At 36.1% G+C, this 237493-nt stretch overlaps 1 protein-coding gene and 1 pseudogene across 6 annotated transcripts; both read right to left on the bottom strand.

Annotated features, from left to right (window-relative positions):
• Positions 1–32802: 32802 nt before the first annotated feature.
• On the bottom strand, positions 32803–182395 carry SLCO6A1 (solute carrier organic anion transporter family member 6A1). 5 transcript variants are annotated; one of them, XM_009208841.4, is made up of 15 exons: positions 182139–182395; positions 181796–181959; positions 139915–140172; positions 137415–137600; positions 135459–135555; positions 119517–119638; positions 118239–118348; positions 103410–103554; positions 83942–84137; positions 72143–72296; positions 58556–58743; positions 51019–51083; positions 48697–48834; positions 34176–34334; positions 32803–32980 (listed from the first exon to the last, which is right to left on the bottom strand). In XM_009208841.4, the coding sequence occupies exons 2-14, from the start codon at positions 181875–181877 to the stop codon at positions 34198–34200; spliced, it is 1878 nt and encodes a 625-aa protein (XP_009207105.1). In that variant the 5' UTR covers positions 181878–181959; positions 182139–182395; the 3' UTR covers positions 32803–32980; positions 34176–34197. The 5 variants fall into 5 exon arrangements, 3 of the variants coding, with proteins under 3 accessions (XP_009207105.1, XP_009207104.3, XP_003900014.3); XM_009208840.4 differs by lacking the exons at positions 181796–181959; positions 182139–182395 and adding an exon at positions 169501–170049 and having other exon boundaries at positions 32803–32983; XM_003899965.5 differs by lacking the exons at positions 181796–181959; positions 182139–182395 and adding an exon at positions 169501–170048.
• LOC101023619 lies at positions 108415–109812 on the bottom strand (annotated as a pseudogene). Its single transcript, XR_648300.3, has one exon. The product of XR_648300.3 is annotated as a probable ribosome biogenesis protein RLP24 pseudogene (transcript).
• Positions 182396–237493: the final 55098 nt, after the last annotated feature.

The following is a 237493-nucleotide window of genomic DNA, read 5'->3' on the forward strand; positions in this document are numbered from 1 at the left end:
TCTTTACATTGTCTTCCTTTTTCACCTTTCTAATTCTCCTCTGACTATTTCTGCGTTCCTCAAATCACCATACCTGGTCTTTTCTCTTAGCAACAAACGCATGTCCTAAATTAATGATTTTATATATGATCTCTAATTGTCTTTACTGAGATTTCTTGAACTTCATATGCCCCTTTGAGGTCTGTTTACGTCTGCTGAGTGGGAAATTTATCTCGCTCACTGTAACGACCCAGGGTTCACGCCGCATTCTCCTGTCTCAGCCTCCAGCTGGGATCTGGCGCCTGCTACCACGCCTGGCTAATTTTTTGTATTTTTAGTAGAGACGGGTTTCACTGTTAGCCCGGATGGTCTTGATCTCCTGACCTCAAGATCTGCCCTCACTTTGGCTCCCAAAGTGCTGGGATTACAGGCGGAGCCACCGCCAATATGTATTTTGAACTGCCAAATGCTACTTGGCTGCCTCATTGCTACCACAAACTTAGTGGGTCCAAAACTGAACGCATCTTCTTTAAATCTTCTGTTCCTCCTGTGTTCCCCATATTTAATTCTTGGTAATATTCTCTATGAAAATATACAATCCAGCTACCAGAGTACCAAACTTAATTCCTCTCTTTTCTTTCTTATTCTATCCTCTTCCCTCTTCTCTTTATCTCTCTCGTAGCTCATCATCCACATTCTACCCCTAATCCCACTGTTGCCAGTATAGTCCTGGGCACTACAATACTAACTCCTGCAAATTTCTCTTTCCTAAAAAAGAATCTATTTTATTTCTGTCTCTCGAAAACTGCCAGGTGACCTAAAGGAAGCTGACTCTATCTTCATGTTTAGAGATAAGATCTAATTAAATCATCCAGTTATAGTAATCATGTCCCCCTTGGCAATTATTAATTTAGAAACACAAATTTAAGTCAATCTGGTTATTACATCTACAATTCTTATTGTTGTGGAGTGGGCAGGTAACCAAAATTTGTCCAACCAGACTGAGGCAAAAACAAAATTCATTTTCAGAGTTAGGAAGAAAATTATTTATCTCCCACTGTAAGCAATGCAGCATGTTGCTTCTGCTGCAACTAGATGTTTTATTTTTTTCTTAAACTTCTTTGTAATTTTTATTACATATATCGTATTTACAAACATTTGTACTAGAATACCTATAAATGATATTTAGAATTTTATTAAATGTTATGTACATTTATATATATGACCTGCAATTTGACATTTTTTCTCAAAATTTTGTTAAAGACTTATTCATTTTAATAGCTACACCTCAATTTCATTCATTTTCATATTGATATTGTTTCCATTATGAAAAATAGAAACAATGTATTTATGTATAATCTTATTTATTATTATGTATGTTGTTTCCTTTATTTGCCAATACAAACCAAATGCTTTTATAAACATTTTTGAACATGTCTCTTTTTGGACATATGTGAGAATTTTCCAAGACATAAATTCCCATGAATGGAATTTCTGGATTGTGAGAAAGACTCTTTCAACTTACAAGATAAAACTGAATGGCTATTCAAAATGCCTGCTCCATTTTACATTTCCACCAGAAGTCTAAGAGAAGTCTTGTTCTGCCAAATTCTAAATAATAAATTTTGTCATGCTGTTTTACTTTTTGTTGTTTTAATGAGTATGAAATAATATCTTTGTGGTATATTTAGATTTGTGTACTTTCATAATTGCTAACTAGCTTGAACATCTTTTCCTATTATTCTTAGACAATTATGCTTCCTTTCCTATAAAATGGCCCCCTCTTTTTTCTTTTGGGGTTTGTCTTTTGCTTAGTAAATTTTAAAGTTTTATTATTTTATTTATATTAATATATTTGGTATTTCCCTAGACTCAGGGAAGGAGTACCCTTGTCTCCAGATTTGTGCTTTATAAGGCCCAGCTTAATCTCACTCTACTCCAGCCGCACCCTTTACCACTGGATGAGGAGTCCATTAGGCCTAGAGGCTACACTAACACCTCCAGGAACTCGGAGTTTTCTGATCAAGCAGCTCTACGCCTGCTTCTTTAACCCACACTGGCCTTTTCCTCTTCCCTAGTTTCATCAGCTGGAGGTTATGCCACATCTCTAGTGTGCACACTCTTAATCCCACAGCGTGGCCAAGGGACAACCCAGAGAAGGTGGGGGTTACACAAGAGACTCTTGACATGAGGACTGATGTGCCCATAACTATACAGTGCAGAAAACACTTAAGCCAACATTTTACTTTAAAAAAGTAGAAAATTCGGAATACATAAAGAACAACATCAAGGTAGTAAATATTATTAAATATATGTCAATAATTATGTTGAAAGTATTTGGGTTAAATTTGTACAAAATAGACATTAATCACATGTTATAGACAAATATATTTAAAATATTAAGACAGAAAATATTAAAATTAAAATATGGAAAAAAGTTATAGCAGGCAAATAAAAAACAAATAAAACTATTAATTATAAAATATTGCAAAACAAAAGATAATTTAAAGCAAAGAATACTATATGTGATGTCAAAATGTAAGGTTTTATAATTTTCTCCTCCACTATTATTATTATATGACATTGCTACCACAATATACCTGCAATTACTGTAACTATTACTACTACTCTTTAATCAGCCAAGTTTTCTGAGATTGAGCCAGGTTTTCCTTTGTTTATAACTTCTTCTTGCCTCTTATACTGTCCTGGAATTATTTTCCTATTCCTGAAGTACGTTTTCAGAAGTGACAGTCATTTTTAAGTAAAATTCTCATTTTTGTTTGTCTTTTCCTTTTTTATCCTCATACAAGTAAGATATTTTTTGATTAGTGTGTAATTTCAGGTTGACAGTTATTTTTTTTCAAACCAAATAGTTCTGAAGACAGTTATTTTTTAACCATAAATTTGAAGATAACATTCCACCGTTTTTTGGCTTTCACTTTGAAAAGCCTATTGTAATCAAATTTATCATTCATTTGTATCTAATCTGTCTTTCTGATACTTAAAAACATTTTTATTTTTATATTATGCAATTTTATTTTAAGGTATATAGGCATAAATTGGAATTTTGGGATTCATGTCTTTCATGATTAAATGAAAAATTTCAATCATTAACTGTCTTAATATTTTCTCTCATTCATTATGTTATTTAACTCTGAAATTAAAATTATTACTATGTTTGTTCTTTTACTTCAAGCTTCCACATTTTTTACTCTGTTAAACATTTTCCCTTTTTTTCTTTTCTATGATTCTTGGGTAATTTCTTCCAGTCTCTTCTCCTGTTCATCAATTCTCTGATTAACTGTGTCTTGATAGTTCTTCAATCCATACATTGAATTTTTTTATTTTAATTATATTATTTTTCCTTTCTAATGCAAATTTTTATTTACTTTCAAATCTTCCTAGATATTTTGATACTTTTATTCTTTACTCATTTATTTAGTTATGTTTTTGTTTGTTTAAAATTTTATATAGTTCCAATATTTAATGATGTTAGATGTTGGAAGGAGATATACAATTCTGCTGTTAATTGTTTCTGCTGACTCTCACTTATAATGGCTTATCTCATTATGTGTTTTGTAATTTTTTTTATTGTATATGAATGTTTATTTGGTTCAAATCTGTGGGGATGTAAGAAGTCTGGATTTAAGGCCCATGAGGATTTGTTTTGCTTATGACTGGAAGCTTACTTTGATATCTGAAAACACTTTAAATTAATGGGTTGGCTTAGAATTTCTGGAATATACAGGTAATACAAATTCTGACCACAGCCCCACATGATAGAAGGACTATGAGGACCACTTCTGAAGGGAATATTTTGTTCTTCACAAGAATGTAAGGTCAAAAAGCCAAGTTACTGTGCCCTCTCCCTTTGCTAGAAGACAGGATTAAAAAATGCTGACCTGCTTTTCACTGATGTTATCGCCCTTCAGTGATTCTGGTTTTACAGAGATGAAGAAATTTCCGTTCTATCTACAAATATTGTGCTAGTCCAGCCTTGTCATCGATTCCTTTACATTATTGTAAGCTCATTTATACACTTAATGGAATATTTGTTGTATTTAAACCAAAATATTGAGATGCTTTTTCATATTTTTCAGATTATTTCGACTAGAAGTTTTATTTGTAGTCACCTCTTCTCACTCTAACTCCAAAATAAAGAATATCTTTTAAAAGCATGTAACATACAATTGCTTACAGAGTTCAGAGTCTGGCAAACAGTTCAATTTTATTACCACTTTAAGTAATTTTCCTGTGGCTTTTTTATAGGCCTTCCCCTAGAAACAGAGTCTGGGATAAGGATTTGAGTATAAGTGGTTTATTTTGGAAGATGTACTAGAGGAGGAATGGAAAGTGAAATAGGGAGTAGAAAGAAGCCCATAGATAGTGCAGAACTAATGAATAGATTATTACTAAAGGTACATGGGGCCTAATTCTTCTGAAAACCTATGGGAGACCATGTGAAGCATGCCTCAAAATTTTCTCACCTGAATGACAAAGAATATTTTGTGTTTATTCTCCAGTTCCCCACAGCTGAAGTACGCTCATGGAGTCACATCAAATAAGCAATTTCCTGATATTTTTGGCCTACCTTCATTCACAGGTTGAAAGAAACTTCTCAGGTGGAGAATCATAGGAGCTTGTGCTAGGATGCTTTCAACATGTAGTAGAACAGTGAACATCGAGAATATATCGGTAATACATCAACATGTGAGAAAGTTTGCCCCTTGCACAGCTCAGATTCCCTTGTGCTCTATGTTAAGGTTATTTAAGTTAAATTCCAATATTTTATTTATTGTGTTGCTTCCCTGTATGGGAAGATGAACAATCAATTAGGGGCTCTGCTACGCTACAAAAAATAAGGAATTGAGTAAAAGGCTATTAAGCAGGCTTGGGGGAAGACTTGGACAGTAAACTGCAGTTGATTTTGTTCAATTTCATCTCCTAGCATAGTAGCAGCAACCCCTCCCTCACGCCAACCCCAGGCACCTGTGCATGCCTGGAAAGACGTGCACACAGTTACCGTGAACCATGGTGAGAAAAAAAAAACCAACACCAATTCCTGTAAATATGTGGGATCTGTATTCTTATCCCTCATTGCTGCTTCTAATCACAGAAGTATGGACAAAAAGACAGAAAACCATGGTTACTACACCTCCTGCCACATTGTTTAAGCCTCTTTTTCCAGCTGGAAGGCCTTTATAAAATTTAAATAAAATGATTGAACTTCCTTTTTTTTTCTCTTCAGTTACCTCTGGTTATTCCCTTTTGGTAGCAAGGCATTAGCGAGTAAACATTCAAAAGCAACTGCATAAAGAGAGAAAATTAGAAAGCGGCTGCATACGTCCAGGGAAAGATGCAGGCTCAGAAAAGACCTGAGGAGGCCTTAAGTGTATACCTCAGGCAGCTTCTTTGCACAGAGAGCCTAAAACAATTTTTACAGCAATAAACAAAAATGACAATCAATAAAAACAAAGCTTAGGGTAAGGTGGATAACCTGATCTCCAGTGTTAATTACCACATTATTAAATTGTCCAGTTTTCAACTAAAAAACTATAAATCATGAAAAAGAATAGGACATCAAGACCCATACCAAGGAAAAAAGTAGATTGAGAGAAATTTTTTCTGGAAAAAAAAAAAAAAAAAAAAGAGAGATGGCAGATCTCCAAAAAAAATGACTTTAAAGCAAATCTCTTACAGATGCTTAAAGAGAAAAAAAGAGATGTGAAGAAAGTAAAAAAAAAAAAAAGTAATATACGAAAAAAATGAAAATATCAATGAAAGGATAGAAAACCTATAAGAAGCCAAAAAGAAATTCTGGAGCTGAAAATTATAACTAAAATGAAAATTTACTAGAAGAATTCTAAAGCAAATTTGAGCAGGCAGAATAAAATATCAGTAAACTTGAAAATAGGGCAATAAAAATATAGATGCTAAATAATAGAAAGACAAAAAGATTGGAGAAAAGTCAACAGAGTCAAAGGGACCTATGGACACCATCAAGTGGACCAATGTACAGATGGTGAGACGCTCAGAAGAAGAGAGAGAGAAAGGAGCAGAGAGAATATTTGAAAAAACAATGGCTGAAAAGTTTTCAAATTTGATGAAAGACATAAATCTAAGCATTCAAGAAGCCTAATGAACTCCAAGAAAGATGAACTCTGAAACAGATGCACATTGAGACACATTTTTATCAAACTTTTAAAAGACAAAGATGAAAAGAGAATCTTGACATCAGGAAGACAGAAACAACTCACTACATATGAGGGCTTCTCAATATACTTATAAATCGATTTTTTTAAAAAATTAGAAACCTTAAAAGCCAGAAGGCAATGGGTTGATATATTCAAAACACTAAAAGGAAAAAGTCAACTATGAATTCTTTATCCAGCAATATTGTCCTTCGCAAGAGAGGGAGAAATTAAGGCATTTCCAAATAAACAAAAGCAGATAGAGCTCATTCATTACCAGTAGGCCTGCCCTGCAAGAAACACTCAATAAAGTCCTGCATAACGAAATGAAAACACACTAAACAGTAACTAAAAACTCTATCAAGAAATAAATATGTCAATAAAGCTAAATAAATGAAAAATTTTTAAAGGTAGTATTATTTTAACAACAGTTTAAACCTCCTCCTCTTGTTTTCTACTAGATTTAACGGACATACATTTTTAAAAACAACTATTAATCTAAAAATTACTATTATTGTAACTTTGATTTGTGACTCCACATTTTGTTTTTTTAACATAATTTTAGAGACTAATATATTTAGAAAGAATTATTCGTTTATGTTTTGGGGTACACAATGTATAGAGATGTAATTTTGTGACACTAACAACCACAAAGATAGGGATGAATTCATTAAAGGAGCAAAGATTTTGTATATTATTGATGTTAAGCTGGTATAACTTCAAATTAGAGTTTTGTAATTTTAGGATGTTAAGTACTATTTCCATGGTAGCCACAAAGGAAAGGAAATATATATATACATATATGGAATTTAAATGTTTCACAACAACAACGAAAAAAACTAAACACGAGAGAATAATAATGCAGGAAATGAGAGACAAAAAAGCTATAAGAGATATGGAAATCACAAAATGACAGAAGTTAATTCCTACTTAATTACTTTAATTGTAAATGTAACAAATTATTTAATCAAAAGATAGAGATTGGGAAAGTGGATAAAAATCATGATCCAGTTACAAACAGCCCTTGACTTAAAATGGTTCAATTTATGATTTTTGAACTTTATGACAGTGTGTAAGTGACATGTATTATGGCAAGTAAATACCTTTGAATTTCCACTGCATTTTTTTTTTTTCCTGGGCTAGCAGTATGTGGTACAATACTCTCTGATATTCTCCTGTGATGTTTCCAGTAATCCACAAAATCGTGAGAGTAAACAACAGTAATGCACTGTGTTCAAAAATTATATAAGACATTTAACACTATTTTAAAATAGGCTTTGTATTAGAATATTTTGCCCAACTGGAGGCTAATGTAAGTGTTCTCAGCACCTTTAAGGTAGACTAAGCTAAACTACGATATTAGGTACATTAGGTGTATTAAATGTATTTTTTCATTTGCATTATTTTCATCTTACTATGGGTTTATTGGAACATAACTTCAGTGTCAGTCAAGCATTCATATATGCTGTCTACAGGAGACTTACTTTAGATCCAGACACAGATTAAAAGCAAAATGATAGAAAAATATATTCCATGCAAATAGTAACCAAATGAGTAGGAGTGGCTATACTAATATTACACAAAATAGACTTTAACTTTAAGAAGTTTACAAAAGACAAAGAGGACATTATATGTTAATAAAAGTTTCAATACTGCAAAAAGATATCACAATTATAAACATTTATGTACCTAATAACAGGCTATCAAAATATATAAAGCAAAAACTGACAGAATCGAGGGAGAAACAGTTCTGAAGTAATAGGTGAAGAATTTAATGCCATTCTCAATAATAAATAGAACAGCCAGACAGAGACAAATGAGAAACAGAATTTAACGCAACAAACCAACTAGATCTAACAGACATATACAGAACACAATGAAAGCATACATATTTTTTTTTTTTCAACCCATGGACATTTTCCAGGATAGACCATCTATTAGACCACAAATTAAGTCTTAATAAATTTAAAAATATAGATATACAATCTTTTTCTCTCTAATGACAACAGAATAAAGTTAGAAATTAAAAACAGAAGCAAAACTGGAAAATGCACAAAATTATAAAAATAAAACAGCACAGGCTTAAATAACCAATGAATTTTTTTAACAGCCAATGAATTTTTTAAAAATTACAAGAGAAATTAGTAAATACTTTGAGATGCATGAAATTAAAAACATAACATACCAAAACTTATGGGGCAAAGCAAAAGCAGTGCCAAGAGGGGAAATTTATAACTATAAATTTTTTATTAAAAGAACTCAACCAAATCAATCCTTTACAAATATGCTGAAGAGAGTAAAAAAGAACAAACTAAATTCAAAGCTAGTCAAAGAAAGGAAATTGTAAAAACTAGAACAGAGATAAACAAAATAGAGAATAGAAAAGTGTTACAGAAGATCAATTAAACCAAAAGTTGTTTCTTTCTTTGAAAAGATCAAAAAAACTGACAAAACCTAATAAAAACTAGATAAATAAAATAAAAGCTAGATAACCTAATAAAAATTAAAATCAGAAATGAAAATAGAGACCTTACTACCAGTTCTACAGGGAAAAGGGGTTATAAGAAAGTACTATGAACAATTATATGCTAACAAATTGGATAATGTGAATGAAATTCAGCAGCGCAAACCGCCGTTTCCCATCACAAATAACTAGAAAATCTTAATACATTTGTAATTAGTAAGGAAATTGAATTAGTAATCAATACTCTCTCAATGCAGAAAAGCTCTGGACCTGGTGCCTTCAATGGTAATTTCTATCAAACATTTAAAGAATGATTAACACCAATGTTTCCGAAATTTTCCAAAAAATAAAAAGTTGCAGAGGAAGGAACACTTTCTCACTCATTCTATGAGGCCAGCAGGACTCTGATACTAAGTCAAAGAAACTACAAGAAGATGAAACTACAGACCAATATCCCTCATAAATATTGAGGCAAAAATCCTCAAGAAAACACTAGCAAATAAAACTCAACAGCATATTAAAAATATCATTGACACTGGAAAGTGGTCTTGATCCAGACTCTAAAAGAGGGTTCTTGGATCTCACACAAGAAAGAATTCAGGGTGAGTCCGTAGTGAAAAGCAAGTTTATTAAGAAAGTACAGTGGTGGAAGAACAGCTACTCCATAGACACAGTAGGGTATTCCCAAAAGTAAGAGGAGGAACATGCCCACCCTAGGTACGATACTTATTTATATATAAGATTAAAAAAAGATCATGGATAGATGTGCCCTACTACAAGGGTTTGTGATAAAAAATTGATTTTTCATATTTTTTATATGTGAAGGAAAATACAGAATTTTAAAAATTAAGTCAGTTTGCTGCATGGGTAGTTTGTGATCACAGTACAAAATACAAAAGATATGAGACACTATGAGTCATCCTACTATTTCATAGGAATTAATAAAAGGGAAAAGAACAATTTAAAAATTAATTTTCTTAATTACTATATTTTGTAAGAATCGATATTGTTATCTTTAAAGCAAAATTAGGAATGCTTCTGTTCTCAGGATATCAAGATATCAGGACACTCCTAAGTCTGGGTCTGTTTAGTAAATGTTATCTGTCTGTTCCCTTAGCCATAAACATCTAGAGGCTAGGAATGCCTAACTTTTTAGGAATGCAGCCCAGTAAGTGGGTAGAGAGGAGCACAGTCAAAAAGTGTCAGTATGGTGAGGGTTGTTGAGAACTCTGAGTTTCAACAAAAGGTGATATCTGGAAAATTAATAAGTGTCCAATTTAAGAAAATATTGAGTAAGCTTGTCTTGCAACCCTCCACAGAGTACAACCACAATATAGTCCACAATAGCAAAGCAAACTAAGTAAAATCATTCCAAGTAAACTAAACAGGAAGGCTTTCCAAAAACTGGCTAGTCCTTGGAACCAAGCAGCTATAGAGTCTATTGACAGTACGTTAATGGCAGAAATTAGTGTCTAAAGCTTTCATAGCCTGGGTAATATTATGTGAATAATCTGGAACATACACACAATATTTGGTTTTGATCAAAGCACGTCTTCCTCCTTGGGCTGCTGTTCAAATGTCCAAAGCCGATGATTTTGTAAGGCTACTGCCTAATCTGAGAAGTTTCCTCAGTTAAGAGGGTAAGGGCATGGCATTATTATTGAAAGCTGCACTCATGTACTTGTCTAAGGTTTCATCTTGCAACTCAATACTGATTGTAGCTGCCTGTGGGGAAAATATAGCCATTGGGTAGAACCACCAAAATTTCTGTTTTTGTCACCTATGGAGAACCTTTATAATATCCCAGTTAGATGGAAGAGAGTACTGTTTAGTGAGGTTGAAGTTACATCCCAGGAGATAAGGACAATGCCAAGTACACCTTCCAGTCCAGTTATAAGGTAAGTATGGCCAGCCATGAGTTCCACAAGCCCATAACCACTCCCAAGGAGAACGGTAGACACCCATTTTTGGCAAATTATGTTGCCATCCCATCCACATCGGCCCTGTTGAAAGAAGGATCTAATTACATTGTTGAGGTGATAACCATCCCATATCACGAGTTCTAGTCTGGTGGTGACTATTATTGTGACTTTGTAAACAGAGACTCTTTGCCTCGTACCTGTACTTGAACAGCTGTCATCTGCCCAAGTCCATCGTGAACAGTAGAACCTAAATTTGGGATGAAGTTTAGCTGTTTCCTAATTAGATGAAAAGGTGTCTTCTTGTCTCACAGTAGGAGAGGAATAGGCTAAGGTGTATGTGGCTATGATACATGGGAAAAGAGGGGCTATTTTTACAATGTGCAAGTTTCCCAATCATAACAAAATCCCCACAAACTTAGGTTGGCCAGTTGAATATGCCAGGGCAACTCAGAAGTGGAGGAAAGTGGCAATTCTCCACATACTCACAGTTTGTCTGATTATGTAGAGAGGCTAAAGTCTGTGCCCATTCAGCACATAAGTTACTGTATGATTTCAACTTATACCCAAAAGTAGAATGCCAATCTATATCTCTATGTTACCTGTCCCTTTCAATTCTTCTGAACAGGAGCTGGAGGTCCCTGCTTGGCTCACAGCAATACGTGGGATCAGTCTCTTTTGTTCTGTCGGCGTGTGGGACCTCATCAGAGACAGGTTTAACTTCTGGAGTATGTGGGACTCAGTTGTTATTCCCAGAAGTTTAACTGTAGCCAGGTAACCACGGAAAACTTGATAGGGTACCTTCCATTTGGGGGAAAGTTGACCTGCTGGAGAACTTTCCAAGTTTTTAATAAGAGCCAATTTCCCTGCTGGGTTGTAAAAAGATTATCACCCTATTAGAGGAAGGAGTCTTTCCATATTCATGAGTGCTCTTGTAATTTGGTCCTAATGTTGATTACAGAATTTTGTAGCTTGAAAGTATCTATGTCTGTTAGGAAGTTTGTGGTTAAGAAAGGCCTTCCATACATTATTTCAAAGGGGCTGGGCTGGAGATTGCTCTGGAAGCTACTCAAATATGCAACAAGGCTACAAGCAGTAAAGACAGCCAGGTTTCTGATGAATCTTGGCATAGTTTAGCACGAGTCCTTTTTAGAGTTTCATGGGCTCTTTCTACTTTCCCTGAAGACTGTGGCCTCCATAGCAAGTGAAGGCAGCACTGAATTCCTAAGGGTGAAGATGTGTTTTGGGTAGTTGTTGCTGTGAAAGATGCGCTATTATTACTCTTCAAGCTCTTAGGCAGCCCAAATCTAGGTATTAGTTCTTTTAATAGGTTAGAAACCTCAATTTCCTTTTCACACCTGGTAGGAAAAGCCTAGATCCAACAGGTAAAGGTGTTGAGAATATTAATAAATAATTAAACTCTTTACATTGGGGCATCTGAATATAATCTACTTGCTAATCTTCACCAGGAAAGAGCCCCCTATGCTGAACAGGACCTACTAAAGGAAGCGGTAAAGATTGGTTATTTGGGTTATTCTAGGCACAGAATTCACAGGCCTGAGTTACCTGCTTTACTGTTCTAAGCCTTTTCCTATAAAAAGCCAAGACATCAACTGTAACAGGAAATCTCTTCCCAAATGAGTGGAGTCATGAAAATGTGTAACTATTTCCCACTGATTAGCATCTGGTATCAACAGTTTGTTATCATTGATAAGCCATTCAGAAGAATCTTGAATTAAACCCTGACCTTTAGCCCATTCTTCTTCCTCTTTAGTATATCCTAGTTCTTCGTTACTGGGGCAGAGGACACTAATATGCCTACAAGTCCAACTGGCTCCTTTAATACAGCTGCCTTAGCTGCCACATCTGCAAAGAAGTTTCCCTTTGCCACACTACAGTCTCCTTTTTGATGCCCTCTGCAATGAATTACGGCTACTTCCTTGGACAGCAAAACAGCATCCAATAGATTCAGAATTTCCCAGTAATGTTTTACAGGGGAACACTTAGCAGTTAGGAGTTCCTGTTCTTTCCAGATAGCATATGAACATGAAGTATCAGAAAGGCATACTTAGAATCAGTGTAAATGTTGATTCTCAAGTCCTTTCCCTATTCCAGGGCTCTACTAAGAGCTATTAATTCAGCCTTTTAAACCAAGGTTGAAGCTAGTAAGGCCTGAGATTCAAATACCTTCTGTTAACTGACAACAGCAGTCTAGCTGCCCCGCTTCTGCAGAATGAAGTGCCAATTTCTATAGTAAACCATTCGACCTCAGGTTTATCTAGAGGCTCATCCTGTAAATCTGGCTGGTTGCAGTAAACTTGTTCCATGACTTGTATGCAAGAATGATCTAGGGTACCTGCGTGTTCAGGCTAAAAGGTAGCTGGATTCAAAGTCAGGCATACTTTAAGAGTTACATCAGGAGTGTCTAGCAGCAAAGCCTGATATTTCAGTAAACATCCCCCTGTCATCCACTGGTGTCCTTTAGCTTCTGTTTGGAAATGCATTGGCTAGAGAATTAAGAATGTTACAATTAAATAAGGCACTCTTATCCAATGTGTGGATGACTTAAACTTGGACCCTTGTACTTGGTGTGGGGTTAAAACTTCCAGATGTCCTAAAGCCGGTTTATTAGCTTCATTTACTTAAAGAGCAGTTGCTGCAACTACCCTGAGGCATCCAGGCCATTCTGAAATAACATGGTCTAATTATTTAGAGAAATATACCACTGCTTGGGGGATATCTCCCAGCTTCTGAACAAGGACTCCTAGGGCTGTTCCTTGTTTTTCAGCCGCATAAACTAAAAATTACTTATCAAGATTAGGAATTCCTAGGGCAGGAGCTGATCCTAATTATCTTTTGAGAACATTAAATTACTCTCACATCATTAGAATAATGTTTTATTATTATTTAAACATCATTAAAATAATGTTACAATTACTATCCGATTCAACAGGATCTACATCTGCTCCTTTCAGGGCCTCCTATAAAAGTTGGCTATAAGCCCAAATCCAGGCACTCAAATTGCAAAAGCTTGCCATCCCTAGGAAAATCCACAGCTGCTTTCTCGTTTGGTATTCTGGAATACCCAAGATAGCTTTCCTTTCTGGTGCTATTGTCTGGGTGCCAAGGGTTAGGACATATCCTAAGTATTTAACCCTTTGAGTTGAAATCTGAACCTTATGCAGCAAGACCCTATACTCATTAGTTCCAGAAAATTTAGCATCTTAATGGTATTTTCATCTGAATCTCTTTTGGTGGAGCTAGTTGCCAATAAGTCATCCACATGTTGGATAATAGTGCCTTATTTAATTGTAACATTCTTAATTCTTTAGCCAATGCATTTCCAAACAAATGAGGGCTATCTCTAAATTCCTGCGGAAGAACTGTCCAAGTGAATGACTATCAGAATCAGTCTATTCAAAAGCAAAGATGAATTGTGAATCAGGGTGTACTGGAAGGCAAAAAAACGGCATCCTTGGCCAGGCGTGGTGGCTCATACCTGTAATCCCAGCACTTTGGGAGGCCGAGGTGAGCAGATCACGAGGTCAGGAGATCGAGATCATCCTGGCTAACAGGGTGAAATCACCTTTAGTAGAGGTGAAACTCTACTAAAAATACAAAAATTTAGCCGGGCATGGTGGCGGGCGCCTGTAGTCCCAGCTACTCGGGAGGCTGAAGCAGGAGAATGGCATGAACCCGGGAGACAGCTTGTGGTGAGCCGAGATCGCACTACTGCACTCCAGCCTGGGTGAGAGAGTGAGACTCTGTCTCAAATAACAATGACAAAAACAAAACCAACCAACCAAACAAACAAAAAAGCCCTGGCATCCTTAAGATTTAAGACCATAAACCAATCAGCATCCCCAAGGACCTGGGCTAACAGCATGCAGGGATTGGGGACTATAAAATGTATGGAAACAACAGCCTCTTTGACAGCTTGAAGATCTTGAACAAATCTAAAGTCTCCATCTGGCTTTTTAACTAGCAAGATTGGCATATTATGAGGAGATTCATGGGGCCTTAATAACCCAAACTGCAAAAACTTAGCTATTAATGGTTTGATCCCTCTTTGTGCCTCTGGCTTTAAGGGGTAGTGTCTCTTACCAGGCGTATGGGACACCAGGCCTAAGTTAGATGCAAACTGGAGGAATGTTTAACACTTTGCCTGGAATCTCAGTGTCTCATACTATAGGATTTACTTGGGACGTTACTTCAATAGGTAAACTAGATAAGTCCCATATTGATTTAGCTCCCTTATCACAGAAAAGGAAAAAGAGCAATCCTTCATCTGCTTTATGATTTCCAAACTATACCACCGTTTGCAGCTGAGTTAACAAATCCCTTTCCAACAAGGAGGTTGTGCATTCAGGCATAATAAGGAAGGCATATGAGTAAACTGAGGTCCCTGAAGACCAGCTTAAAGAATAAGTAAAATGGCTTCCATGAGCTTGTCTATCTATTCCTGTGACCATTCAGTTTTTGGGTGACAGAGGCCCATTATAATTGGTCAAAACAGAGTAAACAGCTTCTATATCCAGAAGGAAGTTAATATTCTTACCTGCCAAGTCAAGGGTTACCCAAGGCTCCTCCCAAGATATGACTAGTTGTCCAATGGGAGCTGTGGCAGAAGGTCCCAGGCCCTCTCACTCTTGGGCTTGACTGGCTATTTCAGCCATTATTGATGCGGGTGCTGATGGCTCCCTTAGGAGTGCTAGGCAGTCTCTCTTCCAATGGCCAGTTTATTTGCAGTATGCACATTGATTTATGCCCAAGGCATGGTGACTTGGATGCCCAGCTTTGGGCTTTCCACCTTTCTGCATCCCTTATTTAGGCCAAGACTCAGGAGGGCAACTCCATGTGGGAGGTGAGCTTAAGGCTGAAGCCAAGAATTACACCTCGTTGGAGGTCCTTCTGGCTCTTTCTACTCTGTCCCTGTTATTAAAAACTAAAAACACCATATCCAAAAGCTGTTCCATAGGAGTCTGGGGACCGATCATTGCTTTTTGTAGTTTCCTACTGATACAAGGGGCAGACTGGCTTATAAGAGGTACTCCCAAAAGGGTCTTTCCTTCCCTTAAGGCAGGATCGTGTTAGTATATTTCCTAATTGCCTCAACTAAACACTCTAGAAACAATGCTGGATTCTCATCTTTACCCTGAGAAACTTCCTTAACCTCTTCATAGTTAACAGGTTTTTTCATACATTTCTTCATCCCTTCCAACAAACAAGTGATGATATGATCTCTCCTCCCCAAGTCCCCTGTACCTTTGATAGTTTCATTCTAGATCTTGATTTGGAACTGCTATACCTCCTGCCTAATATATATTATGATTAGTGTTGTGAGCCAATACTTCATCTACATGGGTCTTAGCTGTCCCCAAAATGTGTTGTTTCTCTTCCACTGTACAACACAGAGGCAACAAAACATGAAGATCCTGCCAAGTTAAACTATATGTCAGAGTTAATTCCTCAAATTCATCTATGAATTTTCCTGGATTTTCAGAGAAATGACCAAACTTCTCTTTACATATAACAACATCAGACATGGAAAAGGGGATATGTATTCTTACAGTGCCTTTTTCCTCACTTGCCACCTCTCTAAGTGGACAAAGATTTCCCTCTGGAGGTTGATAAGAGGCTCTACTATAAGTATACTCACAAGGCTAGGTTTCTCAGGGAGTGGTGGGTATAGAGTGGAATTAGACAGGTCCTTACCTGGACTAGAGGGAGAAAGGACCAACACATCTGAACCTTCAAAGCTGACAGAAGGAGGTTCTGCTCCATCGAAAAATGCATATTGAACTGGGGGTGCTTGCACCAAAGGATCATCTAGTATTTCTAGTTTTTTTTTCTTCCTTTCCTTTCATCAAAGATGCACATGTTTGCTGCCAGGTTTTATCCTGACTGAGCAACAAAAACGCTTGAACATATGATATTTTATCCCATTTTCCCACCCACTTACAAAACAAATCAAGTTTAAGAATAGTATTAAAGGCTGTAGTTCCAGTAGGAGGTCATTTCTCTTGTCTTTCCAAATAACACTGAGACTAAACAGTATTACATAGAAACACCAGCTTTCTCTTCTTAAGTCTATTTAGTTTAAACTGTTCCAAATATTCTAGAAAACGTCCTAGCTGTGAGTCCTTTGGGATCAATGCTGTGGTTCCCATGAAGGAGGCAGTTGATGTTAAAAAAAATAGTTCCAAACCTGTAAGATTGTATTGCCACTGGCCAAGTTCCACTAAAAAGGATAAAAGAGGTTTTAAAGGCCAGCTACATTAATGAGGGGATCCCTGCCAAAAATTGAATTCTCTTATTCACACTATCTGAGTGATATAAATGAGCTGAGCCATGAATTTTAGATAAAACACAACATGGAATTCAATAAATAAATGTTGAATAAAGCAAAGGAAATGAAGAGGATTTAGATGGGAATGACCAGAGCAAGTAGGTTCTGGGCAATAGTGACAGCATGGATTGGATAAGCAAAGCTGATTTGCCTGAGTCAAAGACAGGGAAGAAGGGCTTTAAAAAATATTTTATTTATTTATTTATTTATGGCATGTAAATGTAATGAAACAGCAAAGAGAAGAGTTCCATGATTTCCATCCTAATGCCTCTAGATCACACATAGTGGGCATAGCTGCAACAAAACATAACCACATCTATCTAATCTTATTGCTCATAGGTGTTAAATATCTAATCTCAGTCAGCAATTTTAGAGACAGAGACTTCAATGCTTTTTGTTCCCAATGTTTCACAAGTAAATGGACAGAAATTAGTAGGCACACAGGGAAACAGTAATTTAAAATTAGTAAGACCAGCTAAATGAAGTCTTCTGAAAATGACAGTGAAACTGAAACAGTAGCCAGGAGTTGACTCATTGACTCATGCAACAAAGAGGACAAGGCAGATTAATACAAAGAGCATAACAGTTAACATCCCATGGTGCCAAACCCATTCTTAGGTGAGAGGGACTTTACTGAGAGGGGCATCTAACCCCCTAAATCTTAGTAAGGACTCTAACCTTCCTAAGGTGGGCCTTGAGCCCAAGGTCAGTCCAGTGCCCTTGCCTTAAATGAGAAGAGTCTTTAACCCTCTCTGTCTTAGGAGAGACTCTAACCTCTAAGTTGGGTCTCTAACCCAATCCCATCCTTTACTTGGAACCCTAACACTTATCAAAAGTCAGCAAATCAGTGTTGCAGTCTATTTCCTTTGAGTCCGAGGGGTTTCTTCAGTATCATCCCTTCCAAGGTTCACCAGAAAGATATGGCCAAAAAGGAGTTAGAATCTGGAGTATGCACCTTCTGTGGGGCTGCAGTCACCCTAGATTGTTCCAGAAAATCTGTCTACAGGTGCTTCCGCACTAAATTCCTATGGGGGAAGCCCCAGCTATGTCTGCTGTGGAGTGCCAGGGGAAACAAGAACCCCCTCTCCAAGATCCTTCATGATCAGAGATGCTACCTGCCTGTTGTGGTATAAGTGTGGACTTTCCCTACTGCACCCAGCACTGCAATTGTGTCTATGCTGTGAAAAACTACTCAAAATTAGAAGATCACCGAAGCGCGCCATTTGGGACATCCCATGGTGTGATCTCTTGATGTGGTACTCTCCACCTTCCCTAGGGATTAAGCTTCCTAAGAGCCAGATTGCAGTGATTGTTATTACTCTTCTGGGTCTAGCCACCCAGCAGGGCTACCAGGCTCTGGGCTGGAGAAGAAGATAAATCTAAATGTTTGGAAAACTTAGTTGAGGGAAAAATCGAAGAAAACTTCCCCAGCCTTGCTAGAGATCTAGATATCCAAATACAAGAAGCTCAAAGAATTCCTGAAAATTTTTCATGAAAAGATTATAGACAGATAGTCATGATGTTATCTAAAATTAAGGTGAAGAAAAAAATCTTAAAAGCTGTGAGACAAAAACATCAGGTAACCTATGAAGGAAAACCTTTAAGATTTACAGCTGATATCTCAGCAGAAACCTCTCAAGCCAGAAGGGATTGTGGTCCTATCTTTAGTCTCCTGAAACAAAATAATTGTCAGACAAGAATTTTGTATCCATTCAAACTAAGCATCATAAATGAAGGAAAGATAGTCTTTTTTCAAACAAATGCTGAGAGAATTAATCACTACCAGGCCAGCACTACAAGAAATGCTAAAAGAAGTCTGAAATCTTGAAACAAATTCTGAAAATACAGCAAAATAGAATCTTCTTAGGACATAAATCTCACAAGGCCAATAAAACAATAAAACAATTTTAAAAAAGCATACTATTTAGGCAACAGCTAACATGATGAATAGAACAGTACCTCACATCTCAATGCTAATGTTGAAAGTGAGTGGCCTAAATGCTCCAGTGAAAAACATACAGACTGGCAGAATGGATAAAAATTCACCAACCAAATGTCTTCTATCTTCAAGAGACTGACCTGACACATGAGGACTCACATAAACTTAAGGTAAAAAAGTGTAGACAGATATTCCATGCAAATGGAAACCAAAAGCAAGCAAGCAGGAGTAGCTATTCTTTTTCCTTTTTTTTTTTTTTTTGAGACGGAATCTCATCTGTCGCCCAGGCTGGAGTGCAGTGGCGTGATCTCGGCTCACTGCAAGCTCCGCCTCCCAGGTTTACGTCGTTCTCCTGCCTCAGGGGAGTAGCTATTCTTATATCAGATAAAACACACTTTAAAGCAACAATGGCAAAAAAGACAGAGAAGGACATTATACAATGATAAAAAGGATTCATCAAAAAAGAAAATATCATAATTTTAAATATATGCACCTAACACTGGAGCTCCCAAGTCCATAAAACAATTACAACTAGACTTAGGAAATGAGATAGACAACAACGCAATAATAGTGGGGGATTTCAATACTCCACTGATAGCACTAGATAGATCATCGAGACAGAAAGTCAATAACAAAAAAATGGACTTAAACTATACCTTAGAACAAATGATCTTAACAGATATTTGCAGAACATTCTACCCAACAACTGCAGCATATACATTCTTTTCATCAGCACGTGAAACATTCTCCAAGACAGACCATATAATAGGCCACAAAACAAGTCTCAATAAATTTAAGACAATCAAATTCATATCAAGTATCCTCTCAGACCACAGTGGAATAAAACTGGAAATTCACTCCAAAAGGAACCCTCAAAACAATACAAACACATGGAAATTAATCTGCTCTTGAATGATCTTTGGGTCAACAATAAAATCAAGACGACAATTAATACATTCTTTAAACTGAATGATAATAGTGACACAACTTATCAAAACCTTTGGGATATAGCAAAAGCAGTGCTAAGAGAAAAGTTTATAGAATTAAATGCCTACATCAAAAAGTCTGAAAGAATACAAATAGACAATCTAAGGTCACACCTCAAGGAACCAGAGAAACAAGAACAAACCTGGAAACCAGAACAACGGAAGAAGAGAAATAAGCAAAAGATCAAAGAGCAGACAAATGAAATCGAAACAAACAAAAAAAAATACAAAAGGTAAATAACAAAAAGCTGGTGTTTTGAAGACAAAAAATTTATAGATCATTAGGGAGATTAACCAAGAAAAGAAGAGAGAAGATACAAATAAGCTCCATTACAAATGAAAGGGGAAGATATTACTACCAATACTGCAGAAATACAAAAGATAATTTAAGGTTACTATGTTTTCTTTTAATATTGCCAAACTAGAAAATCCTAGAGAAAGAAAAATTCCTGGAAATACAGCCCTCCTAAGATTAAATGGGAAAATAAAATGGACAGACAAACAAGTAGTGAGATGAAACAATTGATAGAATTATGCCCAGAAGTCCCTGGAGGACCAGATAAATTCACAGCTAAATTCTGTCAGACATTCAAGGAAGAATTGATACCAATCCTACTGAAATTATTCCAAAAGAGAGAAAAAGAGGGAATTCTCCCTAAATCATTCTGTGTAGCCAATGTCACCATAATACTGAAACCAGGAAAAGACATAACAAAAAAGAAAACTACAGACCAATATCACTGATGAACATAGATACAGAAATCCTCAAAAAAATACTAGCTAACTGAATCCAACAGCATATCAAAAAGATAACACATCATGATCAAGTGGGTTTCATACCAAGGATGCAGGGATGGTTTAACATACTCAAGTCAATAATGTGATGCATCACATAAACAGAACAAAAATAAAATTATGTAATAACCTCAATAGATGCAGAAAATACATTTGACAAAATCCAGCTCAATATATAATAAAAACTCTCAATAAAATTGACATATAAGGGGCAAACTGCAAGGTAATAAGAGGTATCTATGACAAATCCATAGCGAACATCATCTTGAACCAGCAAAAGTTGAAAGCATTCCCCCTGAGAATGGAAACAAGGCAGAGATGCCCACTTTCACCACTCTGTTCAATCCAGTACTAGAAGTAATAGCCAGAGCAATCAGACGAGAGAAAGAAGGACATCAAATCAATTGAGAGTCAAACTGTTGATGTTTGCCAATGATATAATTACATATCTAGAAAACCCTGAAGACTTATGCAAAAAGCTCCTAGATCTGACAGATAAATTCAGTATAATTTCAGGATGCAAAATCAATATACACAAATCAGTAGTACTGCTATACACCAACAATGACAAAGCTGAGAAACAAAGCAAGAACTTAATCCCTTTTACAACAGCTTCAAAACTAAAAAGCACTTAGGAATATACTTAACCAAAGAGGTGAAAGATCTCTGTAAAGAATACTATAAAACACTGCTGAAAGAAATCACAGATGACACAAATGGAAACACATCTCATGCTCACAGATGGGTAGAATCAATATTGTGAAAACGACTATACTGCCAAAAAAAATCTACAGATTCAATGAAATTCCCATCAAAATACCATCATTATTCTTCACAGAACTAGAAAAAAAATCCTAAAATTCATATGAAACAAAAAAAGAGCCTGCATAGCCAAAGCAAGACTAAACAAAAAGAACAATTCAGGAGGCATTACATTACCCAACTTCAAACTATACTGCAAGGCTATAGTTATCAAATAGCATGGTACTAATATAAAAATAGACACGGAGACCAATGGAACAGAATAAAGAACCCAGAAATAAGGCCAGTTACTTACAACCAACTGATCTTCAACAAAGGAAACAAAAACATAAACTGGGGAAAAAACACCCTATTTAACAAATAGTACTGGGATAATTGGCAAGCCACACATAGGCAAATTAAACTGATGCTCATCTTTCACCTTATACAAAAATCAACTCAAGATGGATAAAAGGCTTAAATCTAAGATCTGAAACCATCAAAATTCCAGAGATAACACTGGAAAAACTCTTCTAGATGTTAGCTTAGGCAAAGACTTCATGACCAAGAACACAAAAGCAAATGCAACAAAAAGAAAAATAAGTAGATGAGACCCTATTAAACTAAACAGCTTCTGCACAGCAAAAGAAATAACTAGCAGAGTAAACAGACAACCCACAGAGTGAGAGAAAACATTCACAAATTATGCATCTAACAAGGGACTAATTTCCAGATCTACAAGGAACTCAAATCAGCAAGAAAAAAGCAATAATAATAATACCATCATAAAGTGGTCTGAGGACATGAATAGACAATTCTCAAAAAAAGATATAAAATAGCCAACAAGCATATGAAAAAATATTCAACATTATTAATCATCAGGGAAATGCAAATTGAAACTACAGTGAGATACTACCTCATTCCTGCAAGAATGACCATAATTAAAAAGTAAAAACGCAATAGATGTTGGCATGGATTTTGAAAAGGGAACACTTTTACACTGCTGGTGAGAATGTAACCTAGCACAACCCTTGTGGAAAACAGAAAGGAGATTCCTTAAAGAACTAAAAGTAGAACTACCATTTGATCTAGTAGTCTCACTACTGGGTATCCAGCCAAAGGAAAATAAATTATTATATAAAAAAGATATTTGTGCCGGGCGCGGTGGCTCAAGCCATAATCAGCACTTTGGGAGGCGAAGGCAGGCGGATCCACGAGATCCAGGAGATGAGACCATCCTGGCTAACCGCGGTGAAACCTCGTCTCTACTAAAAAATACAAAACAGCTGAAGCGAGGTGAAGCGAGGCGCCTGTGATCGAAAAATACTTTCGGGAGGCTGAGAGGCAGGAGAATGGCGTGAACTTCCGGAGGCCAGGGCTTGCTGCAATAATGAGCTGAATCCGGCCACTGCACTCCAACCTGGGCGACAAGCCGAGACAAAGATCTCAGAAAAAAACAAAACAAAACAAACAAAAGATGTTGCACATGCATGTTTATAGCACCACAATTCGCAGTTGTGAAAATACAGAACCAGCCTACATTCCCATCAACCAACATGTGGATAATGAAAAGGTGCTACGTATATACCATGGAATACTACTAAGCCATAAAAAGAAATGAAATAATCGTATTTGCAGCAACCTGGATGGAGTTGGAGACCATTATTCTAAGTGAAGTAACTCAGGATTGGAAACCAAATAGCGTATATTCTCACTTATAAGTGGAAGGTAAGCTATGAGGATGCATAAGAATGATATTACAATGGGGTGGAGTCTGTTCCAGGATGGCTGAATAAGATTTAGCTCCCAGTCTGCAACTCCCAGCGTGATCAATGTGGAAGACAGGTGATTTCTGCATTTCCAGCTGAGGTACCTTGTTCATCACATTGGGACTGGTTGGACAGTGGGTGCAGCCCATGGAAGGGGAGCCAAAGCAGGGCAGAGCATTGCCTCACCCAGGAGCTTCTGAAGTCCGGGGGATTTCCCTTTCCTGTAGGAAGCTGTGACGAAGACTGTACCTGGAAAAATGAGACAATCCCACCTAAATGCCCACTTTCAGTCTTGGCAACTGACGCACCAGGAGATTATACCCTGCACCTGGCTAGACTGGTCCCATGCCCACGGAGCCTTGCTCACTGCTAGCACAGCAGACTGAGATGAGCTGTGAGGCAGCAGCCTGGCAGGGGGAAGGGTGTCCGCCATTGCTGAGGCTTGAGTGGGTAAACAAAGCAGCCTAGAAGCTCTAATTGGGCGGAGCCCAACACAGCTCAGCAAGGTCTACTGCCTCTGTTGACACCACCTCTGGGGGCAGGGCATAGGGGAACAAAGGCAGTAGAAACTTCTGCAGACTTAAACTTCCCTGTCTGACAGCTCTGAAGAGAGCAGTGGCTCTCCCAGCACGCTGTTTGAGCTCTGAGAACAAACAGACTGCCTCCTCAAGTAGGTCCCTGACTTTTCGTGTAGCCCTAACTGAAGACACCTCCCAGTAGGGAACCCAACTGACACACCTCGCCTGGTGGGGTGCCCAGCTGGGAAGCCATAGGAGGGATCAGGCAGGAATATTTGCTGTTCTGCAGCCTCTGCTGGTGATACCCAGGCAAACAGGGTCTGGAGTGGACCTCCAGCAAACTCCAACAGACCTGCAGCTGAGGGACCTGATTATTAGAAAGAAAACTAACAACCAGAAAGGAATGGCATCAACATCAACAAAGAGGTCATCCACACCAAAGCCCACATCTGTGAGTCACCAACATCAAAGACCAAAAGTAGATAAAAACCACAAAGATGGGGAGAAAGCAAGAGAAAGAAAGCTGGGCAAAGAAACCAGAGGCGTTCTTTTCCTCCAAAGGATCATAGTTCCTCACCAGCAACAAAACAAAGCTGGATGGAGAATGACTTTGGCAAGTTGACAGAAGTAGGCCTCAGAAGATCAGTGATAACTTCTCTGAGCTAAAGAAGGATGTTTGAACCCATTGCAAGGAGGGCTAAAAGCGAAAAAGGTTAAGATGAAGGGCTAACTAGAATAAAAAGGGTGAAGACAAATGACCTGGTGGGCTGAAAGCCATGGCGGGAGAACTACGTCGCATGCACAAGCTTCCGGTAGCTGAGTTTGAAATCAGAGTGGAAGAAAGGATATCAATGACTGAAGATGAAATTAATGAAATAAAGTGATATGAGAAGATTAGAGAAAAAAGAGTAAAATGAAACAAACAAAGCCTTCAAGAAATATGAGACTATGGGAAAAGACCAAATCTATATTTGATTGGTGTGCCTGAAAGTGACAGGGGAATAGAACCAAATTGGAAAACCCTCTTCTGGATATTATCAGGAAGGAACTTCTAACCTAACAGGAGCAGGCCAACATCAAATTCAGGAAAGACAGCGAACACCGCAAAGATACCCCTCAAGAAGAGCAACCCCAAGACACATAATTGTCAGATTCACCAAGGTTGAAATGAAGGAAAAATATTAAGACCAGAGAGAAAGTTCTGGTTACCCACAAAGGCAATCCCATTACACTAACAGCAGATCTCTCAGCAGAAACTCTGCAAGCCAGAAGACAGTGGGAGACAATATTCAACATTCTTAAAAAGAAAGATTTTTTTCAACAAGATTTTATATCCAGCCAAACTGAGCTTCGTAAGTGAAGGAGAAATAAAATCCTTTACAGATGAGCAGATCATGAGAGATTTTGTCACCACCACACCTCCCTTACAAGAGCTACTAAAGGAAGAACTAAACATGGAAAGGAACAACCAGTACCAGCCACTGCAAAACATTCAAATTATGTAAAACCATTTGATGCTAGAAAGAAGCTGCATCAACTAGCGAGACCAAAATAACCAGCTAACATCATAATGACAGGATCAAATTCACACATAACAATATTAACCTTAAATGTAAAGTAGCTAAATGCCCCAATTAAAAGAACCTGAACTTACCAAATTGGATGAAAATGTAAGAGTCATCAGTGTTAACATTCCAGGAGAGCCATCTGCTGCAGAACACACATAGCCTCAAAAAATAAAAGTATGGAAAAGTCTTTTTGGCAATGGAAAGCTAAATGCAGCAATTACAATCCTAGTCTTTGATATCATAAGACTTTAAACAAACAAAGATCAAAAAGAGACAAAAGAAGGCTATTACATAATGGTCAAGGGATCAATTAAATAAGAAGAACTAACTATGCTAAATATATATTCACCCAATACAGGAGCATCTAGATTCATAGAGCAAGTCCTGAGAGACCTAATAAGACACTTAGACTCCCAAACAATAATAATGGGAGACTTTAACATCCCACACTGTCAATATTAGACAGATCAATGATACAGAAGGTTAACAAGGATATCCAAGGCTTGAACTCAGTTCTGCACCTAATAGACATCTACAGAACTCTCCAGCCCAAACCAACAGAATATACATTCTTCTTAGCACCACATGGCACTTATTCCAAAATTGACCACATAGTTGAAAGTAAAGCCCTCCTCAGCAAATGTAAGAAAAAGGAAATCACAATAAACTATCTTTCAGACCACAGTGCAATCAAATTAAAACTCAGGATTAAGAAACTCACTCAAAACCACACAACTATGTGGAAACTGAACAACCTGTTCCTGAATGACTACTAGGTAAATAACAAAATGAAGGCAGAAATAAAGACGTTCTGTGAAACCAATAAGATCAAAGACACAATGTACCAGAATCTCTGGGACACATTTACAGCAGTGTGTAGAGGGAAATTCAAAGCACTAAAAGCATACAAAGAGAAAGCAGGAAAGATCCTAGAAATTGACACTGTATCTGATTAAAAGAACTAGAGAAGTAAGAGCAAACATATTAGAGAGAAGCTGAGAGGCAAAATAACTAAGATCAGAGCAGAACTGAAGGAATAGAGACACAAAAAACAACTAAAAATCAGTGAATTCAGGAACTGGTTTTGAGAAAAAAGATCAACAAATTGATAGACCACTAGCAAGACTAATAAAGAAAGAAAGAGAAAAGAATCAAATAGATGCAATAAAAAATGATAAAGGGATATCACCAACAACCTTGCACAGAAATACCAACTACCATCAGAGAATACTATAAACACCTCTATTCAAATAAACTAGAAAATCTAGAAGAAATGGATGAATTCCTGGACACATACACTCTCCCAACATTAAACCAAGAAGAAGTTGAATCTCTTAATAGACCAATAATAGGCTCTGGAAATTGAGGCCATAATTACCAGTCACCAACCAAAAGTCCAGGACCAGATGGATTCACGCCTAATCTCTACCAGAGGTACAAAGAGGAGCTGGTACCATTCCTTCTGAAACTATTCCAATCAACAGAAAAAGAGAGAATCCTCCCCAACTCATTTTATGAGGCTTCAGCATCATCCTGATACTAAAGTTCGGCAGAGACACAACAAAAAAAGAGAATTTTAGACCAATATCCCTGATGAACATCGATGGGAAAATCCTCAATATAATACTGGAAAACCAAATCCAGCAGCACATTAAAAACCTTATCCACCATGATCAAGCTGATGATCAAGCCGGCTTCATCCCTGCAATGCAAGGCTGGCTTAACATATGCAAATCAATAAACGTAATCCATCACATAAACAGAACCAATGACAAACTATACATTATCTCAATAGATGCAGAAAAGGCCTTGGCCAAAATTCAACAGCCTTCATGCTAGGAACACTCAATAAACTAGGTATTGATGGAATATATATCAAAATAATAAGAGCTATTTATGACAAATCACAGCCAATATCATATTGAATGGGCAAAAACTGAAGCATTCCCTTTGAAAACTGGCACAGACAGGGATGCCCTCTCACCAATTCTACCAACATAGTGTTGGAAGTTCCACAAGGTAATCAGGTAAGAGAAAGAAATGTTGGGTATTCAGTTAGGAAAAAGACGGGGTCAAATTGTCCTCCTGTTTGCAGATGACATGAGTGCGATTTAGAAAACCCCATCATCTCTCAGCCCAAAATCTCCTTCATTGATAAGTTTACTTCAGCAAAGTCTCAGGATATAAAAATCAATGTGCAAAAATCACAAGCATTCTTGTATACACCAGTAACAGACAAACAGAGAGATTAACCAGGGAGTGAATTCATTCACAATTACTACAAAGAGAATAAAATATCTAGAACTTACAAGGGATGTGAAGGACCTCTTCAAGAAGAACTACAAACCACTGCTCAACAGAATAAAGGAGGACATAAACAAATGGAATAACATTCTATGCTCATGGATAGGAAGAATCAATATCATTAAAATAGCTATACCATACAAGGTAATTTATAGATTCAATGCCATCCTCATCAAGCAACCAATGACTTTCTTCACAGAACTGGATAAAACTACTTTAGAGTTCATATGGAACCAAAAAGAGCCCACATTGCCAAGACAATCCTAAGCAAAAAGAAGAAAGCTGGAGGCATCATGCTATCTGACTTCAAACTACACTACAAGGCTATAGTAACCAAAACAGCATGACACTGGCACCGAAACAGAGAGATAGACCAATGGAACAGAATAGAGCCCTCAGAAATAATACCACACATCTACAACCATCTGATCTTTGACAAACCTGACAAAAACAAGAAATGGGGAAATTATTCCCTTTTAATAAATGATAAAAACTACACATATGTAGAAAGCTGGAAACTGTATCCCTTCCCTTACACCTTATACAAAAATTAAATCAAGATGGAATAAAGACTTAAATGTTAGACCTAAGACCATAAAAACCCCAGAAGAAACTTAGGCAATACCATTCAGGGCATAGGCATGGGCAGGGACTTCATGACTGAAACACCAAAAGCAATGGCAACAAAAGCCAAAACTGACAAATGGGATCTAATTAAACTAAACAGCTTCTGAACAGCAAAGGAAAACACTGTCAGAGTGAGCAGACAACCTACAGAATGGGAGAAAATTTTTATTTTAAAAAATTAACCAAGCAAACCATCATAGACATATTTCTCAAAAAAGTGCCACTTTCTCAAGAAAAGCCTCAGGTATCCCTTCTTATGAAGTTATTCCAGAAAAAGGCATCATTATCATAAAAGATGACAACTCCATGCCTGTCATCGCCCCTGAAGACCTCCCAGTAGGACAAGTTGTGATGGTGGAAGACAGTAATATCAATGATCCTGACCCTGTGAAGGACTAGATTAATGTGAATTTTTGTGTCTTACTTTTTAACATAAAAGTTTCCAAAGTAAAAAAATAAAAATTAAAAAATTAAAAACAGAAAAAAGCTTATACAATAAGGTTATAAAGAAATAATTTTTGTTGTTGTTCTTAATTCCCTGAGAATATTCATTTTGTTTGAAACTTATATAAAAGTTAATACATTTTTTAAAATTTAAAATTTTAATTTTATAAAGTAAAAAATGTACATTAAGCTAAGATTAATTTACTATTGAAGATAAATATTTTATAAATTTTATAAAAATATCTTTTATAAATATCTTTTATAAATTATAAAATATCTTATATAAATATCTTTTATAAAATTTTAAAAATATCTTTTATAGAAATATCTTTTATAAAAATTATAAAAAATATCTTTTATAAATATCTACCTATATTTAGGTAGCCTAAATATACAGTGCTTACAAAGCAGTAATGTAATGTCCTAGGCCTTTACATTCACTCAGCAGTCACTCACTGATTTATCCAGAACAATTTCCAGTTCTGTAAACTGTATTCATGGTAATTATTCTATACAAGTGTATGATTTTTTAAATTTTATATGCCATACTCTTACTATTCCTTTTCTATATTTAGATACGTCTACATACATCAACACCTGCCATTGTGTTATAATACAATTGCCTTCAGTATTCAGTACAGTAATAAGCTGAACAAGTTTGCAGTCTAGGAATAATAGACTATACCACATAGCCTAGGTTGGTATGCCTAAGCTATGCCATCTAGGTTTGTATAAGTACACTCTATGACGCCTGCACAACACTTCTTAAAATGTATCCCCAGTTTGAGTCGACATATGAGTATATAAGGAGGTATACCAAAACTTTACCTTTTTATAAATCCAGTATTCTACTCTGGATGAATAACAGAACAGTACCTATTAGAAAAATGTATGCTGTGCTAACACATAATTGGAAACATAAGCTGAATTTTGATATGAAAAAATAGTCATGTGTCACTTAACAATGGGGATATGTTCATTGTGAGAAATGCATTGTTAGCGATTTTGTTGGTGTGCAAATATCATAGAGTACTTACACAAACTAGAGTATATTGTCATTGTGCATGCTATCCAATCACTTGTAGCCCCTTACTGACCATATAAGCTGTGGATTTTGTGTGCTTAGAGGCCATCTTGAACAAAACAACACAAGATTCAATAAAGCACAAGAGAAAATAATGTAATCAGGAAGCTGCGGCTCCTGCATCATGATGTGACGGGGCACATTGTTTTAAAGCAAACTTTTTTATGAATAGAAAGAGTATACTACAAAATAACAATAAAAATTTTAGTATGGTATTGTAAATACATAAACCAGTAACATAGTCATTTATCATTATTATTATCAAATATTATGTACTATAGGTATAATAATTGCATGTGCTATACGTTTATATGACTGGCAGCACAGTGGATTTATTAACAGCAGAATCACCACAAACTCATGAGTAATGTGTTGTATCATGACATTCTATCATTGGCCTATTATAGTCTTATGGATTGTATAAGGATAAACCACCTTTGTATATGCAATCTGTCATTAATTGAAACATCATGCAGCCAATGACTGTTAATACAAAATACTAGAGACTTCTTTTCAAATAATTATTGTAAAATTCAACTTCTTTGTGTTATGTCTTGCATTTAGATAGAAGCAAGTTTATGTTTTCTATTATTTCCTTATCTAGGATTTTCAAGTTGGAAAATAGGTGACTGAATTAGAGGTTGGGGTTGATTAAAATATCATGTCCTTTGCCCAATTTTTAGTGGAATTATTTGTTTCTTGCTTATAAATTTGTTTAAGTTCATTATATATTCTGGATATTAGACTCTTGTCAGATGCATAGCTTGCAAGTATTAAAATTTCAACACCATCATCATTAGAGAAATTGAAATAAAAACCACAATGAGATACCATCTCATATCAGTAAGAATGGCAATTATAAAAAGGCCAAAAATAATAGATGCTGATAAAGTTGTGAAGAAAAAGGAATGCTTATACACTGCTGGTAGGAATGTAAATTAGTTCTGCCATTGTGGAAAGCAATGTGGCAATTTCCCAAAGAACTTCACACAGAATTACCATTTTACCAGTGATGTCATTATTGGGTATATATCCAAAGGAATGCAATTCATCCTGCCATAACAACACATGGACAGAGATGTGCATTGCAGCCCTATTCACAATAACAAAGGTATGAAATCAACCTAAATGCCCATCAACAGTAGACTGGAGGAAGAAAATATGGTACATATACACCATAAAATGCTACATAGCCATAAAAAGAATGAGATCATCTCCTTTGCAGCAACATGGATGGAGCTGGAGGCCATTATCTTAAGCTAACTAACAAACCCAAGAACAGAAAACCAAACACATGTTCTCACAACTGGAAGCTAAATTGTGAGAACACATGGCCACAAAGAGAGGAGCAACAGACATCAAGGCGTACTTGAAGTTGGAGCGCGAGAGCAGGGTGAGGATGGAAAAACTACCTATTCATTACTATGCTGCAAGCCACCGGTGACAAAATAATCTGTACAGCAAACCCTCATGACATGCAGTTTACCTATGTAACAAACCTGCACATGTACCCTGAACTTAAAATAAAAGGTGTATATATATGTGTGTGTGTGTGTGTGTGTGTGTGTGTGTGTATAATCAACAGGGAAGGACTACAATTAATGTTTATAGCTAGTAGAAACCTCCTGTATCAAGAGTCAACAACAGATTAATAAATTCATCACCAGCACTTTCAATAGCAGATATTCACAAAGTAGTCTCACATTAGTTTGAAAACCCATATTGTGCTATATGTCATACCCAAATAAAATATATGATACAATGTTAAAAATATGAAGTGTGCTTTTAAAAAATATTAAATTGGCCACACCCTTACTTCTCTGTGTCTGCCAAATTGAAATAACAAAATAAATATAAAAATGGGAGTAAACTCTTTATAGTGCTGAAAACTGACTAGTATGCCAAATTGACACTTTCCCAGCTACATATTGCATTTCTAGACTACAGTTAACATCAGATTAACTGCTAGATGTTACAAGCAGTAAAATTTCAATCTGATATAAAAAAAGAATCCAGAAAAGAAAAAGAGTAAGAACCTGGGGTTTTCATAACAATCATTTTAAGAACTCAGAACAAGTGCAACTTGAGGAGCACAAATAAATTATCATCAATTTTAAAATATGAGCATTTCCACTATAATATCTTGCATGCATTCCTTTACAGTGTCCCTTTAGGCAAAATTAAGCACCTGGACTGAGTAGGCTTATGGAGAAAATATTGTAAGGTTAAACCACTCAAAAATATTCAACTTTGTAACCAGAGCTCTAACAAAAACAATTAGAATCTTAACACATCTTAGCACAGTTAAACCTCCACTACCTTTTCTATCCACTACCATACTCAGTCCTCTGTAGGATTAAATGCTGGGGCTCACCTTCCTCCTTTAAAATGTAGATCCTTGAGGATATGAACTCCAAAAAGAGGCCAGTTTCATCAAAGTTAGAATTCCAATATCTAGAAGTATCTTTCTAGCTTCTCCACTTGCACTTGCAGTATCCTAATGTACATTAATACTCTCCAAAGTATAATGATCCTTGATGGCATTACCTCATTCAAAACTGACTCCAAAGGAAGGCACTTCTGTGGGATTTTTAGCATTTTTTAAGATTTAATTTATTGCCAAGTTCTTCTCTAGAATAATGAAAACCTTCCCCTGATTATTTAAAGAGGTATTAAATTGGAATTAACCAATAGAACTTCTGAGTTATATTTACATTACTTCCCTGTTTATCAATCCTCCATGAATTACTTTGTGATACAGAAACACATATCCTGTTACAGCAAAAATCTACATTTAAATTTAAAGTTTTAACAGTACTTCCTAACCTAGAATTTTTATTATACCTTCACTGATCTATTTTCTGAAAAAAAAGAAAGCAAGAGAAGCATAAACAGGTAATATGTATCTATACACACCTCCCCTCCCTACAAACATACCTTACAAGCATGTTCAAAGTGGCTTTGAATGTTATTATTTTACTTTATTTCCTAGTTGTATAATTTTTAACATGATATTTCTAGACAGCAGAATATTAAGAAGAGATGTAAATAATCTAAAATTATTAAACTTTAATTCTCCCAGTAACCCCTAAAAATTCTACATACATTAAAAACTTTATCAGAAATGTTTCATAATAGGGCACTTTATTATGAAAATGCAGATCACCATAAATACATTTTTGCTACTTATGTCAACATCATTTGTGATTTTCCTCTTCTGAAAGTTGGGCACAGAAACAAATGTTGGAGAATCTTTAAAAGAGAAACTCATTTTCACACTCTGATCCTCAAACGATCTGCATCCTGCTGGTTCAAACAGAGAAGTGTCAAGCAATCAAGCAGGGTTTTACATGAAGACTAGTTTATAGACTTTTAAAATGCATGTTGAAATAAAATGTATAGCAGGAAATAAAAATGTAGAGTAGGATATGAATATTCCCTGCTTCACATTTTCTTCTGCTAGCCACTTCCGACCCTGAATTGCCCACCCAACTACATAGGGACACTGACTAATGTTAATAACAGGAGAAATTTTGTCAGCTATTATCACTTCTCCCAAGAGAACAAAGAAACATTGTAGAGAACTTTGTTTCACAACAATCTGATTTGTATACAATATTTGGAAAATATAATTTCAATTGATGTACAATAATGTATAAAAATTATTTTAAAAATCTCTATACAAATGCATTTTAGCTTAAAAAATCTATAAATAGCTGACACATTTTCTACATTTAAATATTTCTTCACATTAAATAATTGTGATTAATTATAAAACAAAGTGTAAAAGTAAGCACAACAGTGGGTTTCAACTCAGATTATCGCTGTCTTTATCAAATGCACCAAGAAGGTAAAAAAAGCAAATGTAAAAAGGTAAAAACAAATTAAGTAGAAGTCTATTGAATTTTATGTTTACTAAGATTAAAGAAGCATGAAAATATTTATTGTAAACTAGTCAATTAACCAAAGAAATTTTCTGAGGAAACTGCTATAGGTCAAATCATAGATAAATAAAATGTTAATTTTCAAAAGGTTTAAAATAGTCCTTTTTGGAAAATAAATACAACTTTAATTTCAACTATAATCATATGAACTTAAGTGGCAAATATACTTTTATTTAGAAAAATGGAGAAATAAATATCTACAGCCCAAATCAAAAGTACTAAGAATAAAAAGGGAACCTAATTAATTCTAAATAGAAAAAGTCAACAACTAATGGGATATCACTCCAGTCAAAATTAACCTAGGTGTATTTTCCTCAATCTCTTTCAATCAAAGTATTATCTTTTATGGAAAGTATTAAATTTGTATTGTATATTTTTAAAAATTTTAAACACAAAGGCTATATTATTATATTTGCACTCAAAATATAATAAAATATATAGAATTATATGAAGTACATTTGTTTGTTAAACATGTAATTACATTACTATTATTTTAAATTTTATTACTATTAATAAAATATTTCATTGATAGATTGACAATGTGTAATTCTTACACGATGATGATCCAGTTACAAGTCAGTTTCTTCTTTTTTTCTTAACTTTTGGATTCTTCACAGTTATATTTGGGATGTCAGTGCTCTCATTTACCTGACGTTTGTACATAAAAAATGCAGTAGTAGTGAAGATGATAGTGCATAGTTTGCAGAGAAAAGCTAAATTAAAAAAATGCAATGATCAGATATGTCCATGTATTTAGAACAAAAATGTAAGCAAAAATGCTATTTACCAAAGAAAGGTTAACTATATTTCACCTATAAAGGTATAAATCCCCAAATTGTAGACTGTAATTAATGCCATAAAATTATATTGTTACTTAAAGGAGATTTTTAAATGTTTATAACATATTTTAGATTTCTTAGACATATTTCTTAAACCCCCTTCCCAAATGCAAGGTGCGCTATTACCACATAGAACGTGTTAATTCTGAAACATAAAATGTAAATTCTGACTTTCAAAACTTAACTATCAATAGGAACTAAAGCTAAGTCATTTCATGCAGCTTTGCTCTTTTTGAAATATTCATCGTTTCTGAAATACAACAAATATCACAGAAAAGTTAATTATGTAGGTTTTTATTTTTTTTATTTTTATTTTTATTTTTTTTAATTTATTTATTATCATTACACTTTTAAGTTGTAGGGTACATGTGCATAACGCAGGTTTGTTACATATGTATACTTGTGCCATGTTGGTGCTGCACCCATCAACTCTCACATTTACATCAGGTATAATCCCCAATGCAATCCCTCCCTCCCTCCCCCATGATAGCTCCCGTGTGTGATGTTCCCTCCTGAGTCCAAGTGATTCATTGTTCAGTTCCCCACCTATGAGTGAGAACATGGTGTTTGGTTTTCAGTTCTTGTGATAGTTTGCTAAGAATGATGGTTTCCAGCTGGGCATCCATGTCCCTACAAAGGACACAAACTCATCCTTTTTATGGCTGCATAGTATTCCATGGTGTATATGTGCCACATTTTCTTAATCCAATCTGTCACTGTAGGTTTTAAATCATTTTCATGTTTCAAGTTGCATATTTACATTACAACATTCCAAGCATTATATAAACATACTTGAATACTTGGATGCATTTACTTTTTCAATTTTTTTTAATTAATTCTTTTTTTCTTTTTTGAAACAGGGTCTTACTCTGTCACCCAGGCTGGAGTGCAGTGGTGCGCATCTTGGCTTTTACAGCAGCCTTGACCTCCCACTCAAGCAATCCTCCCACTTCAGCATGTGCCACCACACCTTTCTAATTTTATAGGTTTTGTAGAGACGGGTTTTGCCATGTCACTCAGGGTGCTCTCTCAACTCCTGAGCTCAGGCACCTGCCTGTCTCGAGTCCCAAAGTGCTGGGATTACAGACATGAGCCACCACCACGCTTGGCCTTTTATCTTTTTCCTGAAACAAGACCTCCTTCTATTGTTCAGGCAGGTGCCACTATCATAGCTTACTGCAGCCTGAACTGCTGGGCTCAGGGGATTCTCTACCTCAGCCTCCTGAGTAGCTGAGACTACAGGGGTGATACCACACCTGACTAATTTTTTATTTTGTAGAAATGGGATCTTGCTAGGCTGCCCAGGCTGATCTTGAACTCCTGGCCCAAGTGATCATCTCGCTACCTCCTTAAGTGTAAAATATTTTACAGCCACAATATCAATTATCTGGACATAATGGCTTCTGATAAAAAGGAAACATTAATGATTCTATGCATTTTAATGAAACAATAACATTTTACATTTTAAGGGGAAAATACCCATTTTTAATGATAGTTATATCTGACATAGTTGTAACATTAAGCAATTATAACATAAAGCAACACAGTAAATAATTATCGTGAATTCATTCTCTTGAGTGTATAGCTTGTGAAGAAAATTGAGCAATTTTGGAACAACAACCCAGTAATGCTTCCAAGAAAAGGAATTGTTGGCAGGCAAATTATCTGAAAATGATAGGAGTGCTAGATTAAAATCTTCCTTTAAAGACTTGATAGCTGATGAAGAAATGAAAGAGATAGATTAATATCCAAGGCAGGCAGAACTTAACTGAGGTGATCCGACTTTGCAACAGTTTTTCTCTGTGGTTATTTTCTATATTGATGGCAAGGGGCTAAGATACAAACCTTTTACTCTGGCAAAAAATGCTGCTGAAGAACAAAGATTCATTTGGTCTAACAGGGCTGAAGTGACAAAGCTGAAGACAGCAGGGTTTCAAACAAATAGCAAGATATATGCTGGATATCAAAAGCCAAGAAGGTCAGAACACTCAAAGTTATGTAGCCTAGTTGTAGCTACCAGGTGGGTCTACACAATTTTTACATTGTTCACATCTAAAGCACTACTATAAGACAAAAGTTCTAACTCACTTCTACCCTAAATTTTGAAGCCAGTGGAACCAAATCAAACTAAAGCTGCAAACTAGTCAACCAGTTGAGTCAGAAATTTAATAACTTACCTCCACTTAGGTAGAATAACAGAAGGAAATTGTCCCCTTTCTGAAGGTAAATATTTATTTCCTAGTCTGTATCATTCTATTACACAAAATTGAATGCAACTCATGTTGCAAAAACATATGAAAAAGCAAGAAATACTATTTCCATTAAAAGTGGAAGCAGTCACAAAAACATTGGCTCAGAGAGGTTCTAGCACTTGGAATCAACAGGTGGAAACTTTAAAATAATAATAATTATGGTGAAACATATTTCTGTTTATTTATCTACCGAAAAGGTTGATAGGGTGCATGAAGAAATGAGAAATGTTCAGTATAGAACTAGAAACTACAAAATGAGTTTTGTAAAATAACTAGAAATAAAAGAAAGATAACAGAGCATCCAAGATATGAAATAATATCAAGTGATCGGACATTATATTAAATGGAGCCCCAGAAGGAGAGAGAGAGTAGGAAAATGAGATAAAATAAATATTTTGAATAGTGATGTCCAAATACTTTCCAAAAACGTAGAAGACATCAACCCATGATCCAAGGAGCTCAGCATACACAAAGAGGGAAAAAAGCAGCGCATACACAGAAAACCATACTTAGGCTCATTGTAGTCAATTTAACAAGAGTCAAACATAATCAAAGAGAAAATCTTGAATAAAATCCAAATAAAAAGACATATTACAAGTTGGAAAGCAACATCACAAATGATAGCTAACTTCTCACCAGAAACAATGGAGACCAGAAAGTGATGTAATATCTTTAAAGTTCCGAGAGTTACAGGATTCCATATTAAGCAAAAATATCTTTCAAAAAGTAAACATAGCCAAAATACAGTCTCAGTAAACAAAAAGGTAAAATAATTCATCTCCTGTATAAAAGAAATGCTAAAAAAGATGTTCTTCAGGTACCTATACTAGATAGAATATTGCTGATCTGCAGAAACGGCACATATTTAGATGAACCTGAAAGAATACATGTACACATACACATACACACACACACCATATTAATATTAAAGACGAGGTAGATTTTAAGAAAAATATCACTAATGGAGGGGGAGAAATGGGCATTAAGTAATAATAAAAATAACAATCCATCAAACAGACATAAAAATCCTATGTGTGTGCGCCAAACAATAGGGCTTCAAAATATCTAAAGAAAAAAATTGGAAAATTAAAAATAGAAATGGATGTATTAACCAAATTGCAAATTTTAGCATCCCTCAAGTCAGTAATAGAACACAAATACAAAGATACAATCTGAACATGATCTGAATTATACAAAGTGAGCTAATCGATATTATCAAAAACAATACCAAATAACTGCCAAATATGCATTTCTAGGTGTATATGAATAATTCATGAGACAGAGCATCTGATGGGTCATAAGAGACGTTTCAACGTATTTCAACTTCTGTGACCCACCAATTCCATTTTTGGGGATTTTTAACCAATAAAAACAAAAACATATGACTATGAAAACATTTGTATAAAAATGTGAGCTGGGCACAGTGGCTAGCACCTGTACTTCTGAAACACTGGGAAGCGAGGCAGGAGGATCGCTTGAGGCCAGGGGTTCAAGATCAGCCTGGGCAACACAGTGAGACTTCCTCTATATTAAAAGTAAATAAATTAGCCGGGCATGGTGGCATGGACCTGTAATTCTAGCTGCTCTGGAGACTGAGGTGGGAGGATTCCTTGAGCACATTAGTTCGAGGTTACAATGACCCATGACACTGCACTCCAGCCTGGGTGACAGAGCAAGACATTGTCTCAAAAAAATATATACACAGAAGCCTCATTTATAATAACCAAACACTGTAAACAATTCAAGTATTAATTAATAAGAGAAAGGATAAACTATAGCATATTCACAAATTGAAATAGTGCTTAGTACTCAGCAATTTCTATAAAGCACAAGCTAATGCTGTAGAAAGAACATTAACGAATCTTCCAAGAGCATAAAATTAGGCAAGACAGACATGAAAAAGGGTACAGTCTTCTACTTATGTAAATTTCTAGACCAAATAAAACTAAAACATTTTTTAAAAATCTGAAAGGAGTCTATCTGAAAAGGAGGGAAAATGACTGGAAAAGGTCATGGGAAAAATTTCCATATTTTGTTTTGGGTGTTGTTTCCACAAGGGTATTCAATTATCAAAAGCCATCAAGTTGAACTTCTAAAATCTATGTTAATTGCATTAATTATACCTCAGATTTTTTAAATAAAAAGAGTATTGTTTGATATATATACCTAAAGATATAGACATAGATATAGATATATATAGATAGATAGATATAGATATAGAAACAATCTCACTCTGTCACCCAGACTGGAGTACAGGGGCATAATGTCAGCTCACTGCAACCTCCACCTCCCAGGCTCAAGTGAGTCTCTTACTTCAGCTTTCTGAGTAGCTGGGACTATAGGCATGAGCCACCACATCCAGCTAATTTTTGCATATTTTTTTACAGACAGGGTTTTGCCATATTGCCCAGGCTGGTCTTAAACTCGTGAGCTCAAGTTATCTGCCCACCTTGGGCTTCCCAAAGTGCTGGGATTACAGGCATGAGCCACTTTGCCTGGTTATTTGATATATTTTTTACAAACCAAACAGTGTGACCATCACCTGAATCATGAATGAAATATCATTAGCACCCTAGCAACCATACTCATGATTCCTCAAGGTCACTAACTGATAAAAGTTAGTTTTGTTTGCTCTTGAATATATTTATATAGCAAGCCAAAATTATGTAAGTGGAATTATACAGTGCCTACATACTCATTTGTGTCTGGTTTCTTTCATTCAGCATAATGTTTGTGTGATTCATCCATATTTTATGTAGTTGAGCGCTTTTCATTTTCATCGTTGTATAGAATGCCATTGTTGAATTTACCACAATATATTATCCATTCTATTGTTGTTTTTGTTCGTTTGTTTGTTTGTAGTTTTTTGGAGATGGAGTTTTGTGCTTGTCACCCAGGCCAGAGTGCAGTGGCATGACCTTGGCTCACTGCAACCTCTGCCTCCGGGTTCAAGTGATCCTCCTGTCTCAGCCTCCTGAGTAGCTGGGGTTACAGGTGCCCGCCACCACGCCTAGCTAATTTTTGTGTTTTTAGTAGAGATAGGGTTTCACCATGTTAGCCAGGATGGTCTCGAATGCATGACCTCAAGGAATCTGCCCACTTTGGCCTCCCAAAGTGCTGAGATTACAGGCATGAGCAACCGCGCCTGGCCCATTCTATTGTTTTGGGGTATTTGGTATCTTCTTTTGTGAAGAATTTTTTCAAGCTTTTTATCCACTTTTTTGTAAGGTTATCCTTTATTTATTGATTTTGGGGAGTGCTTTATTTATTCTGGTCAATCTTTTTCACTTTGGTTCCCTGTATTCCACATTGTTATCTTTTATCTTATTTTTTTTTTGGTAATAATTTATTAATTTTACTACAGTCTGATTTATTTTCTAGGTACTACTTCATGTGTCCTGTTTATGTTCTTCCTACTCCAAGGGCATGAAAATATTCTCCAATTTTTCTCAAAAGGCTTTATTGTTTTATCTTTCATATTTAGATATGCAGTGTGTCCAGAACTGATGTTTGTATAAGATGTGAGATAAGGATCAAAACACATTTTATTAGATATGCATAAATAAAATGGCCAATAACATTTTTTGTTTGTTTAACCATTGCAGTGTCCCCTTCATCCTAAATTAGTTGAGTGTGCATATGTGGGTTTGTTTCTGAATTTTCTATTCTGTTCCATCAATCAATGTGTTGATGCTTGCACCATTACCACATTGTATTAATTATCATAGCTCTATAACAGGTTTTTATATCTGTTAGCACATATTCCTCAATTTTGTTTCAACTTCAATATTCTAATAACAATTCTTACCCTTTAACTTCCCACATGAATTTTAGTTATTTTGTCAATTTCAAAAATATCTCTTGGGATTAATTCATGATCACATACTGTAGATTATTTTAGGACAAATGGCATTTATTAATGTTCTTATCTGTTAACTTTTTTCCATTTATTTAGGTTTTATTTAATTTTTCTCAAATTGATTTTGTAGTTGTCAGTGTAGACGTTTTGTACAACTTAAATAAATATTTTATTGGTATTTGATTTTTTGGTGTTATTGTATTTATTGTGTTGTATTCTAATTTGGTTGCATCTGGTATTTGGAAGCAAAATTGATTTGGTACATTGATTATATATTTAGCAACTTTGCTGAATTCATTTATTAATTCTAATACATTGTGTTCCCTGATATGGGTGCTAATTACAGGTGTGTTCAATTTATTAAAAAATGTGTTGAGCCATACATTTATATATGCTCTTTCTTATATCTGTATATATTATATTTCAATAAAAATTCTAACAAAGAGACAAACCATGTGAAGGGGTAAAAATGGTAAACTAAGAAACAAAATGTTTGCAAAAGGCTTATCTACTCTAGTGCAAATGAACTAGAGCTGATGGAATCCTTCATTTGAGGTAAAGGCATTGGATGAGTCATCCTAATTAAAACTTTCGATTTAAAAAAGAAAGATCAGATAGACTTCCTTGCCAACAAAAAGAACTCATAAACTAATGCAACAAATTTTTTTATTAATATTTTGAGAATCTGATTAATGTCACAGCCTTTTCCCCAGGAGGAAAACATTGAACATACAAATATGTGTCCCAAATTTTCCATTTCAAATATACTGGAGTTAATTCTTAGTGCTTAAGATTTCACAGATCACTGTTGAATAACCCATGCTCTAGAGTAGTGCTAGGCATAGAACCTTCAGCAATAAAGGCAGTCTTCTACATCTGCACTATTCAACAGAGTAGCCACTAGACAAATGTGATCATTAAAGATGTAAAATTTGCCTACTGTGACTAAGGAACTAAATTTTTAATTGAATTGAATTTCAATTAATGTAAATGTAAATTTAAATAGCCACATATGGCAAATGTCTTCCATATTGGACAGTACAACTCCAGCTCCTCTAACATATTAAGAGCTATCTTCAGCAGTTTACTATGGTTGAAATCACCTGAGTACTTTATTTAGAGTAAGCATGCCAACCACCAACCCATGGAATTCTTTTTTCCCTAAGCTTTATAATGGTTTAATTGACAAATAAATAAATAGGGTACATATTTATAGTATAAAACATTAGTTTTTGATAACTATACACTGTAAAATGATTAAATCAATGTAGTTAATACATTTATCATATTATTTGCTTACTTTTTTGTGGTGAGAACATTTAAGTTCTATTCTCTTGGCAATTTTCAAGTATACAATACATTAACCCAAGTCACCACATTGAACAATAGATGTCAAGAATTTACCACTTCTGTCTAACTGAAATTTTATACCCTTTGACCAACATCTCTCATTTCCCGTTCCCATCACCAGCCGCTGTCAACAACTATTCTATTCTCTGCCTCTGTTTGATGTTTTTTAGATTCCATGTATAAGCGAGAGCTTGCTATATTTGTTTCTCTATGCCTAGCTTGTTTTGCTTAACATGATGTCCTGTAGCTTCACCCATATTGTTGCAAAAGACAGAATTTTCTTTCTTTTTAAGGATGAATAGTATTCCATTGTATGTATGTATCTCATATTTCCATTATCTATTTATCTGTCAATGAGCATCTAGGTTATTTCCATACCTTGACTATTGTGAGTAATGCTTCAATAAACATGGGAGTGCAGATATCTCTTAAACATATTGATTTCATTACCTTTGGATATACACCCACTAGTGAAATTGCTGGATCATGTGGTAGTTCTATTTCTAATTTTTTGAGAACCTGTTTTCAGTAATGGCTGTACTATTTTGCATTCCCATCAACAGTGTACAGGGTTCCCTTTTTTCCACATCCTCACCAATGTTTATCTTTTTGTTTTTTTTTTTTTTTTTTGGTAATACACATTCTAACAGATGTGAAGTGATATCTCATTGTAATTTTCACTTTCATTTTCCTGATGATTAGTGATTTAAGCATTCAAAAACATATATGTTGGCCATTTTTATGTCATCTTTAAGAAATATCCTTTCAGGTCCTTTGTTCATATTTTTAATCAGGTTATTTCTTTACTTACTAATGATGTTTGAGTTCCTTATATATCCTTATTAGATATATGGGTTGCAAATATTTATCTTATTCCATAGGTTATCTCTTTACTATGTTGATTGTTTCCATTGCTGTGCAAAAATCAGCTTTTTTGTTTGTTTAATATAATCCTATTGTCTATTTTTGCTTTTGTTGCCTATGCTTTTGGGTTCATATAAAAAAAATTGCCTTTTCACTATGTTTTCTTTTAGTAGTTTTATAGTTACATATATTATGCTTAAGGCTTTAATTCATTTTGAATTGATTTTTGTATATAGCATGAGTTCAATTTTATTCTTCTGCATGTGGCTATCCTGTTTTCCCTGTGCCGTTTATTGAAAAGACTGTCCCATTGTGTGTTCTTGGCACATGTATTAAAGATCAGTTGTCTATAAACGCACAACTTATTTCTTTGTTCTCTATTCTGTTTCAATGGCCTATGTCTGTTTTATGCCAGGACCATGCTGTTTTGATTACTATAGCTTTGTAGTATATGTTGAAATTAGATAGGGTTATGCTTCCAGCTTTGTTGATTTTGTCAAAGATTGTATTGGCCATTGAAAGTCTTTTGTGATTTCATGCAAAGGTAAATAGAGCCGATAGACATCTGTGTCTTTTTCCTGATCATAAAGAGAAAGCTTTCAGCTTTTCACAACCACGATATTAGTTCTGAACAACTAATATATTTGCTTTATTGTGTTGATACATTCCTCTATATCTAATTTTTTAAGGATTTTTATTACGAAATGATGCTAAGTTTTGTCAAATACTTTTCCTTCAGCTATTGAAATTATCATATTATTTTTATCCGTTATTTTATTATGGCATATCACATTAACTGATTTGTGTATGTTGAGCCATTCTTGCACCTTAGGGATAAATCCCTCATGATCATAATATATGATCCTTTTAAATGTACTGTTGAATTCAGTTTGATAGTATTTTCTTGAGTATTTCAACATCTGTGTTCATCAGGGATATTGGCCCTTAATTTTATTTTCTTTGGAATGTTTTCATCTAACTTTGGTATCAGGGTAATTCTGGTCTCATAAAATGAGTTTAGGAGTGCTCCTTTCTCTTCAGTTTTTTTTTTTTTTTTTTAAGTTTGAGAAAGGTTAGTATTATTTCTTCTTTAAATGTTTAGCAGAATTCACCAGTGAAGTCGTCAACTCCTGGGCTTTTCTTGATTTTGATTGCTAATTCAACTCCTAGTTCATTGTTGGTCTGGTCAGATTTTCTACTTATTCATGATTATGTCTTTGTGAAGTTTTATGTTTATAGGAATTCGTTCATATTATCTAGGCCATCCAATTTGATGTATAATTTTTCATAACAGTCTCATGATCCTTTTTATTTCTGTTGCATAACTTGCAATGTTCATTTATAATTTTATTTATTTGAGTCTTTTCTCTGTTTTTATTAGTCTAGCTAAGGGCTTGCCCGTTTAATTTATTTTAGCAAAAATCCAACTCTTAATTTTGTTTTTTGTTTTCTATTATTTTTCTAATCTCTATTTCATTGACATTTGCTCTGATTTTTGTTACTTCTTTTCTTCTGCTGACTTTGGTGTTAGTTTGTTCTTTTATTTCCCTTGCTCCTTGAGGTGTAACATTACATTCAGTCAGTCAGTAATGTTTGATTAGAGATTTTAACATATTTACATTTAAAGTAATTATTGATAGTTAAGGACTCACAGCTGCCATTTTTAAATTGCTCTCTGACTGTTTTCTGATTTGTTTTCCTACATTCCATTCTTTTTTCCTTGCTGTCTTCCTTTGTGGTTTGAATATTTTTGTTGTAGTGGTGGTATGCTTTTAAAAATCTTTTTAACTTTTTTATATTTTGATCAGATACTCCTTATTTGTTACAATTTCTGGGTACCATAGGGCGTACATGAAATATTTTATAGGTATAACTATTTGTTTTATGCAGGTAACCACTTAATTCCATTGCATATGGAAACTCTAGATTTTAACTTCTCTTCATCCCACATTTACTTAACATATTACTGTAGCTATAGTTTATTTTTTCATACTTTTGTTGTTTGAGTTGTATAATACAGTTAAAAATGACTTAATCAGCACCATTACAGTAATATTCTAAATTTGACTATGTATTTGACCATGTATTTACTTTTACAACTGAGTTTTATACTTTCATGTTTTCATGTGGTTAGTTAGCAACCTTTCAATTCAACATTACGACCTCCCTTTAGCATTTCTCTCTTTTTTTAAGCAAAAAAAGCAGAGATTTATTGAAAATGAAAGTACACTCCACAGTGTGGGAGCAGGCCCAAGCATCATGGCTTAAGATCCTCCCTTTAGCATTTCTTGTAAATCAGGTATAGCTGTGGTGAATTCCCTCAGCTTTTACTGTTCTGGAAAAGTCTTTTTTCTTTATTTCTGATGGATGGACTTCTCAGGTGTAGTATTCCTGGCTGGCAGTTTCTTTCTTTCAGCACGTTAAATATATCATTCTACTGTCTCTTGGCCTGCAAAATTTCTGCTCCTAGTATTATAGAGGTTCCCCTATATGTGATGAATGGCTTTTCTCTTACTGCTTTTAAAATTCTCTCTTGTCTTTGACTTTCATGAATTTGATTATAATGTCTCAGTGAAGACTTCCTTACATTTTAACTATTTGGTGTTCCTTGTGCTTCATGGATCTGGATATTCATTTCTCTCTCCAGATTTGGGAAACTTTCTATCATTATTTCTTTAAATAAGCTTTTCACCCCTTTATCTTTCTCTGTTCCTTCTGGGATTCTCATAATGCATAGATTGGTTTGCTTCACGGTGTTCCAAAATTCTAATAGGCTTTCTCCACTGTTTTATATTCTTCTTTATTTTTACTCCTCTGACTGGATAATTTTGAATGCCCTGCCTTCAAGCTCATTGATTCTTCTGCTTGATATACTCTACAGTTGAAGTTCTTTACAAAATTCTTCAGTTCAACTATTGTATTATTTAGCTATTTCTTTTTTGTGACTTGTATCTCTATTGTATTCTCATTTTGTGTATTATTTTTCTTATTTTTCTGATTTTGTTTAGCTGTCTGTGTACTTGTGTAGCTTACTGAACTTCAAGACAACTAATTTGAATCACGTGACAGGCAGTTCATAAGTCTCCATTTTTCTCCTGTTTTTCTTTCCTTTCTTTCTTTTTCTTTTTTCCTTTTTTTTTTTTTTCTTGAGATGGTATCTGACTATGTTGCCTAGGCTGGCCCTGAATTCCTGGGCTCAAATGATCCTCCTTCCTCAGCCTGCCAAGCGTCTCAAGTAGCTAGAATTACAAATACATACCATACCTGGTGAGTCTCTATTTCTTTAGAATCAGTTACTGGTGTTTTATTTCATTCCTTTGGTGGTATCATGTTTTCTTGATTATTTGTAATCCTTGTGCCCATGCATTCATTTGGATCTGCACTTTTGAAGAAGTAGACATTTATTCCAGTCCTTACATACTTGACTGGCCCAGTGCCTGGGTCAGCAGATGGGCTGGCCTGATTCATTGGTCTATAGGAGCTGGCCTAAAGCCTGGATCCACTGTGATAGGCCTGGATCCTGTGTTCACCTTGGCTAGCCTGGTGCCAAGGTCCACTGAGATGGACTTTTTGACTGAGCCCATGAGAGCAGGCCAGGACCCTGAGTTTGTGGTGGCCAACCTCAACATCTGCAGAGATGGTACTAAAGCATGGGTCTGCAGGGGCCCGGACAGCATCAGGGTCTAGTGGAGTGAGCCTGGACCCTACGTCCATTGGAACCTAGGGCTATGGGGACCACTCTGGAGCCTGGGATCACAGGGAACAGGTCTGGAACCTGTAACTGCAAGGGCTGGCCTGGAAGTTGGGTCTGTGAGTATCAGCCTGGTGCCTCAGGCTGCAAGTACCCAGCCCAGTGCCTAGGGCTGCAGATGCTGGCCTGAAACTAAGGCTTTTGGGTTCCAGTCTTGTGCAACACAGGACTGGGGACATAGTCTGTGGATGCCAGCCTGAAGTGCAGGGCTGTGGGACTCAGCCTGTAGTGGCAGCAGGCCTAGAGATTCCTCCACAGGTGTCTACCTAGAGCCTGGTGTTAAGAAGGTCAGCCTAGAGCTGTATTTACTGAGACAGGCTTTGAGTCAAAGGCAAAATCAGGTTCTTGCTTAGAGTTCATTCCTTCACATGGAGGGTATCTCTCTGCACTGTTCTGCCAGACTTGGGAGAAGAGTGATGCAGGTCGTGTGAAATTATACTGCCTACCCTCTTCAATGTGTCTTTTCTTATTTCTCCGCTACATCCAGGTGCTGTATTCTCTCAACGTGATTTCTCTAGCTCTTCTGAAGGTATTTTCACACATGGATGGTCAAATAATGTTTCTGTGAGGGAAGAAGTGCTGAAAACTCCTATTCCTCTGTCTTGCTGATGTCTTCCAATCCCTGGAATTCTAATTCAGGGCCTCAGAATGTATATTTTTAATAAGAACACCAAGTGATTCCGAGTCATATAACCAATGAAATACATTTAAAAATATACTGGCTTATATTAAATTGTCACACAGGCATAATATTGCAGTTTTCTATCTTTGCCTCTTCTGTTTGACTATGATTATTTATGTTTTTCATTATTCGTATCAACTTTCAACAGCTCCCTACTGGAATCTCTTCTAGCTCACCAACTTTGTCAAGTACATACTGTGTTTGAAAACAGGTAACCATGTTACAATTATATCTAAAATAAAAATTTTAAGTCTCAGCAAAGTTTTAAGACTTCCTTAAGAACATTTCCTATTTTTATTGAATTGCCACTAGCAAGTTAATTTTGACTTCTCAAGTGTCATTTTTACTTTTTGATTTTTTTTTTTTTTAAATTTTACTCAGTTTTCAATGTAGGTCAAGCTTGCTGAATACTTGACTTCGGAATTAGAAGGCATTGCTCTATACTTTTATCAAACAGATATCTGTTGCTTTTAAATATTAGACTCTATCATTATGTGCTTTTTTTTGATTTATTGAATCTTCTCAGTGAAACCACAAAACATATACACTTTAAAGTATATATCACACAAAACATAATATACAATAAAATCATTTAATGTTTACTCCGATTAAGACTTCAGAAAATAGGCAGTACAATATCCTCATTTAACAGATGAATAAATTATGATTCAGGAAGATTTGATAAGTTTTCCAAAGTAATAAAAACATGTCTAGACTTTCCCAACACTTTGGTTACATTTCATACTACCACGGCATCTCGAGTCCTTATATCTCTTATTTACTCAACAAATACTGAAAGGTTACTGTGTTCTAGGCACTGTTATATCATTGAACAAAAGAGAAAATATGAAGTATAGATTTAACTGAAATAAGAGTAGCTTGATGTTCTCTAATGGTGCAAAAATTTTCTTCAAATTTATCCAATCTTTTACTACGGAGGTAGAAAGGGTTACAAGGTCAAGAAATTTTTTTTGTATATGTACATGGGCAAAATTATTTCCCAAACTAAAATTCTGCTAATTGTCATTCTTTATTTGGAAACTATTATGTATTTGACTCACTGACTCAAATACATAAATTCTATGGTATTTCAGTTTCTAAAATATTTACTATATAACTAGGTAAACCTTTTTTTATGTTTGGTTTTTTCTTTTGTTTTTGAGAGAGTCTCACTCTGTCATGCAGGCTGGCACAATGATGACTCACTGTAGCCTCAACCCCTCCCGCTCAAGAGATCCTCCCACCTCAGTCTTCTGAATAGCTGGGGCAAGTATGTGATACCATACTCGGCTATTTTTTTATTTTTTAAAATTTCATTTGTAGAGATGTGGTCTCTATTGTGCAGGCTAAGCCTCCTTTACTCATAAAAGTACTTATTTAATTCATGGTTTATAATTATAATTCTACATTACTATTAACAACCATAAGTTTTAAAAATAATTTTATTTCTCTATATTTCTTTAATAAGTATCACTTACATATTCCTACCAATAGGTAAGCCATTCTTGTCTTGTTATATATCCAACAACGTCCTGTGTGACCACATTCATTAACATCCCGGAAAATACAAGAATTTTCTCCTGACATTTTAAAGATTGATGGTCCAGGAATAGTCCCTATGAAAAATGCAATGATTGTAAATTCTTTGTGAAAACACTGTATGTCAGGATCCAAATTATTTTCTCTTAAATATGTAATGTACACACACATAATATATATGAATGGTGAATCATCATTGAAAACATATCACTTAAAATTATCTAATAATTTATTTATAGATAAGATTGTTAAGCACTGGAAACAATGTGAGTTTTCAAAAACAATCAATATCCCTATAGGTATGATACAATTAGTAGTTTTGCATCTGTTTAGAATGTTGTACATGTTGCTATTTAAATGACATCTCAATATTTTTAATGACTTTTATGTGAAAAACTTAGGAGAAAGTACTTAAAACAGAGATACCAAATACTGATTTTGTGAAGTTAGTATGTCTTCAAATATCTCTAATTGTGAAATTTTCAACGACTGAAAAATGACTTTGCAAATGTATATCTGTTATTTACCAAGACATTGAGAAAAATAACTGAAAATGCAAATACACTGGCTTGTTTATAGTAGCCCCAGATTCAGATGACCTCAGATCCAGAGGACCAGCTGTGCTGCCTGAGGGAAACCTCTACATAGTCTCAGACAAAATCTTCACAGCAACAATGTTACTTTCAGCCAAAAGTGAGTGAACAGTCACACACACACACACACACACACACACACACACACACACACACACGGAGTTGCCCCCAAACACACCAGACCCAGATTCTCAGAACTAAAAACTCTGATGGTGGATCATCTTTCTTAAGCAAGTATCAGGACCTTCTTGCCTAAATGACTCTCGATTCTTGCTAATGTGCATTATCTAGATTCACTCTTCTTGGTGAGTGATAGTACTCTTTTTTCAATTGTTCAAGGTTAAAAAAAATTGACTACTATTTATTTTTTCCATTTTTTACCATCTTCTTTCAAGCCATCATATGTCTTTGTAACATTAACTCCAAACATGCTTTGGATATGTTGTTTTCTCTATTTGTACTACAAACCCTAGAATCTACTTTAATGTAACTGTTAGCCTTCAACAAAAGGCCCCCTTTTCTTTTCCTCCACATTTATCTCCTGTATTTTTTCTTCTATCAACAGAGTTACCTTTTACTTTTTATTTTTAAAAATTATTATTTTTTTTTTTCAGAGACAGAGCCTTGTTATATTGCCGAGGCTGGTCTCCAGCTCCTGGCCTCAAGCCATCCTCCCTCCTCAGCCTCCCAAAGTGCTGGGATTACAAATGTGAGCACTATGCCTAGCCAAGGTTATCTTTTAAATGTAAATCAAATAATATCTATCATCTGCTTAAAATCACCTGGCAGAAAAACCCTAAAATATCTGTAGACAGTTTATGTCTATAATATTTAATATCATCTTATTCTCCCTCTCCCATTCAAAAACACATCAACTTCACTGGCTCCCTTTCCGATGCAGTAAACTTCCTGCGTGCCGACTGTTTCCTATGCTACCTCTTCCATTACAAATCTCTTATCTAGTTAATCATTATCCAAAACAAAAACATTATCTAATTTTTCCCAGCTAAAAAAGCTAATATTAATCACTCATGTAGATCTAGCTATAGAATGATGTCTCTGATCCCTATCAGAGTCACACTTAGATTTTTCTACATTTTTTGATTGTATGCCATTCAGTCTTTAATCCATGAACTTAGTAAATCAGGGGCTCTAAAATGGTCATAATGTGCATGTGAAATCTAGTTTTTGCTATTTAAGAAAATCAAAGAAAATAGTACATTACCCTCCAACATTTATTTGTTCTTAGAAACAAATAAATCTTTGAAAACATTAGATTCAGTGTCTTTGGTGCTGAAAACATTTAAAAATGTTAGTCTAGGTTAGTAACTTCTGAAGCACATAAGCAATGTAAAGTATTACAAATGTTTTATATGAGCCTACCAAGCCACTCATATGAGATAACTACTATATTTCAAATCAAATTTGTTGTCTCTTCTGATCAAATATAATATGCATATTTTATTTGATAATTTGATAATTAGAATGAGCTTTGCATTAGGTATTCCCTCTTTACATTGTCTCCGAAATTTTGCAGAGCAGTTCCCCCTTTCACTCGCTTTGTGTCATTTACTACTATTTATTTGTAATACTAAATACACACGTAGACATATACACATATCAAAAAAAACCATTTTGATGTAATAAGAGGTTGCCAAAAATCCATACCAAATATTCTCAAAACCACATAGCATACACCCAAGGCCAGAGAACGCAGTTGGACAGGTACAATCCTGAAAGTAAATAGCAATGATATAATCAGTACATCATTGTTGTTAGGACTAATAATGTATGCTAGATTCAAGACTAATCTTTTTTTTTTTTTTTTTTTTCTGGTGCATCAGTTGTACTAAGAATCTTTAGCCAATTGACAGGCCTGTTAAAGGGCTACAACTCCCCATTTCTCCATATCCTGCCCCTGGCCAGCCAATTCGAAAGGTCCTCGATCTTCCCAAAGAAGGTTTTTATGGCCCAAATCCTCTTCCCCAGCTCCCATTCCTTTGCTGGAAAGACTTAGTACTAGATTTTATACTCACTGGTTTTCATTCTGTCATGTACACCCATTATTCTAGAGTTCTTTTGCCCCTGTGAGATTCACTCTCCACATTTTTCTACCTTGCTCTCTGCCCCGGGAGTCTGAGGTAAATGGACTGTATCAGTGGGCTCTTTTGTCTTCTGGTTACTGATTGGGACACTTCTGAATGAGTGAGGAAAGTGAGGTCAAGATCTGTACTCAAAGACTCCTTCCCAGCAGTTACCCAGGCTGACGGTGTTCCATGGGTGAAGGAGTCCTCTACAGGACTCCTTTTTCCTTCCCAGCCCTTGTTTCTCTTCGGGCCTGAAGTGGAAGGATACCAGAGATAATGCACTATTACTTGGGATCCTTACACCTTACCTACATTTTAAGTAGTCACTTCATTCAGCCTTACTCAAATTGTTCTAATTTGAGGGTACCTTTCGTGTTTGACCTGTGACTACTACATTTACTATTTAAAAGCTAAAATAAATGAAAAATAACTTTTCCAAATATAAAGAAGGAAGATCTCAGTATTTCCTACTGAGCAAACCAAACGTTTGTTTAAAAAAGAAACAAATGTATAACTGTACATATTAGGAGTTTGGAAAATAAATAAAAATACAATTAAAAATAATCCTTGAACATTTAAAAAAGTTAAAAAATAGGAACTATATTATTAATCGACATTTTAAATAAAAACGCTGTTTATTTGCCTTCGAACTTGAACAATAAACTATATTACGACCAATATTTCATCCAACATGATTCTATTTATAAAAATATAGCATATATACAGTATTTTGTAATATTTTGCAAAAAGTGAGGTAATTCTACCCATATCAACCTGGTAAAAATATATATTTCTTCCTCATATATTTACTACTAGAAAAATAAAAACAAACTAACCAATTCTCAAATGATAACCAAATTTTTAAATAAAAAATAATTTACACTTTCATTATGAGCAGATTCACTAAAGAGAGTTTTTAAAAAAGTCACGTTTTAGAATCACACTTTAGTGTAGTTTTTGATATAAAGTGGAAATGTTGCCTAACTATAATTCAGTGTTCTCCTTTATTTAGCATAAGTAATTTTCTTTTATGTCATATAATATTGGAGCTATCTGAAGCACATATATAGCTGACCATTATTCATAAGTATAATCATTAAGCAGTATTTATGTATCTTCAGTTTGATTGCAAGCGCCTTTTTAACTAACATACAAAACAAGATGAAAAAGATTAATAATTTCCAGGATTTTCCAAAATTAGTTCAGTGAATAGCACAAAAATAACTAAGAGATATGTACATAAAACTAAGGTTTTAATGAAAAACTATTGTGCTTTAACAAAAAAGTAAGTATTAAGATTTTTAAATCTAATCTATAATAGAATAGTTAAGGATTTAATGAAATAAACAAACAAACAAAAAATTGTCAATACTCTCCCAACATGTAAAAAGAAGCTTTCACTGTCTTTTATATGGCCTCTAAATTTATATTTTTAGTCCATATCTTTCTTATGAGACATCGGTTCTAAATGTAAGTTGCTGTCTTGCACAAAATTTGTTCTTCCCCTAGAACTTCCCGTTTCAAAAAAAAAAAAAAAAAAAAAAAAAAAAGGAACCTGTGTTTACGCACTTTTCAAGCCCAGATCTTGGAAAAAGGCATTTTCAAAAAGATCATTTTTTTCTTATTCACCACACCTCATCAATAGATCCAATATTGCCATTAAAATTTTTTTCATATCTCTTTTTTTAATCTCTAATACCACTGCCCAATTTCAAGCCTATAGCTTCATGAAATAAATGAAACAATTTTTCGCCCAATAACCACCCTTATCCCTTCTGTGCATTCTCCATACAAGAACGAAAATGATTTTTTTTTTTTTTTGAGACGGGGTCTCGCTCTGTAGCCCAGGCTGGAGTGCAGTGGCCAGATCTCAGCTCACTGCAAGCTCCGCCTCCCGGGTTTACGCCATTCTCCTGTCTCAGCCTCCCGAGTAGCTGAGACTACAGGCACCCGCCACCTCGCCCGGCTAGTTTTTTGTATTTTTTAGTAGAGACAGGGTTTCACCGTGTTAGCCAGGATGGTCTCGATCTCCTGACCTCATGATCCGCCCGTCTCGGCCTCCCAAAGTGCTAGGATTACAGGCTTGAGCCACCACGCCCGGCCGAAAATGATTTTTTAAAATGAAATTCTGATTATTCTAATGCCTCACATTAGGATCCTTCAGTGGCTTCCCATTGTTCTAAGAATTAACTCTAGAATTGCAAAGAAAATTTAAAATGGTCAGCCTGATCTAATCAGTGTTATTTCAAGCCACCTCTCAACTTTTGCCCCCATCACCCTCCTTGCTATGATACGACACACTTACAAAGCTACTTCTCCCTCTAGACTTTTTGCATCTGTTGTTCCCACTGTGTGAAATACTGATCTTCCATCCTTCAGGATTTGATTCCAATGCAATTTCTTCAGGAACACCCTCCCTGAATCCCCAGAATAAGTTAGACTATCATGTAATTTTCTCATTGTGTTTTTCCACATTTTGTTTGGAGTATATTTTAATATTACAATTAAATATTTATTAGTAAAACTACATTTTTTTTTTTCTGTCTACCTTGTTACATCTAACATCCATCAGAGGAGCAGAGACCTGATCACTTGTGTTCCTCTTTTATTCCACTTTTTTCCTTAGTGCTCCTCCACTCTCTTGTTTGAATCCACAGTGACTACCACAATTAAGGAGACATAAATATGTTAAAATAATGAAGACAGAAGGGAAAATGTTGAAGAACTAGTTTTCTTAATGAGCCACTTGATAGAAAGATACAGATACATCATGATTCTTTTCTGTTTATACTGAAGACCTTCTCTTCTTCATTTTCAGCAAATTTCTCAAGAAGAAAAATTATTTTGTCATTCTTAGCCCCATGTGATCACTGAAAATTCTGCCAGTTTGCTTGTCTTCCACTTGTGACCCCCAACCTGGGCCTAGTGCAGATTGCAAGCATCTGGCGTGCACCAAGAATTTGGCAAGTACCTCAGGGGCAGTTTTAGATGCCCAGTTCACCTCTGCAAGCTTCTGCTCTCTCTGGAATTTTGATCCTTTTAGTCCTTTGCCTCTTTTTGACTTTTATTATTTAACCCGCCTTTCTAGTTGTCCTCTATATGAGTATTGACCTGTTGCAAATCATTGAATGCTATCCCATTTCCGTGGCTTTAATTATCACTTATTTGACAATAATTTAATAATTAATGTGGTTAGTTTTGACTTTTATTGAACTTTTAAAGATTAAACTTTGTTGAATTTGTAATATCGTTACATGCTTTGGAAAGCAAAACAATGTAAAGAAGGCACACTGGAGGAATTTGCTTGCTTATATTACTATCCTCTGTTTATCTGCAAATAGGTAAATTTATTTCTGTAAGGTTATCTATATCATATTACATACAATACCATATATGTAGTATACAATGTAATGCCATATAGATAATAGATAATAAAAACCTGAGAAAACACTAAATTTGAAGGAACAGACTGGTTGAATAAATGATTGCACTTCTGAGCAACACAATATTATGCAACTATAAAAAATAAATAGAGAGAATCTCTATGTTTATGTGAAAAGAGATATTAGGAATATATTATTACATTAAAAATCAAAATAGAGAATGGTGAACATAGTTTGCTACCTCCTGTGACGAAAGGATAAAATATAGAGATATACATTTATAGTTATTTGTATATGCATAAAGAAACACTGAAAGTATAAGAAAGACAGTAATTTAAATTGTCATCTTTAGGAGATGGGTCGAAATGGAAATAATTTGGGGAAAAAAATATATCAAGTTACACCAGAACCATTTTTCAACAGTCCATCTTTGCTGCACTTGTTTAAGATTTCACTTTCATTACATATTAAATTCCCACATGAGTTGGGGTTTATTTCTATACTTACTATTTGCTTATAAGTCACTACTTTTTTTTTTAATTATTGGGACTTTTATGGTGTCTTTTATCTTATGGGGTTAGGCATCAATTATTGTGCTTCTCTGTTTTAGATTCCCAAGCTTACTCTTGCTTATTTTATTTCCATAAGAACTTTAGAATCAGATTATGTAGTTCCACAATTCTACTGGTATTTTCATTATCATGTTAAAATTATAAATTAACTTAAGGAGAATTGATATACTTGCGGTGTTGGCTTTCCTATTCAATCACACAAGACACATCTTTGCTCTTCGTTCAAGTCAGACTGCTTTTGTGTGATATTTGGGTGTGTATGGGGGTGGGGTGGTGGGGGGGTTTGTTGTTTCCTTTTATTTTGAAAGTGTTATAGCCTCACAGGAAATTGTAAAAATAGTACAAAGCATGCTGTGTATCTTCTCCCAACTTCTTCCAGTAGTAACATCTTATATAAATGTAACACAATATATACCTTCTGGCTGGTGGGTACTCTGCAGGGTCCTGAGGCAGTACAGGGCATCCCATGTCCACGGGGCTGAGTGTGCTAGCTCAGGTCTCTCTTTCTCCTCTTCCAGAGCCATGAATGCTTCACCCTCATGACCTCATCTAATCCTAATTGCCTCCCAAAAGTTCCACCTCTCAAATACAACAGTCCGATTGCCTACTCTCTTAATACTGTTATAATGTGGATTAAGTTGCAACACGAGTTTCAGAGAGGATCTAGTTATTTTCTTCTGTTCTGTGGCCATGATTATTTCACTTTTAAAGTTTAAACTCATATGTAGTTACATTTATATTTTTATCTGATTCACAGTAACTTTTTTTTCCCCATGAGTTTTCATTGTCTATAGTAATGTTTGATAATTTTCATTTCATTTGTAGCAGTTATTTGTAATTTTGTACATAGGCAGAATCTTTTCCTGTTCTACTTACTCGTTTTTGAATGAGATACATTTTCTTAAACTTGAGGAAGTTTCCAGGGGTGGAACATGGGCCAAGCTTTGAATCTATAGCTTATCTCTTCTATTGATATAGTAGACTTAAATATGACTCCTATGTGTAGTAACACTTCTCTGCCTCTCCAAATCTGTCCTAGTTCAAAAGAGCTTTTACTGTTAGCCCAGGGTTTCTAAAATCTCTTCACAGTTCTTGCTTTCAGAGGTTATATGCATTCATTTGCAGAAGGGGTATTTCTTGGCTATTTTTGAGGTCTGCCATGTCTGGACCTCCTGGGAAATTTTCAAGCCTCCTTCTCATTCTTTCCTGAGAGATTCTTCCTCAACTTACCTACGTAAGTCCTGTTCCCAGAAGGTCCATATCAAGACCAAACCCTCTCCTTCTGAGCAGAAATATATGTTAGAGATACGTGTGATCTGTCAGTCCTTGGGTCCTCTCTATATTTTCTGTTCCTTATAACATCTTCTGAATCTACAAGCTGGTTTCCAGTCCTGCTTAAATTTTGGCAACACTTACATGCAATTTCAACTTTGTCATTTCTTTGGTCCATGTCATAATTGTACTGAAACTATAGTGTGTGTGTGTGTTTTATTCTGTTTATCTCTGTCTAGTTATGGAGAGAAGTGAGATTCAGAACTAAAATTCTAGAATATTACTATCATCTCTTTCATCTCACTGCTGGAAACATTGAATGTTTTAAAGAACACTAACACATAAATGTTCAATATTGTACTGATCGTCTTCAGTCTGAGGTTTCTTTTCTTCTTGTATTTCCTATTTTAGTTAATGGAATTATCATTCATTCAGTTCCAAACTAGAAGTCTGGATATAATCCTAGATTTCTCCATATTTTGTACCAGGCATATCAAATTAATAAACCTTACCCTCTTATTTATTTATTTATTTATTTATTTTTGGAATCTCACTCTGGCACACAGTCTGGAGTGCAGTGGCATGGATCTTGGCTTATTGCAGCCTCAGTCCCGGGTTCAAGTGATTTTCCTGCCTTAGCCTTCTGAGTAACTGGGATTACAGGCCCTCGTCACAACACCTGGCTAATTTTTGTATTTTTAGTAGAGATGGGATTTCACCGTGTTGGTCAGACTGGTCTCGAATTCCAGACTTCAAGTGATCCATCCTCAACGGTCTCCCAAAGTTCTGGGATTATAGACATGAGCCACTGCGCCTGGCCACCACTACTAAATTCCAAGTGCTTTCCTTTTTCTCCAGGTTTTCCCCTCAGCTCTATCTTTCACACTTTTCAAAGCATTCTATCTAAAATGCCATCTGATCACTTTCGCTCCTGAGGTTTGCAGTTTTCAGTGGTTCCCAGGTGTGTACATAGAATAACAACATTCACATTAACATGGCAAAGAAGGTCATGTTAATGTGAATTGGGCCCTTACCTAGCTCAAATCTCTTCGTCTCATCCATCATCATGTTATCCTGTCATAGCAAACTTTTTGCCAGGATATTTCACACATTTTTTGGCTTCACTTTCACTGCTCACTTTTCCTGCTAAGGTCTTGCCTCCAGCCTGCTTGTATTATGAGAAATCATTTCTTTATAATTCATTTTCTGGAATAGATCTTATAGTACTTCCAAATCAACTCAGATAGAAATTACCATTTTCCTCTCTTTGTTTCCTGGTCAGCCTATGCAGGCTCTTCATGCCTTAAAGTTTTTTGTTAGCATCTTGAAAAAAAAAAAAAATTGAAAATAACAAAAAATTATTCTGCACTATAATACAAATGAATATTAAATGGATTTCATATATTCAGGAAGAACACATAAATAATAAATGTTGGTTATGTTTAGAATAATAATAAAAGTTACACACTGAAATTCTAAAAGTTATTATGCTCCTTTGTTGATGACACTCATGTTTTCTTATAGTCAAATTAACCAATATGGATGAAAATAGTTAATAAATTCCTATAACCAATTATAATGAGTCAACATTATAATCAAATCTGTGTTGAAATTAATATTTTTCCTACATTTATAATGTTTCTATGTGTGTTAAATTAGATAAATACATTAAGTTAAAGTTAAACAATGTGATTTTTACATACTCTATACAAATAAACTAGTTAAAAGAGAAATAATCATATACATGAATTGTGACAGTTTAACAACTTTCCCTCTGCATTTGCTAACATGAAACACAGAGGAAATTATTTGCTACAATATTCTAAAATCTTTCCAAAATTACTTTTCTTATATATTAAATAAACAATAATAATGAATAATATATACATACCGCATGGTGGCCAAGACGATTGGTACACCAGAAAAACCAGAAAATACAAGCGTAGAAAAGATAAAAGCAACGAACAAAGGTAATTTATAGCACTTTGCATCACATTTCCCACGTCTGGCATCAATAAAATCACCTTCTTCATCTGCAGTTATTAATCCTTCTTTAATGCAAGAACAATTGTAGTATGTCTGTGAGTATTGAAGACAGGAAACAATCTTTCAGAAAAATAGTCATAAACAAAAGCTCTTATCATAAAATAAGAATTAAATCAATAACTGCAGGGAGACTCGTTAGTTTTATTTCAAAATGTTTTTATATTAAGCCTGCTATGTATTATTTAGAAATGACACATTAATGATAAATCCGAGGTATTTTACATGGCAAAGAATCTGTGTGTGTGTGTGTAAGGCAGTGTGTGTGTGTGTGTGTGTGTGTGTAATTATAATTACTTAGAAAAAGTTCAGTTAATTTAAGAAATTTTCCTCAAAATATTTATATTCAAATGCATAAGAAATTGTTGGATATATATATTAAGGGAAATTAAAAATAATGTAATGAAAAAATGGAATTTTAGCTGAGATTTAAAATATGGACAGTTACCCAATTGTGAAAGGCTTTGAAACCATACTAAAAAGACTTTATTTTGTATGTAATAATGACAGGGCTGCTATCCATTTGGGACAACAGACACAATGCCTAGAATCTGTAACATATTCAGGGCCACATAAAATATTTTAATTTTAAAGCATTTTAAAATCAAAGAAAAAATGAGTATAATAATAAATTATATAAAATGAATATATAATGATGAATCCAGCTTGGATTGTATTTTTTTCATACCAATGTGATGTACATAAAATAATTTCTTTATCATTATTAATTTTTCAGTGAAGAAAGGAGAGCACAAAGGCAGAAGTGTCTAGAGCCAATGAAATTCATACTGTAGCCCTGAATGGAAAGCCAATGAGAATTTGGAGTTGTGGTTGTAGGGTGGATAATTTAAGGCAGATGAATTGGTGACATTTTCTAAGGAGAATTAACCAGAATTTAAAGACACAGAGACCAGTTTGCAATTTATTAATTTATTGGAAATAATCTAAACCACAAAATAAGACGAAGAAAAGAACAACACAATAAATTTAGCAGAAACATTGAATTAGATTTCACTAGTGAAAAAATAAGAGAAATTAAACATAACTTGAATCTGAGTGATTCAGAAAATTATAATTCAGACAAATTTATGTCAGTTTGGTGGGTGAAGTTGCTGAGAGGTTAATACATATGTTAAATAATATAAATACCCAAATATCCAAATATCAATTCCTTCATTCCACCAACTATTTTTTTTGAGTGCCTATATGCCAAACATCATTCTAGGTGTTGGGAAAACACAGTAAACAATACTATAGAAACCACTGTTTCGTGTAGGAAACTTTCTATTTGGGGAGACAGGACATTTAAAAAAAAAAGGAACTTGAGTATTTAATGACAAGTGCTGTGGAGAAAATAATAAAACAAGGACAAGTACAGGGAATATTGGAGGGGCTATAGGACAATACTTAACATGATCAGAGAATGTTTTGATGATAAAGTGATATTTGAGCTGAGATTTGAAAAAGGTAAGTGAGTGGACCACATGGTTATCTAAAAGAAATGTTTCAATTTAAAAAAAAAAAGGAACGGTAATTGAAAAGCTTTGTGGTAGAGCTTGCTTGAAAAGTTGAAAGAAAAGCAAGAACAGAACAGGCTGGATCAGAATGAACATGAAGGAGACTAAGAGAAAATAAAATCAGGGTGGTAGGAAAAGGGAGGATTATACAGCTATTGGGCGGCAATTGCAAGAGCAATGTGAAGAACTTTGGTTTTTATTCTTAGTGATGTGAAGTCATTCGATGGATATATAAATGACATATTTTAAAAGATCATTGTGACTGCTATATTGAGACTTTTGAAATATGTAGGCAAGGGTAAAAGCAGATGAAACAGTTAAAAGTCTATAAAATAAGGTACAAGACAACAGTGCTTAGGAGGCCAGGGTGGTAATCAGAGAAAATGAAAACGGCCAACTTCAGCGTTTACTTTGAAAATAGGTTTGAAAGGATTTGCTGAAGGATTATAGAGTGAAAATGGTCACCAGAAAGAAAAGGTCACATGGGGAAGGACTTCCTAGGAGAAACTATGACTTTTAGTCAAGGGAGGCAGTCAGTCATCCACAGCTCAGGGAAAGAACCAAGAAAATCAACACCATGATTTCACTTGTTTCCCCTGTCTTCCTAATTTCGTATTAGGACTCCTTATCATCTTAACCCAGTCCACAGTCAGAGGGCAAAGGAACTTTCATCCTATAATTCAATCTCCTGGGATATTGAGGAGGGTAGAAAAATGTAAAAAATGAATCTGGAGAACAGATGAAAGATATCTAGCACAACAAATAGTTGTAGGTCATACAATCTTTTAGGCATACAAGATGGCTAAAAGGAGAAATTAAAAAATACAAAGAAGGGTTCATGAACAGATTATGGAATCAGAAGATACTGGGCTCTAAAAGGGCTGAAGAACTAAGGAGTCCACGTACTAGATAAAGTAAGCTGAAAGAAAAGCAGTTGTAGATCAATAGTAGAATAATTGAAATTGAGATCATGAAAGGAGTAAAGTCTTTGTAAAGGCCTAGGGTATGACCATGGAGGGACATTGCATGAGGTAGGGTGCAAACAAGATTACCAGGAAAGAATATGTCAAGGAATTATAGGGTTAGAGAATTAGAAAGAGCCTCAAGATGAATTTCCAGATTAGAGAGAATGCCAGTGAACCAGGGCCTAAAATCCTCGAGGAATGGGAGGAAGAATCCTTGAGTCTGAGAATGACTGTAACAAAAAGGATAGTAGAAGTAATGCCTGCTCAAGTAAGTTTCAATGATGGAGAATTGGGAAAAAGTAAAGGGAAAATGGTCTGAAAGTACTAATGAGTGTCTTAGCTACTTTGTGTTGCTATAACAGAATGTCACAAACTGGGTAATTTATTTCTCATAATTCTGAAGGCTGGCAAGTTTAATATGAAGGTGGTGGCATCTAGTGAGGGCCTTTGTGCTGCATCATCTCATGACAGAAAGCAAAAGGATAAGAGAACAGGAGCATAAGAGAGGGCCAATCTGTTTTTATAGCAACCCACAATCACAGTAACAAACCTGACCCTGCAAAAATGACATTAATCCCTTGATGAGGACAAAGCCTTCATGGCCTAATCACCTCTTAATGATCCCACCTGTTAATGCCATCACAATGACAATTACATTTCAATGACTTTTTTTCTTCATTTAAATTGGAACACCATGAAAAAAACTTATAAAATATCAACTTTTGCAAATGGCTTGCAAGCCATTGTTAATTACTATATAATGTTAGTTTCTAAGTTACTAATATAGGCCCAAAGTCCTCTACGCACAATTTTCAAGTCGAGAGCACTCTGAAGACCAAAGAGTTTTCTTTGTAGCTTATTTGATGAAAAAATACGACCCAGAATAATGTAAAGCTATTTAATGTTTTCATTTCTCTCTCTAAATGAGAATATCACAAGTGTTGGTATAGAAATATTAATGTTCGATTACAGTTGCTGCTCTGCTGAGTGTGGAATATGATATACAATGATTATGTACTATATTTCTTTTTAAAATCCAACAATTGAGATATTTGAATGCAAGAATTTTGGATAAAAGCTTGTGAGCCTTGAACAGGAGTATTTTTCTTACCCAAATGTACTGTCTCAGCTGAGAGGACGTGAGTAGTCTCTACACAGTTACAAGAGCATAGTAATGGTGATGAAAGTACAGTGCTAACTTAAACATCATTACTTTTCGTTATAAAAATAATTCATGACCACCCAAAATATTCTTAAGATATTTTCATTTTTAAGAAAAATGAAAAAAGTAAAAATAGTTAAGTCCCCAAAGATGGATATTATCTTAAAGCATTTTTTTTCATTTTCTAAGATATCATGTTAAATAAAAGAACAAAGTGCATAAAAATATGTATGATATGCTCCCATTTGTATAGAAAAGGCTCTATATGCTTTAACATGTATATTTCTATAATGATGCATAAAAAGAGATAGTAAAATTTGTTGCTTCTGAATATGAGCACAAGGTATCAATGGCCTGTGATAGAAAAGAGACATATTTAACAGTACAGCTTAAACTATTTGAATTATTTACAATGAAAAACTACTACTTTATCCCAAAAAAGATGTAAATTTAAAGTAGCGTTTTATGATTATTCATCTGACAAATATTTATTAAGCATCTGCAGAGAAACAGGCAGTAATCTAGATACTGCAAATAATAGTGAAACAAAGAGACAAATTTCCTAACAAGTACAGTATAAAATCAAGATTTTTAATTGAATTTTATATTACACATATACATTTTTTTCCTATTTTTCTACTTATTTTTTCTAATTATTTTTCTACTTTTTATTTTTCTTATTTTTTGACTAGTCATCTCTGAAAGGTTCATATTATTCTTTCAAGTACATACGTCACCATATACATAAACTCATTCCTACAACTTGCCAATTTATTTCCTTCTGAGTTTTAAAGTATTACTTAGATGTCCAATATCTATTTTATTTTCTTGGAATTGAGACTCACTACAGAAAATACTGCATCTAAGAACATCAGCATTTTAAATGTTGTTTGATATGTATCCCCAAATTGCTTAAGAATGTAATTTAGGCTGGGCATGGTGGCTCATGCCTGTAACCCCAACACTTTATGACACTGAGGCAGGCAGATCTCAAGGTCAAGAGATCGATACCAGCCTGGCTAACATGGTGAAACCCCATCTCTACTAAAACTACAAAAAATTAACCGGGCCTGGTGACAGGCACCTGTAGTCCCAGCTATTTGGGAGGCTGAGGCAGGAGAATGCCATGAACCCAGGAGGCGGAGCTTGCAGTGAGCCAAGATTGCATCACTGCTGTGCCACTGCCCTCCAGCCTGGGCAATGGAGCGAGACTTTGTCTCAAAAAGAAAAAAAAAAAATGTATTTTAAAAGTTTATAACACCAGAAACATATAAGATTATGTGTTAATTTGAACTATCAACATTTTTAAATTTATCACATTTAAAAAGAGAAGGGAGTACTCTGTTGTTTTTATTTATGTTTTAATTTTAGAGTTAAATATTATTTTCATAAACTTGGTATTACTATAATGGATTTCTGTACACAATGTTTGTATAAAATGTTAGACTATTAGAGGCATAAAAAAATCCAAGTTTTGTGGGAGAACACTAGAGAATGTATACCTGTGCTGTATTACCTATAGAGTAAAGAAGCAACTACTCAACTAGCTTCGCAGAAATTAAACCAAAGGGCAAGGATGAAAAGAGAGAAGTAAGTTCTACATTTGATGAAACAATAAAACAGCCACAACTTTAATTCAAAACATATGAAAAATGTCACCTAAATAAAAAGAAAATACACATAATTCCATACACTGGAGGTATCTCACAGAATTCTCCAACATGGGAACATTAATTTATCGTATTATTATTTGTTATATTTATTGTATATTTATTATTTATTGTATTATTATCTATTGTATTATTATCTGTTATGCAATTTTACAGCATTTAAAATAATTAGTGAGAGTCCCTTTTCTGACATGATTTAAGTCCTCCAAGTCTCATCCCTCCAACTGATTACAAATCAAAACTCTGGTTAAAATATGCAAAAGTAACTACCTATAGAAGTTCTAAATGAAAGAAAAGCAGCTGAATTGTGGAGGAGAAGAGAAAGATATTGGGGTAGAAAAAGGCATTTAAATTAAAAATTGCTGAAAACTACCCAAATTTGGTGAAAATATAAATTTATGGATTCAAAAAGTTCAGTGAATTACAAACAGGATAAACTCAAAGAAAACCAAACCATCATACTAATGAAAAGCAAAATTAAAAAAAACAAATACTGAAAATAGCTAGATAAAACAATATATATTATATACAAGTAAATCAATTATTTGAATCATCATAGATGTATCATCAGAAACCATGGGTGCTGGAAGATAGAGAAGCATCATATTTACAGTGTTGAAAGAAAATAATGATCACCCCAGAATTCAATGTCTAGTGAAAATATACTTCAGGAATGAAGGCAAGACAAAGATATCTTAAGTTAAAAGAGCATTAAGAGGATGTCACCAGCCTACCTTCTTTACAAGAAATGCCAAAATAAGTTCTTCAAACTTAAGGCAAATGATGATGCTGAGTGAAACTCACATCTTCATGAATGATGAATGTTAAATTTCTGGGTAAATATAAGACTATATTATTTTCATAAGATATTTTAAGTATGATTATTTTTTAAACAAGTCATAATATTATCTATCACAAATTTGAACATATGTATAGCTATAAGACATGTTACAAACTGCAACATAAATGTTACTGGGGAGAAGTAAAGGTACATATATGGTGAGTTTTATACCTATATGGTTTTATATTACACTATGTTCTATAATATTAATTCTAAATAGACTGTGAAATGTTATATAATCTAAGAGCCATCAATTAAAAATCAATTCAAAGAGATAAAACAAGATATCAAGGTATACTAAAATGAAATAGCAAAGTGGATTCAGTTCCAATAATAAAATGGGCAGGTAGATCTAAACTCAGCCATATTGATAACTCTATTAAATATAAATAATTTTTGAACTCCAATTAAAAGACAGAATAACAGAATTGGAGAAAAGGTAAACCCATACTTACTCTATGCTGGCTACAGGAGACAGTCTAAACGTAAAGACACAGATAGGTGGAAAACAAAAGAATAGACATAAAATATACCATAAAAATAGCAAAATAATGTTATAATAATGATTTAATATCATGCAAAATACACTTCAAGACAAAGAATATTATTATCAGAGATGAAAAGGAAACTTTTAGAAAAATGGATGGTTCATCAAAAAGATGTGACAATTACTAATATGCAGGCATATAACAGAACCTACACATTAATAAATACACAACACAAAAATAAAAAAAGAAATAGACAATTATACAACTATATTAGGTATTTTTCAAACACAGTGTTCAGAATTTAACACAACATTATAAGCCACACAAAGTGACATGAAAAACTGACTTAAAATTAGAGAAAAATAAACAATATAAGTAGATTCATAGGTGACCTAGATAGCAGAGTTAATAGTAAGAATGTTAAAATAGTTATGATTAATATGCTCCAGAAAGTATGCGAGACAAATGAATAACATAGCTTAAATTATGTAGAATTTCACCAGAGATTTGTATTCTAAAAAAAAAAAAAAAAATTAATACTAGAACTAAAAAATACAAGTGAAATTAGAACCTCAGAAAATGGGTTTAACAGCAGAGCAGACACTGTGAAATAGAGGATTCGTAACTGGAAGATAGATGAACAGAAAATATCCATATTTAAATAAACAGATGAAAAGGGATATAAAAGAGAAAAAGTGGCAAAAGATTATGGAACAGAAGTGGAAATGACTATCTGTAGTCTGGATTAAGCAGAATTCCAAAACAGCACCCAAGATTCTCTCCCTCTGTTGTGTATATCCTACATAATCCCTAGGACAGTAAGTTGATAAGGAAGCAAAAGGCATGACTCAACTCCATAGGTGGGGGCTCAAACATTGGACCAAATTGAGGACTAGCTAAAACAGGGACAGGGTGAAGCAGCTTTCCGTAAGACATGTCCACCAGTGTGCCATGTCAGTTTACCATTGCCATGGCAACAAGAGTAGTTACCACCCCTTTCCATGGCAATGACCCAACATCCCAGTTACCCCTCACCCTTTTCCTAGAAATTTCTGTATAATCTACCCCTTAATCAGCATGTAATTAAAGTGGATATAGATATACCTGCAGATCGGCCTCTGAGCTGTTACTGTGGGCACATTGCCTATTGGGTAGCCCCACTGCACAAGGAGTAGTACCTCTCTGCTGCTACTGTATACCAGTGCTTCAATAAAAGTTTCTGTGTAATACTGACCTTTAATGACGCCCTTGAATTCTTTCCTGGGCAAGGCCAAGAACCTTCCTGGGCTAAGCCCCAATTTTGGAGCTCATCTGCCTGCATCAATCTGTTTTACTCAATTATATTCTATGGCATAGTTTAAGAAAGGAAAACTATCTTGGATAAACCTCACCTAATTAGGTGAGAATTAAAATGTACTAAGCTCCTCTTGAAATCAGAGATACAAAATATACAATGTAAGGGAGATTCTCTGTTGCTAACACTGAAGATGGAGGGAGTCATTTGTGAAAGAATGGGGGTGGCCTGTAAAAGCTAATACTGGCCTCCAACTGACAGCTAGCAAAAAAAATTAGAGCCTTGTTTTTTTAACCCAAGGGAACCAAATTTGGTCAATAACCTGAAGAAACTTACAAGTGAACTCTTTCCAAGGCCCTCCAGAAAGGAGCACAACTCAGCCATCACCCTGATTTCAGCCTGTGAGACTTGGAGCAGAGGATCCAGTCATGCATAGCATGTCTGGATTGCTGACCTTAGAATTGAGAGCTAATAAATGAGTGTTATTCAAATCCACTAAAACTGGGGTACAATAATCCCCCCTTATCCATGGGAAATACATTCTAAGATCCCTGTATGTCCGAAACCATGAATAGAACTGAACCCTATATCTACTCTTTTTTTTCCTATACATACATACCTATAATAAAGTTTAATTTATAAATTAGTCACAGTAGGAGATTAACACTATTAATAAAATAGAACAATTATAGCAATACTGCAATAAAAGTTATGTGAAGATTCTCTCACTCTCTTTCTCTCTTCTGTGTCTCCCAAAATATTTTAATATTTTCAGACCACAGTTGATTGCAGGTCATTTAAATTACGGATGCAGGGGCTACTGCAGTTTATTATGTAGCAATAATAAACTAATACATAGTTCCCAAAAATACAGGAAAGAGAGAGAGAGGTTAATAGCTAAGAAGTTTTCAACTGATAGACAAGAATCCACAGACTCAAGATACTCTGTGAAACCCAAGCAAAATAAACATAATCAAAGCCACATCTATATACATCAAAGGAAAACATCTGATAACCAAAAACAAAGAGAAAATCCCAAAGCATCCAGAAACAGAAGGCAACATATGGTGTCTTTTAAATGTTGGTGGTGGGGGGAATGAAGAGTGGGGGGAATCACTGCCACTCTAAAATTCCATACCCAGTGAAAACAGTGTTCAAAATGAAGGTGAAATAAAGTTCTTCAGGCAGAAGAAAAATAATTCCAGATGAAACAATGGAAATGCAAGGAAAAGGGTAAATATAAGTCAATATTGACTGTACGAAAGCCAAATTATAATAGCATATTTCATTTAAAACATATAAAAATACATATTAAAAATAGCACAAAGATAGTGGGTCAGTAAATAAAATTAAAATATTCCAATGATATTTAAGCTGAATGAGAACCTGAAGCCTTGCTTCCTATAATCCTTAATCCTTTGGATGTGATTTACTTTCCTCTTCAGAGATAAATAGAATGAAGTTTCTGTTGAACCTCTGGAAGAATATTCATATTGCTATTTTATAATGAAAACTATATCAGCTACTGAAAGGAATCAGTCTGCGGAGATCACAAAAAAAAAGCCCATGATTTCTTTAATATCTATATAAAGAAATTTGAAGATCTTTGCAAGCACGGATAAGAAGAATACATGTGGTTCTCAATGAGGAAAAGCTCCCCAGGAATATTATCAATATCAACAGCAGGTATGTATTTTCAGTTTTAGTACAGCTGTACTTTTTCTAGAGAAACCTAAAAATCGTTAGAGGTATAGTATTTCCTACTACTCCTCTCACAAACTTTTGCATAAACTTCATTGAAGAGCATCTAATTTTGACTTATATTGGCCCTGATCGTATTTTGAATAGGAACATTTAATCAGAATTTTTTCACACTTGTCATATTTTCATTGAGAAAATATTTTTCAAAGGGGATTCCATTAACAGCATATAGGTACTTGATCATTTTTTGTATAGTGTATCTTATTTTAATTTTTATTTTGTTGAGATTATTTTTATTGGTATCGATCTTTTCCCATTTGAAATTGATGCTTATTCTATCCATTAATCAGTTCCATCCATATCACATTTTACTAACAGCTTCTACTTTGTAGGTTTTCTATCAAAGCCATTTTTTTCTAGCAAGGCTAATTGTCTTACTAAGCAATTTCTGACATATTGATTTTATTCTTCTTTCAGTTTTCATTAAGTATCAAATGTTACCACACAGTTTGAGTGACTATTTTGTGGATTATTTCTATCACTATTATTCCTCATAAATTAATTACTCCTTAGAGAAATATATATTAAAAAAAAAACTATGAAGAGTTTCATTAAATAAATAAAGTCTCTAAAAGAGATTCCCTAGAAAAAAGGAAGCAGGGGTTGGAGCTATATCCTTGATGGAATGTTTAGCTCTTGAATATTCCATGGAATCAAAACATCAAGGTCAAACAGTTTTACTGTATACTGTGATGACATAGTGAGCATATAAAAATAATTTACTTATAGCAAAATAAAATGAAGGAGAGGAAGTGGTGTTATGGGATCTTTGGGATGTCACTTTGGAGGCCAGAAATCTCTGTAGTTAATGTGCCTTTGCCCAAGTTCTTATCCTGTGCCCAGGAAGAATGAGGTAGGCAGACAAGTGGAAGGTTAACAAGAAGGAGAGGAGCTTTATTGAGTATTACAACAGCTCAGAGGAGAATTGCAGTGGGTAGCTCCTCTCTGTAGACAGGTTATCCTGTCCAGTATTCAGCTCTCAGCAAAGAGGAGTCCCTCGAGAGGGTTGCTCCTCTCTGCAACTGGTCATCCCCATGTCTGCAGCTCTAAGCAGAGAGGGTAGCTCCTCTCTGTAGCTGTTCATCCTTCATTGCTCCATCCTCTGCCTGCTCTGGCTGATCCCTGGGCTTTTATGGACCTCAGAGGGGAGGTAGTGCATGCTGGTTTGTCCATGGGTGGTCATGGGCAGGCCAGAAAAGGCACCACACCTCTTTGTTGCTCTCTCCCATTCTCGAAGACTAGTCAGAGCAAGGAAAGATAAACAGAATTTTCAAAGAATGGATCCATGCTTCTGTGCTATTTAAAAGGTGAAAGTTGGAGTAGATAGTCCATCATTTAGTTAAAAGCTTATTTATGCAACTTGGGATATTAAAAAATTAACCTCAACAAGTGGTAGAGTGGTCAACTGTTCTCCATGACAGAAGAAGAAAATGTGTTAGCAGGGTGGCAGAAAGCCCAGAGAAATAAGGGATTCGGATGGTAATGGCCCCACAGATGAGCACACAAGGGAATTTTTAAATAGTCTCAATTTACATAAATGCCAAAGGGCAAACAGAAATAACATATATTCAAGTCACATATGTTATTGCCCTGTAAAACTCTAACTCTCTCACTTTCCTGGATGTACTAACAAAAGCATACAAGTTAGGGTGACTTCTGATAAACCATAGGACTAATTTCCACATCTAAATTAATGTGGAGCAGAAAGAGAGAAACAGCAAAAAGGTAGAGAGTAAACAATTTGAATTCTTCAGTAGGAGAAAAAACTCAGTGAAAGGTGACCAAAAGGATAGTATTCATCTATCTCTAGGTGTGTAAAAGATTGTGGCTCAAGGTTTCAGGAGATTGGGTGCTGCTGTAAAATAGCATAGAGCTAAGACAAACTACATAGGGGAAGGTTCTCTCAGGCTGTTTCATTCAACTTTGCTATGGCAAGAGGTAGATAAGAGTTCCTCATTGCTTTAAAACAATAAAGTTGGGATGATGTAATGTGTGTGTGTGTGTGTGTGTGTGTGTGTGTTGCTGTTGTTTGTTTTTATGAGATGTGTTCTCACTCTGTCACCCAGGCTGGAGTGCAGTGGCACAATCATGACTCACTGCAGCCTTGACCTCCCAGGCTCAGGCAATCCTCCCACCTCAGCTTCCCGAGTACCTGGGACTACAGTCATGCACCACTATGCACAGTTAATTTTTGTATGTTTTGTAGAGACAGGGTTTCGCCATGTTGCCCAGGCTGGTCTCAAACTCCTGGGCTCAAGTGATGCACCCTCTTAGGCCTCCCAAAGTGCTGGGATTATAGGAATGAGCCACTACACCTGGCCCCATAGATGTGTTATTGAGGACTAAGCTCTGATTTTTTAAAAAATCTTGCCCAAACTCCTATCTAATGGATCTGGGGAGTCATGCCTTTCAAACCATAAATTCTCATCAGATGGGTTTTATTTAACCCATATATCGTGACTAACTTTCCAATCTGACTCTGGCATAACATTAGGTGACAAAGAAGAAAATCAAAATATTTTACCTCAAAACATATTTCTTTGCTATATTTTGAAATGGTCCTGCAAAGCAGTCCTTTGTGGGGGGTAAATTTGCATCTGTAAAGAATCTCTATTAACATAACAAATAACGTAACATTTCTTGGGGCCTTTCTAATCCTGAAGAGGTTAACTGAGAGTCTATCGCCTTTTAAAAGGTCTGAATAGGAAACATTTGTCATCTGTTGTCTCTAAGGGCAGCCACTATGAGACTTCAAAAGAACCTTGGTCTCCACAATCTTTTTTCTTAACCTGGACATTTCCTTTCTATTGATCCCAAGTCTTTAGACAAACTCAACCAATTACCAACAAGAAAATGTTTAAATTTACTTATAGCTTGGAAGCCCCACCCCAAAACCCTACCCCAACTACCACCCTCCCCTCCCCTGTCTTCAAATTGTTCTGCCTTTCTGGATCAAACCAATGTATTTCTCAAAGGTATTTGATTGATGTTTCATGCCTCCCTAAAATGTATAATACCAAGCTTCACTGTGACCACTTTGGGCACAATTTCTCAGGATCTCCCAAGGTGTCACAGGCCATGGTCACTCATATTTGGCTCAGAATAAATCACTTCAAATACAGAGTTTGACTCTTTTCATTGACATTTTAATGTAGGAATGTCTCTTTCACTCCCAATTTCCATAAGCTCTTTGTATTGCGGCAATATAAAACAAATTTTTGGCCAGGCACGGTGACTCACAGCTGTAATCCCAGCAGTTCTGGAGGTGAGGCCAAGGCAGGTGAATCACTTGAACTTAGGCATTCAAGACCAGCTTGGGCAGTGTGACAAAACTCCATCTCTAAAAAAATTACAAAAATTAGCTGGGTGTGGTGGTGTGCACCTGCAGTTTCAACTATCCTGTAGGCTGAGGTGGGAGGATAGCTTGAGCCCAAGAGGTGGAGGTTGCAGTGAGCTGGGATCTTACCACTGCACTCCAGCCAGGGTGACAGAGTCAGACCTTGTCTCAAAAAATAAACACACACCAAAAAAACCCACAAATTTTATTTTCTTGTCTTTAATATGTAAAAGGGGAAAATAAGAAAAAATAGGTTTTATAGAGAGTTGGAAGAAAAATGTGAATAGCATTTACAAGTTGAACATTTCACTAAAGAGGAAGAAGCATAAAAAAATAATAGTTATAATATAATGAAAATATAAATGTATAACAAAACATAATAATTATAAAAACTAATTACCTTTTTTTGGGTTAGTGCTTTAGAATACATACACCCTGCAAAGCAGGGAGAAAAGTATTCGATATCATCTCTTCCACATATAGAAGAATAAACTGAAGATGAGCATCTACATTTTTCATTGCAAGGAGCCGTGAGGTTTCCCAACTGCCCTTCTCTATAGAAACAAGATAGAATGTAATCATATTACCATTATTTTATAATTATTGAAGCAAATGTCAAGATATCAGTGAGATCCATAAAATATGCTTATTGAAATAATTTCTTTTTTTAACAACTTTACTGAGGTCTGAGATACAATAGCCTGCACATACTAAGATTAAAATTTGAAAATTTTTGATATATGCATACACTTGTGAAATCATCACCAAAATCATGCCAACAAACATAATAATCAAAAGTTTATTTATAACAAATATAATAATAATAAAAAAACCCCAAAAGTTTCCTTGTGCCCCTTTATAATTTCCCCACTCCTTGGCATACACTGATCCACTTTCTGTTACTATTCATTTGTTTGAATTTCCTAAGAGTTTATGAAATAGAATCATACAATATGTCAAGTTTCTTTGGCTTCTTTCATGCAGCTGGTCTTTATTTGGTCTTTGTATGGTCATATGCTTCCATGTCTCTTGGATAAATATTAAGAAATAGAATATTTGCATCATGCGGTAGGCGTTCACTTAACTTTTTAAGAAACTGTCGGTTTTTTAGAACTGTTGTGAGATTTCATATTTCCATCAGCAGTGTATAAGAGTTTCGTTTGTTCTTCTCACCAACACTTAGTATGGTCTCTTTTTAAAAAAATGTTAGACATTTTAACAGGAGTGTAGTAGTTTCATATTTGGGGTTTTAATAAGCATTTTGCTAGTGAGAAATGATGTTGATAATCTTTCCATATATTTATTTTCAGTCTGTATTTTTTATTAAATATCTGTTCCAATCATTTGCCCATTTTGTTGGATTGCTTACTTTTTAATATTCTGGAAGTAATTTTTTTGTTAGATATATGATTTTCCAATAGTTTTGCACATTATATGGCTTGCTTTTTCATACCATAAACAAGTTCTTTCAAACAGTAGTTTTTAAATTTTTGACAAGTTTCAATTTATTAATTCTTTTGTTTTTTTGGATTATGTGTTTGGTGTCACATCTAAAAGATACTTGCCAAATGCAAAATCAAAAATATATTCTCTTATATTTTTGGAGTTTTATAGTTTATATTTTTATCTATAATCCATTTTGAACTATTTTATGTGGTACAAGATGTGAATTAAGTTTATTTGCATATAGACATCTAATTATCCAGCATAATTTGTTAAAATTATTGGAACAACATAAAATTGCCCACTTTTAGCAGTCCTCTTCAAAATAGTACTGGAAGTCCTAGCCAGAGCAACCAGGAAAGAAAAAGAAATAAAAGGCTTCCAAATTGGAAAAGAGAAAGTCAAATTATCCCTGATCATTGATGATACAATCTTAGATCTAGAAAAACCTAAAGACTCCATCAAAAATCTCTTAGATTTGATAAATGAATCCAGTAAAGTTTCAGTTTAGAAAATTAACATACAAAATTAGTAATGTTTTTATATACCAATAAAAATCTAGCTGAGAACAAAATTAAAAAGGCAAGCCAGGCCGGGCGCGATGGCTTGTGCCTGTGATGCTAGCCCTTTGGGAGGTCGGGGCAGGCAGATTGCCTGAACTCAGGAGTTTCCGACCAGCCTAGGCAACACAGTGAAACCCCATCTCTACTTAAAATACAAAAAATTAGCCAGGCGTGGCAGCATGCAACTGTAGTCCCAGCTACTTGGGAGGCTGAGGTAGGAGAATTGATTGAACCAGGAAAGTGGAGGTTGCAGAGAGCTGAGATTGTACTACTACACTGCAGCCTGGGCAAAAAGAGTAAAACTCCATCTCAAAATAAATAAATAAATAAAATAAGAAGGCAAGCCTGTTTACAATAGGTCCAAAAAGTAAAATGCCTAGGAATGTATTAAACTAAGAAGGTGAAAGATTTCTATCAGAGAAGAAAACTACAAGAAAGTAATTGCTGATGACACAAACAAATGGAAAAACTTTCCATGCTCATGGATCAGAAGAATTAATCTTGTTAAAATGATTTTACTGCCCAAAGCAATCTACATATTCAATAAAATCCCTATCAAAATATCAGCATCATTTTTTATAGAATTTTTTAAATTCTAAAATGCACATACAAGCAAAACTAGAAGCCCAAATAGCAAATGTAATTCTAAGCAAAAGGAACAAAATTGGAGGTATCACATTATTCAATTTCAAATTACACTTTAAGGCTACAGTAGGCCGGGCGCGGTGGCTCAAGCCTGTAATCCCAGCACTTTGGGAGGCCAAGACGGGCGGATCACGAGGTCAGGAGATCGAGACTATCCTGGCTAACACGGTGAAACTCCGTCTTACTAAAAAATACAAAAAACTAGCCGGGCGAGGTGGCAGGCGCCTGTAGTCCCAGCTACTCGGGAGGCTGAGGCAGGAGAATGGCGTGAACCCGGGAGGCGGAGCTTGTAGTGAGCTAAGATCCGGCCACTGCACTCCAGCCTGGGTGACGGAGCGAGACTCCGTCTCAAAAAAAAAAAAAAAAAAAAAAAGGCTACAGTAACCAAAACAGCATTGTACTGGTATAAAAATAGACCTATATATCAATGAAATAGAACAGAAAACCCAGAAGAAAAGCCACATATTTACTGCCAACTGATCTTTGACAAAGTTAACTGGGACATACATTTGGGGAAAGGACACCCTTTTCAATATATGATGCTGGGAAAATTGGATTGTTATGTATAAGAGAATGAAAATGGACCCACCCCTGTCTGTCACCCTATACAAAAAGCACTCAACATGGGTTAAAGACTCAAATAGAAGTCTCTAAACTCTAGAAATACCAGAAGAAAACATAGGAAAAATTCTTCCAGACATTGGTCTAGGCAAAGAATTCATGATTGATACCTCAAAAGCACCAGCAACCAAACAAAAATACACAAATGGGACTTAATTAAACTAAAAAGCTTTTGCACAGCAAAAGATATAACCCACAGAGTGAACAAACAACCTGCAGTTTGGGAGAAAATATTTTCAAACTATCCATCCAACAGAGACTAATATCCAGAATATATAAGGAACTCAAACAGCTAAACAAAAATCCCCACAAATAATTTCACTGAAAGGGGGCAAATGACATGAATAGACATTTTTCAAAAGAAAACAAAAACAGCCAACAGGTGTATGATAAATGCTCAACATCATTAATCATCAAACAAATGCAAATTCAAACTACAATAAAGTATGATCTTACTCTAGTCAGAATGGCTATTTTTAAAAAGTTAAAAAATAACAGATGTTAGCAAAGATATGGAGAAAAGGAAATGCTTCTACACTGTTGGTGGGAATGTAAATTAGTACAACTTCTATGAAAAACAGTATGAAGTTTTCTCAAAAACTAAAAAATATAACTACCATTCAATCTAGTAGTCTCATTATTGGGTAACTAACGAAAGAAAAATAAAACAATATATCAAAAAGATATCTGCATTTATTTATAGCAGTAATATTCACAATAGCAAAGATGGAATCATCCTAAATATCCATCAACAGATGATTGAATTAAAAAATGTGAGATATATATATATACACACACACATATATACACACACATTGAATAGTATTTAGTCGTAAGAATGAAATAATGTCTTTTATGGCAACATGGATGAAATGGGAAGTCATTATCTTAAGTGAAACAAGTCAGATACAGACAGACAAATAGCACATGTTCTCACTCATAAGTGGGAGCTAAAACTTGTGTACCCATAATTGTAGAGAGTGGAATGATAGACCATGGAGACTCAGAAGGGTAAGGAGGTGAGAGGGTGATAGATAATGAGAAATTACTTAATGGGTATAATGTATGTTATTTGGGTGATAGACACACTAAAAGCCCTGACTTGACCACTTATATCACCTATGCATGTAACAAAATTGCAATCATACCCCATAAACTTATGCAAATGAAAAATATATTAAAAATGTACTGAGACTTGTTTTGCAACCTGGAATATGCTCCAACTTGGTAACCATTACACGCACGCATGAATAAAGTGTATATTGTTATGTGGGCCATTTCTACAAATGTCAGTTAGGACAATTGGCAGTATTGTTCAAACCAGAATTTTTTGATCTGCATCTGACCACTGATTTCTTTGCTCTACTTTTTCTATTTATTGTTGAGTCTTCTATTCATTATCTGACTATAGCTATAAATGTCTTCATTTCTCCTTGCAATGTACACATTTTTGCTCTATATGCAGTTAATATATATTTAGAATTGTTATGTATTCCTGATGAATTGGTCATTTTATCATTATGTAATGATCTTCTTTATTCCTGCTAATATTCTTTGCTCTCAAAACTACTTGATCTGGTATTATACTCCAGCTTTCTTTTGATTGTTGTTAATAAGATACATCTCTTCCCATTCTTTTCTGCTTAATATACTACTATCTATATTTGAAATACATTTATGAAATGCAGCATATACAGTTCGGTCTTCTTTTTTTTTTTTTTCAAAATAAAGATTATCTCCCTTTTAACTCATGTTCAGCTATGTACATTTAATGTGATTACTAATACGGTTAGGGTTAAATCTACCCTCTTTTTGTTTCCCATTTGTCCTCTCTCTTTGTTCACTTTTTCCTCTTTTTCTGCCTAATTTGGGATTAAATATCTATTTTTTAATAATTTCATTTTAACTATGTTAATTTATTTGTTGTGACTCTCTTATTTTAGTGATTGTTTCAAGATTTATAGTATACATTTTTAACTTAACACAGTCTACCAACATGTGCTATTACGGCATTTCATGTAAACCCATATTACATGTTTTTCTGTTTTAAATAATTATTTTCAAAGAGACTTAAATAATAATTTTAAAAATGTATGTTTATCCACATAGTTAACATTTTTATTGTTCTTCTTTCCTTTATGAGGATTCATATTTACGTCTGGTATCATTTCATTTCTGACTGAAATACTTCCTTTAACATTTTATGTAGTGTAGGTCAGCAGTTCAAGACCAGCCTGGCCAACATGGTGAAACCCTGTCTCTACTAAAAATACAAAAATTAGCTGGGTGTGGTGGAGGTTACATGCCTGTAATCCCAGCTACTATGAGGCTGAGGTGGGAGAACCACTTGAACCTGGAAGGTGGAGGTTGCAGTGGGCCGAGATTGTGCCACTGCACTCCAGCTTGGGTGACAAGAGCAAAACTCCGTTAAAAAAAAAAAAAAAAAACTTACTTTTTTTGTCTGAAATTATTTCTCAATTTTTTGACAGATATTCTGGCTTGATATAAAATTACAGGTGATTTGTCTTTTTAGGACTTTAAAAATATTCCACTGTCTTCTTACCTGCATTTGTTTCTGATAAAAATATGCCATTACCCTTATCTCTGAACCTTCATACATAAAGTATTTTTCCTGCTTTTGCTAATTTTAATATTTTCTTTGTATCACTTATTTTGCATAATTTGATTATTATGTGTTATGGTATAATTTTTTTTTATTATAAAGCAAGACTCTTTATCATTATAAATCAATCATAGGCAATCAGAATTATCCAAATCAGTAGCTGTACATAGGACTCTCTAATAGTCAACTGTCATAAATCATTTTGAAGAATGAAGAATACATTTCTCGCTAGATAGTTTACATGCTCTTTTGCTGTTTACGTAATGTGTGGTGTCTCAATAATATCATAGGCAATACACATATAGTGTAAACACTTTCATAATTAAAAATAATAGAAATTCTGGCCGGGTGCGGTGGCTCACGCCTGTGATCCCAGCACTTTGGGAGGCCGAGGCGGGTGGATCACAAGGTCAAGAGATCGAGACCTATCTGGCCAACATGGTGAAACCCTGTCTTTAGTAAAAAAAAAAAATACAAAAATTAGCCGGGTGTGGTGGCAGGCTGTAGTCCCAGCTACTTGGGAGGCTGAGGCAAGAGAATCCCCTGAACAGGGAGGTGGAGGTTATAGTGAGCCAAGATTGTGCCACTGCAGTCCAATCTGGCGACAGAGTGAGACTCCATCTCTAATAATAATAATAATAATAATAATAAAAGAAATTCTAATGTTCATCTAATTAATAAGTGACCAATTTAAAAATAGACATTAATGCAAAATGCATTTATGTGAAACAAGACAAAGCCTGTAACCACATTTTTTATTAGTTAGAAGTGTGGTGGCCGGGCATGGTGGCTCATGCCTGTATTCCCAGCACTTCGGGAGGCTGAGGCAGGCAGATCAAGAGGTAAGGAGATCGAGACATGGTGAAACCCTGTCTCTACTAAAAAAACAAAAACAAAAACAAAAACAAAAAAGGACAAATTAATCTGGTGTGGTGGCAGGCACCTGTAGTCCCAGCTACTCGGGAGGCTGAGATAGGAGAATTGCTTGAACCCAGGAGATGGAGGGTGGAGGTTGCAGTGAGCCGAGATCATGCCACTGCATTCCAGCCTGAGTGACAGCAAGACTGTCTCATTAAAAAAAAAAAAAAAAAAAAAGTGTGGCAGAAATGTTGGTTGGACAATAGTTGGGAGTCATCTATGGTTCCTAGGAATTATTAATTAGTCTAATCTAGTAAAGCTTCCAAACACTCCTTGACATACTTCTATTATTTAAAAATCTAGTTTATATACTTACTTTTTTATTAAAATATATTAATGTCTGTGGTGACATGTATTGGGCAAATTAACTAAAAATTTAGAGACTAATTCCTCTAACTCAATAATCTTTCCAGTAGCACAGATAATACATGATTTACAATTATGTAATGAAAGTTCATCTCAAAACACCAACATTATCACTCTAACATCATTGCTGTCTGATTAGAGTACAACCTGCATTGTTATTGCTTTAACTGAAAATCAATTTCTTAATCATTGAATTACATAAAGCCCTGAGAGGGATCATACTTATTATCTCTGTCTTCAATTTGCTAGAGTTTCCTGGGCTGTCAGTTCATCTAGATTTAGAGTAAATGTTAAATGCAGTAGTTAATCTCTAAACTGTTAGGAGATGTGGCTGCTGAGATATCGTCAGACACAATTCCTTTTTCCTATCTCCATTGTTTTGAAGTGGGGAAGGGGAGTAAATCTTGGTTGGTGTAGAGCCAATTTGTCTTTATTTTGAGAAAAGAAATGAAAACAGAGTTCCTATATCACTGTCGTAATATAAATATATGAACAAAATAGTAAAAGGCCTAAGAAATGTTCAAAATACTACGTGTAAACCTCTTTCCTTATGAAGGACAAAAATGTCTCATAATTCTTTAATGGAGAATGAATAAGAGAATTCATAATTATCTTATTAGTTCTGTTGAAGCTATGAAGCCTTGCCAATGAATTTCCTTCCAATAAATAATTTCCCATTTATTTGCAGAGATTTAGCTGAGACTCTCCAGGTTCACAGTCTTTAGGATCCACCTCATCTTTCGAGTTGCGGCCACGCTGTTTCTAGACGTCTTCCAGGTAATGGTTGAACATATTCAAGATTAATGCCTGCATATTGCTTCCCAAAATGAAACTCCTAGAATGGATAAATTTTTCTTCCAAAATCCTCTGTTGGATTGGCAGTGCTTTGGTCAGATATGAAACATAGCCTGAGGCTTTCCCTGTCCAATTCTATTTCCTCCCTACTCTCTGTTTATAGGTGTCAGATCTGTTTCATGATCCTAAGGCTTTGCCTACCCAATTCTTTTATTTTTTTTTATATTTTAAGTTCTAGGGTACATGTGCATAACGTGCAGGTTTGTTACATATGTATACTTGTACCATGTTGGTGTGCTGCACCCATCAACTTGTCAGTACCCATCAACTCGTCATTTACATCAGGTATAACTCCCAATGCAATCCCTCCCCCCTCCCCCCTCCCCATAATAGGCCCCGGATTGTGATGTTCCCCTTCCCGAATCCAAGTGATCTCATTGTTCACTTCCCACCTATGAGTGAGAACATGCAGTGTTTGGTTTTCTGTCCTTGTGATAGTTTGCTGAGAATGATGGTTTCCAGCTGCATCCATGTCCCTACAAAGGACACAAACTCATCCTTTTTTATGGCTGTATAGTATTCCATGGTGTATATGTGCCACATTTTCATAATCCAGTTTGTCACTGATGGACATTTGGGTTGATTCCAAGTCTTTGCTATTGTGAATAGTGCCACAATGAACATACGTGTGCATGTGTCTTTATAGCAGCATGATTTATAATCCTTTGGGTATATACCTAGTAATGGGATAGCTGGGTCAAATGGTGTTTCCAGTTCTAGATCCTTGAGGAATCACCACGCTGTCTTCCACAATGGTTGAACTAGTTTACAGTCCCACCAACAGTGTAAAAGCATTCCAATTTCTCCACATCCTCTCCAGCACCTGTTGTTTCCTGACTTTTTAATGATTGCCATTCTAACTGGTGTGAGATGGTATCTCATTGGGGTTTTGATTTGCATTTGTCTGATGGCCAGTGATGACAAGCATTTTTTCATGTGTCCGTTGGCTGTATACATGTCTTCTTTTGAGAAATGTCTGTTCATATCCCTTGCCCACTTTTTGATGGGGTTGCTTTTTTCTTGTAAATTTGTTTGAGTTCTTTACACAACAAAAAAAGAGAATTTTAGACCAATATCCCTGATGAACATCGATGCAAAAATCCTCAAAACAATACTGGCAAACTGAATCCAGCAGCACATCAAAAAGCTTATGCACCATTATCAAGTGGGCTTCATCCCTGGGATGCAAGGCTGGTTCAACATATGCAAATCAATAAACGTAATCCAGCATATAAACAGAAACAAAGACAAAAACCACATGATCATCTCAATAGATGCAGAAAAGGCCTTTGACAAAATTCAACAGCCCTTCATGCTAAAAACGCTCAATAAATTTGGTATTGATGGAACATATCTCAAAATAATAAGAGCTATTTATGACAAACCTACAGCCAATATCATATTGAATGGGTAAAAACTGGAAGCATTCCCTTTGAAAACTGGCACAAGACAGGGATGCCCTCTCTCACCACTCCTATTCAACATAGTGTTGGAAGTTCTGGCTAGGGCAATCAGGCAAGAGAAAGAAATCAAGGGTATTCAGTTAGGAAAAGAAGAAGTCAAATTGTCCCTGTTTGCAGATGACATGATTGTATATTTAGAAAACCCCATCATCTCAGCCCCAAATCTCCTTAAGCTGATAAGAAACTTCAGCAAAGTCTCAGGATGCAAAATTAATGGCAAAAATCACAAGCATTCTTATACACCAGTAACAGACAAACAGAGAGCCAAATCAGGAATGAACTTTCATTCACAATTGCTTCAAAGAGAATAAAATACCTAGGAATCCAACTTACAAGGGATGTAAAGGACCTCTTCAAGGAACACTACAAACCACTGCTCAGTGAAATAAAGGAGGACACAAACAAATGGAAGAACATATCATACTCATGGATAGGAAGAATCAATATCGTGAAAATGGCCATACTGCCCAAGGTAATTTATAGATTTAATGCCATCCCCATCAAACTACCCATGAGTTTCTTCATAGAATTGGAAAAAAAACTGCTTTAAAGTTCATATGGAACCAAAAAAGAGCCCGCATTGCCAAGACAATCCTAAGTCAAAAGAAGAAAACTGGAGGCATCACGCTACCTGACTTCAAACTATACTACAAGGCTACAGTAACCAAAACAGCATGGTACTGGTACCAAAATAGAAATATAGACCAATGGAACAGAACAGAGTCCTCAGAAATAATACCACACATCCACAGCCATCTGATCTTGGACAAACCTGAGAAAAACAAGAAATGGGGAAAGGAGTCCCTATTTAATAAATGGTGCTGGGAAAATTGGCTAGCCATAAGTAGAAAGCTGAAACTGGATCCTTTCCTTACTCCTTATATGAAAATTAATTCAAGATGGATTAGAGACTTAAATGTTAGACCTAATACCATAAAAACCCTAGAAGAAAACCTAGGTAATACCATTCAAGACATAGGAATGGGCAAGGACTTCATGTCTAAAATACCAAAAGCAACGGCAACAAAAGCCAAAATTGACAAATGGGATCTAATTAAACTAAAGAGCTTCTGCACAGCAAAAGAAACTACCATCAGAGTGAATAGGTAACCTACAGAATGGGAGAAAATTTTGCAATCTACTCATCTGACAAAGGGCTAATATCCAGAACATACAAAGAACTATGGTGTAATTTTTTTCATGTTTCTTGTACCAAAGTTTTGCTGAGTTTTTAACATGTTTATAGTTTATTTTTACATGAAATTTGAAAAATTTTGGCCATAATATCTTGAAATATTTTTCTTTCTCCAGATGCCCTCCTTTGGGGACTTCAGTTACACATAAAATGGCCACCTGAAGTTGTTCAATTCATTGACGTTTTGTTTATTTTTGTTAATTCTATTTTCTCTCCATTTTCTGTTGGATAATTATTGCTACTGATATGAAGTTCACTTATCATTTATATTTTATGGCTTTGGATCATATTATCTCTCTATGACACAGCTTGTTGGCTGACCACACTAACCCAATAAGCAACCAAATTAACTCCTGGCCAGGTCATAGTACTTTAGAAAGGCCCCTGTTCCTAGATCCTAGCTTTACACAGATGTTAATTGAGAACCAGGATTTACCAGGATTCCTTCACCCAGCACACTCTAAACTTTATCTCCTATCTACAGAGCATCATAATATGGCTGGAATTCTTCCCTGATTTTCATGGGATTTCTGCTTGATTTTAGCCTCCTAGCTTCATAATATAGCAAATTTCTTGAGTTATAAGCTGGTAGAGTGTTGCATCATTTGTTTACCTTTCTCTTCTCTCTGATACCATGGCCTATGTCCTAATTTTTTTCTCTTTAGACTAATATGTTATTAAAATTCTTGTAATCTTACTAGATGCTTTCGCCCAAACTCTACATCCAAATTCTCAGCTTCCTGCCAATATCCAGAATCAGCAAATACCCTCAGGGAAAAAGTGGCTGCAAAAAGTTGCCCCTCCTCTCCATGGTTTGCCTTTTCCCAGGATTTTGGCCTTTAAATTCCTAGTTGCCTAAATAACTCTTTGATTCCTTTTACCAAATATTTTAAGACTGTATTCAGCTTTTCTAGTTATTCTCAGTGGGAAGATTGATCTGCCATAAGCTAATCCATTATTGCTGGAAGTAGAAGTCTTAAACTCTTATTTTACTTGTTCAGTGCTTTGGTTTCCAATTCCAGTTTTGTTCTTTAGTATTTAATATCAAGCTCTGCCTAGTTCTTTGAATTTTGGCACGTTTAGCTTAAAGGAGATATTACCCATACATACCTTCAGATGAACTTTAGTTCCATTATTTGATGTCTGTAAGAAGGCAGACAAACCAATTCAGAAACACAAGGTAAGATTGGCTTTGCACAGACAGTTAGTACTGTCTCCTAGTTGCACTCACTCTAATAAAAAACTTTATTTCTAGGTTCTGAACCTCTTCAATGTGTTTTTTCTTCATTACTTTATGAATGCATAAACAGTCATATAAAAAGATACCATTACAATATTTGTGCCTTACTATGAAAGTTTAAACTGTACTTTATATTTCTTGTATGTGTTCAATAATTCCAATAATTATATGAACATGGAAGGGTTTCTAGATAGATAATTATTAATTGCCTGAGGAATATGCTGTAGGATTTTGATGTAAAAGTCTAATATACAAGATTACATTTACCCATCATAATCTTCATTGATCCCAGCAAACTGCAGTGGATTACAGCGTACAAAAGTAATAAACATGAGCAGTATAAGTGATATCACAGATGTAGCCATTATAAATCTCATAAGGGCTTTACAAGACATTTCTAATGTGGAAGCAATGATACCTCCCAGAAGCTGGCCAAGTGCACCTCCTGGAATTAAAACAAGTCCTAAAAAAAAGGAGGAGAAAAACACAATTAAAAAGAATCAGCTGTTAGTACAGATAATACATACATTGATACAATTTCCTTTGCTCTAAACATATAGCAAACATGTATTTAAAATAAAAGACAGAAAATGTACAGTTATGCTAAGTATCTTGGTAAACCCGAACCTTAATAGAAACAAAAACCTGTCAGTAGGACTGAAGCCATAGGCCTACTGACTTTAGGGCAGTGATGGTGAAGTTTTGGTCCTTTATAGTAATGTTATCAAGGACAAATCGTTCCATGCAAAACAGAAGATGAGAGCTATCTGATTGAGAGCTATTATTAACAAGCTTCCTGGATTTATAGCTTATCACAACAGACAGGATTATACTGACAAAAGTTCACAGAGATTTGTTAACAAGAATTGAACCAAGCCACCCATTAGTTCTACAAATGGACGTCCAATATTAATAATCTCACAATAAAGTGGGATGCTACAAGAACCATTATAAGACACCGTTTTCTATTCAAGAGTAAGGAATTAGAAACAAGTAAGCAAAAGAAAGAGGAAAAGGAGGGGGAGGAGAAGGAGGAGGAGGAGGAGGAGGAGAAATATAGTCAGAAAATAATCAGATGAGATAGCACAGCAAATTCATACATTGATGCAATTCCCTGTAATCCAAATATATAATAATGTTAGATCTAAATATGAATTTAACAATAAAAACATAGGATTAAAAACAAAATAAATCCCATTAACACTAGACTAAATTTATAAAAGTGCCTGACAAAGACTTGAAAATAAACAATTTTAGAATGCTTAGAAGGATAAATGACATAAAGAGCTCCAGTCGGCAGCTCTCAGAGACCAACGCAGAAGGCGAGTGATTTCGGCATTTCCAACTGAGGTACCTGGTTCATCTCACCTGGACTCATTAGACAGTGGGTGTAGCCCATGGAGGCTGAGCAGAAGCAGGGTGGGGAATCACCTCACCCAAGAAGCAGAAGGGACTGGGGAACTCCCTCCCCTATCCAAGTGAAGTTGTGAGGGACTGTGCCATGAGGGACTGTGCCGTGAGGGATGGTGCTATCCAGCCCAGACACTATGCTTTTCCCATGGTTTTGGCAACCCGCAGATAAGGAGATTCCCTCGGGTGCCTACACCACCAGAGCCCTGGGTTTCAAGCACAAAACTGCCATTTGGGCAGATAATGAGCTAGCTGCAGGAGTTTTTTTTTTTTTTTTTTTTTTTTTTTTCACACCCCAGTGACACCTGGAACCCCAGTGTGACAGAACTGTTCACTCCCCTGGAAAGGGGGCTGAAGTCAGAGAGCCAAATGGTCTTGCTCAGCAGGTCCCACTCCCATGGAGCCCAGAAAGCTAAGATCCACTAGCTTGAAATTCTTGCTGCAAGCACAGCAGTCTGAAGTCAACCTAAGATGCTTGAGCTTGGTGGGGGGAGGGGCATCTGCCATTACTGAGGCTTGAGTACGCAGTTTTCCCCTCACAGTGTAAACAGAGCCGATGGGAAATTTGGACTGGTGGAACCCACCAGAGTGGGGCAAAACCAGACTGCCTCTCTTGATTCCTCCTCACTGGGCAGGGCATCCTTGAAAGAAAGGCAGCAGCCTCAGTCTGGAGCTTATAGATAAAACTCCCATCTCCCTGGGACAGAGCACCTGGGGGAAGGAGTAGCTGTGGGTGCAGCTTCAGCAGACTTACACAGTCCTGTCTGCTGCCTCTGAAGAGAGCAGCAGATCTCCTAGCACAGTGCTCAAGCTCCACTAAGGGAATGACTGCTTCCTCAAGTGGGTCCCTGACTCCCATGCCTCTTGACTGGAAGACACCTCCCAGCAGGGGTCAGCAGACACTTCATACAAGAGAGCTCCTGCTGGCATTTGGCAGGTGTCCCTCTGGGACAAAGTTTCCAGAAAAGGAGCAGACAGCAATCTCTGCTGCTCTGCGGTCTCCACTGGTGATACCCAAGCAAACAGGGTCTGGAGTGTACCTCCAGCAAACTCCAGCAGACCTGTAGAAGAGGAGACTTACTATTAGAAGAAAAACTAACAAACAGAAAGCAATAACATCAACATCAACAAAAAAGATGCCCACACAAAAACCCTATCCAAAGGTCATCAGCATCAAAGATCAAAGGTAGATAAACCTACAAAGATGAGGAAAAACCAGTGCAAAAAGTCTGAAAATTCCCCAAACCAGAATGCCTCTTCTCCTCCAAAGGATCACAACTCCTCACCAGCAAGGGAACACCAACGGACAAAAAATGAGTCTCACGAATTGACAGAAGTAAGCTTCAGAAGGTGGGTAATAACAAACTCCTCTGAGCTAAAGAAGCATGTTCTAACCCAATGCAAGGAAGCTGAAAACCCTGATAAATTGTTACAGGAGCTGTAACTGAATAATTAGTTTAGAGAAGAACATAAATGATGTGATGGAGCTGAAAAACACAGCATGAGAACTTTGTGAAGCATATACAAATAACAATAGCTGAATTGATTAAGTGGAAGAAAGGATATCAGAGGTTGAAGAACAACTTAATGATATAAAGCATGAAGACAAGATTAGAGAAAAAAGAATAAAAAGGAATGAATGCCTCAAAGAAATATGGGACTATATGGAAAGACCAAACCTATGACTGGTGTACCTGAAAGCGATGGAGAGAATGAGTCCAAGTTGGAACAGACACTTCAGGATATTATCCAAGAAAACTTCCCCAACCTAGCAAGACAGGCCAACATTCAAATTCAGGAAATACAGGGAACACCACTAAGATACTCCATGAGAAGAGCAACCCCAAGACACATAATTGCCAGATTCATCAAGGTTGAAACAAAGCAAAAAATGTTAAGGTAGCTAGAGAGAAAGGTCAGATTACCTACCATGGGAAGCCCATTAGACTAAGAGCAGATCTCTCTGCAGAAACCTACAAGCCAGAAGAGAGTGGAGGCTAATATTCAACATTCTTAAAGAAAAGAATTTTCAATCCAGAATTTCATATCCAGCCAAACTAAGCTTCATAAGTGAAGGAGAAATAAAATTCTTTACAGACAAGCAAATGCTGAAGGATTTTGTCACCACCAGGCCCGCCTTCCAAGAGCTCCTGCAGGAAGCACTAAATATGGGAAGGAAAAACTGGTACCAGCCACTTCAGAAACACCCAAATATAATGACCAACAACACTACGAAGAAACTCCATCAACTAATGTGCAAAAAACCAGCTAGCATTATGATGACAGGATCAAATTCACACATAACAATATTAACCTTAAATTTAAATAGGCTAAATACCCAAAGTTTTTAAAAGACACTGAATGGCAAAATGGATAACGAGTCAAGATCCATCAGTGTGCTGTATTCAGGAGACCCATCTCATGAGCAAAGACACACATAGGTTCAAAATAAAGGGATAGAGGAATATATTTACCAAGCAAATGGAAAGAAAAAAAAAAAAAGCAGTGGTTACAAACCTAGTCTCTGAATAAACAGACTTTAAACCAACAAAGATTAAAAAAGGCAAAGAAGGGCATTACATATTGGTAAAGGGATCAATGCAACAAGAACTAACTATCCTAAATATATATGCACCCAATACAAGAGCACACAGATTCATAAAGCAAGTTCTTAGAGACCTACAAAGAGACTCAGACTCCCACACAATAATAGTGGGACACTTTAACACCCCACTGCCAATATTAGACAGATCAACCAGATAGAAAATTAACGAGGATATTCAGGAATTGAACTCAGCTCTGGACCAAGCTGATCTAATAGACAACTACAGAACTCTTCACCCCAAATCAATAGAATATGCATTATTCTCAGCACCACATAGCACGTATCTAAAATTGACCACATAACTAGAAGTAAAACACTCCTCAGCAAATGCAAAAGAATGGAAATCATAACAGTCTCTCAGACCAAAGTGCAACCAAATTAGAACTCAGGATTAGGCCGGGCGCAGTGGCTCACGCCTGTAATCTCAGCACTTTGGGAGGCCAAGGCGGGCAGATCACAAGGTCAGGAGATCGAGACCGTCCTGGCTAACTCGGTGAAACCCCGTCTCTACTAAAAATACAAAAAATTAGCTGGGCGTGCTGGCAGGCGCCTGCAGTCCCAGCTACTTGGAGGCTGAGGCAGGAGAATGGCCTGAACCGGGGGGGCGGAGCTTGCAGTGAGCCTAGATCGCGCCATTGCACTCCAGCCTGGGTGACAGAGTGAGACTCCATCAAGAAACTCACTCAAAACTGCATAACTATAACTGCACCAAAACTGAACAACCTGCTCCTTATTGACTACTGGGTAAATAACAAAATTAAGGCAGAAATAGATAAGTTCTTTAAAACCAGTAAGAAGAAAGACAGGGTACCAGAATGTTTGGGACACAGCTAAAGCAGTGTTTAGAGAAAAATTTATAGCACTAAATGCCCAAAGGAGAAAGTGCGAAAGATCTAAAATTGACACCCCAACATCACTATTAAAAGAACTAGAGAAGCAAGAGCAAACAAGTTCAAAAGCTAGCAGAAGACAAGAAATAACTAAGATCAGAACAGAACTGAAGGAGACAGAGACATGAAAAGCCCTTCAAAAAATCAGTGAATCAAGAAGCTAGTTTTTTGAAAAGATTAACAAACTAGATAGACCGCTAGCCAGACTAGTAAAAAAGAAAAGAGGGAAGAATCAAATAGACACAATAAAAAATTATAAAAAGGTGTCACTACTGATCTAACAAAAATGCAGACTACTGTCAGAGAGTACCATAAACACTTCCATGCAAATAAAGTAGAAAATCGAGAATAAATGGATAAATTACTGGACACATACACCCTCCCAAGATTAAACCAGGAAGAAGTCAAATCCCTGAATAGGCCAGTAACAAGTTCTGAAAATGAGGCAGTAATTAGTAGCCTACCAATGAAAAAAAGCACAGGATCAGATGGATTGACAGCCAAACTCTACAAGAGGTACAAACAAGAGCTGGTACCATTCCTTCTGAAACTATTCCAAACAATATAAAAATAGGGACTCCTCCCTATCTGAGTTTAGGAGGCCAGCACCATCCTGATACCAAAACGTGGCATAGACACAACAACAAAGAAATTTCAGACCAATATCCCTGATGAACAGTGTTGCGAAAATCCTGGCACACCGAATCAAGCAGCACACTAGAAAGCTTATCCACCATAATCAAGTCACCTTCATCCCTGGGATGCAAGACTGGTTCAACATACACAAATCAATAAACGTAATCCATCACAAAAACAGAACCAATGACAAAAACCACATGATTATCTCAATAGATGCAGAAAATCCCTTCAATAAAATTTAACACCCCTTCATGCTAAAAGCATTCAATAAACTAGGTATTGATGGAGCATATCTCAAAATAATAAGAGTTATTTATGATAAACCCACAGCCAATATCATACCGAATGGGCAAAAGCAGGAAGCATTCCCTTTGAAAACTGGCACAAGACAAGGATGCCCTCTTGCACCACTCCTATGCAGCATAGTATTGGAAGTTCTGGCCAGGGTGATCAGGCAAGAGAAAGAAATAAAGTATATTCAAATAGGAAGAGAGGAAGTCAAGTTGTTTCTGTTTGCAGATGACATGATTGTATATTTAGAAAACCCCATCGTCTCAGCCCAAAATCTCCTTAAGAGGATAAGGAACTTCGGCAAAGTCTCAGGATACAAAATAAATGTGCAAAAATCACACGCATCTGTATACACCATTAATAGACAAACAAAGTACCAAATCATGAGTGAACTCCCATTCACAATTGCTACAAAGAGAATAAAATACCTAGGAATACAACTTACGAGGGATGTGAAGAACTTCTTCAAGGAGAATTACAAACCACTGCTCAAGGAAATAAGAGAGGACAGAAACAAATGGAAAAACATTCCATGCTCATGGATAGGAAGAATCAATATTGTGAAAATGGCCATACTGTCAAAGTAATTTATAGATTTAAGCTATTCCCATCAAACTGCCATTGACTTCATTCACAGAATTAGAAAAAACTCCTTTAAACTTCATGTGGAAACAAAAAGAGCACATATAGCCAAGACAATCCTAAGCCAATTGAACAAAACTGGAAGCATCACGGAACATGACTTCAAACTATCCTACAAGGCTACAGTAACCAAAACAGCATGGTACTGGTACCAAAACAGATATATAGGCCAATGGAACAGAACAAAGGACTCAGAAATAACACCAAACATCTACAACAATCTGGTCTTCAACAAACCTGATGAAAACAAGCAGTGGGGAAATGATTCCCAATTTTATAAATGGTACTGGGAAAATTGACTAGCCATATGCAGAAAACTGAAACTGGACCCCTTCCTTACACATTATACAAAAATTAACTCAAGATTTATATAAGACTTAAATATAAAACCTAAAACCATAAAAACCCTAGAAGAAAACCCAGGCAATACCATTCAGCACATAGGCATGGGCAAAGACTTTATGACTAAAACACCAAAAGCAAAGGCAATAAAAACCAAAATTGACAAATGGAATCTAATTAAACTAAAGAATTTCTGCACAGCAAAAGAAACTATCATCAGAGTGAACAGTCAACCTACAGAATGGGAGAAAATTTTTGCAATCTATCCATCTGACAAAGGGTTAATATCCAGACTCTGTAAGGAACTTAAAGAAATTTACAAGAAAAAACAAACAACCCCATCAAAAACTGGGCAAAGGATAAGAACAGACATTTCTCGAAAGAAGACATTTATGTGGTCAACAAACATATGAAAAAAAGCTCATAATGACTGGTTATTAGAGCAATACAAATCAAAACCACAATGAGATACCATCTCACGCCAGTTAGAAAGGCAATCATTAAAAAGTCAGGAAACAACAGATGCTGGCGAGGCTGTGGAGAAATAGAAATGCTTTTACACTGTTGGTGGGAGTGTAAATTAGTTCAACCATTGTGGAAGATGGTGTGGTGCTTCCTCAAGGGTCTAGAACCAGAAATACTATTTGACTCAGGAATCCCATTACTGCATATATATCCAAAGGATTATAAATCATTCTACTATAGAGACACATACACATGTATGTTTATTGCAGCACTACTTACAATAGCAAAGACTTGGAAGCAACCCAAATGCCCATCAATGATAGACTGGATAAAGAAAATGTGGCACATATACACCATGGACTACTATGTACCCATAAAGAAGATTGAGTTTACGTCTTTTGCAGGGACTTGGATGAAGCTGGAAACCATCATTCTCAGCAAACTAACATAGGAACAGGAAACCAAACATCACATATTCTTACTCATAAGTGGGAGTTGAACAATGACATAAAAATGAAAGTGTTGATATAAATAAAGAAGAAAAATAAAAAGAGGAGATAATAAAAAAGTGAATAAAAAATAAGAAACCTGGATATTAAAAATATAATTCTTAAAAACTCAAATCTCAGGATAACCTTCAGAGTAGAGACAATTACAAGCAAATTGATAAATTGGAAAAGAACACTGTGTTATTATAGTGTGTATTAAAAAAAGATAAAAGAGTGAGAGAAGGGCCAGGCGCGGTGGCTCACGCCGGTAATCCCAGCACTTTGGGAGGCTGAAGTGGGTGGATAACGAAGTCAGGAGATTGAGACCATCCTGGCTAATGTGGTGAAACACCGTTTCTACTAAAAATACAAAAAATTAGCCGGGTGTGGTGGCGGGCACCTGTAGTCCCAGTTACTCGGGAGGCTGAGGCAGGAGAATGGCATGAACCCGGGAGGCAGAGCCTGCAGTGAGCCGAGATGGCACCACTGCACTCCAGCCCAGGTGACAGAGCCAGACTCCATCTCAAAAAAAAAAAAAAAAAAAAGACAGAGAGAAGAATAACCAAAACAAGCAAAAGACAATGAGTACAGGGGAGAAACCTGGCAAATGCTACCTCAGCCAGGTAATCAAAGTCAAATTCAAAAGCAGTTACTCACATGGATAGTATATTCCCTTGATATGATGTTTTGAAAATGATACTTTACCTCTGGGTGTTCCTTTAAAAAACTAAAAGCCCAGTCTAATCATGATAAAAACATTGGGCAATTTTCTATAGTGGGACATCTTACAGAACAACTGGCCAGTACTCCTAATAACTGTAAGGTCATCAAAAACAAGGAAAGACTGAGAAATTGTCATAGCCAAGAGAACTTCAAAGAGACATGACAACTAACTATAGTGTAGTATCTTGAATGAGATCCTGGGACAGAAAAAGGACATTAGGTAAAAATTGAAAAAAAAATCTGCACAAACTATTGACTTTAGTTAGTAATATTGTATTAATTTTGGTTCATTAATTATGACAAATCTACCATGCTAATATAAGATGTTTATAAAAGGGGAAACTGAGTGTACAGCATACGGAAACTCTCTCTCTGTGTATATATAAATATATATACATATATATATATTTAGAGAGAGAGAGAGACAGAGTCTTGCTCTGTCACTAGGTTGGAGTGCAGTGGCACGGTATTGGCTCACTGCAACCTCTGCCTCCCAGTTTCAAGCTATTCTCCTGCCTTAGCCTCCCGAGTAGCTGGGATTACGGGCATGCCCCACTGTACCACCATACTAATTTTTGTATTTTTAGTAGAGATTGGGTTTTGCCTTGTTGGCCAGGCTGCTCTTGAACTCCTGACAAGTGATTCACCCACCTCAGCCTCCCAAAGTGCTGAGATGACAAGCATGAACCACCACACCTGGCCAGAAATTCTTTATATTATCTTCTGTCTTAAAGATATTTCTGTAAATCTAAAATTGCTCAAAAAAATAGTTCTTGAAAAAAGATAATAAAAATAAATAAGCTCCACAAAAAGGTTTATAGCAGTTGTGAAAAAAGCAATACAAGTAATACCAGAAAAACAATGTTTGAAAAATTTTAGCTGAGGATAAAAAATTTACATAATTAATGAAATTTTAGCCTGGGAAATAAATGTACACTCCAACTACTGAGAAGCAATAAAAAAGTCACCCTTACAGATAAGAAGGTAGGAAATCTTCATAACATTAAGAATAAAGAAAAAAAATTGCATAAGCTGCTAAAGGACATATTACTTTCATTTTAGGTTCAGGGATACATATGCAGGTTGTTATATAGGTAAATGTGTCACGAAGGTTTGTTATACAGATTATCTCATCACCCAGGTACAAAGCTTAGTACCCAATAGTTATTTTTCTGATCATCTCCATCCTACCACCTCCCACCCTCAGGTAGGCTTCTGTGTCTGTTGTTCTCTTTGTGTCTATGGGTTTTTATTTAGCTTCCATGTCTCTGCTATTGTGAATAGTGCTAGGATGAACATATGTGTGCATGTGTTTTTCTGATAGAAAAATGTATATTCCTTTGTGTATATATCCAGTAATGAGATTGCTGCATCAAATGGTAGTTTTGTCTTTAGCTCTTTGAGGGATCACCACACTGCTTTCCACAGTGGTTGAACTAATTTACACTCCCACCAACAGTGTATAAACATTCCCTTTTCTCTTCAACCTCGTCAGCACTTGTTATGTTTTGACTTTTTAGTAATAGCCATTCTGAATGGTGTGAGATGGTATCTCGTTGTGGTTTGGATTTGCATTTCTCTAATGATAAGTAATACTGAGGTTTTTTTTCATGTGACTGTTGGCCACATGTATGTCTTCTTTTGAGAAGTGTCTGTTTATGTCCTATACCTCCTTTATTATGGGACTTTCTTTTTCTTCTAAGTTTGTTTAAGCTCCTTATAGATGCTGGATTTTAGACCTTTGTCAGATGCTTACCTTGGAAATATTTTCTCCCATTCTGTAGATTGTCTGGTTTACTCTGTTGATAGCTTTTTTGCTGTGTAGACGCTCATAAGTTTAATTAGATCCCATTTGTAAATTTTTACTTTTGTTGCAATGGCTTTTGGAGTTTTTGTCCTAAAATCTTTGCCAGTTCCTACGTGCAGAATGGTATTCCCGAGGTTTTCTTCTAGGGTTTTTATAGTTTTGGGTTTTACATTTAAGTCTTTAATGCATCTCAAGTTGATTTTTTTGTATACGTATAAAGAGGGAGTCCAGTTTCAACCTTCTGCATATGGCCTGCCAGTTATACCAGCACAATTTACTGAATAGGGAGTCCTTTCTTCATTGCTTGTTTTACTCAGGTTTCTTGAAGATCGGATGGTTGTAGGTGTATGACCTTACTTCTGGGCTCTCTATTCTTTTCCATTGGTCTATGTGTCTGTTTTTGTACCAGTATGATGCTGTTTTGGTTACTGTACTATAGTCTGAAGTTGGGTAGCGTGTTGCCTCCAGCTTTGTTTTTTGCTTAGGATTGTGTTGGCTATTCGAGCTCTTTTTGGATCCATATGAATTTTAAAATAGTCTTTATCTAGTTATGTGAAGAACTGCATTGGTAGTTTAATAGGAATAGCATTGAATCTGTAAACTGCTTTGGGCAGTGTGGCCATTTTTAACGACATTGATTCTTCCCATTCATAAGCATGGGATGTTTTCCCATTTGTTTGTGTCATCTCTTATTTCTTTGAGCAGTGTTTTGCAATTTATTGTAAAGATCTGTAAATTCCCTGGTTAGCTGTATTCCTAGGTATTTAAGTCATTTTTGTGGAAACTGTGAATAGAATTGCATTTCTAATTTGGCTCTCAGCTGGCTGTTGTTGGCGTATAGAAATATTATTGATTTTTGTATGTTGATTTTGTATCTGAAACTTTGCTGATGTTGTTTATCAGCTTAAGAAGCTTTTAGGCCAAGATTATGGGGTTTTCTAGATATAGAATCATGTTGTTTGCAAACAGGGATAGTTTGGTTTCCTCTCTTTTTATGTGGATGCCCTTTCTTTCTTTCTTTTGCCTGATTGTTCTGGCCAGGACTTCTAATATTATGTCGAATAGGAATGGTGAGAGGGGCATCCTTGTTCTGATTTTCAAGGTGAATGCTTCCAGCTTTCCCCCCTTCAGTATAATGTTGGCTGTCGGCTTGTCATAGATGGCTCTTATTATTTTTAGGTATGTTCCTTCAATACCTAGTTTGTTGAGAGTTTTAAACATGAAGGGATGTTGAATTTTATTGAAAGTCATTTTTTCATCTACTGAGATGATCATGTGGTTTTGACTTTAGTTCTATTTATGTGAAAAATCATGTTTATTAACTTGTGTATGTTTAACCAACCTTGAATTAGAGGAATAAATCCTACTTAATCATGGTGGATTAGCTTTTGATGTACAGCTGGATTCATTTGCTAGTGTGTATTGAAGATTTTTACATATATGTTCATCAAGGATATTGGCCTGAATTTTTTTTGTTATTGTTGTTGAGTCTCTTCCAGGTTTTGGAATCAGGATGATTCTGGCCTCATAGAATGAGATGGGGAGGAGTCTCCCCTCCTCAATTTGTTGGAATAGTTTTGGTAGTAATGATACCAGCTCTTCTTTGTACATTTGGTAGAGTTTGACTGTGAATCCATCTAATCCTGGGCTTTTTGGTTTGTAGGCTATTTATTGCTGTTTCAGTTTTGGAGCTCATTATTGGTCTGTTCAGGAACTTAATTTTCCTAGTTCAGTCTTGAGAGGCTTTATGTGTCCAGGAATTTATTCATTTTTTCTACATTTTCTAGTTCATGTTTGTAAAGGTGCTCATAGGAGTCTCTGATTGTTATTTGTGTTTCTGTGGGGTCAGTGGTAATATCCTTTCTATCACTTCTGATTGTGTTTATTTGGATCTTCTCTCTTTTCTTCTTTGTCTAGGAAATAGTCTATCTTATTTTCAAAAAATCAACTATTGGATTCATTCTTTTGAATTTTTTTTGTGTCTCCATCTCCTTCAGTTCATCTCTGATTTGGTTATTTCTTGTCTTCTTCTAGTTTTAGAATTGGTTTGCTGTTACTTCTCTAGCCTTTTTGTTGTGATGTTAGTTTTTAAATTGAGGTTTTTCTAACTTTTTGATGTGAGCATGTGGTGTTATACATTTCCCTCTTCATACTGCCTTAGCTATATCCCAGAGATTCTGGTGTTTTATATCTCTGTTCTCATTCTACCTTAATTTCATTACTTACCCAAAAGTCATTCAGGGTGGGTCATTTAATTTCCACTTAATTGTATGGTTCTGAGCAATTTACTTAGTTTGATTTCTATTTTCATTGTGCTGTGATCCAAGAGAGTGGTTAGTATGATTTCAGTCATTTTACATTTGCTGAGGATTGTTTTATATCTGATTTTGTGGTTGATTTTAGAGTGTGTGCCATGTGGCAATGAGAAGAATGTATAGTCATGTGTTTTTTGGTGAAGATGTCTGTTGGTGCCTCTCAGGTCTGTTTGGTGTAGTGTTGAGTTCACGTCTTGAACATCTTTGTTAATTTTCTGCCTTGATAACCTTTCTAACACTGTCAGTGAGGTGTTGAAGTCTTCCACTATTATTTGGTGGGAGTCTAAGGCTCTTTGAAGGTCTCTAAGAATTTAATTTATAAATCTGGTTGTTTCTGTGTTGAATGCATATATATTCAGGATGGTTAGGTCTTCTCATTGAATTGAACCTTTCACCATTATGTAATGCCCCTCTTTGTTTTTTAAAATATTTGTTTATTTAAAGTTTGTTTTATCTGAAATTAGAATTGCAACCTTTTCTTTTTTCGTTCATTTTCCCCTTCAGTTTCCATTTGCTTGGTAGATTTTTCTTCATCTATTTTTGAGTCTAGTAGTGTAATTGTATGTGAGACGCATTTCTTGAAGACAGCATATCATTGAGTCTTGCTTCTCTATTTGGCTTGCCACTCTTTCTTTCCATTGGGGCATTTAGCCCATTTACATTCAAGGTCACTACTGCTATATGCGGATTTGATCCTGTCATCATGTTGTTAGCTGTTTATTATGCTGACTTGTTTGCATAATTGCTTTATACTGTCAATGGTTTACATACTTAACTGCATTTTTGTAGTGACTGGTAATGGTCTTTCCTTTCCATATTTAGTGCTTTTTTTAGGAGCTCTTGTAAGGCAGGTCTGGTGGTAAAAAACTCCCTCACAATTTTCTTGCTTGAAAATGATTTTATTTCTACTTCACTTATAAAGCTTAGTTTGGTTGGGTATGGATTTCTTGACTGGAATTTATTTTCTTTAAGAATGCTGAACATATGCCCCCAGTCTCTTCTGGCTTGTAGGGTTTCTGCTGAGAGGTCTGCCGTTTCTGCTAAGAGGTCTCGCTTATAGGGTTTCTGCTGATAGGTCTGCTAATAAGCTTCCCTTTGTAGGTGGCCTGACTTTTCTCTCTAGATGCCTTTAACATTTTTTTTTTTTTCATTTTGACCTTGGAGAATCTGATGGTTATGTCTTAGGGACGATCTTTTAGTGAAGTACTTTGTGAGGGTTCTCTGCATTTTCTAAATTTGAATGTTGGCCTATCTACATAGGTTGTGAAAGTTCTCATAGATGATATCCTGAAATATGTTTTGTAAGTTGCTTCCATCCTCCCTATCTCTTTCAGGGATGATCATGAATTGTAGATTTGGTCTCTTTACATAATTGCATATTTTTGTTCATTTTGTTTGTTTCTTTTTATTCTTTTCTCTTTAATGTTTTCTTTCTGTCTTGTTTCAGAAACCCAATCTTCAAACTCTGAGATATTTCTTCAGCTTGATCTATCCTGTTAATACTTGTGATTGCATTTTGAAATTCTCATAGTGTGTTTTTATCTCTATCAAGTCAGTTATGTTCTTTTCTATACTGGCTACTTTGTCTTCCAGATCCTGTATACTTTGTGATTCCTAGCTTCCTTAGAATGAGTTTCAATGTTCCCCTGAATCTTGATTTTTGTTCTTATCCATATTCTGAATTCTATTTCAGTAATTTCAGCCATCTAAGGCTGGTTAAGGTCCCTTGCTGGAGAACTAGTGAGGTTGTTTGAAGGAAAGAAGACCTTATGGCCTTTTGAGTTGTCAGAGTTCTTGTGCTGTTTCTTTTTTATCTTTGTGGGCTGATGCTCCTTTAATCCTTGAAGTTCTTGTCCTTTGGATTTTTTTTTTTTATTCTATTTGATGACCTTGAGGGTTTGTTTGTGGTAGAAGGTGGGTTCATTCAACTGACTTTGTTTCTGGAAGATTTTAGAAGGCAAAGGATCAGCTCAGAACTCCTGGACTGTGTGGCCTAACTCCAGGGGACCAGTATTGGGCACTGGCTTTGTTCTCTGGCTCCTCAAGCTAGAAACATGCTGTGCTGGAGGGGTCAAGGTGCCCCTGGACTGCTGGTCACAGCACTCCAATGGATGGTGGCAGCCAAAGCACTTTGTAGGGCAGTGGCAATGGGATCCATCCTGTTTGCACACACCAGCAACAGCAGCAGTGACAGCATGGCAGAGTGCATGCTTTTTGACTGTGGCAGGGTGCTAGCAAGTACTGGGGTGCTGGCCTCCATGGGGGAGCTAGTGAGGTTGTTTGGAGGAAAGAAGACATTCCAGCTTTTTGAGTTGTCATAATTCTTGTGTTCTTCAAAGGATACAATATTTAAAATTATTATAGTTGCACAAGCTTCTCTTTTGGTTAGCATTTGCATCTTTTGCCTATCCTTTCACTTTCAACCTTTTCATGTTCCCTTATTTAAGGAGTGCCTCTTGTTAGTAACATATATTGAAACTTTTTCCCAATCTGACATTCTTTAGACTATTTATATTTAACATAGTCTAAAGAATTAATATATTAATTAATTAATATATTAATAAATATATATACTAATATATTTATTGGGTGAAAACTTTCTGTATATCCTGCAAGCAGAAGCACTGACTGCTTTGTTCCGAACTATCTTTTCAAGGATATTTACACGATGAGTAGCCTTGGATAATAAGGATAATATTTTCACTTAGAGCAGAGGAAAACTTTGCTTAGAATTTTGGAAGACAGAGAGAGTGTCCCCTCTGGACAATCTCTATCAAGTATAATGTCTCCCTCTGGAGCCAAAGACAAACATAATTACTGCCTACTGTAAAAGACTTGGGTTCCCTAACCTCAAGATTTCTTTCATGTAATGCAACTCATTTTGTGTACAGATGTCACCTGGCCTCCTTTCACATCACCCTTTGGAAATTGGAGCTCAGAAACCTAGCAGGAACTCTCATTATTGCTATTGCTGTGAGTCATAAACTTTATTTCATCTCTGACCAAGAAGTTTGGTGTCTTCTTCCAGCACACATGAAACTAAGTTAGATTAACTTGTTAGCTTACAGATAGGATGAAATTCAAACCCATTACAGATCTGAGCACTCTTGGCAACAATGATGGGATGCTAACAGAGGCATGGCTTTCTGTAGCTGCAAGCTGAAGTAGGTTTAAAGACAGCTCCATGGAAAGTGCCATAGGTCTTATCAACTCTTGTAGGCGACTAAACTTCCTTGTCAATCTGGCCATCAGCTTCAGGACTACCTCACTGTAAAAACTATTTCTAATTTTTTTTCTTATTAGAAGATTCCTTCTGCTTTCAAGTTACAGATAACAGTTCCAGCAATGTGCAATTACCCTGAGTGTAAAAAGAAAAAACAAATTCTAGCCACTATGAGCAGACACCAGGTGAATTATCAGCATTTTAGCTGATTTTCTTGGGACATAATGAAGTGCAGTACATAATTTCTTGTTTAAACAAAACAGCCAATAGCTGGGTTGACTAGAGGTCCAGTTTCTCTTCCAGTCTATCATGCCAATCTTGGATCCATTTTAAGACAATAAAAGACCTCAGATTTTTTTGTAGTGTGTCCTGACTGCTATAAAGCAGCTTTGCTATGACCCTCTTAGAAAGATTTTCCCAAGACAAATAAAATTCCTGTGTGAAATCATAGATGAGGCATTGAATAGATTTTGAACTCTCATCGTTCCTGAAAGAATGTGAAGTAAGCTTGTGGGTGGTACTCCGGACAATTTCAATGCATGTTTGTCGTAGCCTTAATATACTGATGCTGTAGCTTCAATTTCTAAATGTATAATTAGTATTTATGTTTTATAATATTATACTATGAATGCTGTTAAACTCCAGACGTGATAATGGGACACAGGAATTGCTACCCAACATGCCTCCCTGTTTCCTCTCACAGGGTCTAACAGAAACAATGTAGAATCCCAGAAGGAGAAAGGAAAGTCCTAGCTTTGAGTATATAAGGTAGCAGGGGTAGTAAGAGATGCAGTAATTTCATTCAACACACATCATGGCCAGTGTAAAAGGTTATCAGGACCAGATGTGGTGCCTCAGGCCTGTAATCCCAGCACTTTGGGAGGCCAAGGCGGGTAGATCACCTGAGGTCAGGAGTTTGCGACCAGACTGAGCAACATGGAGAAACCCCGTCTCTACTGAAAAAATACAAAATTAGCTGGGTGAGGTGGTGCATGCCTGTAATCCCTGCTACTTGGAAGGCTGAGGCTGGAGAATCGCTTGAACCTGGGAGGTGGAGGTTGCAGTGAGCCTCGATTACATCATTGCACTCCAGCCTGGGCAACAAGAGTGAAACTCCATCTCAAGAAAAAAAAAAAGTTATCAGGAGCTGGAGCTGGAGATTTACAATGGATTAATTACTGCTGAATTCAGTTATTGCTCTCATAACTTTGACTGTTTCAGACATTGTGATGTAACCACATCTACTACACAGACTGATTACATTTAATATACTGTAATGGACTTTGCCAAGACATTCCTTTATATCTAATTGGCACCCAAGGACAAAGACTAATTCTCATTCATGCTTAAAAACCACAAATATACCTTTACAGTAAGAATACTGTAATATTCTTTAGTTATTCCTCAGGAGTAGCTAAAGCTCTGCTATTTGCTACAAGAAGGTGCATAAGAACTTAGTGTGATTCCCATTACCTTCTGATGCCTAAACATTTCACTGATAGATGATATGCAGCTGGCTAGAGGATCTCAAGTCTCAGACTCAATGGCTCTAACTTTGGTATTATCATACCTTCACCTGCAAGGGTAACTGATAAATCCCAACAAAATCCAAAAGACTGCACATCAAGTTTCTGGGGGACTATGCAAACAGATTCACAAGGCTCAATTACTCTGGAAGTCAAGCAAAAAAAAAATGTCTCATTTCCCTCCAACCAAAAGGGAACTTAATGTCACTTTGGACTCTGGGTGTCAGAGATGGTAGATGTCGGTCTTGGGCATTCTATTTGTCTTTTATAACAGCTAACTTACAGTGAGTGTAATTCACAAACCTACATTGAAGCTGATAAGCAAGCTGTGGCATACTCTCTTCTTTGAGATGCTAGAAATTTAATGATCCCCATGAGCTACAAATCTCCATGACTGATAATTTCGTGGACTGGAGGCTCTAGATAAAAGATATAGGCTCCATTCAGAAACAGCTGTTGTTGTATAACACTCATTGACTCCCTAAATCAGCTACCATTTGAAAAGCAACTACTAGCTTACTACCGCCATCTTGTCAAAACCAAAGTCCTAACTTACAGCAATCTTTTGACTTTGTGAACTTACATTCTCATTTTGGGATGAACTAAATCAGGCTCATAACTATTTGACAAGCCTTACTTGTCAAATGGAAATGATAGATTCAAGAACATAGGGGTGGTCATAAAAGATCATCAAGTGTTTACATCACCACCAGCAGATCGTATAACTCTTCAAAGATTAGAAATTTCTCTAATATGAAGTTATGCTCAGTTACTCAGGGGAGCTTCTCAGCAAGATTAGTGGTATGTTATTCATACGCAGCCTACTGAAGTCATCTTTATGATAGGTAATGCAATTAGAAACTATAGGGCAAAATTTATCTGTGACTTTACTTGAAATAATCAATGGCACCACCTCATTCCTGGAAAGCACTCTGGTCAGCCTCACTCACTGATCAATATTATTATAGATGATAAAATTACCGCAAATTTCATTCTTGCCAAGGTAGAATTTGCAATTGCTAATGTATTCTGTTATACTTTGATATCTCAGGCTAAGTGGAAAGGTCAGTAGAGAAACTTACGGAGAAAGCCACTTGATTTTTTAAGATAGACCTTGATGGCTTAAGGATTTATTCAGCTGGCTAGATCCAGGACCTTGAGGGGATGGTTAAAGTCAGTACAGCATGTAGCCTTACCCTGGTGCTTGGAATCCATTAATAATAGCCTTATTTAATACAATAAGAAATACATGGAATGAATTTACTCCTCAAGTTCTGCCAATTCTATTAATCAGAGTGCCCCAAACCTGGTGTGCTCACAAAAAAAAAATGTCATTATGGCCCTTGAAAGCCGATCTATTTTGGCTTTTTGCACAATTTTCAGTCAGTCATAAAAAAGTCAGCCTTTTATAAAAAAAATGTACTCCATAAAAGGTTTAGATTTATACTCAGGATTTCTGCACATCTTATTTTTTTTCTATTTTGCCCACATGCTTTTTGTTTTCTGTCTTTCCTTTCTTTTTTTAATTAATTAAATTTTTCCTATTAATATAGTCTCTTACTACTACTTTATTTGTTATCCTAAAAATTAGTGGATGCATCTTCTACCTCTTACACCCTAAAATAAATCGTAACTTTACAACTTTCTCATTAATGCTAAAACATTAAAACATTTAATTCTATTTGCAACCTATTTTGGAGAGCCAATTCTCAATATCTCATAAGATTGTAAATGTACACAATAGCAATTTCCCTTCAATGTCTAAACTTAGATCAACTTTTACAAATGTACAGAAGGAGATATCAACAAACCTATTCATTACTGCATTGGTTGGAAGAGAGAAAAAGTGGGAGGCAACAACATATCCATTAACTGGATAATAAATAAACAATAGTATACTCATAAAATAGAATCATAAAATAAAATAGCAAACTGAAATGCATTAAATATATATAGATCAACACAAATCTAAAGAACATAATTTCTGATGAAAAAATAAGCTGCAGAAGAGTATGTATAAAGTGATACATAAATTTTAGAAATAGATGTATATAGACAAGCACATACGCAGTAAAGATGTACAAACATATATGGGAATGATTCACTCTGACTTCAGAAGAGTGATTACCTGTGAAAAGGAATGAAGATAAATGGGATGAAGGAGAAATACAGAGTTTTTACTAGGATTTATATGTCAAAAATATTGACACTATGATGGCAGAGTGCTCATATTTGTAAAATTTGCACAAATCATACTTAGGTATATAATTCTTTATATTTTTATTTATTTCATATATTTCATATTTCATAGGTACATAAATAAGACAATGAAAAATTTTTGAAATGACACAATAAGAAGGTAACTCTACCTGCAAGTATAGTTGCCACAGGGGGTGTTAACATAAACTGATTTTCTAAATATATAGGCAAAAATTCAGCAGCTCCAATAATAACTAAATATTCTGTAGCTTTTGACAGAGATAGGCATATTAACACTGGATTTTTCATCAGAATCTGAAATAAAAAAAAAGTTATGTATCAATTATTTTATTTTGTTAGATAAAGAGAAAGAGACAGACAGAATCAAATGTTAATGATCTGTCTACAAAAATGTACCATTCCCAATCTAAACTGAAAAGATAATTGATAGATAGATGATAGATGATAGACAGATGATAGATGATAGATGGATAGATAGATAGATAAGATAGATCCAAACAGCAATCTATGATTCATCAATATACAAATTCTATGAAAGTAAGGTTATTTTTGACAATTTAAATTTTGATTTGCTCTTCATACTACTTTAATTTTTGTTTATGGGCTTGGAATTGTTTTTGTAAAGATTAGAGAAAAATAGGTAAATTATTAACCATATATCTAGAATTTTATCCTTACTTTTTCTTGTCTACTTATTGTTTTAAGCAAGTCTTTTTTATTCAACTAAAACACAAAACAAAGAAAATTTAAGCAATACTCATGAAAAACCAGTAGGGCTGCAGAAAATGTTTTATATTTTACTCCTGGAAATCTACCTATACAAAGAATTAAGTTATTTAAATTTTGCATTTTGGTAAACTTGTGGAAATTATTTAGAAGACTTATTAAGATGTTATGGTTTATCATTATCTATTATACTACACAGAGTAATTAAAAAGATAGTAAAATACTAACTTTCAAATTAGTTTCTGTATTTCCTTGTTTATGCATATCTCATTGAAAATATATTTGGTGCTATTTTATGTTTATACATTTTTAATTTATTTAAATTTTCTTTTTCTGGCCCTAAACATCCCTGTTAGGTGTGATCATAGTCTGCAAACTCAACTAGTTCAACTTCTGAATGCTATCTAATTTTACATAGTGTGATTCTTCCATATTTATTCATTCACATAGGATTAAATATTTGTCTTGCCTTCAACTCCCTACTATCACAAACTAGGCTATATTAAACATCGCTGTGCATGTACCTTAAGATCCAATGATGGAGTGTCTCTAGAAATATATATCCAAGAAAGGAATTCCTAGGACATAAGGATTTAGCATACTTTATTCCACTATTTCTCCAGATTGTTCTCCAGAATGTATCAGGTTTCACTACAGTGACTATACCACCACGATGATGGTAGTGTTTCATTTTCTTCATTTAGCTTGTACTTTCTAAAAGTTATCAAAAAAATCTTTATGGTTTAGTATGCCCATCCAGAACTATGTCATTTCCGCATAAAAAGGTCATTAAACTTGGAAAGGCCTTCTAATTGTCACAACAAAACGAATAATGCTACATGACTTCTGAGGTTGGGTCATAAAATGAAAATATGACTTTTGCTGGGATCTTTCACACTCTCAGAACTCTTGCCTTGGGACTCAGTCACCATGTTGTAAAAAAGCCCAAGAGAGATGCAGAGGAGATGTGTGGGTATTCTAGCAAACAGAAAGTATCAAAAAACTATAGAGCAAACACACCTTCAGATGGTTCCATTCTCCAGACTTTGATCACTCTAGCTCAGGGATTCCCAGCCTCTGTAGAAAGAGTAAGAGTCTGATCCATGGCCTGTTAGGAAACAAACCGTGCAGCAGGAGGTGAGTGGCAGGCGAGGGAGCCAAGCTGCGCTCTGCCTCCTGTTAGATCAGCAGAGGCATTACATTCTCGAAGGAGCACAAACCCTATTGTGAACTGCACATGCGAGGGATTTAGGTTGTGCGATCCCAATGAGAATCTAATACCTGTTTATCTGTCACTGTCTCCCATCACCCCCAGATGGGATGGTCTAGTGGCAGGAAAACAAGTTCAGGGCTCCCACTGATTCTACATTATGGTGAGTATGTAATAATAAATAGAAATAAAGTGCACAATAAAGGCCATGAGTTTGAATCATCCCAAAACCAGCGCCTCCACTCTGGAAAAAATGTTTTCCACAAAACTGCTCCCTGGTGCCAAAAATGTTGGGGACTGCTGCTCTAGTTGACCCCAAGTATAGTTGAGAAGGACAAGTCCTGTCCAAATTGCATTTTCATGAGCAAAATATATTTTATATTGTTTTAAGCTACTAAGTTATAGGGTAGTTTATTATGCAGCAGTAGATAACTAGTATACCTCAAATAATCACAAACACTTGATATTATTAGCTGGCTTCCAAAATGTTGCCATGGTAACAAGTATAAAGTAGTACCGCTATGCTTTATTTCCTATTTCTCTAATTTCAAATCTAATTGAAACTTTCTTTACACAATTTTTAGCTATTTGGGATTCTTTTTGTGTGCATGAACTGGCTCTTTCTATCTGTTAGGCTTCCTGAAATTCAGGGGTAGATTTTCTAAAAATTCCTTGTTAATTCTAAACATTAATCACTTGGATTTAGATATCTGTCACCCATCTATTAATGTGGTCTACAGTTTCTTTCACAGAACAGAAATCCTTGACCTGATATATCTAATCCATAAAGTTCGAATTCATATTTAATACTATTGCAATCTTGCTTAACATTTTCCCACGTCTATGCCACAAAGGTATTTCTTTCATTTTTAACATGAACTGTGTTTTATCTAATCACATTTTATTAACCTGGAAATTACCTTTGTACATAATATGAGGTAGAAATCCATGGTCATTTTTTCATAAATAGCCAAATTGGCTATCACATCTACTGAACAATTATCTTTGCAGTGACTCTTTTATCACATAGCAAGTTCTTATGTATAATATTTAATCTGTTGCTGAATTCTCAGTTCTGTTACATTGATCTATTAATCTTTATTAAGGAAATGCTACAGTGTTTTTACTACTGTGGTTTTTGTAGTGAAATTGGCCCAGTGCGCTTCATTTTAGCTATCCCTTCCCTTATTCTGACATACAAATTTTATAATCAGTTTCTCATTTTCTTAAAAAAAATTTTTTTTGCCGTAGTGTTGATTATACTTGCATTGGATTCATAGACTATTTAAGGAAAAACTAACCTGTATGAAGATTGTCATTTTAAACATTATCATGGTTTATCTATCAATTTTTCCTAGTCATCTTTAATAATGTTGTATAAAGTTTTAATATTTTCATGAAGATTTTTAGCATCTCTGAATAAATTTCTGAATTAGAGTTTTGTGATTACTTTTTACTTTATTATCTAATTTTAAGTGTAGGTGATTATTTTTATTTATTCTATAGTTTTTTACTTTACCTTTATTTTCTATTATTTTATGTAGTAGATTCAAATATTAACTAGAGAATTACAGCTTTTTTTCATAGGTTCTTCTAATTCACAAATGTAATTTATTCATTTATTTTAAAATAATTATTGAGAACTGAATATTAAGCACACCTACCCTAATGAGAGTTATAGCTATATTCTATGATTTTATATAAAAATATTGGTCTGTACTAGCTGCAACAGGCAGAATAAGAAACAAATCTAGTTTTTAATCTTGGCCCTGGAACTGATTTTTGGAGCATCAACAAGCAAATCACAGTTTCTCCGTATCTCATTTTTAGGAAATATTATATTACCCTAGGCAGATTTCTGGATTTAGAGTCAAATACAACACTTATTCTTATGCTCTTAGCCTCAGTTAAGCCACCAGTAATAGATATGTGTGTCTGTGTGTGTATGTGTGTGCATAGCATTTTTTTTTTTTTTTGGAAAAATTACTCATTCTCTTTAAATTACTGGTTCACTACCTGTAAAATAGAAACAATAATGTCTATTTTTCTGAGTGGTTATGAGAATTGAATATTTGTAGTGGTTTAATACAACTTCTGGCACATAGCAAGTGTCCAGTGAAAATATACATTAATTTCTTAATTTATACAATTAAAGGATTGCACTGGATTACGAGATTTGTTGTTCGCAAACTTTAGCGTGCCTTGAATTATCTGCGTGGTATAAAACACAGATCGCAGCTCCCATTCCAGATGTCTGAATCTGGAGTCTGGAGTAGGGCCTGAGAATTTGCATTTCTAATAAATTAGAACACTACGCCCTGCTAATTTTTTGTATTTTTGGTGGAGATAGAGTTTCACCATGTTGGCCAGACTGGTCTCAAACTCCTGACCTCGTGATTCGCCAACTCGGCCTCCCAAAGTGCTGGGATTATAGGCGTGAGCCACCACGCCCAGCCCTGTTGAAAGTTTTTAACCCAAAAGGATATTGAACTTTATCAAAAGGATTTTCTGCATCTATTGAGATGATCACGTGCTTTTGTTTTTAGTTCTGTTTATGTGGTGAATCATGTTTAGTGATTTGTGTATGTTGAACCAACCTCGCATCCCAGAAATAAAGCCTACTCAATTGTGGTGGTTTCGTTTTTTGATGTGCACCTGGATTCAGTTTGCTAGTATTTTGTTGAGAATGTTTGCATCTATGTTCATCAGGGATATTGGCCTGAAGCAGTCTTATTTCATTTGTGTCTCTGCCAGGTTTTGGTATCAGAATGATTTTGGCCTCATAGAATGTGTTAAGGAGGAGTCCCTCCCCTTTGATTTTTTTAGACTAGTTTCAGTAGGATTGGTTATCAGCTCTTCTTTATGTGTCTAGTAGAATTTGGCTGTGAATCTGTCTCATGCAGTCTTTTCTGGTTCATTGGTTTTTTTTTATAATTGATTCAATTTTGGATCTCAATACTTGTCTGTTCAAGGTTTCATTTTTTTCCTGGTTCAATCTTAGGAGGTTGTATACTTCCTGAAATTTATCCGTTTCTTCCAGATTTTCTAGTCTGTGTACATAGCGGTGTTTGTAATAGTTTCTGAGGGTTTTTGTATAACTGGGAGGTTGGTGGTAATTTCCCCTTTGTCATTTCTGATTGTGTTTATTTATATCTTGTCTCTTTTCTTCTTTATTTTTCTAGTTAATGGTCTATCAATCTTATTTATTTATTTATTTATTTTTACTTTTTAAATGGTTTTATTTTACGTACAAATAATGAACATACGTTGTACCCATAAATTCTACCTTCCAAAATCAGCAGCTTTTTAAAAGAAAACCACATAATAACTTTTAAAAGGCGCTGGGATTCCTCTGCTTCTAGATCACTGCTGGGCTAGAAAAATAAAGTTTGTTCTACCAGGAATCACAAGTGAGAACTGAATATTCTCCAAAGTGGAAATTCTAGAGTGTAGTGTCACTCCAGGCAAAGATTATTCAGTTCTCATCCGCAACATCCACAACTACCTATCAGAAGGGTTAAACCAGGTCAAAACAGTCCAGCATAATTTAGGTTTCATCAAACAATGTCATTATGCTCTTCTAAGATGCAAATAAACCAAAACAGGAAATACTAAAACAAAAATAATATCTGATACTGCCATACAAATTGTTAGTTCCTTTTTGTATCCCCCTCTTCTATAACATTAACAAAGGGAATATTTTACTGCAAAGAATATTTTATTTTATACATCACTAGCCATGAATTTTTGCCATTAGTTACTATACAAATGCTGCCTAGTGCCATTATCCAAATGGCATAACCATTTTACAGCCACAATTCACTTCTATAGTTATAAGCAGAATTTTCATGATTTACTTAAGTACATCTATCAGTGAAGATTTAACACTGAGATGCAATCTAACATCTGTAATATCTGATGTTATGTAGAAGGCAATGTAGGAAAGATGTATTTTAATCACTTTTCATTTAAGTGACCTTATGTAACAAATAAGATAATTTAGCAGTTCCAAGTATCCAAAGGGTATTTTCAAATGTACACAAAAGAAATGGTTACAGAGATTTTTAAGGAGCATCTTCCATGTCCACATCCTCTTGTAACTGCTGTACCATTTTCTCTTCCAACTGCTTCCCTTTGCCTGCAAGAGGGGCTCGGATAAGATGGATGTTTTGCTTGACTTCTTTGATATCCTGAACTTTCTGTAGCTCTTTATTTTTCTTCAATCTGTTCATTATAAATTTAGCTTGGCGTTTCTGTTTGATCTCTTCAACTCTCTTCATTGCATCAATAGTTTTATTCCATAGCTCTCGCTGGTATTTGATAGGTTCATTTCTATGTTTTTCAAATTCAAATGAATTATCCACTGTAAGCTCTTTACCAGCTGCTTTCCGGAATGCCTTGGTCCACCTAACTTTGCGAGGATTGCGCTTCTTTTTAAAGTTTTTATGACATTTAGATTTGCAAAATCTGAACACCTTGCAATCGTTGCGGACGAACATCATGCCGTGTCCAGGGTAGATGGGCCCCGAACAGAAATAACACTTCTCGATACGCATGTTGAACCCGCGTGGGACCCCACCAAACAAACGCCAAGCTTGAAAGGAAGTCCTTATTTATTCTTTCTAAGAACAAACGTTTTGTTTCATTGATCTTTTTATGGTTTTTCTCATCTTTGTTTTGTTCAGTTCAGCTCTGATTTTGTTTCCTTCTTTTCTTCTGCTACTTTTGGAGTTGGTTTGTTCTTGTTTTTAAAGTTTCCCTAGGTGTGATGTTAGATTGTTAATTTGAGATATTGTAACTTTTTTAATGTGAGTGTTTAGCATTATAAAATTCCTTCTTAACAATGCTTTAGTTGTGTTCCAGAGATTCTGGTATGTTGTATCTTTGTTTTCATTACTTTCAAAGAATTTCTTGATTTCTGCCTTAATTTTATTGTTTACCCAAAAGTCATTCAGGAGCAGATTGTTTAATTTCCATGTAATTGTATGGTTTTGAGAGATCTTCTTGATGTCGATTTCTATTTTCATTGCACTGTTGTTTGACAGTGCAGTTGGTATGATTTCATTTTATTTGAATTTGTTAAGAATTGCTTTATGGCTGATTGTGTGGTCAATTTTAGAGGATGTACCATGTGCAGATGAGAAGAATGTATATTTTGTTTTGGTTAGATGGAGTGTTCCATAGATGTCCATTAGGTACATTTGGTCAAGTGTCAAGTTTAGGTCCCAAATATCTTTGTTAGTGTTCTGCATCAGTGATCTGTCCAATACTGTCAGTGGGGTGTTGAAGTCTCCCACTATTATTGTGTAGTTATCTAAGTCTCTTCATAAGTCTCTAAGAACTTCTTTTTTATGAGTCTGGGCATTCCAGTGTTGTTTGCATATATATTTAGGGGAGTTAGATCTTCTTGATGAATTGTACCCTTTATCATTATGTAATGCCCTACTTTGTCCTTTTTGATTATTGTTGGTTTAAAGTTGGTTTTGTCTGAAATAAGAACAGCAATCCCTGCTCTTTTTTGCTTTCCATTTGCTTGATAGATATTTCTCCATCCTTTTACTTTGAGCCTATGGGTGTCCTTGCATGTGAGATGGGTCTCTTGAAGATAGCATACAGTTAGGTCTTGCTTCATTATCCAACTTGACAGTCTGTGCCTTTTAAGTGGGAGCTATAATCCATTTCTGTTCAAGGTTAATATTCACATGTGTGGATTTGATCCTATCATTGTGTGGTTAGCTGGTTGTTGTGTAGACTTGATTGTGTATTTGCTTTATAGTGTCAATAGTCTATGTACTTGAGTGTGCTTTTGTGGTGGTCAGTAATGGTGTTTCGTGTCCATGTTTAGCATCCCCTTAGGAACTTCTTCTAAGGCAGGCCTGCTGGTAACAAATTCCCTTAGCATTTGTTTGTCTAAAATGGATTTTATTTCTCCTTGGCTTATGACACTTAGTTTGGTTGGATATGAAATTCTTGGTTCTAATTTCTTTTCTTTAAAATTCCTGAATATAGACCCCCTGTCTCTTCTGGTTGTAGAGTATCTGCTGACAGGTCTACTGTTAGCCTGATGGGCTTCCCTTTGTACGTGACCTTTCCCTTCACTCTAGCTGCCTTTAGTGTTTTTTATTTTGCATTGACCTTGGAGGATCTGATAACTATGTCTCTTAGGGATAGTTATCTTGTATAATATCTCACAAGGGTACTCTGAATTTCCAGATCTTTATATTGACCTCCCTAGTGAGATTGGAGAAATTTTTGTGGACAATATCCTCAAATATGTTTTCCAAGTTGCTTGTTCTTTCTCCCTGTCTTTCAGGGATGCCAGTGAGTTATAGATTTGGTCTATTAACATAACCTCATATTTCTTTGAGGTTTTGTTCATTTTGTAAAATTCTTTTTCATTTTTGTCTGAATTAATTCAAACCACTGGTCTTCAAGCTCTGAGATTCTTTCCTCAACCAATAATACTCCAGATTATGTTATGAAATTCTTGTAGTGAATTTTTCAGCTATATCATCTAGATTTGGTTCTTTCTTAAAATTGCTACTTCATCTTTCATCACTTCCATCATTTTACTGGATTCCTTATATTCCTTGGGATGGGTTTCAGCATTCTTCTGAATATCTAAAATCTTCATTTCCATGCAGATTCTGAATTCTGTCATTTCAGCCATTTCATCCTTGTGAATAAGCATTGCTGGGGAGCTAGTGAAGTTGTTTGGAAGTAAAAAGAGTGTGTGGGCTATGTTCCTTTAACCATGGTGTAATTTGACTAGAGTCAATTGACTTCATTTCTGGATGTTTTCAGGGGGCCAAGGCTTTGTGCAGCATCTTTATTTGTGACAGAATTCCTGTGCTTGGTTTCACAGCAGGATGTATTAGCCAAGTATTTTTGGTGTTGAAGTTTGGGCTGCAATCCAGTAGATGGCACTTAAGCATTGTGGCCTGTAGGTGGGCTCTTGCTCAGCCATGCGGCTCCTCTGTATTTCCTTGTATTGGCAGCCATGCTCTCTCAGTGCTCTGAGAGTGTGGGCTCCTTTCCCACAAGCACTGGCTGCAGATCTCAGCTTGGCATTTCTGGGCTGTGCACCATAGCCCTGGGGCAAGCTCATGCTTTTTCTTCCCTCCCTGGCTTGGAGGCACCGGGGGCAAGGATCTTGCCAGTGGCAATGGCAGAGGGCCTTTCACTAATCTCTTGGGGCTCCACTCCAGAGAAACACAGAGCAGTAGCCAATTGGTATGATTAGCCCAAGGTGTAGCAGCTATGTTGCAGGCCCAAGATGAGGTGCCCTGCCTAGTAGTGGGCAGGGGGCTTACAGGCAAGAAAGACAGGCCTTTTCTCCACAGGGCAGCCATGGCATGCTGGAGGTGTGAGTAAAGCACTCAGACCCTTTATCTCTTTCCTAGCCCAAAGATAGTAACCGTGGTACCACTGCAGCAGCAAGGGCAGAGGGGCTGTGAGTTGTCTCTGAAATTTCCTCCCCAGAGAAATGCAGAGCCATCATCAACCGAAGGGCTCAGGTTGGGGCAGGTGACCGTGCAGAAAGACCTTGCCCAGCGAGAAGTCTCAGGGGCAGGATTCCATGTGGAAAACAATCTGGTCGCTTTTATATAAGGAAGCTTCACTGCGCAGGAGGCCTGCAATAGTTCTTAAGCTCACTGCTCCCTATCGAGCCTGAGGGCAACAGAGTGTCAAAAATGGCAGGCCTGTCTGTTACCTCTGGGAGCCCCATCCCAGGGATAAACAGAGCTGCTACCAGTCTGAGAGCTCAGACAGAGGTGGGTTGGCTGTGCTAGCATCCCACACCAGTGGGCTTTGTCTGGCAAGGTGTAGTGGAGGCTAGGCCCTCAGTTCATCTGCTTATCAGCACTGTGGATATGGCCCCTATCCTGGGGGCTTGTGAGAGAACCTGGCCTCCTTTATTGGCAGAAACACAGCTGCTAGCATAGGGGTATTCAGGAGTCCTCTGCCCCGGGATTTAGCATGTGCCTGAACAGCAGCTCTTCCCGTGCCTGAACGGCAGCTCTCACAGGCTCCATGCAGCTCTTCATGTCAGTCTGGAGACCCTGGATGGAGTGGGTTGGGGAAATCTCCTGTGCCCAGGGTTGCAAAGATCTGTGGCAGAAGTGTGGGACCCTGGGAGCTCTCACTCACTTGCTGTTTCCCCTCCGTGGGGAGCCTAGCATGGCTCTACACCAATCCCAGGTGGGCAACTGTCCTGTCTCAGACTTCCCTCTTCTCCATGGGTCATGTTACTTCCTATATGAATCCCAATGTGTCCTCCTGGACAAGCCAGTTGATAAGCTAGTGTTTATTTGCCACTCTATCTCCTCTCCGTGAAAGCAGCATACACTAGCTGCTTCTAGTCAGACATCTGGGCACTCTCTAATAGAGTTTTGAACATTGTGTTATTTAAATAGGATTTATATTGATTCTTCTTTCTACGATAGCAATAGGAAGATGACTAAATAATTTGGACAACAGCTTTTTTGATTTATTTTGTCAACAATTAACAGTCACATAGCAATAATAGCTCACATTCATTTTGTCTTTTACAGTTGACAAGATTTTTAATATCATAATATTCATTGACACTTCCTTGTTCATCTGACTCCTATTATGCAAATATATAGTCCCTCTAATAAGGCAGGAAACTTACATGTGAGATGAAGAAAAAGGATAAGAGGGTCGAGCTCTCTGTTCCACACATTTAGAGGGAGGCTTTCCTCTATAAAATCTTATTCCTTACCACCAAATTCCATACAGGATTTTTTTTTTTTTTTTTTTGCTTTTTGCTTTTCCATGACCTTTCCTAACCTCCAAACTTTATGTTTTTATTCTTTTTTAAACGTTTCTAATCCATTTTATTATTATAGTTATAGAGAGGTAACTTTTGTTCTTATCCTCTGTTCTACATTCTGTTCTTAAAGTCTAATTCCAACTACTTTTACATTTATAACTTTTAACCTCGTGGATATTACAACTTCATAAAAACGTTAAATATTTTGTATTTGTTTTAGCTTTTATATTTTATTTTACTTGCATCTATTTTATCTACTTTAAAACTATTAAAATTACTGACATTTTCTTTTTTTTAATTATACTTTATGTTCTAGGGTACATGTGCACAACGCGCAGGTTTGTTACATATGTATACGTGTGCCATGGTGGTGTGCTGCACCCATTAACTCGTCATTTACATTAGGTATATCTCCTAATGCTATCCCCCCCCTCCCCCCTCCCCCCACCCCACCCCACAATAGGCCCCCGTGTGTGATGTTCCGCTTCCTGTGTCCAAGTGATCTCATTGTTCAATTCCCACCTATGAGTGAGAACTTGTGGTGTTTGGTTTTCTGTTCTTGCAATAGTTTGCTGAGAATGATGGTTTTCAGCTGCATCCATGTCCCTACAAAGGACACAAACTCATCCTTTTTTATGGCTGCATAGTATTCCATGGTGTATATGTGCCACATTTTCTTAATCCAGTCTGTCACTTATGGACATTTGGGTTAATTCCAAGTCTTTGCTATTGTGAATAGTGCTGCAATAAACATATGTGTGCATGTGTCTTTATAGCAGCATGATTTATAATCCTTTGGGTATATACCCAGTAATGGGATGGCTGGGTCAAATGGTATTTCCAGTTCTAGATCCTTGAGGAATCGCCACTGTTTTCCACAATGGTTGAACTAGTTTACAGTCCCACCAACAGTGTGAACGTGTTCCTATTTCTCATAAACTCTTTCGTTTCCTTTTTGGAAAAATGTTTTAAAAAATATAATGACCTGCAAGAAACATGATAAGAGTAGATAATCCATTCAAAAAATAGCTAATTTTCTGTCTCACTTTAATAAAAATTCATTACAAGAAAAGACTATTTTTTAAAAATCTATGCCTAGACACTCAGGAGAAGTATGTTTAAGCCAGCTCCTAGTCAATAAGTCTTATAATGATGGTGATACATGATTTCTTTGTTGGAAGGATTTTCTAGTAGTCCTTGTGTCAAGAGTTTCTAAACAGCCATTGGATTTCAAGAAAATGATCCACACCAAATGTCATGAACCAGGAGGGATAGAACTATAGAATTAATAGGGAAAGACAATTGGCCTTTAGCAAATTAAGTTCCTCAAACTACTCCTTTTTAGTTTTCTTATTTTCCAGTCAATTTTCCACTCTTTTATTAAGATAAAAGGAAACGTTGGTTATGTAATTTCCCCTAATTTTTTGTGCAATTCTTTCCCTAATCTAAAATCAGAGATATCTCACATAAGTCGAGTTCAAGATCAGCCTGGGCAACACAGTGAGATTTCTCTACATAAAATTTAAAAATTAGCTGGGTATGGTGATGTGCACCTACAGTCCCAGCTACTCAGGAGACTGAGGGAGACTGAGGTTGCAGTGAGCCATGATCATGCTGCTACATTCCAGCCTGGGTGACAGAGTGAGACCGTGTTTCAAAAAAAAAAAAAGGAAAATAATCAAACATTTTAAAAATTCTTTTTAACATTCTTATGATAGTAGTTTACATGAAGTCTTTGTTTACTACATCCAACATCTGAGCGACCTCAGAGACAGTTTGTACTGACTTTTTTCTTTATATGAGTCACATGTTCTTCTTTCTTTGCATTTTTCATGAGATTTTGTTGAAAACTGGACACTTTAAATAATACGTTGTAGCTTTTCTGGATTCTGACTTCCACCCGCAGGAGTTGCGTTGTTGCTATTTTCTGTCTTTCGTTTATTACTTTTCAGGACTAATTAAATAAATTCTATCTCCCTGAGAGTGTGCAGCCACTGAAGCCTCCGTTCTATTTTTAATTATTTTCTTCATTTTTAAGCCTGGCTTCCCAGGAGTCGCCCAGGGTCAGCATACCTTGATGGCCACCCAATAATTGGGCAGGGGTTTTACTTAAATGTCTTGAGTCAGTAGGGCTTCCAATTTTTGCTAAGGGGATCTGTACATGGATTGGATCACATATTCAAGTTTCAGGCACTTTACAGGCTGCTTTGACTTTCACTTTCTGTTTATGTAGGGACTTGTGCTCAGCCAGGAACCAGCAGGTAACTGGGGCCATCTCTGACCTCTCCTGAGTGTGGGAAGCCTTTCAGATCCCCATGAATATATTAAGGCTTTCAAAGCCCAGTATCATTGGCCAGATGTATATTTTACATTTTTGGCTGGTTTACTGTTTACCCTAACCAGTATTGCTGCCTTCGGTGGCTGTGATGCCCGTCTTTTCCAAAGATTTGCCACTAATATTGTAATTGCTAACTAAATGCCCCAGGACTTTTCCATGGAGCTCCAAACTAGATCAACCACGTCAAGTGGCAGGAAGACCATTAGCCTTCACTGTTACCAAGACATGGAGGGTAGGGAGGGAAGAAAAGACAATGGATGCAGTCCCAAATTTAAATGCCACAGACCCTACTCTTCTAACCGATGTTCAAGAACACTTGAATAAGTGCTTTCAATTTACTGTATGCCTTTGCTTAATTTCCAGAGTTTCAAAATAGTTGGTGACAATTCTGTCACTTTTACCACCACATTTTGGAGGTCAGGATTTTCCACGTTTCTCACTCTGAAATTCTAAAAGTTCCACCTTCTGATAAACTTTAAAAAGAAATCAGATATCATCTAGTTATCTACTCAGATAGATGTTATTCAGAAGTCTAAGATTGTTACAGGCATTATATTATTTTATATCCTGTCTAACAATAATAATAATAAAATCCTCCATTTCCAAGTAAGAAGAATTGGAATTGACTTTTTTTTTTTTCCTTTCTGGCAGTAAACTTAAAACAAAAAAACTTTAAAACACTCATGTTTAAATTTTTTGAAGTGTTTTTAATAATTGTGTGTTAATTTTTAATAATATGAAAGAGATTATAACTAATTGGCTTCTGTATTGTTAAAATATATATACATGTAATATTTTGATAAAAATTAAAGCTAAATAAAAATCTGAATTAAATGTAACCAATTAGGAGGGATGGCTTTTGATTTGATTAAAAGATAAACACAGAATAGAAACAAGTAAACATATTTCTGATTTTATACAACATATACATTTGTTTTAGGATTAAACCAGTATAACAAAAAAAATACACACACACACACACATATATATCTCATTATGTTATAACAAAGATCAATGAAAGCATTAAGGAGGGAGAAACTCATTTTGCCTGAGAATATAAGGTAAGATTTGACAAAGAGTTTTTTTGATAATAGAGAAGAGAGAGAACGACATTTTAAATACAGAGATTGGCATCTACCAAAATACAGGACTATAAAATTACCTAATGTTTCCAGGAAAGACCAAGTGGCTGGAATGTAGAGGAGACAGGGCTAAAATTCTAAGAAAATGGGATAAGAAAATTCAGTGGATGCTACTGCAAAGGATCTTCAAAGTCCTACTAAAAGGTATGAAATTCATCTATCAAGTAATCTGAGAAATGACTTGATAAAATCTGTATATGAGAAATACAATTCTGCAAACAACAGAAGGGATGAAGTTATGAATAGCAGAAGAGAAAACAAATGGAAAGTCAAATCATTATTTAAAAGTTGGTGTTTTTTAACTCCACAATGTCTATATTGTAGACCTTGTTTCACTTAGAAAAACAAAGATTTTCTTCATTTAATATTGAGATATTTTCCACAAAACATGACATTTGTGGGACTATTTTTCAACTTCTAGAGTTCTGAGTCACTTAAACATAATAAAAAAGATAACGTTGATACACACATGTCATCCCATTAAATGCCTTATTTATTTCTGCAGAGAAAAAATAAACACAAAATAATATAAAACTAAAAGAAATGGAAGGAAAATATCTGGTGCCAATCTCTGACACTAGTCAAGTTATTAGCAAAGCCAGCCCTATGTTTTATTATCTGTAAAGTGAATAAGTTAGTTAAAAGACTTCAAAAGTCTCACCCAGATTTAGATTGAACCCTTTATGGGTATTTTCATAAGTTCACTATTAGAAAATTACACAGGTCAACTTAGTTGGCTTGTTCAAGCAAACTATTTTACTTTACCCAAAAAACAGCACATAAATCCTTGATACTAGTTCCAACTTGCAGATCTTTAAGTTTGCTGTCAAACCAATGAAGCTGTTTACATTTCGCAGCTTTTATCCGTGTTGAACCTATATATAAACAAGTAAAAAAACTTATGACATATTCAAATAACTAAAACCCATACATAAAACATACATACACACCCTAATACATTTAGTTGATCCTGAAATGGCAAATGAGTTATTTTTGAACAAGCTAAAGTCAATCTCATTAATTAAAAGACACAATCTTCTAAAACAGTGTTGTCCTGAAGAACATTCGGTAATAATGAAAACTTTCCATATCTGCACAGTCCAATACTGTAGCCACTGTCTACACGTGGTTATTAAATACTTGAAATGTAGTTCCTATGACTGAGTAAATAAAATTTTAATTTATTTTAAAATTTAGCCACACTTGATTTGCTCTAAAATATGAGGAAATAATCTTTGGATATAACTAAAACTATTTTGTGCCAATGAAACGTACTATAATCAGGAGAGTATTTGATTTCTTTGACTTTAGATGTATTTTTCAGTGTTTCCAAGAAAATTTTAACAGTTATTATTTTATCTTACAACAATTCTAAGGTAGTCAATACATTAAATGCTAGGTAACTAGATTTAAATATGCTTCAGTTTTCAAGACACTGTATGAACTATACATATAAAGCATTATTAAAAGGAAATAATGAGAAACAAAAATATGCACTAATTATAATGAAATTCTGGGCCAGTTGTGGTGGCTTACACCTGTAATCTCAACGTGTTGTGCAGCTAAGGTGGAAGGATAGCTTAAGGTCAGGAGTTTAAGAACAGTCTGGGCAACATAACAAGACTCTATCTCTAGAAAGAAAAGCAAAAATTTTAAAAACTTGCTGAGCATGGTGGCATGCACCTGTAGTCCAAGCTACTCTGGATGTGAGGCAGGAGGATGACTTGAGCCCAGAAGTTTGAGGCTGCAATGATCTGTGATCATACCACTGTACTTAGCCTGAGTGACAGAGGAAGGCCCTGTCTCAAAACTAAATAAAAAGAAGAAGACATTCTGGTACATAAATCCAGTAATATTTGGCTGTAATCCTGATTTATTTGCTTAAATAATACTAGCACTTGACACTGTATCTCTATGACAAACCACTACAGCGAGAGGCATACCCATTTTATAAAAAATGTAGTATAGTCATTCTATGAGAATAAGAACCATGGTGGAAGAAACTACTATCCTCCAATTTAATAAATTACATTTTATAGTCACCTGGCATATTGTGTGGAAAGCATGACAATGGTATTAATGTAAACCATGCAACGAGAGTGGCAGAAAGAAAACGAATCCACCAAGTCCATAGCCATTCTGTACTGCCATTTGTGCCTGTAGTGCTTTAATAGAGAAAAATGAAAAGAATAATCAACTTTAGGTATTTGATTACAACAAAACCATAATCAAACAGAGTGGAGAAAGTGAGAGTGAGAGAGGGAGGGTTGGAAAGTGAGACAGAAATGGATTTTTTTTGGTTAATTTGTCACTATTGTTTGTTTTGTTGAGAGGGAGTAATTGTGAGTCCCCAATTATATGCTTGTTTTGTCTTATAGAATCCTAATCTTTTCCCTTTTCCTTCTTTTTCTTGGCACCACTTAGGTAGCAAAAGGTACTTGTTTGTTCCTAGTTAACTTTTTTTCTCCACCAGAAGCTATGTATTTGGAACACTATCTTTTAAAATCTCACCTCTCCTTGAAAAACATTCTTAAAAATCAAGCACTTAGACCTTTATGACACACCTGGCCCTTTATGTTGCACAAGTGAAGCTTTTTATGGCATTTAATCCTTTCAATCACAAATATTTTGAAATCTCTTTCTTCTAGTCCCTTCTGTGAACTTTCAGATTTCGTGTGAATGTATCCTTCTAGTTATTATTCCAAATCACCCTTAGGACCCTTTGCTGTCTTCTGTCTTCTGTGCAATTTTTCTTCATCTGCCTTTGCTCACCATAAAGCCTTACAGTGGGGAAGGTTATATGGGAAAGTCAAGGATTCTATGCTGGGATTTGTTATTATTCTAGATTTACTCATAATTATTTTGTAGTTTAAGCATACTTTGTCTTCGATTAATGCTGAAGCCATGGATTTGTGGAGAGTTTTCATAGTTGTGAAGCTATTCTGTCATTTAAGGAGTAGATTAGGGGGAGTTGATTAATACATAGACACCGTTGTCTTCTACTCCACATACATTTAACACCCCCTCCAAACAGCCGCTGTGGGAGAATGCTCACATCCATGGGAACCATAGTTCTGGAAGTGCTGGTTTTTCATTGGTGTTTCTATTACCAACCAAGATCTGGTGAATAACTTGCTTGCAGACCTTGTATTTCATAGGAATGTAGAGAATGTACACTGTCTTATTCACTGATGGGACAACTCATTATTAAGGGTAGAAATTCCAATTTTCCTAGGGTTGCAGTCTTGATTGTCATTACCCACTTGTCATATATATATATATATATATATATATATATATATATATATATCTGCATATGCTACACTCAGGGAGTTTCAATTCCATATTGTCACTAGGGGAGTATGTTTCCTCATTGGTTATAGTAGTCAGGAGTTTTTTTCACTTTTGAACCCAGCTATGTATTCTAACTATATACATTATATTACATGTGATTATTACATATGTGTATATAATTGTGTACCCAAAAGAGGTAGGGAAATCAACTAAAAAAACTATCAATTGTGATAAACAATATAATGGTTACATATAAAATATAGATATTCCATTCACAATACTAAAAAAATGTATGAAATGCCTAGGAATAGGTTTAATGGAATATGTTCAATAAAGGAAATTATAAATCTTTATTGAAGGGTATAAAAGAACAGAGAAAAGAAAGTAACATACCATATGCATGAAAAGATAACAGTCCTAATGTGGTCCATAAATTCAAGTAATTCAAATCAAAATGCTTTGATTAAAACCTTAGATTATAAAATTTAGATTGAAGAGTCATTTTGCAAACATAGCCCCAATGTTGCATGAAAAACAGTAATAAATGGATATTTCTCCTACCAAATAGCAAACTATACAATAAAGCTTTAGTAACTAAAATATTGTAACATTGGCATGGGAATAGAAATGTGTATCAGGGAATAGATTAAATGAGACAAGAAGGAAATTTACGGATACAGGTAACTTTAATTTATGACAAAGATGGTATTTAATATCAATAAAAAACACATAATGATAGATAAATGTCATCAGTACAATCAGATATCCTCTTGAAGAAAAAAGAGAAGCTTGGCCCATGCCTCTTATATGCAAAAATAAACTGAAATTGAATGTTAAATATCAACATACAAACACATTTACAAAAGTACTAGAAAAAATATAGTCAAATATTTTAATAAGTTTATGGAGCATAAGAACTTCTTGTCCTAGCCAGAGCAATTAAACAAGAGAAAGAAATAAAAGGCATCCAAATCAGTAAAGAGGAAGTCAAACTGTTACTGTTCACCAATGATATGATCATATACCTAGAAAACCATAAAGACCCATTCAAAAAGCTCCAAGAACTGATGAATTCAGTAAAGTTTCAGGATAATGTATCAATGTACATAAATCAGTAGCACTGCTATACACCAACAGTGACCAATCAGGAACTCAATCTTTTTTACAACAGCTGCAATAAAATAAAATAAAATAAAATAAAATAAAATAAAATAAAATACTTAGCAACATACCCAACCAAGGAGGTGAAAGACCACTACCAGGAAAACTACAAAGCACTGCTGAAAGAAATCACAGGTGACACAAATGAATGGAAGCACATTCCATGCTTATGAATGGATAGAATCAATATTGTGAAAATGACCATACTGCCAAAAGCAATCTATTAATTCAATGCAATTTCCATCAAAGTACCAACATCATTTTTCACAGAACTAGAGAAAACAATCCTAAAATTCACATGGAACTGAAAAAGAGCCTGCATAGCCAAAGCAAGACTAAGGAAAAATAACAAATCTAGAGGCATCACACTACCTGACTTCAAAATATACTACAAGGCTGTAGTCAGCAAAACAGCATGGTACTGGTATAAAAATAGGCACATAGACCAATGGGACAGAATAGAGAACCTATAAATAAAGCCAAATACTTGCAACCAACTGATCTTTGACAAAGCAAACAAAAACTTTAATTGGGAAAAGGGCATCCTATTCAACAAATGGTGCTTGGATAATTGGCAAGCAACATATAGAAGAATGAAACTGGATCCTCATTACCCATTTATATAAAAATTGACTCAAGTCTTACCTTATACAAAAATCAACTCAAGATGGATCAAAGACTTAAATTTAAGACTTGACATCATAAAAATTCTAGAAAATAACATTATAGAAACTCTTCTAGATATTGGCTTAGGCAAAGAGTTAATGAACAAGAATCCCAAAGCAAATCCTAAAAGCAAAAATAAAGATGAGACCTAATTAAACAGAAAAGCTTCTGCAGAGCAAAAGAAATAATCAGCAGAGAAAACAGACAACCCACATTGTGGGAGAAAATATTTGCAAACTATGCGTATGACAGAGGACTAATATCCAGAATCAACTAGGAATTCAAACAAATCAGCAAGAAAAAAACAATCCCATCAAAAAGTGGGCAAAAGACATCAAATTCTCTAAAGGCAATATATAAATGCCCAACAAACATATGAAAAAATGCTCAATATCACTAATTAGCAGGGAAAGACAAGTTAAAACCACAATGAGATACTACCTTACTCCTGCAAGAATGCCCATAATTAAAAAATAAAAATTAGTAGATGTTGGTGTGGATGTGGTGAGAAAGGAATACTTTTACACTGCTGGTGGAAATGTAAACTAGTACGATCACTGTGGAAAACAGTATGGAGATTTCGTAAAGAACTGAAAGTAGAACTACCATTTGATCAAACAATCTCACTGCTGGGTATCCACCCAGAACAAAATAAGTCATTATATGAAAAAGATGCTTGCACATACATGTTTATAGTAGTACAACTTGCAATTGCAAAAATATGGAACCAACCTAAAAGCCCATCAACAAATGAGTGGATAAAGAAAATGTGGTATATATACACCATGGAATACTACTCCGCCATAAAAAGGAACAAAATAGTCCGGGCACGGTGGCTCACCTGTAATCCCAGCACTTTGGGAGGCCGAGGCAGGGGGATCACCTGAGCTCAGGAGTTCAAGACCAGACTGACCAACGTGGAGAAACCCCATCTCTACTAAAAATACAAAATTATCCGGGCGTGGTGGCACATGCCTGTAATCGCAGTTACTTGGGAGGCTGAGGCAGAAGAATTGCTTAAACCCGGGAGGCGAAGGTTACAGTGAGTTGAGATCGCACCATTGCACTACAGCCTGGGCGACAAGAGCAAAATTCAGTCTCAAAAAAAAAAAAAAAAAAAAAAAAAAAAGAAAAGAAACAAAATAATGGCATTTGCAGCAACTGGACGGAATTGCGCATGTTCTCACTCATTAGTGGGAGCTAAGCTATGAGGATGTAAAGGCATAAGAAGAAATGTAATGGACTTTGGAGACTTGCAGGGGAGGGTAGGATGGGGGGTGAGGGATAAAAGACTACACATTGAGTATAGTGCACACTTCTCAGGTGGTAGGTGCACCAAAATCTCAGAAATAACCACTAAAGAACTTATTCACATAACACCTGTTCCCCCAAAACTATCGAAATAAAAAAAACAGAACTTCTTAAGAAAGAAAGAACATTCAAAGTTTATGGAAAGAAAAATATTGATATAATTTATGATATAAAAACTTTTAAAGTTTGTATAATATACCATATACAAAGTTTAAGGACAGATTGGGAGAAATTATTTGTCATAGGTCTAGCAAACAATTCATATCCATAATAAGTGAAGAATTTTTATAAATCTATAAGAAATAATGAACCAATATAAAAATAAGACAGAATATAAGCAGCAATTTCAAAAAAATACAGAAGGCTAACATACATACTGAGTTCTAATAATACATTCTCTTTGAGTAATTTAATAGAAGGGACTATTTAAGTGACATAAGGAAAGTTTAAAGAAATCTGAATAGAAAGAGATGGTATCCTGGGTCTTGCAACAGAAGACAGCCATTTCCACCTGAAAAGGTGCCTGAAGAGGCAAGAGGAGACAGAAGTTAAGTGAACTCTACAGGTGGTTGTATCAGAAGGTCATAAGACAAATGTAGCCTTTATTAAAGAGACACCACCAAGCCATTGAGATTCATCAGGAAAGGAGAGGAAAGAATAAATATCCAGATTTAAGTTTCCTCAAGCTCTCAGATCTCTTGCCAGTGCTCTTCACAAGCCAAGCCTAAAACTAAGCTAGATTGTAAAGGAGACCAATGATGTCGTCTATAATAGATCAGCCTCTTTAGGTACAGAGCAGAGTGGAGAAAAGTAGAGAGTGGAACTATGGCAGCAAACTGATGATATCCAACACACCCCATCACTTTTGTACCTCAGAATCTATTAGTGCTCTTTGCTGGAAAAAATAAAATTCTTGGGTGAGAAAATTCTTGAGATAACTACACCAAATCCTGTTAGCTATTATACAATTATGGCATTATAACAATTCAAATATATTTGCAACTGAAAACTAAAACATTGTTATAGAAGACGTTGTTAGTGTCCCATTTGTATTATGTCACCTAGGCATTCATCACTCCCATATATAGCAAATGAATAACTTTGAATAGCAGGAACTCTATGCTTGGCCCAGTTCTCAGAGAGCAGGTCAGAAATCCTAGGGCTTAATATTAACTCCAGGAGCATCGCTTGACCAACAATTTCCAGGAGTTAGTGGAGATATATATATACACACACATGGGATAACTCTTATCTTATCTTACACTGTCCGCCAGAGTTCTCCAGTGGGATTGAGTCCTAGTTGCCCCAAGCAGTAAATTGCTCAATATAACGAACACTTTATTGTCTTTTTTAACTTCCTGTGCTTATTTCCACACTACCCTATCATGCTTCCTAGTATCATTTCTCAAATTAATAGTGTGCCCTCACGTATTTATCTCAATTCTTTGTCTCAAGTACGTTGAGAGAAAGGTATTATGTCTAAAATAGTTACCATTACCAGGGCTCATCATATAACCTAGAAGAATAAAAATTAGAAGAAAATTAACACAAAAACCTAGTTGCTACTGTCCCTGCATCATTAGTAGTGACAAGGTCTGAGGTTACCATCACATCTTCCTTCATTCACCATCTATTTTATGAATACCTTACCCTCAGCTAGTACCTTGGTTGGAAAGAATACTTCATCTGGTGAGGTGACCCAAACTATCATTCCTATAAGATCTGAGCCTTAGTGGTATTTTCTTTAATGACTTGAGGCAGTTATTCATTAAAAAGAACTACTGGACAATGTGAATACTAAGAATCAAATAAATCCCCTGGATTTCAAACAAAGTTATGCCTGTCTCTGCTATATAGCAGAAACCCATTCCTCCCCAACCAGTAACTCAGAATATTCACATCAGTTAGTACTGTGATTCTCTTTTTTCTTTTTAACTTTTATTTTAAGTTCATGGGTACAAGTGCAGGATGTGAAGGTTTGTTAAATAAGTAAATGTGTGTCGGGGGGTTTGTTTTACAGATTATTTCATCAACCAGCTATTAAGTCTAGTATCAATTAGATACTTTTTCTGATCCTCTTCCTCCCCCCACCCCACCCTCTGCCCTCCAGTGGGCCCCAGCTGTTTTTCCCATCTATGTGTCTATGTGTTCTCGTAATTTAGCTCCCACTTGTAAGAGAGAAAATATGGTATTTGGTTTTCTATTCCTGCATTAGTTTACTAAGGATGATGGCCTCCGACTCCATTCATATCCCTCCAAAGGACACAATCTCGTTCCTTTTTATGGCTGCATAGTATTCCATGGTGTATATTTACCACATTTTCTTTGTCTAGTCTATCATTGATGGGCATTTAGATCAATTCTATTTATTTGCTATTGTGAATAATGCTGCAATGAACATACCATGAACAACCAGCATGTGTCTTTCTAATTGGATGATGTTTATCTTTGGGTATATACCCAGTAATAGGATTGCTAGGTTGAATGGTATTTCAGTCTCTAGGTCTTTCAGGAATTACAGCACTGTCTTCCACAATGGTTGAACTAATTTATACTCCTACCAAGAGTGTAAAAGAGTTCCTTTTTCTCCACAGCTTCACCAGTATCTGTAAATTTTTGACTTTTTAATGTGACTTGTGTGAGATAGTACCTCATTGTGGTTTTGATTTGTATTTCTCTAATGATTAGTGATGTTGAGACTTTTTTCATATGATTGTGGGCCACATGTAAGTCTTCTTTTGAGAAGTGTCTGTTCATGTCCTTTGGCCACTTTTTAATGGAGTTGTTTTTTTCTTTTTTTCCTTGTAAATTTATACTCCTTATCAATGCTGGATATTATTAGACTTTGGTCAGATGCATAGCTTGTCAAAATTTTCTCCCATTCTGTAGGTTGTCTGTTTACTCTGTTGATAGTTTCTTTTGGCTGTTCAGTAGCTCTTTAGTTTAATTATATCTCAATCATCAATTTTTGCTTTTGTTGCAATTGTTTTGGTGTCTTCACCATGAAATCTTTGCCCATGCCTATTCCTGAATGGTACAGCCTAGGTTTTCTTCTAGGGTTTTTATAGCTTTGGGTTTTACATTTAAGTCTTTAATCCATCTTGAGTTGATTTTTGTATATTGTGATTTTTTGCATATGGTGTATATGAAGTTCTGATTCCTTTGTAAACCTCGTCTTTACCAAAAATACAAAAACATTATCCTGGTATGATGATGCATGCCTGTAGTCCCAGCTACTCCAGAGGTGGGAAGATCACCTGAGTCCAGGAATCGAGGCTTTAATGAGCTGTGATTACACCACTGCACTCCAGCCTGGGTGAGAATCTCTTAAAAAAAAATAACAAAACTGGTGGCAGGCAAGAGATCTTTTGCAGGGGAACTTCCATTTATAAAACCATCAAATCTCATGAGACTTATTCACTACATGTGAGTACAGTATGAGGAAAACTGCCCCTACAATTCAATTATCTCCACTTGGCCCCACCCTTACCATGTGGGGATTATTACATTGAAGGTGAGATTTGGGTAAGGACACAGCCAAACCGTATCAGTGTCCTTGAATGTTCTTTTGTATTTGTATGGTATCAGTAGTAATATCTCCCATTTCATTTCTAATTGAGGTTATTTGAATCATCTTTCTTTCTTTCCTGATTAATCTCATTAATGGTCTATATATTTTGTTTATCTTTTCAAAGAACCAGCTTTGTGTTTCATTTATCTTTTGTATTTTTTGTTTCAATTTCATTTAGTTCTGCTCTGATCTTTGTTATTTCTTTTCTTCTGCTGATTTTGTGTTTGGTTCATTCTTGTTTCTCTAGTTCCTTGAAGTGTGACCTTAGATGGTCTAATCATGCTCTTTCAGAGTTTTTTATGTAGGCATTTAATGTTATAAACTTTCCTTTTAGCATTGCTTTTGCTGTATCCCAGGGGTTTTGATAGGTTTGTGTCACTATTATCGTTCAGTTCAAAGAAATGTTTAATTTCCATATTGATTTCATTATTGATCCAGTAATCATTCAGGAGCAGGTTGTTTAATTTCCATGTATTTGCATGGTTTTGAGGTTTCCTTTTGGAGTAGATTTCCAATTTCATTCCACTGTGGTCTGAGAGGATACTTGATATGCTTTCAATTGTCTTAAATTTATCGAGACATATTTTGTGGCCTATCATACAGTCTATCTTAGAGAATGTTTCATGTGTTGATGAAAAGAATATATCCTGCAGTTGTTGGGTAGAATGTTCTGTAAATATCTGTTAAGTCCATTTGTTCTAGGGTATATTTTAAGTCCATTGTTTCTTTGTTGACTTTCTGTCTTGATGACCTATCTAGTATTGTCAGTGGAGCATTGAAGTCCCCACTATTACTGTGTTGTCATCTCTCTCATTTCTTACATTGAGTAGTAATTATTTTAAAAGTTTAGGAGTTCCAGCATTAAGTGCATATATATTTAGGATTGTGACATTTTCCTGTTGAACTAGACTTTTTATCATTTTATAACATCCCTCTTTTTCTTTTTTAACTGTTGTTGCTTTAAAGTCTGTTTTGTCTGATATAAGCTACACCTGCTCACTTTTAGTTACCATTTGCATGGAATATCTTTTTTTACCCTTTCACTTTAAGTTTATGTGAGTCCTTATGTATTATGTGAGTCTCTTGAAGACAGCAGGCACTTGGTTTTCTTCTAGGGCTTTTATGGTTTCAGGTCTTACGTTTAAGTCTTTAATCCATCTTGAGTTAATTTTTGTATAAGGTGTAAGGAAAAGATCCAGTTTCAGCTTTCTACATATGGCTAGCCAGTTTTCCCAGCACCATTTATTAAATAGGAAATCCTTTCCCTATTGCTTGTTTTTATCAGGTTTGTCAAAGATCAGATGGTTGTAGATGTGTGGTGCTATTTCCGAGGCCTCTGTTCTGTTCCATTGTACTATATGTCTGTTTTGGTACCAGTACCATGCCGTTTTGGTTACTGTAGCATTGTAGTATAGTTTGAAGTCAGGTAGCTCGATGCCTCCAGCTTTGTTCTTTTGGCTTAGGATTGCCTTGCCTGTGCAGGCTTTTTTTTTGGTTTCACATGAAGTTTAAAGTAGTTTTTTCCAATTCTGTGAAGAAAGTCATTGGTAGCTTGATGGGGATGGCATTGAATCTATAAATTACTTTGGGCAGTAAGGCCATTTTCACGATATTGATTCTTCGTATCCATGAGCATGGAATATTCTTCCATTTGTTTGTGTCCTTTTTTATTTCGTTGAGCAGTGGTTTGTAGTTTTCCTTGAAGAGGTCCTTCATATCCCTTGTAAGTTGGATTCCTAGGTATTTTATTCTCTTTGTAGTAATTGTGAATGGGAGTTCATTCATGATTTTGCTCTCTGTCTGTTCTTGGTGTATAGGAATGTTTATGATTTTTGCACATTGATTTTGTATCCTGAGACTTTGCTGAAGTTGCTTATCAGCTTAAGGAGATTTTGGGCTGAAATGATGGGGTTTTCTAAGTATACAATCATGTCATCTGCAAACAGGGACAATTAGACTTCCTCTTTTCCTAATTGAATACCCTTTAATTCTTTCTCTTGCCTGATTGCCCTGGCCAGAACTTCCAATACTATGTTGAATAGGAGTGGTGAGAGAGGGCATCCTTGTCTTGTGCCAGTTTTCAAAGGGAATGCTTCCAGGTTTTGCATATTCAGTATGATATTGGCTGTGGGTTTGTCATAAATAGTTATTTTGAGATACGTTCCATCAATCCCTAGTTTATTGAGAGTTTTTAGCATGAAAGGCTGTTGAATTTTGTCGAAGGTCTTTTCTGCATCTATTGAGATAATCGTGGTTTTTGTCATCAGTTCTGTTTATGTGATGGATTTTGTTTATTGATTTGCATATGTTGAACCAGCCTTGCATCCCAGGGATGAAGCCGATTTGATCATGGTGGATAAGCTTTTGGATGAACTGCTGGATTCGGTTTGCCAGTATTTTCTTGAGGATTTTCGCATTGATGTTCATCAGGGATATTGGCCCTTTGGTATCAGGATGATGCTTGCCTCATAAAATGAGTTAAGGAGGATTCCCTCCCCCTTTCTATTGTTTGGAATAGTTTCAGAAGGAATGGTACCAACTCTTCTTTGTACCTCTGGTAGAATTCAGTTGTCAATCTGTCTGGTCTTGGACTTTTTTTCGTTGGCAGGCTATTAAATATTGCCTCAATTTCAGAGCCTGTTACTGGTCTATTCAGAGATTCAACTTCTTCCTGGTTTAGTCTTGGGAAGGTCTATGTGTCCAGGAATTTATCCATTTCTTCTAGATTTTCTAGTTTATTTGCATAGAGGAGTTTATAGTATTCTTTGATGGTAGTTTATATTTCTGTGGGATCAGTGGTGATATCCCCTTTATCATTTTTTATTGTGTGTATTTGATTCTTCTCTCTTTTCTTCTTTATTAGTCTTACTAGCAGTCTATCTATTTTGTTAATCTTTTCAAAAAACCAGCTCCTGGATTCACTAATTTTTTGAAGAGTTTTTTTGTCTCATGGAATGTTCCCTTGAGCAGGATATGTGGTACTCTCCTGCTTCCCCTAGGGATGGGGCTTCCTGAAAGCTGGATTGTTGCGATTATTATTTCTCTTCTGGTCTAGCTACCCAGTGGAATTACCAGGCTTCAGGCTGGTACTGGGGAGTGTCTCTAAAGAGTCCTATAATGTGATTTTCTTAAGGCCTGTCAGCCATGGAATCCGGCACCTGTTCTGGTGGAGATAGCAGGGGAATGCAGTGGACTCTGTTAAGGTCCTTGGTTGTAGTTTTGTTTACTGCACTGGTTTTCTCGATTGTCGTTTGTGCTTGTAATAAAAGTGTCATGTGGAGAGACTCAGGACCTCTGTTAGCCAGGATGTTATAGGCAGTGGAGTTAACTGTTGTTTTCTCCTTTCTTGGGGCATGGCTGTTCTTTCATGAGTTGTTGTAATGATTTCTCCATGGTCATTTTTTGCATGAGCCCATTAATGAAGACATAGGTTGGTTTTTAAAAAAGAGACGGAGGCTCACTGATATGAACAGGATTGGTCATATTGTTCAACTGACCTGAGAACCTTCCAAAGTAAATCCCTTCTTCATGTGCCCCTTCAGAGAAGTTCAATCACATGTTCTTCTTACCACCTATTTTCCAATCTTGCTCTAAGTCTCTAACTACCCAAACAAGCTGAATATAAATCATTAGATATTTATACTTCAGGCCATCTCTCTTATATTAAGTGGACAACCTTAATACAGGACAGCCTGAAGTTCTAACTGCTAGAAGGATTTCCTGTATCTTAAGGCCACTGTTTAGTGAAGCCATAATGGAGTGGCCATTCCTTTCTGAACATTCACACACTTAAATGTTTCTTTTTCTCTGGAAATATTCTCTAGCATTGTTAAAATAACCTATACAACCCAGAATTTTTTAAAATTACTTTGTCATTTGAATTAAATGCTATGCCCACTTAATTTCCTAAAGCCTTAATCCCAATCCACAACCTGTGATAATTTTAATAACTATGTCCAATTTATCACTAGCAAGAATATCTGTGCACACGAACATTCAACATAGTTCTGGAACCCTATTATTGCTACTTCTGATACTGCTTCTAATATCACTCAGAATCCTGGTAGAAAATGTATACTTAACTCACACTAGATCATCTGAAGAGGGATAAGGGAACTATTTTTAGTAATGTGGGCAGACTTCAGGGAAAATAACAAGGCATAGTATAACATTCTGGGGCTAGCAATAGTAGCAACCTCTTATCACAGCCCTGAATGTCATTGGAACAATACTTAATAAATGTTGACGGTATCCTGCTGATAGCCATGACCTTCAGAAGAGAAATACAACCAATCTAGGTACAAGCCTTCAAGAAGAACCTGAAAGAATAAATGCCGTAATCTTAAGCTTCCCCTGCCTTCTCATCTGCCAGTGACTCTCAGTGGCAAAACCTAAGTGAAATCTAGAGTACAGAGGAATACATTGAGGCTGTCAATACAGGTCAGCCTCCCTGAGCAGAGGAGGATGGAGAAGATGTTAGAAAGATGAAGAGTAAATTTAGAGAGGCAAACAAAATATATTCAGCACATAGCTTATTCCCTGAAAACTTATCTATTCCCTTTTATGATATTTGTCTGGTAGTTACCAAAAATTTATACTAGCTTGGTAAGAACCCAAGTGAGTTGCCAGGGGACCTAGCAGGATAGTTTCCAGGTAGTATCTGTAGCAATAAAAAACCATGGAACCATTCTTTGGTATCTCAGTTTCTACTAGTTCTTCCTTCATATGAACTCAGAATTTCAGAAATGGAAGGTTTACTTCTCTATTTTCTTAAAGTGGTAGGTATAGCTCCTTAATTAACTCCATCATCTCAAAAAGAGAACAAGAAAAGTTGAAGAGGAGGTAACTGATGGTACTAGTTCCCAATATATAATTAAAATACAGTTTTAAAATATATATTTATAAAACTATTGCAAGGAAATAGCAGAATTACAGCAGAATTATTGTAAATGAAACAGAGCCTGGGAAAACCATAGAGAAAATAAACAAAACAGAGAGATGGTTTTTTAAAAGAGATTAACAAAATTGACAAACCTTGGCCAGAGAAATTAAGAAAAAGGAGATAAGACTGAAATAACAAAAATCAGAAATGAGCGGAAGACTTTACAACTAAATGCCACAGAAATAAGAAGAATCACAAGAAACTACTATGAATAATTTTATCCCAACAAATTAGATAACTTAGAAGACATGGATACATTTCTAGAAACATTCAACCTACCAACAAAATGATGAAGAAACAAAATATCTGAACAGACCTGTAACTAGTAAGGTGATTGAATCAACTCTCAATAACCTCCCAAAAAAGGGAAGCCCAGGGCCAAATAGCTTCACTGGAGAACCGTACCTAATATTTCAATAAGCATTAACAATAATCCTCCTCAAAATCCTCCAAGTAATTGAAGAGGAGGGAACACTTCAAATTCTTTCTATGTGGCCAACCCACTCTAATACTAAACCTAGACAAAGATACTACAAGAAAACTACAGACTAATATCTCTGATGAATACTGATGAAAAAATTCTAATCAAAACACAAGCAAATTGAATGTAACAGCATATTAAAGGGATTATACATCATAATCAAGTGGGATTTATTCCTGGAATATAAAGGTGGTTCAGCATATGAAAATAAATCAGTATAATACACCACATTAACATAATAGAGAAAAACCACATGATCATATCAATTGATTCAGAAAAAGCATTTGACAAAATTCAATGCCCTTTTATGACAAAAACACTGAGAAAACTAGGAATACAAGGAAATTACACCTCAACCTAGTAAAGGTCTTATATTAGAAGCCTACAGTTAACATCATGCTCAATGGTGAAAATCAGCAAGTTTTCTAAGATCAGGAAGAAATCCATAGTTTGTTCTCCCCATGTTCAACACAGTACTGGAAGGTCCTAGCCAGAAAAATTGGAGAAGAGAAAGAAATAAAAGGCATCCAAATTGGAGAAGAAGAAGTAAAATTATCTCTGTTCTCAGATGACATGATCTTATATATAGAAAACCCTAAGGATCATACATACATGCATACACATACCGTATGCCTAACTATTAGAACTACTAAATGAATTTAGTAAAGTTGCAGGATACAATATCAACACAAAAATATCAGTTGCATTTCCATACACTAACAATGAACAGTGTACAAGGAGAAAGACTTGCACATTGCAAACTATAACACATTGCTGAAAAAAAGTAAAGACACAAATAGATGTAAAGCTATCCCATGTTTATGGATTAAACACGAGAGTTAATATTAATATTCTTAGAATTAGAATATTGCTAAAATGCTTATACAGCCCAAAATGAAACACAGATTTAATGCAATCCCTATCAAAACTCCAATGGCATTTTTTACAAAAATAGGAAAAATTCATGTGGAATCAGAAAAGACCCTGAACAGCCAAATCAGTGTTGAAAAAGAAAAACAAAGTTGGAGGCATAGCACTTCCTGATTTCAAATATATTGCAAAGCTACAGTCCTCAAAACAGTAGGGTACTGGTATAAAGACCGACACATAGACCAATGAAATAGAACAGAGAACCCAGAAATAACCCCTCATATATATGGTCAAATGATCTTTGACGGGGTGCCAAGGCTACACAATGTGCAAAGAATTGTCTTCAAAAAACAATGTTGGGAAAACTGGATATCCACATGCAAAAAATGAAGTTGGACCCTTACCTTACATCATATACAAAAATTAACTCAAAATGGATTAGACATCTAAACACAAGGCCTGAAACCGTAAAATTCTTAGAGGAAAGCATAGGGAGAATGCTTAGTGACATTGGATTTGACGATTATTTTTAGGATATTACACCAAAAGCCTAGGCAGCAAACCAAAAACAGACGAATGCACTACACAGAACTTAAAAACTTTTTTGCAGTAAAGGAAACAATTGGTGAAGTGAAAAGGCAACCTGCAGAATGGCAGAAAACATTTGCAAACTGTGTATTGAAAAGAGGCTAATATGCAGAATATATAAAGAACTTCAACACAACAACAACAAAAAAGCAATCTGAATTAAAAATGGCCAAAGGACTTGGATTGATAAAAGAAGGTATACAAATGGCCAAGAAGCATTGAAAAGATACTCAACACCACTAATAATCAGGGAAATGCAAATCAAAACCATAATAAGGTATCACCTTGGATCCATTAGGATGGTCACTATCAGAAAAACAAACAAACAGAAAAAACAAGTATTGGTGAGGATGTGGAGAAATTGGAACCCTGTGCACTGCAGGAATGTAAAACGGTGCATTTTTTTAAAAAACAGTATAAAAGTTTTTCAAAAAAATAAAATTGGCAAAATAGACTTATCTTATGATCTAGCAATCCAATTTCTGAGTATATATACAAAAGAATTGACAACAGGATATCTGTGGGATATTTGTACACCTGTATTAATTGCAGCATTATTCACAATAGTAAAGAGCTGGAAACAACTTAAATGTCCATTGAAAAATGAATGAATAAAGCCAATGTGGTATGTACAATAATACAGTGGAGTATTATTCAGCCTTAAATTAAGAAGGATATCCTGTTATATGCTACAACATGCATGAAACTTCAAAATATTATTTAAAGTGAAATAAGTCAATCACAAAAAGACAAATACCGCATGGTTCCAGTTTTATAAGGTGTCTGAAACAGTCAAACTCTCAGAAACAGAAAGTAAAACAATGACTGCATTTTTGCAAGATGCAAAAATTCTAGATATATATTGAAAAACAATGTGCACATAGTTAACAGTGCTGTACTATACACTTAAAAATGTTTAAGATGTATACTTTAGATGTATTTATGTGTACAAATATGTGCATGTAAGTCACATTTGCATATACTTCTTCTAAAACTATAGTTATTACAAATTAAATATGTGTGTTTATTTGTAAGCTATGGTAGCTATTTAGTAAATGTTTTATACAATGTAAACAAAAGAAAGAAAAAATAATGCCTTACTTTGTTGCAGAAGTACTATTCTCAGGGACTTTAACTAGTGGTGCTCCTATCACATAACCCATACCATATCCAATCATTGACGTACACTCTGCAATACCTGTAAAATAAACAATGAACATCAAGCAATTTCATAAGCCAGCTTTGTTATGATAAAAAAGGACTGAAATCGATTATTTCTGAAAGATTTTCATAGCATTCTGTATTAGTCAGAGTTCTCCAGAGAAACAAAACCAGTAAAAGAGAGAGAAAAACAGTAATGGAAAACTAAACATCATTATGTTCTCACAAGTGGGAGCCATGCTATGAGAATGCAAAAGCATAAGAATGATATAATTGACTTTGGGGACTCGGGGGTAATGGTGAGAGGTGGGTGAGGGATAAAAGACTGCACATTGGGTATAGTGTACACTGCTTGGGGGATGGGTGCATCAAAATCTCATAAATCACCATTAAAGAGCTTATCTATGTAACCAGATACCACCTGTTCCCCCTGAAACTACTGAAATTAAAAAAAATTTTAAACACAAAAATAATAATCACCTTCAAAAAACAAAGAGAGAGAGAACAGAGAGATTCATTTTGAGGAACTAGTTCATACAAAATACAATTGTGAGGCCTAGCAAGTACCAAATTCGTAGGGCAGACCAGCAGGCTGGATGTTGCAGTTGATGTTACAGTCTTTAGGTAGAATTGCTTCTTCAGAAAACCTCAGTGTTTGCTCATAGAACCTTCAACTGATTGAATGAGGCCCACCCACATTATGAAATCAGTTTTGCTCAAATTCCGAGGATTGTAAATGTTCATCGCATCTAAAAACAACCATCACCAAAACATCTAGAGTAGTGTTTGCCCATACAACCAGGTGTCATAACCTAACCAAGCAAACACATAAAACTAACCATCATACGTATTATCCAATGCATGTAGTACAGAAACTCAGTATATAATTCATTATACTTTATTTAATATATATATTTAGTGTAATATACATAAAATATATTTAACTAGAAATTCAAAATGTCTTCTTTTATTTAATTTGGGGTGCTCTAGCAAGGTGATACTTTAAAGTTATCATTACTTCTGCACCCTTCACCTTAGCTACCAGGATGTGTCAATACACCTTCACAATAAGTATATAAAAACAACTTTAAATTTATTTTCAAAAGTGATAGTTAGATAACCCTGTACAAATAGATGATCTACCAGGACCAGAATCTATTGCAATATAAGAGAGTACAGATTATTCTGAGATATAGCCAGGATTACTTCTTATGGGATCCAGTAGCATAGACATTGTAAATAGGGATAGTATGCTATTATTAAGTGTACATATATATGAATATACATGTTTATAAATGTGCATACACATATACATAAAGAGTATAATTTTTATTACTTAAGAAGGTATTTTTTGTTTGTTTGTTTTTTTGTTTGAGAGTCTTGCTCTGTCACCCAGGCAGCAGTGGTGCGATCTTAGCTCACTGCAATCTCAACCTCCTGGGTTTAAGCAAGTCTCCTGACTCAGCCTGCAGAGTAGCTGAGATTACAGGTGCTCGCCACCATACCTGGCTAATTTTTTTGTATTTTTAGTAGAGACAGGGTTTCACTATATTGACCAGGCTGGTTTTGAACTCCTGAACTCAAGTGATCTGCCTGACTCAGCCTCTCAAAGTTCTAGGATTACAGGCATGAGCCACCATGCCTGGCCGAAAGTATGTATTATTTCAATTGCTCTATGTATTTTCGGTGACATTCAGGTGACATGTCTAGAAACCCAAATCTCAAACAATTCCTCAGAATTATGTGAATCAATGTGATTTGGAGGTTTGGTATACTAGTTATTTATTACAACGTTATCATAAGGGCCAATAGTACTTTTGTATCAGCTTAGATATGCATACCAAAATTCAAGGAAAATCAAAATGGGTCAATCATAATAGAGGAGGTAAAACTTGCCTACATAGATACCAGCTGAGTGTGTAGCAACGTTCTCATCAATAAAGGTTGTTCCAAGGATATAAAGAGGCATTCCTGCTATTCCCTGCATAGTCTGCCCAAGGGTGATGAAATACAGGTATTTTGATTGGAACGATGCATCACTGCTCTGGCAACCACTGACAACCTTCATTTCTGTGCAAATATCTTTTGAAAAGAGAATGATTACATTTTTGTTAATTGAACTCAAACATAAAACAAATGTGCAGCATTCTTTATCAAATATTTTACAGGCTATTTCCAAAATTAAGCTTTTTTCTTTAAGTTAACATTTAATTTACATTGAATGTAGTAGTACTACAATCAATCATCACGTTCTCAGAAAAATGCCATCACACATTTGGACCAGACACAGCACACACCTGTAGTACCAGCTACTCGGAAAGGTGAAGTGAGAGGATTGTGACAAGCCTGGGCAACATATTGTGACCCCGTCTCCAAAATAAAAGATAAAAAAAAAAAAAAGGAAGAAATTGTGTGGGAATCTTGCAAAAGATACATATATTATAAACCAAAACATAAATGTGCATGCATGATTGTATGTATGTGTGCACAGATATGTTTGTGTATTTATATATATGCATTTACACATACACATATTCCTCTTAAATTTGACATCTAATTCCCCTGACTTTTGACCCTAGGCTAAAAGTATTTCTAATGTTCTAGATTATCTGCGTTATCAAAGAGTACCTTCTGAGTTTAGTTTTATGTTCACCTCTTTAACAATCTTTATATTCACTTTGTCTCACTCTGATTAAATAATTTCCCATTTTAGACCCACTAACTTTCAGAACATATGTTCATAAGGACAAGGCATTATATAGTGAACATTTCTTTCCATTAGAGTTAGTCATTATGTGGTCATCCACTAGATTTTAATGTCTTTCAGGCCATAGTGTATTTCTTATACTTTTTTTATTTGCATGGTTATATAACAATATTAAGTAAATGCTTGTGTAATTAAATTTGTTTGTAGATTGGTAGATCTAGGCAATACTATTAGACTATATTGGCCATGGTCATTCGGGTTGACATTTAACAAAATGCTCTTAAAATAATATTGTGGAAACACTATTAAAGTGCATATTGCAATATAGTATACAAATGAAATTTTCAGCTGGTTTAGTATCCATGTGAAATGATTTTGACTCCATATAAAGTAGGAGGTAGTCTCTAGAACTGTGATTCAAATGCTGAAGGTTCAATTTTGTACAGACATATTAACTTGTGATATCAGTGTCAATGTGATATTTCCAACGCCCTGACCTCTTAGTTCCTTGAACGTTTTTCCTGTTATGCACTGTGTTCCACCTACCTTAGCTAGTGATATTGTTTGGCTCTGTGTCCCCACCCTAATCTCATGTCGAATTGTAATTCCCAGTGTTGCAGGAGGGACCTGGTGGGAGGTGACTGGATCACGGGAGCAGATTTCCCCCTTGCTGTTCTCGTGATAGTGAGTGAGTTCTCATATGATCAGGTTGTTTGAAAGTGTGTAACATTCCCCACTTTGCTTGCTCTCTCCTGCTACAATGTGAAGATATGCTTGCTTCCCCTTCAACTTCCACTATCATTGTAAGTTTCCTGAGGCCTCCCCAGCCCTCTTGTACAGGCTGAAGCAGTGTGAGTCAATTAAATGTTCTTTCTTTATAAATTACCCAGTCGCAGGTAGTTCTTTATAGCAGACTGAGAACAGACAAATACAGCTAGTCATTTAAAATGTCAAAAATAATAACTACAAACCTTTCTCAATGATAATTTCAAACATCTACATTCTAACCACCCCTATCTTTCCACTCACTCTTTCTAGCAACCCAATTCCAACAATCCTTAAAAATTCATCAGGGCATATAATCCATTGATTCTGCTCCTTTTCACTATCCCGATGTCCCCTTCATGTCCTTACTTCTTTCACTATCATCTAAATACTTTTAATTCCCTTGCTTTCTTTCAAATCATGCAACCCCATAGTCAAACTGCAACCCTACTCAAAATAACTCTGCTTCCCACTCCCTACCTGTACTTTTAAAGCTTGATGTAGCTGCACAACCATGCAAATCCCACTTTGATTTCATGATTAATAAACTCGAGGAGGTCCTTCATGCTCCTGATAATCATAAAACATGCCCCTAATCGATTCACTCTTGCCTTCTCAAAGAAAATTCAAGTTGTTTATTTCCCTTCTCCTAGGGATCGCAGTACTGAGCTTCCTACTGACCAACATCTGAAAATAAATGTTTTCTATCAAGAGACTAAAACTAATCATTAACTTCCTCTATGATGACATGTATGTCCACTAGGATGCTACAGTTAGTTAATTAGCAAACTTGGTCACATAAATCAGTATGGATGACTGAATAGATATACAGACAAACAATTATCACAGTCTATTTTAAGTTCCTTGAGCCAAGATTTGAATGAATGTTGATTTGATATATGACAGTATATTTTAAAACCTTACCTTCAATTCCTACCTTACTTTTATTTTTTTCTTCATTAATGAATGGAAGAGCACATAAAAGTGATCCAAGTCCTATAAGAAAGGAGGAAGCTACAAACCATGTTACTTTTTTTCTGTCTCCATAGAATGCTATAAACATTGCTACCAGGCCAGATGAAATATCATAACTCAATTCCAATGCCAACTTTTCAATGGTCTTCAGAGAATATTTCCTCTGAACATTGCCAATGCTGACATCTGTAAGACCAAACACCACACCTAAAATGTAAAAAGAAAAAGAGAAAGCAATGATATGCATTTTAAGAAGGCATTATTATGATTACAAAGCAAAATTTAAATTACATGATGTAAGTTTATTTTACATTATTCTGAATGTTTAAAAGCTATAAGCATGTAACAATTCCTTTTCTAAAACACAAATAGGCCTTAACCTCTACAAAATATTCGCTAATTGAATTTTTGAAGCTATTTTTTAACTACTTCTATGAGTAATTTCCTAAAGAGTAGTGATTGCTGTGTCATCGCACTTAGTACTGATCTTTATTTTAATATATTGCATTTCGCATTATAAAAAATTAAAAACTATTACTAATATAATATTTATCTACCATCTAGAATAGAAAATAAAACATTATTAAAATAGTTAAAGCCCAATGCATACTTCCCAAACTCATTTGTCTCCCTTCCCTCTATAATCAGTATCCTGTATTTAAAGTTTACCAGTTGTTAGCCTTTTTAACATTTTTGACAATGCATATATCCTTAGACAATATCAAGTATTGTTTTTCATGTTCTTGAATGTGAAATAAATGGTACCACGTTATGTATATTTCTATCACTCAACATCCAACTAGGAAAAAAGTAATTATAATCACACTAAGAATTTGAAACAAAATTAATTGATGTAGGGATTGATTACAAAAGTAGTACATTAGTTGGAGTCCAAACGGTTACTAATCAAAATTCATGTTACCTATGCAACCAAAGTTACCAGTGCCTAGGTTACTGCTACTACTGCTGCTGCTGCTGCTGCTGCTGTTAGAACTGTAATCACTACCTTTTTTTTTGCAGGAAGCCGGGAGCCCACAGTCTTCCTATGACAGGGAGCTCAACTGCTGATTCTGATACCCTTGCAGGTGCCAGAGCTCATGGGCTCTATAGTACTGATAGCATCACATTTATTCCTGAGCATAAATCCAGGAGCCTTTAATCACCCAGCATTGCTCCTGATGCCAAAAACACCACCAGAAACAGAAAGGAAAAGAAAGTCTTCCCTTTGCCCTTTTTCAAATCTACTGCCACAGATTCATTGGCAACATGTAAGTCAAAGTCAGCGGGGCCCCAGCAACTCTGGGAAGTGTAGTTTCAGACTTCCCATTCCCTTGCAAATAGGAGTAATGGAGTTCATGGCCAACAGACAAATAACTTACAGAGTTTATCTTTTAGACTATTTGGTATACATTTTCACCTTTCCTCCCATATTTAAATTTTAATATCAAATAAATAGCAATATCATCATGCTTCTGCCTAATGTATCACAATTATCATTTTACAGAGATGCTATTACTCTTTCCCCCAAAAAAGAGAGATACATAGTCTAATCAATCACTATATCTGTCTCAGTGTAATGCTAATCCTTCAGTTTAATCACAAACCTGAATGGATTTTCTTTGACCTAAAAACCAAATTGCAAAGTTAACCACCAATAGTTAAGCAAATATATCACAGCACTAACTAAATATTTGAGGGGAAATATATTGCCAAAGAAACCACGAGCTAGATTTGGAGCCACAACTAGTTTTAGCAGAGCGATACCAGTAGGAAACAACCTATAAAAACTTTGCTGCACCCAGGATAAGAATTTTCTTTAACTTTTACATTAGATGTGGCCAAGGAGGATAATAGCCAATGTAGGAAATAAGTCCTGTCAGTAATTAAGTTTATCTCTAAGGTGGGGTTATTAATTTCCCTTCTAATTGAGGCATATTCTATAACCTAGAGATTAATTTATATGGTTTTATACCTTCCATAAAGTATTAATAGAAAAATACAATAGGAAAAAAGAGGAAGAGAGAAAATAAAAAACCAGAACATATATATATAAACATATACACACACAAATGTACATATAACATATTTGTGTGTGAATACACAAGATAAGCAAGTAAGAGGAAATGCAGAGCTGCCACAAGTTTTATTTCTCTAAATGGTTATGAGACTATAGTTGATATTCATAACTTCCTTCTTCTACTATTCACTCCCTCTTCTACCCCTTGATCCCAGATAATATACATAGATTGCTCTCTCAAAGCACATAGGACAGCACTACAAACTTGTCTACTACTGGGAGTGGTTGAATGTTGTCTACTACTAGGAGTCTTATCCGAGTCTTCAATAAGACATCATAATTATCTATAAGACCAAAAATTTCTGGTTATTGAGACATGAAGTAAAATCAGTGAATTACATGAACATGAGCCTTCTGCTATACTTCTTTACTGTAAAATGAGTTCCTTGATTAGAAGCAACGTGTTGGTAAATATGATTATAATGCTTTATATGGCATTCATTAAGTCCAGTTATGGTAGTGTTAGCGGGACCATGATGACAAAAGAAGAACCTATATCCAAAATAAATGTCTAATTTAGTGAGGGGAAATTATTGCCCACTTCATAACAGAACCAAAACTATATAATACCTGCCTCCAGGTAACTGGTTGGTTTCACTAAGGAATGGGGCCACTACCTAGATTATATTGACTCTTCCTGGTAGCAAGGCAGGCATTCAGCACTGCAATAACCAGACGAGCTCTGGTGAAGGTAAGGCTGTCTATCACCTCTCATATAACCTCCATCCTTGATGTAATTGTCACTATAAATAAGACCCCATTGAACAAGAGATAGAATGGCTAGGGAAAGAGGTTGGCTAATATTCATATCTGTCTATGTACTTCATTATTGAGAGCCTCTTGTGCAATGGCTTTCTTTTGGTGAATATTCATTCAGATAGGATAACTCTACTTATATGGAGAGACATACCACTTACACAGCCTTCCTAATTACCAAATGGTCAAACCACTGGGCAATGTTTGACAATATGGACAATCAGATGTACTGCTCAATGTTCTTTCCACGGGGAGGATTTCCTTTTTCCTCTACTTTTCAAGGCCTCCCCTGACTAAGTATATAATGCTACCATAGCATACTTCTACCATTGAAAAATCACAGAGGCTCACCAAAATTTGTGCCTCTTTCTTAATAGTGAGTGGTACAGTAGCACAAATTTTCCTTCATTTTGGAAGACAGAGTGTTCCATATACTCTAAACTAATTGGTGTCTTGAACCACTACTGAAGTGGCAGCAAATTTTGGTATATAGAATATTTTCTCATAGGATAGATTTTATCATTCTGGGAAGGCTGAATCTGATTTGAGTTATGAGTCTGGCAGCAATGGGGTATGGGATGGGTTATAAGGGGAATTAGCATTCCTTTAACACAGGTGAGGCCAATTAAATGTCTTCAAGCAAGGAATTGTTTCTCAAGATATAAGAGGAATAATTGTTTCTACTGGCAAAGAAGGTACAGGATTTGGGGTTTCATGGTTCTCAGGTTCACCAAATTTCACTCAGATGCCTTTATCCTAATTCACAGGGTTTCTTTTTTCTCAAATCAATGCCCCAACTCCCACAGAAGTGATCTGGTGAGTTTGAGTTCAACTTATGTTGCAATTCTGCCGCCTGTGAATAAGAGTTAGTATTGACCAAAAATATGTGGCTAAAAATAATAAGAGTTTCTTATGAGACTATGAGAGAAGCTCACACGTTTTCTAACCATACACTAAACTTTTCATTTTCCTTCTGTAAACTTTTCAATGCAGTTAAAGTTTCCACCACAGGAGTCAATTGCAGCAGCTGTTTTGTCTTTCAATGTCTTGCCTTCAATAAGAACTTTATCCTAGGCATAATTTAAATGACTCTTTTTGTTGCTACATGCCATGGATTTCTAGTGAACCATAATTCACAGGCACAAATATCACTTTTGTCATTGGCTTCAAGCTCAATCATGTCAGAGAACCAATTCCAGATTTCCATCTTTGAGGGTTTGTTAGTTTGTTTTGCTTTGTTTCTCCTGGTTCAATGACTGGTACAGAATATTATATCAAAAGTCATATTATTGGCTGGGTGCAGTGGCTCACACCTGTAATCCCTGCACTTTGGGAGGCTGAGGTGGGTGGATACCTGAGGTCAGGAGTTCTAAACCAGCCTGATCAACAGGGTGAAACCCTATATCTACTAAAAATACAAAAATTAGCCAGGCCTGGTGGCAGGAGCCTGTAATCCCAGCTACTCAGGGAGTCTGAGGCACGAGAATTGCTTGAACCCAGAAGGCAGAGGTTTACAGTGAGCCAAGATTGCACCACTGCACTCCAGCCTGGGCGACAGAGGGAGACTCCGTCAAATAAAAAGGTCATATTATTTTTGTAATTATAGACAAATTACTTTTATTACATTGGTGAAGCTGAAAAAGTTTACTTAAAACATTTCCAAGCATTTTTATGTTATATATCACAATGTTTTTTAAAAATAAGAATATTAATAAACACGCACATACTTTAACCAGTTTCTTAGCCAAACTATCCTTAATAAAATGTGATTAATATCTTTTCTGAAAAATATGTTTTAATAGTTTTTACAAAGTTAGGTGCAATATATTAAAGTTGCTTTTCACAGTTTTGCAGTGAAGGGTTAACTGAACAGGACTGGGTTATTTTAAAAAGACCTGGCTGGGAGCGGTGACTCATGGTTGTAATCACAGAAATTTGGGAGGCCAAGGTGGGTGGATCTCCTGAGGTTGCGAGTTCGAGACCAACCTGATCAGCATGCAGAAATCCGTCTCTACTAAAAATACAAAATTAGCCAGACTTGGTGGCGTCTGCCTGTAATCCCAGCTATTTGGGAGACTGAGGCAGGAGAATCGCTTGAACCCGGGAAGCGGAGGTTGTGGTGAGCTGAGATTGCACCATTGCATTCCAATCTGGGCAACAAGAGTGAAACTCCATCTCAAAATAAATAAATAAATACATACATAAATAAACAAACAAACAAACAAATAAAATAAAGGCGTGACTTCAGGACTGGCTGTTTGGTAGCTCCCAGGAGAAAAGCTCTAAGCCCTTGCAATATTCTGTCCGATAACAATGTTTTTATATGGCAGAGGCCTTGGGCCATATTGTACCAGTTTGATCACACAGTTTATGCTAATGATGTGATTTATGGTGAAGATCTTTCTTGTCATGGGGTGTGGGTGTGGAGTCTGAGTATCTGAGGTTAGTCACAGAGGTGCTGCATGCCTACATGACTGGCAAAAAACCCTGAACATGAAGGCTCACATAAGCTTCCCTGGTTAGTAACACTTTGGGTGTGCTTCCCTGGTTAGTAACACATGTTGGGAGAAATAAGCATGTCCATGTGATTCCACTGGGAGAGGACACATGAAAACTTGCGCCTGTTTTTTTCCAGACTTCATCCCATGTGCCTTTTCCCTCAGTTGATTTTAATCTATATCCTTTCACTGTAATAAACCACAACCATGAGCTTATTCTAAGTCCTGTGAAGTCCTAGGGAAACATTTAGCCTGACTCTGGTCTTAGGGGCTTCCAGTACAGAGTTAATAAATTTGAAGTTATTACAACCTCTATTGACATGTCACTGTAGAAAATGATATTTTAATTGATAAAAACTCTCTACAAGTGTGTAAGTGTCTAGTAAGCTCAAAACAAGCACTGTTGAATGAAGGATATTCTCAATTATATTTTCATATTAAACTATTTAAACCAAAATATTTCATTCAGATAATATTTCTTTGAAAAATATTTTACAAGACAAAACTCTTCAAATAAGTTGTCTCTATTTATTATACTTTGTTTCACCAAATTTAGCTATGTAAAACTATAGGTTTACTTAAGTTCATGCAATTCAATTTACAAAGTATAAATTTGCCTAATTAGAATAAACTATCCAAAGATTCTTTCCCAAAATAAATATTTGTACAAAGCACAATTAAAGGATTTCTAAAATAAATCTTGTATGCTACTCAAGCTCTCATAGTATGCTTAGTTCCTCTCTTAGTTTTGGAAGGATGTACTTTAGTATCTTCCCATTTTTAAGCTTTGTTTTCAATAATTAAAATTCAACAAAAGCTTCTAATATTTTAGAAGTATGATGATTCATTCATTGAATACTTTAATGGAAGATTTTCAGCCGCTTTTAAATAAAAGTACAACTGTAAATTAGAGAATTTATTTATAAAACAGTTCAAAATCATAAATCAGCTGAGGTTACTTTATAAAATAATGAAAGAAAAGTCCAACATTTGTAAAATCTATTGTTTCCAGGAGGCAAAGAAAGGCAATGTATACCAATAAGAGGAAGTATTAATACATAAAAACTTGAACATGAATAAATGTTTGTAAATGTTGATGTTAAATATTATATTTTGTTAGGATACAATTACGAATTGTTTGTGTACCAATTCCAAGCACATTTCTGCTTCACTGCTTTCCTAGTACCATAAATACATTGTCTTTACTATGATACTTTACGCAAAAATTCGTGTAAATAACATTGTTACAGAAATAAATAATTTTATCTACAAAAATGACAATTTAAAAATACAGTATTCACATTAATATCAGGTGTTTATCTTCAACAGAATGAACTTCCAAAATTTTCATTTAATTTCACAAAAAACAAATTATTATTTGAGTTTATTTATTTTCTATTTGAAGTTCCCAATGGCACTGATACAAAGCAGGCATTATTTAACAATTTGAAAAATTGTCCTTCTGCTAACGGGGTGAATTCATTTATAGCTATTATTTTAATTTTCATATGTGGATATAAAAATTTGGAATTGAAAATGAGTAAGATTAAACTAGAACAGTTAAATCTAGATGAATAAATCATGCTTTCACAAAATGTTTTGTAAATAAGCCTTTTGCAGCTGCATGTGTTATCTTTTTCAGCCATAGTCTTCTAAAATCACCATTAACTTCAGCAGATTTATGTCTTCAGGTTTTTTTGTGGTCAGTAATATCACTATGGTCTTTGATAAATAGTAAATGTAAACAATGTACAAGTCTTCATCAATTTGCTTAAGAATAGCACATGGCATTTTTGAGGTCATTGTGCCAAAAAAGGTATACTAGAAAGTAAAAAAGCTTTACCAAATAATAAAATCATAAAATGATGGTGATATGCACTATATGATAAATGAAAATACCGTGTACAAAGTGTGCTTAGACTATTATGCACTCTATGACTTTACTCTTCGGCCACTATTTCCTACAGATACTTCAAGCAAAGCTAATCTATTATGTCTAATGCTTCCCACTGACCTTACCAACAGGTAGGCTGGTGACTTCATGCCTCTCGCAAGTTGCAGCATGGACCATCACAAATCTGGCTAATATACCAAGTGGGTGGCAGAACCAGCCACATCAAATACTTGCCCAACCACTCAAAATTGAGTGGAGTTAATTTTGGAGACTAGATACAAGATTATTTCATTTTTCAAGAAATGCATCACACTGTCCCTGAAAGGAATTTTCTATTTTTTTTGTTTGTTTGTTTTTTGTTTTTTGTTGTTGAGACAGAGTCTCGTTTTGTTGCCCAAACTGGAGTGCAGTGGCAGATCTCAGCTCACTGCAAGCTCCGCCTCTTGGGTTCACGCCATTCTCCTGCCTCAGCCTCCCGAGTAGCTGGGACTACAGGCACCCGCCACCTCGCCCGGCTAGGTTTTTGCATTTTTTAGTAGAGACGGGGTTTCACCGTGTTAGCCAGGATGGTCTCGATCTCCTGACCTCGTGATCCACCTGTCTCGGCCTCCCAAAGCGCTGGGATTACAGGCTTGAGCCACCGCGCCTGGCCGAAAGGAATTTTCATTAACACTACATGTGGACAAGGTCTAGAAAGAAAGAAAGGTTATTGCTGTGTTGTCTTTTAGATCTAACTCTACATCAAAGTAAGAATTGTGTTCAGCACACAAGTTTTTTAACCACTGTAAAACAAGACCAGGAAGAATCTAAAAGCATAAAGTTAGGGCCAACTAAATCCATCCCAGTTTATTTAAATAAACTATTAATAATAATACTTAGCAAAAAAGGGAGAAAACTGCAATGAAAAATGGGACAGCAGGCACAAACTGGAACTGTTTCAGGTAAATTAAAGCATATAGTCAACTAGTTAAGTAGTAAATATGTTCCCCTACAATAAGGCAATTAATTAAACAAAGCAAAGGAAAATTTTATAATGATAAAGAGTATAATTCCAATACAATAACTATCATTATATTAAGTATTAACTGATATAAGGTTAAATAAATAAAATGAGAAAATAAAGAAAACATAAAGAGAAATAAACCAAAACAAATCTCAATGTTTTCAAACTGTTATATATCAGGTGAGCAAAAATCAGTAAAATCACAGAAAATAGAAATCTACAACTCTCCTAGATTTATCAAATGTTAATGTTTTGTTATATTTTCACATGAGTTCCCAAATATTCTATTTTAAAAAGTAACATATTAAGATACACTTGAACAACTGTCTTTGATATAGTTCCCTGACCTATTGATTACACTTCCATTAATAGTAGACTAAATAATTCAATTCTCTCATTCTGCCGAGAATATGGAAGTTAAAAGATACTTTTAGATCTGTCTGAAGACATACAAGAGCTAACTAAGAGATGAGAAATTATGGGAACAAGATTCAGGAGAAGAAAATCCAAACAGGTAATCCTTTCCTAACACAGACACTTGACACTTCAGTCAATTTAATTTAAGCAATAATGTTGTTAGTGCATCCTAGAGATATCAGTGTTCCATATTTTCACTGGAAACAAGGTCATTACTGTCTTAAATCTAGTCACATCAGAGAAAAAAATCCAGATTTCCCATTTTTAAGGAATAATTTCATATATCAAAAATTGATCATTTTTCATTCAAATATAAAAGAAGATCCACTCTAAAAATGCTAGAAAATAAGGATTTAAGAATTAGGGCTTACATTCGAATATTGGGAGAACTGAGAGACAGAAGATTGAGGAAGTCACTTAAAATGTCAGGAAGTTATAGCCAGTAGGCCTGAGGAGACAGAAGCATAGGAAGCATAGAAGCATAAAAGTTAGAGTCCCATTTGTTAGGAGTATGCCCCACTGCTATCTCTCCTCTTTATTTTCTTCAAAAAGTCACCAAGAAACTGATGCAATGCTCAAGAGTCTCTGCAATAGTTCCCAAGAACTGCATCAGTCTACAGGAGCAAAGTGGGTGGTTTTTAAGTGTTCAGCAGGATACACGCAACCTCAGACCTGCAAGGATCTGCTTGCAAACATCTCTGGAGAAGGAGGACTCTCCTCTCCTTCTCTTCAACCTTCCAAATATCACATAAGTTATCCTTAGTGGAAAACTCTAAAAGAGAATCATATGGAAAAGGTGGCTTTCCAGAAATTTAAATTATTATCCAGAATACATAAGTAACTCAAACAATTCAAAAGAAAAAAAAAATCCAATTTAGAAATGGGCAAAAGCCCTGAATAGGCATTTCTCAAAAGAAGACACACAAATGATCATCAGATCTATTTTTTTAATGCTCAACATCACTAATCATCAGGGAAATGCAAATCAAAATAATAAGATATTCAGTTAGAATGGCTTTTATCAAAAAGACAGAAGATATGTATTAGCAAGGATGTATAGAAAAGGAAGCCTTTATACAATGTTGGTGGAAATTTATATTAGAATAGCCATTATAAAAACAGTATGGAGGTTCCTCAAAAACTTAAAAATAGAACTACCAAATGATCTAGCAATCCCACTACTGGACATATATTCAAATGAAATAAAAACAGTATGTCAAAGAAGTATTTGCACCCCAATGTTTATTGAAGCAATATTCATAATAGCTAAAATATGGACCAACGTAAGTGTCCATTGATGGATGAATGGATGAAGAAAATGTGGTATATATACATAATGGAATATTGTTCATCCATAAAAAAGAATAAAATCTTTATTTTTTTTTTTTACTACAACATGGATAAAGAACATCATGTTAAGTGAAATAAGCCAGACATGGAAAGACGAGTACTGCATGATCTCACTCATATGTAGAATCTAAAAAAGTTGATTTTATAGAAGTAAAGAGTAGAATAATGGTTACCAGAGGCTGGAGAGGGTGGAAGGAGGGATGCACAGAGGTTTGTCAATGAGTACTAAGTTACAGTTAGATAGGAAATATCAATTCTGGTGCTCTGTTGCACAGTAGGATGACTAGAGTCACCCTATTAACAATAATGTATTGTATACTTCAAAATAGCTGTAAGAGAGCATTTTGAATGTTCTCAACACAAAGAAATGATAACTATGTGAGGTGATGGATTTGCTAATTATACTGATTTGATCATTACACAATATAAACATATATTGAAATGCTACATTTTATCCCATATGTATGTACAATTATTATGTGTCAATTAAAAAACAAAATAACCATGATCAATATGCAAAGGACTTGTATTAGTCCATTTTCACATTGCTATAAAGAACTACCTGAGACTGGATAATTTATAAGGAAAGGAGGTTTAATTGACTCACAGTTCTGCAGGCTCTACAGAAAGCATGACTGGGAAGGCCTCAGGAAGCTTACAATCATTGTGGAAAGTGAAGCGAAAGCAGTCACATCTTACATGGCCAGAGAAGGAGGAATAGAGCGAAGGGCAAAGTGCTATACACTTTTAAACAACCAGATCTCATGAGACCTCACTATCACAAGAACAGCAAAGGGGAAGTCTGCCCCCATGAGCCAATCACTTCCCACCAGGACCCTCCTCCAACACTGGGGATGACAATTCAACATAAGATTTGGGCAGGGATGCAAATCCAAACCATATCAGGACTCTATTGGAAAGAATGGACAATATGCAACAGCAGGTAAGTAGTGTAAGGAGAGAGATGGAAACTCTAAGAAAGAATCAAAATAAAATGTGAGAAATCAGAAACATTGCAGCAGAAATGAAAAAAAAAAGTCTTTGATGACCTCCTCAGTAGACTGGATAGGGTCAAGAAAATAATCCACAAGCTTGAAAATGTGTTAGTAGAAACTTACCAAACTAGAAGCAAAGAGAAAAATGAAAGAAAAAGAACAGAGTATCTAAGAACTGTGCAACAATTACAACAGCTGTAACATACAAAAAGGGAATATCAGAATGGGAAGGAGAAAAAGAAAGAGAATAAATAATTTGAAGTAAAATGGCTGATGATTTTCCAAAATTAATGACAGACAGATAACAAACCAAAAATTTAGGAAGCTCATAAAAGACCAAGAAGGACAAACACCACAAAATCTACACCTTGACATATCATATTCAAACTGTGGAAAATCAAAGAAAATATTGAAAAAAGTCAGAGGAAAAAATAATACCTTACCTGTGAAGAATCAAAAATAAGAATTACACTAGACTTCTCTTCACAAACTATGCAAGCAAGAAAAAAGTGGAAAGAAGTATTTAAAGTGTTGAAAGAAGAGAAAAAAATCCCCACTAATCTAGTATTCTTTATCCAGTGACATTATTCTTCAAACCAAAGAGAAAGAAAGATGTTCTCAGACAAGCAAAAATTGAGGATCTTGTCAGTAGTAGACCTGCCTTACAAGAAATGTTTAAAGAATTTCTTCAGAAAAAAAGAAAATTTTATGTTACAAAATTAGTTCTATATAAAGAAGAATAAATAAATAATGAAATCCTTTATTTTTCTTATTCTTAATTGATGTAATATATAACTACTGGTTCACACTAATAATGCAACAATATATTGTGATTATAGCTCATGGATAAGTTAAATAAATGACTGAATAAAAATAAAAACACAACATCTTTAAAAGTTTATAATGCAGCTGAACTGTGCTTATACAGAAAATTATAACGTTAAGAGTCAAAAATAGAATATCAGAAAATTATGTAATCAATGATCTAAGCTGCCATCTGAGGAAGCTAGAAGTTTAAGAAAAAAATGAACTCAAAGTATGCGACTATTACTACAGAAAAAGGTCAATAAAAAGGGTCAATCCATCAAGAAGATATAGCAATGATAAATGTAAAACCACTCCAAAAGATGTAAAACAAACACAGAATTTTAAGAACAAATAGACAAGCCAACAATAATATTTGGAGACTTCAATATCCTGCTTTTTATAATGAATAGAAAAACTAGACAGAAGATTAGTAAGAAAATAAAAGACTTTTTATTTATTTATTTATTTATTTTTCTGGACGGAGTCTTGCTTGGCCACCCAGGCTGGAGTGCAGTGGTGTGATCTCGGCTCACTGCAAACTCCATCTCCCAGGTTCACACCATTCTTCTGCCTCAGCCTCCCGAGTAGCTGGGACTACAGGTGCCCGCCACCACGCCCAGCTAATTTTTTTGTATTTTTAGTAGAAATAGGGTTTCACCATGTTAGCCAGGATGGTCTCGATCTCCTGACCTTGTGATTCGCCTGCCTTGGCCTCCCAAAGGGCTGGGGTTACAGGCGTGAGCCACCGTGCCCAGTCAAAAAGACTTTTTAGATGCCACAAATCAACAAGACCTAATAGACATCAATTCTACCGAATAAAAGTAGAATAAACATTTTTCTCAAGCACACTTGGCACTTGCTGCAGGATAGACCATATGTTAGGCCACAAAATAAGGCTTAATAATTTTTTTCTTTTTGAAACGTGGTCTTACTCTATCTATCACCCAGGCTAGAGTACAGTAGCATGATCATAGCTCACTGCAGCTTCAAACTATTGGGCCCAAGGAATCTTTCCACCTCAGCCTCCCAGGGACTACAGGCACACAACACAAGCAGCCAATTTTTACAAATTTTTTGTAGAGACTGGGTCTCACTATGTTGAGAAGACTGGTCTCAATCTCCTGGACTCAAGCAATCCTCTTACCTCTAGACAATGTTTAATGTTTGCTGCCACAAACATTAAGTTATTTCTAAATTATAGGTCACAATTGTATTTATTCTTGCATGCTGGATATTGTATGCCAGATATGTGTACAGTATGTTGAAAAGAGTTTGCCTTATGTTTTCTTCCTTTAAAAAGTGCTGAATGTTGTTCTGAAGACAGTTAATTTACTTATAACTTTCCTTGGTCCTGTTAATGCTTTGTTTTAGGTTTTCTTTTTGGAAGAAAGTGGGGATCTAGAATAATCCTTTTAAAAGGCAAGGTCCTTAATTCTAAAATGTGCCTTTTTTTATTGTCTCAATCTCCCAAAGTGCTAGGATTACAGGTGTGAGCCACCACACCTGGCCAGTCTCAATAAATGTAAAAAGATTGGAATCATAAAAGTATTATCTCTGACCAAAACAAAATAAAACCAAAAATAACAAACACAAATTAGAAAAGTCCACAAATATGTGAAAAATTAAACAATACATTCATAATCAATGGGTCAAACAAGAAATCAAAAATGAATTAGGGCTGGGTGCGGTGGCTCACGCCTATAATCCCAGAACTTTGGGAGGCTGAGACAGGCTGATCACTTGAGCTCAGGAGTTCAAGATCAGCCCAGGTAATATGGTGAAACCCCATCTACAAAAGATACAAAAACTAGCTGAGTGCAGTGGTGTGTGTTTGTAGTCCCAGCTACTCAGGAAGCTGAGATAGGAGAACCACTTGAGCGCAGGAGGTAGAGGGTGTAGTGAGTTGAGGTCATGCTATTGTACTCCACTCCAGGCAATGGGAGCGAAACTCTGTCTTAAAAAAAAAAAAAAAAAAAAAAAAAGAAAAAGAAAAAGTGAAATCAGAAAATATGTTGAGATGAGCAAAAATAAAATCGCAATATGTCAAAATATAATGGGATGCAGTCAAAGTTAATACTTAGAGAAAATGCATAGCAATGAAAGCCTATATAAAGAGAAGAAAAAGCCCAGTACGGTGGCACACACTTGTAGTCCTTGCTCCTTGGGAGGCTGATGCAAGACGATCACTTAAGCCCAGGATTTCGAGGCTGCAGTGAGCTATGACTGCACCACTGCACTCCAACCTGGGTGACAGAGCAAGATCCTGACTAAAGAAAAATAGAATGAAGAGTTCAAATCAGTAACATAATCTTCCACCATACGAAAAAAAAAAAAACAACCCAAATCAAGAAGAAGAAGAATTATTAGAACGTGAATAAATAGAATATAAAATAGAAACAATAGAGAAAAATCAATGAAATAAAAGGTTGATTCTTGGTAAAGATCAACAAAGTTGACAAACCTTTAGCTACACTGGCCAAGAGAAAAGAGAGAAGACTCCAGCTTCACAAACACAGGCATGAAATAAGGAATATTACTACTGATTTTATGGAAATTGGAAAGATTATACTGTTAAACAATTGTAGAGCAACAGTTAGAAATCTAGATGCAAAGGAAATATCCCTACCTAGCAAGACACAAGCCGTAGAAACTGGCTCAGGAAAAAAAAAAAAAAAACAGAAAAATTGAATAGATCTACAACAAATATACAGCTTGATCATAAAACTTCCCATAAGAAAATTCAGGGCCAGATGGCTTCACTGGTACATTTTACCAAATGTTATTTCCCAAATTTTCTCAGAAAATAAAAGGACAGAATATTTCCCTACTTATTCTTTTTCTTTCTTTTTTTGTTTAACTACCCCACCCCAGTTCCCTATTTATACTATTAGACCAGTATTACCTTGACAACAAATCCTGACCAAAAAAACATAAACTACAAAACAATATCACTTTGACTATAGATGTAAAGATTTTTGACACAACACTAGCAAACTGAATCCAGCATATTAGAAAAATGATGGTAAACCTGATAAAGTGGGATTTATCCCATTAATGCAAAGTTAGTCCAATATATGAAATTAGTGTAAATCACTATATTAATAAAGATAAAAACCACAGTATCATCAAAATGCCAAGCATTTGACAAAATCCAGCACAATTTCATAATAAAAACACTCCAAGAACTAGGAATAGAAAGCAACTTCCTCACACTGATAACTTTATACATGAAAAACCCTCAGTATACTTAATGTTGAGAGACTGAAAGCTTTCCCAAGATAAGGAACTAGACAAGGTTGTCCACTTGTACTACTTCTATTCAACATCGTATTGGAAGTGCTTGCTAGGGAAGTCAGGCAAGTAAAGGAAATAAAAGTTATCCATATTGGAAATGAAGAAGTAAAACTATTCACAAATGACATGATCTGGTACACATAAAACTGTAAAGAATCCACACACATACAAAACAACACACTAGATCTAATAAAACAATTCAGCAAGATTCAGCATACAAGACTGATATACAAATATGATGGAAATGGCAAAACATCACTGAAAGAAACCAAAGGCCGAAATAAATGGTAAAACATTGCATGTCATGGATTGGGAGATTTAACATTGCTTAAGTGGCAATAATCTCCTAATTAACCTACAGATTAAAAGTGTAAAGAATCCACACACATACAAAACAACACACTAGATCTAATAAAACAATTCAGCAAGATTCAGCATACAAGACTGATATACAAATATGATGGAAATGGCAAAACATCACTGAAAGAAACCAAAGGCCGAAATAAATGGTAAAACATTGCATGTCATGGATTGGGAGATTTAACATTGCTTAAGTGGCAATAATCTCCTAATTAACCTACAGATTCCTCAAAATCTCTACAAAATCCCAGCTGGCATTGTGCAGAAATTGACAAGCTTATTCTAAAATTCAGATGAAAATACAAGGAACCCACAATAGCCCAAACAATCTTGAAAAAAAAAAAAACAAAGATGAAAGACTCATACTTCCTTTCTAAATTTAAAATCTACTACAAAGCTATGTGTGGTACTGGAATAAGGATAGATGTATAAATCATTGGAGTGTAACTGAGAGTCCATAATTAAATTCATACATATAGAGTCAATTAGAGTGGATTTTCTAATTTGCATGAGGAAAATGTTTTGGAATCAGTAATAGCAGTTGCACAACTTGGTGGATATATTAAAAGTACACTAAATTGTTCACTTCAAAAGGAAAATTTTATGGTATGTAAATTATATTGGTTTTTATTTTATAAAAGAAAAGTTGCATGTAAAGAGGCCAACTTTAACCCCACAATGACAAAAACAAAACAACTCTTTTTCTGTAGGAGGTCTCAAAGACCATCACTGGTTCAATAGTTCACTAGAAGGATTCAAAAGTCTCTGGATATAGTTTCATTCGTAGCTATGACTTACAAAACAACAGCAGTAAAGGGAAAAGGCACATGGGGCAAGGTCAGAAAGAAACCAGGTGCAAGTCAAGAATCTCTGCCACTGGAGTCAAACAGTACACATTTAATTCTTTTAAGTTTAAACTGTGACAACCTATGTGAAGTGTTTTCTAACCAGTTAGGAAACTGTGGGGACACTGCAAAAATCCAACAGCCAAGATGGCAGTCAAGAGCCAACCATGAAGATAGACCTCTCTCAGGTCTGCTATGTTAACACTGTTGTGCACACTGGTCCTTTAGAAAATCATAAAAATGTGGCACATACACACCATGGAATACTATACAGTCATAAAATAGGATGAATTTATGTCTTTTGCAGGGACATGGATGTATTGTATTAGTCTGTTCTCACACTGCTAATAGAGACATACCCGATACTGGGTAATTTATAAAGGCAACAGGTTTAATTGACTCACAGTTCCACATGGCCGGGGGGGTCTCACAATCATGGTGAAAGGTGAATGAGAAGCAAAATCACATCTTACATGGCATCAGGCAAGAGAGAGTGAGCAGGGGAACTCCCCATTATAAAACCATCAGATCTTGTGAGACATATTCACTGTCATGAGACCAGCACAGGAAAGATCCACCCCCATGATTCAATTACCTCCCACTGGGTCCTCCCTACAACACATGGGAATGATGGGAGCTACCATTCAAGATGAGATTTGGGTGTGGACACAGCCACAGCATATCATTGGTTAAGCCAAATTGATCAAGAATAAAGAAGAGAAGACCAAGAATGAATGATAGAGTGGACATCACAACAGCTCCTACAGACATTAAAATAATAATAAAGACCATTATGAACAACTATATACCAAAAATTTAACAGCTTAGATGAAATAAATAAATTCTTGAAAGATACAATTACTAAAATGACTCAAGGAGGAACTTTCAAAATCTGAATTTCTGCATATCTATACATGTAATTGAATTAGTAATTTTTTCCTCCCAAATTCTTTATTGTGTATTTCCTAAAATTAAAGGCATTATTCTACATAACCATAATACAGCTATAGAAAACAGGGAATTAACATTCATACATTACTCACATCTAATGCTTAGATTCTATTCATATTTTATCACATATCCCAGCAACATCCCTTATAGCAAAAGGAACTGGTTCAGAATAAAGCACTACATTTTAGTTGTCAAGCCCTCTAGTCTCCTTCAGGTTGGAAGATTATCTCAATCTTTCCTTAACTGTCATGACTGATACTCCTAAAGATTGTATACCAGTTATTTTATACAAAGTCCCTCAATTTGGGGGTTTTCTGATGTTTCCTCATACTTAGATTCAGATTGTACATCTTTGGCAAGAATATCACAAAATTAATGTGTGTTTGCATTATATCCTATCAGGTAGTACCCATTATTTATTTGGCCCACTACTGGTAATGTTAACTTTGATCATTTAATTAAGATGGTATCATCCAAGCTTCTCCACTGTACTCTCCCCATATGCACTTGTAATTAAAAAGTGTTTTCGGAGGAGGTACTTCGTTTTCTCTTGTTTGTTTTATTTACGTATTTATTTATTTATTTTTATTATTTTACTTGAAGTCCTAGGGTACATGTGCACAACGTGCAGGTTTGTTACACATGTATACATGTGCCATGTTGGTGTGCTGCACCCACTAACTCGTCATTTACATTAAGTATATCTCCTAATGCTATCCCTCCCCACTCCCCCAATTCCATGACAGGCTCCAGTGTGTGGTGTTCCCCACCCTGCGTCCAAGTGTTCTCATTGTTCAGTTCCCACCTATGAGTGAGAACATGCGGTGTTTGGTTTTCTGACCTTGTAATAGTTGGCTCAGAATGATGGTTTCCAGCTTCATCCATATCCCTATAAAGGACATGAACTCATCCTTTTATATGGCTGCATAGTATTCCATGGTGTATATGTGCCACATTTTCTTAATCCAGTCTAGCATTGATGGACATTTGGGTTGGTTCCAAGTCTTTGCTATTGTAAATAGTGCCACAATAAACATACATGTGCATGTGTCTTTATAGCAGCATGATTTATAATCCTTTGGGTATATGCCCAGTAATGGGATGGCTGGGTCTAATGATGTTTCCAGTTCTAGATCCTTGAGGAATCACCACACTGTCTTCCACAATGGTTGAAGTAGTTTACAGTCCCACTAACCGTGTAAAACCATTCCAATTTCTCCACATCCTCTCCAGCACCTGTTCTTTACTTTTTAATGATCGCCATTCTGACTGCTGTGAGATGGTATCTCATTGTGGTTTTGATTTGCATTTCTCTGATGGCGAGTGATGATGAGCATTTTTTCATGTGTCTGTTGGCTGAATAAATGTCTTCTTTTGAGAAGCATCTATTCATATCCTTTCCCCACTTTTTAATGGGGTTGTTTGATTTTTTTCTTGTAAATTTCTTTAAGTTTCTTGTAAGTTCTGGATATTAGCCCTTTGTCAGATGGGTAGATTGCAAAAATTTTCTCCCATTCTGTAGGTTGCCTGTTCACTCTGATGGTAGTTTCTTTTGCTGTGCAGAAGCTTTTTAGTTTAATTAGATCCCAATTGTCAATATTGGCTTTTGTTGCCATTGCTTTTGGTGCTTTAGTCGTGAAGTCCTTGTCCATGCCTATGTCCTGAATGGTATTACCTAGGTTTTCTTCTAGGGTTTTTATGGTTTTAGTTCTAACATTTAAGTATTTGATCCATCTTGAATTAATTTTTGTATAAGGTGTAAGCAAGGGATCCAGTTTCAGTTTTCTACATATGGCTAGCCAGTTTTCCCAGCACCATTTATTAAATAGGGAATCCTTTCCCCATTTCTTGTTTTTGTCAAGTTTGTCAAAGATCATATGGTCATAGAAGTGTGGTAATTTTTCTGAGGGCTCCATTCTGTTCCGTTGGTCTATATCTCTGTTTTGGTATCAGTATAATGCTGTTTTGGTTACTGTAGCCTTGTAGTATAGCTTGAAGTCAGGTAGCGTGATGCCTCCAGCTTTGTTCTTTTGGCTTAGGATTGTCTTGGCAATGCAGGCTTTTTTGGTTCCATATGAACTTTAAAGTAGTTTTTTCCAATTCCATGAAGAAAGTCATTGGTAGCTTGAAGGGGATGGCATTGAATCTATAAATTACCTTGGGCAGTATGGCCATTTTCACAATATTGATTCCTCCTATCCACGAGCATGGAATGTTCTTCCATTTGTTTGAGTCCTCTTTTATTTCATTTAGCAGTGGTTTGTAGTTCTCCTTGAAGAGGTCCTCCACTTCCTTTGTAAGTTGGATTCCTAGGTATTTTATTCTCTTTGAAGCAATTGTGAAAGGGAGTTCACTCATAATTTGACTCTCTGTTTGTCTGTTCTTGGTGTATACGAATGCTGGTGATTTTTGCACATTGATTTTGTATCCTGAGACTTTGCTGAAGTTGCTTATCAGCTTAAGGAGATTTTGGGCTGAGATGATGGGGTTTCCTAAATATACAATCATGTCATCTGCAATCAGGGACACTTAGACTTCCTCTTTTCCTAATTGAATACCCTTTAATTCTTTCTCTTGCCTGATTGCCCTGGCCAGAACTTCCAATACTATATTGAATAGGAGTGGTGAGAGAGGGCATCCTTGTCTTGTGCCAGTTTTCAAAGGGAATGCTTCCAGTTTTTGCATATTCAGTATGATATTGGCTATGGGTTTTTCAGAAATTGCTCTTATTATTTTGAGATATGTTCCATCAACACCTAGTTATTGAGAGTTTTTAGCATGAAGGGCTGTTGAATTTTGTCAAAGGCCTTTTCTGCATCTATTGAGATAATCATGTGGTTTTTGTCTTTGGTTCTGTTTATATGATGGATTACACTTATTGATTTGCATATGTTGAACCAGCCTTACATCCCAGGGATGAAGCCAACTTTATCGTGGTGGATAAGCTTTTTGATGTGCTGCTGGATTCAGTTTGCCAGTATTTTATTGAGACAGGCCAACATTCAAATTCAGGAAATATAGAGAACACCATAAAGTTATTCCATGAGAAGAGCAACCCCAAGACACAAAATTGTCAGATTCACCAAGGTTGAAATGAGGGAAATAATGTTAAGGGCAGCCAGAGAGAAAGGTCAGGTTACCCACAAAGGGAAGCCCATCTGACTAACAGCAGATCTCTCGGCAGAAACCCTACAAGTCAAAAGAGAGTGGGGGCCAATATTTAGCATTCTTTAAGAAAAGAATTTTCAACCCAGAATTTCATATCCAGCCAAACTAAGCTTAGCTAAACTAAGTGAAGGAGAAATAAAATCCTTTACAGACACGTAAATGCTGAGAGATTTTGTGTCACTACCAGGCCTGCTTTAAAAGAGCTCCTGAAGGAAGCACTAAACATGAAAAGGAAAACCAGTACCAGCCACTGCAAAAACATGCCAAGTTGTAAAGATCATTGATGCTGTGAAGAAACTGCATCAATTAATGGGCAAAATAACCAGCTAACATCATAATGACAGGATCAAATTCACACATAACAATATTAACCTTAAATGTAAATGGGCTAAATGTCCCAATTAAAAGACACAGAGTGGCAAATTGGATAAAGAGTCAAGACCCATCAGTGTGCTGTATTCAGGAGACCCATCTCACATGCAGAGACACACACAGGCTCAAAATAAAGGGATAGAGGAATATTTACCAAGCAAATGGAAAGAAAAAAAAAAAAAAAAAGCAGTGGTTACAAACCTAGTCTCTGAATAAACAGACTTTAAACCAACAAAGATTAAAAAAGACAAAGAAGGGCATTACATATTGGTAAAGGGATCAATGCAACAAGAACTAACTATCCTAAACATATATGCGCCCAAACAGGAACAGCCAGATTCATAAAGGAAGTCCTTAGATACCTACAAGGAAACTTAGACTCCCACACAATAATAATGAAAGACTTTAACACCCCACTGTCAATATTAGATAGATCAATGAGACAGAAGGTTAAGAAAGAGATCCAGGACTTGAATTCAGCTCTGCACCAAGCGGACCTAATAGACATCTACAGAACTCTCTACCCCAAATCAACAGAATATACATTCTTCTCAGCACCACATCACACTTATTCCAAAATAGACCACATAATTGGAAGTAAAGCACTCCTCAGCAAATGTACAAGAACGGAAATTATAACCAACTGTCTCTCAGACCACAGTGCAATCAAACTAGAACTCAGGACTAAGAAACTCAATCAAAACCGCTCAACTACATGGAAACTGAATAATCTGCTCCTGAGTGACTACTGGGTACATAACGAAACGAAGGCAGAAATAAAGATGTTCTTTGAAACCAATGAGAACAAAGATACAACATACCAGAATCTCTGGTACACATTTAAAGCAATGTGTAGAGGGAAATTTATAGCACTAAATGCCCACAAGACAAAGCTGGAAAGATCTAAAATTGACACTCTAACATCACAATTAAAAGAACTAGAGAAGCAAGAGCAAACACATTCAAAAGCTAGCAGAAGGCAAGAAATAACTAAGATCAGAGCAGAACTGAAGGAGATAGAGACACAAAAAACCCTCCAAAAAATCAATGAATCCAGGAGTTGGTTTTTGAAAAGATCAACAAAATTGATAGACCGCTAGCAAGACTAATAAAGAAGAAAAGAGAGAAGAATCAAATAGACGCAATAAAAAATGATAAAGGGGATATCACCACCGACCCCACAGAAATACCAACTACCATCAGAGAATACTATAAACACCTCTACGCAAATAAACTAGAAAATCTAGAAGAAATGGATAAATTCCTAGACACTTACACTCTCCCAAGACTAAACCAGGAAGAATTTGAATATCTGAATAGACAAATAACAGGCTCTTAAATTGAGGCAATAATTAATAGCCTACCAACACAAACAAGTCCAAGACCAGACAGAGTCACAGCTGAATTCTACTAGAGGTACAAAGAAGAACTGGTACCAGTCCTTCTGAAACTATTCCAATCAATAGAAAAAGAGGGAATCCTCCCCAACTCATTTTATAAGGCCAGCATCATCCTGATACCAAAGCCTGGCAGAGGCACAACAAAAAAGACAATTTTAGACCATTATCCCTGATGAACATCAATGCGAAAATCCTCAATAAAATACTGGCAAAGCAAATCCAGCAGCACATCAAAAACCTTATCCACCATAGTCAAGTCAGCTCTATCCCTGAGATGTAAGACCAATGGAACAGAACAGAGCACTCAGAAATAACACCACACATCTACAACCATCTGATCTTTGACAAACCTGACAAAAACAAGACAGGATTCCCTATTTAATAAATGGTGCTGGGAAAACTGGCTAGCTATATGTAGAAAGCTGAAACTGGATCCCTTGCTTATACCTTATACAAAAATTAATTCAAGATGGATCAAAGACTTAAATGTTAGAACTAAAACCATAAAAACTCTAGAAGAAAACCTAGGTAATACCATTCAGGACATAGGCATGGGCAAGGATTTCATGACTAAAACACCAAAAGCAATGGCAACAAAAGCCAAAATTGACAATTGGGATCTAATTAAACTAAAAAGCTTCTGCACAGCAAAAGAAACTACCATCAGAGTGAACAGGCAACCTACAGAATGGGAGAAAATTTTTGCAATCTACCCATCTGACAAAGGGCTAATATTCAGAATTTGCAAGGAACTTAAACAAAATTTATAAGAAAAAACACAAACAACCCCATCAAAAAGTGGGCAAAGGATATATGAACAGACACTTTTCAAAAGAACACATTTATTCAACCAACAGACACATGAAAAAATGCTCATTATCACTGGTAATCAGAGAAATGCAAATCAAAACCACAATGAAATACCAGCTCACACCAGTTAGAATGGCGATCATTAAAAAGTCGGTAAACAACAGACGCTAGAGAGGATGTGCACAAATAGGAATGCATTCCATTTTTGGTGGGAGTGTAAATTAGTTCAACCATTGTGGAAGATTCCTCAAGGATCTAGAACTAGAAACACCATTTGACCCAGCCATCCCATTACTGGGTATATATCCAAAGCATTATAAATCATGCTTCTATAAAGACACATGCACACTTATGTTTATTGTGGCACTATTCACAATAGCAAAGACTTGGAACCAACACAAATGTCCATCAATGCTAGACTGGATTAAGAAAATCTGGTACATATACACCATGGAATACTATGCAGCCATAAAAAAGGATGAGTTCATGTCCTTTGCAGGAACATGGACGAAGCAGGGACATGGACGAAGCTGGAAACCATCATTCTCAGCAAACTATCACAAGGACAGAAAACCAAACACTCATAGGTGGGAACTGAGCAATGAGAACACTTGGATACAGGGTGGGGAACATCACACACCTGGGCCAGTGGGGAGGTGGGGGACTGGGGGAGGGATAGCATTAAGAGAAATATTTAATGTTAATGATGAGTTGATGGGTGCAGCAAACCAACGTGACACATGTATACCTATGTAACAAACCTGCACATTGTGCACATGTACCCTAGAACTTAAAGTGTATTTTAAAAAAATACTACACAAAGGGTACATAATGCTGCACAAATTCTTTCAGAAAAAATGAGGAGGAAAGATAAGAAGGGGAAAAACATCCCAGTTAATTTAGTGAAGCTACTATTACCTGCTACTGAAGACAGACAAAAATACTCTAAGAAAACTGCAGAACAATACTCTCACAGAAACAAAAAATTTTAACAAAATTTTGGCAAATTAAATCTAGCAATATGCAGAAAAAGACAATAATCCAATAAAAAGGGCTTATCCTAGGAATGCAAGGGTTGTCAAATATACAAATATCAAAAAATGCAATATATCATATTAATAGAACAAATTTTTCCTATGAATATCTCAATAGAGGCAGGAACAAGCATGTGATAAAATTCAACACCAATTAATGACAAAAAATTCTCAGCAAACTAATAAAAGAAGAGATATCCTTAAATTGACAAAAGGCATCTTAAAAAATAAAACCTACAGTTAACACATTTAACTGTGAAAGGCTGAATTTTTTCTATCTAAAAATCAGAAAAATATCAATGAACATTGCTTTTCCTAATTTCTATTGACCATTGTACCAGGGAGCCTAGCCCGTGGAATAAAATAACAAATCGTAACAACAACAACAAAAATAAACAGATTAGGAAGAAGTAAAACTGTCCTTATTCACAGAATTCATGTATATTAAAAAATCCTAAGGAGTCTGCAAAAAAATGGTTTCTGTAACTTAATAGGTTAATTGAACAAAGATGCAGGATAGAAGATGTAAATGAAGATGATATATCCAGCAAGATCAGTCATCAGGACTCTTACTATCGTTAAGAAGTCAATTTTCTCCAAATTTATAGACTCAACAAAATCTCAGTAACTTTTTTATAGAAACTGACAAATTTATTCTAAAATTTATATGGAAAAGCAAAGATCTAGAATAGCCAAAACAACTTTTAAAAAGAATGAAGTCAAAAGGATAACTGATTCTAATGCATATAATAAAGCTACAGTAACCAATGCAATATAATATTTGCATAAGTATAGATGTATTAGGAAAATAGAACTGAATAGAAAGCCTCTAAATAGACTCAGAAAGAGATCAGAGCTTCCACAAAACTACCAAGATAATTTAATGGATTAAAGGGCACTGTTTTCAGTAAACTATACTGGAATAAAGCATTTTTTTCTATATGAAAAAAATTTTAAACTTGATCCTTTCATACACTAAAACAATTCATTCAAAATGGATCAGAGACCTAAACATGAGAGTTAAACTGTAAAACTTCTAGAAAAAAGCAAAGTAGAAAACCTTCATGACGTTGAGTTAGGCAATAGTTTCCATGATAAAAACCAAAAAGAATGAATCATTTAAAAGATTAATAAGTTATACTTCATCAAAGTTGAAAGTTGAATCCTTTTTTCATCAAAAAGACACAGAAAAATATTCAAAAGCAAACCACGAATTGGGAGAAAATATTTGTAAATATTTACTCAACAAAAGGCTTGCATCCAGATTGTATAAAGAACACTACACTCAGTAATAAGGGAAACAACCCAATTTATTAAAGGGCACTTCACAAGCAAAGACACACAAATGGATAAAAAGCATATAAACAGATGTTCAAGACAATTGGTCATTGGGGAAATGAAATTAAAATCACAGTGAGTCCCAGCACTATGGGAGACCGAGATGGGCGGATCACGAGGTCAGGAGATCGAGACCATGCTGGCTAACACGGTGAAACCCCGTCTCTACTAAAAAATACAAAAAATTAGCTGGGCGAGGTGGCGGGTGCCTGTAGTCCCAGCTGCTCAGGAGGCTGAGGCAGGAGAATGGCGTGAACCCGGGAGGCGGAGCTTGCAGTGAACTGAGATCCGGCCACTGCACTCCAGCCTGGGCAACAGAGCGAGACTCCGTCTCAAAAACAAACAAACAAACAAACAAACAAAAATCACAGTGAGATCCCATTAGACAATCACTGGAATAGCTAAAATGTTAAGAACTGACAATACTAACTATTAATAAGAATGTGGAACTGGAACTCATATATTGCTGACTGGTAGGATTGCAAATGGTACAGCCACTTTGTCATTTGGCAGTTTCTAGCAGGTACACTTAAATACTTATATAGCCCAGCAACTCTATTCCTAGTTATCTATCCAACAGAAACAAAAACATATGTCCACACAAATATGCATATGCAATTCCTCTTAACAGCATTATTTATAGTAGTCAAAAAAATATAGAAACAACCCAACTGTCCATCAACTACTGAGTGGATATAGTGGATAAAATTCCATTCGATGATACTATTCACAATAAAAAAGAACAAACTGTTAATACACACAACAACATGAATGAATCTCAAAACCATCAAGCTATTAAAAGAAGCCAGAAATAAAAAAAAAAAAAAAAAAACCAAACTAGAAACTGTATGATTCCATGTATATTAAATTTTAGGAAATGCAAAACTTTAATGACAGAAAGCAGGTTAAGGTCACCTAAGGCAGGAAGTAGGAGCAGCAAGTGACTGCAAAGGAGTATGAAAAAACTTTTAGTGTGATGGAAAAGTTCTAAAATTGATTGCATTGGCCAGGCACGGTGGCTTATGCCTGTTATCCCAGCACTTTGGGAGGCAAAGGTGGGTGGATCATCTGAAGTCAGGAGTTTGAGAACAGCGTGGCCAACATGGTGAAATCCCATCCCTACTAAAAATACAAAAAAATTAGCCGGGCATTGTGGCAGGCACCTGTAATCCCAACTACAGGGAGGCAGAGGTTGCAGTGAGCCAAGATCACATCATTGCACTACAGCCTGGCAACAAGAGCAAGACTCAGTAGACTCAGTCTCAAAATTAATTAAATAAATAAATAATAAAATTAATTGCATTGGTGGTTGCATGTCTGTACATATTTACTAAAACTCATTGAATGACATACTTCGAAAAGTGTGAATTTTATTATATGTAAAGTATATCTAAATAAAGGAGAAGGAAGGATGGAGGGAGAGGGAGAAGAAGAGAGGAAGGGAGGGAAGAAAGGTCTGAGTCTGGTCATAAGGAAACATCAAATAGACCCAGATTGAAGTTCATCCTGCACTACAAAAAAAGCCATACTCTGTAAGACTTCCAAGGACATAAGACACAAGAAGAAAATATGAGGAAGTGTTACAGATTAAAGACGACTTCTAAAATATGACAACTTAATGCAACATATGTCCCTGTATAGAATTTTGGCCCCAAAATGAAAAGAAGACAATATTGAGACAGCTGGCAATATCTGGATGGGACCACCAGTTCATAATTGGATGGTAGTATTGTACTGATATTCCTGTCTGTGAGGAGTGTATGATGGTTATGTAAGAGAGTGTCTCACTTTGGGAAGTTGCACACTGGAGTAGTTAGCAGTAATGGTGCACCATGTCTGAAAAAGTGGGCATGTATAGGGAAAGAGAAGGTAAAGGAAAAAATGTGGTAAAATGTTAACAGATGAAGAATCTAGTTCACTCGCAGGGAAACAGGTATTGTTTGTACTGCCTTTGCATTCCTTTTGCGTGTTTGAAATGATTTTAAAATTGTTTACAATGTAACTAAAAATAGATCAATTGACAAATAGAAAAATGAAGAAATATACCATTTTTATGAATGGAAGACTCAATATTATACCAAACTGAGCTAACTACCTATATGAAGTCAGTTAAGTTACAGAGCTAAAACCATATACTATCAATCACTTGTTCAGAAACCTTCAATGGCTCCTCATTACCCATCTAATAAGGGGATTACACTAAATTAGATAATACTTGCAAAGCACCTTACTCATGATCCAACAGAGTGGGAAGTAAATACCTTTTATATCCTTTCAGAATTCTGTCTGGTATTTAAAGGCCTTCATAATCTAGGCATAATCTGTCTTTTCCTTCCTTTTAAAATTCATTTATGCACTGAATACGTATTTATTGAGTGTCTTCTATACCTCAGTCACTAAGGAGACATGATGGATAATATAAATATAATTACCCCCTTATGGTGCCTAGATGAAACCATTATCTGGCCAAACTTGTCATTCACCGTTGTGAAACAAGCCTTTCTAAAACAAAACACTGATTCATTAACTCGCTTCCCTATTCAACAAATACTCTTTAACTTCATTCTGGCTTTCAAAACTGTACCTAACTATAAAGGCATAGTTCAAATGCTTGTTCTTCTAAGAAACTTCTTTGATAATCTCAAGACAAACTCGATGACTATGTGTTTGTTTTTCTAATATGGTTCTTACCACGTACAGCCTTCTGATTGCACTTACTTAGACCTAGCATCTTAGAGCAAAAAAGGGAACAAGTTTGTCAAATTCCAATGCCATCATTGAAAAGAGGCTAGTAAAGAATCTTGACGTAATAGGGGAGGTGAGAGCTATGGCCAAGTAGAGAAGCATGCCAGGTCTAAAGGTGTTCAAATTCACCTTCTTCAAAATATATGAGCAAAAATAACACCCTCAAGTTTAGCTTCTCTGGTATAAATTCGTAGATGAGGAAACAAGATCCAATAGACAGTGGCTGAGTCAGAATGTCTCAAATGTATGAGCAGGAGCAGAAACCATTCAATGATCATAGACACCGTTTTCAACTTTATTTTAAACTCCAGGTGATTCAGCCCAGAACTTCTCAGAGTTGGTGACAAACAACGATAAATGACTCAACAACACCTCTCTGCAGCCGGCTATCTGGAAGCCTGGCCCTCATCACCCACAATGTGTAGGATGGACTGTGCCAAATCAGGTACTGGAGGAGGTGAGGCACCGAAGCTCCTCCCAGCCGGTTAACCTGTTTTTGAAACCACCTTTGCAAAAATTGTAACTGAAGAAATTATGACAGTGAAAGAGATCAGACCTAATCCACTCCTTGCTTCTAACCTTTAAACTCCTTGTTCATTCCTGGGATTTAAACTCCTTGTTCATTCCTGAGCTTAGGTCGAACTAACTTTGGGAAGGAATTCATTTCATGGTTTGACTCTGAAACAAAATTGATAATAACCCTTTTCTGAAAAGATCTCCCTCTTGCCTGGGGACTAATCTGCTTTTGCAGGACTAACAAATCAGCTATAAGATTAGAAATTAAGGTTAGGGGTCATGCAGCCTCTGGCGCCAAGAGTCGGAACCTCCCCAAATTGCTCCCAGGGAAAACATCACTATTGTAAGACCCGAGATTGGTGCTTGAGATATTTTGCAGACCCTGCACTGGATGGATGAACTCACACCACCCAGACTGGCAATCTGGGTCAGCTACTTCTGCCATTCCACCCAGGAACAGAAGATGGCAAGAAAACCTGACTTCGGCCCCACTAGGACATCCCCAGGAACCTTGGACAGGTTCCTGACCAACCTGACCAATCAGCACTCCCCAGTTTCCGAGCAGCTGCCTGACAAATTATCTTTAAAAACTCTGATCCCATCCCAGAATGCTGGAGAGACTAATGTGAGCAATAATAAAACTCTGGTTTCCCGCACAGCCGGTTCTGCGTGTCTTACTCTTTCTCCATGGCAATTTCCCTTTCTTGATAAATCTGCTGTGTCTAGGCAGCGGGCAAGGTAAACCCATTGGTGGCTAAACTTTGATCCGACAACGCCTTGAGAAGTCAGACAGCAGCCTCAGGCTGGGCCACCCCAGGGCGTCCTCTGCCATCCTCCCTCTCCCACCTCCTCCGGTGCGGCCCCCTGCTGCCCTCGCCACAACACCCCGCGTCCTTCAGGCTCACCTTGACATAAGACCAGGATGCAGTAGAAAACCATGAAGCAGCGAATGTTATTGCAACACTCACAGCAGGGGCTGACTAGACAGCCCAAACCACAGAGCTGCTCCGAACTGTCATCCAGTTCTCCCGGCTTCCTGGAAACTGAGGACTTGTCTTTTTTCCTTTTTCGGAAACCGCCGAACCTTATCAAGGCCTCTGGAAGTAGTCTCAGATACCGGTATTTTTTCCTGTACTTCGAGGACTTAGAGGACTTCGAGGACTTTGAGGACTTCGAGGACTTCGGGGATTCCCTGGCCCTCGAGTGCTTAGCAGGCCGGGCCCGTGCGGCCTCCCGCGGCTCTACTCTTCCTGGGACTTCATACTGGTCCTCAGAGCGCCGGGCGACGTCTTCGGGCATGGCTCACTTTGGGCGCCTCCTGGCGACGCGGCCCAAGTGCTCTCTGCAGCCCGTCCTGTCTGGGCCAACCCAAAGGCCAGCCTGGCGAGGGCGTGGAAGGACTCAGTGGCCACAACGGGCTCCGGCAGCCCAAGCCTCCGGAGCGAACGTTTCTCCTAGGGCAGGAGGCAAACGTCCTCGCAGGGGGTTGACAGTTGAGAACTTCCAAGGCTTTTTTCCTTCTTTTCTTCCACGTGCGAAAGGGGAAAAAAAAATGCTACAAGTAGGTTTTGATAACTGCTAACACAGACAAGGAGCACCAGAGTAATTTTAATGGCAGTCAAAGATTGCCAGTACTTATTTACTAAATAATACTCATTAGGAAGCATGGGAAAAAAAAGTGGAACTGTCTGTCCCCGGTTTCCCCAGACTTACTTTATTGTGGTGGCTTTCCAACGGAAATATCTCACTAGAAACAACCTGAAAATCGTTGAAGGACCAGGAGAGAGCAGAAGACATTGGAAAAACAAACAAACAAACAAACAAAAAATTTCACCACAGTAAAAGATTTGGAGGCACAAATATCAGAAATCAATGTCCAAATGAATGTCCTTAAGTGAAGTGTTTTACACATAGAAATGATTGTCCTAGAAACTCTATCCCAACTCAAGAACACAAAAGATTATTATTTTCCACCTTAAATGAGGGCATGAGAACCAGAGGATTATTTTTTCAGGTAAAAAGTTTATAGAAGAGAAAGAATGTAAGTGAAGAGTAGAAGAGTAGTAGGATATGAAACGTGGCTTTTTTTTTTTTTTTTTTTTTTTTTTAAGGAAAATGCAACTTCTTATTGGTTTTCTTTTCTTAGGCTGATATATAAGCTCTTTAGGCCATGTATATGTGGAGGGTGACTTTCCAGGAGAGGTGGCATTATCTTCTCTCCTATGGATTGGACATTGTGTTGCCAAAACCAATTCAGCTCTTCAACAAGATTCTGTGCTGCTCCAATAGTGCTGGCCTGGTAGACCGGGGAACGAAGAATTAAGAACCACGGACCTGAAGCCTGAGCTTGACTCTACATTGCTTCATGACAATAAATATAAACAAACAAACAAACAAACAAACAAAAACCATAGGATTCCTAGGAGGTAGGAAAGACAGTGGGGAGTGGTGGACTCTTACTCTTGTGCTTCAAAACCAGAATGGGTACTGCTTGGGTGGAGAGAGGAAAAGACAACTCCATTAAAAATGAGTGGTACTGGGAATTTTGCTCCTACCCAGAATATAGAAAGCCAAATAAAATGTAACCCCCACCCCAATAATAACAACAACAACAAAGCTGGATAATATGAAAAAATATTTCTTTTTCATCAGAGAGCTACATTTCTATAGCTATGGTTGCTGTAAAGCAACTAGGCAAATTGATTCTAAAGGACAACAAGCCCCTCAGAAAAGGGATGGGACACACAAACCATTTTGCTTTTCAAAGAGCACAGAAGGAAAAAAGAGCAGTAGTAAAGGAAGATAGAAACACTTAAAATTTTAATGAATTCTTAAAGACCAGGGGAAGTTTAACAGTTTAGAAACCCTAGAAGCCTAAGAAACAAAGGGAGTCTACACCCATTTACCAGATCTTTGCTTAAGAGAAGAAAGCCTTTGGTGGTGGTAGACTGTCACTGAGAAAGAAGGAATACTTACTCTCCCACCTCCACTGACCCTTCTGCTATCCAAAGCAAAAGCAGTTTTGCCTCTGGGATTGAGGCAGGAAACTCTCATGCCCTCCAGTCTGTGACAAAGTTTATCTGTTACAGAAGAAAAAACCCACTGAAGGAGGAGCAGCAAACCATCCCATCCTAATGGCCTACCTTAAGATTGACTGCCACCAGAGAGAGGGATAGAAATAAAAACAGTCTTCCAAAAAGAGAGGAACAGGAACTTCATTTCTTCCCAACAACCCCACTGAAACAAGGCAAAGCCCAAACCTTGAGGTTCAGGCATTCCGGGCCTGTGAAAAATTTAGGCTGGACCAGGGGCAACCTGGCCTCTGCCTCGATGAGGAGTTTTGCATGAGTGAAAAAACAACAGCACTCCACCAATATAGTTGAGTCAAGAGAGCAGAGGGAAACCCTACCTGTGGTGCAAGCATAGAGGACCTGCTGAAAGCTAAGGGTGGAGTGGAAACACTGACAAACATACCTTCCACATTCTTTGATCAGCATATTTTTATTACATAATATAGGACACTAACATCCAGCTACAAAAATTGTAGTCTAAGTATTTAAGTAGAAATTGTGGATATTTGTTTACCTTGCTCATTTAAATTTAATAAACATCACACTTAATTCATGTTGGCTACCTTTATGATAGTACCATGCATGATAGAATTTCATGGTATGAGTTTACTATAATTTAACCACTTTCTTTTATATTGATGGCTCTTGGGTTGTTTTTCAATTTTTGCTCTGACCAGACTGAAATTAACATGGTTGTATGTATTTTCCTGAAAGACAGATCACTGATTTTAAAAAAAAACTTTTTATAGAAGATGTCGATCAGAGTTATAAAACTATCCCAATTACAGAAATATTAAATGTGAAAAAAATTATCTTTGAATCTTAAAATATATGCATATTAATTACATGTTTCCTAAAAGTTAGCGAGTAATTATCGTATAACATTTCAATACAGGCAATGAAATATAGCTACCAACTAAAGCATTCCCTGATGAGTTCAGCAATCCAAGTGCTTAAGATATTCAAGAAACCAGCTTAAACTAAACAATGAATGTTTATGAGGTGCTGTTTTATATTCTCTATGTAATATCTATTTCAGCTAAAAGCTCTAAACATGTAGGAAGAACTACTCACTAAAGTAACATATTGATGATAATTCATATAATCCTTTTAGCAAATGAGCCTATAAAGTAGATAAACAACATGATGGTGCAAATTATTATAATGTGGCTTTATATAAGATGACCTCAACTATTAAGAAATATAGAACTGTTTTCTCTTTTAGTGAATGGTCCTCATTTGCTTTGCTTTCCTGGTAAATGATTTTTACTTCCTCCCTGATAGACAATAGTGACATTTTTCTACAACTTCTAATATGCTACCACCTATAATTACGTAGTGACGCTTATTACATCTTTCCTATACAATATAAGATGTACAGGTTCTGTGTTGAAACTAATGTTAGATATCTGGTTGCTATAATTACTATTTTTCTTGATGACTACAGGCTTTTAATTTTACTTTATTTTATGTTTTGCTTTCTGTGAATCTTTTTAGTTTATTGAGATTAGAAGTTTAATTGCTAGATAAGTAAAATGCTGCATAATTTTTTAAGTCCAGAAGAAAACAAAGGCAGCTGGAGGAAAGGGGGGGGGACATGAAAGAAGGAAGTATTACATGTAACGAATAAAGTACAGACTTTGCTTAGTTGATATGTGATTTGGGGTAAGTCTTTTAAACATTCTGATCCTTAATTCTTCATTTGTAAAATTAGAATAATAATTATCCCATTTGAAAAATTACTGTGAAGATTAGAAGCAATGTATTAAAAGTATCTAACTCATTTTTGACATATGCTTAAACAAAGATTGTTATGTTTCAACTTATTAGAATAATGAGCCACTATATTAAAAAGTAACTACGGTTATATATACCTCCCTACAAGTCAGACCTTCATTGGTGGGTACAGATTTACCAACTGAGGGGGAAAACCTATCAGCAAATGTTCTCACAAAAGGCTGTAGAGAGAGGGCAACACTTCAGATTATCTGTAATGAACTGGTAGAAGTCACATAAGTAACAATATTTGCAAGAGGCATAACAGCGTAAGTTGATGTTTCTTGTGAGGTACATTAGAGGTTTGTTTGTTTGTTTATTTATTTATTTATTTATTTATTTATTTTGACATGGAGTCTCACTCTGTCACCCAGGCTGGAGTGCAGTGACCCAATCTCAGCTCATTGCAACCTCTGCCTCCTGGGTTCAAGTGATTCTCCTGCCTCAGCCTCCTGAGTAGCTGGGACTATAGGTGCGTGCCACCACACCTGACTTTTTTTTTTTGTATTTTTGTAGAGATGGGATTTCACAATGTTAGCCAGGATGGTCTCAATCTCCTGACCTTATGATCCACCTGCCTTGGCCTCCCAAAGTGCTGAGATTAGAGGTGTGAGCCACCACACCTGGCCCATTAGAGGTGATGTTTAAGACACTTAGAAAGCAAATCAAGTGCTATGACAATAAGTTGTAAAGCTTCATGGAGTAGCTTCAGGGACAACAAATTACCCTGATGAGGAGAGAGCTAGAATCAAAAGTGGAATAATATTTAGATGCCAATAAATGGTTTCCTACCTGAGACCTTTATGGAAGCAGAGGGCACTCAGAAGAAACTGGGAGATCTGGGGTCTTACAATTAAGAAATGTGTAAACATTGAAATAAACATTATATGGTTTGGCTGTGTCCCCATCCAAATCTCATCTTGATTTCCCATGTGTCATGGGAGGGACCTGGTGGGGCAGTTTCCCCCTTACTGTTCCATGGCAGTGAATAAGTTTCACAAGATCTAATGGTTTTATAAGGGGTTTCTGCTTTCACTTCTCCCTCATTCTCTCTTGCCACCACCATGTAAGAAGTGCCTTTCACGTTCTGCCATGATTGTGAGGCCTCCCCAGCCACGTGGAACTGTAAGTCCATTAAACCTCTTTCTTTTGTAATTTACCCAGTCTCAGTATGTCTTTATCACCAGTGTGAAAACAAACTAATACAGTATATTGATACCAGTAGAGTGGGGCACTGGTGAAAAGATACCCGAAAATGTGGAAGCAACTTTGGAACTGGGTAACAGGCAGAGGTTGGAACAGTTTGGAGGGCTCAGAAGAAGACAAAAAGAAGTGGGAAAGTTTGGAACTCCCTAGAGACTTGTCGAATAGCTTTGACAAAATTGCTGATAGTGATATGGACAATAAAATCCAGACTGAGGTGCTGTCAGTTGGAGATGAGGAACTTGTTGGGGACTGGAGCAAAGGTGACTCTTGTTATGTTTTAGCAAAGAAAGTAGTGACATTTTGCCCCTGCCCTAGAGGTTTGTGGAACTTTGAACTTAAGAGAGATGATTTAGAGTATCTGGCAGAAGAAATTTCTAAGCAGCAAAGTATTCAAGAGATGACTTGGGTGTGTTAAAGGCATTCAGTTTCAAAAGGGAAACAGAGCATAAAAGTTTGGAAAATTTGCAGCCCGACAATGTGATAGAAAAGAAAATCCCATTTTCTGAGGAGAAATTCAAGCCAGCTGCAGAAATTTGCAAAAGTAACGAGGAGCCAAATATCAATCACCAAGACAATGGGGAAAATATCTCTAGGGAAAGTCAGAGACCTTTGTGAAAGCCCCTCCCATCACAGGCCCAGAGGTTTAGGAGGAAGAAATGGCTTTGTGGACCAGGCCCAGGGTCTCCATGCTGTGTGCAGTCTAGAGACTTGGTGCTCTGTGCCCCAGCTGCTCCAGCCATGACTAAAAGTGGCCAACATACAGCTCAAGCTGTTGCTTCAGAGGGTGGGAGCTCTAAGCCTTGGAGATGTCCATGTAGTGTTAAGCCTACAGATACACCGAAGTCAAGAATTGAGGTTTGGGAACCTCTGCCTAGATTTCAGAGGATGTATGGAAACACCTGGATGCCCAGGTAAAGCTTGCTGCAGTGAGGGGTGCCTCATGGAGAACCTCTGCTAGGTACAGAAGGAAAATGTGGAGTTGGAGCTCCCACACAGAATCCCTACTGGGATACTGCCTAGTGGACATGTAAGAAGAGGGCCACAGTCCTCCAGCCTCCAGAATAGTAGATCTATTAAGAACATGCACCGTGTGCCTGGAAAAGCCACAGATACTCAATGCCAGCCCATGGAAGTAGCCGAGAGGGGGGCTATACCCTGCAATGCATTAAAAAAAAAGCATTTAAATGGCTTTAAATCACATTTTTAAAAAAGGTAACTCTAACAGAAGTATACTTCTAAAGGTCCTCTTCATTATCTGTCTTCTCATTCACCTGTTTATTACTTCATTTATTGACCTCTTAAATGATCTAATATCTTCAACTTCAATCCACTCTACCATTTTACACACTGAATTTCTAGGCATCACTACCTAATGAGTAAAAATAGTTTCATGTTTTGAATTAGTCCATTTTCATGCTGCTGATAGAGACATACCCGAGACTGGGAAGAAAGTTGTCCAAAGCCGTGGGAGCCCACCTCTTGCATCTGCATGACCTGGATGTGAGACATGGAGTCAAAGAAGATCATTTTGGAGCTTAAAGATTTGACTGCCCCACTGGATTTCAGATTTTTGTGGGGCCTGTGGCCCCTTTGTTCTGGCCAATTTCTTCCATTTGGAATGACTTTATTTACCTAATACCTGTACCCCCATTGTATCTGGAAAGAAACTAACTTGCTTTTGATTTTGCAGACTTATAGGTGGAAGGGACTTCCCTTCTCTCAGATGAGACTTTGGACTGTGGCCTTTTGAGTTAATGCTGAAGTGAGTTAAGACTTTGAGGTACTGTTGGGAAGGCATGATTGGTTTTGAAATGTAAGGACATGAGATTTGGGAGGGGCCGGGGTGGAAAGACATGGTTTTGTTCTGTCCCCACACAGATTTCTTCTTGAATTCCCATGTGTTGTGTAAGGGACCAGGTGGGAGATAATTGAATCATGGGGGCAGTTTTCCTTATACTGTTCTTGTGGTAGTGAATAAGTCTCATGAGATCTGATGGTTTTATAAGGGGTTTCCACCTTCACTTCTCTCTCATTCTCTCTTGCTGCTGCTATGTAAAAAGTGCGTTTTGCCTTCCACCGTGATTGTGAGGCCTCTCCAGCCATGTGGAACTGTAAGTCCATTAAACCTATTTTCCTTCCCAGTCTCGGGTACATCTTTATCAGAAGCATGAAAATGGACTAATTCAAAACACAAAACTATTTTTACTCATTAGGTAGTGAAGTCTAGAAATTCAGTGTGTAAAATGGTAGAGCGGATTGAAGTTGAAGATATTAGATCATTTAAGAGGTCAATAAATGAAGTAATAAACAGGTGAATGAGAAGACTGATGATGAAGAGGACCTTTAGAGGTATATTTCTCTTAGAGTTACTTTTTTTAAAAAAAAAAATGTGATTTAAAGCCATTTACAATGATTGCTAAGTGGAATGCTAAAGTTTTAAAACAAGTAAAGCTTTAAAAAATAAGTATTTTTGAAGAGAGAGTCTTCTGACACTTCTTACAGCAGTAAGGAAGATTTTACTGAAGACTATCATAATATAGGAGAGAAACTGTCCTCAACTCTCATGAATACAACAAAAACAAGCAAGGATTTATAAGCTAAACAGCAGATTGAGGGTGTCAGTGGATGGAAAATTATTAACAGGAGATATCAAAGGTAGGGGGATTCTTTCTAAACTGACTTAACAGGATTCTTGCTAAAGGCAGGCCAAGAACTTAGATATCAAGGGTGTGGGATGAGGAACTTGATCAGTTATGAAGGTTGATCAGACACTGAAGATCTGATGACTTAGCAGGATCCTTTGCTAAGTCTGATTTAGACAGGTTGAAGACAGAGCCCAAGGGTGAGGCCTACACAAAAAGAGGGCTCAATAGAGTCTGTTTAAAGTTTAATCAAAAAGTTTTTGTCAGTATGTATATTTAATGGTTAGCTTTTTGCACTATTAACATTTGGTTTATGGTACCTGAAATAAATCTGTTTCAATATACAGATACTTTTGAAGATAATACCTTAACAAGTTTTGAAAATAACATGTCTCATTGATGTTTTGAAAAGCTTATCAGCCAAATAATAAATTTATTTAATAAAGCTCATCAGCCAATACCACTGCTAACACCTTCATAGCAGTAAGGGAAAACGTACAGCAAAGGGAGTCAGGGAAGTATACTTAAAGGGTTTTGGGTGCTAGAGTTAGTCACAGGGTAGTCATATCAGGGATTGGTTAGAACTTGTGAACTATACAGGTTTTGGCACATTAAGTGATTGAATTTTCAAAACACGTTAAGAGTATGGGGAGTTACTGTTGGATCAGTTTGCATGTATCAGGGTACAAGACCTACAGACATATGGGTCCTAAAGAATAGATGTTAGAAGAGATTGACTTTAAGAGATCAATGTGGTCTGTAGTCACGGTTTGTTTGGGTAAGTTTATCTGATTTGCTAGTGCATTTTGCAAGTTGTGATTTCTGTGGATATCCTTAGCCCTCCCTTACAAATTAGCTGCCAGTAGGGATTCCCCATTTCCTCTACTTTATCAGAGGTACGAATGTTTTCAAAGATTTAAATTGCGGCCGGACACGGTGGCTCACGCCTGTAATCCCAGCACTCTGGGAGGCTGAGGCAGGCGGATCATGCGGTCAGGAAATCGAGACCATCCTGGCTAACAAGGTGAAACGCTATCTCTACTAAAAATACAAAAAATTAGCCAGGCGTGGTGGCAGGCGCCTGTAGTCTCAGCTACTGGGGAGGCTCAGGCAGGAGAATGGCGTGAACCCCGGAGGCGGAGCTTGCAGTGAGCCAAGATCGTGCCACTGTACTCCAGCCTGGGTGACAGAGCGAGACTCACTCTCAAAATAAATAAATAAATAAATAAATAATAAAAGTTAATTTGCTGCCATCTAGAGGGCATATATTTTTAGTTTTAGACTAAGTCTAAAAGAAATGGATTTCCACATTTAAAGTAGATTTCATCTTCTGTTACTTACGTTACTTATGTTTTCTTTCTAGAAAATATTTTCAATTGTTTTTAATCATAAAGTTATTTAACATTCCCAATTTTGTTTCCAGTACTCTATGAGAGTTGAACTAGTGTTATTGATTATGAACAGTATACAACAATGTATCTTTGTTTATATTGTGGTAACATTTTTTTTTTTTGAAACAGAGTCTCACTCTGTAGCCCAGGCTGGAGTGTAGTGGCCGGATCTCAGCTCATTGCAACCTCTGCCTCCCGGGTTCAAGCGATTCTCCTGCCTCAGCCCCTGAGTAGCTGGGATTACAGGCACACACTACCACGTCCAGCTAATTTTCGTATTTTTAGTAGAGATGGGGTTTCACCATGATGATCAGGCTGGTCTCGAACTCCTGAGCTCATGATCCGCCCACCTCGGCCTCCCAAAGTGCTAGGATTACAGGCGTGAGCCACCGTGCCCAGCCTGTGGTAACTTTTTAACTGTGCACAGTATATTTGTAAAATGATTTCAAAAGCAAAATGAAATGGGGTTCATGGGAAAAGGTCTCCTTTTTGCAGAATTTAGGGATGAGTCATGAATAGAGAAAGATCTTTGGAAGGTCAAGGAAGAGAGAAATACTGAAAAAGTATTGACACAAATGCAGGAACGGAGTAGAAATATATATATATATATATATATATATATATATATATATTTCAAAAATAACATTTAAAAAATCCAAAGATTATTTAATTGCAACTACAAATTTGCTAAATAAAGAGAAATACAGAATACAATGAGAATATACAAGAAGATCTGCCCTAAGCCAGAGGATTAAAAAAGATTCCCTCAGTAATCATTTAAGCTAAGAGCCATCGAATGATTAAGAATTTTCTAAGCCAAGGACTAGGTATAAGAAGAACAGAGGGAACAGCTTATGTGGCAGAAAAGAACATTGCACCTTCAAGGAATTGAGAAAAGACCAATGTCGTTAGAGTCAAATGTGCATGACCATTGGTCATGTAAACATTAGAGGCAGAGCAATGGAAATTCATCAGTCACTGATGACACAATCACACAACATATGTATTCTCTTGCATTATTCTAGCTGTAGTGAGCAACCAGTAAGAGGACTGACATGGATCAAGAAAACATACAGGGTGATATAGTTATCTTACTAAGATTTCATACATACTCTATGAAGATAACTATATTGTATAGTCAAGCCTCCCTCTAGGAATATCTAAATCTCTTCATCACATTTATTTTCCCTTTCTCTAACCCTAGGAGGGAGAGAACACATATTGTTCTCTAAATGTTCTCCTCAGAGAAACTCTTAATGTTTATGCAGTCACCTTGCATAACTGTGAGGCTTTCAGGCCTTTTAAAACTAAAGCCAGGAAAACTCAATTTATTCTGTCAGCATGTTAACCTTCTCATAACTTTCCTCTGCGGTAATGAGTAAAGAGCAAGATTTTTCCTTTTATGGGAATAAGAAAGGGAGGAAAATATACCAATATTTATTGGCTATTACAAAAGTGTCATCCAAGTATAGATAATTCTATATATTCAACAAACTTCAAACATAAATAGTATGGTTCTGATAATGAATTCCAATTCTTATTTAAATAAGAGAAGTCTTAAGACAAACGTACACAACTGAATGGTATAAAATTGCTGCTATACATTTTTTGTCATCTAAAAAAGAGTCATTTGTATACAGTTTGACCCAGAGTTTAGAATTTCCATGTTCTTTACCTATAATTTTTTATAAACTCACATTTTAAGAACCAAGGCATTATCAAGTGCATTTCAATACCTCTAGCCCTATAAACATACCTGTCTCAAACCTTTAAAAAACTAGATATTATGAAAGTCATCTTCTTCTAGGTATATTCTATAAAGTGTTCTCTCATTGCAGTGGAAGAGTTTTCTAGCCATGTTTCTTAGGACTACAACTTTTTATTGGATATGATCTCAAAAACATCCTCCACTGTGCAGAAATCATTGATTTAGATGCTTCTTTTACTACAAAGTTTAAATCTAATATGCCCTCCCCCCTCACTACCATGTAGTGGTCCATTATATAAAGGCTATGTACATCACTAGTCTTCAATATAAGTAATCCAAGTCTCCATCCTGCTTGGATGTAGGAAACCCACAGCTTTGCCAGTTGCACTTTCTCCATGAATTTCTTGGATGTTTCTGAAGGATATTAATGCATTTTATAAATCCCTAATGTGAATCTATGATTTTTTTTAAATGATACAATCACCACCCATACAAAAAAATCAGTAGGGTCAAATATTTATTTATTACATTAATTAGGGTATCAGCAAGATCATGAGACAGATTCAAAAGTAATTCGGGAAAGCAAAGTATTTATAGTGACTTAAAGACAAAAGAGTCGAATAAGAATTCTAATTTAAATTGGCTAATGCTAATATTAATTGGTTAATATCTTATCAGGCAATAAAACTGTAACTTTCAGGAGTCATCTTTTTTTATAGGAAATCACTTGCATCTCTTGAATAAAATTCATTTCTATTACTATCAAAAAAGAACCATTTGTATCAGTTTTCATAAGTTAGTGTTATAAGTTATGTTACCTTCACAGAGGCAAAAAAATTCTGTTCATTTCTAAATAGAAAGTCAAAGAAAAGTACTAACCCCTAGAGAATCAGATAATACCATGTAGCCTCTGCTGGACAGTACCCAGCATGAACCTGAAAGAATACCCGATAATCTTATTTGCCTGTTTCCAAGATTTTGATACTTTTTCTTAACATTTGCTTAACATCAGAGCTGCTGATTCCAGTAAGAAAGACACAGCACACATCTTCTGAAGGTTGCCACTAACTGACCTGAAACTAGCCATGACCAGGTTGTTACCCGTCTCTCCCAACAAGTTAATCCTAAGTGTAGAGTCCAACCAAAGTAGTCTACCATTTTGATTTGTCCAGGTCTGAGCGATTTCCTGAAATACGAGATTTTTCAATACAAAAGTGGGAAATCTCAGGCAAACCAGGACAAGTTGGTCATCCTAATACAAGCCTCTTCCTTAATTCCACAAAGAACAAGGAACCCCAAAATGTAATGTAACATAAAGCTAAATTTTACTTAAACCTTTGGGATATTACAATATAGAGTTACCATACCAAGAAGAAGAGGAAAACTCAAAACCAGACATTACATACTCCCAGCACCCTCTGGGTCAAAGCATTCCAATGGAACTCCTTGAGGATATCTCTGCCCCTGGTCTCCAAACTTTTGCCACATTAGATTTAACTTCTCCACATACAGGAGTATCCTTCAGCATAATTGTCTGGACTAAGATTCAGAACCAGGACTCCCAAGGACTCTAGAAGGAGATACAATGGGGGAGTTATTATTATTATTATTATTATTATTATTCTGAAAGAAAACAAATTTCAGAGAACTGGCTTCATTGCTAAGAAAGAAAAAAGTTTATTTATAATGTGGAATAATTCCACTTTTTATTATGGTATATTTCTATTCCAGAATGGGATATTAGCTTACCTTAGGAAAAGCCCTATTAAAATATTTGTATTTCTCCCCTAAAACAAAGAATATAACTGATCTCAAAGGTAAATTCAAGTTTCTCCACTTATAGAGACAAAAAATTCCTTGCAGTTTTGAAGTTGCAGAATTTTCCCCCACTTAATATGTGGTAATTTGTATTTTTCAAAGATGGCCGTAATAATATAACCTGCCCGTCATGTTCTCTCATGATGTGACATTGATAGCTCCCCATCAAAAGGTGGCATCTGTGTGTCTTCCCCTTGAATCTGGGCTGCCTTGTGACTACAGCCAGTGTGATGCACTCTGCCTTCTGATGCTAGGTCATAAAGGGATTTGAGACCCACCATCCTCAATTAAAAATATATACACATAAATTCAAAAATAATTTTTAAAAATTGTGACACAGACATGACAAGCTAAGAATTGTGTTCACATACAGAAGTAAATATGAATAAAATATTTCTTGGCTCTAACCATCCCTAATTATTCTTAATACTTTCACCTGAAAATTCAATTAGGTTCTCCTTCAATTTTGTTGAAAGCAAAATATTGGAAATTGCCAAACTTGCAAAAATATTTTTAATTATTACCATCATTCATTATTTCAACACTAACAACACCATTTCATGTAGTTCCTTTGTTTGGCATAGGAACATTTATGCATTTAGTGAAAACAGCACAGTAAGATCCCGGATGAGTAAGAAGTGTGCCTTACATTGGAGTGTGGAAAAGAAAGGCTGTGCAAAGAGAGAGGAAAACAGGTATGACACTCTGGCATGACCCCCTCCTCCAGCCTCAGGTTCTCAGGAACAGTACACGCGGAGTGCAGGTTCAGAAAATGGATTTCCTTCAAACAGTCCACAACTTTAAAAATGTTCATGTCCCAGGTTTAGGCTGCTGTATTAACTTATTTTATTCTTAAAACAATGCCATGAAGTAGCTGCTTTTAATTTATTTTACAGATGAGAACATTTAGACAAAGACAATGTTACATTACTTGCCCACGGTCACAAACTTACCAACTGGCAGAGCCAGGATATACATCCAAGTTATTTCTAAAGCCCACATTCTCCGGCATTATCCAGTGTGCCCCTAAAACACTAACAATACAAACCACATGTCTTAGTCTGCTCAGGACAGTATAACAAAGTACCACAGACTGGGTGGCTTAAGCAACAGAAATTTATTTCTCATTGTTTTGGAGACTGGCAAGTCCAAGATTCCGGTGCCAGCATACTCTGTTTCTGGTGAGGCCTCTCTTCCTGGCTTGCAGATGCCCATATTCTCACTGTGTCCTCACATGGCCTTTTGTGAACATGAAGAATAAAGAGATTAGTAGATGCACATGAAGAATAAAGAGATATTTCTCTCTTCCTCTTATAAATCCCAAAGTCCTGCTGCATTAGGACATGCCCTTCCCCCTGCTTATGACCTTATTTAATCTTAATCACCTCCTAAAAGTTCTGTCCCCAAATATCATCACACTGTGGGTTAGGGCTTCAACATATTAATTGAGGGTTGGGGATACACAAGCATTCAGTTCACAAAACTACATATCAGAATAAAAGAAAAGGTAGGAAGAAAATAATGGATGTTAAGTGAAAATAAAGGAAATTACAACTGTCAGGAAAGAAGGGACAGCCACAAATCAGCATCTTTCTTTCCCTGTTGTTGCTCTGAGATCTCATCTGTCTTATTGTCCCAAGAGCAGAACTAAAGAAAAAGTACAATTAGTGTCCTTTGGGAGATGAAAACCCTGAATTAATGTAATTGCAAATCATGGAAGATGTTTTCCTTTACTCACAAGGAAAGAAGTGGATTAGCTCCTTGCCATTTTTTTTCCTCAGATAGGAAATGGCAATTTTACTTACATTTTCCTAATTTGCTGGTTTTTCTTAGCAATCTGTTCTTTCTTTTAAAAGAAGACTTCAAAAATAGTTCATTTTAAAGTGCCAATAATCTTTAAAATTTAATATTTGAGTAGTAAATTGAACTAAACTCTCAGTTGGAGTAATATTTTTTCTGTACCACAGTAAAAAATAATTTGGTTTTGAAAAAGGGAATCTTCAGGTTCATGCTTTCATTAATGTTTGAATCTGTGTTTTGATTCATGAATGTATTAGATGGCATTGGTATAACAAATCCAGAACCTTAGCTGAAACTGTGCTATGAATCTAGGGTATTCCACAGTAAAATAGAATCTCTAGGGAAACCATCTTCCTGTAAATAATATTAACCTTACGAGCATAGGGAAACTCCATTATCCACAGTCTCAAAGACAGTAGATTTAGCCACAATCTAGTGCATCTCAATATCTATTCAACAGACTATTGCAATTTTTTGTTGCAAAGCAGCTCTCACTGAGAGCTCAGATAAAGTCTCACTAATTGGTCAATGATGGTATGAGCCACAGCATGGTAAGTATTGCTTATATACTGTGCCTGATTTTGTCACCACGATTTCTGCCCACACCCATGCTTGTCAATGAAGAAAGAGAAAGAGAAGGAGAGTAAGAAAGAGACCAGGACATTTTGGGCCTAAAGTGAGGGGACAGTGAGTTTAAAAGGTTGGTACATTGCATGTAGTGAGAATCAGGCTCATTATTCCATTACTTTCAGATTTGGGATGCTATTGTTTACTTGTGTGTCCAACAGGGTAATAAATCTTTTTACCTATAAACAACATTGAGATATGTATTGCTATTTAAATTTCTATTTTTTGTCTATTTATGTTTGTAATTTTTCCTACAATGTCAGAGCATTAATACTGTCAGTTGAAATTCCTGTTCTGCTGCTATTAATTTTTAACATATCACAACCTGTGTTTTTTATCTCTACCATATGAACAATAATGCCTTACTATGACTTTGTACTGGGTATGAATTAAAATTAAGTGTATGAAACATCTACTATAGTGCAAAAGACTCATAAATAATGATGATAATGGTCATAACTAGGATCAGCTAGAAATCTATAGGCCAAGTCCCTCATGCAGTACACGGCACAGGGTTGGAACTCAGTACAGGCATACATATATGTGTTGTTATTCAAGAGGCAGGGCACTTCCTGGTCAAGTTTTAATTTGGACACAAAGGATACACTAATGTGAACCTATGTATTGGAAATCATTGTTCTGCTGTGAAGGGAAAAAAGTGAGTCTCCCACCTTGTCAGCTCTCTAGCATGTGCACTGCAGTGTCTTATTCATGTACAGATCATAGAACCAGGGCCACAGATCTCACTGTGAAGATGGGCATAATGATATGGACTAAGGCAAGGTTTAGGAACAGTCCAGTAGATCGAAGCCAGGAACGAAATGTAGTGGGCAGAGTTGTGACAGACTGAGGCTTACAAGAGCTTGGTCTGGAGTTCAGGAGAGGCATAAGCAATAATATTAATAGTTCAGATCTCAAGAATTGTTTTTCAGAAGTAAATCCCAGTATTAAAAATACCATTCAATATTAGTGATATTCTTTCTTGCTCTTGGGTTCTAGGTGCAGGGTTTGCTGGGTTGGGGTGAGCCACCAAATGGTAAGACCTCATCAGGGGGTATTGATATGAGCTCAAGTTGGAGAAGGGCTTTAGGAAAACCTATCAGGTGTCAATACACATTAGAAATCAAGTCTTCCAAAAGAGAGTGGGAGTCCTTTGGATCATCACCGGTTGCTGTGGTCCTCTACGCAAATCCATGAAGCTGTGGAGAAAGGAGTGTGAATGTACTAGAGTAGAAATATGTGTGTGAGTATATTGTAGACAACCAGTACTAGTATATCTTTTAAACAGGAGTGAATTAGCCTAAATGATCAGGGATTAGTTGGAGACCTTAGTATATAAGGGGCCTTGAATGTTGGAAGACAAATCTCCTTGGGTCTGTCTCATTTCTGCATATCTTATATGAAATGAACACATTGAAGGGTTTAAACAAATTAAGGATATAGAAGCATGATTCTAAACACCTGATGTTAAGTATTCGAGGAAGATAATGAAAAAAAGCATTTAACTTTAAGATAAAATGATTTTTTCTCTGACTACTTATTTGCAATTTATCTCAAAATATACAATATGAAGAATCCCAAATAGCAGTTTCATCTAAAGAATAAAGGAAAGGCAAGGAAGTTTCTGGTAGTAAATAATATATTCTAAATGACAGTGAAAGGTTTATCAGGTAATTGACAGAGTTCAGATAAAAATAGGAACATTTAGCTTCAGCTAGGGAGAAGTCAACAAATTAAGATGAATAATGATCTTTTAAATGAGATTAAATTTAGATTTCATATAATTGTTAAATTAGAATAGGGGAAGGTTCCCTTGGATATGGAACATGCTGTCTATTCTGTTATTTAAGGTCTAAAGCTTATTAACTTTTGGACAGAATTCTGCTTCTACAGAGGCTACATATTGCTTTTAAACATTTCTTTTTGTTTGTTTGTTTGTTTTTGCATGAACCCATCATCTCTCATTTATTTGCATTCCCTGGCATCTTATTATAATCTAACCTAATTAAAGTGTTTGCTTTGGAAGCCAGTGCTAATCAGGCAAAACAAATTTCATACTGACAGTTTCCCAATACCTGCACGTCATACCTCACTAAACCCAGGTGAATTTCAAACTATAGCAGGCAGTGTTTCAGCAGCACTGTCAGAAGGTTTCACTCCTGGAATGTCAAAGGACAAACATTAGGGATATTTTGTGAAAGGACAAATAAGTGCATGTGGGTTACCACGAGTTTAACAAGTTTAACTCTTGACAAAAGGAAAAAATAAATATTAAATGTATATATTGAATTAACAGGTCATACTGGAAAGGGGTGTGTGTGTGTGTGTGTGTGTGTGTGTGTGTGTGGTGTATTAAATGCTATGGTTCTAATAGATGAAAAATTCCTCTCAGAAACATGTTATCTTGTTCTGCAAAAACATCCTCACATTTTTCTAAAGCCTCTGTCCAATCGACATCACACTCATGAAATGTGAAAGAGTTGGCTTCTCTGTCTTGTCTTTAAGTAAACTGATACCTGTTTTAGTTTCTTTTTAACTCTTCTTTTACCCATTGGTTATGATTCTTAATAATCATTTATCTATTCATTCAATAAGCATCTTTTACATAAAAGCCAATATATTACAATATATTACAGTAATTAAGAATATGGGTTTGAAAATCCATCTGCCTGGCTTTGTTTCTTGACTCCATTATTTACCAGTTCTATGCAGTGTTTTAGTGCTTTGGTTTCCTCAAATGTAATTAAAGGATAACAATAGTATTTATCTTAAGAGGGCTTGCTGTATTAATTGAGGGATGCATCATTCCTAGCCTAAAATGCTATAGGAGGAAAAGATAGGAATGAGAGTTAGGTCAGTGCAAAGCTATAAGGACTATGGACTGGGTAGATTTCCTTGGAACCAAGAGTATGTGGCGGACAAGTACTGGCATTCCAGGAAACGACAATGCACGTAAAAGCATAATACCATGTAAAAAGACAGCACATTTTGGGAGTTTCCAATACTTTGCTATGGCTGGAATAAAAATAAATCTAAAGGAATAGTGGAAGATAAAACTGGAGAAGAAAGGATGAACTCACGTGTTATCAGGCATGTTTTATTATACAGTATTACATTCACGACAGAGAGCTTAGAGTATAATAATTTCATTTTATTTATGTATTTATTTTTTTGGAACAGGATCTCACTCTGTCCCCCAGGCTGGAGTGCAGTGGCACAATCATGGTTCACTGAGCCCTCAAACCTCTAGGCTCAAGTAATCCTCCCACCTCACCCTCCCTGGTAGTTGGGACTACAAGTGTGCCCCACCACACTCAGCTAATTATTTTTGTATTTTTTTGTAGAGATAGGATTTCACCATGTTGCCCAGGCTTGTTTCTAACTCCTGAACTCAAGCTATCCTCCCACCTCAGCCTCCCAAAATGCTGGGATTACAGGCGTGAGGCACTGCACCCAGCCAATGTTTTCATTTTAAATTGAATAACTTTTATTAATCACAAGAAACAATTTATGGCTCATCATAAATAATAAAAAAGTATGTTTTCCTTTAAGTGAGATGATAAATAATAGGCAATGTCTTTATGATTAATCTTCATTGTCTTGCTCTCTGAGGAAATAAGAAAACAGGGCCCAGCAATGTCTATTACCATTGTTCTCATCATGAAGAGTCTCAAAGAGACCTGAACACTTTAGAACCCCAAGAAACAATAACTTATCAGTGACATAGATTGCTTTTTCTCTTCTGCTAACTGAATCCTCTTTTTCTTTTGGGAATTGCTCTTTACCTATTTGATGTGGTTCTAATAATGTGTTGATCCCAGGTTGACCAGTCAAGCACCAGATGCTTCTGGAATTAATGATTACTCCAGGAGCAGACACATGACCCAAGCAGAGCCAAGCAGTTCTTTTCCAGAAATTAATGTACATTCTGCATGAAAGAAGATCTCCTTCAGAGATTGAGAGCCCTAACGATTATGTAATTTTGTCATTTTTAGGGTCAACATTGATGTCACATGCAGACAGCCTACCTGAATCCAATAAAGAGTTAAGCAAAGACAAGAGACGGAGAGGGATTTTTTTTTTTTTTTAAATATGTCTTGAAAAAGTAAACTCCCAAACTGGCACTAACACTTAGAGTGCTCAGTTGTAACTACCAATAAATTTTATTTTTTGTTAAACTAACTTAATTAGATTTCTGACTTTAGCAACTAAAGATAGATCACATATAATATGGGATATGAAAACTTATATCAAGAAAACTGAGTAGACAGAATAAACACAGACATCGCTGCACATTTTGTCTATGGTAGTCCATTTCATATATCTTGTTAAATTCTTCAAGAGGTAGTTTTACTATATATGTTTACTTTAAAAGGTCTTGGGAGAATTCAAAAAACAAAAATCCTGGCTCTAATAAAACTCATCTGTGTTTTCTAAAATCACTGGAAGCTATTATTTTTTGAGGATCCACATGAACCACAGGAAATAGGTAAGGTGATTTAAGGGTATAGATGTTGAGACCCCTCCACAAAGGTTTGCAGCTTGGTTTTGCCACTTGCTAGTGATGGGACCTTGAGCAAATGACATAACCTCTGTGTGCTTCAGTTTTCTCCTCTATAAAATGGAGATAATAATTGTTCCTACCTCATTAGGCTACTGTGAGGATTAAATAAATGGGTTAGTATATGTAAGAGGCTTAGAGAAATGCTGGGCAGAGGGCGGAGCAAGATGGCCGAATAGGAACACCAACTCAGTCTCAACTCCCAGCCAGCGACACAGAAAGACGGTGATTTCTGCATTTTCAACTGAGGTACTGGGTTCATCTCACTGGGGGAGTGCAGGACGATGTCGGTGCTGGTCAGCTGCTGCAGCCCGACCAGCGAGAGAGAAGCTGAAAGCAGAGGCGGGCATGCGCCTCACCTGGGGCGCAAGAGAGAAAGGAATCCCTTTTTCTAGCCAGAGACTGGGGACACACAACACCTGGAGAAGTCAGGTAACTCCCACCCCAATATTGCGCTTTAAGCAAACAGGCACCACCAGGAGTCATATCCCACACACCTGGCCGGGAGGGTCCCGCCCGCGAGTCCCTCATTGCTAGCACAGCAGTCTGTGATCTACCGGCAAAGGCAGCAGCGAGGCTGGGGAGAAGCCGCCATTGCTGAGGCTTAAGTAGGTAAACAAGCTGCTGGGAAGCTCCAGCTGGGTGGGCTCACGGCAGCTCAAAAACCTGCCTGTCTCTGTAGACTCCACCTCTGGGGACAGGGCACAGCTACACAACTTAACAACAGCAACAACAACAAAGCAGCAGAAAACTCCTGCAGACGCAAACTGACTCTGTCTGACAGCTTTGAAGAGCAGTGGATCTCCCAACACGGAGGCTGAGATCTGAGAAACGGACAGACTGCCTGCTCAAGTGGGTCCTGACCTGAGGTAGCTAACTGGGAGACATCCACACTAGGGGCAGTCTGACACCCCTGCAGGGTGGAGTAGACCCCTGAGGAAGCTTCTAAGCAAGAATCAGACAGGTACACTCGCTGTTCAGAAATATTCTATCTTCTGCAGCCTCTGCTGCTGATACCCAGTGACAGGGTGCAAGGTGGACTCAAACCCCAATCTCCAACAGACCTGCAGCTGAGGGTCCTGACTGTTAGAAGGAGAAAACTATCAAGTGGGAAGGACACCTACACCAAAACCCCCATCAGTACATCACCATCATCAAAGACCAGAGGCAGATAAAACCACAAAGATGGGGAAAAAGCAGGGCAGAAAAGCTGGAAATTCAAAAATAAGAGCACATCTCACGGCAAAGGAAGCATGGCTCATCGCCAACAACCGGATCAAACTGGACCGGAAAATGACTTTAATGAGATGAAGAAGAAGGCTGGTATAAATTTCCTCAGAGCAATAAAGGAGGAATTACGTGCAAACAAAGAAATAAAATGTGAAAAAAAAAGTGGAAGGTGGCCAGCTGAACTGGTGTGCAGAGAAGGTCATAAAGCGAAATGAAAGAGATGAAAACCATGACCACGAAAATCATTGACAAATGCACAAACTTCAGTAACCGACTCGTTAGCTGGAAGAAAAGGTATCAGCGATTGAGGATCAAATGAATAAATGAAGCGAAGAAAACAAAAAAGAAAAATGGGCTCAAAAAATACAAAGTATAAAGTTAATAGAATAAATCTCAAATCTGGTGAGGGTGCCACAAGTGAAAAATGGAACAAAGTTGGAAAACACTCTTCAGGATATCATCGGAGAACTTCCCAACCTAGTAGGGCGAATAACGATTCAAATCCAGGAAATACAGAAGAGAGCATACAAAAGATACTCCTCGAGAAGAGCAACTCAAGACACATAATTGCCAGATTCACGAGAAGTTGTGAAATGAAGGAAAAAATCTTAGGGCAGCCAGAGAGAAAGGTCGGGTTACCCACAAAGGGGAAGCCCATCAGACTCAGCAGATCTCTCAGTAGAAACTCAAGCAGAAGAGTGGGGCCAATATTCAGCATTCTTAAAGAAAAGAATTTTAAACTGAATTTCATATCTAGCCAAACTAAGTTTCATAAGTGAAGGAGAAATAAAATCCTTTACAGATAAGCAAATGCTTGAGATTTTTGTCACCACTAGGCCTGCCCTTACAAGAGACCCTGGAAGGAAGCACTCAGCATGGAAGAAAAGGAACAACCGATTACCAGCCATAGCAAAAAACAATACCAAAATGTAAAGACCATCGAGGCTAGGAAGAAACTGCATCAGCTAACGAGCAAAATAACCGAGTTAATATCATAATGGCAGGATCAAGTTCTACATAACAATCTTAACCTTAAATGTAAATGGACTAAATGCTCCAATGAAAAAAAGGCACAGACTGGCAAACTGGATAAAGAGTTAAAGACCCATCAGTCTGCTGTATTCAGAGACCCATCTCCTGCAGAAAGAGACATACATGAGCTCAAAATAAAGGGATGGAGGAAGTTACCAAGCAAATGGAGAACAAAAAGCAGGGGTTACGTCCTAGTCTCTGATAAAACAGACTTTAAACCATCAAAGATCAAAAAAAGAGACAAAGAAGGCCATTACATAATGGTCAGGGATCAATTAACAGGAAGAGCTAACTTATCCTAAAATATATGCACTTAATACAGGAGCAGATTCATAAAGCAAGTCCTTGAGACTTACAAAGAGACTTAGACTCCCATACAATAATAATGGGAGACTTCAACCTCCACTGTCAACATTAGACAGATCAGCAGAGACGAAAGTTAACAAAGGATGTCCAGGAATTGAACTCATCTCTGCAGCAAGCAGACCTAATGAACATCTATAGAACTCTCACCCCAAATCAACAAGAATATACATTCTTCTCAGCACACATCGTACTTACTCCAAAATTGACCATATAATTGGAAGTAAGCACTCCTCAGCAAATGTACAGAACAGAAATTATAACAAACTGTCTCTCAGACCACAGTGCAATCAAACTAGAACTCAGGACTAAGAAACTCAATCAAAACCGCTCAACTACATGGAAACTGAACAACCTGCTCCTGAATGACTACTGGGTACATAACGAAATGAAGGCAGAAATAAAGATGTTCTTTGAAACCAATGAGAACAAAGATACAATACAGATCTCTGGGACACATTTAAAACAGTGTGCAGAGGGGGTGCATAATAAATGCCCACAAGAGAAAGCAGGGAAAGATCAAAATTGACCTCTAACATCATAGTCAAAAAGATTAGAGAAACAAGAACAAACATTCAAAAGCTAGCAGAGAGGCAAAGAAATAACTAAGATCCAAGAGCAGAACTGAAGGAATAGAACCTAAAAACCCTGCAAAATCAATGAATCAGAGTTAAGGAAAGATCAACAAAATTGACAGACCACTATGAGAGACTAATAAGAAGAAAGAGAGAAGAATCAAATCGATGCAATTAAAAATGATAAAGGGATATCACCACCGACCCCACAGAAATACAAACTACCATCAGAGAATACTATAAACACATTTCTACGCAAATAAACTGGAAAACCCTAGAAGAAATGGATAATTTCCTGGACACTCCACTCTTCCAAGACTAAACCAGGAAGAAGTTGAATCCCTGAATAGACCAATAGTAAAATAAATTGAGGCAATAATAATTAATAGCCTACCAACCAAAAAGTCAGGACAAGATGGATTCACAGCTGAATTCTACCAGAGGTATAGGGAGGAGTTGGTACCATTCCTTCTGAAACTATTCCAATCAATAGAAAGGGGAATCCTCCTAACTCATTTTATAGGGGCCAACATCATCCTGATACCAAAGCCTGGCAGAGACACAACAAAAAGAAATTTTAGACCAATATCCCTGATGAACATCGATGCAAAAATCCTCAATAAAATACTGGCAAACCGGATTCAACAACACATCAAAAAGCTTATCCACCACCATGATCAAGTGGGCTTCATCCCTGGGATGCAAAGGCTGGTTCAACATTCGCAAATCAATAAACATAATCCAGCATATAAACAGAACCAAGACAAGAACCACATGATTATCTCAATAGATGCAGAAAGGCTTTTGACAAAATTCAACAGCCCTTCATGCTAAAACAACTCAATAAATTAGGTATTGATGGGCATTACTCAAAATAATAAGAGCTATTTATGACAAACCCAGCCAATATCACTGAATAGGCAAAAACTGGAAAAAATTCCCTTTGAAAACTGGCACAAGACAGGGATGCCTCTCTCACCACTCCTATTCCAACATGGTGTTGGAAGTTCTGGCTAGGAGCAATCAGGCAGAAGAAAGAAATCAGGGGGTATTCAGTTAGGAAAAGAAATTGTTGCAGATGACATGATTGTATATTTAGAAAACCCCATTGTCTCAGCCCAAAATCTCCTTAAGCTGATAAGCAACTAGCAAAGTCTCAGGATACAAAATTAATGTGCAGAAATCACAAGCATTCTTATACCAGTAACAATAGACAAACAGAGGTAAAATCATGAATGAACTTCCATTCTAATTGCTTCAAAGAGAATCAAATATCTAGGAATCCAACTTACAAGGGATGTAAAGGACCTCTTCAAGGAGAACTACAAACCACTGCTCCAGTGTGATTGAAATCAAAGGGGACACAAACAAATGGAAGAGCATACCATGCTCATGGATAGGAGAAGAATCAATATCGTGAAAATGGCCATACTGCCCAAGGTAATTTATAGATTCAATGCCATCCCCATCAAGCTACCAATGAGTTTCTTCATGGAATTGGAAAAACTGCTTTAAAGTTCATATGGAACCAAAAAGGCGCATCTCCAAGACAATCCTAAGTCCAAAGGAGGAGAACAAAGCTGGAGGCATCCACCCGTACCTGACTTCAAACTATACTACAAGGCTACAGTAACCAAAACAGCATGGTACTGGTACCAAAACAGAGATATAGACCAATGGAACAGAACAGAGTCCTCAGAAATAATACCACATCTACAGCCATCTGATCTTTGACAAACCTGAGGAAAAACAAAGAAATGGGAAAAGGATTCCCTATTTAATAAATGGTGCTAGGAAAATTGGCTAGCCATCAGTGAAAGCTGAACTAAGATCCTTTCCTTACTCCTTATATACGAAAATTAATTCAAGATGGATTAGAGACTTAAATGTTAGACCTATGCCATAAAAATCCTAGAGGAAAACCTGAGTAGTACCATTCAGGACATAGGCATGGGCAAAAGACTTCATGTCTAAAACACCAAAAGCAAAATAAAGCTAAAATTGACAAATGGGATCTAATTAAATAAAGAGCTTCTGCACAGCAAAGAAACTACCATCAGAGGTGAACAGGCAACCTACAGAGATGGGAGAAAATTTTTACCAATCTACTCATCTGACAAAGAGATAATATCCAGAACCTACAAGAACTCCAACAAAATTTACAAGAAAAAAACAAACAACCCATCAAAAAGTGGGCAAAGGATATGAACCAGACATTTCTCAAAGAGGACATTCATACAGCCAACAGACATATGAAAAAATGCTCATCATCACTGGCCATCAGAGAAATGCAAATCAAAACCGTAGGATACCATCACACCAGTTAGAATGGCGATCATTAAAAGTCAGAAACAACAGGTGCTGGAGAGGATGTGGAGAAATAGGAACACTTTACACTGTTGGTGGGATTGTAAACTAGTTCAACCATTATGGAAAGCAATGGCGATTTCCTCAAGGATCTAGAACTATAGATGTACCATATGACCCAGCCATCCCATTACTGGGGATATACCCAAAGGATTATAAATTATGCTGCTATAAGACATGCACCGCGGTATGTTTATTGCAGCACTATTCTAATAGCAAAGACTTGGAATCAACCCAAAATGTCCATCCAGTGACAGATTGGATTAAGAAAATGTGGCACATATACGCCATGGAATACTATGCAGCCATAAAAGGATGAGTTTGCGTCCTTTGTAGGGACATGGATGCAGCTGGAAACCATCATTCTTAGCAAACTATCACAAGAACAGAAAACCAAACACATGTTGTTCTCTCCTCATAGGTGGGAACTGGTTCTTGAGGATCACTTGGACTCAGGAAGGGGAACATCACACGGGGGCCTATCATGGGGAGGGAGGGGAGGATTGCATTGGGAGTTATACCTGATGTAAATGACGAGTTGATGGGTGCAGCAGACTAACATAGCACAAGTATACATATGTAACAAATACCATGTTATGCACATGTACCCCTACAACTTAAAGTATAATAATAATAAATAAATTTAAAAAAAAAAAAAAAAAAAAAAAAAAAAAGAAATGCTGGGCACATAATAAATATTATACAACTATTGAAAAGAGAACATACAGTGATAGTTTTGTGGGGTTTTTTTTTTTTTTTTTTTTTTTGAGATGGAATCTCACTCTGTCACCCAGGCTGTAGAGCAGTGGCAGGATCTCGGCTCACTGCAAGCTCCACCTTCCAGGTTCACACTATTCTCCTGCCTCAGTCTCCTGAGTAGCAGGGACTACAGTAGCCGCCACCACGCCCAGCTAATTTTTTGTATTTTTAGTAGAGACGTGATTTCACTGTGTTAGCCAGGATAGTCTCAATCTCCTGACCTCGTGATCTGCCCGCCTCGGCTCCCAAAGTGCTGGGATACAAGCGTGAGCCACCGCACCCAGCCATAGTGATAGGTTTTAAGATGTTGTGTAAAACTGCAATATACTTTCTGTTAAATAAATAAATGACAGTAATAACCTTTGTTAAATTATTGTCACTAACGTTTCTGTTAAATGATGAATTTTGGATTAATATATTTTATATAACTCTGGTTCTGGCTCTTTGAATTAGAAACTCCTTTGTATGCTTTTTAAGAGTTACCTAGGTTTTTTTTAAAAAAATAACATCCAATGTGCATGCTTAATCAGAATTACTGAACAAGTCAATTGCTTCCTAAGAACTTTAAGGAAGACAACAGAAATCACCAATTTAATTAAGAGCTAGAAGTCAGTGGAGATAATTACACAGGCCCTTCTATAGTGAACTCTGACATGGGAAAATGACTTGGCAAGTCCTTGTCCAATTTTCAACAGTAAAATCAATGATAGGGAATGAGCTACTCACCAAGTTCAGTAAGTAAACAGTTATTAGTCTACTGCAATTACTCCTGGGATCCGTTACTTGTATTTGTAGGTAAGTATGTGGAAATTGCAGACCAACTTAGTTTAATATTTGCTAAAAATGAAGAAAAGAGATTAAGCACTGAGAAAAGGAGGCAGAAAACTGGCACTGCTCCTTACCAGGTAAGAGATTTTTATTAAAACATAATCTCTCTGTGTCTCAAGGCCTTACTTATGAAATAAATATAATTCTTGCCCTGATTAACTCAAAGATTGCTATATTGCTATATAGTTCAGCAGAAATAATTTTTATCAAAGTGTTTTTAAAGTTATGTGATGAGATTGCAAGCCTCCTCTTCTTCTATGTAACTTAGTATCTTCCAGGTAATATGGACCAAACACTTTTCCTGTAATGGTGCTAATTATTAAATCCTTGCTATGAAGCACATATCACTTCCATTTTATGATGAATACATGAAGAAACAAAAAGTAAGATACAGGGAAATGAAAACATTGAGAAACTGGTAAAAAATGACCCACACAGCACATGAGAGAGTCCAGATTCAAACACAGGTAGATCTATTATAAATATATTTCAATTACATCTAACCCAAAATGGCTTCTGTGTTTTATCAGCTACCCAGTCTCCTTTTCCCTTGGCTTCACCTCTGATTTCAGCCATGGCTATGGTGATCAGTTAGGTGTTTGCTTTAATTCTCTTGGTGCTGACAGTGTCTCACCCCAAGCAACTGGTCAGGCTTTTTCAGTTCTGTGCCATGAGAGTCCTGAATGGTGCCATTCAGCATACACACAATGGGAGCTGGGTGTAGTAACCCTCAGTGAGTGGCGAATGAGAGCCCAAGGCCAGACACCTCTTCCTGTCCATCCTCAGGTGGACAATTCTAGAAGGTATTCAGGGCCCTCCTTGGATGGATGGAGCTTCTATTACTGACAGAAATGACCAGCTCAGTAACTCACCTTGGTCTTGGCTTCTCTTGCCATCCTGTTTGACTTCACCCTCACTGCGGCTATCTGTAACTGCCTCCCAAATAACTACTGGTACACAAGTTCTTTTTCCAGGCTTTGCTTTCTGGAGGACATCAATTAAGTGAACTAACCCAAAGAATTACAGGTGAGCAAGTTTCAACTAAATTAAGAACTCTTAATATCAAGCACTAATAAAGGAAAGAGCTTCATTATTTCACATCTTGTGAACAAAACAAAAGTTAGACACAGGAGAAAGTATTCACCGTTGTGGCCACAAGGAGAAAGAATTTCACCATCTGGATATTCTTCCTCAGGACCCATGGGGTAGTAATGAATACTATGTTTATGAGCCCTTAAGACAAAAACTAGTCTCCATTGGGCTTCCATATTTATAGTTAATCTTGTTTTTACAGAGCATAATCTACAGGCAAACAAGTAGGGGGCCTCAAAGCATAATTAGACCAAGCAAAAAATTCTCCATACCAGCCCCAGGTACTAGACTCATGTCGTGCTTCCACTACCACATACTCACCCTCCTGGCTCTGTTTATTAAAATAGGCCTACTGCTGGTGGATGATTTCTTCTAAGGTGGACAGAATAGAAAGAAAGAGGGAGGCCAGGTATGGTGGCTCACACCTGTAGTCCCAACACATTGGTAGGCCAAGGTGGGCAGATCACGAAGTCAAGAGATTGAGTCCATCCTGGCCAACATGACAAAACCCCATCTCTACTAAAAATTCAAAAATTAGCTGGGCGTGGTGGCACGTGCCTGTAGTCGCAGCTACTCAGGAGACTGATGCAGGAGAATCGCTCAAACCTGGGAGATGGAGGTTGCAGTGAGCCGAGATTGAATTGTTGCCCTCCAGCCTGGTGACAGAGAGAGATTCCATCTTTTTTTTTTTTTAAATAAAAGAAAGAAAAAAAGGAAAAGAAAAAAGAAAGAGAAAGGGAGATGAGGTACAAAGGGAGTGTTGCTTCTCTTTGCTCATTTAAAATCCAGTTAAAGGAGAAAGCAGGTCTAATTATCATTGATCTATGTGGATTGCTGTACTAGGAAAAAAATATTTACTAAGATTAGAAATCAAACTGACTAGTTCATGCTGACCAATACAGGGCTACCTTGGGCCTATTATATATTTGAAGCCCCAACATTCACTTTTCTGGATTCTGAACATCTCTGTATCACTTTCTCTTCTGTTTTCCAAAGGAAAAAAAATTAGTATTATACATCAAGATATTCCAACACTTGAATGACTTCTCTTATCCCAGCCTCCAAGATTAAATAGTAAAAAAAGAGCCACAAGAAATATTCCCTACACTACAATACTGACCGCTTTCTACTGTTTAAAATTAATATGAGAGCAAGGTTTGTGGGTATTCCTTAAGATTATTTCTATTAAATATCACTAAAAGGGTCCACTGAAATAGTAGCATTGTTTTGTTTGTTTGTTTGTTTCTTTGTTTTTTGAGATGAGTCTCTCTCTGTTGCCCAGGCTGGAGTACAGTGGAGTGATCTTGGCTCACTGTAACCTCTGCCTCCCGGGTTCAAGTGATTCTCATGCCTCAGCCTCCCTAGTAGCTGGGATTACAGGCGCCCACCACTACACCCAGTTAATTTTTCTATTTTTAGTAAAGACAGGGTTTTGTCATGTTGGCCAGGCTGGTTTCTAACTCCTGATCTCAGGTGATCAGCCCAACTCGGCATCCCAAAGTGCTGGGATTACAGGTGTGAGCCACCACCGCACCTAGCCTAATTGTAGCATTCTTAGTCTGTCTTGCCACAGTACTCTCATTTGCAAAACTAGGATGATGCGATCTAATTGACACATACAGGATGAAATTAAAAATCTATACAAGTCTCCTGGCTCAATGTTTGGTATACTCTAGTTGTAGGGAAAAAAACTAACAAACAAACAAACAACAAAACAAACAAACCAAAAAAAAAAGCAAAAATCATTCCTTTCTTCCATACATGGAAAGGAGACCCTTTACTGACTCCAGATTATACCAATGTGGATATTACTAAAATGATATAATAATAGCTATCACTTAGTACTTATTATTCATGAAGTACTGTGGAAAGTATTTTCTATGTGCTTTGTGCTCTGTCATTAGTCCTACACTTAATACACACATTGTCGCTATTTCACAGATAAAGAAAAAAGTCCAGAGATTCATCTAATTTACTAAGATTATACAGCTAGCCAGAATTCAAACTAGGTCTAACACAAAAGCCTGAGCTCTGAACCACATGGATATTTATAAGTATATAAATATCACTATACTATTAGTTGATTAAAGATTTTAAAAAAGGTCTAATGAAAAATAGTCCATGGATAATCACTAACCACTATTAGAGAGTCAAGCTAGAACATTCTATCAAATTAACTAGAAATTCTGTTTTTTAATAAATATCGACTACTCAATAGTCTTAATCAATGTAGACGTTTTACCTATTAGAAATATCATAAAACTTGAAGCTCAAAATTAACCAAGTATTTCTGGCAGAAAAACAGGACGAATGGAGAGCTGGCGGGACATTAACTGTCATCTGAACAACTAAATTGGTTTTAAATGGGTTAATGTAACCCTTAGCATGTTCACAAGGAAATGTCTCCTTAACAAGGAAGACTAAGAGATAATGCTTACTTTGTTTGTTTGTTTGTTTGTTTTACCCTTCTTAGACCATTAAACTGTTTTTCCAAGTGACATACTACTGCCAGTAACTCAGTTTATTCCTAAAGTAGTGGTTCTCAATCATGGCCAACCATGGCCACACACGGTAATCATCCAGAGAGCTTTACAAAACCCTGATGTCTGGGTCCCATCCTCAGGGATTCTGATTTAATTGGTTTGGGCTAGGATTTTTTTTAAAGCTCCCCAGATGCTTCTAATATGCAATAAAAATGGAGGACAACTGTCCTAAGACCTATTACAGGGACTATACATTTCCCATACCTCTATCTTGATGCTCTTTGGAAAATAAAACTCTAGATAACCCAGAATTACTCTCAAAGTGTACTCGAGGAGCTGCTCACTATGCAGAACTGTTGCTCTGTTTGCTGGTCTGTGTGACAACCTGCTAGAAACTCTGCTTGGTCCCAAAGGGGCTTTAAAGAGATGTACGCTGCTCCACCACATGAGACAGAACTGCTTGCAACTTTTCTTTGCTCATCAAGCAAATATTCTACCAATTTAGAAGGCCACTTAAACCACCCAGATACTATTCTTCAGAATAAATTGAATACAAAGGGACAAGTCTCCTAAATACAAAATATCGTGATAAAAATAAGGTGCTTTGGTTGAAATACCTAGGTTTCTTACAGCAATAGAGTATATTCTAAACAGTGAAAATCCTGCATCTCTATAATTGTATAATGCGTATTAACAGATTCTAAGAGTTTTTAATTTGGAGAATAATGCCCTGTGATAGAAGACATTGATTTTATAATGATTTGAGTTTAAGGCATATCTTCAGAGTCTTAGAACATATCAAATACACGATAGTAATTTAATATTTCTGTAATCATACACAGTTGCTTATTGTTTCAGAAAACTAAGTTGAAAAAGTATATCCTTTCTAATTTCTTCACGTGGCTGATTAACATAAGAAAGTTTATTCAGATATTTTCATCTCTTTCTCCCTATTTAATTTCCACTTTCAAAAAAGGTGGTGTGATTTGAAATAGTTCAAATAATCTAAAAGTAGTTCTTTATCAGTTCTCACCAACCAAAGATTACTTGGAACACACCTGTAGTCAACAAAGTTAGGTTCATTACTTGCAGCAAGGAAGACAGCATACCATGGAGTAATGGGTACATATGAATTGGGGAGTAAGGGGAGAAACACATGGAGTTGGGGGCCTGGAGTGAGAAATAGAGTAGTCTAGGTCAAATGGTCACAGTTTGCAAACTAGGGAATTGCTGGAGCAGTCAGTGTTCTCTTTAGAGAATCCTTGAGAAGTTACTGTAACGTCAATCTATTTATGGTATTACCTTGAAATATATGGGTCTGAGCAAACTAGTGCAATAAGTCTACAATGGTTATCATTCAGTAAAATTTATCTGTTTTGCAAGGCATGGCACAATATGCTTTGAAAAGTTGTGGTTTCTGTTTCAATTCTCAGTTCCCACTGTAACAGACTAGTTGTCAACAAAGACATTTTTCTCTATAAATATGTTAGTTGTATAAACATCTTGCTTGCTGGTTGTTCTATGGTAGAGCTTTAATTACATTTCTAATCTCCTCTATGGATATTAGACATTGTACATTGCAAAAAAATTAATGAAAGATTTAAATTAAGTGCTTCCTCAGCGTAATGGGTTTGCAAATTATCCTATCTAGACTAACTCATTTCTTAAACCTACAACATGAAACTCAAACATGAGTGCACACTTTCCCATCACTCAATTATATTGTCTCTATAGAATTAATCACTACTTGAAATTATCTTATTTATTGATCTATGTATTATCTTGAAAAAGAGTATGTCACAGAAATACAAACAACAACCAGAGACTACTACGAACACCTCTATGCACACAAACCAGAAGATCTGGAAGAAATAGATAAATTATTGCATACATATATCCTCCCAAGACTGAACCGGAAAGAAATTGAGTCCCTGAAAAGACCAATAATGAGCTCTGAAATTGAATCAGTAATAAATTGCCTACAAACCAAGAACAAACCCAGAAACAAGCAGATTCACAGACGAATTCTACCAGATGTGCAAAGAAAAGCTGATACCATTCTTACTGAAACTATTCCAAAAAACTGAGCAGGAGGGACTCCTCCCCAACTCATTCTATGAGGCCAGAATCATCCTGATACCAAAAGCTGGCAGAAACGCAACAACAACAACAAAAAACTTCACGCTAATATCCTTGATGAACATAGATGCAAAAATCTCCAACAAAATACTAGCAAACTAAATTCAGCAGCACATCAAAAAGCTTATCCACTGTGATCAAATAGGCTTTATCCCTGAAATGCAAGGTTGGTTCAACATACACAAATCAATAAATGTGATTCATCATATAAACAGAACTAAACACAAACCACATGATTATCTCTATAGATGCAGAAAGGACTTTTGATATAATTCAACATCCCTTCATGTTAAAAACCCTTAATAAACTATGCATAGAAGGAACATGCCTCAAAATAATAAGAGCCATCTATGAAAAACCCAAAATTAGCTTCATACTGAATGGGGAAAAGCCCATTTGACGGAATGGGCAAAAGCCCAACTGACATTTTCAAGGGGAACGCATCCGGTTTTTGCCCATTCAGTATGATGGCAAAAGAGGGCACCTTGTCTTGTTTTTTACCACTCCTATTCAACATAGTATTAGAAGTCCTGGCCATAGCAATAAGCCAAGAGAAAGAAATAAAGGGCATCTAAGAAAGTCAAACTATCCCTGTTTGCAGACGACATGATTCCGTATCTAGAAAATCTCATAGTCTCAGTGCAAAAGCTCCTTGAACTGATAAATAATTTCAGGAAACTTTCAGGACACAAAAATCAACATACAAAAATCAGTAGCATTCCTATACACCAACAACAGCCAAGGTGAGAGCCAAATCATGAATGAGCTCCCATTCACAATTTCACGAAAAGAATGCAACACCTAGGAATACAGCTAACAAGGGAAGTGAAGGGCCTCTTCAAGGAGAACTACAAACTACCGCTCAAAGAAATCAGAGATGACAAAATGAAAACACATTCTATGCTTATGGGTAGAAAAAAATAAATTATTGTTAAAATGGCCATACTGCCCAAAGCAGTTTACAGATTCAATGCTATTCCTATCAAACTACCAATAACATGTTTTCACAGAACTGGAAGAAACTATTTTAAAATTCATATGAATCCAAAAAAGAGCCCAAATAGCCAAGACAATCCTAAGCAAAAAGAACAAAGTTGGAGGCCTCATGTTACTCAGCTTCAAACTGTTCTACAGGGCTACAGTAACCAAAGCAGCATGGTACTGATACAGAAACAGGCACATTAACCAATGGAACAGAATAGAGAGCCCAAAAATAATGCTGCACACCTACAACCATTTGATTTCCAACAAGAAGGGAGAGGGCCAGGAAAAATAACTAATGTGTACTAGGCTTAATATCTGGGTGACAAAATAATCTGTACCACAAACCCCCATGATACATGCCTCATTAACAAACCTGCATATGTATCCCTGAACCTAAAATGAAAGTTAAAAAAGGAAAGAAAAATAGGATTCAAGAGAACAGATATTCATAACCGCAATCTCAGTGTGCCATCTAGAATAGCATGTATCAGGCAGTAGGTGCACAATGACAATCTGTTGAATAAATTAGTAAAATATTTATGTAATCTTGTAATTTGATTTAACTTATTGATTAGAAAGACTTTTTGAAGTAAGCCGATAGATAATATAATCATATACATTTTAGATAATCTTAAATAGTCTTCAGAAGTCAACTAAATATCAATTTCATTATTGCAAAGTACATAAATTTTAAAGAAGCACTTACTAAAATTTTGTCCTTTTTTGCAGCTACAAGGGAGCAAGAAAAATAATTTGATAGGATCTCAGGAGTCACTGGGAAAAATAATTTCTAGTTCAACACATTCATCATAGATATTTTAGCAATCTGTTTACAATATTATTAGGTGGATCTAGAAGGAATACTAAGATAAAGTAATTTTTAAAGGTTCATGTGACTACAAAAGCACATTTATTATTCTGAGAGTTTTCTTTATTACAGAACATACATTTTAATTCAACTAATGTTAATGATAAATGTGAGATTCTAGATAGTTTTTGTTTTATCTGCATCAAATGAGACAACTTTTAGAAAAACATATTTTCTTACTATGAGTTTTATGTACATATATATGTTTTATAGTCATCAGTTTTCAACTTTTCATGAGTTTGTTTTTTCATGGAAGTAAGAGAGTAAGTAGAAAGCAAGTTGGAGTTTTCCTTTCTCTCTGCCCCTTTTTCTTAACTCACAAACTAATTTTCAAATTAGAATTATTCAGATGGGCCAGGTTCCGTCCAGACTTTCAGAACAAGTTAACACAAAATATTTGGATTACCATTTCAAAAATCTCTGTTGAATCTTAGTATTTATATTTTAAGTTAACACCAGAAAACTTTGCCAAAGTTTGAGTTTATTATTAACTTCTGGATACCATGGTTAGAAATAACTTATTCAACAGTTGAAGATTGGTTGTAGCTACTGAGAATGACAAAACCATGAACTGGCAATACTGTATGTTGTATGTGAACTTGCTGACAGATCTTCTCTGCAAAGGTTTAATAAATTTATTAACTTACATTCTACATAATTAAAGGTTATATAACCTATAAATGGAAGATATGTCAAATCTATGTAATGCAGATAGAACTGCAGACTTCAAAATTCTTTTTAAAACTTTTAATAATTATTAAGTTAGCCACACATGAATTTTAAAGGGGAATTGCTTGCTCTAAGGAATTACCTTCATTTTTTGCACTCCAACTGTCACAGCTATTATAAGTTTCATATCACATATTGTTTTCTATACTGAACATAAGCGTACCATACCACAATCAGAATCATTAACCTTCTGTTACAACAACTTTATTTATATACTTCTGTCACTCAAGTCAGAGTTAACTACAAATATCATACACTTCTTTCAGTCTAGTTTGCCTATAAGGCTTGCAAATATAATAGTTACAATCAGGTTTCACTTTTCAACTGGCTAAAATTTGTAAAGAAAATTGAGCATGAAGAGCATTAACTCTGATAAGTAGACTATACCCTCTTATACTTTACCTATAAGTATAAAACATATTTTTATGATGTTTTGACAGTAAAATGGTTTCGCTTGATTTTTTAAAAATCAGTTCTCATAAATAATTTTTTCCACCATTCCCAATTAAAAATATTACTACAGTAGGGAACTTTTGTTGGTTTGCCTGCCATGAATTTCTTCTCCTGTCTATTATAACAACAGGAAGTTTTCTCCAATTCATTCTGATTTGGACTGCTCCCACATAGTGTTCAGAACTACTTCTCAACTATGGGGTGGTCACATGACCCACTCTGAACCAATCATAGCACCTCATCTCCTAGCACAGTAATTGACACAAGGCTGGTCTCATGACTTAAGCAAAAGCAATAGTTTTTACTAATCTAGATTTATTAAGAGTTTATCCACTAAGATTCTAAGATGAATTTATATAAGCTTCAGCTAACAGAAATCTTCTTCCATGTCATCTGAAAAGAGCTTATCTTCAGAATGAAGCCAACATACAGAAAGAAGGAATACAGACAGAATGACAGAATTCTGATGAGATTATTTAAATCTCTTACAACTGAAGCACATCTCTTCAATTCCAGTATTGTGGGCCAATGAATCCCTTTGTTTTTGTTTTCTTTAGCTGGTTTAATTTGTGCTTTTATTTCTTACAACTTACGGATTCCTAACCAATGCAACTTCGTATCCTTAAATGTGATATAAATACCAAGTTCATGAAGTCGTTAATTCTATTTGAGTTTCACCAGCAAATTCCATTTTTTTCCTCTTTTGAGTATGTTTAGAACTAATGTGCTAATATTGCAGTATAATTATCTTGGAAAACTTTTAGGAAAACATTTTATCTTCTTACTATGAATTATATATATATGCATGTGTGTGTGTGTCTATGTACATTATCCTTAATGTTTAACTACTGTGCTATGCTTGCTAATCTTGTCCCTAGTGTGCCAGTTTTGTTTTGCTTAAAGTAACCAGTTGTTATCTTACCATTTGTTTTTGTTGTACTAAATCCTCTGCTGCAATTTCTCAGTCACTAGATTTTATCCAGGTTCCTCTACCCACACCTTCAAGATATGGAATGATAAATACTGGATTCTTGAAAACTTTCTTCTTCTGTTTGACTTCTTTCAGGTATAATCTCCAGACTTTTATCTGGGTTTTCTCTAGTCCATGGAATCTATACACCTGATTAAACTGAACTATAATATACTGAAGGAAGAAGGGGAGGAGCAAGTCAGTGGGTCTTCGTCATTGACAGGGGAGTATTTTAAACTCCCTTGTACTTGGTGTGCCTTACTGCATTGGTAAGTACTGTGGAGAGATGGAAAGTGAATTATCTCCCAGAAGAAAGGACAACGGGCTGAGCAAGCTCCTGATTAACTGCACTGAGTTGGGCAAGGAAAACAACAGGCCAACAGAGACTGCCCAACTTTTATTTTCAAAACAAGATAATTAAGAGTGTTTACTAAATGGCTGCTGTGTGTTATTTTACATAGTCTATGTATTATGCCCTAAACCAAGCAATTTTTTGCTTTATAAAAATCATTCTGGCGAACTGTGATACTGGAAGGTTAGCATATTTCCTCTTTAAATTTCCACAGTGATACTGATGTTGGCCTCTTGTTTCCTGCGAAAAGGGAGCAAACTAAATTTATGGAATGGTTACTATTACTTGTTAGGACTGAGAAGATAATTTGAAATTTTACCAAGTTCTCTTGCATTTCATAATTCCTATTATGCAGTAAATTATGCCTCAGGGAACAAGTTTTGATAAGGCTCTTGTTTATGTTTTTCGGTTTTGTTTTTTGCAAGGCAAAAGTCTGTAGCAAATGAAGCTAAAAAGACCTCTAGCAAATTACAGCAACATACACAGATGAAAACTTATGAATTGAAGGACATATTCAATTAGGCCTGACTTGTTGGAGTGAAAAGGAAAGATAAAGCTGAAATAGCTATCATGGGACATGAACTAAAAGAGAGAGAGGGGAAATGAAAAATACTTTCCCTAATATCACACAAGAAAACAAAAATGAAACCACAACAAATGTATATTTTAATAGCCCTTAAATGCAAATGCACCTCAGGGAATTTCACTTGGATCTTTCTAAAATCATAATATAACTTCCATGTCTTACATTTCTCACTATATTTTTGCTACAGCATTTACCAGCTGGAACCTGAGTTCTGCGTAAGATGCACAGCCATCTGTAAACTCAGGCATAGTCACTAGGCTGCTGCAAAGCTAAAATCCACCATTCAAGTAGGAAAGAAAAGCAACAACTAGTAGAAGGTAACATAAAGGAAAAAAAATATTGTCTGTGTTCCTACATAATCTGATTCAATTGAGTTAATCAGAATTAAAGTTCTGACAATTGAAGATGTGCTTACACACAACACCCAGTTTAACTACTTTCCTAAAAATACCAGATCAATTCAATCAACTAGTTAATCATTTTAAAACGAGAGAGAGAGAGAGAGAGAGAGAGAGAGAGAGAGAGAGAGAGAGAGACCGCCTGATTGTAAGGTTGAACTAACTCGTGTTTGACTGAACTTTGACAATTTTGGTCAAAAATAATCAAACCAGAGCTGCATGTATCTGGATAAAGTTATTCAAATATCTTAATACTCTTAGCACTTCACCCAAGCTCTTAGGACAATGGCTTAAATGTCTTGGTTTTCCATAAATGCACGGTGAATATTGCTACAAAGACGTCGTGTTTCATCAAGCAGTACCTGGTCAATATTGAGATCCCTTTTAAATGACAGAGAGAAGACGTCAAAAGATATTTTAGGTTCTGGAATACAATAGGCCAAATTTAATAACACGGACACATTCATAATGTTTAGAATGTTTCAAAATAATAATCACTCAATTATTCATTATTATCAAATCTTTTAAAATGAGAGAGACATTATTAAAAGAATTTTAGTAACTATATAAGAACCCCCTATAAAATGAGTACACATGTGTTAAGGCTAATCAAAATAGCTAATAAAATTATTTCTTTCATGATGGGTTTATTATGCCAAGCCAGTGCCTGTGAAAGTGCTGTGAAACCTTAATGCCTGATCTACCTGGTTTTGACTATTTATTAACAAATGTTTTGTAGTACTTTAATTAGGGCTTTTGGAGGCAACAACAAAAGGCTGATATTTATAACAAGACCTCTTAATATCTTAAATTTCACAACACATGTGCTTTAACAAACCTGAAGTAAATTATAGCTGTATAATCTATAATTTGGAATTAATTTTCAATCTTTCCTTTCTTGAAGAAAGCCTTAGTCATCAAAGCCTAGAGAATGGACTTGGTCCTGGCACAGTCTTAGTTTCTTTTCTCTCTTCTATTTATATCTTTGAAACATGGTGCCCTTTTCTGGAGAACCAGAAATGGATCATGTCGGCTGAGCCGTTTTCTTCCTATCACTACAGAGCAGCTCCAGCTCTGCTCCAGCTCCAGCTCCAGCTCTGGCTGGTCAGATACCAGTCAGAGTTCAGATTTGCTTCAACCACAAACAGTTACCAACTGTCTATGAACTACTTTATTTGTTCCTATTGCTATTGCACAAATCTGTGCAATAAAGGACTTTTCTTTAAGGCTGGATATAGTGGCTTATGTCTGTAATCCCAGTGCTTTGGGAGGCCAAGGTGGAAGGATTGCTTGAGCCCAGGAGTTCCAAGCTACAATGAGCTATGGTCACACCACTGTACTCAGCCTGGGTGACAAGAGTGAGACCTCATCTCTAAACAAAATTTAAAAAATAAGCTTTTCTTTAAATAATAATTATCTTATTCAACCCATTTAATATGATGTCCTTTCCTTGTCACTGGCAGAAAAAAATATAAATGATCATTTTGATGATCAAGCAGACACAATATTTTAAAAAGTCATGTTTAGCAAGAGTAATTTAAACAGAAAGCTTTAGGAAAATACTGATTACCTCTGAAATGTGACACTATCAAACATGTGCAGAAAACTCAATCTCTTCACAGCAGCATCTGTATCGCATATTGACTTGAAGAATTTAATATACTCTAGTACTATGACTATAAATTGTGTGAAAAATATGATCTGAGTTAGTTTTTTAAAAATGGAGGTAAGAGAGTCTATTCTGTACCTCCAAATGACTTCTGTTAAACCGCTTAACTTCAGTAAACACTGGTTTCCTCAGTACTAAGTTGTAGAAATCAACTTTTGCCTCTTACATCACTAGAATGTTGCAAGGGTGTTGCAATAAAATGTACATTGACTTCCTTTGAGGGAAGAACTTTGTAAAACATAAATTCACTACACAAACCCCTTTCCGTTAGAAGAGCTGAAATGGGATACAGTCCTGAAAAGCCACAGTTTCAAAAAGCAGAGATCACTGGTGCAGGCACACAGGAAGCATGGCTCTATAGCCCATTAGAAGCCATGTATTGTTCTTATATAGAATTTTTACCACAAAACAGACAAATTATTATATACCATAGGTTAAAGGTTTATAGTTAAACTCTTTTATAATTTATAGCTAACCAAGTTTAATGTGCCTGGAAAGTTTTTTCTGTTAATAGGTTATAGAAATTTTTCTCTAAAGAATTTAGAATTGCATCTTTTAGCTATCTTAAGAGTTGAATCAAACTGCAGTGAATAGTTTATTACATAAATTGCCATACTATAGAAAGGAAATATTCTATAAATTTCTAAACGAGGTGAATTTTCTTAATTTCCTGTAAATACTAGTATAGCTCTGTAACATTAAACATGGGCAATATATTCACTAGTATAAACAATAGATATTTATATAAGATGAGAAACAATTTAGCCCTTGAATACTCATCGCCACAGTGGGAATGACATCATGATCTTGGCCGGTTCCACTCTTCAGGGACCGATGCTGCTAGGAAACATGAGAAACATGAAGCTTTCCAGCCATTTGGGATGACCATTCTAAATTGAGAATAAAAACAGTTCCTAGTTGCAGCATGCCTTAGAAAAACAATAGAATATCTGACCACTGATAAGTCTGCCCAGACTAGGAATGGCTTTCCAAAATCTTACATTAATGACTTTTTGACGTCCACTATTTACATGAGAGAATTTTGTGTCCTGGTCTTCTCGGAAAGTGATTAGTCCAATTTACAAAACCCATTGAATATTTATTTTAATGTTCTGGTGTAGAATATAAAATGTAAAACGCCTTGATTTTTTCAAAGATGGATATCCTCTGAAATGTATTTTTATAGTAAAAATATGGGAGAAAATAATGACATGGTCCTGAATGAACCGATTTCCCAATATTTTCTACTACCCAAATGTTTCTGTTTTATAGATGTAATCTAAACCGTTTAAGAAAATATTCTCTACTTAGTGAGTGAAAGAGGTTTTCATCAAATGAATCAAAGAAGCACAATGAAATAAACTATATTTCTAATTCTTAACATTGCTAGTTTAGAATAACTTAAATTCATAAAGTCTTATTAAAGAATTTTATAAAATACAGTTTTATTACTGTCAAATTACATGTAGCATGGTATGGTAAGTACTAATAGCACTTAGGGCCTTGCATTCTATAGTAAATGCTTATCTTGAAACTGATTCTACCAAATTACTTGAAAACAATGGATTCTCAAGGCAATTTAAAATCTTTCTTATAATTTTGCAAAGGAAAAATTTAACCCTCTTCTAAATTAAAGTAGGCTTTCCTATAATTGCACATATCTGAAAAGAGACACAAATGTCATGTAAAATAAATGAAATTTTATCAGGAAATTAACTTTGAAAATTAATGTATCTACACCACTGTGTGTAGAATGAGGTTTTACCTTTTGTGCTTTTAAAATTTTTCTGCTTTTACTTTTATATAATGTTACTGTCAGTCCCAGAATATATGTGAACTCCTAGAAGATGGAAACCATGCTTTATTTATCTTTGCATCTGCTGAACCTAGTGTTGTGTGTGCCATATATTCAATACTGAATTAAAGTTGAAGGATAAATAAGTAGATGTAGTGAATGATTTAAAGTCAAAGAGCTGCATAATCATCTCTTTATATATTCATTTTACATACTAATTCTACTACTAGCATACAAAAAAAAGATAATTTGAAATTATAGGGGTTTCTTGCTTTCTCAGTACTCTGTTTTAACATATCATTTTACCTTTAAGAAAACAGATTTTTCACTAGTTAGTGTCTTAAGTTCACACAAGATTATACAGCACCTGATCCAACTTCAGACAGGAACTGGATCAGTGATTGCCATGGACTGGGAGTGAAGAGAAGGAACGAAATGCAAAGAGGCACACATAAACCTTTTGAGATTAAAGTATTCCATACCTTGTTTGTTGTCATGATTACACATTATGCACATTTGTCAAAAGTCATTGATTGTACCCCTAAAAAGACTGACTTTTACTGTTCAAACCTTTGTCTAATTGGTTTTGGATTTTTGTTTCCTTAATATTGAATATTTTAATGTTCAATTAACCTGACATGCCAAAAATCACCTGAGAGAAAGGCAATTTTCTCCTACTATTTTTCTCCTGCTCTGGTTTCATGTTATTTTCTGTTTTTGTTTTACACATTGAATTAGATTTTGTTTTATGCATTTGATTATTCTTTGGGATATTCTTACCTTGAGAGCATAAACTACTATTCAGAAATATGATTCAAAATAAAATAAGAATGTTCAAACAAAAAGTAGGGTGAAAATTGATTTGTAATTCCTCCAATTCAAATGTAAATGTAAATTTTATAAACATTTATCTTACATATACACTAGGTGGAGCCATTTGCTTAAGCTAGTTGTAGGAAACTTGGCAGACTGTATGTTTAATATTGTAAGAAACTTCCAAACTTGTTTTCCAAAGTAGCTGTCCCATTTTACATTCCCATTGGCAACATATAGAAGTTCAATTTCTTCGTATCCTGATCGTCACTTGGCCACCCATTTATTTTCGTCACTCTAACTGCTGTGTAGTAGTATCTCATTATAAATTTAATTTGCATTTCCTTAATGACAAATAATGTCAAGTATCTTTTCACATGCTTATTTGCTTGCTTTATATCTTCTTTGTTGAAATGTTTATTCAAATCTTTCACCCAATGTTTATTGGGTTGTTTGTTTTCTTAATGCTGAGTTGTGAGTGCTCTTTATATTGCTGTACTACCCAGAAATTCCACTCCTTTAAATTTTTCAAGATAAATGAAAATCTATATCCATACAAATTTCAATATGTAAATGTTCATAACAACCTTATATTCCCCAAACTGAAAACAGTCTATCAATTGGGGGATGGATGAATAAGCTGTGGTATAACCATGCAATGACATAGTACTTAGCAGTAAAAAGGAATGAACTATGTGCAACAACAAAGATGAATCTTAAAAGTATAATGTGGACTGTAAGAAGCCAGACACAAAAGGCAACATTCTGTGACTGCAGTCATGTGATGTTCTTGAAAGGAAACCTTCAGACTGAAACTGCATCAGTGGTTGCCATGGACTGGGATTGAGGAGAAGAGACTGCATGCAAAGGGGCATACATACACCTTTTGAGATTCAAGTATTTCATAGCTTGTTTGTTGTCATGATTACACATTATATACATTTGTCAAAAGTCATTGACGGTATACCTAAAAAGACTGATTTTTACTGTTCAAATCCTTTGTATAATTAGTTTTGGATTTTTGTTTTCTCAATACTGAATATTTTAATGTTTAATTAACCTGACATGCCAAAAATTGCTTGAGAGGAAGTAATTAAGATTATAAATATTCTGAATAATTCTGGTAGATTTTGTAAAAGTCTCTATTAACAGGTAAATCTTAACATTTATTTCTCTTTCTTAACATATATTAAATGTGCATTGATTTTTAAAAAATGTATTTATTTGAGAATCTCAGTAACTCTAATATGAGAGGGTAATGTTTGTTTTATAATAAATAGTCTAACTATAAGCCGGGAAATAACATCATAGGCCATCTTGGAGGTTTACAGAAATCAAGTATCATCATATACTGTTCTTTAATCATTAGATACTTTCTCTCTTTTACATATATGTGAAAATTATTTTACTATTAAATATGAAAAATCAAGTAACTATTAGCAGATCATTCTGACTTATAAATATCTATACATTTGTGTGTATATATGTAATATACATATACATATATAAATTATGTATTCTTCTTAAGTCAGACAAAAATATCTCTAATTAGAAATTACATAATAAATATAGTTCTAACTTTACTTACTATAGAGATAGAAACCCTGAAAACCCTGTTTTCTATAGAACATAGTTAAAGATGAGATTTATTTTATTTACAATTACTGGGTTTTCTAAAGGAATAACATCTAGTATATCTGAAAAAAATCATGCTTTATTAGCACTTCTTAAAGTATATACAGTAAAATCTCATATTTAATTAGTGTAGTGAGAAAACTCAAAATTTTGTAGCCTATGAAGAGACCAAGAAAGACGGCTGGCAGAAAATAGTCAACAATGTGAAACATAATGTGAAGAAATACAAAAATATTTTTGACTGAATTTGGTTTTGGGAATTGTAATAAAATTATAGTCTTCAGCTTCATAGAAGGGTATACTGGGTTATAAAGTAGGCTAATAGCTATAAAGTAACAGAGTACTAGCATGTCTATGAATTCTTCTGGTCAGATTCTAATTACAGTACTCTATCTTCTTCTTGGCTCTATATTTTGAAAGGTTGCAGAGAGTAGCAAAATAGGGGTAATTTTCTATCAGATAAAAATGGATTTTTTTATATATGGCGATCCTGAGAATTTCTGAGATTCTTTATACAGAACTTTGATATGTAGAACTCTCCAATAACTCCTGACATCATAGCATGTGGACAATTCAGATTATTTCTGTTCAAATATTTAACAACATGTATTTATTGAGAATCCACCGTACACCAATCCAAGATATATACTATAGGAGAACCAGAGATATATGAGTTACAGGCCCTGCCTACAGCAAACTTTATTTCTCTTGTCAGTTTTGTTTTGTTTTTAATTTTTAGTAGTTTTCTTGAGATGAAATTCAGCCAATTTAGTGATTTTTAGTATGTTCACAAATATGTGCAATCACCACAGTCAATTACGGAATATTTTTATCACCTCAAAAAGAAGCCCAGTACCATTTATCACCCTCCTATTTCTATTGCTATTATCTGGTGCAACACTGGCATCATACCTTCTTTTGCTTCTTTAATCATGATTTCCTTTAGTGATGTGAGCTTTTTCGTAGTGGCTACTTTGAAAGATTTTTCTATGAAACTTGATCTCTGGTCATTCTCACAGGACTTTCTGTTACCAGTTTTTGTTTGTTTGTTTGTTTGTTTTAATGTCTTGAAATTCTTTGCTGAAAACTGGAAATTTCAGATAATATATTGTAGAAACTCCAAGTACTGATGTCCTGCTTGCCAGGCTTGTTATTGTCACTTATTTGTTTATTTGTTAGAGACTGGCTAGATTATTTTAGTGAAGTCTATTCCCTGTGCCCACTCCCCTGCCCTTCAACACACACACAAAGTGTTCAATCTCCTTTAATGCTTCTCAGTGAAGCACAGATACGCCTACAGTTACCCTGTGATGTGACACAATGACAGTGGTATTTGTAGGGTTTTTCTTCCTTTCTTTCCCTAACCATAATTGCCAGCTGGTTGTTCTATTATTTTCAACAATGTCCTAAGGCAGAAATTTCCCTGCAAATTAATCCAACCAAACTGTGGCTTTTAGGAAAAAAATGGATTTTGAGGTCAGTGTTTGATATTTGTCCTGACCTGTGAGGAGGACTCCTAGTGGTCTCATTTCTGATTCTCTCCTGCAAACCTGCTAGCCTACAGTCTAAACTGCATTGTCATTAAATCCAAGAATCTCCTCCCAACTGCCTTTCACCACAATCTCCACTATTCCAGAGAGTATTCTTAAACTTGAACTTCTCCATGCTGTGTTGCAGTGAAGTCAATTCCTTTGAGATGAGATTAGGAACTGTTTTATGGCCCGATTCTTCTCCCAGGTGAACTTGCTGAGCTGGGCTCAAGAACTGGGTGTGGGAACAATGGAAAGCTTTTCTCTGCATGACCACGCTACTCTAGGAGCTGTGCATTCAGTGATGGGAGGGGAGGAAACAGCCAGAGATCCTTTCAGCTTGCCTGTCCTGTCATGGAACAATTGCCTCATGAGCCTATGGGAAGTGCATTAAGGAGCCCAGTATTTTCAGTCTTCCACCTCTTATTAGCAATCACCTGAAATTTAGCCTCAGCAACAGATAGCTAGGGCAGAATGAGAAATGCTGAAGTCCTCCAGGGACTGGAGCTGCAGCAGTCTCATGTTCTTGACTACAGCAGTTTGGAGTAGAGTCTCTACCTTGTTGAACTGGGAAGGCAGAACAAAAAAGCAGTCTTGGTCCAAATGTCACAGACTCTCACCTTTCATACCAATCTTTCACAGATTCTCTTGAATAGATGTTTTTGAATTTGCAGTTTGTACTTAGGGCCATTTCCAGAAGCTTTGAATGGTTGTTTTAAAATACTTTTCACCAGTTCCACTGAGGAATGAGTCAGTGGATCTATTGACGATGTCATGGCACAGATTGATTGACTCAAACTGTTTATTCTTTTCCTATATCTGTGGTTCAATTAACACTGATGTTGAGCATAGACTATGTACCAGTACCCAGTGCCATAGGTATAATATCCCTGCTCTTGAAAAGCAAATGATCTAGTGAAAGGTATAAATAAATAATTACAACTCTAAATGATAAAAGCTGGAATTGAAAAGTATATAAACTACAAAGGAAGCCCAAAGGAGTATTTGACAGCTTTGAGGGTGGAGGTGGAAACAACATGGAAGATCCCACGAAAAGTATTAGAATCCAAGGATAACCTGGGTAAGCTTTAGCTCTGCTAGACCCACTGTCCTTTAAAACTGTTTTAAATAAAAACAATAATTGTAATTATAATATCAGATAATATTGTTATAAACAATTGACTTTTTAAATGTTAAACTATGAACTAAAGGCATCTGAGACTTTATTCATCTATAATATGTAATCTAAGGATATCACATTAAACAAATACAATTTCAAGTCAGGATCTCCAGCTTTCCTACTTCTGCTAATTCCAGTTGTGCCCTTGATCCCCTTTTATAAAGAAGTCTACAGCCTCCACAATTTGTGGAAGAGAGGGTACAATTCCACATTATTATGGTAGCCTCTAAGAACTAAGGAATAGGTGGCAGGTTCACTTACTTTCTAACATAGCACTCTTAAATTAGTTTTTCCATGGACAGTCTCTGTTCTTATTTCTCTGTTCCCATAAATATACCCCCTATTCCAGAATCAGCTAAAAATCATAAAATGCATCTCAAAAAGAAAGAAAGAAAAAGCAACCACAAGGTTTGGCAAAAGAAAGAAGAAAAATAGAACTGAGTCCTCTGTCTTGCCTCATCCCCTGGACCCGTATGTGAGTTTCTTGTTCTGATGTAGGTGGAAGGGCCCATTGGCTTAGCCTAATTCATAAACAGCCTCCACTGGGCTGGACCAGTGTTGAGCAAAAACATTCAAAATATCATGACTTTGGCGAAAGAGCTTGGAGCAATTGAGATGGTGTCTGGAAAGTCATAAGAACTGGTGTATGCCTGGGATGCAGCATAAAACCTGTTTTTTACCTATGAAATGGAACTTATTCATTCTACCTTTAAAGGGCCTTATATACCTGCAATATTCTACTTGAATAAACATCTATGACCAGTGGTTTTATTATTATGACTATGACTCCTCCAGCTTAGTACACCTATCCTGTTCTTTCTTTTGTTACCTTGGCCAAAGTACAGTCATGGACATTAACAACCTCTATCTGATTGTGTTAGTTAATTTTATGTGTCCACTTTGCTGGGCTAAGGGATGTCCAGATAGCTGGTAAACATTATTTCTGGGTGTGTCTGTGAGGGTGTTTCTGAACAAGGTTAGCATTTGAATATGGATACTGAACAAATAAGATTGCCCTCACCAGGGTGAGTGGGCATGATCTAATCTGTTGAGGACCTGAATAGAACAAAAAGGCAGAAGAAGAGTGAATTTACTCTCTCTGCTTGTGCTGGGATATCTGTCTTCTCCTGTCCTCAGACATCTGTGCTCTTGGTTCTCAGGTCTTTGGACTCAAGCTAGGACTGACACCATCAACCCCTTCTCTGCTACACAGGACTTCTGACTCAGACTAAATTACATTGCCAGCTTTCCCTGTTCTCCAGCTTAAATATGACATATTATAGGATACCTCAGTCTCCATAATTATGTAAGCCAATTCCTATAATAAATCTCCTTATATAAATATACATGTATATATATATGTGGTTGTATATATATGTCAATGTATTATTCAGGGTTCTCCAGAGCAACAGAGCCAACTGGATACATGAAACAGAGCCAATAGGATATATGGATACATATTTTTTCATATATCCTATTTGCTGTATTGCTCTGGAGAACCCTGACTAATACACTGACACAGACAATATTATATATACTATTGCATTCAGACACTTGATCTTTGACTCAGGCATCGTGAGTGGTAATAATGACATATTATCACCATGAGGATTAATGATGGATTTTCTTCACCATGTACACGTTTGAATATAGGCTGACTGGAAATAAGTCAGAATGATGAAGGAGAATGAAGTTGTAGAGTTTCCATAGCATATTAGATTTTTTTCCTTACTGAGATATCATCATAGATCATAATTCACTTGAGATTAAGTGACTGATTCTATATAGTCTTGTCAGAAATAACTGAACAAATGTCAGCCTCTCTTCTAGTGAAGTCTCTGTCTCATAGGACTTGCAATAATGCTATTGTTGTGGTATCTTTCTTGAATTATGTCAGAGTCACTGAAATCTCTTGGCACCAGGTTCTGAAAAAGACAACATATTGAACAGTGAGAAATGGAGGAGTGGTGTGATTAATTGTCAAGACAGAGAAGCACAGAAGCATAACTCTTCTTCCTGACAGATGCTCCAGCTGATGACATACAGTCAAGTAACAGAGTTGTTACAGATATTTGGCCAACTGTTTTAGGTACCATCTGCTCATCTTCCCCCAGAAGAGTAATCCCTTTTCAAAGGTTAAAGGGAGAGTTAAAAAGCCTGTTCACAAATTTTCACCAATTTCCAGAATTGTGAGTCACTCAAAGGAAATGCAAAGAAAAACCAACATCATAAGGGTAAGGGCCATCAGATTTGAGCTGGATGGAAAAAAAAAGATTAAAAAGCAAATTAATACAGTTTGTCATTATTTCTTTTGTACTTTCTTTCTGAAGACTGAGTCAACCACAATCCATATCATAAGCTGAACATTTATGTTACCCATAGGAATTCCTGTTATGCCTCCTCTTATGTTTGAATGAAATAGATAAGGCAAGTTTGGGAAAGGGGTGGTGGACAAGAAAGTAAGTATTTGCAGAGAATCCATAGGTGTATCAAAAAGAAAGCTCAGCAGAGACGGCATCACTGTTTTTTCTTCAAAACTGTAATTGGCCAGTCGGTTCTTCTTGCCCACTGCACAGATAAAACCAGTTCACTGAGATAGCAATATTGCAGTAGAGAGACTTTTATAATCCCAGGGTTAGCCAAATGAAAGGATGGGACTAATTACACAAATCAGCCTCCCTGAATACTTTGAGACTAGGGTTTTCCAAGGACGGTTGGTAGGCAGGGGACTAGGGAATGAGGAATTCTGACCGGTTGTATTGGGGATGAAATCATAGGTTGTCAAAGCTGTCTTCTTGCACTAAGTTGGTTCCTGGGTGGGGACCACATGACAAGATGAGCCAGTTTCTTGGTATGGGTTCCTGGTTCGGGTGGAGGCAGCTGGCCCATCAGAGTACAGGGTCTGCAAACTACCAATCTTAGGTTTTACAATAATGATGTTATCTATAGGAGCAAGGCAGGAGGTTACATATCTTGTGACCTCTGGCTACATGGCTCCTGAAGCCTAATTTTAACCTTCTGGCTAATTTGTTAGTTTTACAAAGTGGTTTTGGTCTCTGAGCAAGGAGGGGGCTGGCTTTGGGAAGGAGCTCTTATTATCTTTGTTTTAAAGTTACACTCTAAACTGAATTCTTCGAATAGTTAACTTGGCCTACTCACACCCAGGAATGTACTAGGGCAGTTTGGAAGTTGTAAGCAAGATGGAGTAAGTGAGGTTAGATTTCTGTTACAGGCAGTTGCAATACCACCTAGGAGCTAAAAGGTACATTTTCCCTTTGCTATGGATTTTAAGCCTGAGAGCATCTGAGGAAGTGCTTTCAGATTTTACTACTGTAACCTCTGCCTCCCAGATTCAAGTGATTGTCCTGTCTCAGCCTCCTGAGTAGCTGAGACTATAGGGGCACACCATCACACCTGGCTAATTTTTTAATTTTTAGTGTAGACAGGGTTTCACCATGTTAGCCAAGCTGGTCTTGAATTCCTGACCTCAGATGATCCACCCACCTAGGTTCCCAAAGTACTGGGATTACAAGCATGAGCCACCGCACCCAGCCCTCAGTGTGTTTTTTATACCAAGTTTGATAAAGACTGGATTGTCATGGAGAAAGGGCAAACATTGGTATTCAAACATTGATGTCAGGTAGATTCACAAGTAAATCCCAATTCGGCCACTTAACAGAGTTTTATGTAATCTTGACCAAATTGCCAATCTATATCTCATCTTCTTCACATTATTGAAAGGGCCTCCAGAATATTCATATCAAATAATACCAGGGATGATCTAGTCATACAGAACTCCATATAAATTGTGCCTCCTTCAGTTAATAATGTGACTAGCCCTGTGCTTGGTATACAGTGAGATTAAAAATGGCAGTTGTTAAATAGTCAATGTCCCATCCTCTGCTGTAAACAAGAATGAGGAAGTTCTACAAATGTCAGAGTAGCATAGGGGTAAAAACATGAATGATAGAGCCAGACTACCAGTATTCTAATATTGAGTCATGTGCTTACTATCATGTGACCATGGGCAGTTTATTTTACTCTTGGTGCTTGAGTTTCTTCATTAGTGAAAGGGGAATAATAATAGTACTTACTTTTTAGGGCTGTTGTAAACATTAAATAAGTTAATATATATAAAACATTGGGAACAAAATCTGGTACATAGAAAACAATAAACTTGTTAGCTATAATTATTTACAGGTTATGTGAAAAGCTATCCTAAATGTGTTGTTAAGGTGAAAAAGCAAAGTGCTGCATACCTGAAACATATAGGGGAATTTCACATATTTTTACTTACACACATATAAAATTTCCCTGCAAGAATTGCTAAGAAACTAATAACATTAATTACCTAGCTGGAGGGGAATTGAGTTGAAGGTGGAGAGAGAGTTTTCATTGTAGGACTCTTCATGCTTTTTGAATTTTGAGTCTTCCAAATGTATTAACTGTTCAGCAATTAAATTTTAAGATATAGTTAATATTATTATTACAATCAAATTGATATCACTTACCTTATTGCTATTATTATCCTAATCAAATATTGGGTAGCAATTATGATATACTATAATACACAATGTATTCAGTGGGGTTCAAGACATGTTATCCCAAAATATGGCACCTTGGCATATTGAATATTTTAAGATGAAGAAATTTGAGAAACAGGATATATGAAAAGGTGTCTCTGACCTTTCCCCCATCCTTCTCCCCTGAAGCAGGTCATAATAACTAGGAAGGATTTCTGACCTTCTGCTGAAGAAGGTTGTAAGGCCTTCATGTGAGATATGCCTTCCCATCCCATGTGCGGAGGAAAGGAGTATTCTTATCTCTGAAGACACACCGCACAGAGAAGAATCTCCCCCATCCTTCTCCCCTGAAGCAGGTCATAAAAACTAAGAAGGATTTTTATGAACTTCTCCTGAAGAAGGTTGTAAGGCCTTCATTGAGATGTGCCCTCCCATCCCACATGTGGAGAAAAGGAGTATTCTTACCTCTGAAGACACACAGCACAGAGAAGAATCTGAAAAAAAGGCTTCGCTAAGTTTCCCGCCAGTTTACCACCACTAGGATGTACTCTTTGCCCTTTCTCCATGACAATCCACTCTTTATCAAACTTGGTATAAAAAACACACTCAGGGCCCGGTGCGGTGGCTCATGCCTGTAATCCCAGAATTTTGGGAGCTGAGGCCGGTGGACCGTCTGAGGTCAGGAATTCAAGACCAGCCTGGCCAACATGGTGAAACCCCGTCTATACTAAAAATTAAAAAATTAGCCGAGTGTGGTGGTGTGCCCCTGTAGTCTCAGCTACTCAGGAGGCTGAGACAGGACAATGACTTGAACCTGGGAGGCAGAGGTTACAGTAAGCTAACTTCACACCACTGCACTCCAGCCTGGGCGACAGAGAGAGACTCTGTATCAGAAAAACAAACAAACAAAAAACAACAACAACAAAAACAGGTTTAACTGTTTCTTTTGGTCTTTATTTTGTATTTCCTATGAAGGCTTTGTGTTCCATGAAATTTATATTAAATAAATCTGTATGCTTTCTCTTGTTAATCTGTTTTTGTAATAGGGGACTTAGCCATGAACCTAGGATTGGTGAGAAAAAGACATCTCCCCTCCCCTACATAATACACAAAGGAGATATTGGACCTCTCATTCAAGAGCATTTATTTGGATACAGCAGACATATACAAGCCTGCAACACACGAAAATACACCATGAAAGGTGTACGTAGACCACATGCTGGGGTGGGTGGAGGGGTTGGCAGTGGGATAGATCGAAGGACAGAGAGACCAATTCTTGTTTACACTCAGTAAAGCCTTGAATGATGCATTACCTTTCAAGAACATTCCAGGTAGCGGAAATGTTATGATTTGACGACATAAAATGGTATATGATTGGGAAACACCAAGAATTGTAAGGCATAAAAGAGCACAGAATATGACTAATGCTGGAGTTTGGAAGTAAGTAGCTTTATTCATGTTTCAACTAAGAGTATTTTCTGCTAGCTGGAATAAATAAATAAATGTGTGGGCGTCTGCACACACACGTGGAAGTGTGTTTAGCTAGGAATACATATTGAATGTGAAAAGTAATCATGCAGCAGAAAGGAGAAACTTTATTAAAAATAACCACATTGATTGATCAACCCTACAACTGTAACTTTCAAACATCTGTGTAAGTAGGGTAGCAATTAATAATTGTTATCTTCTCACAGAAGTATAGAAGTCTGAGACCTTTACAAAGTGAGTTTGTAATTTCAGTTTACAAAGCCTAAATCAATTTAATTGTAGAGCATAGATATTATTCCAATGTTTTCTTGGAACTGTCTCCATCAGGATCTTCTGTGAAGTTTCTTCCACATATATGAAATGAAACACCAGCTCTAGTCTTTCTCATTTGTATTCTGTTAAAAAAGTCCTTGAGTCAAAAATTACAAAGGATTTGAATTTAACAAACATTTTCTTAGTGTCTGCAATGGGCTAAGTTTTCACAAACATCATTTTTGAACCCTTACAATACTGTGAAGACATATTTTAATTGCTGCTTTACAAATAGGCAGATTGTTTTAGAGATTTATGATTTGGCAGATCAGGAATCAGAATTCAGGTAAGGTGTGTGTGTGTGTGTGTGTGTGTGTGTGCACCCACATGCATATATGTAGGTGGGGGTGGCAGAATGAAGAAAAATAAGGGCCAAATCAATGAAGTTTTCACTACTGCAATATTTCTTCAGGATCGAATTCTAAGTATGTTGTTCTAGAGAGTGCAAGAAGTTGTACAGGCATCTACATATTTCCCTTAGTTAAGATTACAATTTGCCTTTGCCAACTTATCTTCCATTTTTTTCTGTGTCATTTATCAAATCATTGCTTCTCAGATCCAAATACATGCTTTATGATCTGCTCTGTAACAATGGAGTGAATCTATTTAAGCAATCTCCTTTTCAGTAACTACAGTTACATAACAGTTCAGTTATGTTTTTTTCAGTAGAGAGGGCTAGAAGGACATTACAGGAAAAAAGAGCTTCTCGTTCTGTTGCTTATATGGCCTGTTTTTTTCTTCTTGTCCCTACCACTGGCAGCCAGAGGAGTATGGGTGGGGATATGCAGTGGACATCCTACCGCTGGCCCATAACATGCGACCACTTGGTGCACTCTCAGTCCCAAGTCCAGTCTGGTGACTGCTTTGCTGCAGCGCTCCATACACAGGCATCACACATCTGCTGACTCTAACATCTCAGCTCCTCTGTGTACCCCCTGTGCAACATCGGCCCTACTGCCTGGAGACTGTAGACCAGCTTTGGTCACGCAACCCCCATGCACTTCTCTGTCATCTACTGGGCTACAACCACACCTTCTCTAATGAGGCCTGAATCCCAGACACAGGGAGAGGCCACCCTTCCAAGTTTATTTCTTCCTTATACTCTCTAAACCCTAGGATAGGCTTCAGGGTTCTCTTGACATCTTAATAGTTAGTTCCCAAACTATTAAGTTATAGTTAATAGTTATGAGTCATAATTAATAATTATAGTTATAATTTATAGTTGATTCTTATATTAAACTTTTCTTCTTCAAATTATTTTGTGGCTTCTCTCTGTCTCCTCTTGGACTCTCACTGATTCAATCTCTTTGTTATTTTTCAAATAAAGCATATCTAGACTATGCCATCTAGCCTTCATAAAGTAGAATTTTAATGTGACTTTCCTCACTACTAAGAAAATTGAGTTTGGAAGGAAGCAGGAAAGGAGACAGCTAAGGATAATTACCTTTATTTGACTAATCTAAAAGTCGAGCAGTTAAAAGTGGTTTGTTTCTGGTCCTGGCCTGTGTCTACTAAGAAGAATTCTAGCTCAACAAAACACCCCTCTCCAGAGTTTGCACGTTCTCTTCAGTCAAAATTGAAATATATTTTGTCCAGAGGAAATACTAAGAAAGTCCTTTTAGAAATACCAGTTTCAAGGTTTCTGGGGAGAACTGGATATAAAAATCATTTTATAGGTTTCTTATTCCACCTGAAGATTTTTAGCAAGCACTTAGGAATGAAGTCCTATACACTATTGTTAAGTTAATACAAATTAATAATTTAACAAAAATTTGAAATTTAATATATATTATATCTTAAGAAAAATTGCATTTGTGTGGACTATATGTTTGTGCTCTGCCCCAAAATTCATACAGTAAAGCCCTATCCCTAAAAGTCATGGTATTAGGAGGTGAGACCTTTGAGAAGTAATCAGGTTTAGATAAGGTCATGAAGGTAGAACCCCCATGATGGGATTAGTGCCCTCATAATAAAAGGAGGAGATACCACAGCTTCCCCTCTCTGCCATGTAATGATACAACAAAAAGGCTACAACTTTGCAAGTCAGGAAAAGGGTTACACCAAGACGCAAATTTGCCAGTGCCTTGATCTTGGACTTCCCAGGCTCCAGAACTGCGACAAAGAAGTGTCTATTGATTAAGACACCAATATATGGGGTTTTGTTATAGCAGCCCAAGCTGACTAAGACACCATTGTGTCTTAACAAAGCACAGTTGATGATTTAATCATATTGAACTATTTATTTTCAGTTCTCAGAATGGACTGTGTTCTCTCAACCCAAGGGCTCTACAAATGCTAGGCCCTTTACCTGAGACATCTTTCCTTTCAATATCCCTATTCTTCTGGGCAACCATGTATATTATTCATATCTCAATTTAGATATTATTTCCTTCAGGAAATCTTTTCTGTGATTGCATTTGCCCTCTCCCGGCCTCTAATACACAAACATAAGATTATATTGAATTTCCTTTTTATATGCTCCAGTCCTTCAGTATAGTATAAACTACCTGAGGGCAAGAATATTATCTCGTTCAACATGTCTACCATGTAATAGGATATCAACAAATAATCTTTCACTACTCTTAGCTTTTTTGGAAAAAAAAAAAAAAAACCCTCATCTAGAGTCTCAGCCAGTTGTTCTCACAAAAAGTTGCTCTTAACATTAAAGAAAGGTAACAAAATTCACAGCTAAGATTGGTCTCAAACTCATTTTTCACAACCTGTGAAAGATGATGAGGTATTTGGAAAAGAGAAACACTTGCCAAATCACAGCTATGAGTGGTGATCTCAAAAATTAAATAAAAGTACTCACAAAGGCAGTTTTGGATCATTTGCAGATAATCTTTTGGAAAGCATTTTTGTTCATTCTGTGAAGTAAAGTAAATTTCACAAATGAGGAATCTTGGCAGAGTCAGACTGTGAGCTTTTACATTTGTTCTATAATACTTAGGACAGAATAAGGAATCCTTCTAGAAGCATTATTGCCGCTGTAAAATTTAAACACATTTTTTCGAGCCAATATTTACCTTTTGGCAGTTAAGTATGAGAGATTCAACTTCTGGAATTTCTGTCCAATCTTGAATGATGTTGATAGAATGAGAATTTTGAGAACCTCACTAATAGTTTTATCTAGAAGGTAGCATTCCTTTAAAATATTTATTTTATTTTATTTATCTCTTTAATTGTTCACATCATCAATAAAAATGTATTTGTTTTGTTAGCTGAGAGGAAGAAAATTTACTGCAAGCTTCAGAGTATAATGATGCAAATAGCTCAGACTGTTCAGCATGTGGGAGTTTGTTTCTTGGAATTAACAAGAGGGGTTATGAAGTATGACTACAGGAATAGAATGTTGCTCTTTGGAATAGTTCGATATTCTAGAACAAGTATAAATTAGCTATTTAAGCCAATAACATTCAAAGTATTCTAAATAGCTGCCAAATTATGAAATACATGAAACAGTGTGGAAGAGACCCAGAAGCTGGTCCTCAAATCTCTTAACAATATTTTTCTAAGCTGTGTCACAAACAGACGGACACAAAAATGTGTTCTGTTTTCCCATTCATAGTTGTTCTAGAAAAGAAACACTTTCTTAATATAGAGGCACTTACAGCTGGTGTTACACTTCAGATGTTAACCGTCTCTGTTTTTCATCATCAGCTACAGCATAATATGCATATTCACACCTATTAAGGCAGTAATATTAAGGGTAGTCAGAGCTAAACTGTCTCAATCCTTTAGGAGCTTAAGACTGCCAATGAACATATGTAATATGCATAGAATCTAGCCAGTCATGCATTTATTTAAGTACAAGAGCCAAACTTTGCTTATAGACCAAAGAACCAGTGTCACATCACAAACCTTTCAACTCAGTGTGAAAAGTGATTATGATAATATGTATAATATGTATCAATAAGGTGCACAGATGTCTAATGCTCACCATCTTTTGATAGGTGTAAATGAGCCAAGAAGTGACTGGGAATGATATGTAAATGTGTTCATCAGGTCACAGAGCTTTCAGACATTCAAAACTGGACATAAATTAACAATCCAAGAAAATGCAGCCATAAGGAGATAATGATATCTATAAAGTGCACAAGGAACAGTGAAAGCATTCACATTAACATATCCTAAAAAGGAAGTGTTGGTTAAATTGTGCAATTGTCCAGAAGAGTGTTTTGGAAGACAGATTACAATGCCTTATATCATCTGACACCTGCTTCCAATGCATCTCCTACATTGCTCCACTCAGCCACATTTCTGTTTTTTACTTTCTACCCCTTTTCGCTTGAGAAAAGGGATGACTGTCATTCCTGTACTATGCCTCCCTTATAGCTTTTGCATTAGCAGTTTCCCCCATCTACCTTCACATACCTGACTTCTTATTATGCACGTCTCAGGTTAATTATTTCTTCCTCAAGCAGCATTCACCTTCAACAAGTTCCTTTGACACTTCACTGTATTTTATTTTATGTTCTAGCATTTTATATTCTAGCATTTAGTGCTCATGCCTGCTCACTTATATGCTGTTCCTTTTCCACCTCCTGTCAGTAGAAAGTGAGCCCCATGAAAGTAAAATTCTTCGCTCTCTGCTCATTGCTAACTTCCCAGCATATAAAGCAATTCCTACCACACAGTAGGCACTCAATAAATAGTTGTTGAATTTATGATTCTTTTTCACATATTCTTTCATTAGGAAGAAAAAGTAAAAAAATTAATGACAAGATTAGTGCTTTCAAATAGCAGTATGTAACATAATCTAATATCCGATATTAATTACTTGAAATTTGGGGGAAAGTAGAAGGAGTACAAAGAAATAAATACAATCTAGCAAATCTTTATCTGAATCAGGTCTCCAGAACATTAAAACCAGAAGATACAGAAATACATCTTTTAAGAATTAACTCCAGTAAATCAACCTAGATGCCCATCAACAGTGGATTGGATAAAAAACATGTGATATATATAAAAAATGGAATACTATGCAGCCATACGAAATGCTAAATCATGTCCTTTGCAGCAACATGGATGCAGCTCTCTAGCTTAGCAAGCCATCGTCCTAAGCTAATTCACATAGGAACAGAAAACCAATACCACCTGTTCTCACTTATAATCACTATGAGTATAGACTAGTAACATCTAATTTTAAGAAAACTAGCCAGACGTGGTGGCTCACACCTGTAATCCCAGCACTTTGGGAGGCTGAGGTGGGAGGATCACCTGAGGTCAGGAGTTCGAGATCATCCTGGCCAACATGGTGAAATCCCGACTATACTAAAAATACAAAAATTAACTGGGCATGGTGGCGAGTGCCTGTAATCCCAGCTACTAGGGAGATTGAAGTGGGAGGATCGCTTGAACCCGGGAGGCAGAGGTTGTGGTGAGCTGAGATCATGCCAGCCTGGGCGACAGTGAAACTCTGCAGACAAGAAAGAAGGCAGGGCAGGGCAGGGCAGGGCAAGGCAAGGCAAGGCAAGGCAAGGCAAGGCAGAAAACTAATATTTGTGAATAGCTAAACTAGTTTAGGTCAATCACCTTAGATTACTTACATCAGTTAAATTTGCTCAGGTCACTTAGTCAATGAGCAGAGACTGAAATTATTTCATCTTTTTATTGAGTACACAGCTAGTCTATTTGTATGGCCATGTGACTGAATTTGGCTAATGGAAGATAAATGCATGTGATACATGCAACATTCAGGCTTGGCCCACTAAAACCTCCCACCTGATTCCATGTTTTCAGGGAACGACAGAGCCAACAGATGCCTCCCTCAACCTAGTGGTTTACATCCATCACATAACCAAGAAATAAGCTGTATTAGTCCATTATCACACTGCTCTAAGAACTACCTGGGACTGGGTAATTTATAAAGAGATGAGGTTTAGTTGACTCACAGTTCCACATGGCTGGGGAGGCCTCGGGAAACTTACAATCTTGGTGGGAGGAAAAGCAGGCACATCTTATATGGTGGCAGGAAAGAGAAAGCAAGCAAGAGCAGATAAACTGTTTTATAAAACAACCAGATCTCATGATAACTCACTCACCGTCACAAAAACAGCGTGGGAGAAGCCGCCCCTATGATCCAACCACTTCCCATCTGGTCACTCCCTTGACATGTGGAGATTATGGGGATCATAATTTGAGATGAGATTTGGGTGGGGACACAGAGTTAAACCATACCACAAGCTTTTATTGTATTAAGTAACTGAAATTGTAGGATTTTCTATTTATATAAGTTACCCTACCTTGATTAATATAGTCAATTTTGCATCACTTAAGAATCATAAACTTTTACTTATTCTGATTTACAAACAAATCTTGGTAAATCAATATGTATTAATGTGCTATTTACATACAAGATTGATCAAATTTACACATTTAATAAATGCCAGGTTCAAAATTTGTACCCAAGATTTTCTGATTCCAAATCCCGGCATCTTTTTACTGTCCCACATCACACAACTCCCATACTTATTTCAATGGAAGAAGAACTGAAAAGTAAGGGAAGTGCTGATTTTTGCCAAACTAAGATAACAAGAAAGATTTTCTAGTTTTCAGCATTAAGCTCTGAATAATAAGCCACCTAAAACTAAAATGCAGTCTTTAACAGAGCTGCACATCTGTGAATTGAAAGCACAAATTTTTCTATTCTCTTCACATTAACACAATTCAGTATTTATAGTCTCATATTTGGTTTACTTCTATCATATAAAACCAGATAATAGCCAGCAATGAAATGTCGTTTTCATAGCTCTGAAGCAAACAGTAAATATCTCTATTTTCAATATTTTATGCTTATGATATTTAGCAGAGGCTATGTCATTCATTAAAGGGTACTCATGTATTAACATAAAACAAAGTAAGGAGTACCGCTGTCTCTTTCCAGGTAGATGCAATATAGCAAATCCATTAAAATGAGTGATTTTTCTCCTTTAGCTTCTTATGAACATTTTATAGTCATTAGCACATCCTCTGAGTGCATTGAATATTCTCTTCAATACATCTCTTTTCCCTGAGGTATAATATATTATTAACAACGGTAAAACATCTTTTTTTCTGTTCTCTTCTTTTAAAAACATTTTTAAAATTATACTTTAAGTTCTGGGATACATGTGCAGAACGTGCAGGTTTGTTACATAGTTATACACATGCCACGGTGGTTTGCTGCACCCATTAACCTGTCATCTACATTAAGTATTTCTCCTAATACTATCCCTCCCCTAGCCCCCAACCCCCTAACAGGCCCCAGTGTGTGATGTTCCCCTCCCTGTGTCCATGTGTTCTCACTATTCAACTCCCACTTATCAGTGAGAACATGTGGTGTTTGGTTTTCTGTTCTTGTGTTAGTTTGCTGAGAATGATGGTTTCCAGTTTCATCCATGTCCCTGCAAAGGACATGAACTCATCCTTTTTTATGACTGTATAATATTCCATGGTATGTATGTGCCACATTTCCTTTATCCAGTGTATCACTGATGGACATTTGGGTTGGTTCCAAGTCTTTGCTATTGTGAATAGTGCTGCAATAAACATACATGTGAATGTGTCTTTATAGTAGAATGATTTATAATCCTTTGGGTATGTACCCAGTAATGGGATTGTCAGATCAAATGGTATTTCTGGTTCTAGATCCTTGAGTAATTGCCACATAGTCTTCCACAATGGTTGAACTAATTTACACTCCAACCAACAGTGTAAAAGCGTTCCTATTTCTCCACATTCTCTTCAGCATCAGTTGTTTTCTGACTTTTTAATGATCGCCATTCTAACTGGCATGAGATGGTATCTCATTGTGGTTTTGATTTGCATTTCTCTAATGACCAGTGATGATGAGCTTTTTTTCGTATGCTCATTGGCCGCGTGAATGCCTTCTTTTGAGAAGTGTCTGTTTATATCCTTTGCCTACTTTTTGATGTTTTTTTCTTGTAAATTTGTTTAAGTTCTTTGTAGATTCTGGATATTAGCCCTTTGTCAGGTGGGTAGATTGCACAAATTTTCTTCCATTCTGTAGGTTGCTGTTCACTCTGATGATAGTTTCTTTTGCTGTGCAGAAGCTTTGTAGTTTAATTAGATCTCATTTGTCAATTTTGGCTTTTGTTGCCATTGCTTTTGGTGTTTTAGTCATTAAGTCTTTGCTCATGTCTATGTCCTGAATGATATTGCCTAGGTTTTCTTCTAGGGTTTTTATAGTTTTAGGTCTTATGTTTAAGTCTTTAATCCATCTTGAGTTAATTTTTGTATATGGTGTAAAAAAGGTGTCCAGTTTCTGTTTTCTGCATATGGCCAGCCAGTTTTCTGTTATTTACCTTTTTATATACTGTCCAAATTTAAATTAATATGATCAAAAAATGCCCACACTTTGTCCAGAGAGATGGCTATCTCATACAATCTGGAGAGAACATAAAATGATTAAAATTCTCAGAAGTATGGTTTATCCATTTGGATTTACTGTTTTAAAATATGCATATTTTGGATGCATCAACTCTGTTTCTAAAAATTACTCTAAGGAAATGATAATCAATATACCCAAATATTTAGCCTCAATTTTATTCATTGCACCAATTACGTTTTTGTTACATATAACCCTCCTGGTCATTAAAAGGAATGTAAAGGACAATATAATAACTAAACATATCTAAGCTTCATTTGTAGGAGGTGAGATGTATGTTTCATTTCCTTCATTTATATTCCTTCTTTGGAGATATAACTTGGATTTTGCCATAGCTTAGACAATCTAGAGTTACTTAAACAAGGACTACTATGCTTTCCTCTTTGTCTTAACACCCTGACTAATTAAAAACAGAAGAAAGAAAACATTTTTCAAATTTTTGATATTACATAGTGCACATTCTAAAATTTATTCTAGTTTGAAAAAATGTGCCATTGACCATAGAAGGTATTCAATGATTAAACATATTTCTCTAAAACAGATTTCAAGCATGCTAATCTAGTTTAACCTCTTATCTGCAGAACACCTCTAAATCAGTACTTAATATTGTTCATAAGGAATACTTTTACGGTGCCCTTGGAAACTCTACTGTCCTCTCAGGAAGTGATTGGCCAAGGGGACACTGAGCTAATGAGGTTAACTTTTGTGGTTCATTGGTTGTGTATTTCTAATTTCATTATAAATACGTAGAAATTTTTCTACGTAGCAGTGATGGTCATGGCTGCTGAAAATCCTTTATAAAAGATTAATTTTACTCTAACTTCTAGACTGATGATTACTTTTATTATAAACGCTATATTTTAATGTCAGCTCTTTAAATACGGTGATAAATTTGCTTCCCTAACTATATTGCTTATAATTAAATTAATAGGCAAACAACCAAACAGAACATCAATGCCTTGTGCTGAAGTAATTTTAATCTTGTTTTCTCGAGACATCAATTAAATAATATTTCCAAAAAATTATCCTATATATTATTATTTATTTATTATCCTACATGATCCTATTATTCTTTCTTTTAGTCATAAACTATCCATTATGAGAAAATCTATTCTTAAAATATATAAATATATATTAAGCCCCAATACTAAACACTTTCAATTCAAATAAATCATATAACTTCCTAATTGGAATGGCCTTACCTCTTTTACTCAAACATAGTCATTTGGACGGAAATCAGAGGAGAAAGGCTAAGTGCCCAGGATCCTAGAGTCTTTGTATAAGAATGATCATATGCCACACATGGTTCAAATGGTTCAGTTCTTTTCAAGAATGTCAAGTATTTTATTCCAAGTTCACTCTTACACCAGTGGAAAGCAAAATAAACAAGGCCCCTTGCCTATTGATATATTCTGAGCAAGCAGCAGAGGAGATTAAGCCTGGGTGCTAGGTTTCATGCTAAACACAACCACAGGGTCAAGGAGCCTCAGATGTAGCCTTTTGCCATTATTACCAAAGGGGTTTTCATAGACATAGTCAGAGACTTGTATATGTATTAAAAGTCTTCATTTGACAAATATAAGTATGTAAAGCATATCACAATGTTGTTGGCTACCCTGGTTTGGTAGCTCCCTATTTTTAAGATATTGGGAGTTTCAAAGGATAGACATATCCCAAATCTCTCAGGAATTCTGAGAGGCACTCATCATACTCATTGGTTTAGAGACAAATCTTGACGAGATTTCATTTGGTATTGCAATTCCTTTTTTAAATTAAGTAAGAATTCTATGAGTTCTAAGTTTTCGAAGAATTTAACCAGACTTACAGCAATCTTCTTATGATTATTAAAGGCTAAATTTGGCTTCTTAATAATCATATATTCTTGAGTTAATTCCTTCTTCATTGTTAAAAAAGTGACGTAAGTATCTATATATCTGGTACCTTACAGTGTTAGCCTTCAAACAAGCCACTAGACCACCTAAGATAAAGCATGTTAAACGCTCTAGAACCACCTGGAGGGTGAAGGGATATTTCACTACATTAGGCCAGTTTCATAACCTATTATATTTACGCATAAATGATGCAGTGAGAGTTCTGTGTACTTGTGCTTACACTGTTCTACAGAATTACAAGAAAGAAATCAAGTAGTCTGTGGAAAGTTAAACACATATAATAAGACTCTATTTGAGAAACAGTTTGATTCTGGCTGAAGGATAATTGCAGATTAAAGATTACTGAAAGAAATTATTAAACATTTCACCTTTCACTGAAAATAATGTGGCAACCCTAAATTAAAAGTAGGTGGACAATTTAAGTGTTGTGAAAGATGCGGAAACCTGAACAGTAAACTGGATGGTATTACCTAACTGGCTAGAAAACTGTCACTGTAGGTGGATAGGAGAGTGATGTATATGTTCTTTGTGGTTTTGGTCAGGTTCAGTCACAGGGAGTTTATGAAAGGAACTACCATGAAAGGAGCTCCTCTGACTTAAATTGAAGAACTTCCCAGAGGACAGGAACCATTCTAGTTTGGCAGTCATTAGAGACCTAAGGTGGTCAGTCTTCACTGTCAAATAAACAATCAATGAGCTAACTTCCTCACACACATTTAGTGTTTTAGTTTATTTATAGGTAGTGAAACATATTTTTTTATAGTCCTAAAACAGACTTCACCCTAGTTCAATTCCATGGTAATCAAATATATTAATAAGCTTACTATACACAAATGTGAAGAGAAAATGTCTATGGCATTATAAATAAATTGTCATATATTTTTAATACCTATGCATAGTGTATTCGTTCATTTTCACATTGCTATAGAGACCTACTGGAGACTGCATAATTTATGAAGAAACAGGTTTTAATTGGCTCACAGTTCCACAGGTTGTACAGGAAGCATGGCTGGAGAGGACTTAGGAAACTTACAACCACAGCAGAAGGCAAATGGAAAACCAGCATGTCCTAAATGGTTGGAGTAGGAGGAAGACAGAGAGTAAAGAGGGAGACGCCACACACTTTTAAACAACCAGATCTTGTGAGAACTCTATCACAAGATAGGACTAGGGGGTGGTGTTAAACCATCAGAAACCACCCCCATGATCCAATCACCTCCCACCAGGCCCTACCTCCAACACTGGGGATTACAATTCAACATGAGATGTGGGGACACAGAGCCAAACCATATGACATAGTTTCCTCAATGAAACTAAACAGGGTTGTTCAATTGTGTCAAAGTCATTGTAGAAATAATAGATTTTCTTAGAAAAAGATTTCCTGCACGTTGTACACATGTACCCTAGAACTTAAAGTATAATAAAAAGAAAAAAGAAAAAGATTTCCAACTTTCTTGGTACTTCATAAACAAATGAGGATAGCAATGTGATTTTCTTAATACTCAGTAACTTGTTAGGAGCTTATCTGAAAAATAAAAAGTGCCTCACTCTGTTGAGAAAGCTTTGTAAAGGAAAGGACGCGATGCACACTGTGGAAAGCAGTTTGAACATTTCTCAAAGAACTTAAAACAGAACTACCATTCAACTCAGCAATCCAATTTCTGTGTATATATCCAAAGGAGAATAGACCATTTTACCAAAAAGACACATGCACTGTTATGTTCATCACAGTGCTATTCACAATATCAAAGATATAGAAACAACCTAGGTGCCTATGATGGATTGGACAAAGAAAATGTGGTATATATACAACATGAAATATTATGCAGCCATAAAAAAGAGTGAAATCATGCTTTTTGCAGCAACATGTTTGGAGCTATGGTCCATAATCTTAAGCGAACTAAGGCAGCAACAGAAAACTAAATACCACATATTATTACTTATTAGTGGGAGCTAAACATTTAGCACACAGAGACATAAATATGGGGATAGTAGACACTACAGACTACACGTAGGGGAGGGGAGGTCAATTGTTGAAAAACTACCTATTGGAGATTATGCTCACTATCTGGATGCAATATACCCATGTAAAAACCTGCACACGTACCCCTGTATCTAAAATAAAAGCTGAAGTTTTTTTTTTTTTTTTTTCAAAAAGACCAAACATGATCATGTTGAAAGTAATGGGTTAACTATTTTTACTTGTATCAAATACATATGGCATTTACTAATTTACTATAGATATGTTCCAATTAACATACTTTGATGTCCTTTGTAGACAGTATGGTCAACTCTGATTGCAAGACTAGAGAGACACAAACAAGAGGCTGTTCAGTCTGACTTATTCAGTGCCAAGCACAATGACACGAACAAAGCTGTATTGAAAACTTTATTTGATTATGCCAAAGAAAATTTATTCATGACAGTGGCAGATGCTCTTCTGCAGATTTCCATTCCATTTATGCACTTTTTCTTACAGGGCTTTCTGGCATTTCAAGGTTTTCCCAAGTCTTTCCTTAAAGCTTTAATTGACTTACTCAGTTTCATTCTAAATCTCGTTTTCAATATTTGAAAGGCATAAAAACCTTTTGAAAAGTCAAATATGTGTTAGTTCACACTAAAATACAACTATTGAAAAAAATACAGTTCTCCACATTAAGATATAAGTATTTTCTTCAAAGAGGAAAATGACTTCAATTTTATTTATAGGTAGTGAAAATTCCAAGTTAGTCAATGGTAATGCTATAATTGAAACTTGAGCTGGACATGTTATCTCACGCCTGTAATCCCAGAACTTTGGGAGGCCAAGGCAGGAGCATCACTTCAGCCCAGGAATTTGAGACCAGTCTGGGCAACATAGTGAGACCCCATCTCTACAAAAAATAAAATATTAGCCAGGCATGGTAGCAAGTGTCTGTAGTTAGTTCCAGCTACTCAGGAGACTGAGGCAGGAGGATACCTTGAGCCCAGAAGTCTAAGGCAGCAGCGAGCTGTGGTCATGCCATTGCACTTAGGCCTGGGTAACAGAGAGAGACCCTGTCTCTAATAAAAAACATTTTTTAAACCTTGCATATATTAAGCCCCAATGCTAAGCACTTCCAACTCAAATACATTTCCTTAGAATTTTCCAAGAAAAACATAATATTGCATGTTCATGTCTCATTCCATCAGGATGCATCTAGCTCATTTCTTCTTTACATAGAATGAGATCATGCTTTGATAGGTAATAGTTTAAGGTACATTTATTACCAGTGGTTAGCTGTTGGAGTATAAACTAATGTTAATAACATGAATAAAATATAATTTGGATAGTGAAGCTATTGTTATCTTTGCACATATGCACACATGTAGACTTCCATTAGATTGGAAAATTGACACTTGATCGTGTAGGCCAGAATCTGGGAATAAAGATTATTGATATGACGATGTCTTGGAGGGATCTTGAGATACAATCTATATAACTCCTTACCTGTAAACATGTCATGCACTGGAAAAAAATATATTTTTAGTTCCATTTTAAAGATCTATTATAATGCATAAATGGTTATAAATTATCTTCTTAAAAATCTTCCTGGAATGGAATTTCCAGAATCCTCTTCTAACAGCTTTACACTTTTGTTTTTTCATATCAAATTTTGGTTGCATTAAATAGGATTTGGTCAATTCCCTCGTTTGACCATTGACAAAGGTGGAGAATAAGGCTTTTTTGAAAGATAATTTGCGCTTCTTATTTAAAATTAGCTTCTTTGTTCTAAGAATAGATGTCATTTTAAAAAGAGTGATGTCGCTGCCAAAAACCTGGTTCCATAATCCCTTTAGTATTCCAATTGTCTGTCCTGAATATTCCTTATTCTTACATTTGATACTTAATTACCTAGTCTGCATATCATCTTTTGATGAGCTTTTCTCAATGATGTGTAGTAATTTTTTAAATTTCTTTTTACTTCCATGTTGCAAATATTTTCCCAACATTTATTTGTTTTCCATAAGCAGTGTTTGTTTTAATGAGATTATATTGATTAGACTTTTCCTTAATGACTTAACAAAACAAGCGAGTGTTGGTGAAGTGGGCTTTCCTCATCACAATCCTATGTTAATTTTTCGTGCTTTTGTTATGATATGGCTATAGTTAGCATTTATTTGATTTTGGTTTGTTTATGGTTTACAATTAGTTCTTTTATCTAAAATGTATTGTGTGTGGTTTGAAGTAAGGGTCTACTTTTACTTTTTAAATCCATGGTAATTGTACTAACATTAATGAATACTTTATTTTTTGTTTTTTTAAATGCTCCATTTCAAGTCAAACTATCTTTGTTTGCAGATGACATGATCCTATAGCTAGAAAACCCCATTGTCTCAGCCCAAAAGCTTCTTAAGTTGGTATACAACTGCAGCAAAGTCTCAGGATACAAAATCAGTGTGCAAAAATTGTTAGCATTTCTATACTCCAACAATAGGCAAGCCAAGAGGTGAATCATGAATGAACTCCCATTCACAGTTGCCACAATATTTACGGGTGGATCACGAGGTCAGAAGATCGAGACCATCCTGGCGAACACGGTGAAACCCCGTCTCTACTAAAAAATACAAAAAACTAGCCGGGCGAGATGGCGGGCGCCTGTAGTCCCAGTTACTTGGGAGGCTGAGGCAGGAGAATGGCGTAAACCCGGGAGGCGGAGCTTGCAGTGAGCTGAGATCCGGCCACTGCACTCCAGCCCGGGCGACAGAGCGAGACTCCGTCTCTTGGCCGGGCGCGGTGGCTCAAGCCTGTAATCCCAGCACTTTGGGAGGCCGAGACGGGTGGATCACGAGGTCAGAAGATCGAGACCATCCTGGCGAACACGGTGAAACCCCGTCTCTACTAA

Source organism: Papio anubis, chromosome 5 (assembly GCF_008728515.1).
Source record: "Papio anubis isolate 15944 chromosome 5, Panubis1.0, whole genome shotgun sequence".
Taxonomy (NCBI): Eukaryota; Metazoa; Chordata; class Mammalia; order Primates; family Cercopithecidae; genus Papio; species Papio anubis.

Excerpts from the sequence above, each read along its gene's own strand:
- SLCO6A1 (XM_009208840.4), bottom strand. The coding sequence starts at position 169,894 with ATGCCCGAAGACGTCGCCCGGCGCTCTGAGGACCAGTATGAAGTCCCA. Across the intron at positions 119,639-135,458 it reads AATAGTACTTCTGCAACAAA|CACTACAGGCACAAATGGCA; the intron begins GTAAGGCATTAT and ends TCTCTATTAAAG. Across the intron at positions 51,084-58,555 it reads ATCGTCTTGGCCACCATGCG|GATTGTACCTGTCCAACTGC; the intron begins GTATGTATATAT and ends ATTTACTTTCAG.